Source organism: Silurus meridionalis, chromosome 18, assembly GCF_014805685.1.
Source record: "Silurus meridionalis isolate SWU-2019-XX chromosome 18, ASM1480568v1, whole genome shotgun sequence".
In the NCBI taxonomy this organism is placed as follows: Eukaryota; Metazoa; Chordata; class Actinopteri; order Siluriformes; family Siluridae; genus Silurus; species Silurus meridionalis.
Window position 1 is genome coordinate 9016956 of NC_060901.1, and position 212602 is coordinate 9229557.

Below are 212602 nucleotides of genomic sequence, written 5' to 3' on the forward strand. Positions count from 1 at the left end.
GCCAGCGATTTTTTTGCTTCTTTTTCTGCATGGTGTATTTTCCGGCATTGTGGCTGCCAATGAAACTCATGCGTGTAATGAGGGAACCTCTCTGTCACCTCAACTCCCATGACGCTGAATACGGACTACGCAGAAACTTAAAGTAGCTCCATGCACAAATTGGAGTTTTTTAGTCATGGGTTTTAAGAAATCAGGAGTCTGCTAATTGAATGATGTTATATAAATCAGATCAATTAGTCACTATTGTAAATTTTGTTACATATTATAACCAATGTGTCTGTTTTGATATGACAGATAATAAATTGATTGCCTATTTCCCACTATGTCAAAAATATTTACAGAAATATGACATACATAAGGTGTGAATTGTGATCATGTTCATTGTGAAACCACTGACTCTGCTTACTACAAAAAACAAAACTCCACTTCTGTGATTATTTTCTGTAAAGTTGTGTTTCCACTAAATACTAAACAGCCTAATTATATTCTTTATCCCTGTTAAACATCTATAATTTTCCCAAATTATATGCCATGTAGTCATTTATGGCCGATGTTATTTACAGTAATATTTATTGACACCTAAAAAGCTATTACGCTTAAAAAAGCAACATTTCTGTTCTCTGTGCACTTCTTTTTAATAAAAGCAACGAATATGATTCTGCAGACTGATCTTTCAACCTACAATTAAATATTTCTATATTTATAGGAGTGGGAACATCCAGGACAACCTGTCCCCCCAGACACCAGACATTAGGGGTCACCAAAGGGGTTTATAAAGACAATAATAGTGTAAATAATTAGTTATGGCTTTTACACTGACCAGATCGCAACCCAGTTAAACACATATGGGAGATTTTGGATTGATGTATTACACAGGATATGTGTGGGGAAAAAAATGTAACCGCTGAAGTAATTTTTTTGGATAGATTGTGTTTAGTGTCTAGTACTGTTTCAGAGATTTTAAGCAATTCTGGTGCACTACTTTTCACTCATCTCCAATTTTTTCTAATAAGGATCACTGGTTTTAATGATGGATTCATCCACCAATGCAGTTATCATGATAACCATTAAAATATGCAAAAAATCTGTGGATGCAAATAAGAAAATTTGGATCTTGTGCATTTGTTTTTCTTTTCAGTAAGAACATAATAGATAGATAGATAAATAGATAGATAGATAGATAGATAGATAGATAGATAGATAGATAGATAGATAGATAGATAGATAGATAGATAGATAGATAGATAGATAGATAGATAGATAGATACAACTTTATTGTCATTGCATTGTACAGGTACACAGCAACGAAATGCAGTTTGGCATCTACCAGAAGTGCAGAATGTAGCAGTCGTGCAAAAGTGCAGATAAATATCTAGCATATTTACAGTGCAGATAACTATCTGGCATATTTACAGCAGTGGTATATATATGAAGTATATACAGTGAATAAATATAAAGGCTATTTCAGTGCAGAGATGTGTGGACATTCAGAAGTACAGTGAATAAATATAAAGGTGTACAGTAATTAAGAAAAATGTGCAGAAATGAAAGGTTACAGATCACAAGATTATGGCATTAAGGAGTAGCAAGCTGAATAAACAGTCTACTATATATAAAAAATATATATATAAATATATACACATACATTATATACACAGATGAATGTGAAATGTTGGGCAGAATGTACAGTGTGAAATGTGAAATGTGAAATGTTGGGCAGAATGTACAGTGATGATAAATATACATACAGATATAAAAAGTGCAGATGTAATGAGGAGTGAAAATATATAATATGAAGTATGTACATGTATTGTACAGAGGTTATATACAGTCTTTTGTTTATGTTTGTTTTGTAGTGATTTAGCGGTGTAGTGTTGAGTTCAGTAGTGTGATGGTGGATGGAAAAAAGCTGTCCCTGAACCTGCTGGTTCTGGTGCGCAGTTTCTGTATCTCCTTCGTGATGGAAGGAGGTTAAACAGTTTATGACTGGGATGTGAAGAGTCCTTGATGATGCTGTGAGCTCTGCGCAGACATCTGCTGTGGTGAAGGTGTTCAATGGCAGGTAGTTGGGTGCCAGTGATGCGTTGGGCGGTTTTGACCACCCTTTGCAGTGCTTTACGTTCACACACAGTGGAGCCTCCGTACCATACAGTGATGGAGTTGGTCAGGATGCTCTCAATGATGCAGCGGTAGAAGCTCGTTAAAATCCCGGGACAGATGAGATTTCTTGAGACTTCTCAAGAAGTACAGGCGTTGTTGTGCTTTTTTTACCAGAGCTGACGTGTTCTGCTGCCAGGACAGATCCTCAGAGATGTGAACTCCCAGGAACTTAAAGCTGGAGACTCGCTCTACCTCGGTTCCATTGATGTTGACTGGTAGATGTCTCCTGCTGTTGGATTTCGGAAGTCCACAATGAGCTCTTTGGTCTTTGTGGCGTTGAGAGTCAGGTTGTTGGTGGCACACCATGCTGCCAGATTACGGATCTCTTCCCTGTAGGCCGATTCGTTGTTGTTGTCGATCTGGCCGACCACGGTGGTGTCATCTGCATACTTGATGAAGATGTTGGAGTTATACAGAGGAGCACAATCGTGGGTGAACAGGGAGTAGAGCAGTGGGCTCAGAACACAGCCCTGCGGTATGCCAGTGTTCAGAATTAGGGTTGAGGATACCTGGTTTCCCAACCTGACAGATTGAGGTCTGTTGGTGAGAAAGTCCAGAATCCATCTGCAAGTGGAGGTGCAGATATCCAGTTCACTGAGCTTAGTGATCAGTACAGTGGGGAGGGCTGTATTGAATGCAGAGCTAAAGTCAATGAACAGCATTCTGATGTACATGTTGCTTTTATCCAGGTGGGTGAGAGCAGAATGAAGAGCTGTGGAAACTGCATCCTCTGTTGACCTGTTCGGGCGATAGGCAAACTGGTATGGGTCCAGTGTAGGTGGTAGGCCCGCAGTGAGGTGATTCAGGACCAGTTTCTCAAAGCACTTCATAGCAATGGGGGTGAGTGCAACCGGGCGAAAGTCATTCAGGCATTTAGCAGCTGAGTGCTTAGGCACTGGTATGATAGTAGTGGTCTTCAGGCATGTAGGTACCATGGCTTGGGCCAGTGACAGGTTGAAAATGTCAGTAAAAACCTGTGCCAGTTGTCCAGCGCATGCTCTGAGAACACGTCCCGGTATGCCGTCCGGGCCAGCTGCCTTTCGTGCATCCACTCTGCTGAACACTGAATAGACGTCCGTTGTTGAGATTGAAAGTGGGCTGTAAGCAGTAGCAGAGTCCGTGGTTGGTGTAAAAGTCCGTGGTTGGTGTAAAGTGTACAAATCTAATAGTGTACAAATCTATTCCGAATGCCATACAACAAGAGAAACAGAAAAGGACTGTGTGGCACAAGAACAGATTTTCTGTTGTGGTATTTCACTCTGCATGCATGCAACAATGAGAACAACTTTTCACTCATCCACTTTCACTGATGTCACTGGTCAGTTTGTAACCACAATCATGCGTTAAATTCCCCAAATACTGTCAACACTTTTTATAAACTGTGAATGTATATATTACTATCCATCCAAAATCTGTAAATTTTAGATACAATAAAAGGAACTGAAAGTATGTAAGATAAATATTTGAAATTAACACCTATTGCAACAATCAGCATCAGCTGCTGTATTAGAAACTTAGAGATGTCTATATACACAAAATAACATATAAGCATCTGTATTATTATTATTATTATTATTATTATTATTATTATTATTATCATAATATTAAAAGAAACATTAAGAAGCAAAAAAAAAAACCCATTATGGTTAACACAGATGCGAAAGTGCATCTTTTTATATTTCTGTATGCTGATTAAAGAAATTAGTTATATATTTTTTAAACAAGGAATCAAATAGCTGCTACATACAGTGCATACTGCGAACATGTGATAAACAACAGAGGTAGTAAGAATCGCTTTTTGCATGTGCACATGCATTGTGAAACTTACACAATAAATGCCATACAGCCATCTTTCTTTTTTAATGTTCATTGGGCCAGCACTGATTAAGAATGATAGTTAATCCTGATGCTTATATATATGTGGCTTGTAGAACAACATTTAAATACATAAAAATTACCTGGATAAATTCAGGACTAGTTGAAAAGGATCTTAGAGATTACTGCTACACTCATGCTCGTGGAAAGGCCTTGTTATTCTTGTGATAAGACATTGGTGGCTTAAATTTTGAGGCTCTGACTTATTTATTAAAGGTCAGGGGTTCAAAACTTAGCACTGCCACTTATTCTTCTTCTTTTGCCTGCTCCTATTAGAGGCCGCCACAGCTGATTATCCATTTCAATACTACTCTGTCCTCTGTATCTGCCTCTTTCAAACCATCTACCTGCATGTCTTCCCTCACCACATCCATAAACCTCCTCCTTGGTCTTCCTCTTTTCCTTCTTTCTGGTGGCTCAATCCCCAGCATTTTCCTTCCATTGTCCCTTCTCTGCACATATCCAAACATCTCAATCGCGCCTCCCTCACTTTGTCACTAAAACGTCCTACATGCGCTGTCCCTCTAACAAGCTTGTTTCTAATCTTGTCCATCCTCGTCACTCCCAACGAAAATCTCATCTTCAGCTCTGCTACCTCCAGCTCCACCTCCTGTCTTTTACTTAATGCCACTGTCTCAAAACATTGCAGGTCTCACCACAGTCCTATAAACTTTCCCTTTCACTCTTGCAGATACCCTTCTATCACAAATCACTCCTGCCACTCTTCTCCACCCACTCCACCCTGCCTGCACTCTTTTCTTCATTTCGGCTCAGAGCCGATCCTTGATGCAGTCCAACCTCCACCTTGAACCAGTCTGTTGTTCCTACTGCACACTTCACTGCCGTCACTCTGTCCTCATATATGTCCTGCACCACCCTCACATACTTCTCTGGCACCCCAGACTTCCTCATACAGTACCACAACTCCTCTCTCTCCTCTTGTGGATTTTCTCTAAATCCACAAACACACAATGCAACTCCTTCTCACCTTCTCTCTACTTCTTCATCAACATTCTCAAAGCAAATAATGCATCTGTGGTGCTCCTTCTCGCTTTGAAACCATACTGCTGCTCACAGATGGTCACCTCTTCTCTCAGCCTGGCTTCCACTACTCTTACTCCTACCTTCATGGTGTGACTAATCAACTTTATTCCCTTGCATATCTGCACATCTCCCTTATTCTTAAAGATCAATACCAGTACACTCCTTCTCCATTCCTCAAGCATCCTCTCACCTTCCAAAATATTGTTGATCAACCTGGCTTAAAACTCTACTGCCATTTCTCCTAAACATCTCCATGCTTCTACTGGTGTTTCATTTGGTCCAACTGACCTTCCACTCTTCATCCTCTTATTCACTGCTCTCACTTAGTCCTTACTAATCCTATCCACTTCCTGCTTCACCATCTTTACATCATCCACCCTTCTCATACTTTCATTTTACTCATTCATCAGCTTCTCAAAATACTCCCTCCATCTTCTCAACACACTCTCCTCACTAGTCAACACATTTCCATCTCCATCCTTTATTGCTCTAACTTTCAGCACATCCTTCCCAGCTCAGTCCCTCTGCCTGGCCAATTGATACAAATCCCTTTCTACTTCCTTAGTTTCCAACTTCTCATACAACTTCTCAAATAGCTTTTCCATGCTTTACCTGCTGCATCTCCTTGTACTTCTGCCTACTTTTTTATCACTCTGTCGATCCTAATTCTGTTTTGCCAACCTCTTTCTCCTTATGCTTTCCTGCACTTCCTCATTCCACCACCACGTGTCTTTGTCTTCCTTTCTATTTTTAGATGTCACACCAAGTACCCTACTGTCTCCCTTATTACTTCTGCAGTAGTTTCCCAATCATCCAGCACCTCTTCACCACCACGAGCCCCTGTCTGACCTCTTCCCTGAATCTCACCCTACAGTCTTCCTCCTTCAGTTTCAACCATTTTATTCTTTTTTTCAGTCCTCACTCTCCTCCTTTTCTTCTTCAACTCCAAAACCATCCTACAGACCACAATCCGATGCTGTCTAGCTACACTGTCCCCAGCCAACACCTTACAGTCTCCAATCTCCTTCAAGCTGCATCTCCTACATAGAACATAGTCCACCTGTGTGCACCTGCCTCCACTCTTATACGTCACCCTATGATCCTCCTTCTTCTTAAAATACGTATTCATCACTGCCATTTCTATCCTTTGAGCAAAATCTATCACCATCTGCCCTTCCACATTCCTCTCCTTAAAACCATACCTACCCATCACCTCCTCATCACCTCTGTTCCCTTTACCAACATGGCCATTGAAATCTGCCCCAATCACCATGTTCTTTCCTAGGTTCACTCTCCACCACTTCATCTGATTCACTCCAGAATTTTTCTTTCTTCTCCATCTCACAACCCAGTTGTGGAGCATAAGCACTGATGACATTTATCATCACCCCTTCAACTTTCAGGTTCACGTTCATTACCCTTTTAGAAACTCTCTTCACCTCCACTACACTCTTACTATACTCTTCCTTCACAATCACCCCTATGCCATTTCTCTTTCCATCCACACCATTATAGAACAGTTTAAACCCTCCAATATTTCTGGCCTTACTCTCTTGCCACTTGGTCTCCTGAACACACAACATATCTACCTTTCCTCCTCTCCATTATATCAGTAAACTCTCTCCCTTTACCACTCATAGTACCAACATTTAAAATGCCCACCCTAATCTCCACTCTTATCCACTTCTTTTTTCTCTGCTGTTTCTGTTGACGTCTTCCTACCTTCCTTCTCCTCCATCGGCCAACAGTAGCCCAATTTCCACCGGTACCTAATTGGCTAACAATACCTGTGATGGAAATTTAGCACTGCCACTGTGGGATCCTTATACAAGGCCCTTCTGCGTCTGATACAGGAAGACTTATTATGGCCGACCCTGCACTCTGACTATAACTTCCTAACAAGCTAATACATTCCAAGAAAATAACCTCTTAGATCATGTAAAATATGATTTCAGTACATTTTACACCATGGTGCTGATGTCGACCGAGTGGTCCAGTCCCTGTTCAGAAAAGGAAGTTCCTTGAGTCTAAGACAGTACAGCCAATGTTCTATCTGTTCAATTTAATTTAATTCAATTCAATTCAATTCAATTCAATTAATTTTTATTTTTATTATGCTTTTAATAATGGACATTGTTTCAAAGCAGTTTTTTTGCTTATAATTGTAAGTTTTTGCCTAATGATGGAGCCAGTAGTATTGGTGGCAAAGAAAACCTTTCTAAGATGGCACAAGGAAGAAACCATGAAAGAATCCAGACTCAGAAGTGAACCAATCCTTATCAGTATAGCACTGAATGTCCATTCTTTACAGTTCCATCTTTAAGTTTTGCAGTGATAAGTACACGCAAACTGTGGTCCTAAATCATTATATTAGACTGTTGAGACATTTCAAATCCATCGTCAGCATTCTTGAGTTGCTCAGTAGTTGCTTTGTGCCACCTTAATGCTGGACGTACCTGACTTACTGCACATAGCAATCTTAAAACTGACAAGTATTTAGGGCCAGATGGACCATTCTCAATTCTAGCTGTTTTACTTATTATGATATAAACCAAACCAAACTGGCAGCTGTATCACAACTATGCAGTACATAATTCTGTGTTGCTTTATATGTGATTTTTGTGGTTTTGTATAGTTTAAAGAAATGCAGTGAATATTTCAATGTCTTTATGGGTTAGTCATAACGATGTTTAAAATTGCCATCTCATCTACCCCCTTTTGTTTATACCTATGAACAAACCTTTAATGTAGAATGAAAGTTTGAACTTGTGGGTGTATTTGTGATGTCAGATATTTTATACGCCGGCATCTTTTGATGCTTCTGGTTATCTATTAAATGATGAAAGTAATTCTTAAACAAAGCATATTTAGATTAACATAAAACTTAGTGGTTTATTGTACTGATGCATGAGTTGTACATTTGGTTAACCAAACATGCAAAACTGTAAATCGACTTGCACGGTAAAATAAGTTACATTTTACAGGTACATTAAGGTTTGTGGTGAAAATAAATATGTTAAATTAAAAAGTTGCAATAAATGGTTAAATTAACTTTGATAAATAACACAAAAAAAACTAGAGTAAATTACAAAGGTAATGCAGGCTTTACTCATAGGTCTCCTAATGTTGCAAAAACCGCTTAAGTAGTGAGTGGGTCTTCTTGGAATGCTGTCCAGCTTCTAAGGCTTTATCATACACATAGATAAAGTCATTCACCGCTCCACCCTGGATTGTGCTGTCGTCTTTCTATATGTAAAGAAAAATAAAATCATGATGAACATACAATAGATGATTGTTGTCTTCAATACTAAAGAAGTTCTGTAAAATAATGATCATGAAAGGAAGCCATGTTGTATCTTTGCTCACTCTTGTAAAAACATGTACTATACGTAAAATGTACTTATTAAATAATGAATCGGAGTTTATGTTATTTAAGATGCAGCTAGGTGTCGTACAAAGTGGAAGGAAGGGAGTTGCTATTTAAGTGAAAAGCAAAAAAATCACACAAAATCATGTTTAAAATGTTTTACCTTTATGGAATTAATGGCGTGAAGCTGTTCCCACACTGCTTGTTCTTTTTTGTATTTTTTCTTCAGTTCTTCTACACCTTCCAGGAGTTCGTTCAGACTACTCTCAGTCTCACTGGTCTTGGCCTTGGCCAGCATGTCCGAAAAGATTTTCTCGTAGCCATACATCATGCGCAGAAGCATCAACTTCTCACAAGTGCAAGTGTCCTAATGAGACAGTACTGGTTTGTGAAAAGTCAGGTATAATTTCTGTAGAGGGTATTAAGTGTAATGATGTAAATGGAGCTTACCTCTACTTTGCCCAAGTATTTAGTGAAAACAGCTTCTCCAACCCATTTTGTGTCTGTTAAACCCTGCAGAATGAAGAAAGCAAATTATAATAGTTGTGCAGGCAATTTTTAACCTTCTATAGTTGCCTGCAGCAGCTTCACTTATGCAAACTGCAAAGTTGGGTTGACCTAAAATGTAAATCTTTTTTGATCTGGTTCGTAGATTAGATGCACTAGATAAAAAAGTTAGGAAGCAAGATAAGATGTACTTTCTTAATGCATAGAACTGAAAACACTTACATGATGCTGTTGTAAAGTGTGTACAGCTTTGGTCAGGTTGTGATTTCCATGTCCAGTAGTTCTATTCAGCAGTGTCACCATGACAAGTCCACACATTAGCATCAGGTGTGACCAAAAATCCATTCTCATAATTATTTTTTTTGACACTGTGCTCTAAACACAAATCAGAATAAAGAGGCTGAGAGCAAGTGACTGATGTTTACTAGAATGGGTCAGGGGTTTTATATAGAAAAGCCTGAGAGGGCGTGAAGGATGGGGTTTTGGGGTTTTGTGGCTCCTCATCTATCTGCAATTTTCTTTTAAATAAGAAACATGCTGCTCCTAAATGTTTCAGTAACCGCTCCCCCAAACGCAGGGAATTTCCTTAATTAAATGTATAGATAGAGCTCAGAATGCTCAAAAGACACAAATCTATGTGAAACACCGTTAGACTTCCACTACAGTATATGGCTGTAAAATTGGACTTGCCAAGAAAGCATGTCTGCAAAAGTTACTATGCAACCAATACATTTGTTTATTGTTTATTTATTAAAACCAAAAAAGATGTACATATTAGAAACTTTTGCATGCATGCTATATGTAAACCTATTGTAAAGTTGGAAACAAAAAAATGTATTCAAACAATAATAACATAAATGAAATAAAATAATGAATCATGTGACATTTAACAAGAGTTTATTTATGTCTGCAAAGTATTAGCAAAGTATTAGCAAGTCCTGCATGTTTTCAAAGCAGTGCATGTATATAGCGAATCATAAATGCTTGTGTAAATGTATATTATATGTTAATGGATTGGGATATTTTGCATCTAATATGGCTGACATGCACTTGTTCATTTGCAATGCATTACAGTTAATTTACTCGAACTGTTCATTGGTCTTTGATTGGTTTAATCAGCAGTTTATTTTCACTGAAACAGTAACATCTTTGTTGAGGTGTGCAGATATTGTGATTTTTTTTTTTGTGGGGTTCATCTGAATTTTGCTTATACAACATTTCTGTTGCATTTCAACATTCAGAATTCCCCTGCAGTGTTTTGTGGTAAAAAATAAACAGCAGTTCCTTGAATCTTTTTACATCTGAAGTCTGCATGGACTTGGCTTTGGCTTTGGCTTTGTAAGTTCTCACTAACTTATGTTTGGTGCCATCACTCATGTTGCTTTTGTGTGCACACAGTATGACTGAGTGCAAAGCACCTAAGGCCAAGGGTTGTGAATCACAATCTAACAAAATATTTCAGTGAACCGAACCAAAAACATTTTCTTTTTAACATGACATTAAATTTTGTATCCAGTTATTTAGAGATTGGGTATAGGGTATTCTTAAACAGCAGTAGCATGTAGGTTTGGTCTTGGCAGACTAGATATGCTGCTGCTACTTCTGAACAAATCTACAGACTGCTCTGTGAAACATGTTCGAACATGAAGAGGTTAAAAACCATGTTGTTATTGCTGCAAAATGAGTAAGAGTGACCCCCTTATAGCAGACACATACAGGTAGTGCTGGGTAGGTGAAAGGTTAGATAGAAAAATGAATAACACATGCACAGATGGTGCCCAGCAGGTTTAATCAGAATATGAAGAGTTACATCGATGGAGCCAATCAACACAAGGGTTCGGTTTCTTTACTGCACTATGCAGCATATAAAATGTATAGTGCAGTAAAGAAACTGAACCCTTGTGTTGATTGGCTGTAGAAATTATTAGTTCTTCTCCAGTACAATACATAAATAAAATGCTTGCCATCTTCTCATCATATTAGACATTTTAATTTTAATTTTTAAATGGAAATTAAAATGTCTAATATGATGAGAAGATGGCAAGCATTTTATTTATGTATTGTACTGGAGAAGAACTAATAATTTCTTGTCCAGTCCATACTATGCTCTAAGGCTTATACTAATATTGGCCTAGATATGCAAATATGCATTCAAAACAACAGCCAGCAATAGTTTAATTGCTGCCTGTCTTCAAACAGCAGGTGAATGCAGGTTAAATAATAATGTGTTCTATAATTCCTCTCAACAGAGTTTTAGGCCGATGGTATCCCAAGTTTGCAACCTAATAAACCAGTGTTGATTTATTTATTGATAAAGACTTCAAAACTGTTTTGTATGTGGCTCTAGTTAAGAGCGTCTGCTGAATGCTGTACATGTAAATGTTTATTTTTATCTCTAATTCCAAAATCCAAGCCAGTGTCCTTCGAGCTTTGATCTTTTTCACAGCACAATTTCACTTTGACTCACAATCTGATTATTGTTGGCTTCCATTGATTGGTTTCCTTTTTTTATCATTGTGGCAAAACAAACTAGTTTTTTATTATAATTATTCAATTGAACACCCTTTTTTTAAGTTACTGAAGAGTTTTGTTGGGAGTTGATGAGTGGTATCTGTGGTTTGTATTCTCTCATGTCAGTTAGTCTGTCATGCCTCTTTCTGTCAAAGAAAGACGGATCCTGGAAATGAAAAAAAAAATTCCTTTGAGAAAGTGGTGAGTACTACTCATTTAAGAAACATGCACAACTGCATCCAATAGTGCACCTAACAGTGAGAATCCTGTAAAAAATAATCATAATATTTGGTGCACTGACATACTGTTTATGAAGTAAAGTGTGTGATTGGGATTCAGCCTACTGTAAGCCTATAAGCAAGAGGATGTAATTATCTGCTGCTGAAATATTTGTTGCTTACATATAACAGAATCAATGCAGAAATAAAATCACTTAATTGCATGCTTTTTTGTTATTTTCACAGTTACTGAATATAAAATGAAAGAGAAATTGTTTTACTTTTTGCAAGTGCTTTTTGGTGTGCAGTAGTAAACTGTCAATTTCTGCAGCAGTTTGTCTGTGCAGTGTTGAGTCAGCAGCCGTTGCCACGGCTCTGATAAGACAGAGATTTTTGCTTATCTGTCCAAAAACCAGTACACAGAAGCACCAGCATTTCAACCTGCTTTTAGAAGGATGTACTGTAACTACTACTTCAACAGTAAAAGACCTGGGAGTTATTTTAGACAGAAACTTGTCTTTTGAAAATCATATCAACCATAATACAAAAACAGCCTTCTTCCACCTTAGAAATATTGCTAAGAAACATGTTGTCTATATCTGATGCAGAGAAGCTCGTCTATGCGTTCATGACCTCCAGACTGGACTATTGTAATGCTACTAGGTAGATTACTAGGTGGTTGTCCTGCATCATTAATAAACAAGCTACATTTAGTCCAGAATGCAGCAGCCAGAGTTCTCACAAGGTCAAGAAAATATGACCATAACACCTTAATCTTATCATCCCTACACTGGCTACCTGTTAAGTTTCGAATCTAAACTATTGTTACTTACTTACAAAGCCTTAAATGGTTTGTCTCCCATGTATTTATTCGGTCTTCTAACACTCTACAATCCGTCACGCTCCTTGAGATCTCAAAACTCAGGACTTCTAGTCGTTCCTAGAATAACAAAGTTCCTAAACTTTGGAATAGTCTTCCTGACATAGTTCGGGACTCAGACACAGTCTCACAGTTTAAGCCCAGATTAAAAACGTTTTAACATAACACACATCACATTTCATAACCTTGTGCACCAGTACATCTGATCACATGCACATTATCAACTTGTGCTTGTTAATATTATATACAGCAGCTACACTATTTCCTCTCCACTGCTTCTCTCTGTTTACCTATCCCGAGGCATCCTGAGGTTGCGCCAGCTCCAGTAGTGTCCCACCTCATGAAGATTATGGACCTTTAAAGAAGTAGATGCCGACCCCGCAAACATCCCGAACCATCTAGAGACGTACCAGCGCCATTTGGATTCCACTTCATGTAGAGTTTGGACATTGGGCCTCTGTGAATGTTTAAAGGCTCTGGCATGAAGTAGTTGGTGTTGGATCTGTGATGATCTCAAATGTTGAGCTATTTTATGAGTTGCTTAGTAGCCCCTGGTTCCATAATCTCAAATGACTGTATAAGACTGTAGAAAGGACATTATTTATAATCTCTCACTCCAGTGCTCATTGTGGTTTTCACTCTTCAGTGTTCTGTATTGTTTTAAAGACTATTGGTGATTGGGTGCGATCACACTCTTGATATCACCCACTGTGCTGAAAGCTGCTCTAAAGGTGACGGTAGCTACATAACATTATCTAGCTAGCAAAAAGACAGAACAGAGAGCAACATTCTCATGTGCAATAGATCGAGTATGGATATATTTTTTTATTTAATCTGTGTAAATCATGTCTTTTGTTATTCTGCGATTTTAGACACCTTTCAGACTTTAGTGTGTTACAACGTATCTGTATGTATGTACCGCTTGGAAAATTCTCCCAAATTAAACCTGAACAGCTCTGACTGTAAATTACCATTGCAGGATTTCTAGAGCAACTCTTAGCATCCAGGAATCATAATGTTGAACAGCCAATTCCTGCTAAATACAAAATAGTGGTTTTATTCATAAAAAAAAAAACTAGTTACCATTTTAATGATTCGAGGTTTCGAATTAAATCTGTTTGCTTTCTGTTTCCCGAAACCAAAAGATTCATTAGGAAAATAACGGAGAACCAGGCAGTACAATATTTTCTTAGATATTGAAGATCATACTTTTATTAAAATAATAAAAATGTTCTTCTTGACATAGTATTGCTTAGACATTTGCATTGTATTGTATTGCATTGTATTATCGTATTTTTGATCCATCTAGATAAGAAGTGTGGGACTGGTAAAGTTCCAGATCTCAGTTAAAATTCCTACTATAGCTTTATGAAGATAAATAGTGTCACTGTCAAGGTCAGAGAAAGTCAATACAATCGTTCTCTGTCAGAGGTAAAGTGTTGGTTTTCTGTGTTCCTCGAGGCACATTCACTTTCCGACCTCAGAAGGATGTTTGAATGCAAGATTGCAACACTTTTTTTTTTGCCATCTCTGGATGTGAATAAATGAGCTATTAATCCCATATAGATATGTTATACACTAATATCAATCCTGTTAAATCTTTCTGTTTCTGGGTTTGGTACTTTGTGGCAGCTAGCCAGTCTTTAACTGATTTCGCTCTCTTCACTCATCTCACCGCTGTAGTGGAAAAGCAAGATTCAACTGAGGTGCACTACGTTGACTCACTTCTGAGTGACATAAGTGCTTCCTGTTAAGATGCGTTGTGTGCGTAGAAACACAACTGAGAGTTTCCAGCAAATTTCTACTGTGGTTGGGTCTCTCAAGCTTCTTGAGAGCATTGGATACTGACTCATTCATGAGCTGGAGAGGGGGTTCATTTGGGACCTGGGTAATATGAATCACAGGGACCAGGCTTGTACCAGATCATAGTTTCATCTTTTATTGAACGTAATAATGAATAGTATATTGACAGATAATTTTTGATTGGAAACATATTCTTATCTTTTATCTTGTCATTTTAATCCATTTATATTTAAATGAAGTATACTATGCAGGGAATATAATATTCAACAGACACTTTCATAGAAACGCCTGAAGCCACTTTCTTCCTGCAATTATCCAAACATTTATCATGTGGCAGCAGTGCATTACATACAGTCTCACAGACACAGGTCTAAACACAGGTATTGTTGTGGGTGCCAATATGTATTGGTTTGATTTTGCTGATCTGCTGGGACACATGATAAATAACATCTTTACAAGCAGAAAACAGAAAAGCATATCAGGAAGAACAATATGTTGAATATATATATATATATATATTTTTTTTTATTATTTTTTATTTTATATATATATATATATATATATATATATATATATATATATATATATATATATTAAATTTTATATATATATATATATATATATATATATATATATATATATATATATATATATATATATATATATATGATTTAATGTAGCAAAATATTTTCTATAATTTTGAGCAACTGTGGTTTGTTGGTTCAGTTGTTTTGCTAGTTACAGGATGGTAGAGATTACAGGGTTTGTACTCAGAATCAGAAACCGGTATGTGGCATATGACAAAATAGCTAATGAATCATAAAATTTCAGTGCAATGTTGCAATCAGATTTTTAAGTTGTAAAGCAATTTCCCTAAATAATAATAGTTTTCAAAAAAGTGAATACAATGTGATGTGCCTAAAAATATATATAAATTAATGTAAACAAACAAACAAACAAAAAAAACCTTGTGAAAATACTGGCCCACAGACCAACTTTCATATCTTGCCTTGCAGAAGGTTGTGTGTGTGTGTGTGTGTGTGTGTGTGTGTGTGTGTGTGTGTGTGTGTGTTTCGATGCTAGTGTCCATGTCTGGGTATGCATGTGTTTGCATGTGCATATGCATATGCATTTGCTTGCGCTCTTTAATTGCACCAGAATTGACTCTCATACACTTTGTGGTTGCTGTATAGAGACGTTTGTGGTTGAGCTTCTGAGTTCAGTGACTTTCAGGAACTTCTGCTGTACAAACCCAACTTATGAAGAATCTGCTGGAATTCTAAAAAGCAAGGGAAATGTATTTATATTTTATAATTCAGGCCTCCTCCCTGTTTTCAAAAGAATCAGCTTGTGCAAGTTTCTTTTTCTTTTTTTCAGTGTGATTCGGGTTTACATAAGGATGACCTCTTATGGGTGCGTTTTTATCTTGTATGATGTCAATGTGTGTATTTTTAGAGAAAGCGCATTAAACAATTCGAGAGCAATATATATTATTTCCACTAGAGGGAGACAATTCAAACAAATAATACTTGCGAACTCCTTGTGTAAAAATGAAAGGCTTCTTAAATGTTGACCTTTTTGACCTTTGTCAGCAGTTCTTTTAGACTAAAGAACATCTAGAAAAAAAACTCATTAATGCCAATCCTGAAAAACTGCAGTCAGCACAGATCATTTCCCTGCTTTAAAATAATTATTAGACCTACGATTGATGGTCTAAAGTTGAATAAGAAGTCTATAAGAAGGTCATGTATTAAACTATTTTGATGACCCTATTCATTTTATCTTATTTTCTGCTTAGAGTCAGTTTGGCACTTAAATTGCTGACATTTTTTTAAACTATTTGAGTTCTGCTCTGCTAAAACCTTATATTAACCCACGCATGCAACCTGATTGGTCGGTATATTATGGCTTATGAAAGATTTTACTGATGTACTGCTAATTAGACAATATATTATTTTATGTCTAAAATTATATGTATGTTTTGAAGATTTAAACATATGTTAAATATAATATATACAGTATCTTATATTGGACATATGTAATGTGCTTTTATTGACATTTAACAGGCATTTCTTCAGAGTTTACTTAAATTAAATTATGACTTTACATTCGAAAAACATTTAAGGTTTGCGAAAACTTGCACAAGTACATTTATAATAAAAAAGAAAATGTACATTTATTGCCACATAAGCAGTAGACTTAAATATGTTTATATAAAATATGTTTCTTCTACATGTCCTAACTGGTACAGAAGCTGTGATAAGACTGGACATGGAACAGCAACAAAATGAGTTCATTTTTTCCAGACTTCTGTGTGTTTCTTGCAGTTTGAATATGCCTGCCTGTGTTGCTCAACAGTTTGTCACCAGTTTGCTGTTACTCATTTTATTTTTTTTATGAGACAACTGTATTCTTGAATCATAGCACCATCACGATCAGCATGATTGTTCACCTCGTTAAAAGTCAACTAATGGCCTGTACTTGGATTATCTTTTTGTTTTAATCTATGTCTCAGACTTGAGTGTGAAAAAATCTTCAAGGTTCTAAAATGATTCATTTTTTTTTAATTCTGTGTCATTCTCATTTTTATTTCACTTATCATCACCCTCTTTGTTTTACTGGTTCTTAACTGGCTGACAAATAGGGCCAGACCAACTTGTTCTGGTAAAAGAAATATAACTGTGATCTAGCCTTGATACTTCAGCATTGCTAGCTAAGTAGTTTATAACATAAGACATTTGCTGTATGAATGTCTATTCGTGTTAAAAGGAGCTGTTGATCTCAAAGAGATAATCGAGCCTAAAGGCAAAGATCTCTAGCTTGCTCTGTTACAGACTGCCACACTTAATTTTTCTTTTGCAGGTGCAATTCTTTCAGTTGCAAGCAGTCAGGGCCAGAAAAGCCTTCTCTGCTGGCCTAAACACTATCAGAAGCACTGACTTACATTTACAACCTAAATTCAAATATTTGTTCCATGAAATTGTATTAATTTATTCCCAAAGTTTATTCTCTTCATTTCGTAGAGTTTCTCTTGGCTGCACTGCTTCCAGTATGTGGATGTTAGATTTTTTGTCCAATCAGATTTCAGCTTCTATGTGCTGCCATGTCAATCTAATCTGCCCAGGGCCTTTAAAGTCTGTACTGCTGGCTCTTTGACCATAGAGAATATTATGAATGGGTCTGTTTCTTTAACCAGTCAGATTTCATATTCTCCTCACAGCGTCAGCATTTTTCCGTCCTCTGATTGGTTGGTCAGAGGGAAACTGTTACAACCAAGTTCGACTGACAAAACACTCTGTAGCAATCGGCAAACATACTTAAAAATCCATTTTCAAGAAAAGCTTGAGATCATGAGGAGAGATCGGCCTACCCAGAAGCTAGCTAGCGTGTCTTAGCCCAGGAAAGGGTTTGTTCCAGTGATTAAGAGCGGTACCACTGGATTACAGCCTTTGAGGAGCGGTGCAAATTATTTGCAGAGTCTGCATCTCTGGTGAGTAGGCTGTATTTTATTTAATTTTTATGTTTTTGTCATGTTATTAGACAAATATTGATTCTGAACTGCTTCAGATGATGTAGGTGGCACAGTTGCGGTGGTAAAGTAGAGGTTTGGAGTCTTAACTGGGTTTCTTTCTTTAGTAAAATGGTATTTAACCTCCATATGTGATTTTGTTATACTGTGTTTTGTATAGTGTTGTTGGTTTCTATAATTGCGACGTGATGGTGGTATTAAGAGGTGGATTAAGTCAAATAAGTCCCTACTGAAGGCCCAGGTAACAAATGTACACCTGCATTCTTTCAATGCTCATTTTGTTTAATGGCAATTTTGAGAATCTTGCTTCTAAACAAAACTGTGTGATCTTCGCTTATATATAGACTGATGACATTTGGATGAAATTTTTCACATTTTCGTTTTAGTCAGAAACAAGTAGAACAAAATAATTAGTTGGGCTTTAATTAAATACTGTCTAATTCACCATTACAAGATTATCATTAGTTAAAGAAAAAGAAGAAAAGGGAGAGGAGGAAAAAGAAGAACATGAACAAAAACAAAAACAAGAAGAATTTTATTGTTTCATTTTTATAATGTTTAACTTTTCGTAAAAAAAAGTGTTAAAAGGGCTTTATACAGTACATTTATATAAAACAACAAAAACAGATGTCAGTAAAAGAATAAATGAAAAGGAAAGGATTCAGCACTAAATAAAAGAAACATGAAAAATGTTTATTGAATCAAAAGCTATTAAAAACTATGAAAAAAGATTAATAATAAATAAAAATAAGGAACAGGAGACAGGATGTACTATGAGATATTTGCACAAAGCACTTGCTTTCTTAAATGGGATGTGTCCTTCAATGTGCATCAGATTCACAAGGTAGTCACCTGGATTGGTTTTCAAATCACAGGAATGGTTTGTCAGGACATTTCTTGCCATTGTAATGTAGTTTAGACCATCAGTTCTCTTTTGCAGAGGAAAGGTGAGTACATAGTCAATAGCTCTATTTGTACAAATACTGTAGTACAAAGCCATATTTTGGCACAAAACACTCACTTAATTAAAGAGAAAAGACATCATTACTTTAAGAAATGAAGGTCAGCTATTTCAAAGCCTGTAAATAATTATAACTATATATTTATTATAAATAAAACAGGTTCTCACCGTCCCAGAAAAAAGACGAAGCGCCTCCTTTGTTGCAGAGGAACAGTTTATTAGAATTACCAGCCTCAGAAACTGCCGATGTACAGCACCTCAAATTAAAGCCCACACAAATGAGTTCTCAGAGTTCAACAGCCAGATATATTTTGAAATCAACTGTTCAGATAAGACTGCATGAGTCAATCTTTGTGATGATTGAATTGCGAAAATTAACGATTAGTTTGGTAGGACAACAAACAGAGGAAAATTGTTTGGGCCAAGAAACACAAGGAATAAACTTTAGATCAGTGGTAAACTGACCTTGGGTTTGATGTGTCCAAATTTGAGATTTTCTGTTTTAATCATTGTGTCATTGTTAGACTAGATGGTGAATGGACGGTTCCTGAATGTGTGGTTTCCACTGTGAAGCATGGACCAAAAGGGAAGGAGAGGGATGGACTAATACATCAGATTACCTGAAACCTAATCTTAACTTAATTTATTATTTTTAATGATTGGTGCGAATTCAATATTGCCACTGTTGGGCGCTAAATCCTCACTGTGCCATCATGTCGAACCTTTTTCTTTGGCTAGGATTAACAAAGAGAGGCATTTCACTGTGCAACAATGTATATGTAATAAAGGCTTTCATGACATAAAAGGCATTTGCTCTGTTTCCCAATTAAAAAGTTTCCAATCTATCTGAACTTTGAACTGTTTACGTAGATGCTTTTTTGTGGTTGTTTTTTTAGTGAAGGCAGTCATGCCCATTGCCCGTTCAAATCAGTATGTTAATTTTGTTTGTTTAAGTTGTAATTATGGCTTTTAATCAGCTTAAAGGACAAGTGTGCTTCAAAGCTCTGACATGATAGTCCTTGTAAATGTTAACTGCTTTTGCTTTGTGTGCTTCTGTAATACATGTAGCAGATATTGCATCCCTGCGTCTTACTTTGAATAAATTCAACAAATTAATAAATAAATGAAACCAAAATGAGATCTTTTTTTTTTTTAACTGCTGTAAATTTAAGGGTCACAGTTCAAAGGAATGATGGGATTGTATTTAATATTACAGATGGTGAAATACATAAACCTTTAGTGAACTTTAATATTATGAAGGATGTAGCTACGATCCCGGCCATATTTCTTCAGCACTCTGTTGTCTATAAGATTCGGAAAATTATGCTTTCGTGCTTGATGCTCATTAAGTGGGTCATTTGGTATATTATATGTGAGGGTTCTCTCAGCAGAAAAACATAGACACCTGTGCTGTGTGGGTTGATTGCATGTCATAGCTGTTTGTTTTCTTCAGGGCAAACACCAGGATATGCAGAGGGGTTATTCCAATAAGCGGGTTTAAAAACCTCAAACTTTACACAAAATGAACCATGAACAGCTTTTAGTTTGTTTGATAAGTGGATTTATATAAATACATATATACACACACATATATATATATATATATATATATATATATATATATATATATATATATATATATATATATATATATATATTCTGTCTCTCACAGTTGAGGTGTACCTACGATGAATATTACAGATCTCTCCATTATTTGTAAGTGGGGCAAATAAGTATTTGATACACTGCCGATTTTTCAAGTTTTTTCACTTACAAATAATGGAGAGATCTGTAATATTCATCGTAGGTACACCTCAATTTGTGTCCTATTTGGAGCTAGCTGCTCAACAGTTCCTATTTGGATTCTAGCTGCTCAACAGTTCTGGGTGTCCTTTGTTGTATTTTTCATTTCATGATCTCATTGTGATGCTATTGTAATAGATGTACATATGCAGTTAGCATCGTCATGCTCAAGTATGCAAGGCCTTCCCTGAAAAAGATGATTTTGAGATAGAAGCATTTGTTGCTCTAAAACCTGTATTAACTAATCAGCGTTGATGGAGCCTTTCCAAATGTGCAAGCTGCCCATTCCACAGACACTATGCACTTCAAGATGTAGTCTAGAGGATGTGATGTCCATATTTTCAAAAAAGAAATACAATTTACGATTCATCTGACCACAGAACACATTTCCTCTTTGCCTCAATACATTTTAATGAGCTTTGGCCCAGAGAGGGTGACAGAGTTTCTGGATCATCACTCATGCCTTATTCTTTGCATAATAGAGATTTCACCTGCATTTGTAGATGACATAGCAAACTGTGTTCATACACAATGATTTCTAGAAGTGTTAATAATCCCATGCAGTTATTTCCATTACAAAATCATGACTGTTTTAAATGTAAGGGCCCAAAGATAATGAGTATCCGATATTAATTTTCACACTTGTGCACAGAGATTTCTCCAGATTCTTTTAAACTGTTGTTGATATTATGTACTGTAAATGATGAGATATCCAACTGTTTCAACATTATTCTGACCTTGTTTTACAATTTTTAGACAGTCTTCCACAGATTGGTGAAGTTCTGCTAATTTCTACTTCTGAGGAACTCTGCCTCTCCAAGATACACTATTTATACCCAATCATCTTACTGACCCACTGACCCATTGTCAATTAACCAAATTAGTTGGAAAACTTTTTAAATAGTGTTGCAGCTATCAAATTATAATTTTTGTTCCTTAAAATGCTACACTTCCTCGATTTTATGTTTTCTAAAATATGGGTTTTTTAGATTTGCAAATCATTACATCATTACAATCTGTTTTTATTTACGTTTTGCACCAAAGGTATATATATATATATATATATATATATATATATATATATATATATATATATATATATATATATATATATATATATATGGCACTATCTAATTAAATCAATTACAATTTTCAGTGGGAAAATGTTATTATCCCCTGAGGTAAGTCGTTGCATAACACAAGTCTAATTGTCTCTTCACTCCATTGATTTCTGTTCATTCTAACATCAGTAAGGAAATACTCATTGATCAATTCAGTCAGTTCTGTTTCCTGTCATTAATGTATTTATCTATAAGAATTGAAACATATGCCTGCTGCAATCGGTAAAGAGGGTTATATTCATTTTGCTGTTTCCAAAAATAATCAATAATCTAGATTTAATACAACACTCAGTGGATTTATGTCGGTTAAAAGTCCATATTTGGTCCATTATCTATCAGATTCCAAACAGGATCCGTCCTTAAGCCACTCCACAAATTTTTATTTGAAGCCATTTCTTTGTTGATTTGGATTATTGCTTTGTGTTGTTATTCGGCTGAAAGGTGAATATTTTCTTTGCCATCAGATGCCTAACAGAGATCTGCAGGTTTTGCATTGAAATAGGTGCTTAAAACTCTCCATGATACAGAAACAGTTGATTTTTTGTATATATATATATATATATATATATATATACAGTGGAACCCGGTTATGTCGATGTCCTAGAGGGTCGCCAAAAAGCATCGAGGTAACCGATGATCGAGATAAACGAAAATCAATATGGCGGCAATATATTAACGCGCTTGAAATTTCTTTATGTACATGATGTGCGTTAATAAATGAGAATGTGCATGAACGTGTTTTTGAAGGGTTTTTTTACACAACAGCGTTGCCGCGATTTGTTTGATGAAGGCATGCTATAAAAATACATACAGTACATGTTTATCTGTCAGGAATCCACCTGCCACGCCCCCTTCGGCCCCCTTCAGCGTGGCAGGTGCTTTCTCTGCCGCTTTCTCTGAAGCTCCGCTCCAATCGCGCACATATGGTGCTCGTTTAGCATCATCACCAGCTCCTATTTAAACTTCCACACTCTCACCGTCCGTTATTGTTGGTATATGTTGGTTCACGGCGGTTGTTGTTATCGCTCATGTGTATCCCGGTACGTGTCTTCCCACCGGCACTCTCTCAACGGCTGCGCTTTTCTTCCCAAAGCCGCGCCGCGCCCCTACTAACACTACGAACACTAGCACTAGCTAACTAACAGCAGAGATTCACCAGTATACAATACAACACCTGTAGCAGCTGTAAGGCTTGATTTTTCCGCCACTTTCGCGAGTTCTTCTGCGGCTGCACCGAGATAACCGACGTTAAATGGCAAATTTTTCCCCCCTTGTGCTCGAGATATTAGGGTTCGGCGACATAAAAAAGTCGACATAACCGATAAAAAATGCTTAGAAAAAGCGAGAATTTGGCGGTTCCACTTCAAAAACGTCGACTTAATAGGGTTGTCGAGATAACCGAGGGCGAGATAACCGGGTTCCACTGTATATATATATATATATATATATATATATATATATATATATATATATATATATATATATATATATATATATACACACACTTAGCAAAGTCATGCTTTATAAAAAGGGCTGTACATTGGAGTATGAGACTAGAATGTTTTTTAAGTTGTTTCTTTTTTTGCTTTCCTTAAAACATAAAAGTGTTTTATGTGTTTTATTTGCTAGCATATTAAAAGGTGGACAAAAAAAAAGATTTATTTTGGTATAATTTTTACATCACAGAAACTTACAGATAAGAAAGCAAAGATGAAGTAGCAAAAAATTTCGGTCAGAAAATCCTGTTTCCCTTAAATTTTGGGTAAATTTACTAAAATAAACTTTATTTCCCACTATTTTTGGCTGGTTTCCAATTCAGCCACAGTGACGGATTTTCCCAGATTACCAAATATATTTGGTTGCAGGTACATTTGCTAAAGGTGGCACCGGTCACTTATTATTACTTGTATTTACTCTGATTTCATTTGTGTTATATTTTGTGTTTAGAGATCCCCAGATTCACAACGAAAAAAGTGTAAATTATGTCAAATTTGTTAATTCCATTTATCGAAACTTACATTTACAAACAACTAAATCTGCTTCTTGGAATACACTTTATCCCATATAAGAATTATATTTTGCCAAAATTAATGTGGTTGGATTTATTTTTATGTATTTGTATTTTTTCTATTTGTAGATAGAGTCTGACGTATGTCTGCACTGTCTTTTAGATGTGTATGGAAAGTTTTTCAATTCTTTATTCCATTTATGCCCATTTCCACAATAATTGTCTGCACTTGGTTACAATATTTTCTGTGAAACTGTTTCTGTCAAAATGTGAATAAGTCTGTAATTTTAAACCGCTGTGACCCTGACTAGGATATAGCAGATACTGACGTTGTATGACTGAAAGCAGTAAATGCGTCATGAGCACCACATACCCTCTCATGTTAAAGAATATGGTCTTTAGTGCTTTGTCCCACAAGCTTTATTCAGAAAGTAAAAAAGCTCATGTAGCTTTTTTTTGTTGTCTTGTGGGTCTCGCAGGACCCCTGTCCTAATGCATACATCTGCGTTTGCTCTGTTGCTATGTCTTGGTTATAGCTGTTTAATTAGCACAAATGAATGAATGAATGAATGAATAAATGAATGAATGAATGAATGAATGAATGAATGAATGAATGAATGAATGAATGAATGAATGAAATCATGTTGAATCAATGTCTTGCATGTTCCTGGAATGTGTGCTGTTGCCACAACAATTTAATAAGCTCCTGCTGTCTATCAGTGCTACATGTGTAACACAAATATCCAACTCCAAGTTTCCCACATGACACTGAAGACTCTAAAATAATTCCATGATTCCATGATTATTTCAGATTATTTCCTTGATTCAGCTAATAGCTTAAGTATATAAAGACATTTACCAGTTCACTTTTACAAGAGACTGTACTGTTATCTTGGATCAAGAAATTCAATGTGTGCAAACAATCCAGTATAATGGTCATTTCAAATAAAGTGGTTGATTTTCTTAATACTCGAATGTTTACAGAAGAACCTACAGGTCTCTGATTAAGTAATCAATTAATGCAGGTAATTATATATCTTCACTTATTAAAAGATTTTACACAGAGCAGAAAGAAACAAAGAAAAGATCTAAAAGGATCTGAACTGCTCTTGTCATGACAGCATGTACAAACTTGAAAAAAAAAAAAAAAAACGTTGCCTTAAAGGTTCACACTCATTTTGTTGCGCTGTCTTGTCTTTGTGTTGTAGTTTTGATAAGTTTATACAATGCTTATTGTATTGAGGACAAAAGAGTCAAAACACTCTGCAATGTCTACTCCAGCACATTCTAACAACTTTTAAAGGGGGTGTAGTTCATGTGTAAATATTATTCTTACATTTTTCAGCATGATGTCAGAAAGAAAAAATTCAATAATTAAAAAATCTTGTCATTCAGTACACTTGGGTATTCAGATGACTTTTATTTATTTCTGCATAACATTGTTGAGCCAAGACCTAATCAAAAGGAGCAAAACAAAACCTCCAGAAGCTTCACTTCTGTGTCTCACTTTATGCTCATCCCTTACTTACCCTGATGCACCTTTTGCTTTGGAATAGAATAAATCTTATCAAACCACATGACTTTTCCCCTATTGTTCTACAGTCACACCTTTATGCTTCCTTGGAAATTGGAATGTTTTTCCCCTGATTATCTTCACTAACAAGGGGCTTTCTTGTAGCCACACAACTAATCAGTTACAAATTTTTCAAGTTCTTTACACATTTTTCTGTTGGAAATTCTTTAACTTTCACTATTAAACATAGTCATAATGATCCACTCACAAGCCCTTAAATATGTGCTTAATTAAATCTGAACAGTAAACTTTGTTGGGCCAGGCTCTGTATTTGTCAGGCTCTGACACATTACAGAGATACTATGTGTGTATCTGATATACTTTATCCTTCACTCTTTTACTCCCCCATTACATTTCTTGTCTAATTTTTTGCAATCTTCTAATTTATAAGATATTTTTTTAACATTTACATATTCTAGTATTTACATAATCTTTGAACTTTCACCCAACGAAAGCAAAATTCTAAAACAGAAGGTTTTACATGCATGTCTTCTTGCTGTGTAAAAGAAGCTCTCATGATATCTCATCTGGAACATTCTGATTCTTAATTGCTGACGTTTTACACTTTTATGCTGTGTTTGTCATAAAGAGTGAACTCAAATGCATTCTGTTTTACAGGAAGGAAAGAGGAACATCGTTGTTTTCAGTCTTTATTTTAAAATTTGCAAAACAGATTTACATTTTATGTATTTATGGTATCCAGAGGTATTTATTATTTCAGAGGTAAAAAATTCAAAATCCTATGTTACACATTACAATTTTCAATTTTCAAGCAATGTCTGTTCACATGCACGATATCAGTCAAAACCCAGAAATAATAAATATAAAATGCTAATGTAATAAATTATATAAGAAAATAATAAGTTATGTTAGAAAAGATAAATATTAACATCAAAGTAAAACATAATTAAGTGTAGGACAGACAGGTAAATAGCTGCATCCTGTCTGCCCCACACATACAGTCAACACCAAGACATTGGATTATATTACCAGTCCAAGTAAAAACTCCATAAGATCCTAAAGTCCTATCAGGTTCCCCTACAGGTTGACTCAACATTCGGTGGTAGGTGAAGTCATTCTTATGGTGCCATCTGACTGCCAGGTGTGCAAAGTGAACAGGATCCTATTGGTTTAATATTACCACCTGGCTGTATGAGGCATTTGTATGAACGCAAGCAAGGGTGATGTGATCGGACTAATTTTCCGTTTCAGACATAGTCTCAAGAAAAGGTATAAAAGTTTTCTATGTTTATATTACTAACATTAACTTTGTCCACTGAGTCATGCAAAATGTTACAAATGAGATCATATTATTACAGTATTCACAATAAAAACCTCTACTGATAGGACTTAACGATATGACATCATATCAATACTGGGATTGTTAAAGTAATTATTCTCTGAGATATTATGAATATCAGGATATCTTTTTAAAAATGTCTTTAAAATGTAAAGTGCAATCTGACTGGGTTATTACTTTATTTTATAATTAAAATGTTTAAAAAAAAAAAAAAAAAAAATATATATATATATATATATATATATATATATATATATATATATATATATATATATATATATATGTATGTATATATATATATATATATATATATATAATTTATAAAATAAAGTATATATATATATATATATATATATATATATATATATATATATATATATATATATATATATATACACACATTATTATTAAATTCTTTTTTAATAACTAAACATTTGTTTTGCACCAAGTCTCAAATCAAGCACCAAAATACAAAATGGTGCAAACATCCAGCAGTTAAAATCATGCTCTATGTTAATTATGTTTTTTTTTTGATATTTAAATCAATTGACAGCTATATATATATATATATATATATATATATATATATATATATATATATATATATATATATATATATATATAATATCTATAATATCTTTGTCATATCGCACAGCCCTACCTTAACATCTGTTTCTATGCTGACTCAGTCATAATTTATAGATAGTTACTGACTATTAGCACTTGCTGTGTGACAGCTTTTTGTCAGTATAAAGACTAATCCAACGGAGTATTGTCTCAAAGTCCCCAGCTGCTTTTGACAGCTCATCCGAATGCAGCTGTAAGGACAGAAGTATGATGTTGTTTAGGAACTGACAGATCTTTTAATGGTTGTAATGCAATTATCTATATGGCACAGTAGCATGTGGGTTAAAATAAGAAATGAGTAACCAAATAAATAATCAAATAAAACATCAACAGTTATTTAAGCAGGGGTACCAGTTACCAGTACTTAACCAGGCTTGATCACGAATAACCACAAATAAAAGCATGCCTTATAATATTAGCAGAACAGCATTATTCTTTCAAGAAACTAGATTTTTACAGTAGGGCATTACTACCTTTTTAAAAGCCTCTTCCATTCCTTTGATCTTCTTCCTTGCATATCGAGTGAATTCTGCTTGACTGTTGTGCTTCTAATGGAGAAACAAGAATTCCATTTTTAATATAGTAAGCCATGTGAACGAACTAGCATCCTTCAGTGGCACATAAACACATCATATTTAATGTCTGAGAATGGTCTGAAAACTAGACTAGAAATCTAGGAGGTTAAGGCTTGATGTTAGAAGGCTAGACTACATTTACTAATCAGTAAATGTGTGGCTTGTGGGGCTTGTGGAGTACAGGAGAGGGAGATTATTACTAAATGTACACAGATTTGGTGAGCAGGAGTTTTATATATTTTGATGGGTCTTTAGTTGTGCTCTACTTGATTCATATTACACAAAATGATGCAATTAATTAATTACACACGGAAAAAGTGGGTGTGTCAAAGTCTTATTCAGCTGTATTGTGTTACAGCGACATTTTGTACTCACACAATGCTCCACACTGACTCTTAGTCTGTAGAAGGAATGGATAAATCTCTCAGGATAATCAATGTCGTTGCTCCACAGCTTTTTGAATACATGATCTTCATAGATTCCAAGCATCTTGTTGATGTCTGCGATGTTCAGCTTCTGCTCAAATACAAAAAACATTCACATGATCTCAAGGTGTACTTTGCTTGCACAGGTGATGTCTGAAATGTCCAGTTTTTCTGGAAAATGTCTACACTATATGACATCGTTACAATTTACATCCACTGCACATGTTCAAAATGGTATAATACCATGTCAGTTAATGTTCTCTTTAAAAATCACTAAGCTGCAGAATGTTATTTACTACCTGAAGCTTTTTACACTGACAACTCTTCCAGCCAAACATCATCAACACTGTAAATTAAATTATAATATTAAATTATAAATGCAAATATAAATGCATTCCTTAACCAGGCTAAACATTTGTTTACATTGAAATATTTCCATTTAAAAAAAAAGAAATTTCTGTTGTATCCAATTGTGTGCTATTATATGATATCCAATATGTTTTCTTCCAAATCAGATTATTTTGCTGGTGCGTGTACTACCAGGTACAAGAGTTTAATAAAGAACAATAGCAGACAAATATTGGAAAATATAGGCTTATGTATAATTACATATTTTATGTCACATTTTGAGTTTACTTATTATTACTTCAATAAATTTTCAATTTCTATTAGCTTAAATGCCATGTAGGCCTATTCTGGAAAGCTTAATTTAGACATCAGCACACTTACCTTTATATAGAACTTTGGCAAATATCTCTTGTGACGTCTGCTGTCACTCTGGCAAACGAAAAGTACATGAATGAATGGATTAATAAATCTATTAAATAATTAAGTTTAATGAGCACTAATTAATAACTTTAATTAACTACTCACAGGCCAAGGCTTGCTGATGCTCTTCAGGGTTTTGATCATATCCTTCAGCATGGGCAGAGGCAGACTGCTCGCCAGGCAGTTCACCTGGGCACACCTTGCACTCTGCTCACCTGGGCAAAGGCGCACGAGCACGGCTAGGGCGATCACGGTAAGGACGCTCACACGCATTTTGCTTTACGAGGCACTAAACGCCAGCTTGCTTTTTTCAGAAGCCGGCCAGCGACATTTATACTCTTTAGACGTCCCGGCATTGTTGCTGCCTTGAAAATTCCCACACGTGTGACGCGGAAAATCGACACCGCCCCGTTCGAAGAGGCGCGCGAGCCACCGACGCCCTTTGAAGAAAGCGCTCGCGGTCAGATTCCGATTCTGAGTGTCGCGCACTCTGATTAGTGGTCGCTGCAGATTTGGGTTCGAGTAGCGCGCGCGGATTTTCACGCATTCTAACCCACATAATTATGAGATGGAGAAAAAAAACTGTGCGATCACTGGAAAATGCACAAGATAGTAATTAAACAACAACCTTGGCCCTAGTTAACCCTGAGTGAAATCGGGGTTACTGGGATATCAGGTCAACTGGGAGCATTTATTATCAAAAGCTTTAAGTGGAACTGCTCAATATGATGCATATATTTACTGTAACAAAAGGATCACGTAGAGTATACCTGTTTACATTTTCGTCATATTCTAGATGCCCCAAATTCATGTTGAAACAGATTTTTGATAGTTTGGACAAAAAGGACAAGCAGAAATTGACATTTTCCTGCACAACTAAACAGACAACGACTTGAAGATTTGAAATGCATATTCATGTGATGATTTTTTTGTTTGATTAATGCAAAAAAAGTTTAGGCCAAATAATATGTCTGCACTGCACCCCACAACAAGCAATAACTAGGTCTCTGTTTCCCAAACCCAAAAACTGATAAATTGTGATTTACTTAAAAGAGAGTTAAGTGTAATGCTCATCATGTTTATCACTTTAACACAATATTTTGGGAGAAGCTAGCCCTTAAATAACTCTGGTGATGTAAATTAACATGTAATAAAAACATGTATTAGTGTGAGAAAAACATTACTGAGTTGATGACTTTTAGATCCTAAAAGTGGAATTGTTTTGCAATACGTTTATGAAATGACTATTAAACAACTCCTAAGATGCCTATGAGGTAAAAAAAAATTGTGTAAAAACAAGAACCAAATGAAATGACTCACTATAATTATTGTGATTTTACATTGGAGGTGTAATAGTATGAAATGAGAATAAAACCAGTTTTACAGTTAATGTACTTATTGTCAATCACTGAATAGAGGTCAGAAATAGTTTCGAAAATTGATGCGGTTTGCACTGTTTGAACATTTAGCATATTTTGTAAATCTGTGTCATGCACTGAATCCTCATCAAATGCTTACAATGTTCCAAAATTTGTCACACGCACTTAGTGCTGATTTGCCACATTTATTTACTGATACTCCTCTGATCAGCCCAATGAGCGTGTAAATCTGTCACCTCCAGCTCCCACCATGACTTTAAACCAGGTCATCAACCCCTTGATTCAGCAAGAATTTCTCTTGACCCAGATAGACGACTTACCACTTTCTGCCACAGTCAGGGTTCCTAACAGAACCTCCTTCATGAGTTTTGGCTTGAGTCAGTTGCATGAAAGATTTTTATTCTTTGTTTATTATCTTTTTAATTGTTTATTTTGTGATGGATCTGTAGGGAGAAATTATTACTGGTTTCCTGTCAAGAATCCAAGAAAAGGAACTATTATAATTCCAAGTCTATTGTACTAACATAATGTGCATCTCCTCTGTATAACACTGGGTATTCCAAAACCTTTTTTTAAACACAGACACCAGGAAGTTCACCTAACTCAGGTGTCATGAGACAGGTCATCTTTCAATAGCTACTGTTGTGGAATTCACACTGTCTACTCTGTTGTCACTCTCTGCTTAAATAAGGAATTATGTAACTTCCACAACGTGACACCCGGCGGCATTGTGGGCTACACATTAACAACTGCTATGCAGGTCTTAGATTGATTACATTCCAAAACAGTTGTGCTCTTTGCACTAGAATAAGAAAGTTACACACTGAATAACAATTGCTATGATCAATGAAAATCATTGTGTTTTGTTGTAGGATTTTAGCACTAAACCAGACTCTTCCTATATAAATAGTCAATAGTAAAATTAACCATTTATATATAATGGTATAATTCTGTTTTATATGAGTTTTTGCACTCTGTTTTCATGAAGCACTTCCCAGCAGGAAATTCCTCTTATTGCTTCCTGGTTACATGCTGTGGTTATCAAAAATAAGAGTCAGATTTGCTTCCGTGTGGTTTAATTTTTTTAAGACTTTTTGTGAGGATGTATTTAGGATAGGATATTGACTGAGCCAGTGGTTCTTGGCTAACATTTAAGGAAGTCTCTTTGAATTTGACAATAGTAATCCCATAGAAACTGGAGCTTTTTATGGTAAGATCTCTTATCATAATTGTCATGGTATAAAAAAAAATTACAAGGCAATGCATAAATGGCAGCTATGCTGCAAATGCATTCAGAGATGTTATACCTACACTATATAAATTACCTACTATACCTACACTATGCATTACTGTATAATGTATAATTTCTTTTCAGTGATTTTTTTTCAGTAGTGTTGAATAGGTTTCTCTATATTTTTCCCCATTAAATGATGTTTATGTGTCACAGTAGAGCAGTGGGGAACGATGCCACATCATGGCTTCAGGATGTCTGGGTCAATCATGACCTTGGTTTACTGTTAGAATGGAGTTTCAGATTCATATTTTCTCTGTGTGGTTTTCCTCCAGGTTCTCTGGTTTCCTCTTACTTTCTAAAAACATGCAAGTAGGATTGCCTGTGCAAAATTACACCGAGGGGTGAATGCATGTGTAAACAGTGATGGGCATAGGCTGGTGTCCTGTCTGGTTCCTGCCCAGTATAATTACAAAGTGCTTAATGAAAATAAATGAATTTGATATTTAATGTTGTTGCCCAATTTCTTTTCTTTTTTTCAAACACAAAAATGCTAAAACAAACACAAAATAAACAAATCAGTTTTAATAGTTTTAATTTGGTGTATTTGGTCCAGGCTAATAAGTTAAGGAGAATCTGTATGTAATTTAATAAGTTTTTACTAATGTATGGTTAAATAACACACGTTTGCTACCTGATAACCGCTTAAAGTCATATTTTTTTATTTTGTAATTTATCTTAAAGCGTAATATTAAGTAACCGCACTGAAGATAGCAGAGAAGTGAAGGCAGAGGAGTGTTAGGTATTAAATATAGGCATAGTCCAAATGTACTCAAAATAACTGTTCAGTCTCTTTATACAGCAGAGCATGTTTATCAAGATTGTCATTCATCACATGCAACAAGCAAGATATTTTTAGTTTTTAAAGATTTTATTGTGAATATGAAAATAAAATGTACAAAACAGATATGCCAAACATTTATAACTCTGTTTTACAGAAGTTTTAAATAATTTCTTTTTTTTTAATAATTGCAAAAAGTAAAAAAGTTAATAATATGAATGCTTTTACAATGCATTTACATTTTCTTCTCTGACATTAGACATACATTCAGTTTACAAGTCAGTTTTGTTGCTGTCCACTTGTGTGGCTTAAAGTCATAAAAACAACTAATTCACACATCATGTGAAGCCCATATTGTCAATACAAAGTTCAATAATTTAGTCAATTCATATTGATGAATAAATAAAGCAAATAAATAAAACATTACAATAAATAATATTCGTAAGAAATATTTTCAAAACACTTTTCATTATAAAAAAAAGCAACAATATACGTATTGTCGTCAGTCAATTGCACACTCAGGAAAAAAAAATACTATACTGTAGCTTTTCTTGTTGATGAGGTGGAATGCTTAAGGATAAGTCTTTCCTACCTTTACATTTTGCACCTTTCACCTGTTGATATAGTGCATTTTTAAAAAATCGTTTTAAGGCAAAAACTGGATGATAGTTCAGTCCAAATGCACCAGTCTATGTGTAAAATACACTTAAGTGCACTACTTCAGCAACAAGAAACCGTACAGTCTAGTACACTTTTTTTCTGAGAACATATTGCAGAAGTTCTTGCATAGGTCTAGGCTGTGCTGGTGGCACTGCAGGACTCATACAGGTAATGGAACAGAATATCAGTTTCCCCAATTGCCTTGTTCTGTGCTTTGCTTTTATTCTGAAACAGAAATGATAATAATATTAATTGGTCTGTTCACAAATTGTGCTACTTACAATTCTGTGCAAATTTACTGTTCTATACAGCCTACCTTGTACATCTCTCCGGCTCTTTTCAGGTTCTGCGTGAAAGTTCGCAAGTGCTCCACATCAGCCTGCTTGGAGTTCTAGAGCAAAATAGACAATAATCATAAAGTATAAATATAAGCACTTTTTTTTAAAAATCTTGTTCATTATTGATGCATGAACAGTATAGTATGTTCTACTTACACAGTGTGGTTCGAGGTCTCTAGCCACTCTGTTTAAATCAGGCTTGACCAGATGAAGGCGTGGATAGTGGTGCTCCACACCTTCATGCACCTGCGCATCCAGAATGTGCCTGAGGTAGTAATCAAGGATCTTGATAGTGGCACAGCAAACATCCCCTTCCTAGAGCAGTAAGAATAAAGTTAGAAAGGTATTTATCCATTGTATCCGTGGCACTAAACCTGCTGCAGTATTTCATGCACTCACTTTTAATTTGTCGCTTGGAATCACTGGAATCAGGCGAGTTTCATGGTCTCGGTCTTGCGCTTGTGCCTGCATAAGCATGCAACAGGAGAAGTGTGTTAATGCATGCAAAGTGCAAATCATTAAAGGATTCAATGTTATTCTTTGAAAAGTTTTGCATCATGCAGACAATATCATATTAACCTATATAATATTTTGTAATATTCTAGTATATTATGGCTGAAAATGTGTAAGTTTTACAGCAGTAGCAATCTCTAACAACACGCATTAACAGTGCGCGACAACGGTCCTTAAACTCACGTGCTTGGCCATGACCATGATGTTGTTCCAGGTCTCCGAGTTGTCCAAAGGGCGCGAGCGGAACCGCGCAGGTCGCGCATCCAGAGCGCAGCAGCAGCACAGCACGAGCAACGCAGCAAGCACAAAGTAATTCATCTCAATTCGTTTACACGTGTGAGCACTCGAACTCAGATCAAGATCCACCGTCCTTTTTTAGTGACACACTGCTTGTGGTAACCTGCATAAGCTAGTGGTTTATATAGTCCCTCCGCCGCTGGCCTAGATTTGATCCCAACGTCACTGCTGTGTGATATCACTTCTTTGATTTGGGCGATTCCGCACACAAGTGCTCACTTTGTGCACTTATCAGCACCTCGGCTTAGGTTGATTGGAAATTTGTACACTCTGATGGTCCGAGTTCCTGAAACGTGCAATCCCGGTAGAAGTTGCCAAACCTGCTATTATTGCGGCTTTTTTTAACGGCCTGGAATATACTTCCGGTGAAATCCCCACGATGACGTTAAAAAAAAAACAACGGAAACGTCTGCTTTCATTCTAATTATTGTGTGTTTATTGTATGGGCTCTTTATTATGTTGACAGTTGAGCAGCTTGAGCAATCTTACAATGAACAGTTGCCAAGTGCATTTTGAGACGCGTTGGACGGGTGCAAAGAGAGCCATACAGACTGTTTAAAAAGTCAGGTAGATAAATCAGATATGCAATTAAAGATATCAATTGTGTCCATGTTTAGACGCTGCCATGACGTAGTTGCGACGTTGCAGGTCCCACTAATAACCCATAAATTGTCCTGGGTATGGCTGAAACCCAAACAACTCAACAGTCCCTATAAAACTGTGCTATTTATGGCTTCCTTTTGGACACTATGTCCATTTTTTTTCATAAAAATCCAATTAAAAAAATGAAAAACTATTAATATTCTAAATAATGAACTATTATAGAATATTAATATTCTGAGACTCGCTTTGGTAACACGGTTTCACGGTATTCAGAAGACTGCACTATCAAATCTACAAGCTAAAATGTGTGCGAACAGGTTTTTTCCAAACAGGTGTGTGTGTGTGTGTGTGTGTGTGTGTGTGTGTGTGTGCGCGCGCGCGCACGCGTTAGAGATAGTCAGAAAAATGTCATCTTGTCACCTCAAACTTGAATTTGAACGTGTACAATGTGTATATCTTGACTTTTAAATTCATGGTCTTTATAATAGTAGAGCTCATACTGTTTTGTCAAAAGACAGTAAATACAAAATACAATACAAAATGTACCAACTAATAAACAAATCTTTTTTTTTTTTGCATTACATTTTTTTAGACAATTTCATTGAAATTTAATTTCAAGTGCATTCATTAAAACCTTTGTCCATGACCAGTCTATATCATTAGTATCAAAATATATTTTATAACTACAAAAAATGACAATTCTAACGCTTAGATCCCTGAATTTTATATTATACATTAGCGTACTGGTCTGTGAGTAGCAAGAGGTGATTTCTGCACCAAATTGGCATTAACTCTTTCCCCAGAAGTCTTCTTTCCTCTTCTGAGCACGGTCCAAAACCTGGGATGCCAAAGAGCAGGAAGCTGCTGACTGGAATGAGATCTGGGACATCCTGTCATCCAAATCTACAGAGAAAGTGAATACAATTAGACTTAGAGATCAGTAGTGATTGCTTAGAACATATAAAGCCAGAATTAGGCAAAAGTTGAGGCAAAATTAACGTGGCCAGATATACAACAATGAAAAAGTGTGCAAAGAAATCACCAAGTATTAGTGAATGAATATAATACATATTAATTACTGCATCATATTTTATAAGAATAATAACCAAATACCAGGCTTGGCGAACTAGGGGTTAAACCATGTTCAATGCTTCCAGTATGTGTACCACATCAAAAGGTAAAGAATCACAGAACTAGGTTGCTATGAACTCTGACAGACAAATAAAATGTTGCCTCAAGTTTACCTTTGGTTGTAAAATGCTGAGTCTATTTTAAATAAACTGGAAATGTCGTGTATACGCCGCAACATTTTTACGTGATCACATATTAATTAGATCATTTTACCATTGTCAGATAGACAGTCATTGGAAGGGGACACAGCTCTTTCTGGCCAATGGACTCCTAGGTTACCTATAAAGTAAAAAAAAACAGGCAAGAGAAGTCTTTCGTCATTTTATTGTGGTGGCGTTATAATGTACCCAGTCATATTGTATATCTAATGACAGCATTTTTATAGAGTGCATTTTGACCATTGCATTCCTAACATCAATGCTGTCTGAAAATGCAGCTTCATCAGAATAGGTCGGAACGGAGGCGTTAAGGCGTGAAATCACAGTATTGATGGAGTAGAGAATAGATTGTACCACACTGCATCACAATGGGGACAGTGTTGAGTAAAGATTTAGCTTGGTCAGGTAGCGCAAGGGGATTAATTCTCATCAGTTGACCCTCAGTGGAAGAAAAAACAAGACAAGGTAATGGAAAAAAAAAACACAGAAAAAGAGAGTGGGGATAAGAGACTGACCTAAATTACTCTCCTGGTGCTGTTTGGCGGTAACTTAACCTCACTCTTTTCCCTGACAGTAAATGACTCATTGTATAGTTTATATGGCTATTATGTCTGGCTTTTGTGGCTTTAAAGGAGAAAAGTTAGTGATGACGATTACACCCCTATTAGACTACGAAAACATAAAATATACCGTTATGCTGAAACTCCGGGTTCCTCAGTGTGCCTTGAATTCTGTTAGCATGTGAAGGGGTACAGTCTATGATCCAGGCAGTGCTTGCTTTTTTATGAGGTGTTTTTCTAGTTAGTTTTGGATCAGGTGAAGGTTTAGGAGGGTCTTCAGTCCATGTGTCTTCTCTTAGGGGAAGCGGGTCTACTGTTGCCATCCCTGCAGCTGGAGGAGAACGAGATGAGCTCACACCCTCGGTCTGTGAAATGGAGCAGAATGTTACTCTTGATCTCTGTTACAAGTGATCTCGCAAGCACATAATCCCTTGCTGAATTCAAGCTTCATTTCAAGCTTCACTTAATAGCTTACTCTTTATATATTATAGTCACATGACTAGGTTGCTGAAAACCACTTCTTATTTTTCAGATAATAGCAATTCTTTTTTAGCTTTTGTTTGTTTATTCATTTAGGACATTAATCTCAATGAATATCTAGTTGACCAAAAGAAAATTATATTTTTTCCATTCAGTGACATTTTTTAAAAAGCCTAGGTACCTTGATGTTTCTTTCAGGATTTGATGCACAACTGAGTAGTCTGTAAGGTGAGTGAGCTTTTCCAAGTGGCGCTTCAGTCCTCCTGCAGGTCTTGGTATGCTTACTCTTCTGAGGGGAGACTAGTATAGCGCCACCTAATAAGTGGAAGAGAAACGTAATTCCACTTTGTTATGCCATTTATTATAGTCAGGAAAATCAGCACATTGTTGACACCTTTTATAAATATATAATTTGTGGGTAATCTATACATTGAACATGTAAACAAGTTATGGCATACTTCTAGATACGTTATATTGATGAGCTAAGAGCAGAAAGGGAGCAAGTGATTTCTTTACCACATTCAACAATGCATTCACATGCAGGCTTCCACTACATTTAAACATTTTCATTTAGAAGACACTGTTATCCAGTGTGCTTTACAATAGTAAAAAGAAAAATGAAAGATGACTCATCACTACCATTCTTCCATTGCACTCATTACACAAGGTCATGGCATTTTCAGCCCTCGTTAAAGACAGTTTCCAAAAAAAGCTTCTACGTACTTTCACCAAGCATTATGAAGCCTGTGGTCATTTTAACTTTACGTTTCCTTATGCAAATTATACTGTTTGGTCTTTTCCCTGTTTAAATTATGCAGTGATCTGTTTGGACATTTTCTCTGTTCACATATTTAATCTGTCTGTTTGCTGTCAAGTGAATTAGTCAATTGAAAAACGTTCATCTGGTGTTTCCATTTGTTCACCCAACCGCTGACGCAAAAACCCATGAGAAGCAAGTTCTTACTTAAATCCGAACATATGAAAATGAAGGAAGTTTTCATTTGTTCCGTTTTTAAATGCAACAATGTAAAGAGAGTGGAACAATTAGAAAAAAAGGACGCTGTTACAATTTTCTCTATGGTACAGATGATTGATGGCTCAGTGAGAAACTTTCCAGGCCGCACTGGTTTGCTTAGTAAATTCTTTGAGTAGTAAATTTTCAGTGTCATTCAAGTTTGTGTTTGGATTATACGGCTTCAATCACTAGATCATAAACATTCTTTAACAATAAGCGTGCATATTATATGTCAATCTACACTTAACTGTTGAAGACTGTCTTTATAAGTTTCTGCCTACAATATCAGACTGTTTCAAATTTTATGTAAAAGTAAACAAATAAGAGAACTACGATCTGTTTTACAAATATCTAAAATCTAAGAAAATGTAGACGTGAATAAAAATTATGAAATTTGAAATGATAAATAAAAAAAGAAATGATAAAAACGTGTATATATATATATATATATATATATATATATATATATATATATATATATATATACACACACACACACACACACACTATATACAATATATATTGTTATAATGTCGCTGCAGTAGAGTCATTTATTTATGTATTTTGTGGGTGTTCAGCACTACTTCATACACACACGTTGTTAGTGGCACAGGACTGTGTAGGTTCTCAGTTCGCCAATAAAGCACTCAATAGCTACTCAATAGCACCCCCTTGTGGAAAGTGGTTTTAAAGCAGAATTTCTCAGCTGCTTTTTACTGTACCTAAGAAAGCTGAGGTCCATTTAGGAAAACAAAAACTAATGTGTTTAAATATTGTAAAAATCTGTTGACATATATACCACTAAAACACTGCAAGGCTTGAGGAAACACTAGTGGAAACACTAACAATATTATCTAAGGTTAGGTTAACAATTCTGGATTGTAATATATAAATAATTTGCTTTAAATGAGCTGTTTGTACACCAAAAATGGTAAATATTTTAAATCACCTTGTATATTAAGAGTGGCACATGTTCATGGTAAAAACATAATTAGAATGTATTTGTCATTAGGAATAATACAATATATTTAAATTTTCAGACATGTCAATGAACTGACAAAGAAGTGAAACATTTTGGTTTCTGGCAAAATCACGCAGAAGGCACGCAGGTGTTCAGATGTCAGATATTCTGACAGCCTTTTTGTATTCATAGTGAAACTTCTTTCAGCATGAAAAAAACAGGTCTACTGTACATCTAAAACCTTTAATGACAGTCTAGTAACTTGTCTATCTACAGTCACGTGTGTCCTGACTTTGAGCTCAGTTCACTTCTGCCAATTGTCTGCCAAATGTCATGTGCTGTTAATTTTATGTTAGGTAACATCACTTCCTACTTCCTACTTCCTAACTTTCTGCTTTTGTAATGTAAAGCACTGTATATTCCAACCTGTTTTTTTTTCCTTTTCTCACACCCAGTCTCACTCTCAGCCAATGACCATGCCCACACACTTTTGCAGACACTGCTGATTACACCATCCTCCCCTTGCACTTATTTTGTCCCATTGGTAATATTTTGTTAGGAACTAATTTGTCATATACATACAAACAAATAAGTGAGTCTTTGCTCTTAGATATTTGCATCCTTGTAAGTGTGAGTGAACAGAAAACAATTTAAAATACTGTGTTTTGCCTTTATAATAAAGCTATGTAAGTAGCCACAAAATAGTTTAATTTCGTTTTAGTTTTTAAAACCACATTCTCGCCACATTGGTAAAAATCCCTCACATCTGCGAGATCCCAGTCCTAACGCATACCTCGCTCTACTATATGTCGGCCTTGTAGGACAACTATTTGCTATTTTGCATACTAAGGGCCTTTGGTATTGAGCCACTACTTATCCTGAGTGCACCACTGGCTACTGTAGGAAGTTGACTTGAGAATTTAAAAATACAGTATAAGATTTTCAGTTGAGATACTCTGAGAAGATGAATGAGGTTTTTTAGTTAGTTACCAGTTGCAGGAGTAGTGAGGTCATGATGAGTCCTCTGTAAAGCCCGCATTGTTTTTAGTTTGGGAGTAGGTAATCTGCCCTCGTCACTGGAGCTTCCAGATTCCTCTGCATGTGATAGTTTACGCTCTGCCAAATTGTCCCTAAACAAACGCAATTCCACAATCAGGATATAATACAAAACTCTAAACAACTTGTAATATTTGAATGTACCTTACAACATTTTCGGGTATTCATTTCAGTGACACACCATAGCAGTTAAGCAACAGATAATTATGAAATTATGGAAGAATGAAATGTAACTGATGCAGAGCTTACTCTTCCTTGTTGTTCTCTGAATGCCTACTTATATTTCCTTCCTCAGTCTGCTCGGGCTGTTGCTTCCTCTGCTGTGTTATATCAGCCACACCCCTTTCACAAGGATTTACTTCCTCATCCCATGCCTTTCTCCTGTGTCCAAGAAAGGTGGGGCTGCAAGGAAGCTCTGTCTCATTACAAGAGTTTCTCCTACTTGCAGTCAAGGACATGGATCCAGTTGGGCTACAGCTCTCCTTGACACTAGCAGCACATAAAGGACACAGACAGAAAAGAGTTAATGATAGATGAGCTTATAAATGATACAGAGGTGAAAGGCACACTTTTTAGGGTTTTAGGTATATAAAGCCTAATCTAACTGAAGACTTTCTTAGAGTACCTGGCCAGATCCAGGGCCTCGATAATGGGACTGTTATTGGAATGAGTGTCCTCATCAGTGAGACTGGATGGAGAAGAACCACTAGATACTTCCCACAGGCAGTTCTGCTCTGACAGGATTTGGCTCAGGTGCTGCCGGGAAAAGTGAGTTCCCCAGGCCCTCTTTCTATACGCTTCTGCTTTCTGACGTAGCTCCTGCACCTAAGAGAATAAAGCCACGGATATTTCAAATTCAGGGCAAAACAATCTGCACTGGCTGAATAATTTACTCTTAGTCATGCATTATCTTGTATGCAAATTTTTGTTTGAAAAACAAAAACCAGACTGGTAGAAAAAAGCTAAAAGTTATTTGCTTTGGTTTGAATGAAAATCCTGTCATACACAAATGTGAGACCAGTACAGGTATATCAACATGTCCTCAAAGAATAGGAATTACAATCATTATAAAAAAAATGTACATGAATAATGCAATGTTTTAATTACTGCACATAAAAACCCAGTAAAACCACATACAACCTGAAAGTTCTGTGGAAAGAAAGCTGCTTACTTGCTAACATGCTGACTCATTACACTGAAAGTCTCATTTGCACACACACACACACACACACACACACACACACACACACACACACACATTACAACACTCTGTTGTAAACTAGACATGTATTAACATGACCTCATAAGAGCTTGTCATACAAACATGATTCCGAAAAACTGGGACACTGTACAAATTGTGAATTAAAAAGGAATGCAATGATTTACAAATCTCATAAACATATTTTATTCACAATAGAATATAGATAAAATATCAAATGTTGAAAGTGAGACATTTTGAAATGTCATGCCAAATATTGGCTCATTTTGGATTTGATGAGAGCTACACATTCCAAAAAAGTTGGGACAGGCAGCAATAAGAGGCCGGAAAAGTCAGAAGTCAAGATGGGCAGAGGATCATCAATTCCCCTAATGCTGCGGCAAAAAATAATGGAGCAATATCAGAAAGGAGTTTCTTAGAGAAAAATTGCAAAGAGATTGAAGTTATCATCATCTACAGTGCATAATATCGTCCAAAGATTCAGAGAATCTGAAATTCGGGCCCTTAGACGGCACTGCATCACATACAGGAATGCTACTGTAATAAAAATCACAACATGGGCTCAGGAATACTTCCAGAAAACATTGTCGGTGAACACAATCCACCGTGCCATTTGCCGTTGCTGGCTAAAACTCAATTGGTCAAAAAAGAAGCCATATCTAAACATAATCCAGAAGCACAGCCGTTTTCTCTGGGCCGAGGCTCATTTAAAATGGACTGTGGCAAAGTGGAAAACTGTTCTGTGGTCAGACAAATCAAAATTTGAATTTCTTTTTGGAAAACTGGGACGCCATGTTATCCGGACTAAAGAGGATAAGGACAACCCAAGTTGTTATCAGCGCTCAGTTCAGAAGCCTGCATCTCTGATGGTATGGGGTTGCATGAGTACGTGTGCCATAGGCAGCTTACACATCTGGAAAGGCACCATCAATGCTAAAAGGTATATCTAAGTTCTAGAACAACATGTGCTCCCATCCAGACGTCATCTTTTTCAGGGAAGACCTTGCATTTACCAACATGACAATGCCAGAACACATACTGCATCAATTACAACATCATGGCTGCATAGAAAAAGGATCTGGGTCCTGAAATGGCCATCCTGCAGTCCAGATCTTTCACCCAAAGAAAAGACTGCAGACTGTTATAAAAAGAAAAGGGGATGCCACACAGTGGTAAACATGGCCTTGTCCCAACTTTGTTAAGATGTGTTGATGCCATAAAATTTAAAATCATAATAAAATATTATAAAATATTGAATAAAATATTGAAATTTGAAACTTCCAGATCATTGCATTCTGTTTTTATTCACAATTTGTACAGTGTCCCAACTTTTTGGAAATCGGGTTTGTAGATGAGATCAAATATCTAATGAGATGGTCTGCAGCAGACACACAACATACTGAGGACTGAAAATGACCTCAAATAAACTTTTATTAACTCACCTCAAATTAAAAGATATATAATTACATTGTTGAGAATTACATGTTGTGACTTGTTAAGGCTTTTTTATTTACACAAATAATGTCATGTGACAGTCTGGGAAAACAGTTGATTGCTAAATAATATATTACAATAATTAATAATATTTATAAAATGTATAATAATTTAATAATAATGCTAGAACCAGAGAGGCCAAGATCTCTTGTTTAACTACAGCACAGGATATGAGCAATGCGCAATTGCTTCTAGTAACATTTAATGAAACGAAACTACTTGTTTTATCACTGAACTTTGGACTTGTGTATTCATAAACCTTGAGTTTGTGCTCCAGCAGAAAGAAATTGTAGGGGTCAGTGACTTATAAATAAATGAGGAGAGTCTTATTATTTAGCAGCGGTCACATTTTTTGCCTAATTGTATTCTTAATGTTGCTTGGCACACATCTGGGGAGAAAATCAGTTGTCTGTTTCACTAACATTAACCCTTATTGCTTTCTACCTGGTAGGGATTTAAAGTAATGTTCACTCCAAAGAGTTCTTTAGCTCTTTAGCCTTAAGTGGTCTATGAAGAACCCCACAACAGAGGTAATCCTTATCACAAAGGAATCCAAGAACAATCCTATAAACCCTTATGAATTCACAGAACATCTGTTTGTTGTAGTGAAATCTGCCTGCTGTATGTCCTATTGTTTATCACCATTTGCCATAAGCCTTTGGATTATCAAGATACAAGAAGCTTATGATAATAAAAGACCAAGAAAACATTTATATATTTTAGACATATAAGAATGTATGCATGTTTTGAAGTAAAATATTTTCCTAGGCTGTCACACAAATTAATTAAAGTAATTATATATGAGAGAAAAAATTCAATTGTTAATGAAATTTGCATTTGCAGAAGGGTAAAGCAAGAAATGGTGACATTGTGGTTAATGCTCTGTTCATGGAGTGAGGAGACAGGTAAGAGTTTTGGGATTGAGCTACAAGTAATTCACATGAACCCTGTATTTTCCTGCGAATTAATAAGATGTTTCTATCTTTCTCAATACACATGAACCCTGTGTTTTCCTGTGTATTAATACGATTTTTCTATCTTTCTCTCTCTCCTTGAACGTGTTTGTATGTGGCCAGGAGAAAGTCTACCAAGGTGGCACAGGGTGGCAACTGCTACCCTAAGAATAAGCATCGCCCCCCCATCACTGGTATCCCAATGTATCAGTTTCCTCGACCGATTTACAGCAGCAGAAATTCAATGTGATGACATAAAAAAAAAAAAAACATTTACTCGTAAATAATGTCAAGAAATCTCATCTTTCTATTAGTCTGTAGTCAAAAGCGTAGTCCAAACAAATGATTCAGAGGATTTGTAATAAACATGTAAGTTTTTATATATTATTATAGTTCATTTTAATTATTCTTTGCGTGTTTCTACTGACTAACATCTTAACTCTAAACTATTTTCAAAAGTATGTTGTTCGGTAGCTTGCATCTTCAGGATTATCCGAAACTTTTGACAAACGACATCACGTGAAAACAGGTTTAGTAAATGAAACTTGGCATAGACTTAAAGTTGCTAAAGGTTTGCATAGAAATTAAAAAACATCTAATTAAATTTATGTTTTCCTAATCCAGATGTCAGGTTTAGGTATAGTCAATCATATATCAGTCTTTATTTCATTTTTATACACCACTATAAAAATGTGTGCCAGAGTGTATAAACTGAATATGTATATCATTCCTTGAATCCACAAGGACCATGTAAGGATGATTGCCACCCCTCATAATTCTCATGCCACCCCATAAATAACTCTCTAGATCCAACCCTGTATGTGGGCAAAGGCTGAGCAAAGCCGAAAGTGACATGTAAGCTGGAAAGCTGTGAATGTATTTTTTCAAAAAGTGCTTCAGGCTTATGTGTGATCTTACTTGGTGTCTGCTTGCACACTGTTACAAATTCCTTTGGTTTTGTTTTCATAAAAAGTTTGTGGTGACTGTATATACCTAACAAAGCTGTATTTTGTAAAAACTCGTATGAGTGGCATTAAAATGGTGGTAAACAGTTGACATAAAAAGATGACTCCTGTATATAAATTCATAATTAAGACTACAAGACATGATCCTATGCAGTAAAAAGTGATGGCACCTGCAAATCACACAGCCTTCAGCACATATTTACAGGAAATGTCAGGGCACCTGAAACCACAGCAACAACAGAAAGAGTAAAATAAAAGGCAGGTAATTTACCTCGTGATACCACTTGTGATCCTGTAAGATTGATGACACACATCAGTGATTAGAAACACCCTTGTGCCAAATTGCAAGCATCTGCATAAATACTCTTGTTTTCCAAAAGCCTACACAGGATGCTTTCTTTTTTAGTTTTCTTTAAATCTTTGATGAGAAGTAGTATACACAATTTGCTGTTGCCACAGTTACAACTCATCATAAAATAAAACAACCCACAGCAGACTGCAAAATGTCTGAGTTTACCAAAACACGTTCATGTATATGGTTTAATCAGCAGTTCTCTAGAAGTTAGATCGGTAGTTCGAAGTGTTATTTAAAATTAATAGATATTTAATGATTTTAACTGAATTTAAAATGGGGATGTCAAAGATCTTCATCCTGCAGCATTTAACACTTCTTAATCATGTTAGTTTTCTGAGGACCTGAATAGTACAACTGCAGGAACATGCTGCTGCTGCTGTGTTGAATGTAAACTGAAAAATAGTAGAACCAGACTTGGCCACACCAATCTTAACAGTCTTGAGACTGCACAGAAGATATTATATAATCAATATAATAGGGCACTATGAATATCACACCCTGCGTTCAGTACTTGTGTTACAAATTGTCCTGTAGTGTATGGGTGAGAAATGTGAGGTTAGTCAGCTTACCTCTTCTCCTACAGTCTTGGACTTGACCCAGGCACCATCCCTGTAGCAGTATTGAAAAGGAGAGCGGAAGTTTGAGCTGTATTCAGTCTTTGCCTTCCTGCGATATGCAAAAAGATCACAAAGATCTGTGTAATACATTGTGCGCTTTGCCATTCAGTAGTGAGGTATTCATTATATCAATTGACATTTAATTTGTTTTATTTAACAACATGTGAAAGCAGACACACACCTAACCACTTTGGGTGAAACAGATTTTTGGGCTTGTGGTGTCTCCGGTTCCTGCTCTAAGGGCTGTGGCTCTGTATGAGGAGTTCTCTCTTTTGGGCTTGACTTCCTGCTGAGTCGCTGATGCCTTTGTTTTTTCTTCTTACTCTGTCATTAGCGTGATGTGAAAGAAGAAAACAAATGGGAAAAAAAGAGGGAAATCTGTATTACATATGTTGTTTATTGTGTACAAAATCAACCGCTATCTCACTACAATAAATACACCTGTACCTTTTCTGGGGTGATATCCATTTTTAAAGGTGAAATCTCATTTAGTTCAATGTCTCTTCGTAAGCGTGGGCCTCTGGGTGGAGGTGATCCTTTAAAACACCTCTTGTATTCACTCTCCATTACTACTGGATTAGACTTAAAAGGTGGGATAGACCTGTTGCTGGAGTACACCATCTAGAAATGAGAGCAGAAATAAACAATATCACTGAAATAAATATAAATGCATTTTCTTGCAACTAGGAGTGTGTGTATGTAGTCATTATTAGAACCATTTAAAACCATTCCCAGGAGATTCGACAGGTCCATTAGTTTTTTTTGTAATTATCTTATGTGGTGTGCCTCTACTGCCATCTAGTGGTGGTATTTTATTTTCTTTCTTTTACAATCTATTTTTAAAAAAGTCAAATTTCACAGTAATATGGAAATCAAGAACTGAATTGCAACTGAAGATCACCTCTTATGTGCTACTTAAGGTCTGATACCTCTTGGGCAGTAAGAAGTGGTGAATCAGCTGCAGGAGTTCTCCACTGATACTGCCTCTGATACTCGGAGCTCTGGCGCACGTTCCTCTGGCGCTCTGACTTCAAGCCTGCCTTCTTCTTTAGTACATGGTTAACCTGTGGAACAGCATAATGAACATTGGTACACCATGTAGTATTTCCACTTCACTGCTCCAAAGTGCAGTGGCTCCACCATAACCCTGATCAAGATACTAAAGGATGAATTTACAGTGAATTTACAGAATGAATTTACTATAGTTACTAGTGCACTTAAACTGATGTAATGACATGATATGTAATGTAGGAACAGTCTGATAAATATAACAAGAGCACTCCAGAATGAGTACTTGTGCATATTAATGGTCAACAATGAACAATGTAACTATTTACACAATCTCAGTTTGCACATATATTGTAGAAAAAGCATGCAAGTAACTAATACAAATTATTTCCCCCTTTCCTGCTAAACTGCAGGTGTGATTAGTGCTTACCCCATCTGCTGGCTGTTTTTGTGTCTGCTGGTCAGCAGAGGCCCTGGAAATGTGATCAGATGAACAGTTTTTCTGAACCGGAGTCAATGTCAAGGCTCTTGTTGGTTTGGATTCTCTTGGGGCTAGAGGGGTTTCTACATTCTCTGCATTGCCGGTTTGTGCTGCAGAGACCACAGCCGGAGGGGAAGCCGAACGGGGTGTAATCTGCCTTCTGGTTAAAACACCTGGATCTCCCCACTGGAAAGATGTAGCTCCTTGAGGTGGCTTTAAATGGGCTCTCTTCTTGGATTGAAACTGGGGTTCTCTGCTAATTCCTTTAGGCAAATAGAAGAAAACAGAAGAATGACCATATATCCCAAAAGCATTAGTGCTTACATAATGTTTGGAATAATCATAAATATATAAACAACAATACTAATTTTATAATGATAATTTTCAGTGTGCAATAAATTTGTTTGTGAAGACCTCTCCAATTCATAAAACATTTGTATCTTGTTAGTTTTTTTGCCAGTTATCAGAGTTGCCAGAGTCCGGCAGAGTTGCCAGAGTTTTAAAAAAAACACTTCATTTTCCTGAAATACATGCATCTCAAATACATGTTGTTAACATGTCCAGCATAACCAATGAACCATTTTATATACTCAAAAGCACACCTATGCTTTATTGAAAAGGGCTTTATACATAATCACCGGCTTATGCCTTGGGTGTCCTTTCTGAATATAATCCTTAATCCTTCCTATTAGATCAGATAGCTGCTGATATAAATTCTGATTGGTCGAGACCTTTTCAAAGCCATTGCAAAATTGTGTCACAAATGTTTATGTTACGATAATTGTCTATTAAAACCAATAAAACCACTATGCCTAAGTCATTGCTCTATCCGTAATGTAGAATTGTTGGTATAATTTTTATAGCAAATATTTATTAATAATAGCTTCATTCTTTATTAAACAGTTCTCACTTTTATTATTTATAATGTTTTCTGTTTGTTTGTGTAGAAGCCTACCTTTAAATAACCTACGAATACCAACGAATACCTTCGAATAAATCAGAACGGTGTAAATAGAGTCAAATATTAAGTATGCACATTTGCACAATGATTTTTGAAAATTGCACATTTTTTACCAACTCTCACTGTGTATTGAATATTATGTGCAGTTTTATATGGCCTAAAATGTGAGCACGCAGCTTTTATAAAGCATGCTTTTAATTTCTTTCGTTGCATTTTCTCATTTTCTTTCTTCACATCTTTGCTCCGACATCTGAAGATGCTATAAAAGGCTATAAAAGGATTTAGTCCCTTTCAGAGGGATCAAAGATATCTATCTGCACTTGATTACAGATGTGTCTGTTTAAATGGTCATGACTTCTTGATGGTTTGTTGCACAGCTGTGTTACCTGAGTAGAACATCAGCATAATGTGTGATTACATGTTGAATTAACATTAATAATGACATTACACATTCAGACACATTCTAAATCACCTTTTATCTAAGTATCTAAGTTTAATTTAATTCAATTGTTATATATTTAATGAATATTTAAATTTGTGTTTTTATTACCATATAATTAGCTTGTAAATTGAAGTGGTGGAGTTTATTTTTGAACAAAGCAGTATTGGTTCAGTTACACACACACACACACACACACACACACACACACACACACTCACACATATATTTATATATTTATATATATGCGTAAAGAACGGATATCGTTAATGTGTGTTGCATTGAATGTTTTATTTTCACCTCTTTTATATTTAGTTATTAGTATTTTTAATAAAAATGGTCAAACCAAAATGTGCACGTTAAAATTTATTTGCATTAACATGTTTTTTGCTTTTTTTGTTTGTTTAAGTCATAAAATCATCCTCCCACACACTTTAAACACACACAGAAAACATTTGCAAGAATATTGAATATTGAATATTGAAGTGAATTTTGTGTAAATTTGTAGAAATACAGTATACTGTATCACATTTATAGTAAATACATGTACTGTACAGTATTAACATTTTACTTAATTTTTTAATGAATAATTTTTATTTTTATGAATAAATTTCATTATTTCTACATAAAACCCCATAAAAACAATTCCCTATAAGTTTTTTGGTCTATCGTGCTATCGGCGAGAGACAGACAGACAGACAGACAGACAGACAGACAGACAGACAGAGTGTGAGCCCACATTTATCCTGTTCTCTTTCTTGAGTGTAAGTTTTGCTTTTCTTTGTTGTACCTTTACACAAATAATTTATATCTCTCGCTAGTAATTTATATATCTTCTAGCTAATTTTTCTCAAGGAGATCATATTCCTTTTGATTGTCCTCACTTTCATTTCCCTAAATTCTTGAGATTTTGACCTCTGTTTTAATGTCTCTTTTTTTTGCCCCTTTTTGGACTTTTTGAAAAAAAAAAAGTACAAACTCTAGATCTCAGGTCTGTCTCTGCAGCTGGGTTCCCCTACTCTCCAGTGGCACATTGCTTGGGTTCACATATCCTAAGCAGTCAACCCTGGTTCAAGCCCCTGTCATGAACGACAGGTAGATAAATGATTGTTGTATAAACTATTAGATAAGCTTAGCAGTATTCAACATGTGCGAGGACTAGGAAGTTCATGATCATCAGGAGAGGAGGGACAGGAAGTGTGCTGTGTCTCACCCAACTGGTCAGAGCGCAGTCCAGCCAATCGCATTGCTTGCTTCTGTGACTCCTTGTGTTTACTCTGATGCCTTTTTATGCCCTGTTTGGTTTCGGAAGCACAAAAGTAATGTTTTAGTGGTGAACATCTCAAGATGACTAGACTGCTTATTGCTTCAACAGTGCAGCATTTTTGCTAAACAATGTTTAATCTAATAACTGCACACCTGGAGCAGTACAGGTGTCAAACTTTAATCTGGGCACAGTGGTGGTTTAGTGGTTAAGCCTCAGGGCTACTGTTTAGAAGGGAAAGGGTTTAAGCCCCAGCACTGCCAAGATGCATCAGTGGGGTCCTTGAGCAAGGCATGTAGCCTTGTTAGACCCCATCTGAATGACAAGATGGTGTATATGTGAAAATCACAATTTCCTTTTGGGGATTAATAAAAGTACTTTAATACGTGGTTAGTAAAACTGGCTAACACACTACAGATGTTTTCTGGACGCATTAGTGAAACCTCTGGAAGCTTGGGTGTTGCTATTAGAGTTTATTGTGTTATTACAGTGTAATGTGTCGCATGAATACACAACAGCCTGGAGTACTTACTGTACGATAGGTGTGTTGGTGAGTGCAGGAAATTACTGTGTTTACTACCGAAAACATGCGAATTATAAAATCAGTCGGAAATATCTTTAGAGAGGATATACTAAAAGAAAAGTGCAGTAGATTTTACTTTACCCCTCACGGATTCTCTCTGTCAATTTCTGGCTTATTTGTTTTCATTCAAAACCGAAAGCATCAGCAGCCTCGGCTCTAAGAGCTTTAGTTTAAACCCAGTGACGTAAATCGGAGCAACTTCCGCTTTCAGCTCTTCCCCTGCACGGGGCTGTGAATTCGCGCTCGCTGTGTTTATTATAAAGTGAATGAATCGCATACCTTGAAACGGACCGTCATTTTGTGGACACTTTCTCGAGCTAAATGAGAACAGACGCGCTGGGGTTGTGTACACGCTGTGTATCCGTCTGGGACGCAACTAAAGGATTTAGTTGCAAGTTAAAGACGCTAATCGCCATGGTGACGCGCCCTGGTTCGAGCGTCCCTTGATACGCGCATGGGCACTAGAGCACCTTTAGAAATGTACAGTGCGGTCTCCTGGCAGCTTAAAATCCATGTTGCTTGAAGTTGTCGCTTCAACCAAACTGTTTTTTGAGTTGGTAATTATGAGGCCCTCTAGATGGCATCAAATCATATAGGCATTATTACGTCTTTTGATTGGATGCTCAGAGAGCGCACAAGTGAGATCTCGCAAACCGCATCTGTAGCAAACTGCACAAGCTGAAATCAAATTTTTTTTCATTCTACAATGTCTGAATACATTTATTTGGTTGCAGATACAGTAAAACCCAGATGGATGAGCATAATTCGTTCGTGAAAATTGCTCGTAGGTCCATTTGCTCGTATTTTCCCCATAAGAATGAATGTAAAAGTGATTTAAACCGTTCCGAAACCTCATTCGATTGTTTATTTATGCACTTAAAAAGTATTTGTAGCCTATTTTAACAAACAAATACACCGCAAATTACTGTACGGTAAACATAATTTAACACTTACCCATGTGGTAGTGGTTGATTGCGAGTGTGAGACACACACCACGCTCGTACTTTTTGACTATTTCCTTCTTGGTTCCAATGGTAATTCTATTTTCCCAGCACCATTACTGATTTTCTTGGGAGACATTTTTCAAGATTTCTAGTGAAATAAAAATATAACATATATAAGTTTTTGCTGCACTGAATATAGGTTTATCCACAATAAATTAGCCAGTGGTGACAGTGGCAAGGAAAACTTTTTATAAGGAAAAAACCTTGAGAGTAACCAGAATCTAACCATCCTAATCTGGGTAACACCAAATGTTCATACATTAAAGTTCCAAAACTGAGGCATGCATTCAGTGATGAACACCTAAATGCAGAACTGTTCATGCAAATTGTAGTCCTAAGCCATTATAGTAGGAATGTAATGGGATAGGAATGTACGTTATTTTTTCAACCAAGTAGGGAACATTACTATGTAAATGTTATTGTATGAGTTCTTAAATTCACCACAGGTCTGCTGGTGTATAAGCATTGTTTGTACTGTTTACACAAAACACTACACTTCAATACCACATCATATCCTCACACTGTACTTGGTTCTTCTTTTTATACAGAATACTTATATTAATTGTATTTTATCTTTTGTCTATTTCATATATGTAAATTGCTTTTAGTATACTTTTTACTCCCTGCACTGCTGCAATAACTGAATTTCACTATGGGATAAATCAAGCCTGAATCTATCTTTATAAAGGGAAGCTATGTTAATGTGAGCAAGAAAGTGGGTCAGGTTTGCTTTTAGATTTGCTTTTATTATGACAGACTAAGTTCAAGTAACACACTGTAACACAATGTGTGTGTACTGTGGGGTGTTCACCAATATTTGTGCAGTAGGTAATTAAACAACAGGGCTGTGACACCTGGTACATATACCATAAACTGACTATAGTGTACTACATGACAAATGGGCATTTCTAGTGCAATTACAGTGGTGTATAATTTAAGAAAAAAATCCAATTTTACATCCATTAAAAAAAAAAAGTAAATATATGTTAATGATCAGATGCTGCTTCTTCTTCTTCTTTCGGCTGCTCCCATTAGGGGTCGCCACAGCGGATCATCCGTCTCCAAACCACCCTGTCCTCTACATCTGCCTTTTTTCACACCAACTACCTGCATGTCTTCCTTCACCACATCCATGAACCTCCTCCTTGGCCTTCCTCTTTTCCTCCTACCTGGTGGCTCCATCCTCAGCATTCTTCTACCAATATAATTCATGTCCCTCCTCTGCATGTGTCCAAACCATCTCAATCTCGCCTTCCTAACCTTGTCACCAAAACATCCTACATGCGCTGTCCCTCTAATAAACTCATTTCTAATCTTGTCCATCCTTGTCACTCCCAACGAAAACCTTAACATCTTCAGCTCTGCTACCTCCAGCTCCGCCTCCTGTCTTCTACTCAATGCCACTGTCTCTAATCCATACAACATAGCAGGTCTCACCACAGTCCTTTAAACTTTCCCTTTCATTCTTGCAGATACCCTACTATCACAAATCACTCCTGTCACTCTTCTCCACTGTAGTTCAACCCTCACCCTGAACCAGTCTGTCGTTCCTACTGCACACTCTCACACTGTTTTCATACATGTCCTGCACCACCCTCACATACTTCTCTGACACACCTGACTTCCTCATACAATACCACAACTTCTCTCTCAGCACCCTGTCGTACGCTTTCTCTAAATCCACAAATACACAATGCAATTCCTTCTATCCTTCTCTATACTTCTCCATTAACATCCTCAAAGCTAATAAGGCATCTGTGGTGCTCTTCCTCGGCATGAAACCATACTGTTGCTCACAGATGTTCACCTCTTCTCTCAGCCTGGCTTCCACTACTCTTTCCCATAACTTCATGGTGTGACTGATCAACTTAATTCCCCTGTAGTTACTGCAGGTCTGCACATCTCCCTTATGCTTAAAGATCGGTACCAGCACACTCCTTCTCCATTCCTCAGGCATCCTTCCACCTTCCAGAATCTTGTTAAACAATCTGGTTAAAAACTCCACTGCTATCTCCCCTAAACATCTCCATGCTTCTACAGGTATGTCATCTGGTCCAACCGACTTTCCACTCTTCATACTCATAATCGCTGCTTTCACTTCCTCCTTACTAATCCTATCTACATCCTGCTTTACCAACTCCACATCATCCAACCTTCTCTCTCTCTGATTTTCCTCATTCATCAGCTGCTCAAAATACTCCCTCCACTTTCTCAACACACTCTCCTCACTAGTTAACACATTTCCATCTCCATCCTTTATTGCTCTAACTTGCAGCACATCCTTCCCAGCTCGGTCCCTCTGCCTGGCCAATCGGTATAAATCCTTTTCTCCTTCCTTAGTGTCCATCCTCTCATACAGCTCCTCATATGCCTTTTCCTTGGCTTTCGCCACATCCCTCTTTACCTGCTGCCGCATCTCCTTGTAGTCCTGCCTACTTTTCTCATCACTCTGTCTATCCCACTTCTGTTTTGCCAACCTCTTTCTCCTTATGCTCTCCTGCACTTCCTTATTCCACCAACATCTCCTTTTCTTGCTTTCTATTTCCAGATGTCATGCCATGTACTTTTCTAGCTGCCTCCCTCATCACTCCTGCAGTAGTTGCCCAATCATCCAGCACCTCTTCACCACCACCAAGCACCTGTCTGATCTCTTCCCTGAACCTCACACTACACTCTTCCTCCTTCAGTTTCCACTATCTTATTCTTCTTTCAGTCCTCACTCTCCTCCTTTTCTTCTTCGCCTCCAAAACCATCCTACAGACCACCATCCGATGCTGTCTAGCTACACTGTCCCCTGCCAACACCTTACTGTCTCCAATCTCCTTCAGGTTGCATCTCCTGCATAGCACATAGTCAACCTGTGTGCACCTTCCCCCACTCTTATACGTCACCCTATGATCCTCCTTCTTCTTAAAATAAGTGTTCACCACTGCCATTTCCATCCTTTAAGCAAAATCTACCACCATCTGCCCTTCCACATTCCTCTTCTTAAAACCATACCTACCCATCACCTCCTCATCACCTCTGTTCCCTTCACCTACATGCCCATTAAAGTCTGCCCCAATCACCAATCGTTCTTCCCTAGGTACACCCTCTACCACTTCATCTAATTCTTTCCTTCTCCTCCATCTCACAGCCAACTTGTGGAGCATAGGCACTGATGACATTTATCATCATCCCTTCAACTTCCACCTTCACGATCATCACCCTATCAGAAACTCTTACTGTACTCTTCCTTCAGAATCACCCCTACACCATTTCTCTTTCCATCCACACCATGATAAAACAGTTTAAACCCACCGCCAATGTTCCTGGCCTTACTCCCTTTCCACTTGGTCTCCTGAACACACAACATATCTACCTTTCTCCTCTCCATCATATCAGCTACCTCTCTCCCTTTACCAGTCATAGTACCAACATTTAAAGTACCAACCCGAACCTCCACTCTCCTACACTGCTCCTTTTCCTGCCATCTCTGTAGACGTCTTCCTCCTCTCCTTCTCCTACTTCGGCCAACAGTAGCCCAATTTCCACCGGTACCCTGTCGGTTAACGATACCTGTGGCGGTCGTTGTTAACCCGGCCTCGACCGATCCGGTATGAAATTCTCATTTGTGATCCGCATATTTGATTTGGCACATGTTTTACGCTGGATGCCCTTCCTAACGCAACCCTCCCCATTTACCCAGGCTTGGGACCGGCACTAAGAGTGCACTGGCTTGTGCCTCCCTAATGGCTGGGTTGATCAGATGCTGCTTATAGATCCTAAAACAAAAACACAATAGCTTTTTTCTTATTTGCCATAATCATTATGGAAAAATTAATTCTGGCTAGTCAGCATGGCAGGAAATGACAAATATGATGCAGTTGATGGTGGCTTGGTCTGTTGGAGATGATGTGGTGCTGATGGGAAGGTGAGAGAGAGGGAAAGCCTAAAGGATTAACACTTTGTTGCATTACTCTCTTTCAGGTAAAGATGAATTGAGAGCTGATTTCCTCTGGCATCTTTATCAGCAGGTAGGGTTAGTGAAGGAGACTGTAAAAAAGACTGAAAACAGACTAGCATATAAATAAAAATTAAGAATTTAAATACAAAATACATTATTATATATTTCTTAAGCAATATTGCATGAGCAAGACTAAGATTTTACTGAATATGTGATAGGGCTGTAGTTTGCTACAGCCTGATATTGCTTTTCTACTGCAGCTCTAGAAACAAGCAATTAATATTGAGTAAAACTGACATTTTAGACCTTATACAGTATGACAAAAGTTTTTGGGCATATAAATCAAAAGAAACTATTGTATAAATGATATATTCTTCCTTTAACACTAATATTATGGCAATGGAATGAACAAGTGTCTGTCCTCAACTTACTCCAATGATTTGTCTGTGCCTTTTTTTTAGTACTACTCGTTTGTCAGGTTGGGCATATAAATATTATTTTAATTTACTCTTCTTATATTTTTCACTTATAAACCCACTATTATGTTTCTATTAATGTTATGTGACAAATTTGAATTGTTGATGCCGTCAATTGAATAAGGCAGTCAATTCAACTCCAGTACCATTAGCAACTTTCAAAGAAATGGCAAAATGGAAATATATAAGAAACATTATTATAATTTTTGTTTTTCACAGATTATTGAAATAAAAATAAAGGTTTTATTTCTTTACTGATAACTTTATTTATTTACTGGCATTTTCTTATAAAATTGCAAAGAGTTAAAAATTATTGAAAATTTTATAATGAATGCAAATTCATTCCACTGAGGTACATACAACAAAAAGCTCCAACACCCTCTGAAAAATAGGGGGGAGGATCACTAATGACCCGAATTTCATGACTTTCGCTTATGCATTTTCTCAATCAAAAATGTTATAACATTATATAAAGAGACCTTTAGAAATACCTGACCCCTGAAGCCTAATCAATGACTTTCAGGTCATTTTAAAGGTCACATGCTGTTTTTAAAACCTTTAATATTGGTCTCTTGGTGAAGATGTATTTAACTTATTCAAAGGGCATTGTTTACCCTGATTATTAGGAGCAGGTAATTAAAGTGAAAATGCTTTTGGCGTGCATTGGTTATCTCCAGGCAACAAAAGCTTTGATATATTGGTGATGACCTCACTCAGAGACCTTGTTTTTTAACCCCTGCATAACTATGCTTTGGTAGGTATCCTACTCTGCTACATACATCTCTGAAAATATCTGTAGATGATAAACTGTTTGGAATAATACCAGATAATTTTAAGGGTTTTATTTATTATCTATTATCGTTGAGAAATATATATATTTTATATAAAACTATTAAGCAACCTTATATGAATATAGTGAAAGTAGTAAGAGAGAATTGAAGTTCAGGTTGATGTCTATCTATGCTGATCATTTTCAAGAACAAGGCTGGAAACATGGAAATCTGTCATATGAATGTATAAAGTCTATTTAATGAATGAGTGTATACTTGTGTGTGATTAGCAGTGCAATGTGTAGATGATGTGTGTTTCAGTGAAGGAAAGAAGACCCAAATGACTGAAAGAGAGTCGTGTGTGTCAGAAGTCATCAATAGCATAAGAGCATTTTGTAGTTCTGAATTATTTGGTTTAATAAAACTGTGTTGAAAAGGCGCAGAAAAAAAGATATAATGACTTCCCCTCCCACTCTCTCACTCTGCCTTTTTCTCTCTCTCTTTGCTCTTCAGGATCCTCTTTTTTTTTAACTGGGGTGTCACATTTATGTGCTTAATTATGATTATATTAATTTCTATAAATGCTCCAGTGCCAAAGAATGCATTAAACTGGAACCAGTACATCAGAAAATTTAATTATGCAGCAACAGCAATACAATATAGATACATATTCATGCAGGCTGGTTATAGTCTGGTTTTATTACTTTATTCCACAATACTATTGAATTTTTAATTCTGATTGGTCAAAAGGTGTGCATTCATTTTTTATTGCAGCAGCTGTGACAATTATTTAACATTAATGGAAGGAGTCTCCAGTACGGAAAGAGGCACTAGCTGTTTTTCTCACAAAATAAAATGTTAATTAATACATTTTTTAATGATTTAGGAGGAATAAAACACTCTTGGGCCTACAGTTATATGAAAATAATTAAGCTTGTGGCAGTGAACTGTAATGTAGAGGTATATCACAGCACTCCATTGAGAATTCTCTTCTAATATCTGCACGACTTGTCATGGCTTATTCCTTTCATATTGCAGATAAAAAAAAAAAAAGTTTTACTGAGTGACAAAACTGGTGGCGTAAAACTATATTTATTGTAAACATTTCTAATTGTCTTAAACTGTAATGCATTGCACTGTAGATACTAAAAACCATTGTTTATAAAATATATTTTTATACTGAGTTTTCCAATGTGATTGATATTCCCTTTAATAATTTGATGTATGATGCCACGTCTTTACTTTGTGTGCTGGATTTATCAACATATGGAATGGAAGATAATGTTCTATCATGCTCAACACTGACATGATCTGTAACCTTTCATTAGCTAAACAATACCTTACCCATCATTTCCACTCCCTTCATCTATACCACAGCTCTCTCTTTCACATGGTTTTTGATATGGTAATTTAGCAGGAAATGGTAATGTGGGCAGGACAATAGATCAGCTTTGCATTTATAATCACAGAATAAGTAAGAGCAGCATTGAGTAATTAGAAGACACACTGCTGTGTGTGTACTGGGGGTGATGTTTGTGCAGTAGGGGATTTACAGCAGGACTGGGTTAACATAGCCTAAAGGCATCTGTAAAGCATACTGTTCAATATTCTTAAAAACTGGATTTTGGAATGCTTGTTAATGTACTTAGTAATTCTTAAGATGATTTTTTGGTTAATGCTGCATTTTGTTATTTCTGTAAGAACGTGTAAGCAGCTGTTGTTGTGCTGATGTAACAAGTGGACATTGTTAGCACAGTTACGTCATCTCAATATTTGTGTGGTTCCGGGCAGGTTTCACTGATGGTTTGTACAAACTAAAGAGTAGGACTTCTTTTCTCACTCATCATTTTCTAACTACAATCTTTATATTTACAACTAACTGGATTAGATTTATTACTAATATAACGTTATATTAGTAATAAATGCAACATAGAAGTTGCAAAAAGGCCCAAACATTGGACTTAAAGATCCAAAAGACAATGCAGTTGTAAAACAAACTTCGGACAAAGACATGGCTTGGAGTGTTATAGACTATTATTGACTATTTGAGATTTTGAGTATGTTGTGGAAAATAATGTGGGGAAAGTGTTATTAGACCAGCTTGTCAATTAAACATATTTTAAACTAAGACAGTCAACTTTCATTACAAAAACATTACATTTCATTACATAAATATTCAAATGAATGTGATTTTGGGTGGATCTCTTCTTTAACTCTCCATATAGGTAGATAAATACAACTTTATTGTTATTGCATAGTACAGGTACACAGCAACGAAATGCAGTTTAACATCTACCAGAAGTGCAAATATAGCTGTAATAGTGAAATAGTGAAAAATAGTGTATTTTCTCTTTACAGACTGAAGTATTTACAGTCATTGCTTTTGTCACCTTTGCCAGACCTGTTGTGCTGCTTGAGGACAGTGTTTCTATCAACTCATATAATGCTGGCTCAGGATTGAGACTCAAGAAATGGAGAGACACCTTTGCTGTTGGTAGTGGTGCTGAAAGCATATGGATTTGCCCTTTGGCTTTCAAAGTCTTTCAATGAAAAATTTACCCTCTGGTGCATTATTCCATTGCTGTGGCCCGCTAGCAGATATAAGACAAGTCAGTAGAGATTTTAGCATGACCTTTGTTTTTATATGAGTTGTCCCTTTTTCAAACAGCTCTTTTGTGCACTCTTTAATGTGTTATTTATTCATATTCAGACCTGGATTTCATTTTTAAATGAAAGAAAGTAAGAAATGGAAGCGTGCTCAGAGCGTGTTTTTGCTGGTGATTGTGTGTAGAAAATGTTTAGATACTGTATCTGTCTCTGTGTACATTCACTTTTAGTTGTAGACTTAAAATATGACACTATATATGTTCAACTAAATTATACTTTTTATACTAATTCACTTTTGTAAAATTAGCGATGGAATCGTTGTGATCCTGTCACACATGATCCTGTCTTACTCATGCTCATGGCTCTAATAAAATCATTCTGTTCTCATCTGTGTTGCTTTGTCTTTCAAATACAAACGAACATTAACTCATTTCTTTTACTTCAGTAAATGATCTGGATATAGATTCAGAGTAAATTGAATTGGTAAATACATATCTTCCTTGAATGGTCTCTCTAATCTTGGTAACACTGAGGACATACGTCTTCAAAGGTGCTAGTACAGGGCACCATGCATACACATTCACGTGCCCATTCATACACTCATTCACACCTAGTGATATCAAGTATGTTTTTATGTGGTGTTAAGATTACAAAAAGTGAACCAGAAGGAAACCCACATACATATAGTTAAAACATACAAAACTCCATACATACGAATCACAGTGCTTTGTTATTCCTGCTTGTGTGAGTGTGTGTGTTGGGGTACTTTGGCAATGTGGTAAGAAGAGCACTGACTCCCTGGGATTACTCCACACACTGTGCTCTGGAAGACAGAAACAACAATTGCAACTCCTGGTAGGAGTGTAATTACTATATGCTTTTGTCTGCCTATTAAAAGAACAACAATAATAGCCTTGTTCTTTCAGGTGTCTTCCTTTTTACTTCTGTCTTTACTTCTGTTTTAACAATTTTTTGAAAAGCGTTTTCCGATCTACAGGTAAGTGTACATTTATTGTTACTAGGCCGCCCTGTCATGTATGAACATGTTGAAATGTGTGTAGAAATGTGTGTGTAGAAACCATGAATACACCTCCTAGACAAACAGCTTATGTGTCATCTTGTGTTTTTGCTGTTGCTTGGCAAAGTGGGCCCTGTGCTATGTCTTCATAAAAAAAAAAAATAAATAAATAAATAAAAATTAAACAATCTAAGACCCTGAATACTCGAGCTTGCTGTTTACTGAATTATCGGTGTTAAAAATAGTTTTTATTATATATATAATAGTTTGTTAAATATAATTTTTTTGCTTTGTTCTATTTTTACAGGGGGAAACTCAAAGTGTCTTGAGGATTGTGCACAAGCAAAACAAAAAACATGACAACCTCTAACATGTTTTTTTATGAAATACTGCACAGTCATAATCATACCCTATGAAATGATATAATCTTTGTTTATTTAGTTGCAGATACTCGACTCCAGACGCATGTGGAAGATGATTTTACAATGAGCGCTTGTCATCACAACTGCGCATTTAGGTCACTAGGAGTAGCTAATTAACCCAAGTGGTCATTGCAAGGTAGATATATATATATATATATATATATATATATATATATATATGTATATGTATATATATATATATATATATATATATATATATATATATATATATATATATATATATATATATACATATATATATACATACATACATACATACACACATACATACAAACAAACATACATACATACATACATACACACTGTGTGCACAATTATTAGTTGTATTTTTGAGGATTCATTTTGTTATTGTACAAATACACTGCTCTTGGTCAATCCGAAATATTAACAAACCCTCAAACCCGAACATTTAAGTAGTAAAAGTGAGGTTTTGGCTTTCTTAAGAGAATATCTACATGTACACCATTATTAGACAACTTTTAGTGTGCAGAATTATTATGCAACTAAATGAAAAACAAAGATTTTCCCATCTCACTTGTTTATTTTCACCTGTTAAAGTGAGAATAATAAACAAACTCAAAATTTAACAAATGTAACAAATTTGAACATTTCTGAAATTTTAAAAAGAAAACCTCAGTGACCAATATAGCCACCCTTCTTTTCGATAACAGATAACACAAGTCATCCATTCACGGAGTCAGTCAGTTTCTTGATCTGGTCAGAATCAACTTTTTGTACAGCCGCACAGTTCAGAGAGGTGTACTGTTTACCTTCACTGTACATTTCCTGCTTAAGAAGGGCCCAAAAGTTCTCAATAGGGTTTAAGTCAGGTGAAGAAGGGGGCCATGTCATTAGTTTTTCATCGTTAAGGCCTTTACTGGCCAGCCACACAATGGAGTACTTTGATGCATGTGATGGAGCGTTGTCTTGCATAAAAATCAGTCTTCTTGAAAGATGCAGACTTTTTCCTGTACCACTGCTTGAAGAAAGTGTCTTCTAATAATTGGCGGTAGGTCTGAGAGTTGATTTTGAGTCCATTTTCAATTCTCAAATTAATTTGCATCATTTCTTCTCGTCTTTCTTGCAACCCTGTTGAATATTTGCTACAAAACGTTTGATGGTTTTGTGATCACGCCCTAATATCTTAGATATTTCAAGAGTGCTGCATCCCTGTTAAAAAGACTTTAAAATTTTTTTTACTTTTCAGATATATATAAATATATAAAAAAAAATATATATATATATATATATATATATATATATATATATATATATATATATATATATATATTTGTGGAGGGAATATACAATAAAGTAGTATAGTAGTATAGTATAGTACTTAGTATAGTATATATTTATATATACTGTGTGTGTGTGTGTGTGTGTGTGTGTGTGTGTGTGTGTGTGTGTGTGCTTGCATGTGTAAAAGTGAGAACACTTCCAGAGCAGACTCAGATCCTCCCATTAACCCAAATTATTTCTTGACTCATATAAAAAATGCTTCATTCTATTTCTGTTGTGCAATGGTTAAAGACATTGAACAAACAAAAGAAAATTCTCAAGTTACAACACACTTACTGTACCTGACACACATTTGTTGGGGTATTTCTATATTCTGCCTAATAATGAGTTGGATCTCTTAATAAGTCATTCTCACGTTTCACTGGCTCCTCAGATCAGCAGTAAGTCTCATTTCTTTTTTTTGCTTTTTTTGTTGACCCTGTCTAATCGTATGTGGGGAAACAATTGCTGGTGCGCAATCGTCATGAAGAAACTGTGAAACCACACCCAGGCAGGAAAGCACAGCTAAGAATAGCCAGTGACTTTCCAACTGTCCTCACACTCATAAGTTCCTGTAGGTTTTTTCTGACCAGAAGACATATTGTAGCTTTCCTGGATTGGGGCAAAGAATATGTCACAGGCCTCAGGCAGCATGACAGTGATCACTACAGTGCAGTTTCTGATGAAGGTCTATAGATAAATGATAATAGACTTTACGTGTATATGCAATGCTGTATCTATGATATATATATATATATATATATATATATATATATATATATATATATATATATATATATATATGCAGAGTTAAAAAAAAAAATTAAAAAAGATTTTTTTTGATCAACAAAATGTATCCAATACACACATTTCTTTTCACAGTTCTATTCTGCATGTCAGTGGAGTATTAAACCTTTTAAGTCCCCTCACCCCTCCTGAGCCTGGGGCAGCTTTCCTGGTTGTAAGTGGGGCTGGCTGTACCTAGCGTTTCTATGTGGAAAACTCTTGTCAATATAACTTGTCAATACACTCTGTTAACTTTGCTGTCATGGATAAGCGATAATATGGCAATGAACAGAGCTGCCTTTGTGCAAAGTAATATATACAAATTCCAGAAGGTCTAAAATTAGTTAAAACAGCATTTTAAATTTTTCATCATTTTGTGATTGTGTGATAGAGATTCACACGTTTTTTGAGTTTCATAATAAACTTCAGCTGGCAATTAAATAGCACCATGCCACGGTCTGTAACCCAGCAACTTAATCTTTTACTGGTGCAGCAGCAGAAAAACGCATTGGTGTAACTTACACCAATACTCCCATACATCAGTGTGTGTGTGTGTGTGTGTGTGTGTGTGTGTGTGTGTGTGTGTGTGTGTGTGTGTGTGCACAGCTGAGAGCCACATGATCGCTGAGAGCTGTGAGTGATGGTGGCCTACAGTAGGGAGCAGATTCACATTCCTGATGCTAGAGAGCATATTTGCAATTCCAAGGACAGCTCTAACCCTGTGAAAGTAATTATTAATCAGATGATCATTCAAACAGTACAGCACAGCAAACGCACAGCAAAACAAATGGCCTTCTAGAGATTGTTTTGTATGTTTGTTTTTTTAGTTGCTGTAAGTTATATTCACATGTATAACCCAGATAATGAAGATTTTAGTAATTAGATTAGACTAACAGCTGGATTAAGTATGTTTGGACTTATTGAGGCATTGAAATGGTGCAGTGCCCTAGATGGGGTTGATAAAAAGGTTGTATAGTATTGCATGCACTGTTTCCTAAACATGATCTCATTATCCACTGTTTCTGTAGAATTCTGGCACAATGAGTCTCGCATATAAAATATTACAAATCCTGTCGATTAAAATGTAACAGAAGGCTAGTTGCACCCGTTAAAATCATTTAACATTATGAATTATGTTTATTTTTGGATTAACATTTACTGATATCTCTAACAACTGCACTCATTTTCATTAGTTTACATAAATGGGATTTCCTTCTTCCTTTTTTTGTTTAGGGACATGTTAATTTTTCTGTAACACTGAACATGTGGTAGATTGACAGGTGGTTAAAAGAAACCCGAAAGTATTTGTTTAAACCTTATATAGGCTACTTTAAAATTGTTACATGTACAATCAGACTTAATAAATAAGACAACATATATGAAATAACCGTGTTACATGGTGGTTTTAAAGTTTAATATTTTTAATTCCAGTAATGTGGAATGTGTGCTGAATGTGTATGTTTAATACTTTATTACTATTAATCATTGAAATGTGATCAGATGTGATCAGAATTCTTTGTTTTGTGTTTTCAGCATCTAAGTGACATTTGTGTAGCATAAATCCATGAAATAAATAAAGCTGGTACGCTATGTACACTGCAGTTATTATAGCAATGTTTTATTAAATATATTTTTCAATTTTGTCATTAAAGATAAAAAATATTATTCTTTCATAATATTATTACTGTTATTATGAGTCTGAGATCCTTGTGAGTGAAGTTGTGCATATTCTCCTCATGTCCTTGTCTTGTTTCCTCTGGGTTCTCTGGTTTCCTCTTATCTCCTCTCACTCCCATTTTCACACCCAGTGACACAGTAATAGGTTGTTACTGAAAACAAAAATGAATTAAATAATAAAGAAAAAGGGGAAGGAGAGGAAAAAGAAGAAGAATAATGTGCTAATTCTCTTTTTTTTGCTCAAGCAAACTGAATGTAATTAATTTAAACACTACTTACGTGAATAGTTGGCTTTTTATAACGTGAAGTTAAGGTTTTGACAGTGTTTAGTACAACAGAAGCCCAACCACCAGGAGCATTTGGTGCCGGGCCACACAGAAAACTTTTTAACATTTATTTTATTTCTATTTTATTGACTTTCATGGTCTGCAGGGCGTTCTCTTTTTCAAAATGACCACTTCCGCCTAGGCCAAATTTCCCTACTTGTTTCAGTTGCATTTTATTTTTTTTCTCTTATGCATCGATAAAATAATCTGGCACCTGAGTTACAATTTTCTTGTTATATGTAATAATTAAATTCATTAATAAATAATATACTAGTCATATGATATGCACGTTACTGTGTTTTGTTATGAGCGTAACCCCTCACCCCCTCAACCCTATGGAAAAATCAGTGATGGGTGGTCAGGGCAGGCAAAGCCTTCTCTGCTGGCCTAAACACTATCAGAAGCACAGACCTACATTTACAACCTAAATTCTAATATATGTTTCATGAAATTTTATTAATTTATTCCCAAAAGTTTATTCTCTCTATTTCGTAGCGTTTCTCTTGGCTGCACTGCTTCCAGTACGTGTATGTGGATGTTCCAATCAGATTTCAGCTTCTATGTGCTGCTATGTCAATCTAATCTGCCCAGGGCCTTCAAAGTCAGTACTGCTGGCTCTTTTATCATAGAGAATATTATCAATAGGACTGTTTTTTTAACCAATCAGATTTGAAATTGCCTCAAAAGATGAGGCGTCAGAATAGCGTCAGCATTTTTCCGTCCTCTGATTGGTTGGTCAGAGGGAAATTTGTACAGCCAAGTTCGACTGGCGAAACATGTCTGTAGCACTCTGCACACATTAATACATCTGAGAAAGACTTGTTTATGCTTACAGGGAAGAGAAATTGATTTGGTTTCGGACATTCTTAAAAATAAGAAAAGCTAGACATCGTGAGAAGGTCGGCCAACCCCGAAACTAGCTAGCTTGTCTCAGCCCCGGAAAAAGTTTGTTCCCCACTTCCAGACCAGTGAATACGAGCGGTACCACTGGATTACAGCCTCTGAGGAGCGGTGCAAATTATGAGTCTGTATCTCTGTTGAGTAGATTGTATTTTATTACAATTTTTATATTTTTGTCATGTTATTACACAAATATTGATTCTGAACTGCTCCAGATGATGTAGGTGGCACAGTTGTGGTGGTAGTGTAGAGGTTTGGAGTCTTAACTGGGTTTCTTGCTTTAGTAAAATGGTTTCATCCTCCATATGTGAAATGCCTCTCTCTCTGTAATGCCACTCGTTGCTATATTGCGTTTTTGTATAGTATTTATGGATTCTATAATTGTGTCATAATAGTGGTGGTATTAAGAGGTGGCCCGCCACTGGGAAAAATGGCCTTGGTTGAAACTGGTCCGTGTGGCAAAAAAAGGTCGGCAGTCAAATTGTTTTTTTATATCATAATAATATAAAATATGCTTAACTAATATATAATGTAATATAGAATTATTATAATAGTACACAGTGTAGTTAAACCGTTTAGTGGGCTTTTGTATCGAGGTACAATTTCCCGCCACGCATCCAATGGCGTACCCGGGTGGGGGAAGGGGCGGGGCTTAGAGATGGTGCGTGACGTCACGTCAGACTCCAACCCGTCAGACGCGAGAGAGAGACTGGCCGACCGACTGACTGAGAGAGAGAGAGAGGGAGAACGGATTGGAGCTGATCTGTGAGTACGGGATTCTTCGGTTTTTCTTTAATGTGTCACGTTGTATTTTGTCGAGCGGCTTTGTTGTGTAACGGACAGAGACGCGGATATGAACCGAGCGGACCTGGGGGTGTTTTTATTTTATTAATTAATTGATTTAATCGCGAGCGTTCGTGCGAGGCGCGCGTGCTTGCGAGCTTTTTTTTTTTCCCTTCCTCACAGCGCGAGACCGGCTCGCGAACGCGCGGTTTGCGGAAGAGCAGGTCAAACGGCGAGAACATGGCGGAGCTCGAGTGAAACAATTCCACTCGTTAGACGCCGCTGTGTGTGTGTGTGTGTGTGTGTGTGTGTGTGTGTGTGTGTGTCACAGTGTGTAGCGCTCCGCGGCTCCCGGCCCGGCGTTTTATTTAATATTTTGATATATTCGTGTCGGAGCGGTCGGGATATTTTTTTAACCCACCCAGCCGTACAGAGAACCGGGGCTTTTACATTTGTTCTCGCGTTGCCTTTGTGGAAGTTCCAGCGGAAATGGAAAAGTTGTACGAATGAGGTGCTGTTGAGGGAAAATTGGGCGTGTGACGGCTCGCAACGTTTAAATGTGAGCAAGCGAAATAATAATAATAATAATAATAATAATAAATGACCCCGGGATAAACGACTTGTAGATTCACCGTGTAAACCGTTTCACCACCGTGTTGGCGTAGAAAGCAGTTGGTTTTCACGCTTTTCTCTAACGCAGCGTCCTGCCCTGAGTGTGTCTGATTAGCGGCCCCACCTAGTTCAGCTCTCAGCCCAAGTCCGGCTTATTACACAGAGAAAAGAGAAACGGCACTACTGTATTTTTGCTCGTCTGAACGGTGATGCCGTTAAATATAATATAAAACAATGCGTTTTTGTTGTTGTTTTGGTTCAGTGCTTTCTAAGAAGTCTTCAGATAAACCCTGGTGTAGTGAATCTGATGTTGCAGTCTTTCTTAGGACTGTTGAAAGACAGCTCAGTTCCTCTACATGGCTACTTGACACATTAGAAATAAAAGGTTCTTCAACTGCTCGGCTCTCCTTATCATGTGGACCTTTCAATATGTATGGTTTAGGCTTCACACGTGAATCATTATCTTCTCAAGCTTTAAACGTACACAGTATAACACCTTTCTGGTTGAAGGTGCACACAAGGAACAGCACAGTGCAGTTTATCTTCTGAAAGTATTAGAAGTAATAAGTGTTGAAGGTGGTCAGCAGGATACCCTTGCTTTTGATTTATTTTTAATGCCATCCTGCTTTATGGTGGCATGCTGTGAGTCTGGCAGGGTTTAACTGCATGCTTTAGATGCTTCAAGTCTCCTTTATTTGAGCGCTTAGCTTAAAGCATGCGAATACAGACAGATAATCAACAATACAATGCCCATTACTTCCTTTGGTCGTTGTGGAGCACGGTTTTCTATTTCAAACTCAGCAAGTGTGTAATATTATGCCATATTCAGTGTTCAAGGCAGCTGGTTTCACCCCAAACCCTTCCATTTCCTGAACGTCGCTTGTAGCTGACGCAGACTCGCCCTTTTTGCGCCGTCACTTTTGATACTGTGATGTGTGTCTGCACCGTAGCATCCTGTTCAATACGTTCAATTCATTTGCACACACGTCTCAGTGGCATCCTGATAACTGATCGTTTAGTCTTGGGGTCGGTGGGATGGCCTCGCCCTACCGTAGTTCAACCACAGTACTGTCCCGCTTGGAGCGAGAGGAAGGAAATCCCTGTGATAGTAGGCCCTCTTGGGCACAGAGGAATGCCGCTTTAGAGGCTCCTTTGGAAAAACAAACTGAAGAGCCGCTGACTTTCTTTTGGACAGGGACGCTTGAATTATTTTATTTTCTCAAAAGTGGGATCCTGTGTCAGAGTTCAAAAGCTATTTTCTTTAGTTACGCTTGTCGATTTTGTCATTGGTTTAGGAACAAGGTATGTGGAATGAAGTGAATATTCTGTAGTTTTTAGCAATGAGGAAAATGTCTTGTTTTCTATACCCAGTGTATGCGTGTGGTATTTTTTCAAAATCTAGACTGTTACTAGACGGTGATACTGGGGGAAGAAACTTAAGGATTGAATGAACATTCTATCTGTGGATTTTACAAATAGGATACTGAACATTTTTAGATATTTCGTTACATTCACAACATTCACTCTGAGATGCTTGAGTTCTTTTTTTTTTTTTTTTTTAAGGAAAACCCAAGGAGTAAAAAGAAAAAAACAAAGACGACACTCTTGGGAGGAAAAGTGGGAAAGAGGTGATGGTGGTGGTGGTGGGGGTTTGCTCACTTCCTCTTCAGGCCAAAGGGCCTTTTGAAACCTGGTTGCCTTGTCATTCTTTCCTTCCTTTATTTGGTCACATTGGTTCACTAAAGGGAACCAAGCATGGTTGAAGGCACCAAGGGATGGCTGATCTGTGATCCACAGTTAGGCATTCATTCAGTAGCTTACATGTTGGCTTGTCTGTCAACTCAGCAGCACCATGTCTGTAGTTTGTATCTTTTATACGCAAAAACACAAACGACGCCAAATAACTCGACAGTTCACTTCCATCATTGATTTCACTAAGGCGTGGACGAGTGTCTATGCAGCGTTTCTTTTCCCCCCAGAGTTACAGACTGCAGACTTTCCAGTGCAATGGTTAAATGACTCTTACATTTCTAAGCCATAAGACTTATTCTGTAAATACAAAGACCACAGCACATGATCGTAATGAGGAGTGTGTTTGAGCATTTTATTTTTTCAAATTTGTGGCGTCAGAAGTTTAATCTTCTGAATTAGTCAATTACCAATTTAGATTTCAAAATGATAGTTTGTTTTGTGGCTTAGTCTTTAGAAAGAGGCATAAACGTATAAATACGTGTTTTTTTTCCTTGTAGGAAGTGGATTTGTGTTAACGTTGGCCATCCAGAAGCCAATTCAGTTTATAAATTCTGGCTCATTCTTATAACAAAATCTCTCTAACTCATTGTTGAGTTTGTTTGTGAGAGATCTTGCTAAATGTCACTTATTTGTGGAAGTTGGAGACATGACATGGGTTTAGAAGTACTGGTGCGTGACACCAGGTAACTATAACTCTTAAAGTATGGCTTTAATTCTTGTTTCGATTACTAATAAAGCAAGCTGTTTTGCCCAATAGATAGAGATGAATCATGGATTATATGCCTTCTCCATGGAGGTTATGCAAGTTGAAACTAATTTCTGTGATCCATCTATAGCACGAGCTCCAATGCCCTGCCATTTGACACGGAGCGTAATCACTTTGTATTGATCCAATTTCCTGCCGCCTATTTTCCTGCCTATTTTTGTACTCTGAATCCCAGCCAGCGGGTTTGTCACCAGGCTTTTCACAGCCCCCAGAGCTGGACACCACGCCATTGTCTCAGCCTAATAGAGACGCTTCTTTTACCTGGGAAATGTTGTGTAGCTGTGCGCCGATTGTGTTAGGGTTTGGTCACTTTAAACAAGTTATGTAATAGTTTTGGACTTCACCAACCTGTAGGCGAGCAGAATCAGGTCTGCTGTGGGTGGTGAGTGGGCGAAGTTCTGTCACCATTACCGTGCCCTCATTATATATCTGTTATGTCCTTTATTTTTACTTCAGATTGTACCTGTTATCGGAAACAAAAACATGCAGAAGGGAATTGGTTTCTGTTTACAGCACACTAATTAGTTGCACTTACAGTAGGATTAATGCTGTTTAGTAATGTAAAAAAAAAAGACCAAGCACTCTCTGTTCATTGATTCTGCCAGATGATGTCTGTGGGAATTCTAAACGATTTGCACGTGTGCTCCATACCTCCTTTTAATACAAACCAATTGTTTTGATCTTTATTATAAGTCTTTATGTGGGGCTCGTGGTCTTACAATGTTCCTTTGCTCGTCTAAGCGACGTGACACGTACAGCCACAGTGCTAGGATCTCAATAATTTGCCTAAAGTGTTCCTTTACTGACGTCGTCTGTTTTGTTCTGCTTTCTAAACTGTTTTGGTTTCGGTGTGAGACGCTAGAAACGAACAAACACTTCCTGGAGTGTCCTTCTACTGAAGAAAAAGCTGAAAACTCTTTTTAACAGTATATATTGTGTTCTATACTTATCGTTTCAGATACGTTATTACGCAAGGTATTTTCAATGGGTTATTCCACTGAATTTTTTAAATATGCATTTTTTTTATGTCTTTTTTCATTTAGCACATGCCCTGTATGTTGCTGTGTTCTCTAAAAGATGTACATCAGTGATTATCATGATGAGGATAATGTTAAAATGACTCCAAATAAATGAATGATTCACTTGTTGCTTCCTTGAATTGTGTATTAGATTTTCCGTAATGGGATCATGATACATTTAACACAAAAATCTTTTGACAATTACCATCCTAAAAAAATATTTAAAAAATTGCGCCTGGTATAAAAATATCTCCCCTCATACACACATACACTTTAGGTAGAAATGGTTGGCTCTGTTGTAATTTACATTACAGTGCAGGTGGAATAGCAGCTGGATGCAGTTCATTGTGTGCTGGAGTGTAAGGAATAAATAAATAGATATTATAGTTATTAAATATTTCTGTTTAGTAATTATAATAATGTAAATATCTTGTATGGGAAGCATAAATTCTCAGAGCTACATGAGCATGTTTCTCTTCCCCTTTTTTTTGGTGAGGTTCATGCACAGATTGTCACTCATTTTGGCGTTACAGTCCTGTTACAGAAGCTAAATTGAACTACTTTTGTTTATTTGCATTGTTTAGAGCCACAACAGTTTGAGGTGAAATGTGAAACGCTAATTTGTGTTTTACTCCAAGCATCGCTTCATACGTGTTTATGCCTTTCCCCTGATAGCCTGTAACCTAGGTGAGATGATTGACTTGCAAATGACATGCCGAGTTTGTGTGATTTCGAACACTTGAGAAAGTTTAAGACCATATCACTGCAAAACAAAAGTTGGCTTTTTGTTCAACTTGAACACTTTTTTCTTCTTCATTAATACCAACACTAAGTTTACCGAACATTACAACAGCCCACAATTCAGCTTCAGTAATACTGCAATACACAAACTATATATAACTTACAAAAGAGACAAACTTGTGTTTCATGGTCTATATATGTGATACAGTTCATTTTCCTCCACATTAGTGCTGAGGGTATTTAAAATGGATCCTGTGTGTGTTTTAAAGATGATATCTTATGAGTGGTTTGACACAGCTGGAGTGGTCAGGGTGTGGCTGATTAGACTTGTGTATCTGCCAGTTGGTCTCTTTGGAGGCAATACACAAGACACAGCTACATTAAAACCATTATCGTAATAGAAAGCTAATTATTTTTGTATAGACTAAGCTGCTTTTGGGAAACTAGAAGTGTTGATATCTAAATATTTTATTTGTAATACTATTGAGATGTGGTGTTGACGGTAAGGAAGTCAGCTGGTTCCTCTTACGTTTTTCTGTACGGTTATACCAGTAATAGCTACACATCTGGGCTTTTTCACATTTTCAACCTAATCATGACCAGCTGACATTTTGGGAGTTGACCTCCAGATAAAAACATCTTTATGAGGACTTTCTGTTGTTCCTTCACTGACTGGTTGTTTCATGATATGATGTTTGTTCTTCATGACCCATGAAGCTCAAGCTGTCAAGTTGTTATTGACTTTCGAAATGTGTGTAAATGACATTTTGCTTCTGCTTAAGACAAATAAGTGTCACTTGGACATACAAACTGTCACAAGGCAGAAGGACCGGATGTGTGCAATAAGGCTTGTAATGTGAACACAGCCTCAGTTTTCACCTGGAGTCAAAAGAACTTCCAAGCATACAAATGTTTTGTGACATCCACAGAATATAACCACTCGGAGATCGCATGAAGAGTGAAAAACACGTTCTGATAGGTGATAGACATGTCATTGTGACTCTTACCTTTGATGTAATGGCCTTGGCACGTGTTATCTTGGCATGATTACATGCGTTCATCTACACCTGAGTGTAAAAAAACCGCCATAAATCCTGCTTTGGCTGTATTTGATTTTTGAATTTGACATTCACCACTTATTTGTTGTTTACCTAAAAAATTGGTAAAATGGCCACAATCATTATGATGAGTTGCCTTGCTATTCACCACTTCTTTTTTTTTTCTTCTTCTTTTGTTCATATGGTGAGTAGTTCCTCTTATTTATTATTCAGTGCAGTCCTTCCACAAACACAGTTGCCATTCAATGAGTTTGTTTCATGTAGGAGATTTTAATCAAACAGCCTCAGGATATAGAGAGCAGAATTTCCTAATTTGGTAGCTATCGCTTGTTTCAGGTTCATACTGACTTTCCAGTGAAAATGTAATGATTTAGGCCAGTCATCACCTTAACCCAGGAAGCATGTGTTCAACCCTCAACCTCCCCAGTTGGTAGCTGTAGTATGATCAACAGAATTCGCTGCTCGGTGAATGCAAAAACAATATGCAACACTACATTGTAAGAAAAGTTTGGCTCTTCTAAGGCCTTTTTTTGGTCATAATTTGCTTAATGAAAAGTGTTGACTGTCAGTAAGAGGTTTCGATTGCCTGTGGTATTGGTTATGTTGGAAACTTACCTAGGGAAAATGTAGGTGTGTCGAATTCATAGTGATCATTTCCCACCAGCACGTCAAACTTCTGCTGACCAGTGAACTCTCCTGTTGTGCTCACGACGTCTTGCAGTCTGGTCTTCGTGCTTAAGCCAGCATGCTTAGCTGAACCATGTGGTTATTGATGGCTATCTATGAAACTGGTTGAGAGATTGTGGTCACAGTGTCTGTAGAAAAAAATATTTGCTGACAAACTTTTTGTTAATTGCTTGTTAAATTTTTTTTCATATCTCTAGACACTTGGAGGAATTTGAATGACTCCTTCTTACTCACTGCACTGTTGTATGGAAATGGGAAGGTCTTACAAAACCAGTCACCAGCTCTACAATGGTTTCTTGTGATTGTCTAGCCAAGTCGTGCACTTTTAATGTAGATTTTTCTGCTAGAATGTTTTTCTGACAGATTAACCAAAGCCTGTGGTATTTATGGTTCTGTGGCAAGACCTCTACCATCCAGCGAAAAATAAACACACTGTAATACTTGGTTCATGCTTTATATCTGGCCAGACTTCAACATGTTTAACTGTCTATAGGAACCCACAGTTAAAACCTTTTACATGAAACTTGGGTAGATTCTCTGCTAAAGGTATAAATGTTTAGAGTAAGTGTGTGTGGAATGAGGGGCTATGCTGGGGTCAGAGAGCAGATGGTGGGGGTGATTGAAGACCCTCGGGACTTGCATACTGTGCAGTGGAAGTGTAGTAAATTATATTGTGGAAAATCCAGAGACTGTCATAGTATTTAGTTTATGAAAATATGTTGCCTTTTCATGCCATTTGAGACAATTGTGCCATTTGAACAAGAGTTCTAAAAATATCCCTCCAAGCTTCAAATCCTTTTTACTGAGCCATACCATTGTGGCACAGAGTGTGTGCTTTGGCTGGTTGGCTTTATTGTGGCCTTTGTGTAATTGCTGTTGCTGTGTTTCCATTCTGCTAGAGTGGTATTCAGTGTGACCTCAGGGATATGTAAGCTAGAATATGAATGCTTTCGATTCCACAGGATTACAGCTTCTCTTAAGTCGCTTTCCAATGGGCCTGTTGCTCAGTTGCTGTCTAATACATAAACTTAGGAAGATGCTCCATATGGGTGTTAAACAGGATTGCAATATAAGAGCCTGGGAAACAGAATATTCTTGTGCCCTCAGAGGCGCTTGGAAAGTTCATAGATTTTATGTTGCCTTGTGGTTGCATGTTTTCTCTGTATCATCTTCTTCCCACTCTGAGAACAGGGCCAATTTTGCTCTCTTGGACACTCTCACAGATGGCTGTGGCATTGTCTGGATCTGAACTCATAATCCCTGGATGACAGGGTGAAATCTTTCCTTTTAAGATGCTCTCTAGGCCTTTTCATCCAGCAACTTGCATAACACTTTTATAATCAGTGGTACAGAATGATATTGTTTGGATTCTGTTTGGACTTTTTCGGTTTTAACGTTATTTCATGAGCATGTTGGTCAGTTTTAATTTCCTACAATTCCCACAATGCTGTTCAGCTGATTGCTTGTTGTGCTGGCAGTGGAAATACACATTATTTTTTTCCCTAATGAGCGCAATGCTTTTTGCCAATCTGCTCAGTCAACTTTGAGTCCTGCTGTATTTTCACAGCACCAATTAGCCTATTAGCAAATTATTTATTTGATGGGTTTCAGGATGTTTTCCTTTCACTTCAGGCTTGTGGGAGTTGGACCAGCGTTACTGGCACACAATCCATTGCAGGGATTAGCATGTCTACTTACATTACACTATGCACTTATGGTTTAACTCAAACGTCACCTGGCCTGTCGAAATACCCCGCTTAGTCTTTCTCATAGTGACGTGTAGAGACTCCCACAGCTACATCACTTGGGAGAGATCAGAGCTTTACGAGAAGCTCGTCCAAGCAATGAGCTAATCATTCCAGTGGTCTTCAGGGAGATAAAACCTGCTCTTGAATCAGACACATTCTATTTCTATATCTGCTTTCATATATCTGCTGACATTTATCAGGTTTATGTTCTATATCCATTGTTTGTTGTTGCTGATTTATTCGAATGCAAACCGATGTATTCTGTTCAATTACAAATGCAACACACTTTCGTCGTCCCTGTAAAGTGCAAACATTTGCCTTTTTAAGTTTAACCTAAGTTAAACTTTCCCTTGTTATGGCTTTACCAGGCTACTGCCGATGAAGCTTCCTGAGCGTACTGTGTTGGTGTGTTTTCGTCTATTTCTTGGTACTTCACTGAACCTTTTTCTTTGTACTCCAACCTTTAAATGTTGGCATTGTTCAGTCTTGAGTCAAGTCTGACTTTCGAAGTATTCCAGATGCTGAGTGTGCTGTTTTAATGGTTGTGCCGTTTCCAAAGTAAATAACCACATATGCTTTGCATTGGAACCATTAGCTTCAACATTGCTATTTATTCGTGTTTTAAATCTTTTGGCTTCTCAAAAGCACATCCCAGATAATTAGATTCAGCAAAATTCGCCAAACATCAGTGCATTGTTGTAGTTCTAATAGTTGTATCAGGGCCATACCCCTGCCCAGGCTTTTAGTTTTAGTGTATAAAGCAGTATGAAGTCATACACCTGTCTTTAGTTAACTCTCAACATCCAAATTGGGCCATTAGGGAGTCCTGATAGTGTTTGCCTTATGCTCACCATGTCTGACTTTATTTTATATACATTTTCTGCTTCCTGAGTATTTATAAGGGCCATGGAGGAAAGTATGGAATTTTATATTTTCCCCTCTTTTATATAAAAACAAAACTAAATAATAGGTGTTAAACTTGAAGTATGCCAAGAGTAAGGAATATAGCTTGGGAGTTAAGATGGATGTTTTTTCCCCACCCTCTTAATTTATTTATTTGCCAGTTGTCCCACCTTTTATCTAGGTTCTTCCTGTTTGCACAGCAGATACCAAATTGTGTAAGAGAGTTAGTGATTTGTGTGCATCCTCTTAGACCCAAGATGCCACACACACATCCTTTTCAATCTAATCCTGTGTCACTGTTCAGATGGACAGTCAGGGAAGAGCTGACTGCTTTCTTCCACATTCCTGAACTCACTTTGCCACAATTGGCTAGTTTCCCCTGTTATTGGCGGCAGCAATATTCATCCATCCATCACTAATCCATCTTATCTCGGGGGTAATTTTTCTTCAATAAGTCCAAGTTATAGATATGTCCATCATTATCTGAAATCAGAATGCAGGATTTTTGTTTTGTGCCACTCAGTGAGATTTCAGCAATGCTCTCACACATGTACATTACTCCTTAATTATTTCAGAAGGGTCAATGTGTGACCATGCACCGGAAGATCCATCATGACCACTCTTTTAAAGTTTCAATTTGGCCACCCATTAAGCAGAGTTTTAATCCTCAGTCTTCTCTAATAGCTTTAAACAGAATCTTTTCATTATCTTTCTCTGCAGAAGGCTAACGCAATCAGGGTGTGTGTGTGTGTGTGTGTGTGTGTGTGTGTGTGTGTGTGTGTGTGTGTGTGTGTGTGTGTGTAAATGCCAATTTAGAATGTCACTGCCAAGATGAGGTCCTCAAATCCCCCATTTAATCAGACCAGATCACTGCAGGCTTCCCTCCCAAGATATACAATGTGCTTTGAGTGTTATATCACTATTCTCAGAAGTATACACTTTGAATTTAGCTTGACCCTGTGTGTGTGTGTGTGTGTGTGTGTGTGTGTGTGTGTGTGTGTGTGTGATCTGAGAGAGTTCAGCATGAACTGCTTATTAAGGCCTTTAGCTTGAGGATCTATTTCTGCGCAAACTTATGTTTCTCATCTGAGTAATTGGGGGAATAATGCAATGTTTAATCAATATACATTTAATAAATATATATAATAAATACTTTTTTAAAAGACAAATGAAATGCTAGGAAAATAAAACTCTTCTAATCGTGTGTTTTGATGTAAAAAACTAGTCTATGTAACACACTGCATAATGAGTCTGATACCCTTTCATTACTTTTGGCGTCTAATAAAGAAACTAATTCTCATTCTCACTCACTTACTCACTCACTCACTCACTCACTCACGAGTCTTGGCTCTTTCACCTCTTCGAAACATTTGTACTCCACTGTCCTTATCGTGGTGTCTTGCTTTTCACAGAGCTGCAGTGTACTGTATGGCTATCGATTACGGATCTCTTGTCTGGGTGGATTTGAGTTTCCGAGGTGTGTGTGTGTGTGTGTGTGTGTGTGTGTGTGTGCGCGCGCGCTTTGACTCGGATCTGAAGCAGGATTATCTTTTGAGAGAGAGAGGCACCCTGTCTGACTCGTGTGTTGTCACGCTCCCTCTGATGACGTCATCTTGGAGATTTGTGTGTACATGCTCTGCTATGTTTGGCATGCTGTCACAAAAAGCACGCACGCGCATACACACACACACACACACACACACACACACACACACACACACACACACACAGACAGGTGTCAGCAGGATACAACAAGACAGAACAAAGTACACCGACACACTGCTGGCTTCTTTAATTCTCCATCTTTTTTCTCTCTTTGTTTAATTCATCCATGCATCCCTCTCTTTTTTTCCCTTCTCTCCTGCTATCTGCCTGCCTCCACCTTCAGTTCACACTCTTCAGGTCAGTCTGTTATTTGGCCTGGCTGAGAGCCAGAGGCTTCTCGTAAGTAAGGTAAGGCCGGAGAGATTTCCCCTGCATACTCGATTGAAAAATAAACTGGGATGCTCGGCTCTCCTGCTTTTACCATACAACAGAGGAAGGAGACAGCTTTGTCATCTCAGGGTGTTTTCATGCTTTCATTTGTAAACAAGTTTCACTTGCACTTGCACTGTGATATATTTGGCTGAACATGCTATTTGTTCCCAGGAACATTTACAAGAGAAATGTTCTACTTGTGAAAATCTAGTTCAGAAACAAATCTAACAAGAGCTTCTGATGGTAAATTTACACAGTAGATTTGTTGATATGAACATTGATTTATCGTATAATTGGCCTGACATTGTGCAATGTTTTATATATAGAGATAACAATATGAAGACTAGCTGTTTAAAAGAAATGGCACCCTATAAAAGGAGGAAGAGTTAGTGTGAGACCAGAATGACTGGGCTGGTGAATTACTAGTTGAATTGGCACAAACCACACCTAGAAATTGCTCTTTCTCCATTTTGGTGGCCATTGTGACATTTTCAACTGAATATTGGCTTTTATTGTGGACTCGGATACTTACACAGGCTAATTGTATGTAGTCTGGATTAAAGCAATTAAATTTATGCTCTCACATCATTATTTCCTATTGGCAATTAGGTCTTAAGTACTTCCTGAGTCAAACAAATGGAAGAAAAGTATAGAACTGTGGTTTTGTCTTCTTTCTTATATATGATTGCTTAATAAATGAGTTGAGAGACATTATAAAGAAATCTAACCAGCTTGAAAGGAAGTAGCAGAGTTGGTTGGAGAGCATTTGTGGCTAGTACAGTTAGCTGCACAGTTAGTGAAGCCCTACATGTAAACCAAGTCATTTGTACGTAGCACAATACAGAAGAAAATTTTGAGCGCCGTTCGCAAAATTGTGATGATTACGCCCTTCACTAAATTGAGTATTTAAACCACATGTGAAAACACCCATTTTTGTTTTGTTTCAGCACGCTGCTAGCGCACAGCAAGATAAGCCACACAAACACACTGTGCCGTTCAGAGTCCATTCTGTGTTTTCTGTACAGTTTTGATATAGCTAATCTTTTTACATTTTTCCTCCCATCAGCATAGTTTTGAGACCAGGGAGCTGCCTGTTGATAGATGAGTTGTGTTTGTGGTTTCCTATGGGCCTATAGAGTGTAAAGGCGCATACGCAAACTCATCATCAGCTCCCAGCTGTGTTACAGAGATGTCAACTGCTCGCATGGTACTGACATCTCAGAGAAGGTGCTAGCTGATGATTATTAGCTAAGGCTGTGTGGTTTCCGTTTCTGCAGGGTGGCCCGAGTTAGAGGGAGTGCCTCAAGCCTTAATCTTGACTAGAACAAGCTTCCTGTGTCCATGTAAGAGGAACACACTGCTGCTTCTTGTGTCAGAAGGACATGCAGTTTGTTGACTTTCATGTAAAAAAACAAATATATATATCTTTTTTTTTTTTGTAACATTGAAGGAGGAAAAACATTGGCTTTTTTAGTTTACAATTAAATGGAAAAAGTACATCAAAGTGAACCTAAACGTGAGTAACGACTTTTCAAACTCAAAATGATATTTTGAATATTATTTAAATTATCTTGAGTGCAAATTTATTTCAAAATGTTTATTCTCTTACATTATTGATAATGAACAAGTATCTTTACTAATCTTGTTAGTTTTAAATATGTTTTATAAAAATACAGCATTTTATTTGAGTTTGTAGATTTAGCATCGCTCAAAGTCCTGATCCTGTGGTGGAGAAACAGGTTTCCTGTGTGGTGTATTAGACTTTCTTTTAAATCCTAGTTGCCCTGAGGATAGGCAGATTCAACAGCCAAGGGAAAATACATCCTAATCCTTATTGTGTTTGAATATAATTTGTTATGCACCTTACTGTGTGGAAACCTGCTGCGCTACACGCACGGGGATGACAATTTTTATTATCCTTTTTTTTTTTTATTAGGTGGCTCAATTAGCTTGCATCCGTTGTAAGTGGAAACACTGATGATCCTGAGCAGAACAATTTCAGTGCAAACCTGCTACACACTATCGCTATAACCTGCTATAAATAGATGAAGAGAAAATAAAGATGCTAGCTAAACTCAAAATACCTTTTACATGTGGACAGAATGTGTAAACTTTTTGGTATGATGCGTGATCTTACTTTTGTTTCTCTTTCATCCGTCTCAATGCATGTAACTAGCATAAGTTTTACTCTGCTGTTTTTTTGTTTTCAGGCAACCTGTATTATTCAGCACTCTGGAGGGTGGAGTTTTATCTCTACATCCTTTTTCTAAACTTGTACTCATTAATATTTCATTTTGGTCCAAAATGTCGATTTGATTTACACAGTTGTTCCTGGATTTACCACTTCCTCTCGTCATTATTCTACTGCATTTTCCTCACCTGTGGAATATAGAAATACACAGCCGAAAGACATTCAACAATAGATTATTGAAAATAAGCTTTGCAGCCCAGCCCCACCGTTCTCTCTACTGTTCATGCTTCTGTGAACACACACGGTTTGTTGTGCGCATTATCTTGTCCCTGACCGCAACCTTCTATTGTCTTCCTGCACCTGGTTGTTAGAAGACTGAGGTGACGTATTCTGTTAAAGAGACGTGTGTGTGTGTGTGTGTGTGTGTGTGTGTTGGCTAGTTTTTACATCTGGTCACCCCGCCTTTTTTTGAGGGCTTGAAGTTTTGAAGTTGGAGCTGGGAGTTTGATTGCGCAAGTTCCTGTTGAGGGAAATCTGTGCTTTGTCAAGCCTGTAGGTGAATTCAAACACAACCCCCCATTGCAAAAAACCGCACGCCTCATGTTTGAAACCCAGTGTGGGTTGATGTGATCATTTCACTGTCCTTTTCTATTAATCCTACACAGCTGATTTCTGGAGGCTACAAAGGCACGGACGCAAAACTGTTTTGTCACCAAAATTAAAAACCGAGTTCAGAGGGTTTTTTTTTTCTTTTCCTCTCTGTCTGCCCTGCGCTCCTCTATTGCCCAAACAAGTCCGTAGGTATCTGTTTTAACGCGTCTCAAATCGGGCGCGGCGAGAGATCCTAAACCTTTTTCTGCAGGCTGTGATTTGCGCAGGAGGATGTTTCTCCATCTGCATGTCGGGACACGCGTGTGGCCCCAAGCCGCCACTGAAATATGAGCCATCAGCAATCTTTCTTGTTTATTTTCTACCCTATTACGCGCACACACGCATATTCCTCACGTCACACTAAATCAAGCGTGTCACTGTGAAAACGAAGGCAACATTTCAGGATGTCATTGAAACATGATGAAATATAAGTAACATTTAAGCTTTTTTTGTGGCGCTTAATGTAAGTTCTAAGGCGTTAAAATGAATGTGATATTCATCATTTCAGTCTTTTAACAACAACGAAAGCCAGAAACCCAGGATTGAAAAAAAAAAAGACATAAGACTGTAATAAATAAATAATGAATGTGGGATACGCCTCTTAATAAACCTCAGTGTTACACCACTTGAGGGTCAACTCATTCAGTTCTTTATTTAAAAGGAGCTCGTATCTATTGCTTGTATACTTACTAGAACTACATTACTAGTCAGGTTTTTGCTCAGAGTGGATTGATTTTTTTTTTTTGCTGGAGTTTTTGGCATTCAGGAGGCCATCACAAATTGAAAGGCAAAAGACCTTAAATGAACTCTGACCCCTGTATCCCCTGTCACTGCTTTGGTATGCCTCCATTAGCAAACCGCCATCATTTGACTTTGAATTTCTTTTCCATCTCTTTTTTTTTTTTTGCCATTATGGTATTTCCATAAGTTTTTCCGTAAGTTATTATAATGTAAAAGTATGGTAATTGTGCAATTGTTCTCCGTATGGAATTAAGTGGACTATCTCTCTGAAGTAAGTTAAATATTTTATTTGTATTTATTTATTTTTGACAAGAAGAAGAAGGAGAGAAGGATGAGAGGCATTTCCCCACTCAGTGGTTTAAAACATTTGAATGTAATCATCTAGCAGATTTTTAAGCGATAAATAAAGTTAATTCAACTGTTTAATGTTGCCAGCATTACAGCTTGGCATTGTGAACGCTCTTTCAGCCTCAGGCTGTTTATAACTAAGCGGCGCCTGAACATTTAGCGAGGTGCAGCTCGTCTTTATCAAACATTAGACTGATAAATCCGCAGTTTTGTTTCATCAGCAATTTTCACTCTTGCATTAAAACGTGTGCTTTTGTTTCCTCTTTGCATTCTACTTATATTTAGTGTTTCATCAAAGCTACATAATTAAGTATTAAGCACATCGAAACGTCTTTTAGCATATTTTCTACCATGGTGTTTAGTAGACAGCCTTCTGAAAGTAAAATTTCTTGCATGCATATTCAAGACCATTCGAGCGAGCCACCTGTGCTGTGTACAGCACGGGAATATGTAAATGTAAGTGTATAGCGGCCACCTAGAGGACCATGCTGCCTGTTTTACATGTCGAGCCAGCTAAACTTCATTATAACAGTCTAGCTGAGTACTAATCATTTCTCGAGTCTCTGGTTAATAAATGAAGAGTTTGTGTAGTGTTTCTGAGACTGTTATGCAGATGAGCAGAATCCTCTCAACCAGAAGTAGAACATATCTTGGAATTGATTACTTTCTTAGTCTCTTCTCTTTTGCCTTGTTCTTTTCTCTGTCTTGTTCTTTTTTGTCAAAAGGTACTCTAAGGCCAGATCATTTCAGCGCTAATACTGTGTGTCCCCCACAATGTTAAACGCTCGGAAAAAATGTTTTGCGCATGCCGTCATTCAGACTTCCTCTCCCCATAGTGTGGCCAACGCCCATGTTCTCATTCATGGAAGACCCTCAAGACCGTCCCATAGTATTCATCTTTGTGCTGTTCTTGGATTAATTACTGGGGGAAAAAAATGGAAATATAAAGGAAAACTAAATTCCACCAGCAAGTTATCCAGTCTGACACAAGAGCTAGCGGATTTAAGAAAAACAAAACGGTTGCTGTTCACTTCAGTGAATGTATATTTTGGTACATAGGAGGATATTTATCACGCTACACTCGAGTAAGGCGGAGAAGCAGAACTGGGATTTAAATCTCTATTGTACAAAAGTTTCTCAGCTCAGTCTGAACAACGATCGGCGAGAAAGTGCTTAGGTTTTGAGTCGAATATTGGACTTGTGCTACTTGTCTCATGGGTTTCTTTATTTGCAGTTTTAAAACTGTGTGGGAGAACTGCTGAGCTTGAGCTATTACATTCACACTATTGTGGGTAAGTGTAGGCTTTGTACAAGCGAGATGTCACCTTTTAAAATGAAGCTGAAATAATCCAAATGAAGTGATTAAAATGAAAGGTTTTTATGCTTTAGCTGTTCACTGATGTAAAAGTATATGCATTAATTTGGGGATATAAACGAGTTGAAATAACTTTTAATAGTTGAAAGTGAACTGAAACTCTTTTTGTTTAGATGTTTGGCATATTGTTTTGAGGCCCCAAATGTTTTTGGTGTGGGTGATGAATTCAGGCTCCAGAGTATCTGCGTAAAGGAACATTTTCCTGCCTACTGTCTGGGGAATTCATAGGTTTGCTGTGACAAGGGCTGGGCACACGCACTCCCAACTCATGGCCATTTGTCATTACCATTGTCTCAATCGCAGCACAGTGAATCATTCAAAATCTGACCCATTGTTTCACAGTGGCATGTTGCTAGTTATATTGCATGCACTACAAATAAGCATTCTGATATTTGTCTGTGTGAGAGAACAGGAAAATCATGCGTATTTGTACTTCAGTTGCATTTATGCGTCAGTTATTGTTTTTTTTTTTTTTTGGCTTTAAACTAGTTCATTCATCTATGACGGCTATAATTTGTCTGTATAATTATAGGCAATTAGAATAACAGGATGACAGACTGAGATGTGGTGAACTGTGACCCCAGGCGGGCATGCATCAAGATTCTAGCCTCTATTGGTTATCCACTCATCGTCTAAGATTATGACCTTTTTGTAAATTGACAAATGTTTTGGCTATAATACAGCAAAAGAATCATTAGAGACTAAAACATAAATAAAAGCAGGACCTTTTAGATTGCCTGGTATACATTTGCACACATGGTGCAAATATGCAAATGTTCTCATGGCCTGACATCGAAACTGCCTTGCCATGTGTTGGTAGTAATATGAATAATACTGTGTTATTGTCGCATCATAATAATAAGTGTGATCGTGTCATTTGTGAGCTGTCTAAGTGTTGGGCTGTGCATCCAGTAATTATTGTCTGAAAAGTCATCTTATTTAGGAGAAATATAAAGGAACCCTTTTTTAAACCAGATTTGATTTTGTACTAATAAGTGGCAGACTTGTCATTATCTGATCTTTCTGTCTGCCAGTTGTGTTTCCTGATCCAGTGTTTGTTAGCTTTGTCACGCTTGGCCTACCATGTATTACTTAATATGGTATGCCTGTGCATTTATCTTTATTTACTTGGAGCTGGACAAGTCCTGTCTTTATGGACATGACTAATGGCTATGGGGTTAGGGAGCATCATATGTCATTTTTGGCATGAGCTGACTGAGCCACTGGGTAGTGTGACTCCTATAAGTGTCTTTATTGCAATACCTCATTTTACATATTTTGGTTACTGGACAAATCGTAATAGAGAAAAAGCCGTTCATGCTGATGATAATGGTGATCGTGAAAGTGTAATCCTGGTTGGGACATCCAGCGAGTTTGTCCAACTCAAGGTGCACCGCATTAAACACACTTTAATAGGCGGAGCATAAAGAGCTAAGACAGAGGCTAGCTGCCTGGAGAGCACTTGATTCTTAGTCAGTGAATAAGGCATAACTTCAAACTCTACTTCTGCTGTGAGGTCACTTCCTTTACTTTCCAGCCTCTTCTGTTTTAAAACAGCTTACCGATAAGCTTTCTGCAATCCTGTTGCGCTTCCTGTTGCCTAGTGACCGTGATCGTCTTGCATATTCATTACCACCCCACCTGACCTGAGGCAGAGTTGGTTTAACAGCTGGCCCTCCCCATTCCTCATTAAAGAGGCGTTCAGCGACTCTGGCACCGCAAGTGAGAGGGTCAATAGCGCCAGAAAACACCAAGGGGGGTCTTTAAGTCCATGTGGGACTTGGCCTCTGTTGACTTCCTAGCAGCAGGGTCCGCTCTCATCTCCCTGTGCCTAAAGATTCCATCCTGGTGAGCATCCGCTTGTCTAATTGCTGCCTGGGATCCAGCAAGGACTGCACGAATAGTGGCTGCTGGATAGAAATGGAGGGGATGATAAAACTGTAATGGGCTCAGCTGTTGATCTCAGGCCAGTTTGAAAGTGGCAGGCCATTAACGATTGGGAATCAAGGCCACCAGTGGCATGTCTCAGATTTGTCAGTTGGCTAGAGTGCATATATAGATCCCTCTATATTTTAGTCAGACATGCACCAATATATCTCAACTTTGCAATATTTCTATAGTAATGTCTATTGGCCAGTTTTCGCTGCAGTTTATTGATACTACGTACTGTTGTGGGTGTGTGAGAGCACCATGTAGTTGAAGAATTACCTTGTCAGACGAGTCGACATCCATATCTGCCACTTGAAGGTCTGAAATGTGAGAATGGACCCCACCCTCTGTTCTTCCACACCAGCTTAATTTCCCATCCTTTCGCTAAAACCCAATCCATCAATGACCGCTCCTATCAGCTTAACAGCTGCCATATAACATGGTCGAATGAGGACTCTGACATTTGACTTCCTGTGTCAATACTTGAGTGAGTTGAATTTCTAGCCAACTTATTTAAAACACGGAGGTTTGGGACTTTTCTGTGTCTCAGTCCACACAATTTGCTTTTTGTCTGGTGTGTTCTTGTGGTTTTACAGCTGAGCTGCAGTCTGCTTTTAACTCTGTCTCGCTCTCTTGCTGATGCCAGTTTTATCTCATGCAAGTTCTTTTAACATGCCCAGGCTGCTTCAGCACCGATGCTTGCCTCTTCCCTTGAGCTCAGCTGACTACTGACACGGTCAGATGAGCAGCTTGTTCAGGGTTTGCACTGTGATCACTTTATCTGAGGCTGCTGATCTGTTTTTCTGTCAGATTTCCGGTTGGAATTATTTAGCTGTCAGTTAGGTTGCCTGAGCTCTGCTTTTTCTAGCTGTTTGGTCTTATCAAAGTGGGTGAAATTACGGTCACACTGTGTCCTTCAGCCTTTAAGATTAGTTTCTGTTCCTGATAGGGTGTTTCTTACACCTTTATTAGTGAGAGTGTAAAGCAAATGCAGTTTTCATTTACACCAGCTACAGAAGTGTGTTTCTATACATTAAGTAGCTCATAAACATGAATGTAGCAAAGCTGTTTCACAGTTTCTGGTAACTTGAAGCCTGATCACAGTCAGGAAGTGTTTGCAAAAGATTGAGTCTGTTTCTCAGTGATCTAACCTGATAATTTGTGTCAGCAGAACAATCGTTGAAATGTTTCATGGGGATGGAAAGACCACCCTAACATCTAATACAAACTACCAGTAGTGTCATGTGTTTGAGCTTTAGAGTGCTTACAGATACTGAAAACACATTACATCACTGCGCCAATTGTCATTCCCACGTAAGCTGCCACATGTCCAAATGCAAATGTTTCGGTCACGATTTGCACAAAGGTGCCAAAGTCCAGAGTTTTTAACTCCTTGCGATCGCTGTATAGATGATGTTTGGAAAAGTGTGTTTTTCTACTTTCCTATCTAAAGCAGTGTTCAGACTAAACGCGAATGGATATCATTTGGCAGTAAATTCAGTGTACTGAAGGTATAAGAATGTAGGAAGTATAAAATTATTGATGGCTTCTGGTTGAGGTCACTTTCACATCATGAGTATTTATATCTAGGTAAACATTGATCTATGTATTCACTAGAATAGAATTTTTGGTCAGGTAAATTAGAAGACCTTGGTGTTCTGAGGTAAAAATTGTGTCCGACTTTGCCTCACTGTTTTCTTAATGTGGCTTGATGAGGGAAAAATAAGAAACTGGCCATTTGATCCATTGCTGTACACTAAGTTTGGTGTTTTTCTCCTGCTGCTTGGAATTTCGTATCAGGAAGGGTATCAACAGTTTTGACAGTTTTGATTTCATTATCAGAGCTAATGTTGTTCAACATGGGAGGTACAGTGAAATCATGGGTAGAGTAAGTGCCACCCTGTTCCAGCACCATGGGTTCATATACCAAAGTTTTTTGTATGTCATGCTTTTGTCAGTAGGATCTGGTTACTTCCACCTACCAAACACGAGCCTGCTTGTCTGCTCTGACTTGCACCTCGATGTGAGTAAGGGTGTGAGGATGTCCCATTCTGGAGTCCCATTAAGGATGTATGTGTGCCACACAATTATATTGGATGTCTTTGGATGAAGTAGCATTACATTGTGCCTTCATTTGAGCTAGGAGAACCCAAACCTGTTCCAGCATGACAATACCCTTGTGCACAAAGTGAGATCTTTGATATATTTTTCATGAGTTAAAGTGGAAGATCTATAGCAGGCCACTCAAGAGTTCTGATGTCAACTCTATTGAACACCTTTGAGATGATGCTGGCTGCACCCCAGGCTTCCTCATTCTACCTTAGTACCTGACTTTACTAATACCCATGTGGCTGAATGAATGCAGATCGGAAAAATCTTCCCTGAAGAGTGGCAGTTACTATAACAGCAAATGGGGACTAAATATGGAATAGGATGTTCAGAAAGCACACACTAATCTTCTTTTCATGTGAACATTTGTTTATATAGTGTGATTAATACAAATTTTTTTTATAAACCTGCTCAGTGTTTAGCATGAGTCAGTGTATGACATGACTCATAAGTGCACCTACTTGTGCAGACTGTAATGATAGCTGATCTAACGGATGCTCCTGCATTCCAGATAACTCACCTGAGACACTGGGGTCACTTATGTCTATTGACTTATATCCTCTTTACTGGAAAAACACAGCCATATAAATCTAAAAGTATTGAAGCCGTGTGACCTTTCGTCTCCCTTGTGAGAAAGCGAGTGCACATGTAGAGAGGAAAAAAAAAGGAGGTTGGTGCTCAGTACATTTCTATGGCACAAGGCTTAAATCATCTCAAGGTTTCCAGCATTATCCTGCATGCCCTTGTCGCCCTCTCAGGAATATGATGGAAGGATAAAGATGAGGGATCATTGCCAGAAGTCTAGTCATAAAATCAGTGTCAGGAGAGAAACATGTTCTTCAGTTCAAATATGAAGGGGTGCAGTGTGTAACTCTCAAAATGACATTTGTACTGCGGGAAGTCCTCCAGCGCATTCAGCAAAAGCTAATATAGTAAGCATGGGAGCTAATGCGTAATCTAGTAAATGTGTTTATAAATAAAGAGCCAGAATAGCTTAGATAGCAAACCTTAACTTATTGGCCATATGGTGCACTACATAGTGTGTAGAATACATGATGTTCTCTATGCAGTGCACATATGTAGTTTGGAAGCCATGTTGCCACCCTCTATACTGTGGATGTTACCATAGAAACAGCCAGAAGGTTGATGACCTCAACCTCTTGTCATACTTGTGTAAGGATGACATGGTTCCCAAATCACACATGTGACTGCATAGAAAACCTTGTGTATCTTACATACTTCTGTACTGTGCTAGGACCGGGGTCAATATCTGAAAAGATGTAAAAAAATAAAAATAAAAAAAATAAAGTGTATTCCATATTAACATTGATGTCACCATAAACAAGAGTAACAATCAAGATACAGGTGGTGGTCACAGGGAAAAGACAATCTCCTGTGATTATTCATGAGAGTTCATAAGGAATTCATTAGAAAAACAGTTCTTGGTGTATAGCTTCTAAAAGTAATTTTAACTTGTTTTTGCTATCAGTTTCACATTTCCTGGGATTTCCCCTTTACTGTGCCATCAGCCTGGTGCTGTATGACTGGTAATAACACACTTGTGTCTAAGGACTTCATATCGATTCCCTTGTTGGATGCCTTTTAATTTGACATGTACAAAGAAAGCACTATGAACAATTCTAAACAGGTCCTTGTGCCCCTTACATGAGTGAAAAACTGAATTTTACATGAAAATCCTTTCAAACGTTTACACAGAAATGGTTTGATTCTTTTAAATAGAGTGTATCCTCTTCCTGACTCAACACTCAGGCTGCCTTTGAATCTTGAGGTCACACAGTTCCCTTTTCAGTACCAGGCTCTTGTAAAAATGCTGAGAGCAAAACAAACTGCAAAGAGAAATCAAGAAGTGACTAATTGCTATCAGAAATCTTCAACAAACATTTGTTTTATAATCTCTGAAGAAGTGACGTCAAAGTTTTGCGTCTTAGACCTTCCTCTGACTCAAAACGTGAAAGCCTAACAAACTTTCACAGTATTGACAGTGGAGACTCTTTACAGTTAAGAGAGGTTTTCCAATAATATAAAGCATAAACCATATGAGGTCTTTTTGTGTAAGATCTGTTCGTTTATTAATATAAACACTGTGTCGAATTGCAATCAATTGCCACCGGAGCTTCTGTTTTGGACAGTTATCCAACACCACCTTATAGAAGAACTCGGCAGCACTGTAGTATTACAGCGATAGTCTGCACTTGGAAGTGGGTTTGAACAGGAGATCGCAAAGAGAAACAAACTCTTCCTTACTACTCTAGCATGCATTTGTGCATGAACCCAGCCCCACCCCCTACAATCTGTTTGTATCCGCGTAAACACACTTCTTTTCAAGCACAAAACCACATGACTCACTGTGTGTAGTTTAGATCCAGTTCCCATAACCGAGGGCTGACCTATATGCATGTATATACGCTCTGGTGAGCAGGGTTGTTAAAGCGATCCTGAAATTCCCACATCGTCTGCTCTCAAGTAAAATTGTTAAACTTTGGGTAATTACTTAACAAACAGTATTTCAAGTAACATCTTGCTACTTGGCCTGTAAACAGTCTAAAATGTGCTCATGCATTTTTCAGTGAAAACGGAGCAGTTGAAAAGTGTTGATTGTTCACATGGACTAAGGCATCAGAGTTGTCTGTTGCAGTTCGGATTCCATGGTCATGAGTGGTGTGAAAAGTCTTAATCAAAGGACAGCCAACATCCCAGTACCTCAGTTCTGAAGAAAGATTAAGGCTGTTTTAAAGGGTGTTTCATGTGCTGACAGGCTCAAACTTCAGAACTGGTCTCATCAGTATGCTGCATCTTTGCTCGGGCTAATATTAACATTTATGTGTGTTATAAACTGCCCTCTCTTGTTACTTGCTCAGTCGACTCTATGCAGTGTAAAAGTTCCTAGGTGTGTTTCTGACTGATATTTTGATGATGGCAGGTTCTTTGCAGAGTCTGCTACCTCTCACTTTTAGACGCCACAAGAAATGTGGCGGTTTTGTACCACTTCCTGTTATAATCCAACCAATCACCATAAGGCAAAGAAGGCACAAGTACTCATCGTGAGAATACTCCAAAAAATTCTCATCAGGGTTCTCATTACATCGGCAAAATTATTTGCAAGCAATTATGCAGCAAAAATATACTTGAGCGAGCCTGGTTGCTGATTATAATAGAGGTTCTTCCCTCTCAGTGAAACGCACAAACTCTCAAGGCAGTTGATACTTACAGTAAAATTTCTATAAGCTGATTTCATGATCTGCCTTAATTTCATAGTTGCAATAGAAAAAAATTCCCCTGCAGGTGAAGCGTTGGAAATGTGTACACACTTTCATAAAGGTGTTAATTTTTAATGTTGGCCAGGGCCAAAAGATGTTCCACTAGATGTTGGAAAATGTATTTTGAGATTCTGCTCAGTGTTGGTTTAAATGCGTCACATAATTCCTGGGGATTTTTTCGGTGCCCTGAAAGCCCACTGAACTCGTTTACATGTCCACGGAACCAGATGACTTGCTTTGTGGCATGGTGCATTATCAAGTGGTCATGAAGAGATGCAGATGATCAGCAAAAATCTCAAATAGGCTGTTGCATTTGAGAAATGTTTAATTGGTATTAATGTAAACAAGCAATTAATTGTGTCAAACTTAGAGCATATCTATACATATCTATAGTATATTGCTCTGTAAATTTGCCTTCTCTAAGCAAAAAATAAGCATGGTTATTTTTGAAGGCACTAGGTTAGTTGAAGAGTGCTATTACTGTATTAGCATAGCTGAAGCGAGTGCTGATATAAAATAAAGGACAAAAACTGCTAAACACACGACCTCAAAAGTAACTGATTAATTAGCACTGACTCTTAAGGTAGCTATATTTGATTTGAGAGACGAGCAACATTTGTTGTCATTGCTGTAAATTTAGACACTGTCCAAGAAGTGGAAACATGTCTGTCTTATTTACTGAGCGGAAGTTTAATGTCACAAAAATAGATTTCCCTGGCTCATTCTGTGTTTGTTTATTTTTATATATATATATATATATATATATATATATATATATATATATATATATATATATATATATATATATATATATATATATATAATATATTATTTTTTTTATTTTTTTTTTTAAGTTGCATTGCATACTGGTGATTAACCTATATAGAGGTTAATCGGGCCGATTTTTGGCTTTTTATTTTATTTTATTAATCGGCATCTCCGAAAAAAACTAAAGCCGACTGGAGCTCAAATGCATTGTGGTGTTCTATAAATGTCTAATTTAATCAATTTTCTGCATCACATCATATTAATTACCTGTTAGATTTTATGAGAAAAATAGAAAATCGGCCAACATCTTTATTTTTTCGGTTGCCCTGCTTTCTAAATATCAGCATTGGCGAGAGAAAAACCCACATCGGTCGACTGCTAATGTACTTACTGATTATTATTTTATCTTTATATGAATTTGTTTCTTAAATTTACTGTCTAGCAGGACAGATTGCATTGACAGACACCATGACAGCACTGTATTTTGTATTTTTGCAATTCCCCCAATTATCATTTGATTGTTCAGGAGAAAAACATTTGTCAACCTGCTATGTATTTATTTTTATCCATTTTTATTTTTTTTAAGATTTGTTTGAATTGTTGGGGTACGACCTGAAAACACCGATGGCAGCATGTCTGCTTTTTATAGGATTACATGCATATGGAAATATTTTTCCTAGTGGAAAAATGATAATAGAGCTGATAGTACAGGTGTCAAGTCAACATTAAACTCTTAATTTAAACACCTAGCTTGATTTATTATTTAAACTAGTGGTCTATTTGTATATATGCAATATTTATATAAACCATATAAAGTATTTCTGTTACACTTGTAGCGTCTGTCTTTTTTACAGGAATGTTTTGTTTCCCAACATTTTTATGTAGCATGTCAAAAAAAATAGGTTTCATTTTCCCTCCCGTTCTCTTTTAACCCATTTCCCGGGAGTAAACCCATTTTTCTCCCACTCCCATTTCTCACTCGCCGCCTTCCTCATGCCAGTGTAAATGGAAAGCAGATCATCAGATGACAGCAGAAGATTTGTTCTTTGGTCGGGAGCTATTTAAGTTCAGCGTAAAGGCACTGGAATCAGATGGAGGGGGATTTGCTTGACTTGAACGCAATAGTAACGAGGCCATCTGAGTGCTGTGTGCGTCCTGTTAATCACCCCTCTCTGAGCATCCTGTGTTGGGCAGTCTGGCACCAGACACCACAATGATGCCCACTAAAGGCCACTCATATCTGATGCAAGCTTCTTCTCATTTGATTCTCTCCTTAACCATATGCACAATCAGCTCTGGAGTGGATCAGACGAGCGACGGCGAATGATCGCGTTTGATTCATTTGTTCGTGATGTATCCATGATTCGTGCGTTATCAGTAGACCCACAGTTGGTGCGAACTAAAAAATTACAAAGGAAATAAGAAATAAAAACACAACTGAGCACCAGAGTCTGCATTTGATGGTGTGTGTGTGTGTGTGTGTGTGTGTGTGTGTGAGAGCTATTTTGCGCTCTACCACAGTGTTAACAGAGGTGTTTGTGTTCTTCACGTGTAGTGTTGAAGATTGGTTTGTTAAGCCCCTATTCCTACTCTGAGCAGTAACCTTCAAAACCCCCACTTGACTTTCTGTAAGATCTGTGACCTGTTGAGCAAGTGCAGAGGAGTGGCATGTTATTGCTTTTGTTCTCGAATCTGCATGCTTGTAGTGAAATACAGGCCCTCGCCCTCTGTTAGCGGAAACTTCACACATCAACTCTAGTAGCGAGCAGATAGATTAACACTTCAGCAAAAATAAAAAGAAGCGGATCTCGCCTCTATCTGATAGTTGAAAGATAACTCTTTCACATTTCAAACCCACTTTATGTCATCAATATTACAGATGTTTCAGGGCAGAAACGGGAACAGGCTTATATTGTATGAAGATTTTAACGCATTGATTATCTTCCTTTATTTATTTATTTATTTTTTTATGCAGTCAGTTTACACTTATTATAATGCAGACCGAAATCTGCTTGCCGTACTTTAATATTCAAATCCGCACATGATACCTGATCAGACATTTCCAGGTTCATGCACTGTGCACAAAGCTGTTAGGGGCCCAGTAGTTATGCAGTTTTAAAGAACTCAACAACTGACTGAAAAATGTTTCACGTTTTGTACGTTATTAAAAAAAAAGACAGCTTTTTTTTTTTTTTGTATGATTTGTAACAGCCATTTAAATTTATTAACCACATTTAAGCTGATTAAGCAGTTCACAGATATAATGTAGCAATTTAATTATTAATTTAAATACCGTATTTTCCGGACTATAAGCCCACGCTTTGAACCCCGCATCTTAAACAATGAAGCGGCTAATTCATGGATTTTTCCGGGGTTTTTCCCAGTTTTACAAGCTTCAAGCCAAAAAACCTGAGACCCATAACGTTAGACCAATGAAATTGCCGAACGGGTTCAGATGACGAATGAAATTCTTTATATAAAATCAGATGCGCTCCCACTGAATCGGGCCGCAACACATAAATATGGATGAGATTCCTCTGATGTTTGACCTGCCGCTCATTCGGACCGTCAACAGGAACTGTGAATCATTCATCACGCTAAAAACAACCGGGCATGAAAAAAACGCACTTCACCTGTCGGGAAAAGCTTCACCGATGGTTATTTTTAAACGCACGATGATGCCAAAAGATAAACTCTCGAGAGAAATAGTTGTAAGGAAGGAGGAAGACAGTGAACAATGACTTTCTTGGTAGGCTACTGTTTAGATACAAGCCGTGTAACAGACCCTGTCTTTCCTTAAAGCCTGTGTAAAGTTCATTAGTTTCAGTGTAGACACCTGTGGCTTATCGACAGGTGCGGCGTATTTATGTTCAAAATAAAAATCTGTCAAATTCAGTGGGTGCGGCTTATATTTGGGTGCGCTTAAAAGTCCGGAAATTACTGTATCTATCCCCAGTTGTGGCATAATATATCTGTAGGGGGTTTATTTGCCTTTTTATTTAGAAAGACGTCATTGTTTTACGTAGAATGCGTCTCTGACCCTGTTTGAACCTGGTTGCTTCATGCGTTTCTTGAGAATCGGAATTATATTGGGATTGTGTCCGAGTTCTTAAAAGCATATTTCATCCCGTACGTCTCAAGTCTAGTGAGTCTCTCCAAGAGACATTAGACTTTCAGAATCTATATATTACAACACACACAGCCCGTGGCTGCTGACATTGGCGCTTTTTTTTTTTTTTTTTGCTACAAAATTAAAAATGGCATGCAAAATCGCTCACATTTTTGCATGTAAGACCTGGAAATGAAAAGGGGATCTAGCATGTTCAAGTCTTTTTTGCATAGTGTGTGTATGCTACAGCGGTCAGATTTTTGGGATTCAGCACTTTAGTTACAAATGTAAATGTGTGGTATTAAATTGATTAAAATGCAAAAGTCTGATAAAATGCTAATACAAATGTTTTGTTTTTTTTGTTGTTTTTTAGGTGATTGACAGACACACACTGCATGATGCGTGAATACAAGTTAGTAGTCCTCGGCTCAGGAGGTGTCGGCAAGTCTGCACTGGTAAGTAGTTCTTTTATATTTTTATATATATATATAAAGGTAAATAAAGGACCATGTCTAATGCGTAAGCACTGAGGTTTACCGTTTCTATATCTAATAAGTCAGATCCGCTGTTGTATTTGGCTAGCGAATATATTTTCCAATTTGACTGTTAATTGCTATGAATCATCTCTCACCAAACAGGCTGATGCTTTTAATGGGACTGCATTCAGCTGCTCACTTACTGCTCGATAAGTGCACATTAAATCAAAGCCATAGTGCAGTTGTGTCTTTCTTTAACAAGAACCTGACAAAGAAGTGTGTTCAGCACGGCGCGTCGAGGAATCCTGACTGTCATGCGAGAATCGGCGTTGCCATGTAGGACTCGGACACTCATCCGGGTCACCAGTAGGCTCTGAGAAAACATAGCCGGGTGCTATCTAGACTCGGCATGCTGAGTCAAAGATGCAGCAGAATGACTCTGCAAATGCCTTACTGGAGACTTCTTCATGAGTTATAGTAACAGCACAGCAGGCACTCTGTTTCACTAAAATACCAAAGACTGTGTTTCCTCTGAGTCATTTTTTAAAGAGGCACAAACAAAAAGGGGGATTTTGAACTGGAGAAACATGCAGTATCAATGAACGTCTTCATCAGAAATGCCCAAATCAAAAAGTATGGTTCCTTTTAAAGAAAAGAGTAGTTTTGCATCTGTTAAATGTAGTTAAAGCTAAACAAAAAAATCACCGGGGTCCTGATGAGCAGTGTTCTTTAGGAGTCCAATTTGCTTTGAAACTGTCTTTCTCTCTGAAATCAAAATTGGTGTTTTAGAGACTTGCGTACATTTTTACTTCGATACTGACTATTTATTTATATAGACGATGTATTTTCATTTTAAAGTTCTTTACTTCCAGAAAAACTCATTTCCAATAAATTGGAATCAGCACAAGTTGCTTGTCCTGGAAAAATGTTGGCATGCTGGATTGTTTTCATCACTTAACTACATGATTCCCTCATTATACCCAATCTAGTCTTTTTTTTTTATATAGATTTATCTCATGTCTCTAAACCTTTAGCATTAAAGGTTGTGTTAATGTTAAGCACTACACACAGTGGCTGTGACTTCCTGTTTCAAAAGGAAATGCCAAAATGGAGAATAAAACTGATTCTCAAGGACTTTATCCTCACTTAACACTTTACTCAATTTATTTCTGATTTTAAATAGAAATTCCTGGAAAGCCGCCACAATGGCTCTATCCAGTCACATCCACTGACAAGTGTGCACGTGTCTGTCTGTGCAGGGCGTGTTAATGACAGACCCTCTCTTCAGCGATGACCGAGCGCTCTCTGTGCACAGCACACAGACTTTTATTGTCCATTAGCTCTATTTGGAGCTCTGTGCAGCTCCGCGTGAAAGGCCTTCCGCGAGTAAATGCACTCGCATTAATCCCTTTTCCGCTTCATGCTCATTGGCTGTAGGCCGTCTGTAAAATTGGATCATTACACCGTCAGGTTAACCTTCTGTCCTGTAACAGTGTAATAGTGCTCTGTGTATGTAAGGCATAGAACACTTCATGTTAGCTGTGGGTCTCAGTTTGTCAGGTGGTATACAGTATGGACGTCTAGGATACATCTTACATAGCTTTATTTGTGTGTAATTGTTTACACAGCGTGTATGTGCAAAAGTTTGTGGAAACCTGACCACTTCCACTCTTTTGGAAGATGTTCCACTAGATTTTGGAGTGCAGTTGTGGTGATTTGTGCTCATTCAGCTACAAGGGTGTTAGTAAAGTCAGGTAATGAGGGTGCAGTCAGAATTCCAATTCATCCCAAACGTGGGCTCTGGCCACTCAAAATTTTCCACTCCAACCCATGTAAAGTATATCTTCAAGTAGCTCGATCCGTGCATCGTCATGTAACAGGTTTGGGTCTTCTTTTATAGGGAAGATGTAATGCTAGCGCATACAAAGGCATCCTATACAATTGTGTGCCTGCATCTTTATGGTAACAGTTTGGGGAAGAACCACATACGGCTGAATATAGTTTTTGTGGTGCAGTTTTGTGTGTGTGTGTGTGTGTGTGTGTGTGTGTGTGAGAGAGAATTCTGTAATTAGTTGCTGTGAATGAAGTGTTAACTGAAGTATTTCCTATAGACGTCTGTGTAACATTGAGAATGATTTCAATGTCATGTCAAAGTCTCTCTCTTCAGTGCACGCACACACACACACACACACACACACACACACACACACACACAGGCAATCAAAGAAAAGTGGCACAGGAAAGAATGTGGAGAATTTTAGGGGGATGGTCTGCAATTATCCATTTCAATGAAATCTTTTTCCCCCCACTTCATGTTAGACATTTGTGGACATTTGCCTTTGCAGCTTTAAATGGCTTTGTGTCTGTGACTCAGTTTCAGTGGCTACAGCTGTAAATGAGATCTAACACTGAGTGTAAGGGCTCTAAACTGCAGAAGATTAAATTGATTTGTGATAATTGCCACATAGACATTTGTAGATTAAAATGCTGCTTTCCTGTGATTCTGGTGTGTAGCGTGTGTGTGCGAGATTGATTGTAGCGGTTGGACTGCTATGTTTACTCTGTGTAGGTGATTTGTGGAGAAGAAACAGTGGGATGTTTTAACATTTACATGTTCTTTTATGTAGTACAGTGTTTTTCATTTTATCTCAAATCCAAATATCATGAATTATTTTGCTCTTTAGAATATTGTGCCATTTGAACCATAAGGTTTACAAGAGAAGTGTGACAGTTTTAATCTCTTTAAATGTGTTTCTAATTCATTGAGCTGTAAGAACATGTACAGTGTTTTTTAATTGTGCTACCAGATTTCAATCCCAAAATCAGTCTGTTACACACTGTGTGGACAGAGAGAGACAAAGGATTCCGGCTTCAGCGCGGATTCGATCTGATCTCCGACACACAAAGCTTTCCTACCCAATCTTAGACTGCTGGTGTACCTTGCATTTAAATGCCACACTCTCACTATCTTTCTCTCTCTGGCCATATATGGCACACTTTGACAGCTTGTCAGTGTATGTTTACTTAATAACTGTTGACCTTGGCTAAGTAGGTGGTGAGAGACGCGTGTGTGAGATAGTGAGTGTGTGGCAGGTTGTGCAGTACAATGAGGATACTTAACAGCACAAGTCATACACATGCACAAAGCATGGTCTTTCTCTGTTGACCCTCTTTCATGCATCCATCAGCCAGATCCGGCTGTTTTAGCACATATCACCCACTATAGTCGACTTGCGACAGACACACACACAGTGGGCTGTATTTCAGGCTCTTGTCCAGCGTTTAGTAGATTTTATATTTAGACAGGTCATAATTTGACACCTTTTAAGAGCATATATACATGACATTAGCTTATAGGCACTGCTAGTTCATGCTTAGACGCTGATTGTGCTGGCAGATGCGATTGGTTAATTAGTATTTTATTAGGGCATTGCGTGTCGGTCTCTCATAAGGCACATTTCTACTGGTAATGTACAGCACAGGAGCAAACCATTGTTCTCATGTTTTCACAATACATATTTAATCAAGACATTTTATATTCATATTAGTTATTTAGATTTTCATTATCCAGCCTGTTATTTCACCCTAAAAGGTATTAAAAAGTTGAAAAATTGAGAAGCAATGGTATTTCACTACCACTTTTTCTGCAATAATAATAATAATAATAATAATTATAAAAATAAATAAATAAAAATATATACAACATCAGTATAATTTTTTATGAAAATAGTCCACTTGGAATTCCATTACTAAATAAATCTTGGATGCCACTGAGAAGAAACATGTTTATTTTAAAGGTTATTATGCAAGTCCTCAAAGGGGGTTTTCTTTAAAATTTTCTTACACTAGAGATTGCATATTTTACTCATCTCTCTCTCTCTCTCTCTCTCTCTCCGTCTGTGTCTGTCTAGTCTGTTTTGGCCTCCCACTAATAATCAGCATCTTAATTACTTTTGCATTGTGTAGAGCTCTAAATATGTGAGAGAGGTGGAAGCTACTTATCAACGCACTGCAGTCATTATTAAGTCACTGCCGTCTTTTGGGGTTATTACTTTTTTAAAGGAATGATCAAAGGTCCCCCACATCATCTCTCCCCTCCTCAGCCTGGAGGTTTCTATGGAAACATTGAAGTGCTCAAGCGTGTAGGGGTCTCATGTCAGCGTCTGTCAATTATCAACAAGTACATTTATGTGCAGCAGGTTTTTTTTTTTTATCCACCTACATTCTTAATTTAAAAGTATTTTTTTTTACTATGCAACTAATGTAGGTGACACAAATTACAATACACACCTGTTTTTTTTCTCCTTCTTGCTTTAACTGTCCTCGCCCTCGATATACTAGCAGCATCCACTTAAAATCAGCATTAATATCCTCGCTGATTCGTAACAGTGGCTTGTTGCCTGCTCCCCTCCAGCTGTATTTTCTCAGTCTATCGCACCAGTTATGAAACAATTACAAGTTGTTTGCTTTTATTCTTTAATATTTAGATTGGACCAAATGTCACATTAATACGCACAGGTCTAAGTATAGAATTTACAAAAGCGTTCAGTGAAAAATGTTAACAATGTATAAAAAGTAAACTTTAATAATTGTACCTTCTAAGAAAAAGCTGCACCGGGTGAATTTTTCCACCACATTCCATACTGATACACACGGACATCGCTACTGTTGATTAAATCAGGGTTTTTTTTCGTTCCTCCAAATACCAATTAGAAATGAATGTTTAATAAATGAGACAGCTCTAATCATATTTTCAAACAAAGGATTTAAAATGTGAATAGCTTCAAGGAACATGAAGTCTTTTTTGATTGCCAGAGGAACGATTACAGTTCACTCAGACTTGTATAGATTTTGCTGTGTGATGAGTTATTAGATGTTTGTCTGGAGCATCCCAGTCATTGATTGAGGAAAATAAATGAAGATGTACCCATGCACACACTTTCCCTAATTTTATAGGACATTTGAAGAGCTTATTCTTGCTAGTTGGAGTGACAAATTCAACTTTTAGGTCTATGTAATGTTTAACATTAAGTTCCCAGTGGTACCAGTGGAAAATATGTCATAATAATCTTTTTTTTTCCCCTCTTGCTCTTTTTTCTGACTTTTCAGACTGTTCAGTTTGTTCAGGGGATCTTTGTGGAGAAGTATGACCCCACAATAGAAGATTCATATAGAAAGGTGAGTAAATGTTCTGTGAGGTTCTTGATGTAATGCTGATTTAGTTTATAATGTAATAATGTCCCCCACTTCTGAAACAGGACATTCCATTTACACTCTAGGTGGACATTTCTTCTTGAGAAACAATTGGCTGGATGTATTCCTGGTTCTGCTTTTTGATATTTACCTCCAGGGCAACTATTGTATCACTAAACTATCAGACTACAGCTACCCAGACGTCCCTTTGTCCCTTTAGACTGAGTGCAGGCACGTGAATTTGTCACCATGCATTGTGCCAGCAATGTGACCGAAAGTGAGAGTGTGTGTGTGTGTGTGTTAGATACACACATACCTGTGCTTGCATTGTGGATCACACTCAATGGACTGCACTCGCTTTTCCTGTGCAGTGATTTAGTCGAGCTGCGTGGGTAACGAGATGGATCAGAAAGGAAGGAAAGACTGTGGCCATGCATAAATCTGCTGCCTGTCAGGTTCACTGCCATTTGTGTTTATTAATGGTCATACCACAAGGTCCTGAGATGACAGCTGTGACTAAAAATGCAGTTTCTCTTAAATGCTAACAGGAAGTCCCATGTGGGTCACCACCCTTCTTCCTAGCTGTGCTGCACGCTGGTGCCCCAGGGGCACTTCCTGTGGGTGAGGTTTACCGGTGCTGACAGAATGGTGTTCAACACTGGATCTGAGCCAGCGTTGAACTGTCATCCGTCCAAGCAAAGAGGACGTGGAAACCCCCAAACCAGAGCCAGGAATTTTGCTTATATAATGATTTTCGCTGTAGTATAAGGTTTATTTCGGTCTCATGCATGTGGAGTGGTGAAATTTCAGAAGCCAAATTACCCATCGGAGAGAATTAGTGGCCCCTGTGGGCTTTCTTTAAATTAGCAGTTAGCACAGCCAGTTTGTTTCTCTGTGCATCAGTTGTGTGCCAGCAGGATGTTAGATAACAATGTTGCAGCGTTTTATTGCCAGCATCATTATATAGGCTGAACATGGTGAAGAGAAAGTAATTCTATCTATTTTGCATAACTTGATTCATTAAACAAAAATTCTTTTTTTTTTTTTTTGCAGCAAGTGGAGGTGGATGGCCAGCAGTGTATGTTGGAAATCCTGGACACTGCAGGGACGGTAAAGAAAATAATACTAAGATTCTAGTTATACACTCTAAATGCTCAATGTGACTTTATTATAGATAGATTCTTGTCTGCCATGTTAGTAACACACATTATTCCTACTGAAATGAATTTATAATAACACATTTTAGCATTTCTGTGCTCATATTAATGCCATGAGAAGTCAATTTCATATTTTCAACTGTAAACCTCCTTCTGCTTTAGGTGTTTGTAGTTTGTTTTTGCACTTTGCACCTATAGGCCACCTTAAGAAACATCGGATTCCCCCTTTGCTCGCTCAGTCGCAGAAGTGTTGATAGAATATAAAGGGCCTCTACCTCTGAGGAAAGCAAGGCATGCCTGCTGTTTACCACTCCTCTGTTTTATGGCCCTAGAGCCCTGCTAACAGATGGCCTACACTGTCCTTGGTCTTTCTGCTCCAGAGTTGCTTCACAGTCAAACAGGGAAGAGCCAGAATGACTCAAAAGGCACCTGATGGAAGATCCGCCCAGAGAGTCTCTGTCATGCGAATGTCTTTTAAGAACACTGCAGCTCTTAGCTTTAGTCCTGTTTGAATAATTTTACTTGTATAGCACTTTTAACAAAAGCCATTCTCACAGAGCAGCTTTTAGAAATCCTCAAGTAGATTTACATGTGAAAGTGAGAGGCAACAGTTGCAAAGAAAAACTGCCTACGGTGACATGAAGAAATTTTAAGAGGACTCATAAGAACTCATTTTCTGAGGGAATTATAAATCCTTAGATTATACAGCTGCAGAACTAAACCGATAGTACTAAGTGTGCCAAAATGAATACGACTCCTGGGATGGGCTAGTTGATAATTACTCAGCAATGTGACACTCAGGTGATCACCTAGACTCACAGACAGGTTTCATCTATCATCCTTGTAAGAATAAATGATGGCTATGAAAGAAAGTAAAGCTTTTTTCTGCAAGCTCTAATACTCTTTAGAATGTGCATAACAGAGCCAGTAAAACCTCGGATGACTGTCACATTTGCCCTGCAATATTTCAGGCTGAAAAGCTGCTCATGATCCAGCCTCACTGTTGTTTGTGATTCAGGGCACATGTACATATTTTTGCCAAGTAAATCACAAGGCCCATACAAATACAATCTTTCAGGCAAACAAGTCATTATATATACTATGTGGCCTTCTCATAGTTCATATATTGTGTCCTTAGCAACCATCCAATGAGCATACAAGGTGAAGGACAGTAGCTCAGTATGCAGGCAGAAACTAAACTTCAAAGTAAATGAGGATTAAGCGAGATTTAGGCTTTCTACTTGTTAGGACATTAATAAATAGTGTCTACTCACCCTTTTGAATAATGATTCAGTTGAAGCCCACTAGCCTAAATAATTAATATTAATTCTTGAAATACAACCAAGATTTGAGTTAATGCCCGGGTCTTGAACATTAAGCTCATGAACATATCGGCGTTCGAATCTTTTGTGATCATAGAAATAGTTAGAAAATTCACATTTGTTGTTTATTCTACTTTGACCACAATCTCAATAAGTACCTGTCTTTTCATGTTGCAATATTTTCCCCTTTTTTTAACAGGAACAATTCACAGCCATGAGGGACCTATACATGAAGAATGGCCAGGGCTTCGCACTAGTATACTCCATAACTGCACAGTCCACATTTAATGACCTGCAGGATTTGAGAGAACAGATTCTCCGAGTTAAAGACACTGATGATGTGAGTTTGTCGGTCTGGCCACATTCATCCAGCCATTCATTCATCATTTATCAAATCTTGCTTTCTATTAGCAGCCTGTCGTGTTCTTTTTGCCAGAATGTGTTCCATTCTAGATAGCTTTAATCTTACAAGATTTTTTGATGGATTCAATACATTTACTAGGCCTGAGATACAACAATTTAAAATCCACAATTTTTTTTTCATTCTTGTTCTGATTTATTGTTCATTTCAATTCAGTTTTTTTCTGTTTAATGCATTTTTAACAATACAGACATCCACAATTATTGTCTATTTCACTTTTGATTGTACATAATCATTGTAGGCGGTGCTACAGTTATAGCATTGCTAAAAGCTCCAGTTTTGTGGCGCATATATGAAGATGTGTGCAAATTCAGGAAATGAATCCCCGTTTAAAAGAGGCATGTGCGCATGTGTGAATGTGCATATCAGGCAGGCTCAGAGTGTTTCCGAGAAGGAAGACTGTCACGGCCCCCTCTGGCATGTGCTATTTCAGTCCTCTTCCTGCTTGAAGATGTATTAGAAAAGGTCTTTGTACAGCCAGGTCTAAGTTCGCTGTGTAGTTTCACTTCTCCACAGAGCTGAACCAAAAAATGAATTGGGACGTCAGAGTTTTAGTCAAGGCGAAGTTTCAGCTGAGGTTTTCATCTCAATTTTTAAGCTTCCTCTTCCATTTTGGTACAGTCTGGCTCAGCAGGGGGTTTTTAATTACTTTTCATTTTAATATCTCAGTCTTCCGAGTAGCTGTTTTGACTAAAAGAAATGAGACAGGAACTCGAACCATCTTGTTAATTTGACCAAGAAGATGGTACCATACAAATTAGTTTATTTTTGAAAAGGTTATACCAATCATATGAGTCTCAACCATAGATTTTATCTGTTCTCTTCAGTTCGACACTTTCCACCCCGGCATTGTCTAATTTAAATCAAAGTTTTTGTAACACTGTTCCCAGTATTGACGCCTGTCAGTCAGGGTGACCTTTAAGGTGGTGTCAGTATTTCAGTATTTATAAATTCTGTCTTCATAATAGTAGCAGTGCATACAGTGCTGGTTTTCAGAATAGGGGAAGCACAGCTGTCTTGTCAGCAGATTAGAACACCACTGAATAAGCTTTGTCATTGCACTTAGTAGTCAAGTTTTTAGCTTTACGGTATTAAATGAGTTGTAAGAGAAAACTTTTGCTTCATAACTTCAATAAATCAGTCTATGGTGTTGCCTCCCTGTTTAATTTTCCTCTTAAGTAAGAGTGATATTACTTTTTTAATTCAGGTGGACAAAGTCAGTGTCTGCCACATCACTCCAAAAAGAAGATAAGCTAGGTAAATTTTACTGAAAAGCTTAGTAAGAGCCAGATAGCTATCTAAAAATGTCCAAAATAAGCATAAATAAATAAATAAATAAATAAATAAATAAATAAATAAATAAATATAATTAATTTACAATAATTACAAAATGTGAAAATTGTCAGTGGTTGACTGACTGGCACTGGCATGTCTAATCTGAAATGCTTTCATGTTCCCCACCCTAAGTGCAATCTGTGCACTTTAGGCGGGGCAAAAACAAAAAAAGCACTTGCAATAAACGTACTGTCCAGCAGGCTTTGCGATATATTACCTAAAATATAAAGACCCAAAATTACCTATTTAAACACTGTTCTTTGTACATAATCTTTGGTTTATTACTGTCTGTCGAAAACAGTTCAGTGGCAGCACAATATCTTAATAAGATATATAATAAATTCACTTAATATATTGACTTATATCAAGATTAATGTACAATATTAACAAATATTTCATTGCAGCATTTAAATGACAATGTCGTCTCATTTGTCGAAGCAAATGTGTGGCGCATGTATACAGCACACATTGAGTTTGGTTTCATGAGTAAGAGAAGTGAAAGGCTTGGACATTTTCATCAATCAACCACCACCTTTATGCAGGTGCCGATGATCCTGGTGGGGAACAAGTGTGATCTGGAGGATGAGAGAGTGGTGGGTAAGGAACAGGGACAGAACCTGGCCCGCCAGTGGAACTGCTGTGCCTTCCTTGAGTCCTCCGCAAAGTCCAAGATTAACGTCAATGAGGTGAGCCTTATTCATTTTTCCATTCTTGGCGCATTTAAATCTGCCTCTGTTCACTGTTTTGTTTGTGTTCTGCATGTCGAAGATTTTGGTTTTTTTTCACAGCTACTGAATATACAAAAATATATCTGTAAGTGTTGCTAGTATTCATTCGAACAATGCCGGCCCCCTACTATTGTGTTCTGCCATTGTCAACAATTACTGTTTCACTTTTGATTTATTCTCACGGTAGAAGATAAAATCTTTGTTGGTGTGTGCTGCTGATCAACTGATGTTGTGGGTCAACCTGTGCCATCACTTGATATAACCATAGTCACCCGGCCACCATGTCAGGCAGTCAGCTGCAGCATGCAAACACAGAGGAAGCTCTGTGCACTATGGTCTTGGCGTCACTGCTGCTGACTCGACAGCATAGTGCTGTTTTGTGTTCTGTCAGCATGAAGCCTTAGTTTTGTCTGATCAGACACACAATGCTGGTAGGCCTTTATTTCCATCGCTAGATGAGATGAAAAATCGTAACACTGGTGGAAAACCTGAAGTAGGTTTCACGCTTCATGGTATAAACTGCAAGAAATGATCTAATATCATTCATTTATTTCTGTCAAAGCACAGGCATAAAAAAAAACCCTACAATGTTTACCTGTTGTTTTTTCTCTTCAAAACCCAGGCATCACTTCAGTAAAGCTACATCTCAATCAGGACTGTAGTGAGATCTTCTTGTGAGACACTTGCTGTCTTAGGAATGCAGGGCCATCAATCACAGTCTGTAAGCCTTTCAGCCAGGCTGCTTTTAATTATGAGTGGAAAAAGTGATGTTTATCTTTTCCCAGCCTGAGAATTTGTACCAAACTGCCAAAGTATGTCTGTGTCCACGATCAACTGAAAACACCACTTCCCTGGCATTGTGTTATCATCATGTAGACTCTTAAACCAGACGGGAGCAAAAAATGGCCAGGATGGCAGATGTTCAACATGGCTTAGTCACTATGTTCCATTTACACAGACTTCCTAAAACTGGTCATTAGCTGGAGAGTTGCATCAGGTGTGTTTGGGCAGGACATGGTGAAGCCACTTAACTCTGGGTGTTGTGGATCTTATTCAGTCTCCCGCTCTGATGAGGCTTTCAGGAAAATCTATATGCAGAGTAAATTAAAGAGCTGCTGGGAAGTCAATCTTTCTTGGCATTATACTGAACCACCACTTGTCCATATGAAGAGATTTTCCTAGCAATTGGATGTAGTATATGTAATGACAGAAAAAGCATCATATAACAGGTTATTAAAGATTTCACAATACGTAGCAGGTGCACATAATTTGGTTCTTATTACTAGCAAAAACTTTTTTAATTATTAAAGAAACAAGGCAAGTGGTGATTAAACAAACAGGTGTAGTAAATAATGAAAGTTTATAATGATTAGAAAGACTGTTATATCGTCACATTACTTGCCCCCATCGAGAAGCACTCAATTAAATTGTTCCATGTAAAATAAAACCTAAGGAATTGTACACAATGTCAAAGTAAAGAGGTTTCTTAATTCTTTTGGTAATTTTTCTGAATTTAGAGCGCAACATCTATACATACGGCAACTTGTTTAAATGCTGTGTGATGCAGCAATCGCATCAACGTATGTGTATCAAAATTCTGCTATATTTGATTTCTTGTGCTGATGCTGCAGGTTCAGTGATATCTGGTCATGGTGTTATCTAATCTTTGGCCAATTTATAATCACATTTATAACTGAACCAATACATAATATAGACATTCTTTGTTTTTATGAAATGGTCAACAAACCAGTGAGATCCACATGGACTGGAACAGATGCGATTAAAGGCAGATTTCTCTTTGCTGCAAGCGGATGCGTTTTTGGGAAACCTCGCTTTCATCTGGTCGTGCCAGTCATGCTGTCTGAGATAATTCCCTCACTACTGTGGCAGACTTCTGACGCTGCATGTTCACTTGCACCGCAAGGCTGGAGGGATAGCGTTACAAGCCATGTCTTTGTAATCGTGAACTAAAAGACAATTCAAACCTGTTTGTTCATTTTGCATTCTGTGACTTTTGAACTGATCAGAGTTTAGTGTTTAGGGCCATCAATAAATGTTTGGTGGCTTCAGATTAGTGGTCCAGAGCTCAAACTGCTAAACCAGTACAGCACCTTATCGTTTGTGGTGATAATCTGAAATTGTGTTTAAAAAAAAAAAAAAAAAGGTTGCCCTTGTATAAATACCCTCCTACTTGGAATTGGAATTTCTTAGATTAGTGCAAACATTTACAATCAGAATTAGTGGAATGAAGGTCAGCAGTGTGCATTCTCACAATCTGGAAGAGCCCAGAGCTTGTTAAAGCACATGCCTTTAAAAAAAAAAAACAAGTGGCATAAAGATGAAGGAGGTACCAAAACCAAGACTGTTTAAAAATAATAATAATAAGAAAATAAGAAAAAAAAAAGAGAAGAAAACCTTTAACTGTGCCCCACACTATTAAATCTATCAAGTTAAGAATAATGAAAAGAATATGAAACACCCACAACTCAGACCGTTTAGAGAATGCTGTCCATCAAAAGGCAATTACTGGGCAGAGAGGGGATTAGTCAGGGAAGCAACCAAGACACCAAGGGCAATTCTGAAAGTGCTCAAGGATTCACATCTCAAATGGGAGAAGCTGTTCACAGCACAACCATATCCTGGTCTTCATCCAGTCTTTAACTGTCCAGTTTTAGTGAGCTGAAATTAAAGACTCAAATACTGTTCTTGATTTATAGAAACAGAACACAGTGTGATCTGCTGCTTTTGTAGCCCATTCGCTTTTACATGTTGTATGTTCTGGGTTGCCTTTTTCTGTTTACCAGGATTGCAACAAGCGGTTATTTTAGTTACCTGTAAGCTTAAACCAGCCTGGCCATTCTCCTCTGTTCTCTTTTATCAAGGAGACATTTCATGCAAGGAATTATTGCTTATGCAATGGACTGTTACCTTCTTCATAGTTTATGGTGTAATGGCCTGTGCTCTCTTCTTTCACAGATCTTCTATGACCTGGTCCGGCAAATCAACAGGAAAACCCCAGTACCCGGGAAGGCGCGCAAAAAGTCTAACTGTCAGCTGCTCTAATACACAGCTGTTCTGTTGCTCTGAGCCAGGTGAGAACAAGAGAACAGATTGTACTGAGTGGGTGTGTGAATTAATGGCTGATTGAGGATCAGTTTTGCTTGTTTATGTGAATCATTAGACTAAACCTATTCAAAAGAAATTACAAGATGAAGATATGGAGAGACGTGCATTTCTCATGTGTTTTTCTCTGTGCTGTCTGTTCTTGCTTTCTCTCTATCGGTCTCTAGGTCTGATTTGCTGCTGTGTCTGTCAGCAGTGCCAGCATTCCGACGTTACTAAAACCTAACATCGAATGGACTTTCCTGTGTGGTGATGCCCCTTTAAAGAAACCAACCGACAGATTCAAGGCTACAGTATCATATTTTTTTGCACATAGATAACCATCAACACTTTCCAGAGTTGCAAGAATGATTTTTACTTATAAATATATAAATATATATTCTAACTGTATGCAACTAAAATAGACCAATAATTATGTGGATAAAACAAATAGTCCTAAAAGAATTTTAAAAAAACGCAGCGCCCACACACAGTGTTATTGCTAACGGAGTCAGCCACCGTTGGAAAAGTAAGGAGCGTGTGTTAAACCTGACTGTGCACGTTGCCATGGCAATTACAATGATGCGATATTTATAAGCACCACTATTTTAGCCAGAGATGAGAGGAAGTCCAAAGACACCTATATAGTCCATTTCGTACAGCTAACTTTGCTCCTTGGTTTCTGTGCATTTCTTTCTGTAGATTTTGTCTTATTTTTTTTTTTTCCAACATTTTTTTTTTGTGGAATATTTTATTTTCATCCTAATTTTCTTCCTCCTTTCTGCATTTTCTCTTTTTAAAAGTTACTAGTTTTTGCTCTGCCAAGATGGTATATCACATGAACTATTGATATGAGTTTTATCTTTAGGAAAACCTGTGGATACATGTATGTGTAAAAAATTAAAAAAAAAAAATATAATGATTTCTGTCACTATTATGTTGTTCTTAGCCTCAAATGCCTTCAAATATGTATTTAGATCTTTTTTTCCCCTTAGCAGGCGAATTCAACAAAAAAAAAAAAAAAACTTATTCCATTTCTCATTCCAGTTTTTTTTTTTTTTTACATTTTTATCTTGTTTACAGACATTTGTACAGTTTGGGGTGCTCACAAAGTGGCACTGTTGAAAGGGACAGTTAAGCTTCACATTGAAAGAGTAAAATACAATAAATCAGCTTTGCATCACATGATTTCTCAATGATTAAATATAAACTGTCCAATCCCTTTTAATGGAATTCCTTTTAACTACTACAGGAGGTATTCTTAAAGAATAACACACTATGGAAAGCCCATATTTATAAATTACTATAACTGTGCTTGGAAGTTGGTAATGATCTCTTGTAAGCCTTTACTATAAACCTTATTATAATGCCTCATAAAGCCCAAATCATGTGCAGTGAATTATTCATTATGGTAATTATTCATTATACTACCATGTGGTGTACTACACAACCTTTATCTGTGAACAAGAACTAATGATTATCTGTGAATATTTAAAGCAGCTGTAACATTATTTATTAAAAGTAAACCTAGGATAAATAACATATAGTTTGACACACTGTGTCTAATCATTATTAATAAAATAAGTTATTTGCAGGACATAACTAGTTAAAAAGCTTGTGCTGTACACCACATGACATAACCATGCATTACAAAGTGATTATAAATTCTTAAGTACTTACCTGTAAAACATTGACAGTTATGTGGCATTATTAGATTTATGCTTAATCTTAATGCTTACAGGGAATAATGACCAACTACAAAGAATTATGAGCACTATTGTAATTTATACAAAAAAAATACAAAAAAATAAAAGGCTTTTATGATTTCTAAATTGAACTTTTAATACAAAAATAAACCATCCACTAATATCAGTGTCTGCACTGTGTTTACTAATTATCTTTAAACATAATTCAACCCTGACTTTCCTCTTGCCTGCGAATGCAACAGATCATTTTGGACCCTGTCAGTAAAGATAAAAAAAATAATAATAATTATTTGCCTGTAGTGACTTTTCACTTTTGTAAAACTTGGTTTGAACTGTTTTCTGTATGCGTTCCTGTGGGAATTACTGTAGTGAATGTTGGGGTGGGGATGGCGTGTTTCTGAGCAGGGACAAAAGGGAAGAAGAGTGTAATAGAAAATAAGACCTACTGTAACAGTGCAATCATAAAGCATCCATAAAGCATTCATGAAATTTGGAACTGCAGAACATCTTTTAGCCTCTGTGTCGTTCCCAGCATTAAAACGCATATGTTATATAATATACAGTGTGTGTGTGTGTGTGTGTGTGTGTATATATATATATATATATATATATATATATATATATATATATATATATATATATATATATATATATATATATATATATATATATATATATATATATATATTAATTAGTATAACATTAGCACCATGGATGCTTTATGCATGCATTATGGAGGTTCACTTAGAAAAAATTCATTAAAAAAGAAATCTATTAATCAGTGCTGAACTGGTGATGGAGGTTAACACTGAGGTTATTTTCTGCTGATTCTGTAAACAAATGCTTTGTTGGAATTTTGTTAAAAAAAAAAAAAAATAACAGCTTGGTGAGGGTGAACCTGTGAGACAGTTGCAGTATTTGAAATGAAACATTTGAAGAACAATAGAGTTGGGGAAGCGGGTGGGAGGGTGAATGGGTGGCCAAATGTAAACTTAAAAGCCTTAATTGAAGTGGTGCAATTTTGTATAATCGAGCATCTGTAGTTCAATAAATTGGATTGCCATGCAAGGGCTTGCAAGAAGCCAGTTCTGCCACTTGATTGTGTATTGTTTCACAGTTCTTCTGTCAATAAAAATGTAACAGTTTAACATTTGCTCGATACTTGTTTGGAGATTGTTTCTAGTTGAACATGTGAACATAATGACATGAGATGATTAAAAAAACAAACGTAGACACTGAAATGTGTTTTAATGAAAACTAATGTAGTGGGCCTGTCACAGTGACTGCTTTGTCATTCTAATGTGCCTGTTTGAGTGCATGTTCACAATATTTGTCTATTAAACCCACTTAAGCATGAAGTTAGCTCAACTCACATCATTGTTAATGTTACTTCATGCATGAACAATAATTTGTACCTTAGACTCCTTGAACAGAAATGTGTGATTTGGCTCCATCATATTTTGAGAAAAAAAATAATGCAATATTACATCCATCACAAAACATGAATAATGTTTTTTTCACTATTCTAAATTATTATTGCTGCATTAATAATTTCATCCTGTTTTCCAATGCTTAGCTAAATATTTTATGACTCCTGGCAGTCCCATAATTCTGTTCACTGATTACATTTTTGTTTGTCACTTTGACTAAAAGTGATTTAACAGCTAAATAATTTGAGTGAAACAGGAACAGTTAGATCAGATTAAAATGATATTATTGAGTGAGTAATAGGAATGACTTAAGTGCTACAGGTTAACAAGTAAGGAAGTTTCGCTGCCTGGATACCCTGGAGTATTAATGTACACGCAACCTCATGCCTACGGTTGAATCATTTACATAATACATTGTTTTTATCGTGTGTTTATATACACTGCCGTTCAAAAAAAAATAAAAGTCTCTCACTAATATTCCGTTGAACTGCCTTTAGCTTTGATTACGGCACGCATTTACTGTGTCATTGTTTCGATAAGCTTCCATAGCTGCAGTAATTCTTTATCAAGATCTTGTATTATGATGGGAGAGTCGGACTGCTGCGCAAAGTCTTCAATGTGGTTAAGGTCTGCACTCTGTTGTGACCAATCCATGTGTGAAAATGATGTCTCATGGTCCCTGAACCACTCTTTCACAATTTGAGCCCAATAAATCCTGGCATTGTCATCTTCGAATATACCTGTGACATCAGGGAAGAAAAAATCCATTGATTGAATAACCTGGTCATTCAGTATATTTAGATAGTCTGCTGACCTCATTCTTTAGGCACATAACCTTGCTGAACCAAGACCTGACCAACTGCAGCAACCCCAGATCATAGCACTGCCCCCACAGGCTTGTAGACACTGGAACAGGGTAAATCTGGACTCATCAGACCACATGACCACCTTCCATTGCTCCAGAGATCAATATTTATGCTCCCTAGCAAAGTAAAGCCTTTTTTTCCTGATTATCTTCGTTGAGAAGTGGTTTTCTTAAGGCTACACAGCTGTTTAGTCCCAATCCCTTGAGGTTCCTTCGCTTTTTTGTGTGAAAATGCTCTTACTTTCACTATTAAACATAGGCGTGAGTTTTACTGTTGTTATTTTACAATCTGATTTCATCAAACTTTTAAGGCGATCACGATCATTCAAGATTTATTTTTTCTGACCACATTTCTTCCTCGAAGATGATGGTTCCCCTCTATACATCCAGTTGTTAATAATGCATTGGACAGTTAACCCAATTTTAGTAGTTTCAGTAAACTCCTTAGATGTTTTCTTTGCTTGATGCATGCCAATAATTTGACCCTTCTGAAACAGATTAACATTTATTCCATGACCACAGAATGTGTTTTCCGACATAGTTGTTTATGGAATGAGAAGCTACTCCCTGCATCAGTTAGGGTTAAATAACTTGTTGCCAGCTGAAACATTATCATCCATTCAGTAATTATTCAATGTGAGGCTCTTACCTATTTGCTTAGTTAAATCCAGGTGATGACCTTTTTTTTTTGGATGGGCAGTGTATATTCTGGCTTCAGTGGTACCTGTGAAGTGTGAGGCTGCCGAGTACAGCAATTTGACCTTGTCCTGCTGCTCCTCTCTTCTATGTGCTGGAGTTACAGCTGATGGTGGGGTTCTGAGCCTGTAACACGCAGTCATTAACACAATTTCATCTTCTGTCTCCTAGATCAGAAGCACAAATACCACTTTGCTAAACGATCAAGCTTTTGGGAAGAAATGTAACATTTAAGTGTAATTTCGGTGTGTACATAAGGCATAGCATGCGTGACAAAGCTGGAAAGTGGTGTAGGTTGGGTACAGTTCTGCATGCTCGGCATCCTCTGAGGCTGCTCTTTGCACTAAGTCAGACCTACATAGAGTTATCATCCTTCAGTTTACTTGTCTTTTAGCTTCTCCTTTTCAGCTTCATCTCCTGTAAAAGGCAGCAAGGATACACTGGGATAAACATGCTAGCAGGGTTTTATCATTTGGGAAAAGAATCGCACTGGGTGTACAGTGTGATTATTGTGTGGTTTTATGGCAGTGACAACCTAACAAACATTTTAGTTGAAAAATAATTTTGAGCTTGTATTAAGATGTACATTATATAGACTTCATGTTGACTGTAACAAACCGAAAATTCTGCCCTAACCAGGCAGGAAAATTGTAGTTATTTACACTTGATTTACACTTTTTGCCCTGCAATTCAGCTTCCTGGTGGCGTTCTCTGAAGTCTCAGTGGTTTGAAAGTACACTGTTCTTTGTATACATTTTCATCAGACTTTGTCAAAAAGGTTGAATCTAAGACATACTACATATATGCTTCTAAGATTCAGGTAGATCGGTATACAAATCCTGCATGATGGGATCGTTCCAAAGATGAGGAAGGTGTTATAAATGACCACATGGTCCAAGTTCCTCATGAAGTAGTTACTCTGCTATTGTTGACCACATGATGAGCATGGGCCATACCATTATGATGTCAAAGGTAAGCATTATTAAAACTTGCTCAACAAATGAAACCATGTTAAGTAACTTGTAATGTAAGTAATATATACTTAAGTCTTACGGAAGTTAAAAGCCATGTGTAAAATATAAACAAGAATTCCAGCTGTTGAGACCATGTGAGAGCATTTGAGTCTCCTGACCCTGTGAGAAACAGGTCAAATATAAAACTGAATGATTTAGTTTCTAAATGCAAAAAAATACAATAAAATGCTGAATTATAAAGTTCATAAATATCAAAATCTAAACAATGGAGTCACAAACACTTAAATATTAAGCAAGTGAGTACCTAAATCCTTATTACAGTCAGTGGTGGTGATCAGGGCCAGCAAGGCCTTCTCTGCTGGCCTAAACACTATCAGAAGCACTGACCTACATTTACAACCTAAATTCTAATATTTGTTCCATGAAATTGTATTACTTTATTTCCAACAGTTTATTCTTGATTTCGTAGAGTTTCTCTTGGCTGCACTGCTTCCAGTACGTGTATGCGGATGTTAGATTTTTTGTCCAATCAGATTTCCGCCTCTATGTGCTGCCATGTCAATCTAATCTCCCCAGGACCTTCACAATCTGTACTGCTGGCCTTTTTACCTTAGTCTTCTTAATAAATAGCTCTGTTTCTTAAACCAATCAGATTTTATATTCTCCTCACAGGGCAGCTAGCTGACCCAGAATAGCGTCAGCATTTTTCTGTCCTCTGATTGGTTGGTCAGAGGGAAACTGTTACAGCCAAGTTCGACTGGCAAAACACGTGTGTAGCTCTGCACACATTAATACATTTATGCCTACGGAGGATTAGAAATTGATTGTCTCGGACATTTTTAAAAATAAATTTTCAAGAAAAGCTAGACATTGTGAGGAGGTTAGCCAAACCCGAAGATAACTAGCTTGTCTCAGCCAGGGAAATGGTTTGTTCACCACTTCCAGACCAGTGTATAAGAGCGGTACCACTGGATTACAGCCTCTGAGGAGCGGTGCAAATTATGAGTCTGTATCTCTGGTGAGTAGGTTGTATTTTATTACAATTTTTAAGTTTTTGTCATGTTATTAGACAAATATTGATTCTGAACTGCTCCAGATGCTGTAGTTAACGCAGTTGTTAATGTGCGGTGTTAATGTAGAGGTTTTGGAGTCTTAACTGGGTTTCTTGCTTTAGTAAAATGGTTTTCACCCTCCATATGTGAAATGCCTCTCTCTCTTTAATGCCACACACTGTTATATCGCGTTTTTGTATAGTGTTGATGGTTTCTATAATTGCGACGTGATAGTGGTGGTATTAAGAGGTGGATTAAGTCGGGTAAGTCTCCACTGAAGGCCCAGGTAACAAATACACGGTATAAATCTGAATTACAAAGAAATCAAGTCTGAATCTAAATCGTAGAGGAAGTGAGCTTGAAAATGTATTTTGGGACTTATTTTTATCCTTTCATCAGCAAACAATGTTGCATGTTTAGGTTCTTAAACTGTACGGATGAAATTGTTTTTAATATGCTCTAAATAATAGCATTTGACCCATAGGGGGCGACAGTACGCTGTACATCATCCATAGAAATGTCGTTTCTTTTTCTATTTTAGGTGCAAACTGGGTTTTTTGTTGTTTGTTTAAAACAACATTCAGATGTAATGACAGTATTATATTATTAGCAATAAATATAAAATGTCGAACAAGCACGTTTAAGCAAAAAAAAAAAAAAAAGCCGACACCGGCCTGTAGATGGTGCTGTGTGCTGCATCGTGCGCGAGGTTTTGCTATAGAAGAAGAGAAAGCAGACACATGGAATAGTCCAAAATGATAGTGACGCGTACAAGAAGTTATTAACATAATGCATTAGAAAGTACATGATTTATTTCTCTTTTTATTACGAAATTGGGACGTCTGGGTTTGTTGTAAGAGATTATTCGTAGACATGAAATATTTAACATGGGTTCAAAGAAAGTAGGGGTGTACGGTTTTCAGCGTTAATTTGGACTAAGCACGTGTGTGGACATGAGCGTGATCGTTCGGGTTCAGTGCAGGAGTGCAGCAGTGCGGCGTTTCAGCAGCAACACCGGTGTATTTCATTGCAGAAAACTCAGTGATCATGTTGAGAATCTGGAGAAAACCCAGCCGTCACCAGGGGCGACACAAGAGACGCCTTTAGAGGAGAGACAGAGGGTGAGGAAAACCCCGGGGGAAGTGTCTGTGCTGCTGTTCCCCGGGCAGGGCAGTCAGTTTGTGGGCATGGGCAGAGGACTGCTCAAGTACGGCACCGTGAAGGACATGTTCACTGTGGCTGAGAAAGTGCTAGGATATGACCTTCTGTCCTTGTGTTTAAACGGACCCGAGGAGGATCTGATGAAGACTGTGCACTGCCAGCCCGCGGTGTTTGTCAGCTCTTTAGCCGCCGTGGAAAGACTGAATCACGAAAACCCCGCTGTAAGTGTTCAAACACACCGGTACTGTCAAAATATTTGCTCCACTGAGATCCTGGGCTCGAGATGAGAATACACTACCCATTTTTGTTTTTTTTGCTTAGAGTAACCCATACGCGGGCTGTAATAATCACGTGATTTTAGTCACAGCCCCTTGTCCTCTAACCTAAATAAACCCCGCCCCCTGGAGTAGGTAGGAGGACATCCGGGTATTTTATATGTACAACACACGTTCCAGACGCTCGTGCTGGAGTAGACCCTGTCCTGCACTGATTATTGTTTCACCCATTGGTTCCCTCATTGAGTTGAAGCAGTTTGATGAATGCCTTGTGTCTGAAAGGATGTGCATGTTTATATAACAAGTCAAGTCGCGTTTATTTCTATTGCGCTTTTCACAACAGACATTGTCTCAAAACAGCGTTACAGATATTTAAGCGTTAAGGTGAATGGTGTGTATTTATCCCTGATAAGCAGCGACGGTGGCAAGGAAAAACTCCCTTAGATGTTATGAGGAAGAAACCTTGAGAGGAACCAGACTCAAAAGTGAACCCATCCTCATTTGGGTGACATCAAGAGTGTGATTATAGTCTTTAAAACAATACAGAACACTGGAGAGTGAGAACTAACATGAGCACTGGAATGTAAGATTATAAGTAATGTCCTTTTTACAGTCATTTGTGGTTATAAAACTAGGAGCTACTGAGCAACTCATAAAATAGCTCAACATTTGTGATTATCACAGATCCAACACCATCTTCTCTATGCCAGGACCTTTAAACACTCAAGGAGGTCCAGTGTCCAAACTCCACATGAAGTGGGATCCAATTGGCACTAGTATGTCTCTAGATGGTTCTAAGGATGGTTCACTACGCCACTAGACGGTATACTTACATATCTTGGGTTCATTTGTCTACATTGTGGTGGCATTTTTAACAATCTCCTGTTAATTTCTGACCTGGCAATGAAAACCAAATAAATCAATTAAGAAAAAAGTTGCTGATATCATCTGAAGAATGAAGTTTTGCATCAAATCACAGCAATGCTGTTAACAAATCAGACAGTCCATTGGCAATTTTGCGATATACCCCAAAGTCGTGTTTTTTTTAAGGGTTTTAAATTAAATAAATCCCAATCAATTAAATGAAGACTAAGTTCTCTTAGTCTGAGATAGAGACAAGACCGAGACCTTCAAAAATGGTATTGAGAGCAGTGTCGAGTACTATAACACTAATCTGAATACAGATGGAGAAAATGGCAGTCAGGTTATAACTACGTCTGTCCTTCGTCAGGCGATAGAGAACTGTGTTGCTGCTGCTGGTTTCAGTGTTGGAGAGTTTGCTGCTTTAGTCTTCTCTGGTGCGATGGACTTCGCTGAAGGTAAGAGTGATATTGTTTATTTTCTAGGTCTAGGAGCATAAGTATTGAAATGTTTGCAAATCTAGACTAATGGATGGATTTTGTGTAGCTCTTTTTGCAGTAAAAGTTAGAGCAGAAGCTATGCAGCAAGCTTCTGATGCAACACCAAGTGGAATGCTATCTGTAATCGGTAGACCTCAAGCCAATTACAAACACGCCTGCCTTCAAGCTAGAGAGCACTGTCTGTCTCTGGGTATACAGAATCCTGTTTGCTCCATTGCAAACTACCTGTTTCCAGATGGAAGGGTCATCGCTGGACACCTTACTGTAAGAACTAGTCTTTTATGAGCTGGAACAACTTTAAGTGAAGCATTACAACACAATGGGATTTATAGTGTCTACCCCACACCTGACTGTTTCTACTTTCCACAGGCACTGGACTTCCTCCAGAAAAAATCAAAGCAGCTGCACTTTGCTCGGACAAAGCTGCTCCCAGTAAGCGGGGCTTTCCACACAGAGCTAATGGAGTCGGCCGTGCAGCCTCTGAGCGACGTGCTAAATCAGGTAGATGTGCGCAGACCTGAGGTTGCTGTCCACTCCAACGTTGATGGAAAGCGTTACATGCAAGAGAAACACGTGAAACGGCAGCTGGCCAAGCAACTCGTGTCACCTGTAAAGTGGGAGCAGACGCTGCATGAGATATATGAGCGGACTCAGGGTCGGGACTTTCCTAACACATATGAGGTGGGACCTGGGAGACAACTGGGGGCTACACTGCAGAAGTGCAACATGAAGGCATTTAAGAACTACACACACATTGACGTGGCACTGCCACAGGATGATTAAGAGATGTTCTGAAAATGCAGCACAGTGAGATTTTCCATATAAACACACTCACTTATTAGTTATGATATTCATAATTATTCTGCTGGGATTGTATGTTACCTTGATACACTTGATTTGTTACCTTATTACACTGTGATATTAAATATAGTTGTTCTGCATTTGTGGCAAAAAGGTGTAAAATGATTCACTTGGAGAAATAAATAGCAAGGCATTTGTTCACATCAAGAAAAACAACAACAACAACATAGCATCCAAAAATTTTTATTATTGCTTTGAGATGAAATCATCAATTTGAAAGTCCAGCTTCCTATAATCGTGTGGCATAGTTATTTTAGAGGAAGAGGTAAGAGAATATGGCCCAATTAACCAGCAACAGACCCTACTGTAAACCAACATCAAACAACTTACAAAAATCATGTGAACCAGCACTCAATTTGCAATCAAGTAGAAAACAATCATATAAAATTGTATAAAAATGAACACAGATCCTTCTTGACCCATTCAAAGACCCACCAAAGACCCGCTCTTGACCCCCATCTGGGTGCTGGTTTAAAACTTGCTTGCAGTAAAGACAGTTGCAGCTACCAGCAGTGCAGCAGAAGCTAGAAAACATTTTGTCTTGCAGGACCAATCAGGAAAGTGTGGCTTTACCTTTGTGTGAAGAGAAAATAAATTTGTTAGCAATTCCAGAAGCAGCATAAAGTTTTGGCAGTCTGTACTCATGTGCAGTGCTTTTATACTATACATTCTGCCTTATGCTGGCGTTACACAAGAATTCTCTCTTACCCAGTCAATCCAATTTATAGCTGCTTGGCAAGCTTGTGTGGGCAGCTCTGGAACCAGCCGGGGCAGGATCTTAGACCACTGAAGGCTGCCAATGATCCTCCTGTATTACATATTGAACATTTTGTTTCTGGAGTCTAGGTGAAACACTCATAGATTGCTTTGTGTTTCTCTTTTGTTTGATATTGACCACTTACCTATTGATAGCTCTCCAGATCAGCATGTTTGGAGAAAGCTGCCAGTCTAGGTGTAGTTGCTGGGGGAGTTTCTCCCTCCATCTGCTGTTCAGTTCATCTCCTATCTGAGCCAGCTGACGGCCAATTAGTTGAGTAGCTCTCCTAAAACAAACATTTTTATCATCAAGGTGTAATTTAAATCTACGTAATATTCTGCAATCTCATTAAGATCATGCATTTGATACAATAAAGAAAGCACAATATTAGCATAAAAGCTTAGACATGGATTTGGAAAGGTTTCTTTTCCCTTCTACCTCATGTTGATATCAGAGAGAGCATGGTTTTCCACCTCGCCAGGTCCAGCCTGAGGGGAAATGACACTGCTTGCTTCTAGTGCTTGTTCCATCATTTTGAAACCTGAACACAGAATATTTTATTTTTTATTTAAACATTGTCCATGTATCCTACACGCGTGAATCCATTTCTTAACGTTTTGTTTGTTTGCTTAGTTTGTTTTTTGTTTGTTAACCTGCTATAAGTGGTTATTTGATTAAGAGCCTTGTTAGGCTTTACTGTGCCCTTTTGTGGTTGCCATTTTATGGCTTTCAACGAACTCCTACTGCCATGTAAACACAGAGTCACATGACTCGTCAGCATATTGGGTGTGTTCCATTGTGTTGCAAGTGGAGAGTGAAAAGATGAGCTCATCCGCTGAAGGCTCCAGTTCCACACCTTACTAGGTGTTATAACCTTTTTCTGATAACGTTTATTGGACAAATCAGTACATACAAAAATACATTTAAAAAATGTATTAAAATTATATGAATTATTTAAATGTACACTCACTGACCACTTTATTGAGAAACACTTATACAACTACTTTTAAATGATCCAATCAGAATCTAATAATTTCTCATCAGTGCAATGCATATAATCATGTAAAAAAAAACTGGTCACGTAATTGCTGATACTTTGGGATTCATGCACAACAGTGCATCTTAGTGAGCAGCAGTTCTGTGTATTATAATAATCTATATTCATTGCCACAATTAACCCAACTTCTAATGGCCAGCTTTATTGAGATAATGCAGCATGTCACAAAGCAAGCTTTGCTTTGCTTTCTCAAAAGAGCTTCAATTTGAGTTCAATGTTCTTAACTGGCTTTCTCAGTCACGACATTTGTTTCCATAAGCATGCAATCGGAATGTTGTTGAACAGGGTATTTTCAGATGGAAAGTTTGGAAAAATCTGCAGGAATTGCATGATGCAATCCTGTCAACATGCTCAACATACTCAAAGCAATCTATCAACATCCCATTGGATCCATGGAATGAAGAGTTTGTGCTATTTAAATAGAAAAAGTAGACCCGATCCCAATATAGTATAATGTTACTAATGAAGTGTTTAATAAGTATAAATGCTTGATTAAAGGATCCTGTGTATGCAATCCCCTTTGTTCGTGTGTGTTCCTAGACAGAAGGTTAATGCAAATATCCATTCAAATCAGCCAAACTGTTCAGAGCCGAACAAATGAAATAAACACATTTGTTGGCTGGCTTTTTTGCTGATGATGTAAAAAAATCTATATATTTTCCTCCTATGTCATTTACATCTGGAATTGTTTTTGCAATTGTTTTGTTTACCTACACACACAACCTGCTATAAACACTAAACAAAACTAATTTTCAAAATGATCATAAACAGTATTCAAGACTATATTGGTATTCCAACTTCATATTTAGACCAAAATTTGTGTTTGTCTCAAGTTAAACATGCTCGTACGTACTAGTGTGTTTCAAACAGATCAACAGCATACAGTGACAGCCATATTTGACTTGTCTGACAAAGGGCAGGTTACAAAAACAGACAACATAAACACATACCTTGAATGTAGATTGAGATGGACGCCGCCCTGTAACACAAATGTACATTATAATATGTGTAAAGTCAAACTGTTATATTAATTTTAACATTTTCTCACTAAAAAAATGATAATATTTTTAGAGTCACTTACAGCAGCGTCCTTTAATGGATTTCGGTTACAGGTGTGTGCCTCAATGTCCTAAAGCTATGATAAAGCCACGCCTTTAGGTGTTTTTCTTCCTGGATAGGTAATCATAGTCATATGAACTGCATCCACTAGAGGACTCTCCATGTCCTCACTGTGAACTCTTCTCCTAACATAAACAAATAGTGTTTGTCTGACTCATGCTTATCTGTCCTTTCGATGAAACCAAAGTTCTGATGTTTGAGCAGTTGTCATCTAACACCATAAAAAGGACATCAGGTTTTATCTTTGCAATTTCACATAGAAAGCTTTTTTTAAAAAAAAGCTAGAATCATAACCTATCCACAGAATTGCTGAGGCTATCAAGTGCTTTATATGTAACTTTTAAAGTTTGTTATATTCTTATATTACGTTATATTGTGAACTTCTGCCATCATAACCATCAGGTTTAAAAAATGACATCTATGATTTTTGAGCTTCTAGCCATTGTACAACTGGCAGCCTATATTTCCTGAATTATTCAGCTGCAGGAAACTTCTGCATGCTGAAAACACCACATGACACTTTGTTATGTTTATGTTATGCTGATAATAATAGGCCACCTGTCCTCAGTCTTCTCATCAGAGATGTTACCTGCCCTGCTGCAGTCAATCAGCAAGCCAAAAAGGTTTTGTTAATCAGTGAGCATGCCAATACTTATTTTCCAATGAATCCGATACTACACCAGCTTTGCTCAATCTCTGTATTAGATCATTGATAAGCACTGACAGCACTTCAAATCACAGGCTTATTTTAATGCATTTATTCTAACGTTAACATTTCCGTATTAACACACAATACACAGGGAAGTGTATAGCAGATGCTTCACATAATCTAAGATTAATAATAGATGCAATACATTGACATGATGAAACTTTCTATAAGGAGTTATTTTTTTTAAACATCTACAGTGTCAGTGCTTTTGTAAGAGTACATATAATAGCAATGTCTGATTTCTAGGTTTATTTTTTATTAACAATAAAAAATAAGAGTCTGCTGAGGGAAAGTTTGCAGCAACTAAAAATGATAGTAGGAACTAACATTAATTAAGATAGTTCCATAGCATTAAAAGTAAACTATGCTGTTTAATCTGGGGTGGTATCAGTAACTCATATTCATGCTATTTATGAATTATATATTTGATTATATATGTATATATTAATCATTATTTGGGGTTGTTTTGGAGCAGGGAATGTTTGGAACCTATCACAGTAAAGTGAAAGAAATACACAAATAACATGGCTTCCATTCCATACTTCAAAGCCATGCAATTTCAGCTGGACTGTGGCTAATTGAAATCAACTTTACCATACAACAAGACAACGATCCAAAGTCTGTAAGCATTATTTTTTTTAGCGCAAACAGTCTTCAGGTGTGTTGTCTATAGTGAAATGGCCTGCCCAGTTAACAGACCAAAATCCGATCGAACTGTTCTGGAATGAACTTGTTCAAAAAGGATATGCAACTATACATAGTTGCAACTATACTTCACATGAATGTTTGGAGAAACTAAGTGTCTGGATGAAAAGAGTGTGTAGAGTTCCCATTCATGCTAAGGAAGAATTTTTTATAAAAAAAAATAAAAATTATGTTTTTCTACCAAAATCTGTACATTTATATATCTGTTTGGTCAAAGTACATCCTCATACCATTACATTAACTTGTTTGTTGCATATAAATAAATGGAATCAAAATGAGAAAAGACGAGTTGTTTTTAAACTTCTGATAGGCACTGTACACATGCTGATCATAAAGAGCAATATTAAAAGTATGCTTGTAGCAAGGTAACCCAAAGGCATTATATTAAAACCAATAATATCTATAGAGTAGGTTGAATCTTTAATGTTTAAGATTGAATCTAGATTAAATGATCGTTTAATCTAATAATTTAGTTGCACCAAACATTAACATTGTTTTTATATAATCAGGGTTACATTGAATTATCATTTTGATCCTGGCTTTAATTTTACAGTAAACTTAGCTTGACTATAGTCTTGTTAAAATTCAGTTTAGGATTAACATTAAACCTGTTTTTGGTGAGGTTTAAATGGTCAAAATGGCAGCACGTTTTCGGTTGATTAGAGAAAGTAAACATGTTGTTTGTATAAAAATAAGGGATCATCTAAACCATGTTGAGTTTTATGATTGTGCTGGATATTCAAAGATGTACAGATTCAGTAAGAAAACTGTGATAAGGTCAAGTCAAAAAAACAAACTTGCTTCAGCTCTTAATATCCTTAAGCTTTTATCATACTGTTTGAATGGAGGATAGGGGCCTTTTTGGAGTACATAAATCAACAGTGGACATAATTAATTGAAACATATCAGAAACAGTTGCAGTTTAGTCAGTTTATAAGATAAACATCTGCTGGATTTGACAGAAGAGCTGGTTTTCCAGTAGTGCTACATTTAAACCAAGGTGAGCTATGGTGAGCCATTGTAAAGAAATTATAAACTGGAGAGGTTTACATTCAGATACTCAGCAGATATACACCTGCTAAAGAAGGTTAAACCCGTGAAAACAATGTGGTTTAGTGTTTTTAGATGTAGCTGTTAGCTATCACTTCCACACTTCCACCTCCAACATGGCGGCGCGTCTGACGTAGCTGTCCCGAGCCCGCGCATCGTTTGCAGCGCGCATGCGCGTCTCCTTAGCAACACCCTATACATTTGCTCCCTGGGCTAGGTCCGATAGTGATTCGAAAATAAAATGCAGCCTTTACCAGCTTCATATTATGGCTCTTTAGATAAATCTAACCCGGTCATTTTGGCTTTTGAGAAGGATTTAAAAGAGTTTAGATCGTATGTGAAAAGAATTCGGGATTCGCTCAGCTTCGACCACTGCTCTTATTTAAAAGGGTAATGCATGGTGTCTGTGCTAATGTCATGTCTGTTTAAATCAATTCATGTTCACGTCCTCCTGATTTATTTTTGTTTTGAATCTCATGCATCTCATGCATTTTGTTTCAACGCAATGTATTGATATGAAGTTTGTTTTTGACAGGTCTTTAAAACTGTTTGACATCTGGAAGAAATATGAACCTCGTCTTCCGAGCCTTTATTATGAAGAGACTTTGCTGGACATCTCAGATTTTCTTTTCGAGAATAACGTAGGATCGTTTATTTGCTCTTCTTCTATTTATTGCTTTTTATAATTGTATAGACCACACCAGACTATCAGGATAATGCTTTATTGCAAACTTTTTACTGTATCTGATTTACATTATACATCACTGGAAAGTCCTGTGTATTTATTTTGTCCTGTACTGATCTCACACTGTTGTGTTTTGCACTTCACAATACTGTTACTGTTCATACTGTTCTGTGTTGCACCATGGTCCAGACCATAGCAGAATGACAATAAAAGCCGCCTTGATTTGTCCTGACTTCAAGTGAACACTAAAGGACCATCACTGATCAGATATTATTAGGTGGTGGACTATTCTCATTCTTACCAAAGCAATTGTACGCGTGTGCAGTAATGATATGAGATCAAGCGTAGCGACGGTAATTTTTAACTGAATGGTCACTGGTCATGACAATGGAATGTACATTCTAGATGGGATACCAGTCCGTCACCATGCACACACATTTGCACAATAATTTAAAGTCAGAATCACTGTTATTGGCAAGAATTTTGGGTTGCATTCACACATTGGTGCAATTTCGAGTCAAAGGTCCATTTCCTGGCATGTTTTGGGAAGTGGTACATGCATAGTGCAAGCACAGGAACTCCATAAAGAGAGTTTGATGAAGTTTAAGAGCACAAGCTATGCATGGTGTTTAAAAATCCTAGTAAAGCTACTTTTTTAATGTAGTGCACTCTATCATGTCTGTACCGTCAGTGTGCTGTTCAAAGTGATCCATCAGGAAAACAATATCTAGTTAAAGATGCTACCATGGTGCATTTTTATTTTGAAACAAAGTTGTTCTGATGCACAGAACAGATGGGCAATAACTATATCTAATTAACTTCAAACCAGTTTTATTCATATAAATACTGTTTACATAGCTAATGCTCCTGTATTGTTGATCCATTTAATAAAGTGACCCCTGTGTGTAGTTTTATAGATTGGCACTGTGGCAGGGATACAAACTCTATTTACAACGGATCTCCACTGCTAGCTTGGAGAGCATCAGAGATGTGAAGCAATTCGAGCAGGTCTTCTTCCCTCAAGGCTTTCACACTGCAGGAGCAAAACTTACGGTTTGGCATATTAGAACTATCTGTGTGCTTGGAAATGCTAGCCAGTAGACAGAAATGACCTGGTAAGTCTATTAACTGGTTGCCTGTATGTTTATTAGCTCCGTGCTTTGTATGGGGAATGCATGTGTGTTTTTCACTTGGAACGTGAGAGATGCAAGCAGCCGGATTGCATCGGGATGCAGAAACTGCTCAGCATTCTAGGGTTTTTGCGCATCATTATGCAGGCCATCCTGCCTCATGAAAGCCTGTGCTGGTTGTTGTACAATGGTACGTGATGCAGCAGCTCATCTAATTAAAGCAAAAAGATGTAAAATATTCCATTATGTGATTGTACGTTTTTTTTATTATATCCCCAGGTTCTTTGTACATCTACAATATATGTCGGTTCTTAATGTCAGTGAGTCACTCTGCTCAGGTAATCGACCATGCATGCTTTCACTTATAGCACATGTACTGCAGACTGTCGATGCTAAAATGTTTCCATTGTGTTTCTTTTTTTCAGGCTATTGAATATTTACTGTGGGGATGTGTGTGTCTGGAAACATCCATCCCATTGCTAACTCCTAGGTTTCTGCCCTGGAGAGCCACTCTGTACTGTAGTGTTTGTGAATGTTACTATAGTGGCGAGGCTGCTGTACAAGCAGAGGTCAGTTTCCCACTTTAGTGATAAAAAAAATATATATATATATATCTCTGTAAGTATAAAATAGTGCAGATCCTGCTGTGGTTCTATTAGAAAGCAGAAGGAAAGACATGATTATTTATCATTCAGTTCTCAAAGTTTTTACTCTCTTACATTTATTTATCTCAATTTTATCCATACATGAAATTATGTTGAAACATGATTTATAATATACGTTATGAAAAACTGCAATTGTGTTCTACGATGCTTATTCATCTCTATTAACTAAACATATTTACTCCTATGAAAAACTGAAATAGTTAAATGTATAATTCTGTGCTAGAAAAAATTAAAGTAGCCACAACAAAAATGCAGTAATATTCAGCAAAGAAAAGTATAAACAGAAAATGTTGACATGAGAGGGATTTTAATATTTTGTTTAACCTAATAGTTAAACATCTAAGTACAATTTAGAAGAAATAACTAAAATAACTTAAACTTACTAAAATAACTAAACAATACTAAACATCGATTTACCCAAATGACTGTATAAATTGGTTAAAAAGAGATTTTGGGCAGTTACTATCATAATCTGACACAAGATTGTGTCTTTTCTTGGCCAGGTGTTTGCTAGACAAGCTCTTGCTAAAATAGATGAACTAGGAAAGCTGCAGAAGATGACTGGATTACCATCTACACCAGAGACAAACCAAGCCTTTAAAGATGCTACAATCAAAGTACGTATGAAAAAAATCTCATCTATGAAAAGTATTTGTTTTAAAAACAGGATCATCCATTTCAAAAACTTTACACAAAAATTACTTCATATGTTTTAAGAAACACTGATAAATGATTATTAATGCTGATTATGCATTAAAATAAAAATTGGATACTTTATAGTAGCTCTATGTTATAATGAGTGTGTGTTTGTCCATGCTTTTGAATGCTGCTGTGTTGGTGTGCAGGTTGCGGCCATGGTGTTTAAACGCTTAGTGTATGAATCTCAAAGGAAACCTAAAGGATTTTTCCGGTTGAAACAGAAGGGCAATCTTAAGGATGTTCAGAATGTGAGTACTTTATACTTATTGAAATTATAACTGGTACTAAAAACTGCCGATAGATGTGTTTTTACCTACTTTCTGTTCCTTTCTCTCTATTATTCTTGTTTAGACCCAGAGTCCATGGCCACGTACAACAACTGAACGCATCCTGATGGAGCTGTTTGAAGGAAATGCTGCTCAGTTCCTGGCAGTGTTGGAGGCTCTGTGGGACAGTTCTCGCAGACCTTTGCAGACTGGTACATTGGATGACCCTGATTATCAGGAGGTGGCAATCGAGCTCATGTCAGCTGGCATCAGCATACTATCTGGTATTCTTCCTGTTTAAGCCACTTTGTATATAAATGTTTTGTTGTTTGTTTTAGACTGCGCTTTTAACTTTTGTTTGTGGTTTAGGAATTGGTGGCTCACCTGATCGAGTCCGGAATGACAGCCTGCCCTTGTCTTTGAATGCCCTTGCTCCTACTTGCACCCTCTTAGAGATGGCTATAGCTGGTGAATCTTCAACATTCTATTTTTACATTTTTAAAATTGTCCAACTGGTTCTAATGTTTAGCTCATGGTTGATGTGATGTTTACCACAGGTGAGAATCAGATTTCAGTGGATGCTGCAGTGAAGTTTGTGAAGCTGCTGTTTAGATATGAACAGTGGGACGTGTTTTGCAGCCTATCAGACAACCTTGTGACAGTGCTTTCTGTAAGTCAGCTGGTGAAATGTTAATTGAATGTTTACATTTCTTTGCATTTATCAATGTGTTAAGATTCACGGTGTATTTTCTGGTAGGGTTTGGAGGGTCGTCTTTTCCGGAAGGCTGAGTTAGAACTCACCCTGCTGGAGGCCATGGAGCGTGTCTTGTCCACTCAAAGGGTCCGTCAGGGGACCAAAGAGCTCACGACTGACATTCAATCTGGTATCAAGAAATTTTTAAGTTTCGATAAGAAACAATTACTAATCATTGATGACCATTGGATGTTGTCTACATTCTGCTGCAAAACTATCTTCTCAACCCAAACCACTCTGTATTTTTCACCCACAGATAAAGAGCAACCTTCAGGGCTAATTAGCATGACAGATGAGCTTTTAAATCTGGTCCAGACTCTGCATGTTTGTGTGTGTGAGGCAGCTCAGGTCAGCCCTCTGATACCTAAATCTCTGCTATTTTGTATAACTTGTAATTCCAGTGGTGAAAGACTGCTGACTGTGCTTGTGTTAAATATGTGAACCAGGACATCAGACCTGATGAGGACCTGGTCTTGGATATTGTACTGTTCCTCTGGGCAAAATATAAGCTTGTGTTTCAGAGGGTTCAGGCCAGACCAGACCCAGCATGCTACATAGGCAAAATGGCTTTTCCAGACAAGGTAGTTGACTCTGCCTTTACCTAAACTCAAATATATATTTTTTTTTGCAAGTGCACCATCACAATTGTTATTAATGAATATTATTTGTGGCTTTATCACGCAGTGGCTCCAGACTCTGTTCCTTTTGTGTGAGGTGGCCTATATGTGTCAATTAGCTGAGATAGATCCAGTGGCAGTGGCTGAGATGACTCTCAGATTGACCTCAGTACTGGAGATCAGTGCAGACTCACTTCTATTGACCATCCCAGCAAAAGGCATGCAATTACACACTATTTCATTGGAACTTATTAATATTGATATGAGACTAACAAATTCAAATTTGAGTTGCATTCAATTTTAATTTACTATGTGCAATTACAACATGTTTCTTTTGTTTGTGAAGACTCAAATAAAGACATCAATCTGCAAACTCCCTCTTTTGAAAAACCTACAGCCACATCTAGTTTGGTAAGCTCATGTAAGATACATTTCCATCTTAATTAAAGTGCATGTAAAAATTAAAAGGTTTCATATTTTGTGTAATTTAAGTGTAATACAGTCTAGCTTGACTTATTAACCCTTTATATCTGAACATGGTTGCAGAACTCACATGCAGAGCATCTTGAGATGGCATGGACTGTGCTGGAGAAAGGTCTAGAGTGTGTATCAAGAAGCAGGACTGTATCTCTCTCTCACGATGCCTCTGCAATCTCTGACACTGTGTTCTTACAGGTAGTGCTATACTACAAGCTAGAAACTCCAATTAGTCAAATTAATAGCCATGGCAGGTCTATCTTAAAACAAACAAACAAACAAATAAAAATATTAATAGTCAAAGATAACCAGACAGAAGTGCCTTTGCTCATCAATATGAGATACAGATTGTGATGCAATAACTTGTCTGTAACCTGTTCATCTCAGATTTTATAATACCGGTAGCAATGGACACAAATAAGTAATTTGTGTGCTTAAATCTGTACAAATTGCTCATTAATATATAATTAACTGTGGCATATTTCAGAAGAAAAGATCTGTTGTCATTTCTTTTTTCAGAAATTTAGTGGAGAAGGTTTGAGATCTTCAGAGCATGAACAGATTAAGAACGGTTCAAGCATGAGATCTCTCCTAATAGATATGCATATGGAACTACTGGCTTTCCAGCACAGAATATTCTTCAAACTCTTGGATATTTACCCAAGTTTGTGACACTCCCTTCCCCACTCACCCACATGACCTTTGGAAAAAAAAGAAAGAATAATGATGTTTGTGCATTGGATATAATTTAACAGCTGTGTTTCTCCAACTTAGATGATGAGAATCCTGAAGGGAAAAAGAAGCCACTCGTGCAAAATGCACAAAGACAGTTTACTACTGAATATTCTGAGAGAGCCAGAGCAGGTAAAATCAACTACCTTTAACTTACTGATATTTTACATCTTTGTGAATCTCTCATTAAAGAAATAGTTCTAGGAAACATGTCTACAACAAAAAACAGTCTGAGTAGTGCTGAAATGTCCTTGCTTATTTCCAACAGAAGGTGCCCTGCAAGAGAAGATTAAGAAGAACAAAATTTCCAAAGTTTTGTTTCTGGCACAGAAGGCCTTATTTCTCTATAAGAAAGATGCTACTAACAAATGCACCAAAAAGCTGCTTGAGGTCAGCATGTCAAATCACTATTTAAAACCTTTACAGGAAAAAAAAAACAATCCGGTAACAACTATATTGTGCTGTATTGGTTCAGGAGGCTTTGACATTACTGGAGAAAGCAGGTCTGGAAGAGAAGCGGATGACCATTTCTGCTACTTCTGCAGAGATGGGATCAGGAGTGGAAGAAGGGTGTAGACCCCCACCTGTGCTGCTGTCCCGTAGCAATCGATCTTTAACTTTTACACCAGCACCATACATGCTGGAGGAGCAGGTAATCTCACCACACAATTACTTTTTCCTTTTGTTTTACATAATATGTATAAAAGAATTTTGGCAAAATTGCTCAAGCTCTCTCAGATTGGATGGAGACCATTTTTCAATAGTATTTTTCAAATATTTTCTCTGTTTTTTGGTTGGATTGTGACCTGGGCTCTGTTTAGCTATTCTAACACATTTAGGTAGACCAGATGTTCTCTTCTAGGATTGCCCTGCATTTGGTTTTAATTATAAAGTAATTTATAGCATGCATTTTCGTGTTATGCAGAACATGACTATTATTGTACAAGAAATTGTATAATTTCATGTTTGTAGTACTATAAATGTACAGAACTTTGTGACAGTGTTTGCTGAATTATGTTGGTAGTAGAGTCAAAGAAGTCAAATACATTTTTAACATCTATTTTGGTATGGTGCAGGTTTGCTGGTATGGTATTTATGGTAAAGAAGTTGAACGTGTCAACCTGAAAGTACGGACCAGAGACTGCCACCTGGTTGGCACTGGTGAAATGGTAGATATACACCATCTGAACAAATAATTTAATATAAAAATGTAAAACTAAATGTTGATACTATGTACATGAAACTATAAATTTCCAGTGAGTTCAGTAGTTGTATTATGCTGGTCTGATTACACTGCTCCACTACATTCTCTTGAGTCAAATATGGACATTCTAGGATGTACAAAATATTACTAAGTAATATTTTGTAATAATATAAATCTGTTTTTTCAATTAGATTTCATCTAGAAGTGAACGCTTGTTTCATGTAAGTGGCCTGGAACCCAACCAGAAATATGTCTTTGCTGTGGCAGCCTACGACGCTCAGGGCAACTTAATTGGAAGCCGTATTGGAGACACCACCAGGCCAGTGCTAGCCTCTCTTCCACTGCCTCTGTTGACAACCTGGGGACATTTAGCTCAGGTACGTGCATTTAGACCTGTGTTTTATGGCATAATGCTTACACAAATAATATTTCAAATATATATCTTTTTGCTTCAGGTGGCCTACCAAACAGGCCAGTATACACTAGCCAAGAAAACCTGCAGTGAGATATGGAGCCACTTTACTCTTTCAGCAGTTACTGATTCTGGAGTCTGTGAGGAACCAGTGGATAAAAAAGCTACTGAGAGGCTTGCCCAGACAAAGTTAGACATCCAAATGTTGTACCGTATGTTGTTCTAATTGCATCCATTAATGGCCTTAAATGTTTTAATTTTTTTATATTCATTTCTGAAGATTGTGCCCAGAGATATTGCAGCTTTCCTCTCCTGTACTGCAGCAGCTTTTCTCACCTCAATCTTTATACAGACCAACATTCACATCCAGGAGGGAGCACTATACTGTGACTCCCTCAGTGATGGAAGCCCTCTGATCTGGGGACAGGTTAGAGCAGTTTGTGTGTTAAATGTCTTCTCATGAGTGATTTTGAACAGTAGACCTGAGTCGAGCAGAATGCAAAAGTGAATATGTTTTTGGCCAATAAATCACAAATTCTCTTTAAAGCTGTTCTCATGACCTTTGATATAGGAGGCTAGACTTGCAGAGTGTGAGAAGATGCTTGTGGCCATAGATCTGTCACTACATCTCAATGACAGCAATGCTGCCCTGCAGGCTGTAGTGACCTGCTATGGCCTCCTGGCACCACTTGTCTTCTATCAGATCCCATCAGACCCTGCGATTCAGGTGGGTGGATCATGGTGTTTATGCCACAATGCTGATGAAAGCTTGAATCTGACTGGTCAGAAGGAATTGAACCACATTTTTTTTTATAACATTTCCATTTAAAATGTTAGTATTCATTTCTGAAAAAGGGATATTTATTAGCAATTTGGATTGAGCTTTAGTGTTACCACTTTGTTAAATTAATTGTAAAATATTTTAATAATTTTAAGCATTTAAGCATGAACTATCATTTGTGCTTGTTTCAGGTGCTGTTGAAGTGTCTGAAGGTGCTGCAGAAGATTTCTGCTGCACTCAAACAGAAAAGGCCTGTTGCTACTTCTGAATCACTATATCACATGGTGGCCTGTATCACACAGTATGTAGGCAAGGTAATAAGCCTCTGTTACATATATGGTATTACCAACATATCTGGTGAGATTTGCACACATGATTTTATTCAACTGACCAATTCTATCAAAAACATTGAATCAAATGAGTTCATTTTTAGCAAACTAATCTCAATGATACCAGCAAATTATTACATCAATTTAAATCAGTTCTATTATTTGCCAAATCCAGGAATATATTAACCTCAGACTGAATTATTAAGATCTATAAATTTTGCATATTATTATGTGTGTAGGGCTTGAAAGATGAATTTTTGGCTTCTTCAGTGATGGAACAAGGGAAGCAGCTCCTACTAGAGATGAATGAGAATCTCCAGCCACAAGATAGGGTAAATGCTCTTTTATAAAATAAATTATACTTTCCAGTCTTATGCCCAATTTTTCCAGGATGGTTTTTGGATCCATCCTGGCCAGTAAAAAGCTATTATTGGAGTAAATAAATTAATCAATTGATTAATTAATTAATCAATGAAAGACTTTTAATTAATAGGTAATTTTAATTAATTACAATAATAAAAAACAGACAAATGTTATTGTTTTTGTGATTTTGTGTGACTTTCTTTAATATAGTTAAAAAGATATTATATAATTAAAAGTGCATTTACATTTTTTTATTTACATATCAACCAACTTCTTGTGATGCTAGGGTCAGAGCAGAGTCACAGCATCCTGGAGCTTTGCTTTTAGAACCTAATTGTGTTACTGTGGTTGGCTGGTATTCAAACTAACAAACCCACTTATTAGTAACCTAGAGCCTAAATCACTGATTTGCTGCCAGCCACTGCACTCATGTGTATCATTAGTTCATGTTGCTGCTAGTTTTAAATAAGCACAATACAATAATGCAGTCCTAATGAAGGTGATAAATGCTAGATTGTTTGACTATTAGTTATTAGCATTGTTAGCACAGGAAACATGGTTTATGACTTTCATAGTAAATTTTAAGGCATGTGTTTTGTTTATCAGGTAAAGAAACCCCAAAAGAAGGCAGAGGTTTGCATCCAGGAAGCTGAACCAAGTGAGGAATTGAAGGCTTTGACATGTATTGCTTTAAAGCAGCATGAAAAACTGCAGACATTTAAAAACAGGGATGATCCAGCTTGGAACAGAGAAGGTAAAAAGCTAAGTTAGAAGGGATATTTTGTTCCAAATTGGTAACACAGAGTTTTCAACTCTGTAGGATTACAAAGATTATTAACACTGCTTTGCACTTGGCCTCCTAACACCACCCCATCATTGATTTTTTTCCTTTATAGCAGCATGCCTTGATGTTATTTATTTGCAATGCTCAGTATTATTTGGAAAAATCTTTTGTGTTTGAACGTTTACCCTTCTTTTTAAAAATAATGACCATGATGCTTTGTACAATCTGTGATCCCCATTTTGAAAAGGTTTAAATATTTTATACTGTCAATGTATTTTTTTTAAGCAGTGGATTATTTTGACTGTGAACTGAGTGGAGAAGAAAATCCCAATATTCTGTACAAGATCATTGGTTCCAGCTCGCTCAGGAATGATTTTCAAAATGGTGAGCTGGACATTTTAATAAAGCAGTGAACACTGTTTTGTCACAGATGCAGCTTTTGTGATGTATATATTTATTTTCCCAACAGTGATGAAGTTTAAAGAAATGTCTTGCTTTATGGAGTTTGCTGCACTCCTGCTACAGAAAGCGCTGCAAAAAGATGAGTTAGAACTGCTAATACAATACGGACAAGAAATCTTCAACTGGCTTAAGAGGTCGGTATGTGTGTCTGTATGTGTTTGTGTGTGATTGAATGGTCACATGGCTAACATATGCACTTTATTAACAGTCGAGATGAAAATTTGACATTGCCGAAGAAGCCTAACAGGAATTTAAGAAATGATCAGAAGAAGTTTACATCATCTATCATACAGTACTGCATTAAAGTAAATGAAAAGCACAAACACACTTACACCTACACATCTTCAATGATATCACTTGCACTTCAAGAACCCTTCACATTCATGCTATTTGTGTCTGTTACCAGATAAACAGAGCTCATAAAAAGAAGAATGTGTTGAAGAAATCAGTTTCCAACTCAAAAGGCTCTGAGAAGTAAGTTTCCATAAGGTCTGGTTAATTGTTGTCATGTCAACTGTATTGTAATACATTGTATTACGTGACAGAGAGTTCAAAGCAGTAGAAACATTGATGAAACAGCTGGGATTGCTGAGAAGGCACCAGCAGCAGAGGATGATGAGGCAGGTCCTCTCAGACGAGTTACCATGGCGATGCCTCGCCAATCTGACCCTGGCTCAAGCACACCTGGGTCTCCTGAGAAGGAACTTTCAACTTCACCCTGTAGCACCTGCCCAACAATGGTATGCCCATTTTCACTTTTACATGTGTACCCTACAAGAGCTCCAAAATGTAAGAAATTTATATATATTTAAGAAGACTTACTAAAGTGAGCCTGGGTTGATACACATCTATTTATTTCAGTTGCATACATGAACATAATGAGTATATTTAACAATTTAATATCAATGACATTAATGAAGAAAGCAGAAAATACAAATTCATAACTTAAGATTGCTAGATAAATGTTAAATGTTAAAAAGATGCAACTATCTTTGACGTCTTTCTTTTTTTTTTCTTAAAACCTATAGTTACAGCAAGCTGTCTTTGCACTTCTTCTCCTTGGCACACACTGGAACACTGGTGAAATGGAGTAATATTTCCCAACACATCAAACCCCCTGAGTTGAGCCCTTTATTCCTTAAACCCACCATTCACAAAGCCAAGGGTATCAGTCAAGGTGGGTATCTGTGATGAGGAATAGTATTGGATTTATGTACATTGTGTATAACAACATTTTTGACTAATCACACTCCTTGAAAATTTGCGTGCCAGTGTCACATGATAACTGGGTTAGATTGCAGTATTTTCTTTTCTACATTTCTAATAACAGGCTTGGACCTGGTTTTATTAAGAGCATACTTGACCAGTTCATGTACTGTCATCAGTCTGTTAAACTTCACTCATAATTAAGAGTATGTATTAATATGCCAAGTATTTTGTTAGGAGCGGCAAACATTAATGGAGAGACGTCTGGAGAAAGTGAAGTGGAAACTGATCAGGAGATTCTGACCAGTGACTCAGATTGCAGTGAAACAACATCCCGTAACCGTTTTAAACCCCTGGACACCATTTACAAGGCCTCAATATACCTCAGGAGAGCCATGGTGCATACAAGCCCATATTTTCTCCAAAAGCATTTTTTTATTTTTTTATTTTGCCATTAATAATATCGTTATGCTTTAAAAATATTTGTAGGTTCTGGCCTATCGTGGAAGTCTTTGGACATCCCTGCAGTGGGTCTGTGAGAATCTTTGGGACCAGTTCAACTCCATTGCATTTATAATTGAGTGTAACCAGAGCTCTGAGACTTACAGGACACTGACACTTGACCAGTTCTACACAGTGTTCACACCCTTGCTGGCTCTGGCTTCAGATCTGCTCATGGACATGATTGAGAAACTACAGGTCATTTCTCACAGTATACACTAATCCACTATAAGCTTAATGTGGACTGCAAGGCAATAATTTATAACATAATCTTTTTGTATAGCTTTGGAAGGTGTATGATGAGGAAGGTGAAGAGTTAGAAGCCAGGCCTCTGAATGCTGGTATGCTGGTAGATCTAAAGTGGATGAAGAATTTGGTGTTACACACACTGGAGCTCCTATTCTATCAGGCTAAATGGGAAACACTTGTCCATCTTGCCTTGATATACAACTTTTATACACGGTGAGTCCTCTCAATGGGAAACATAGAGAAAAGCATGTCATTCTGCATAAAAGGACAATAAAAGGACATTTTTGGCCAGTTATTAAACTGGTAATAAATGCATTGACATCTACCTGTTATATGGAATATATAAGTCCAAAGTTAAATATTGGTATCAGTGCAAATTTTGGCCTGAAGTTCAAAATTTCTCTTTTCGTTTAGCTTCTCCAATTATGCACATATTTTATGCTGTAAATACTTTGGGGGCTTGTTTAAAGTAATCAACTTGAAACTTGTGGAAAGTAATGTCTTGTGCATTGTATTCCAGGGAACGCTACACTCATATAATAACCCCAGTGTTGGTATATGCTCAGAGAAGGCTACTGGAAAGAATAAGCAGCTTTGGAGGCCCTTCAGTCCCTCAGCCACATTTCACTTACACAGAGTCGGTCACTGGAGAAAAGGTGAACCAAATGCTGCAGGCAATTTAAATTGTGAAAGATAAACATTTATACACTAAGGAACTCATATAATAGTGTGTAATTGACATTCACCCACAGGTGACCTGTAGAAACTATGCAGAGAAACAGCTGCTTTTACATTCCAGTGTGAAGAGTTGGCTTGACAATTCTGCTACCAAAGTTTCCTCAGAACCTCTGGAGCTGGAAGGTAAAGACTAAACAGTGATGTTTTAATTTGTATATACTTGTTTTACTGTAAGGGCCACACTACATATGTGACCAGTTTTTTGTTAGTATTATGAGATAATTATATTTACTTTGGTCCATAGTGAATTGTGAAATCTACACCAATGTACACTATTTTAAAATATGGCTCTGTGTGTATCTTGCATGTACTATGCTGTTAATCACTTGTGATGATCAAGATGGTATGTAACATTTGTTTTCTTTTCCACAGAGAGGAAAAGAGCCATGTGTGTGGTCTCTGTGCCACTGGACATTGATGACACGCTGCACTGCTTCAGAGAGTCCCTGTCCAAGAGATGCCACACAGTTTGTTCCTTCCAGCACAGCCACACACTTCTCATGCTTTTGCTAGCTGAGGCACAGCACTGTAAGTCTCTCACATTGTCATTGAAATTTTATTTGTATCGCACTTTTAACATTTGGCATGGTCACAAAGCAAGTTGAGAGAAATCCGGATGTAGGTTTAGATCCCTGCAAAGCAAAGCGCAACAGACAGTGACAAAGAACAACTCCCTGGGATGACATGACTTTAACAGAAGCTAGACCTATAAGGGGATTATAAATCATTACAGTTTATTGGTGTAGAGCAGTATAATAAACAGTATTATGTGTGTTGAAAGGATATTCAGTATGAGCACAAGCATTGTGAATATTTGTTTGAAACTGATACAGTTGAGATTGTCCACTGAATCAAGAGAAACTGAACATGAACTGTCCCTGTACCTTTTTTAAAACCCTTTATTGCTGATGATGCACAAATGACAATAAACACACTGACCTGACTTCCTCTTTAATCCATATGACCCGACCATTATGTTGAAACTATGTTTGCCTCATTTGTATCGTGGGTCTTAATGTTTCATATTTATGGTATAATTAATGTGCTCTCTTTTATGTATTAACTCTCTAGCGATAGAGGCGCCATTCTGTGAGGAGTCCTTTCATGGCTCACAGGCCAGTGTAGAGTTGAAATCAGCAGCCAGCATGGCACCATCCATCAGTCCTCCAGACCTGTCCAATGAAGACTACAACTCCATGGGCTCTGTTTATAGCTCTCCTCTGTCTCCATCGCACATCCAGACTGTCCTGTCTTCCTATAACAGCTCTATCAGTGAGAATTTCTATCTGAAAATTGCATAAATATTAACAGATGTTGATCATGAAACTAAACACTTCTTGTCCACTAATATAGAATACCTTCAGGAAAATAATTATAACTCACTGCAAGTTCAAGCTCTGCATGACCTTGGGAATCTGCATTTCTACAACGGAAATCTGAAGTATGTGTGTGAAATCATTGAAATCATTTATAATAATATATAGCTAGCTGTATGTTTAATTAGTAGACATAATAAGAATATTGTTGATGCTATTGGTAGATATTTGTATAATCTGTGTGCAGGGCTGCTCATTCAAATTGGAGTAAGGCTTTGGATCATGCCTTGCAGACAACAAATGTGCTTGAATCCTGGGATGGTGATTCATCTTCACAGCCCCTGAGACATGCTGGGATATGGGGTTGTCTCCAGGGTGCATTGTTGTCTGCCAAGATTGCTCAGTATGTAAAATGAAAAGTGACAGTTTTTGTTTTTGCTATTTTGCTCATGCAAGATTGTTAATGCAATTGTTACTTTTGTCCATAGGTACATCTTAACATCTAACATTAGCCAACGAACAAATTGCTGCTTTCTTTCTGCTAAGCTCTTTAAGGTAAAACAAAACAAAAAACAGAATAAAAGTTTTTTTATTTCTCTTATATACAATTGTTTACATTAATCTTTTTTTTTTGCTTATTACTAATATAATATAAGCCTGTAGTTGTTATTATAGAAACAAATGTTAGAATGAATGAATTTAAATAAGAGCTGCTTTTCAGAGCTGCTGTAATGATTATAGCAAATAATTTAATCTAAGTAATATAAAATGCATACATATAAAAAATTATTGTTATATGACAAGTTATGTGGTATAAGGAGCAACAATGTTCACCTTGAATTTGTTGTATTTTAGAGGGTAATTTTGCATCTGAAGAAGAAGGCATATAAGACTATAATGCATGTAAAACAGTAATCCTTGGTGTGATTAGTTCATTTGTATTTTGCTCAGTGTCTGTTAAAGGCGTCCATGCCTCATCCTGACAATGATTTGGAGTACTCTTCTTATACGCTAAATACGGAGCTCATCCCTGGGATGAATGTCTTCTCAGAGGTGGACCAGACATTCGCCGGCAGCACTGTGGCCAGCCTGGACTTTTTGTGCCACTGGCTGTACACTTCAGGACATCACCTTACAGTACTGAAGCAACACAACCACATACTAACATATAAAGTCACTCTATACCTTATCAAATATGCTTTTTTTCAATGATTAAATCTTTTTGGGCTGATTATTGTACAGACAAGTTAGAATGTTCTGATTATTTGCATAATTTTCCCTGCTTTCTTTATTTTCTAATATTCAAATGCCAGTTTACCAAGGAAAAGGAACTGAACATCCACATTTGCCTACATTGGCTTTTTGTGCTGTCTTATAACATTTTATAGAACTTTTGCATGGGACTGGTTATTGTTCAATTATCACTGTAAATCTAAATTCTTTAGTAAAATTAGTTATATATATAATTAGTTACTGTAGGATCTGCAATGTTACTGTAATTACTTACTTAACTAATTGGTAGACCAATAACTATTTTTTGACATTATCATGAGAATGAATTATTTTATTTTACTGTCTGCTTTCAGGCACTTCCTCTCGTGGTTCTCTACCAATACATAGCCAGTAAAGTATGTCGGCATCCCCAACTCACCGCAGCATCCAGAATACTGAAGGTTTGTACGAGTAAATAAATATAATATAACTAAAATATAAATAAATACTGATGTAGGACCATGGTAGGCAGGAAAGTGAATGAGGACACTACAGTTAGATGTTGGATAATTGTGATTCTTTCTTTTTGATGCCCTTTTGCATGTTTTATTCTTCTAATTGATCGATGTACTGCAGTCAATGATACTGGTAATTTTTTTTTAATGGGCCTCTGTGTATCTTCTATACCTTGCTTGATCTTTAGCTTTGGTTACTCTCTGTGAAGTGTTGTGAATGTTGTTGGTATGTGTGTAGCATCGTTCCTTACAGCATTCCATCTAAAGTGTATTCCCATCACACATATGACCAAGTTGAAGCAGTTACAGATGAAAGTATGAGTAAAGGGAAAATATATGGTGTTTCCAGTAAGTGATTACAGGTCATGCCTTCTGTTTCGTTGTATACAGGTAAAGATGTTGACTGAGTTGCACCTATTTGCTGAGGCGGTAAAAGAGATACACAATCTCTGTGATGGAGAGGAAGTTCCCTTGCCTTACATCAGCTACGTTAAAGCAGAGAAAGTTTCGGTATTATATCTTTAATTAAACAATGCCTATTTGTTTAATTTGTTTAATAGTGCATATTTACAGGCTAAATTACATAGCTTGAGAGCAAAGTAAATTCAATGGTAGAATACTTATAGCTGTATGATATCTTAACAATGTCATCTTCTCTTTGTGTTTGTACACAGAAATGGAAGACGTTCAGTAATTATAAACCTCTCACGGATCCTTGCAATCTTGAGGTGACAAGCTTTTGTTACACTTTTAATTATTGAGAGAAGATACAGGGCCTTTCTGTATAGAAACAACATGCTATTTATTTTTCTGCAGGTTTTAGAGGAGCTAGTGAACAAGAAAATCACTGAAGAAATCATGGCTTTTTACAGTACCAAACTGACCTGTCGACTCCACATAGCCAGACTTCAGCTCATCTTGGCCATGTGCAGAACAATGCATGACCTTCCTGAGCCATTTACAGGTATTTAATCCTGTAACAATGCTAAATAGACATGTTGCTTGAGTACGTTAGTGGTTTTCCAGTTTATTCTAATATACAGCTGACAGGTACATTTAAACATATGTGTACCCATGCATGATAACACACAGAAGATCTGGAGGCACTGATGAGGTCCACTTCTCCCTGCTGGCGCAACTCCAGCACTGACGAGTTTTCAAGCAGTACGTCACTGATTAATGTGGAGCCCAAAGGCCTGCAGCTCCAGTCCCAAAAGGATGCCCTTACACCAGGACAAATCAAGGTCAACACATTATTATTTTCTCAAAATTATATATTTATTCGTAAATAAGCGACCAATCACATTTGGGTTTATGACTATGACTCAACCAACAAACAGTAGCATTTGGCTAAACAACTGGCTGATATTAGGCTTTAACAAACGTATTTGTGTAATTTTAAGTCATACTACATAATAGATAAACCATAGATAATAACCATGTAATATCTATGTAAATGTTTAGTTGAATGGTGACAATATTATGAAAACAATATATCACACTATATGTAAGTGTTTATTGGTAGATTTCTTTCCCCCATGCTTCAATGTTTATTTATGTTAATGTCATATTTATGACATTAAAGTATGATTTCTTTTTTAATTAAGTTAAATTTCAGCCATTTTGCTGGCAATTTGGTAGCAAACCTGTAAATCATGAAACATATAAGTATTGTAGGCATGTCTTCAAGTATATATTCTTTTATATCAATCAGTTATTTTTTGTCACTGAGGCTTTCTGCATGTATATTTTTGCGATATTTGAACTTAAATGGTCATGAATTGTGTAAATATTGGAACCTATTTTACTGTTGAATATGTTTAATAAGATTTATTTTATGTGTCATTTTGCAGGCTCTGCTACTAAAAGAGATCTTCGAGCAGCTCAGCTCTGAGTTGTTTGCCTTTCAGCACACCCATACAGATCCTGAGGAGCTGGAGCTGGCTGTGGAGATCAAACTGCTACTGTCCAGTCTCACCCTGCAGCAGGGCAAAGCTGCCTCAAGGTAAAACATAAGGTTCATGGTATAAATGTGCCTGCATATGAGTGTTTGTATATAACCATCATGTGGTTTTCCTGCTGCAGTGCAGATCAGGCAGCATCTGCTCTCAGGTTACTGCAGGACTCTCCTTTGCTCCAGAATGACAGTATAAAACAGCCGCTCCTCAAACACCCATCTTCTGTGCTTAAGCAGTCAAAAATCAAAACTGAGCAGGTACTCTAACATAAATACAGTATTAGATATAAATGTTCCATTGCTGTACCCTCATAATCGTGGTCTGGTCCCAGTTTCCCAATGCTATTTGACTGTTTGTGAGCCATATACTTACTATTTTCTTTTCTTTTCTTTATTTTTTAACAGTTTTTCTCACAACCTAAATCTAGCATAAAGAAGTGTTTATATTTAATTAATTTTTATTTATTACTTCCTGCATAGCTGGGCGAAGCAGAGCTAGATGCTGGGCCTCAGCTAGGGGACGTGCCTGCTGCAGTGGAAGCTTTAGAGCGCATGGGCCGGTCACTGTGGCTCCGCTGCACACTGGCTCTGGTCCAGAGCCTCACTGCTCACATTCCTGGCACTGTCATCTACCCAGGTCAACAGGAAATCCCAAAACATATTCTTGCAGATTTAAAGCCTTAACAGATTTTACAATCTGTAAAATCTGTACAATTTGTTTTCATCAGCATTTCTGGGTTACATTTGAATAGACTAATACATATTTTCAGTGTTTAGCTATAAGGCATTATCAAACACAGTTGTGTAAAGGTGAATGTTTCAAGCAGGTGTTTAAATGTTGTTTTGTAATTTAAATGGAATTTTGTTTCCAATTCTGAACAGTGTGATTTCTGAAATATAGTTACTCGTGTATGTTAAAGATACTTCAGAGTAGTTTGAAAGTCTTGCTACAACTTTTATTACTGACTACACCCCTAACGAGCTAATTATCAACTGGAAACGAGACTACTAAATTGGGAGTAAATTAGGTTTTGAACTTTTTTTTTTTTACTTCTTACTGCAGTAATAAAATCATATTGTTATTGTTTGTAGATCAGTGTTTAGTATGTGATACCCACATTTTCTATTCTTACCCATAACAATAAAATTCCTGGATATCATCTGACAAACAAGGTTATTATTTAGTCCCAAAACAGTAGTGCAATGAGTGCAAACACAACAGAGTCACTTTACCACATACTGCAGAATTTCTAATTTTTTTAAGAACTGTAGGGAGTATACAGACTTTGTGTGTATGTGTGTAGGTGTGGACAGCAGTGTGGAGGCGGATGGGTTGATAAGACAAGGCCTAGCAGATGCTGAGGCCTGGGGAGACCCGGACACTCAGACCATGCTGCTCCTGCAGAGGGTCACATTAAATACACACTGTGGTAGAGCACTGGAGGAGAGCACCTCCATGCTGCAGGCATGTCACTCATCCACAAGATTAATAAAGCCCCTGTAAATAATTATTAAACATTGTTTGACTAGCAGTTAAACTAAATATTGTGTGTTTGTTTGTGTTTAGGAGGTGGTAAGTCTACTGTCTGGTTGTAGTGCTCTATCTCTGCATTCTGGTCTTTTACTTGCCAAGGCCACTCTTTTGCTGGGTGAACTGAGGGGCTCAGATGGCCAGTCACTTTACATACTCGCTCAAAAACTACTGCAGCAGCAGGTCAGTCTTCACTTTCTGATCCTTACATAAAGTTCAACACCAGCAACCTCTGGAGTAATCTCTTTTCTCTTTTTAAAGTTAAAAACATTGGGGGAGGGTACTGTGCAAAAGGCAGGAGGAGAATCCATTCCAGCTTGGAGAAACATTTACCATCCACAGCTTCCTCTACTATCCAGGACAACCATGCACCTGGGTAGGCTTGCATTCTATTCTCCTGAGATCTAAACAGTAGCATTTTTCCTTTTAGATTGTAAATAATTGAAAATACTCTGTATGCAGAGCATTAAATATTTTAATAGACTGACATCCCTAAAAAAAAAAACACAAAAAAAGTGTACCCAGTATACAGCATACAGTATTTTGTATTGCCTTTATTTAAGTACAATTTACATCAACTATTTGTGGGTTTTTTATGTTTTTCTGGATTGCCTTGTATTCCAGGTCAGTGTTTGGCCCTGCAGGCTGTGCTGAGCTCAAAAAAAGATGATGAACAACACTCAAATCTTTGGTTATTGGCTCAGGAGGAGCTTCATACTGCACTCATCATCTCCAGAGCCTCTGCAACCAGGGACCCCCAGCTGGAAGCTAATATCCTGTACCTTAAAGGTAAGCACAGCCAGAGCAGAGTTTGTAAGCTAGGCTATAGACTGTGTATTTATAACAGGAGTAAAACAGCTGGATACATCCATGTGCAGTTATAGGAAAAAAGAGAGGTTTAAAGAAAGGTGATGGGATACAGCTCAAAACAAAAGCATGCCCTTTTTTTCTATAGCAATTGTAATTAAGAGCGACTCATTACATTATTTAGTTACTATGCACATTATCTATGACAAAAAGCACTAGTACTATTTAAAAACCACCAAAAACATCATCATATCAACAATTCCACATTTTTTTTAACATGGAGCGCCAACCATACAAGTCACTGTTTTAGGTGATGTAAGTGTTGTGGTATAAGTCTTTTAATAATTGTATCTGTGTTCCTGTAGGATCTGTGGAGAGGGTCCTGATGTCACTAGGCACACTCAGCCACCAGACAGTGGTAAAAACCTTCTTAGAGAGCATCACACGGGCTCATTCTCACAGCCACAGTCTGCAGTAAGTAACGAGTGTGTGTAACTTCAGTAAAATTCTGAATTTCTGATATTCAGAATTTAATCCCGTATTACTCAGGATAAATAGCTGCTATTCTTTTACATGAATAACACAAGCTGCATTATATTGTATGTGTTTTCTTTTAGGTTGATTCACGCATGCTATATGGAGTTATCTTTAATATACCTGCAGAATATGGAAAATTCCAACAATGACCTTGCAGAACCTCCACGGCGTCTTAAACCTAACAAGGTGATGAAGATGATAATTCAGGAGCACTGACATGCCTGTTTTTCTTCTTTAAATTACAAACCGAAATAATGTAAGAAAGGCACTATATTATTATAAGTATAGCAAACTCTTTATGTGCATTGTTCCTAGTGCTCAAATTCAACTCCTGTGGCAGAGAGTAACTTGCTTCTTCTCTGGGTTTGTCTGAGAGCTGCTGGAAGGGTGAGGCACATATAAATATGTATGTAACTAACTTTATTGTAATGGCACACTTCATTTTATACTTAGATCTCTGATTATTTTGGGTGTTTATAGACAATGGAAGTGTTTACAAATCATGCCCAGTTGTGTGGAATCACTGCAGAAGCAGAAGGCCCGATTTCTCTTTTATCTCTCCAAGCTCTTGCTGATTTTGCTTCCAATGATCTACTCATTCCTTGCGGTAAGAATTTATGTTCAATCAGCCATTAGCAAATTAATTTATGTGACATTTCACTTAAGCTGATGCACTATAGTGTAGCTGAAGCATCTGCATAATTAGAGTTTTCTGTTATAGAAACACTGTATACACAAAATACACATATCTAACAAATTGTTTAATTCTCTTGTATATTTTAACATCTGTATATGGGTCACTGGAATGTGTGCTTGTGTGGTTTTGCTGAATGTCAGGTGGACTGGAGGAACCCATGTTAGATCAGCTCAGTTCTGCTCCAGATACAGAGAGTAGCCCTAAAGTTAAGAGAAGCTCTGAGATCACCTGGGTGCACCTCTCTCGCTACTATACACACCTCCTCAATCTGAGGCACATCTCCACACAGCCAAGTACAGTACAAAAATCCCAACCTTGTCTTCTGGTTTCTGACTGTCTACTCTAACATCATATCTAACTGTGCTATTCACATTAAAATGAACCAAGGAATCTAATAATCATGATGATCAAGAATTTGTAACCAAATTATGTTTTATCCTCACATACACAGATTTCAGTGTAATTAATAATTTACTTGCATTTAAGTGTTTTTTTTCCCTCAACATTGTCTCATAGTAATTCCAGTGCAAGTGTTACAGCACTGTTCTATAGTATGTGTTTGTGTTTTGTCTAGTGGCAGGTCAGTCAATGGATGAGGTTATATCTTTGGCCGGTGATTCAAATTTAACACTCAGACTTAATCAGTTACACACATTCTTCAGTGATCACCTAACAATTTACAAAAAGATGTGTGTTATACCTGATCCTCCATCTGCCCTCATTTTGGAGCCTCAGACTATACAGGTATACACACACACACACACACACACACACACACACACACACACACACACACACACACACACACACTATAGAGAGGTGTTTGTTGTTGGTTTCTTGTTCATGTTGGCTTGGCTTGAGCAGAGTTACGTCGATATAACAGACAACATCATCGTAGAGGCCTGCAGCCACCAAGGGGCGCCCTAACAAAAGTTATTATCTTGTGTTGTCAGTAAAAATTAGAACCTAGGGCTAGAGAAATGGTTGGATGTTTAATTCATACTACAATAAAATGCTATTTTACAGTTTATCTACAAAAATACCAGAAACACTGTACACAATGCAGGAACACGACCAAATAATGGCAGAGAGCACATTATTTCCCGTAGTTAATGAAATGAGCTTAATCATAAATTGACAGTCTAACACTGACCAACAAAATCCAAACTTTTATTACCCATGTTTGTCATTTACAGCAGACAGTGTCTCGTCTTTATCCATGGGCTGCACTGAACAAACACCAGCTCTGCATTCAGTGGCATCGACACATGCTGGCAAGCAGTGGACTATCAGACAAAATGGTACAATTCCTTAATCCCTCTCTAAAGAAGTATAGTAACTGCCTAACCCACACATAGTAAAACACAAATACCACTTTAAATAAATGTATACGACAAACACGGAGGTTATGAAAGAAGTTACTAAAAAGAATCTGATTAATGCTTTTTGTCTGTAGATAACACTGGTCTTTGCATTGAATAAAGACCAGATGTCAAACTCTAAGACCAACATACAGGCTGCTGCTGACATAAAGGCTGGACACAGACTCATCTCTTTAGACAGGTTTGTTTACAGTCCCTTCCAAAACTATTGGAATAGCAAAGTCAATTCTTTTGTCTGTGCTATACCCTGAAGACAAGGGTTTGAGATCAAAAGATGAATGTCAGTCCTTATTTATTTATTTATTTATTTATTTTTTATATATATACTATAAACCGTAATTTGACATACCATATATATGTAAAAATACAAATAAATTGCATAATAGTTGAGGACATTTTGGCCAGGGCAGACTCGCCAACGATATATTTTATTTAAGAGATGTCTGGGTTAAATAAAGCAAGGATGTTTCTGCTGAAAGCACAGTAAAGCACTCTGGAGGGCATCTGCTGTAAATGTAAATTACACACCATTTCCCATTTTCCATTCACCAGTTTAAGGAAGTTACTAAATAATATGCCTTAAAACTTTGTGGGATTAAAAACAACCTAAATTGAGACTTTCTGAATACTTTGTAATATTATGTATCATTCATCAGTAACAGTCAATTGAACGTAAAATTTCAAAAAACTCCCTGTATTCCTATATTGAATATTGTCTACTTTTTTTACTCTCTCGTTCTCCCATTTGAAGTTTGAAAGCTCTCCATGTCCAGCTGATCTCAGTCTGTGTAGAGGCCGAAGTGGATTTGAGAGTTCCTGCCTTTTCTTCATCCAGCAAGAACACCTCTGTCAGATGTTTACAGAAGAGTGAACCTGATAGCAGGACCCCTGTTAAAGTCAGCAATAGCACACTGCAACAGGTGAGTAACATAATTCCAGCCACGCACTACATTTTTACTGAGCACATTCAAATACAAGCCATAACTAATTGTATGCGATTTTCAATCATCCTAGATTTCTCTCAGTTGGCTCATCTGTATTTTTTTATTTTATGCTACATTTCCAGTAATAACTTATACCAGATTTCTTTAAGGTTAAAATAAAGCCATTTCTTATAGGAAAATGCCTCAGTAAAATGTAGCTAAAAACTGTATGTGAAAATACATCAGACACGAGTGACAGTACCTTTTGTTTGCAGTCAGTAACATGTTTTTTTTGTTATCAGATTCTGCTGGAGAAAACCAGTCATATCTGTACCGAGATAAGAAATCTGCTGAAGCCTGATTTAAAAGAAATTCCTATCACAAAGGTAGGCGGCATCAGGATCTTTAATCTCATATATTGCTGCCCTCAGTAAAGTTTGACTCTGTTCTGATGAGTGCATTTGTTTGTTTGGCAGGTACCTTTTAAGCCAAGTGTTCAGATCTTGTGTGACCTGGAACGCTGCTTTAACCCAGCCTCAGGGGCCACTTTGGAGGACAAAGCTCTAAGTGACTGGCTCTTCTCGCTTCTCACCTGAGACTACAACAGCTCAAAGACAACAAATAGACAGCTATCATGAAGTAATCCAGTGCTTTTCAAACTGATGTCTATCTACTGGGTCAGGAGTATGTGTGTGATTATAATCTAAAATAATACAACTCAAATGTTGTTTTTGTTTACTTCTTTTTTCAATATGGGGAAGCATGAATATTTTTGCATGAGGTAGTCACCCAGTGGGAGTATTCCTTTAAGTACATTTTACATAATGTACGTAGACATTTTATGTAATGTCTTAAATGACAAATAAATAGGAAATTATTCACAACCACTGTGAATTTATTAGTTTTAAATGACACACTCATCACATAGTTATACTGATAACATTATTTGGATCGCTTAAAACAGCAATCTCAACATTTCCAGACTTTCAATGATTAGACTGGGTGGAAAGATTAATTTAGGTGGAGAATTGGTCAAACACCGCCAACCCATTAATATCAGAACTGTTTCATTTCTTACTGTAGTTTTTGTAAACTTTGAATCATCAGAAGGCTTGTAAGAACGTTTGCCCAGCTGTGTGTCTTTGTGATGAGTCAATGATGCTGTCAGGCTTCATTCCTCAGTGGTTAAGCCAGGCAGAGCGCAGATTCAGAAGGATCTGTGCATCACTTGGTGCCAGCTTATACACCCCTAGCTCATTCAGAGCTGACTCAGGTGTGGGCTGCTGGGGTCTCAGAGAGACCTCTCCTTCTTCTGATTGCTCGTTTTGCTTCAGAACATCACACAGCAACAGAGCCGGTCCGACCTTCAGATTCAAGATGATGCAGGCCTCCTTCACACTGGCAAAGAGACAGAGAGCAAGATATTTGCTAATTGCCTTCAGTGAAACCACTGGCTTTGTGTACTTTAAAATAAAATAGATTAAATAAAATTTGCTTCTTAGCTTTAATAAAAAAAACATTATAAAGATACAGAGATCATGAGAATATGAGTCTGTATTTTTCCCTGTATATGTTCTATCACACTTACTGTTTGAAAAAGTTCTCTGGTCTCTTGCAGTAGTGTCCAAACAATGGAAACAAGTTTCTGGTCATGTCAAACTGGAGCTGTGTAGCACCACCTTCATTGAAGTGGTTGTACAGGATAACCTGTGAACACGGAGAGACAAGAAGTACTTCAACAAAAGGCAATGACAGTTACTGCACTATATTGCTACATAATGGCATCCAGGGTTCAACAAATAGTTCTGTAAGTATATTTTATATAAATGCTGAGATCCTGCAGAGTAAAACTGACATCCTGATAGAGGAAGAGATCAAGCCGCTCAGCCAGGCCCTGCCAAAACATCTGGAATAGAGGCAGGCACAGCAGTTGCTGCAGCTGGAGCAGGTGATCCCTCAGGCACAGCAGCATAGCACATGCAGAACTAGACAGGGACATGGTAGCCTGGTCACACTGTGATGGCAAAGAGATCCACCTGCAACACACACATCAAATTTTCAGACATCTGCTAGACATTTATATATAGACTGTGTGAAACAATTACAATAAGAAATTATTGAATCATTAACACTTTACACTCAAATGTGATAACATACATGTGATATATATATAACATAACTGTTGATATTCAGCCAAAGCCCTCATGCTCTAGCAATATGTGGAACAGTACCTGTCCCTGCAATAAGGCTGGGATTTCTCCTTCACGTCTCTCATAACTGCATCCAGCAGGCGGCCCAACATATCTCCCTTCAGTCTTTCAAGTAATGCAAGCAGTTCTTCAAAAAGGGAGCCCTCCAGAGAGGCCAGGCGCCCACTCTCTGTGGCCCCAAAAGGCCCTAACACCTCATCTCCCTCTGACACGGCTACCTGCTGAAGTTGCAGAAAGAACTGGGAAAACAAGAGAAACAGACAATTTACTTTCCTATTTAATATTCCCATACATATATTTATTCCCCTTTTTTTTTTTTTTTTTTTTTAAAATGGGTATGAGGAACACTAACCACATTGTCACCCCAGTCAGTCAGAACTGTAGACATGTAGTTGGCAGCATTTAAGATGGCACAATAGCGGGCACCCAGTGGCTGTCTGGACTCTTCCTTCATCACTTGCGTGAGACGGATACGGAAATCGTCCAGCAGCTCTCTTTGTAGAGCCAGGAAGCTCAGTTGAGCTCGAGAGCATGGCAGGGAACGATATCGATCTGAAAAGGACATAATATAAAAATCATGGGAAAATGGGGTCATTAAAGCTTAATTATAAGAGGACTGATCCTGAGACAGAGACACGTGCTATTTGGAATTAGCATTTTCTATTTACATTTAATAGCCTTAACGCATTTTTGGGTTTTACATTTTTTGGGAATAATTTTTTTTGCCATGTTTCAATGTGTGACGGTGGTACAGCTCCAGGATCCCTGGGTTATGCACTAAGGTGGAATTAAGGGGAAAACAAGAAATAATTCATAAAAAGAAATGCAAGACTGAATAAGAGGCAATAAAGTAAAAACGTGATTTTAGGATAAATGTTTGGGTGCTTTTATTTTGATGTTCATAATTAAAGGTTATTTTGAGCAGTGTGATTTCCTGCATCACCAAAGTATTTTGTGTTTTGTCATAATCTGAAGCTCCCACATTTTGACCCCTCACCACATCACATATACCCCACTCTCAAGTGCACTTTAGAAAGGGGTATTCTTTTCTGCATGGTGGCATCAAACTGTTATTACACTAACTAAATTATACCTCAATGCTAATAAATCATAAAATCATAATAAATTATTTGATGTTTAACAACAAAAAAGTAAAAAAAAAAATGGCTTGTACCTGTGATGACAAGCAGTAATGTCATAAAGGTCTCTGCACAGTCTGGTGCTTTCAGCTCATCCATATCAGTGATGTCTTTGTATTGAGAGCTCCAGGCCCCCTCAGCAGAAAGCATGGCATCCACCTTCTCTAGTGCCACTAAATATCAACCACATACACAGGGTTACTTTATTTTAACTACAATTACTTCTGTACACTTCTTCAATTAAGCTTGGCTTTTAGAAGGACTCACTCTTTCTCTCTACACTGAGCCACTTCTGAAAGATGTTTTCCTCCAGAAGTATGTGCAGGGCTCCAGGGTAGTTACTAGGGAAGGCGTGTGTCAAACGCAGCTCCTTCTCAAACTGCAGCACCTCATCCACCAGGTGGCAGAAGAGAGCATCATCATAGAGCAGCCGCGGGGCATCGTGGGCCAGTTTCTCATGTGCCAGAGAAAGAAGCCCTCTGCACAGCTCCACCTAATAAATACAGGTGTAATAAATACACATATAATACATAAATACACCCTCGAAGAGTACCAAGGCATTTGGTCTTTTTTACCTTTGCATTGACTTTTGCACCAGCACGATCAAAAATGGGCTGAATCTTTTCCTCCATGAAGTTGGAATTGTGGCCCATCCACATGAGGACTTGAGTCAGATACCATTCTGGCTGTAAGAGGATAGAAGACTACAGTTAGTAATTTCTCACATTATTTCCATTTCTTTGTTCAATTTACAACCATCCTCTGTGCTAATAAAGAGAGGGATCATCCAGCTTATCAATAGCAATCAGTTAAAAAGCTTGCCTGTCCTAAACATGGCCCCATCAAATTCAAAATCATCTTATATAATTACCAAACCAATATTTGATTGATGTTTTCTGATTGATGCTTTCTATTCTCTTCTGTGAATAAAAAAATAGGTATATTAGATTTGAAAATATTATATTATATATATAGTTTTTATATATTTAGCTTTTTTGGATATTGGGTTTGCAAATCAAAATACACAGTTTAATAATAGATTGGATTATTGTATTAGGCCTTCATATTTAACTCTGATGAAAGCCATGATATAGAACTTTGTTCCTTTCCTGACTAATCCTCTCTTTACCTGGTCACTGATTTTCATCATCTGCCTTCACTAGAAAGAGCTTGTGTTTGTGCCATATTCTTTCACGGTATTTTTATATATTTAAGGCATCACTATTAAATGTTCAAAATTCCGTTTTTTTTTTTTAAATAAGCAAATCTTGATGGATACTTTTTCAAAACATTATCTCAGACTAACTCATTGAACTTCAATGCCCTGAAACTTTTTTTTTTTTATAATACTGCAAATACATTCAAGATAATAACACATGTTCAGTCATTCTATTTATTCATATCAGAGACTCAAAAGGAATATGTTTTCTGACCTTGTTAAGTGAGTTGGTCTGCCTGTTCCCAGTAAAGTGATATCTGAACCTCTTACTGAGAGGCTGCAGCATGATCTGAACAGGAAGTGAGAGTGGAAGTGTCTGAGAAAGGCTGGGGAGGATGGGCACCTCCTTCTTCTCTGATATAAGATCATCACTGTGATGGGTTAAAGACAATAAGGGTGACACCACTTTCTAAATATCTGTAACATTTCAATTCTGGTCCTACATTAATGTCACATTTTGTATTTCTTTAGATTTTCATAAAAATTTACATTTGACATATTTCACATTTTTCTACAATAATATCTACATTTAGAGTGTTACATCATCTATAGATGTTTGGCACACTTTAATGTGTTTAATCCAAACATTAATTCATTATTCAGGAACAGCAAGCCTATGAATAATGTCAACTTGAATTCAATGTGTTCTGTCAGTAAAATAAGATGCTGCCCCCAATAAACTGCCAAAATATTATTATACAAAATCAAATAATTAGACAAATATTTCTCAATACATTTTATAAGTGGATTTGAGCTAATAACTGAAAAAGCCTTGAAATGCTGGCTACAGACTAACGGCGTATGTGCACACATGTGCGTGTGTAGCAAAAAGGATACGATGTCTGTAGGGAGATAAGCTGAGAAACAAGAAGATCCAATTGGCTGTTGAGCTCCTGTGCATTGGCCAGTGGAGAGAGAGACTGCGTCGGGGGAGACACAATTGGCCAGTGAAGCTGCGTCAGCACCTCCTCAAAATCACTGAAATTAGGGATACAAATAATAGTTAGGACAGTGATCACAAAATTAAAAAAACAAGAACTGGCCCACCAACAAATCTTAGCATTGCAGTTAACAGGTCTACTAAAGAGTCACAGTGACTCATGTACTGACTGCACCCTCATGGAACATCTAAGCCCTTTGTCTGACCAGTTCATGTTGTCTACAACACAAAAAAAGCTTACATTTATACAAGCAATAGAAACAGACAAAATCCAAAAGGAGGCTTGTGTTCATACCATAAAGATTATTGTATGGTCTTGTACATTTTTATATAATCAAGTAAATCTCAACACTTTTGAAGGCACAAACGTTGATTAGAGGTGTGCACAGATGAAATATTTATTAGCCAGCCCAACAGGCTAGTGAATAAACTGCCAACAACTAAAACAAGCAGTTAAAATAATTACACATGACAAAGTGCATGAATCAAATTTACTGTATGTGCATATCAAGTCAAGTCAAAAAGCATTTATTGTCATTTCAACCATATATAGCAGCTGATGCAATACACAGTGAAATGAAACAACGTTCCCCCAAAACCCTGGTTCTACACAGACAACCTACATAACAGAAAACACAGGGCTAAGGACTAGTAAGTGTCCTCGCCACATAAAGTGCAAACGTGCAAACAGTGCAAGACAGACAGTGTCAGACAACACAAGACACTGTAGGACAAGTACACAAAACATAAAATAGCGCCGGCAGTAAACCTGCTGTATATCACACAGTGCGGTGGGTCAAAGAGTACTGAGTACAGGAGTGAACATTGTAAGTAAACAAAATGGTTTGTGCAAAAAAGCAATAGCAGCAGTCATATAATGCTAGCAGCAATACCACAGCTCAACTCAAACTTTTGGTCAAAGTTTTCAGTGATAAAAGTTCCAATATTGTTAAAAAAAAACCCAAGCAGAAAGATACCTCTGAAAATAATTATGCTTTAAAAACAAACTTGAGGTTTTAAATAATATTTTTTAAAAACGTATTAATACCTTGAGAGTTTGCCTTTCAGGATCTTGTGCCAGAAGTTCAATGTTTCTCTGAGGAATGCTTGGAGGTGGGTGCAGCCTGACTCTTTAAGACCCATGTCCAGAGTGGCCATGTGGCCAACTGCATTGATTGCGTCCCAGACACTGTTCGTCATTAGGAACTGCTGAATGCTGTCACTGTTTAAAACATAAATAAAGATAACAAAAGATCACATAACTGTACAATTCTGACCTGCTGAAATGATGATACAGAGGAAAAGTATTTATGCATACATGGAATTTAAAAAACTTAGCATGTGTGAACCAATTTTAAGAAACATACAAGCTTCTTACCTGAGCTCTTCAATCCGAGACAACCACTGGAGGTACTTCATGTGTCTCTCCAATATGTCTAGCTCTCCAAGAGTTTGTCCAAGACTGTCAGCCCAGCTCTGAGCTCCCTGGAGATGCTGCTGGAGCATGTTGGACAAGATTCTCTCTCTCTGAAGTAACGTCTCCAGTTTGGACCGAGACTCCTCTGCAGCAGCGAGTGCAGCTGATACGCGCAAAGGCACTGAACTCGACACAGTCACCACCTACATGTACAAACGAATTACCAGCAATATTAAATATGCATCGTTTCTATTTTAGATTATTCTGATATCAGAGATTTTAGGGTCAATCAATAAGAGATGCTAACCAAGTGCCCTTACTAGTTTAATGACCTAAAAAACAGTTATAACATTCATGCCATATCTCACATCTGATCTGAAACTGATTTAGCATTTTAGACCACTATCCTAATACCTTTTTATCAGTACAAAAAGTTGCATCAAGTAGTCAGTGTTCACCAGACACAGTGTCTGGGTACACGTGTGAATGTGAGTGTGTGTGTGTGTGTGTGTGTGTGTGTGTGTGTGTGTGTGTGTGTGTGTGTGTGCATCCCAGCCATGGCTAAATCTCTTTTTCCTCCCAGTGTTCCCAGAATGTACAGTTACCCAAACCAGGATAAAGCCAGTTACTGCAAATGAATAAATCAATGACTCAATGTGTACATACTATGATTGTAATATGACCTACAGTTAAATCACAGTGATGAATAAAAAAAATAGTAAAATAATAAATGGACCTGCGGTTCATCTACCCAGTCTCAGCACTGCCAATATACAAGTTAGGGCAATATGTCACAGTTGACAAACAATAGTACAATAATGTCAAATACTGCTGCCACATTCTACTTAATGCACTGCATATTCCTATGGGGCAGTGTTTGAGAGATGACTTGAATAACTGCAAAGATTTCCTGTCTAGTTTTTAAATGAAAATGAATATTCTAAAACACATGTATAACTGTGTTACAGAAGGAGTGTGTCCAGCTGTCTTACCTGCTCCTCTAACACTTTATTCTCTGCTGTTAGTTTCTCCAGAAGCCCCTTAACGTTCTTCAGTGATTTCAGATCTCCACCAATTTCTCTCTCCACCACTTCACCCACATGGTCCATGCAGTTCCCGTGCTCCGATGCATGCTTGGTTCTAGAATTATTATCATTTATTAAGGAGGGCTTACAAACATCAACGTTGTTACTGTTACTGTGCTGGTTTGCGGGCGCCGCCATGTTTTCCGTCCTTAATGTTCCACGTCATCAACTGACAGTGAGTCCATGTGCGCCCTCTGCTGGTCACTAGTGCATTACCGCGCCCAATAAAACGCCATTTTCTCTCGTTTCTACAGCAAAAGCACACTTTGTAAATGTTTAAGGTCTTTTATGTAAAATGTATTATATTTAAGCTGGATGTCACACTGGCAGTAGTTAGTAACAATTAATATTCCTGCTAGAGAAATTAGCTACGAGCTGCTCAGTCTGGTGGATTTTACAGCTTGTAATATAGTTACTTAATCCTTAATCAATAAATGTTTGAGGTGACCTCACCCTTGTATTTTTAGAATACAGCTTTTATACAGCTTACTATCTATGTGAATGTATGTGCTAGAGCTTTGTTATTTATTTATTTGTGTGTTTGTCTGTTTGTTTGTTGCTAACTCACGGTTTGGGTTTCCTCTGTGTTCTCATCCCCAAAATCATACAAATAGACAGAGACCTAATAAACATGGCTCCTAAGTATGAATGTAAATGATGCCCTGAGATTGACTGGTGTTTTATTCATGGTGTATTTGCAACTCAGACCTGTTTTTTTTTGTTCCAGATTCATTGCAAAGCAGGTGCTGGAGATGAATGAATAAATTAATTTAGAAACCATTAACATTTACCAAAACTTACCAGCTGCCAAAGATGTTCCACCAGCTTGACCAGTTGGGTTTCTGTAGTGACAGCTGGACAAACTGCTCTGAATTGTCCATCAGGTATATTGTAAAAAAAAAAAAAAAAAAATCAAAACAGTGTGTTCAGGAATATCATACTATTAAAGATGAAGTACAGTACACACACACACACACACACACACACACACACACACACACACACACACACACACACATATATTGAATATATAGTATACACTATTCTGTACAATCAAGATGCCTTTCAAACAAAACCTTTATTAATAACTGCTTTCACTACAAAGCAAGAATAATTAAATTTTGGTTATAGACCTAAACTTGTAAATAATTTGTGTGATTTATTATTTCATTATTTAATTTATGTCCATTGCTCAGCTTTTTAATAAATTGTTTACTGGGATATGACACCTTAAGGATGCATTTAAATGGTTTAATTTGTACTAATTTATTTTGGTACAGTGAAGCAGATTGTATTAGGCAGATAAATCACTAACCTTTGCTGAACTGTGGCTTTGGTAAACTGAAGCTGATGATGCAGTAGATAATTTAAAACTACACATAATGGATGGGTAAAAAAAAATTCAATTTTAGATGTTAAACTTCACTGTGATCATACAGGGGCAGAGGTAGAATAGCATATGCATTGTGCAGTGTAGAAAGTACAATGATAAAACATCTAATAGTGCAGAACAGTGGCAGGGCTCATAATGATTTTACAGCACATCATTGCTTGAGGGTACAAACGTGAGGCTAAAAACTGCCGATAGTTTTGTACCGACTTCATTATGTAAAATGGAAGAACAGTAGATGTGCAAGGCACAAATATATGTTCATCTCTCTGATCCTTATTAATCTATTTTTTTTTCTTAAATTTCATTACAAACTGTGTTTTCTTCATTCTCCACATACCTGCTTTGTAGACTTCCTAACAGGTTTCAGGTTAGTTGATGTGTGTATTACAGGGCTCTGCTTGCTTTGGATGGCATGCAGAAGAACGTAAGTCTTGGAGGATGTTTGGCTTACAGTGTCCTTGCCAAAGTAAACCTAGCCTGCAGCAACAGCTGTAGAGACATCCATAAGCTGTCACACCATGATTCTCCCACCCTTTGGGTCCACATTACAGGCTCTTTCGTCTTGTGCAGAAATTCAGGGTGGGTTTTATCACTTTTGCTTTAGCAGTACCTACCAACTGATGGTTGGATTTTAATGGGCTGCATAATATATCATCAGCTTCCCTGCCTCTCTCACCTGTCTGATACATAAAACTGTCAGAAGAATAAATAATGAATCTCTTATACATGAACCACTTAATAACGCTGGCCTTGATTTCACATCATATTCCTCTACCAATGTGAGTTTTTGGGCAATGATTAAGATTAGTTTAGAGGACAAGTGACACTACTATGCTGAGTAATCGGAGCAAAAGCAGGACGGCATGTGCAGGGCCGTAGAGTAGGTCCATCAGATGAGTGGCTGTAAAAAACATTAGCACAAAATTCCACATCAACAGATAAATATCCTGCTGTGAACTGTCACACGAAATGTGCACAAGACCTTGCAGCGATGCTACTTTATATCTGTCAACATTGCGCCAAAGACACTCAAAATAAATACCTGCTTCTCAAAAGATCGTTCCATTTGATAAAACCTTAAAAAACTGTCTGTAACATCTGTCAGGCTGTAAAACCACAAGTGTTTTTTTCTTGCAGGCTCTCTGTATCTAGCAGTGTTTTGATATATATCCATGTTCCTGCTTTTCTATTTCCAGAAATTCATTTAAATTCTAATCTTCTGTTACTTGTTCAGCCAGCAGGTAAAAAAAAACACACAACAGTATATTGTTATCTAATAATTAATTAGATACACCAACAGATAATCATGTAATGACTACATAAACATAGAAGATGTGTAAACATGTGTAAGCAAGTGTGTAAACATGGTAAGTGTTTACTAGTTAATTTCAAATTTAGTTAAATGTAATTAAGAGCATTTAACTGGGTCCTAAAGTTCACACTTTAAAGGCACAATATGAACATATCTCTCCTACATAAGAGAAAGCAGTCTTTCTATTCCCCCCGATGTGGTATGTTACAGTCAAGCCACAGTGTGAGGAAAGTAGCTCTTAATGCTGTGGCGTGCTTGGCAGCACTGTTCCAAACACTGGGAATTTATTTCCCCCACATTCTTTGCCCAGCTGTTTGCATTTGATTGATAATAAGCATTAATTTGTGTGTGTGTGTGTGTGTGTGTGTGTGTGTGTGTGTGTGTGTGTGTGTGTGTGTTTTCCTAATGGCAGCTACGGCCATCTCACTGGTTGTTCACTTAGCATGCAGAAATATAGCCCTATTAATAAGGTATGTTTTTTATTTTGTTATGTATAGACATGGTGAGTATTGCATCATGGAAGGTAACAGTTTGTAAGGGCTTTAGTGTCTGGAGTGTCTCTAAATGCCAGTGAAAGCATTAAAGCCTGTGATCAAATGCCAGTGCTTAGGCACACAGTACAGACCTCTTGTAGTGTGGCCTTTTGATCCAGTGCTGTTTTGAGTTTCCAGTTCAGTTAATTAAACAGCCTAGTCCAACAAGCCTTCTCATAATGAAAAACAGACACGTTCACCCACAGCCACCGTCAATAAAACCAACAATAAACCCTACTCCCTCTGATCTTTAGCAGAAAGGTGCTTGCCGGACCTTTCTGCAGTAAAGTGTCAATTTAATTAAAGCTTTTAGCAGCTGGATGACAACATTTTTATTGTGCTGGGTCATGAAGGTTGAGGAGGCTCTGATGCCTATACCAGCATGACCCTTAGCTGTTCCAGCTAATATAAAACAAGTGAGGGTCCTTGTCCTGTTAGCCGTCTTTGTTCCTTCTTTGTAGAATTTCTAAACCTGAGACTTGTAAAGCAAAGAAAGTTTGAGCTACTCTTGTGTTTACAGAACTCAGTTGAGCCTGTAATGGTGGGTGGGGAAGTGCGTGTGTGCGTGTGAGCAAAAGAGAGAGAGAGAGAGAGAGAGAGAGAGAGAGAGAGAGAGAGAGAGAAAGGGTGGGTCTGTTTGCCCTTGCATGTGCCTGGCAGCTTGTTTTTCCCACTCTGCTTGTGCTGCAGGTGCAGCCTGCAGCTGCAGCTCTGCTACAACAGCAGTATGAATCATTTTCCCCCCTTTCATAGCAGCATTATAAAAGCATATGGATGACTTGAAAGTGAAGGGTGGAGGCAATGTTTTATCTGGGTCCTTACCATGGCCCACATAAACTGGGTCCTTAGAAAAAAAAATAACAGTATGTGATGTGCTGTAAAGGAGAAGAAGGCAGCTAAAATCATACTCTTATAATGACCTCTTAAGTTCACAACACTATTTTTCTAGTCCTGACTCATCTTCTGCTGTCATTGCTGTCATACTGTGTGTGCGTACCGAGGCACATGCAAGGCCCACACAGAACCAAAGTGATAAAAGGAAATATAGAGCGGAAGTAAAAAATAGACAACTAGACTTGGGCCACACAAGGAGAGCAAAAGAATGAGTAAGCGCTGCTTTTTTGTCAAAAGCTTCAAAGAACAGTGGGGTTTTTCTCTTCCAAAGCAATTTTGACTGGAGCTGCGAAACATAATTCAAATGTGAGACCAGTTTCAAATGAAGATTTTAATTTAGACATAACACGTGTGTCTGCCTGTGTGTACATGCAAGTTGTTATTTCTAATTACACACACACACACACACACACACACACACACACACACACACACATCACAAACATGCTGAACCTTACAGAACTGACTATTTATGTATACAAGGATTATGTATGTATGTATGTATGTATGTATGTATGTATGTATGTATACAAGGTCAATTATATTTTAACACCATATCCTCTATGTCTATTTGTATTATTACACATAAAGAGTAATAATTACTCCTTCTCCAGGACTACAAATTTAAGATCTGTCTTAGGTAACCTTTACCAGGAGTATAATACCACAGGACTGATGGTCTGTTTAAGACACAATGCGGCCACTTTAGGATGAAGAGTAAATACACAACTACAGAAAGATTGTACATGAACATATATGTTCCATAGAAAAATAAAAGTGACCAAGGACCAAGAAATACTGCAGAAGCTAGGAAATTCAATAAACATTTACACAGACAAGGATTAATGCTGCATTTGACTAAAGTATGCAAGTCTTAATTTCTGATGACTAACTAGGAAAAAAAGTTCAGCAAGTGATGTCAAGTGTACACAGTAACACCGTTAACTGTCTGGGTAGTTGCATACAAAAGACAAGAAGGTGTTCATGATTTTTTATCACTTTGTAGCTTGAAAAAATATAGAGGTTATAAATTGATGAGCTTTGTCTTCCCACTACTGCATATATTTTAATGCAGTATAAATGTATAAATCTGAGTATAAGACACAAAATAGAGGGGCATAGAAGTGGTGATGTGAGCAGAATATGAAGTGTTCTTTCATTAAATGTGTTCATTAGTTTAGAAATATTCATTTGAAAAATGTGTGCCAATAGATCTAGAACTGACAGTAGAGCTATGTCTTGAATCACAATATCTGAAAATACTCCATTTAACTTATTTAAGCCTGGAATTATAATACGATGCAATGCTAAGCCATTGCCTGACTATAAAGCATTTTCAATTGTGTAATCTTTGTGTACTGTGTGAGGTATAAGCTAGCTAACTGAAATCAGACACTTGAGTCTTTGCAGGCACTATGCTTAAGAAAACAGTGGGTTTTATCAGGGATATCAGTCACTCATTACTCCTATTTCTCTGTCAGGGCGCAGGCCATATCCCTTAGCGGCCATGTTTGCTTTCCTTTGTTACAAGTTCCACATGTGCTTCATCCATCTGTGTTACTATAGAAGTGAGGAAAGATTGGTTTTCCACAGTGTCTAAAGTCTTCTGTGACTGCTAGCACTGATGTTAACCTCATTTTAGTTTTAGCACCAGACATTAGTACCAGCAAAATAAAGTTATACACTTACATCTGGTGAACATGTGAATTGAATATATTTGTGTATAATTGATTAGTGTTTAATCACCAGAATTTCCTGACACAGCCAGCCTGAAAAATCCATACATCAAACAAAATAAACTATTTACCACATGACTACCAGCACTTTTCTAATATGTTTTAAGCTAATGTGTTTCAGTAAAAAAAGTTGGGGATGCTCCAATACTGATTCTGATATCACACGAAATAAGCATAGTGTAGGATGACGAATATGTTTTCACAATTAACGATGACAGTGCAAGCAAACTGTGGTCAGAGAAAATATCGGGACGTTGTACTACATCTTCCTTCAACACAAGTAAAACATCTTATGACATTGACACTGGATAATGGGGAAGATGAAGAAGGGGTGCAAGGTGCCAAGAATTGTGTGCACAAACATAGTGCAGTGAAGTGAGTGTGCAAAGAAAGTGTCATGTGTGACAGAGAGAAGAAGCAATTCCTTTTTAAACAAATATTTTCTGTAGCTTACTCTGATTTACACTTTGTCCAAGGTGCAATTCTTGGTACTTTGTTTAAAATGTTAATAACCACACTCACTAATTCTACTCTCCACATTCTCTATACAATATACTGCTTTTTTGTTTACAAAATCGGTATTGGGAAAAATATTGGTAAACATCAAAAAAGCTGTTCTTAGTCTAAGAAAAGGTATCTATGCAGTCATTTAAATTTAACATTGTAAATAATGGTTAATTTCACTGTTGGTGATTTATATCTCTAGGCATAATTGTTTTGCTGGGAGTAGGAAGTTAGCTTCAGCTCTCAGTGCAGTATTAAACCTGCTGCTAATAGCCAGAAGCACATACCAAAGTCGTCCTGTTTATTTTGAGTGATCTGTTGTGTCTGCTGTTCAACCATTCATAGTTTAGTGTGTGATAACAGTGCAATTACTCAAATTCATGTGTTTATTGAGACGGCTGTAGCTCTGGTAACACTGGTAGCAAGACCTCATACCTATCATTCCTCTAAATATTGTTCACCTCCTCCAAAGTTAAACACAGCACACCTGCTGGGTGAATGTTGTTTGAGCCTAATGTAATTTCTGGTAAGTCCATAAAAAAAATGGCATGATGCTCATTTCTTGTAATGTTGTCCAGGCAAATAATAAATTGGCCAGTTATGGAAGAAGTTTGGATGAGCCAAAAGGAAAAGTTGCAGAGATCCCACTGCAAACAGTTGTTATCAGTCATCCCCCCCCCCCCTTTTTTTTACAGCAAAATGTCCTCCAATCGCATTAATGCCTTGAAGCGAATTTTGCAAGTGATAGCTTAATAAAACATTTCTTCCTATTGCCATTCAAGGCACCACTGTGACTGTCACAGAGGTTGTTATTGTAACTTAAGCTGCTTTTGCTGTGGAAAAAGCAAGTTACTAATGAAGAGTTCAGTGAAAACATCTGTTTACCATATACTGAACGATACCTGGAAATAATTTGCTGATAATTTGCAGAGTTAAAAACAAACAACAATGCAAGATCTCTGTCAAGTTCTTTATTTGTTCACTCTAATAACTATACACATGATTGATTTCCTTGGCTGAAAACAACCTTTCTTAATTTGTGTAAAATCCCTTGCTTTGCCAGTAAAATCATCTGGCAAGGTCAGTAGGTTGCACACTATTTCCTCCTATGACGAATCCATCAGTACTTCGAAAAAAGCAACAACAACAACAACAACAAAAAAAGCATGATCATCTTTGCCAGAAAAAAAGACAAGGTCACACCCTTGTAGTTTTAACCTGCTACATTCTGTAGAGAAGGGACTATTGTAAAGCATGAATTACGATGTTAATAAAACAATGATTCTTTACAGAGCTGCATCTTGTGAAATGTTATGTTTAAAGTACGTTTGGTGATGTCATGCACCAAAGTCTCTGTAGGTTAAAAATCCATCAACCCCTATATAAAAAAGATGAGGTGAAAGAAAATATCACATATTCAATATGTTTTACCTTATGAGCACTAACAGGTTTGAGGAACGGAGAGGAGGAATGGGATAAAGTGTGGGCAGATCAAACCACAGGCACGTGGCAAAAACATTGAAGTGCAGGTGGGGAAAGGCTTAAACCCAAGACACTGAACCCCTTCTGATACGAGGAAATTATAACTTTTAATCTATAAGTATTTATTCCAGAAGCCTGGAAACATGTCTAAATACATATTAATTAATTTATTTATTAATAATTAAAATTTGTATTAATCATTATTGATCATGATGGCAATAACTGGTTCCTCTACCTACAGATTAAAGACAATGATATTATTCTTAGACCTTTGAGTATACTGTGCATATTTCTAATATATGGTAGTAGGAAGGGTGAAACTATTGTTTGTTGGGCTTTATTATATAAAGGAATGAAATCATAGTCATTAAGCATAACAGGGGTCAAGGTACATGCAGACAGGTTTATCATGTGCATATTTTAATATGTAGGTTACATAAACAGTCATAACTATTGAAATGTAAACTTTAACACAAGACACTATAGCTTGGTATGATATGAAGCATTCAACAAGGCTTCAGTGAGACCAAGTACCTGCAGAGAAAACAATTAAGCACTAAACACAGAACATGTGATCACAATAAAGCAACAGTCCACAAGGAAGGGGTTTGAGCCAGGGCCAAAATAGAAACCAACACTCCGGGAAATGTAAATAAAATCACGTGACATGAGAGCAGTATCTGTCATGCTGGAAACCACACTGAACTGTAAGAGGGGATTTTGTGACTTTTTTTGGCATTTTATTTATTTTAGACTGCCTGGCTGTGTTATTTGACAGAATAATTTCAGTGTTGCTTTACTGTGTGTTGGATTGTGGGATCTATTATAACAAAATAATATATCTCTGGCACATACTCTGAAATGTTAGCTGCAAACTGTATAAAAATTGTTGTATTTGTCTGGTATAAGCCTTGCTTCATAGACCATAATGGTTAATTATCACTTTCTGTTTTTTTGCAGATTCTTCAAAGAACCAAGACATTATTAATAGCCAAAGTGTTTGCAAATCTAATTTTGTTGCTTATATTGTGACATTTCAAGTATTATACACCACTGCCATATTTCATTCAAAATGTAATATGTCTGTATCATTATAAAAGAGTTCTGTTCTATTTTGTGTCAGACTTTGTGTCAGATTGTTCTCTCAAGTGTATTTTTGTACAGTCTGTGCTTGCAGCTTTTGTATTTTGAGATGCTGCAGTGTGATATTTCTTAGTTTGAGTCACTACTGAAAAGTCTAATGATCTTGGATTTGTCAGTATTTGTAAGCCATTGTCTCCTAGCAATGTCTGGATGAATATATTTTTCTAAACTAAGGGCATTTCTGATTTAATCTTTTGCTTTAGGCACTGTATAATATACAGTGGGCACAATTATATGACCTGATAATCAACACTGTATTTTTAAATGAAGCCACAAATTCTTATATTACCCTGAAATTATAAACTTCATTTTACAGTTATTTATTTGAGTATAAAAAAAAATCCTATATAGTCAGTTTTAATTGCTACAGTCATCTCATGTGTATTATGCAGTAGAGATCTTGGTTCACCTGATGAACTCTAACACTAAAGCTACATAATTTGAAAGAGCTGTTGAATAATTTATGACTCCAGTTGTTTAAGTGCATGTAGAGGACACGGCAAGCTTTTTCAGAGCAACAATAGACATATTCTGTTGGGAAAGTACATAGTTAAATTAATTATTATCATGAGGAAGATTATAATGATAATGATTATTATTGTTGTTGCTGCATGTGAATGTACTTTTCTATGGTCTTGCATATACATGTATATGCTCTTGTAATGTACAATTGAAAAAGTCCACTGGACAGAAATTTGTCCTTTCTAATTTCCACCAATGCATATATTTATGACCCCTCACACAAGTGTCTTGGGGAAAAAAAACATACAAATTATAAAGATGCATGTGTTTAGTTTTGGAAAATTATTTTGAAAATGTCAGTAATGTGTTGTTCATTAAAGAAATAAAAAAACACTAGACAAAACAGTGCAGTTGTAAACCAAAATGGCCTATGAGAGACAATTCTGTGCCAGGGCTTGAACCGGACAAACTTACACTTTTTACACATTTCATATTTTCCACTATTCGCCATAGATGTGTTATTTTGTTATATTAGATCCAACACTAATTCTGTAAAAGAAAAAAAGGTGCATATGTATAAAACATATGTGAGATTTGTTTTTGTTCAGGGGCCTTATATTATGGGGTGTTCATCTGAAGGCAAAGTGCAGACATGTATTATTGGTCCAAAAAAACCATGATCTATGCAACTAATTCAAAAAGAGCCACAGGGCTCAAAACATCTCACTGAACACGCACAACAGTAAGTAAAACCTAATCATTTCTCCGAAGCCCGGTTGCCTGAGTCTGATTTAGTTGTGGAAGAGCTGGCAGACAGTTTAGGTTCCTCAGCTGAACCCAGGCTTTTCAGCACGCGAGCTCGTGGGGGAGCGGCTGCCAGTGTCCTCGGCTGAACCTCATCGGCTGACTGATTTGCGCCAAGACTGAGGCAGACCCACTCTCCAGCTCCAGCAGGTGCGGAGTGTTTCTGACATTAGCCAGAGCATCAGGTTCCCTTCACTATTCTAAAGAGTTGCTAAATAGTGACTAACGACTAACTAGATTGGATTGGTTTGCAAAATCTCTGGTTGTGTTTAGTGTTTTGCAGTCATCAATACTCATGGTAAAGAAAGAAAGGAAATAATTTGTGCCATAACATTAACTCTATTTTCCTTTACTGGAAAATTTCCACAGAGCAAAACTTCCATGAGTTTGACAGTTCCACAATAAAAATTGGTTATTGGAAACTTGAAATATAATATACTGAAAATAGATGGAGGTATAGTTTTACTGCAAATGGCTGGTTTACAAATCATGAAAATCTTTTCATTGGTGAACGTACACAGGTCATAATGTACAGTGTTTATTTTACATGCAGCTATAAGAAGATAATACATTTCCATGATAATAAAGTACATTTAATTTGTCAGGAATGTCTAGAGCACAAAATGATTAAATGTAGTTATCCACAGTGGCGAGAGCAGATGCACCTGTGGCATGTTTTTTTAAAGAAGCATTCCTGCCGGATGAGGCAGTGAACTATTGAAACATTTTGTGGTTCTGGGAAGTTGGGTGGGAGTCAGAGAACAGAGAGGCGGGCCATACAATTTATAAAGTCCCTGCTTTCATTGAGAAAAATGTCCAGCTCAAGCCACTTGTACAAACACACCCACCCAGTCAGAGCTTTCAGGCATCTGTACTGGGTGCAGGTTCTTTTCAGGAGCTGCATTCCCATTGAGTGCTTTTTTGTCATCATTATTTATCTGTATGGAATGCCTTTTTGTTTAGTCTACAGTCTGAAGAAACTGTTTTAAACAGAGTGGTATGATCACCTATTTACAGCAACTGTGTTTATGATGTAACTAGGAAAAGAAATAGGAGGTATGTGTTTGTGAATTTTAGCATGATCTACAGACAACTGTGTTTATGAGAGAGTAAAAGACAAGTGGAAGGGTGTGTGGGGGTAAACACATGCCTCAGCAGGTTTTATTACCATTAGATCCAGCTGTGAATTCAGTGTCTAATTAGGACTAACAGGTCCTATTTATAAGCCTCCACACTAAACCTCAATACAGCATTACAGCACCCTGAAGCAGGCCTATAATACCAGTTTTCTATTTGTCAATATTTACATACAATTCTTAAAAGATAAGTTAACAAAAGAAAAGATATGTCCATCCAGACAGCTTTTAATGCATGCTTTGCAAACATTATTGCATGTCTTGAGACAAAGACCCAACAAAATTTCCTTTCTCTATTAGGTGCCACAAGGGTGCGCTTTTGTTGCATGCACATTGGCATTTTGAATATTATTCCTTATACTTCATGGTTTGTCCTAATAAAAAAACTCGTTATTACATTTTCTTATTACCTTTCCATGATTAGCAAAAACCTTTGCCTGTCTGTCACTATATTATAGGTGTTTTTGCAATGTAAAATACATGATATATTGTAAAATATTTACGGAAATATGCATTTGTTTGTAAATGATTGTATTGGAGGTTTAGTTTACAATAGGTAAATATAGAGAAGACCAGAAAATATTAAGTATTTTTTTTTTTTTAAGGATTAAAAAAAGAAAAGTATTTCATATTGTGTTAAGCCTAATCACCTAAAATTCTTAACATTTTAACTAAAATATAAAATGTATTTATATTTAAATGTAGTTGTCATTACATTTATAAATATAAAATAATTTACTATGTAATCTTAATACTTAATACTTAATATATAGTCAATATATTGCTTTTTATTTATAAACATTTGTTCTTATACAACTTATGGTTTCTAATTTAATATTATTCATTTAAATGTATTTTTGCTTATCGATAGTTTCTTAAGTTTCTTATTTGTATTTAACACACGCTACAAACTGTTGGGACTCCAATTAAGACATATAATATGTATTGAAATTGTGATGTAAAAATTTTAAATATATAATAGAATGTATTACTTTAAGCATTCTAATGCAGATGGAAATATTTATAAGGGGAATAATTGTACTTTAGTGTGTGTGTGTGTGTGTGTGTGTGTGTGTGTGTGTGTGTGTGTGTGTGTGTGTGTGTTGTTGTTATAAGATTTTCTGCTGCTTACAGTTTTTTTTCTGACAGCTCAAGGTCATCTAGGCTTAGGCTTCAACAATCCTGCCTATCTGTAGAATTGGGTCACTCTGAACACTATAACTATCAGCAGGGTGAAGAGACAATATCTGAATCTTTCCACCTTCTTGCAGGCATCCTGCCAAATCTTAACTGCATGCTGCTGTCTTGCTACAGATTTGGCAGAATTCAGCTTTGAGCATCTTTTGCTTTAGGCTTATGTCATGTTTTTTGTCATGTGTCAGTTTAAAAAATATTTTAGCAAAATTTTTTAACTTATGAATCCATTGGACATTGCTTTTGAACCCAATGAAAATCAAGCTGGTTTTATTGCAAACTATTGTTTTTTTTTTAAAGTAATCAGTGGATCAAGAATTTTTTTATTTATAGGCTCTTTATTTTAATCAGTCTAATTGTGTGTATGTCTCTTGAAAACCTCCAGGAGTCGTTTCACTGCTGGTTTTATCCATCCTTAGATAGCAGCTGATCTTTTCAGCAGAGAACATTAGTCAGCTCTCGTTAAAATGACCTAATAAACATAGGCCTTTAGCACACAGGTGTAAAACAGTAGGAATTTACTCCTTCCTAACTCTCATAGCACTGTAAATTAAACAGACATATTTGCATATATATATATATATATATATATATATATATATATATATATATATATATATATATGTATATATATATATATATATATATATATATATATATATATATATATATATATATATATATATATATATATATATACAGACCAAAAGTTTGGACACACCTTCTCATTCAAAGAGTTTTCTTTATTTTTATGACTATGAAAATTGTAGATTCACACTGAAGGCATCAAAACTATGAATTTACTCATGTGGAATTATATATGGAATTATATACATAACAAAAAAATGTGAAACAACTGAAAATGTCATATTCTAGGTTCTTCAAAGTAGCCACCTTTGCTTTGATTACTGCTTTGCACACTCTTGGCATTCTCTTGATGAGCTTCAAGAGGTAGTCACCTGAAATGGTCTTGAAGGAGTTCCCCGAGAGATGCTTGGCACTTGTTGGCCCTTTTGCCTTCACTCTGCGGTCCAGCTCACCCCTAAACCATCTCGATTGGGTTCAGGTCCGGTGACTGTGGAGGCCAGGTCATCTGGCGCAGCACCCCATCACTCTCCTTCTTGGTCAAATAACCCTTGATGCCTTCAGTGTGACTACAATTTTCATAGTCATGAAAATAAAGAAAACTCTTTGAATGAGAAGGTGTGTCAAACTTTTGGTCTGTACTGTATATATATATATATATATATATATATATATATATATATATATATATATATATATATATATACAGTACAGACCAAAAGTTTGGACCAAAAGTGTTTTTGAGAAATGTTGCTCTGTGAATTTACACAAATTCTAAGCGTAAATTCACAGAGCCACATTTAAGTCATATAAAAAAAAGGTGTACATCAACTCTGGGCTTTATTCAAAAAAGTTCTATTACGATAGGGCCTAGATCTGGTATTAAGCTGGTTTTGGAACTAAATACCTGTAAACAAATGGAAGACCCCGACACAATATATCTTTTTTAGCTGTCCATGACTATAGCCAGTGGAGACATTATGTCATGAGACAACCACACAGTGAATAAACATGGCTAAACCTCGTGTTCCTGGTAAAGACATTGCTACTGTGGTCTATTAATACACTTACCAACATATCTGCTCTTGCAGAAGAAAATAAGTCCAGGCCTAATAATTGCCCAGGGAAGGATCTCAGGTCTTATGTAGATACACACATATGTAAAGCAGAGACATGGAGTTCACCAATTACCTTTGCCAGATTCTACATATTAAATGATTTTCATATTTATTAAGGAGCGCTTTCTACACAAGTTAGAGTGATTTTCATTCTAAATATGGTTTGACCTTAGCACTGTTTTTGGATGCTATCTGTAATTGTCTAACAATGTGTGCTATCAGGTCATGTTACAAATCCTTATAATGACTTTGATATGCACCGTCACCACTAATTCTGATGGAAACTGCCTTTAATCTAAAATAAAGGAACGTGGCATGAAAGGTTACATATATAACCATGGCTTTATGCCTGCAGCTAGGTCTACAAAGCTAGAGGCCAGAAGATGAGAGTAAACATAGTGGGAGCCTTTTATAGGTTACCCATGTGAAGTCACAGTCATAGTTACTAGGTGGCAAATTTTCTTTTCATGCTCAGAAAAGAAACTAGCCAAGCTATATACTCTGCTACTTTAAAAATAAATCACCCTGAGATTTATAATCTTCTCAGGTGAGATGGCCCAAGAGCCATGGTTCCAGCATCTTTTCTATACTTTAACTTATTAACAAATTAAATGTAAGAATAAAATCCAAGACAAGTAATAGACAATATAAGCAAAGCTTTCTTTGAGTGTGTTTGATATATACACAAAAATGAGTACACCCCTGACATTTCAGCAAACATTTTAGTATATCCACTCAAGGGACAATACTATAGAAAAAACATTTGGATATATTTAAGAGTAGTCAATGTGCAACTTGTATAGCAGTACAGATTTACTGTCCTCTGAAAATAACTCAACATACCACAAATAATTTCAAAATAGCTGTCATCAAAAGTTAGTACACCCTAAGTGATAACAGCAGTATGTTGTGTAACCATGCAAAGCCACATGTCCTATTCATCATATTCATGTTTTTGTCTGCTTGACAGGATCATGAATTTCTGTTTATCTTTAATTAGAGCAGTTAAAATTTGGTGCTTTGAATACAATTCTCTCATCCTGACCACTGGATGTTCAACACCTCATGGGAAAGAACTCATGGATCAATGGATTTGCTCGAATGCAAAGGATTTGTGAATTAGAATTGTTGCTATCCACAAAGATTCGGTAAAACCCTGAAACTGAGTTACATTTACAGTGGCCAGGGTCAGACAAAAGTTTTCCAAGACAGGTTTGGAACAGGCCTGGCAAGGGTCAATTAAAGAAGTTGAGTCCTAGTGCTGTGCAGGTGCAGAAGCTGGCTTTAAAAACAGACGCATAAGTGCTGCCAGCGTTGCTTTAGAAGTTGCAGAAGTGGAGGGTCCGCTTGTCAGTGCTCAGACCATATGCCGCACACTGCAACAAGTTGGTGTGTATGGCTGTCGTCCCAGAAGGAACCTCTTCTGAAGCTGCCTCACAAGAAAACCGTAAACAGTAAACCTGTCCAAAAACATGAATTACTGGAACCATGTCCTGAGTCTGATGAGACTAAGAGAAACTTGTTTGGCTCAGTTGGTCTCCAGCATGTGTGGCGACGTCCTGGTGAGGAGTACCAAGAAAATTGTGTCTTGTTTACAGTTTACAGCATAGTGGTGGTAGCATGAACTGGGGAGCTGCAGTTCATTGAGGGAAACGTATTCCAACATGTACTGTGACGTTCTGAAGCAGAACATGATGCCCTCCCTTCAGAAACTGGGCCAAACAGTAGTTTTCCAACATGAAAACAACCACAAACACACTGCCAAGATGACAACTGCTGAAGGTGTAGGTGATTTTTATTATAGACTTTTATTAACAGGTTTTTATTATACTGTTTACATGCTGTTTTTGCAGTACATTGTGTTTATGTTTACAAATACACTCTTGTTTATAGTCTTCTTTGCACATTACTGTATAATCATAGTATACAATAGGTTTACTGGTCGGCGCTTTTTTGTATTCTGCGTTTTGTGTATCTGTCCCACACTGTCTTGTGTTGTCTTTCTGCACTGTTTTTGTCTGCACTGTTTGCACTAGGTTGCGCACGATGCACTTTATGTGGCAAGGACACACTTTAGTTCTTTGCTCTGTGTTCTTTGTAAGGTAACTTTATGTCATGTAATGTAGCTCTATGTTGTTTAATGTAGCACCAGGGTTCTGGAGGAACATTGTCTCATTTTACTGTGTACTGCGTTAGCTATATATGGTAGAAATAACAAAAAAAGCTTCCTGACTTGACTTGACTTGACTTGACTTGACTTGACATGATTGAGTGGCCAGGTATGTCTTCAGATCTGAAACCTTTTGAGCACCTGTGGGGCATCCTCAGGTGCAAGGTGGAGAAGTGCTATTTGTCTAACATACAGCAGCTCTGTGATGTAATTACGGAGGAGTGAAAGAGGCAACAACTCAACTTTTAAATTTGTTTACCATGGGGCATTTTCAGGGTGTCTTTTTGTACAACCCCAATTCCAAAAAAGTTGGGTTGCTGTGTAAAATGTAAATAATTACAGAATGCAATGATTTGCATTTCATAAATCCATATTTTAGTCACAATATAACACGGAAAACACATCAAAAGTTTACACGAAGGAAAAGTACTACTTAAAAAAAAAAGGTAATTTTGTTTTTAATGGCTACAACAAACCTAAAAAATGTTGGTTTAAAATATAAGGAATTAAAATATTCCCAAATGTTTAAAATTGTTTCTCTAAGAAGATAAATGAACTGTCCATGAGCGTGAAATAAGTTTCTATGAGTCTCTTAAACAACCTAGCTTTAAAACCACCAGTCTTCTTTGGACTAATTGTGTCTGGGCTTTTAAGTTAATTGCCCATTGGGTAAGAGGAGTACAGATACAAAGGGCCTGTGCTCCACTTACTGTATTCCTCTCACACTGAGCCATCTCAAAGTCCTCTCTAAAACATCCCCTGACATTTATAACATTTACATTAATGAGAAGGTATCATGCTGGGACACTGTTATTCCCAGCCCTCTTGTAGTCTTTTAAACAAGACAAGAAATGGAGACAGATGTGCTAAAGTAAGCATGAAATGAATTAAACATTGTTACTGTGTTAACAAACATTGCAGCTGAGTTGTTTTAATAGACCTTTCAATAACCAAAAACTAAAACTGGACTAATAAGACAGTTTTGTGCAAAAAAAATCTTGCCCTACTACAAAAATATGTTTTTTATACATTATGGGATAATTACTTTGCTATGCGTCAATGCAACGTGAGTTTATATTTGAAATGGCAAAGGAGTTCTAGTATGAGTCGAATTATATACGGCTGACTTTAAAATGAGCTGCTTCCTGAAAGCTAATGTGCTGGAAAGAAACCCAGAGAGCTCTCCATTCATTTTCTATTAACATTACACACAACATTTACTTCACTAATGCAGACACTAGAATGAATGTTTTTTAAATAATGCCTGAATTCTGTTTCCTCACCAGTGGAGCCCCTGAGGTCATTTCGTGTGTGTGTGTGTGTGTGTGTGTGTGTGTGTGTGTGTGTGTGTGTAACATTGGCTGACTTTAAACAGGAAAACATGACGGCCACAATTCACACCACTTTGGTTTTCAAAAGCATCAAACTGAGTTGCAGTCAAAATAACATCACGTCTGACTCTCTGCATGTACAAATCCCTGGGACAAAAGAGATACTTGGATGAGGTCTTATTATTGATATTAATTACATTACATTACATTGCCATTGTGACTGTCATTTTCTAGCGCCAAAGTCATTAGCAAAGTTTTGGTGTCTCGTTTCACATGCATCTCTCACTGTGATTAGGCATAACAGGAAGTGAACTCTCAAATCTGGGTCAAATTGTAGTTCCTGTTTCGCCTCCTTCAGCCATGTGACACGTGTTGGACTGTTTACTACACAGGGACCCAATGAATACTCAGGTTTAAGTCAAATGTGGATTACACACAATGGGTCTTAAAGAAACACACCAGCTTTTTTTTATTCCTGCAAACACATATGCTTTATTTGTTACATATTATATGAAAGATTGTTTAAATCTGGTGGTGATTTAATGGTTAAATGGTTTAAATGTTTTTTCTTGTGATCTAAGGAAATTATTTTTATTCATATTTCAGTTATAGTTTATAGTGTATATATAGTGTATAGTGTATATGGTCTATATATAGTGTGCAAATGTTTTTATCCCCTTGGTGTCTGAGTGAAAAAAAAAGGAAAAAGTCCTTTATGTTTACATATTTGTCTATGCAAAAAGATTACAAAAAGCCAAACATAGTTGTTTCTGCCAACCATACAGTAATTTAAATGTGGATTAAACTGATAACCTATCTACACGGATGTGGTTAAACTATATACACCACCCCATAAACATTTTACCTAACATTTCACAAAGAGGTGCAAGTGTATATATCTGTCAGTGCGCTCATCAGAATAACATATGAGAATGAGACGGAAAAGTAGCATATGCACCTCAATAAGCACAAAACCTGCCTGCAGCATACACTGCTGACTTGTTGCAGATAGTGTACATGCACAGAACATTGAACTACTTGTCTTCTGAAAGAGGAGGGGTGTTTCCTGACTTATTGTGCATGCTTGGGGAAGTGGGTTGGTGCAGTACGGTGACCTAGATGTAGTTTAAAGCGTAAAGCTTTATCTCTGCCTTTCTGCAGCTGAACTGTGCAGGTGTTGGAAATCAGAGGGGCTTAGCTTGGCCAAGTTCCAAACTATATACTCTTTTAAGTATAGACTGTAGGTAGAGCAGCACTGCTTAAAAAAATATTATTATTACTATTATTATTATTATTATTATTATTATTATTATTATCAATTCTCCATCTGTCATAAAACCTGGCAGCATTTTGTTAAGAATAATGTTGTGGGAGGGAAGAGTAAAATGTAGTTTTTGGTACAGTGAGTTTTCAAACTTTTGTTTAACAAAGTTATTTTAACTTATATGACTTTAGGTAAGTAAATCTGTAGTCCAGAGTAGTTCAATAAGTGAATTTTGTTTACAACACTATTTATTTTAAAATCAGCTTCATCAAAGGAGAACTGATAATACAATACCCATATAGGTCTGAATTGAAGCCTCTCTAATGAACATTGTCTTTGGAAAAGGTCCATTTTTTTTTTCTTTCTTTGTCTCCATACTTTTCCCTCCTGATGAATCTGTGCCAAGCAAAAAATAAAACTCTTCCAGGCCTTTAGCATTCTCAAGTGGTCTGAGTTATGGAAAGTAGCACAGAAAAAAAAAACGCCCTCTTGATGCTATGCCAAGATGGATACTATAATTAATTTTCTGCAAAACCAGCATTAAATTTTTTTTTAATGCTTTGCTCTTTGTTTGACAAAGATTTAAATGATCAGATCTGGCTTATAACCAGAAACAGAGACCACTACTTGTATTTTGGTGTCATGGAAAGTTAGCAAACTTGTCAACATTGTGATTAAACACTATTGTTCTGGAGATGTGCTTGTTAGTTGCAATAAATGGGTTAGAAAGTATTTGCTTGTTTTCACTGGTTGTTTGCTGTTAGTGCTTTTTTTTCCTCAAATAAGCCAGACGTTGAGGAATACCTTGTCTGATTGTGGCTTTGTTCAGCCTTGTGATTATTGAATATGAGCTAAATTTGAAGTATGCAGGTATTTGTTGAAAAGGGTGGGGTCCATGTGCAGGGATTTTCAGCAGCAGACCTGGAGATCAAGTTCACTAAGGACTTTATAATTACAGCTCAATAAGGAATGTTGGAACTGGGAAGAAGCAAAGCAGTGTTTGCCCAGAAACATGACAGCTTCACTATCCTCTCTTAGCAACAGCAGTGACTTGATGTCAAGTGGGGCACTGTAATTATTGTAATGGCTTTTCTTTATGTGTATGTATGTGTTACTGTGTGTGTGTGTGTGTGTGTGTGTGTGTGTGTGTGTGTGTGTGTGTGTGTGTGTGTGTGTGTGTGTGTCTCAGGGAAAGCTGCCTGTAATATGTGCAAGTTTGAAGAGTTTGTGTTTGTGTCTGTGAAAGGCGCATGACCTCTCAGTGGGACCACAGAGCCTCATGGTGTCACCATCTTTCCCATGGCCTTTAATCGCGTGTCATTAGCAAAATATGCAGCACTTTTCTATTACAGTTATCCATATTGTCATAAGTGTTGCTTATTGATACATTTTTTTTCGTCCCTTCTTAGACCTTATCCAGGGTGACTTGCATAGCTCACATTTTTGTATATTTCTTGTTTGCACAGCTGCCGTTGGGGCTGGAGGCAGGCTGCTTTCTGTGCGTCAGTGCCGATGTGGCTGCTCATGCCATCTGGTAGCTGTGGAGAGGTTCAGCTTGAACTGAAGCCTCAAACACCAGATGGGTCTACTGAGTGGCATCCTATCGCAGAGTGTGGCCACTGGTTGTTTTCTTTTGCTTTCTATCCCCAGATGATTTCTCTGCATTCAACAAAGATGCAGCTTCTCACCTTGTGTCATCTTGTTCTTTGTGGGAGTCTCAGCTCAGTAATTGATATTGTGTTCACTGAAATATTTAGAGCAGAAAACGTCTTCCAATGCATATTTTCAGTAAAAATTATTCTGATTTTTTTTTGTGCTAAGAATTTATATTTTTTAATCATTGTAACCTTTATATATTCTCAATATACTGTTTAATGTTAATATGAAATAATAATAATAATAATAATTATAATAATAATAATAATTATTATTATTATTATAGGCATTGCTTTAAACTGGAGATATTCTAGGTTGCATAATTGATATCACATTGTAAAATTATGCACATGCAGGTCAAGAATTTTAGTTAAAGTTAAAAAATGTTTAGTAATTTCAGTGATCATGAAATATTTATTTTTTTATTATATCATTTGTATAATTTCTATACTATGAAAGAATAACAGCTGGCATTTAAATAAATATAATTCAAATAAAATAAGCAGCAGAAGTCCTTTTGATAATTTTTGGTACCATGGGATTGTAGTTGTTCAAGTTTAGCTGAGAAAGAGAGAGAGAGAGAGAGAGAGAGAGAGAGAGAGAGAGAGAGAGAGAGAGTAGTAGTAGTAGTAGTAGTAGTAGTATTGAAGGAAGATGAGCACAGACACATGTGGCCTTGGGCTCTGTGGTAACACATTGTTCACTGGACACTAGGCAGCACTTGTAGGCTTGCCCTGAACAATAGGGAGTCATGTTACAAGCTTTGCATGACGCTCATGAAAACTTTAGAGACTAATGAAAGTCTTGCATACTAACTTGGATTCTAACCTTTTAACAAGCAAAGGGGTAAACTTTTAACCTTTATTTTTATTTGTTTTTAAGAAACTAAAAATCCAGTATATGCAATTTAATTCAATTAAATGTTATTATTAATTTTCTTTCTTTTTATTTTTATTATGCATCATTTTTATTGTTGTTTCTTTTAGTTAAGTTTTATTAATAATACTTACTTAATATCTGCACATTTGGTATTAATGGCCCAATTTTATTTAATTTTACTCCAGAAAGAAAATTATCCAATCAGAATTTTTGGTGTCTGGGTAGACAGAGGCAAGTGAGCTATGAAGTCAGCACTTCCTCATCAAACTCTAAACAGCAAATAACATACACTTATCACATCATGTTATTATAGCAACACTTACACACCTGCAAATTTATGCAGTTATCCAGTCAGGCATCATGTGCAGCAGCACAATGCATAAATTATGGAGACACAGATCAAGAGCTTCAGTTATTATTTACATCAATCGATACATTATCACTCATCAGAAAGGAAAAATTTAATTTTAGCTAGGAAGTGTTTGTGTTTCATAACTTGCTGATCTCATGGGATTTGCACAAAGAACAGTCTCAAATCATTGGATTGTGCATCAAGGGGGGCTGTTTATTTTTGTGATGTAAGACAAATTTTTGTAATCACATTCAATATGCTTGAAATAAATAATTAATAAAAAAGTGGACAAAGAAGAATAGAAAATCGAAGAAATAAAAAAGATAAAAGAAAATCATCCATTTGAAAAAATGAAAATGGTAAAAATGTTGGTAAAGTTTTAGTAAAAAGTGCACTTTTCTTTGAGTGATATCAGTATACTGTCAACTGAAATAATGGCTTTATTCATCCATTCATATTTCCAGATTTCACTTTCATATGTTAAATCTCAGTGTGCTGCTATTTAGGTGCCACATAACTGTTAAGTAGTGAAATTGCTTGCCAAGATTGCTGTGAAAACTAGCAACTGGCAATGCTATGGTATTGTAATCTAAACAGTTTTTTTCACTTTTTAAAACTAGAACTAGAATCTAGTTCTAATATTTGTCATGCATACATAATATATGACTGTTGATGAATACTGCAGTTTATGTAGATTTGTATTGTCAGGAAGAGCTTATGTATGTTACATGTAATCTTATTGACACTGACTAAAATAATAAAATAACTATTTTGTCCTATGTTGTTCGCTATTTAACAATAGCATTGTGTGTGTGCATGTGTGTGTGAGTGTGTTCACAGATAGCTTCATTGTGATTCTCAAAATAGGACATCACAACCATGTAAATAAAAAACTTATATACTAGCCATAATGAAAGCCAAAGAAATGTGGTTTTGCATTGCTCTTGGGTGCTTTTTGCATTCTGACCCGGTAGCATTGACTTCATCATGATGATGGAGATGTAAGAGGTGAATAACTACAGCAATTGCTGACCCAAGGCTGCTGCCCTGCCCTGCCCAGTTTTTCCAACTGCCTGAGAAGCATTTCTGTACAGCTAGGATATTAAGCCAGTGTGTGGCATGGCTGTGCTAGGTGGAGGATAGGGAGGGCTGCAGCACGCTGACCTGCTGAAACCAGTACGATAAGGGAGGGTCCTTCTTTTCCTCCACAGACGGGTGGAGCGTTTCATTGTTCCAAGCAGAGAAAGTACAGGCCCGGTCTCTATCCTTCATCAGCAGAGCAGTTTTCTCCAAAATAGTCTGTCATTTAAAGTGATTGTGAGGAGCTACTTAAATTAAACCAGACTTGGAAACAATCCATTAAGAAACTCCAGAATCTCTGATTCATTTCAGCTTGGTCAAAATTTGCTGACATTCAACTCTGTGGTGGACTTATTTATTCAGACATGCTTAAGTCTAGAGAGGAAAGGGTTAAGGAATCTGAATCGGAAAAACACACATGGCTTCCATCAAGACATTAAAGAAAGGTTGTGAGATTAAATCTAGTACTTGTGATATTCCTCACAGACTAAATGCATTGCCTTCTCTTTGTCTTTGCATAGATGTAATTTTTCTGGGATGACAGTCACTTCTTTGCCTGCTAATACGTGCTCAACTGCACTGCCCTTTAACATCGAAACATTTCTGTCACAAAAGAAAACAAACAGACGAAGGAACAACAACCAGTCTGGGTGCACATTTTGTCCGGAGCTATTTTAATCTTTTTAAACATTCAAAGAAGAACATTCCTATACAGCACAATGAAGGAACGTTCCGAGTTAGGAACAGTCAACTTGCATTTTCGCTATTCTACACTTCACCCACTTGGCATCTTGTCACTGACTTCTTGTCTGTGTTCTCCAACTTCAGCCAGGGATCCTTTCCAGCATTTTAAAATCCAAAGAGAGTATTACTTATATTAGACACACTGGGCAAATATGCACCAGCATGTTCATTCATTTCAAGATTTTGATTTCTCACCTGTCTCACTCACAAAACCCAAACCAAAGGTAATATAACACTGTATTAATATGTATCTTAAAAATGTTTTTATTAGATTAACAGCACTTTTTCAATTCATTAAAATAGACTCAAGTTGACATTATAATTCTATAGGCTTAATATTTAGTTACAATCACATGGCCAGTCAATTAGCATTATACTAGTAATATCTAAATAATAATTATAACAACAATAATTACTTTGTTATTTATATCCATGTAAAAGGTACCCCTAAGGTACTATAAAATAGTTCCCTGGACATAAATCTATTACATATATTGAGAAGTGTATCAGAAGCACTCCTTTTCCACACAAGAAAATTTGCTCATTAATTAAAAATAGCAATGGCTGACTAAAGTGGGAAACATTAAAGGGCTTTAGAGGAACAGCAACTTTCTGCATTTTCTTTTTATTGCGCACAAGCACTAAACGTCACATAAATCACACACCACACATCATGTGTGTACAAATGCGCTACTTAGGGCTTGTCTGGGCTTGTTTGCTGGTGGGGCAGAGGTGCTTGTGCTTGTGTGGCCATAGGACAATAGGGGGCAGTGTAGGCAGTGGATTGTACACTGTGGTTTAGCTGAGGATGGAGGGTGGAGCTGCGGGAATTGGCGGGAGAAACTGCTTCAGCGTGTCACTACCTCCCTGCCCTGTTTACTCCTCTTTACAACACTCGGAAAAACACCTTCAGACAGTGAGAGTAAGACTTAGAATTTCAGAAAAACATGCTTGAGCACAAGAAAAGATCAAATGTGTTAAATATGCTTGTGTGCATGTGGGATGGGTGGAAAGCTTGTTATTTTTTATTTTTTGGAGCAGACTAAGTGTTCCTACAAAGATGGGAATATCTGAAAGATTTGACCTCTAACAAAACTACAATATTTATTGTTAAGGGTTAGATGTAAGTTTAGGTGGAGTTAATTGGATACATTAATAATTATGGCAGTTGAGGATCCTCATTAGAACTGTAAGACAAACAAACATATATATATATATATATATATATATATATATATATATATATATATATATATATATATATATATATGTGTGTGTGTGTGTGTGTGTGTGTGTGTGTGTGTGTGTGTGTATATGTATGTGTGTGCGCACATACTCATGCAAAGAGATAAGGTGATGTGTTTTGTCAGGCTCTGGTAGAAGTGAATAATGGAACTCAATCTCTTGTATCTCAGTTTGGGACTGCACTCACTGGCTCAATCATTTTAGCAGATTCTTGTTCTCTCTTTTCTGTTCCAATCACTGCAGGACACACCCACATAGCAAATGAGTGATGGCCCAGTGCCAACCCACATTCACCACTTTTACCTTTTACCGCTGTGGAATGTGAATTACAACTTAACATTGGGAAGACCGCATCTCAGGCATGATATGGACCAGAACGTAAAGCTGGGTCAGTCAGACTCAGCCTAAAATTAAAATGCCACACAAACTTTACATATGGTTAGGTTTGGGCACTCTCGTCCCACAAGTACCTTTGCCATTGCCATAGTTAAGTCTGTTGTGTATAAACTTAACCATATTTGGCTCAAAGTTGAGCCCAACTGTAAGTTGTCTGTTGAAGCTTACAGTATTTTTTAGTTGCCTTCTATTACTTTTAATGTGATAATGTATGAAGTAGCTTCTCTCCACTGTATGCTGTATATCAAATTTAAAGGTCATAGTCATTGAGTCATTGATATAGGCATGCCAGGCATTATTTACATCCCAGTTAGCATATGTGAAAAAATAAAACTATCATCTCCTTGGGATACTGGTAAAGAGTAAGGAATGTGACAATCAACAATGAGGTGAACATCCAACATTCAAGTGAAAAACAATCAACAATTGGATGGTGTTTATTATTTTGAAATAATGGCAGCATCTTAATTTTTTTATTTGTTTTGCTCTTAGACCACTGCCATTGTATTTTTTATTATAAAGGAAATGTATGTCTTACATATGTCTAGTATGTCTGACAGCATACAAACATATACTGTATATATATATATATATATATATATATATATATATATATATATATATATATATGCTGTCAGAGCTGCAGTTTTAAAAAAAAAAGAAACATCCAAACAATCATAATAAAGCATTCAACAATGATGTAGTATAAAATGTGTATACATTTGAATCCATCAGTAGATTTACAAATTATACTTATGTGACTACACTTTTATGTAAACAGAATACAATTCAAATAAAAATGTAATAAATACTACTACTACTACTACTACTACTACTACTACTACTACTACTACCACCACCACCACCACCACCACCACCAACAACAACAACAATAATAATAATAATAATAATAATAATATTAATAATATTAACAATAATTATAATAAAATACTTTACCCACTGATGACCACATACAGTACAGAACTGAGGATCTGTTCTGAATCAGTATTCAGCTGCTTTGGATAAGTGAACAAATAAAGCTCTGTCTTTTCTAAATACAGTGAAAAAAACAGTTCACCTGTAAAGAGGATGAGAGTATTGCCTGTCTTCTGTGAAAAAACAAACTGCAGAGTGGAGGAGAGAACAATGTGAGCTGGGCAGGCAGACAATAACCATGTGTCGAGCTGCATGAAGAACAGTGTGTTCTCCCAATAACCTCCTGGCTCACACACAGAGCTGAGGAAATTAATGGACAATGTTTACAGGCATGTAGGTGGGTCTGAAAAGAAAAAGATACTGTTCACAGATGCTTTATTTCAATGATCCCTGTTACTGTTAGTACCCCAAAGTGAATTTTTTTTTGTTTAAGGTTAAAGGTTCGTGCTCCTTTTTATTCTTATTCCTCTTTTACAACCTAAATACATTTTTGCCAACAAATAAATTATTTATTAATTAAAAAATACCATGCTTTTTGTTCCTATATAGGTACATTCGATTCTTTCTATAAATGCTAAATACTTTTTTTCATCACTGATTTTTTTTTTTGTGTGTAAAAGCCACCATAAAAGTTCCTGCAAGTATTTACTATAATAAAAAATAGTATAATAGAATGCCTACATGAATATAAATTAATGTTATTTTCTTTAATAATGTGATTGAAATAACTTTAAAGCTGCTATAATAGAAAACCATTATTATATCATTATAATCAAACCATTTAGAGTCAAGAATTTGACAGCACTGCAGTATATAGAATTGTTCCCCAAATAAATGTCCTCCATTTCTGAATCACTGTAATTTCTAGACAGTCTCCAGTTTTTCTGTATTGATCTAAAGCTTTTCTTCTTGTCCTTCATAGTGTAAATATGTAGGAATATAAATACAATTTGGCTTCTGTGTTTGTGTCCTATGTTTAGGCATGATGTGACCTTGTGTCCTTTCTCAGGTGTGATGCGATTACATTTTTCTACATTCCAGCAGGATGATTGATTTGAAATCACCTGTAGGTTGTAGAAAATTGTGCAATATCACAGAACTGTGCTGGTTTCATCTTCTAATATGAAGAAGTATATGTGGGTTAGATGTAGAAAACACATAATGATCTTTAAGGAGTCTGTGTGAAAGAATGTAGAGGTAGTGGAGATTTTTCAGTAGGTTTTCAAAGAGACAAAGAGTGAGAGAGTGAGAGAGTGAAATAGAGAGAAAGCGAGAGGGAGAGGGAGAGAGAGAGAATTGGGCACACTCTGCTGCTGCTTGGCCTCGTTTGTGTTATTGTAGAGAAAGCAGTCCAAGAGGTCTCAGTGCATGCAGAAGGAGGTGGAAGAGATTTAACTTACCATGTAAACTAAAGAAAGGGAATCGAGAGTCTGTGTGTTCTACTGCCGATTTCTCTGTTTGTTTAACTGAGAGGAAACCAACAGCTTAACTCTAATTGTGTGGTTAGTTTATTTGTGTTACTGTGCTGCTCTTTTATGTTTTCCATGAAATCCTCTCCCTCTCACTAGACCACTTTGCTCAATGTTTGCCCATTTTGGTGCAAAAGGAAGCACATACTGGTATTTTGGATTTTAAAAGATGTATGAAGCCACATCAGGCAGGCTCCTCTATCTAAAAGCTGCAGCATGAGATAAATATGCTACGTCACTGTCAGGGATTTATATCTCTACTTTGAGATTTGCACAACCGTGTATTGGGTTTGGACAGACTCCAGAGTTCCAGGCTTTACAGCACTTGAGGCTGCACCAGTGCTCGTGGTGGAGGAGGGGCAAAAATGAACATGTGATAACTTGTTAAGTTGACCTGCTCTGACTCCTGAACTCAACTTTGAGGACTCAGCAGACAGCGTTTAGTGACAGGCACAGTTTTGGTTAAAATATGCTCACTTAAAGAGCAGGTGTGGTGTTCTTAACTATTAACTGACTAGAATAGAGTAATGTGTTGGCTTGTTGAGCCAAATGAAACTTGCTTGTGCATGTAAGAGAGACGATAAAATCTTGAGGAAGGAGGAAAAAGTTGAGGCAAAATGGAGAAAAAGGCTGAAATTTCTAAAAAGATGAAGAAGAAAGTTGCACCACACCGCACACACACACACACACACACACTCACACTCACCCTCATAAGCACACACACTCCAGCTCCTGCCTCTGACACCATAATAACACCTGCACTCGATCCTCATCCAGTGCCTTCAGTGGGAGAAGGGTTGCCAAGACATGCTGAGCTGATACAATCAGCTCTTTCTGTTTCCTTCTCTTGCTCCCACTTCTTGCTTTCTCTCTTTCTCTCTCTCTCTCTCTCTCTCTCTCTCTACTGCTCTTTTCCTCCCTCCCAGTTCAGTGTGCATGCACACAAGCACCTTTCTCTCTATAGAGTTCTAATCATATTTAGTTTTCTTGTACACAGGCAAAAGGGAAGGACTGGGAGGGAGAAAAAGAACAGGAGAGAGAGAGAGAGAGAGAGAGAGAGAGAGAGAGAGAGAGAGAGAGAGAGAATGAGAATGAGAAAGGTGCTTGTGTGCATGCACGGAACTGTGTGTGTCTGTGTGTGTGCATGCACGCAACTGCCTGGATACTAAAAAACTGTAGAAAATGCTAGGGCAAATTCTCTGCTTGTCTGTTCCATAATTTTGTGTGATTTAGCTCTTGGTTTTAGTGGTTTCATGGTGCAGTGTTGTAGTTGCACATAGTAGTTAAACCTTCTTTCCTCAGCATGTGTGTGTGTGTGCACGTCTGTGTCTATGTCTTTAGCTGCAGGCTACAAAGAGACTGTAATATGTGCTCCTGCACACTTTTCTGCCAAACGAAAGTGTGTTTCTTAACACAGTGTTCTTACTCTGCAGGGCCCTTAGTTCCTGACTGAACTGTTGTTGTTGCAGACTAAGATAAATCTGCTGTGCTCAGACCACAGGCTCACATTTTACTGACTGACCTAAATGGTATGTTCTTAGATTTCTGTAACAGACCTCAAGAGCTTTAGATTATTAATGCCAGGAGTTCATATATTGCTCACATTAACACAAGTTAAATTTTAGACTTTATTAATTAATCATGCAACAAAAACAGCTTTTCTTTAATTTGTTTATTCCTTAAGACCTAAACGTGACTGTGTTATGGACCAAAGGGGTGACCATAACTGATAAATAATGTTATTTGTGTCCTTTAGATCAGCATATACTCAGCTTTTCACTTTTGCCAATAACTGGCCACAAATGTTCAAAAAACAAGAAGGAAATAGTGTGCAATGAAAAAGATATACAAGAAATGGAAATGATTTTGCTCACATTTGTATTGCATCAATAAAAACCACACAGAATGAAACAATTTGAAAAAATAACAGGAACAACAGGAACAATAAAACATTTTATGACCTAATAAAGAAGTGTCTTCCATATATTTATGACTCATACAACACTTGTCAGTGAAATTCCACATTTGGCACACTTGTAATATTGCATATAGAAATCTTGAACACATTCAAGGCCAGTTACTGAAATGGTATATGTACTTACATGCTTGTTTAAATAATACACAAAGTAGTAGCAGCTAATGCATACAAAATGATCATTAAATAAATAAAAAAAAAAGGAAAAAGGCAGTAGGAAACAAGGACCAGTAAAAACTTCCTCAAGAGTCTTGCCTGCAGACTGCTAATTGAATAGCCGTGGAATAAACAAATGTCAAATCATATGATAAAATAATGTATATCTGATTTATCTATAACTAACTATAACTAACTATAACTAGAATAACTAATTCTACTCGATTCTTCTGTAACAACTTAACTCTTTATAATACCGTGAAACAATACCCTGGAAAAAATTGCTGCTGCAGTGATTAATCACTTTTTCCAGGTTTTAATATTTCAGGTATTAGACTTCATCCTCTTTGTGTACAGCATTTTTCTTCAAATTGAAAAGCATTTTATACATTTATCGTTAAATTCATTTTTTAAGAAAAAGTAAAAAGATTGACCACTGCAACAAATAGATGCGAACTGCTTTATGTAAGTCTTTGCCTCCATCTGGGGTTGAGCTACGTTCTGGGCTGGAAACATTTAAGGAAGTCTAAAATAAGGAATCTAGCCACATTTATTGCAGTATGATAACATGATGACAGTTTTTATATGAACATTTCAACCTGTACCTTTAATATATTTTTCTAACTGAATTTGCACCCTTGCAAGTTTGTTAAGGAGTGGTGTGCTTCTTCAGCTGGTTGTTTTGTGAGCAGGACCTTAATCAGCTGTGGTGTGTGTGCATATCTAGCTCTTGTGCTCTGCAGCCATGCAGAGCAGTGCAGATTCCCAGTGGAGCGTGAATCACTAGTGCTGAATCAGCAACTGGCCTGCTTGCCGAGGAAACTCAACAGCTCGCATTTCTAACCACTTTGCTCGCTCTGTCACGTTTTTTCCCTTGCTTGCAGTCCTCTTCACTCACAAAGTTGCCCCAACATGTATGACTTTGGAAAGTTGTGTGTACTTCTCTGATGAGTATAAGTTGATGGATTAGAATTTCTAATTTCTAATTTTTATATTTTTGTGTTGACTTAAAAAATGGAAACTTTCATCTGATTCTATTTTTCAAGTGATCATCTGATTTCCATTTTTCAAACTAGAAAGAAGACCACAGAGCTGCCCATAAAAGAAAAACAAGCTATTCTGAAACTGAGAAAAAAGGGGAAAATTGATCAGAGACATTACACAAGCATTGTGCATAGATAATATAACATTTGGTTACTGGTGTATTAACAATGAGATGACAAGACAACAAACAGGTCAGTCATGGAAAACAACAGCAGTTTATTTATATATATATATATATATATATATATATATATATATATATATATATATATATATATATGTGTGTGTTTGTAAATAATCGAGTTTGGCTACACCTTTGTGTTTGCTAGTGAGTTTGACAGCATGCGTGGGAGAGCCAAATGTGCTGCAGATGTGCCTTCTTTTTTATTTATTTCTTTCCCCCTCGCTCACTACTGTTAGCCATTTCTCAACACAAAGATCACAATATATGGAAACAGGACATGCTTCCCTTCACTGTTAGTCATTAATGGCTCTCTTTGAAGTGTTCCTTGGACTGGTTAGAAAGAGCCCAGCACTGTCTCTAGCATCTGAGGATCAAGACACTCTGATCAGCTCGGCCTTTGACTGTGTCCCTGCGCATCAAAAACAAATGTAACGCAGAGTGAAAAACGGCATGTGTCCAGACACTGTAATTGCAAGCACACACACACACACACACACACACACACACACACACACGCGCGCGCACACACACGCACACACACACATTCTCTAGGGAATATGTGGTATGGTCTCTTCCACAACCCCCTCTCCATTGTCATGTCCCAGAAGTGTTTACTGCACCAAGCTTATCTCAATTACTACCGCAGACACAGCATGGTTACTGTAGTTCATCTGAGTAGAGTAAGACATAAAAGCTCACTGGTATCATAAAAAGTTATCATCCTGATCTCATCAGTCTCTGGTTAAATATTGATGTTTGATGCTTGTCCCTTAGCATCACCTACTACATTCTTAAAACCAAAGAGTTAAGGCCAAAGAAATACTCTTAATATTTGCTCTTCAGATGACACTTTAGGGGTTTAATCAGTGGTAGGAATGTTCACCACTCCATGAAGACCATGCACAATACACATGGCCTCTGCTGGGAGTCACAGAAATTAATTATTGATTTTTATTTAAAATAGTGACATAATGTTTATTCCACAATGATACAGATATCACTCTCTCTGCATACTTTGTATATAAATTTTAAAATTTTCGTTGTCAAAGTAAAAATTTGAATTTGAAATTTAATCTGTTAGGTGGATTCACTTCGCTGATTTGACCCTATTTGTGTGTGTGTGTGTGTGTGTGTGTGTGTGTGTGTGTGTGTGTGTGTGTGTGTGTGTGTGTGCTCTACAATTGCTATCCCAACCAAAGCATAATCTAGCCTCAAAACCAGTGTTTCTACAGTAGGATCTGAATTCACTGTGACCATGACAGTTTACTGCTAATTGCTGAAGGCAGAAATATAGCTCCTGGGTGTTCATGTTTTTACATATAAACTAAAATACTTATCATTATTAGTTATGGGGGAAAACATTTTATTTATTAAGTACATTTGACAAAGGTTTAGGGGTTGACTTGATCTTTGCCTAGAAATTTTGAAGTTGGTATTTCTTTTTTTGGGGGCACTGCTGTGATTTGTTCCATTCGGCACATGCTCCCAATCTAAGACTCTTATCTTGTGCGCACAATGTCTCACCCTTATCCAGCTTTGCCTGCACGTGTGAGCTTTCACTCACCTGCCCTCCACTAATGCCACATGATCCTCTCAGCCTCTTTGATCACGTCATGGTAGATTTAGTTAGATTAATGCATTTTACTTCAAGGCCTTTGACAGGGTTAGTCAGTCTGGATAGGCTTCTTAAGCCCTTGGGCCAGTTTGCTTGCCCTCTTGACCTTGCTGTTTTTATGCATAGTCTGCTGTCTCATCAGCTTTAATGCTTTAAATGTTTTTTTTTTACCCAATTTCAATTTTTTTTACTTGTTTTCCTTAAGTATTTTTGCATGTAGGGGTTTAAAGGATGTGTGACGGAAGTTTATGACATGTTTTGGAACCCACTGACGTCATAATTATCTACCAGCCTTGAGAGAACCCTCTTAGTTTAAGACCAGAAAACTTTTTGAAGTCCAGATTGAGCATATAGGTCATAATTCTTAACATACCCAATGAGAACCAGACATTTGTGTTACTTTTGAGGAACCAAATGGGCCATCAATAAGCAGTCTTTCTGTAAAAAAAAAAAAAAAAAAAAACAGGGGCCAGGAAGCCACCAAAAGCTAAAAGGCCTGTTTGAGATGACATACTTTACACATACTTAGACACTTATTTATACAATTAAATTTAAATACTGTATACATACTTTCTGGATGTCTTTAATAATTACTGTGAAGGCCTGGCATTCATGGACCTGGTATCATTTGAGCCAAATGTTAGTTGTGTTTGTTAATTGATGTGATACTAGGAAGATCTAGCAATGCCTGATTCAGATGTGAAATGAACTCCAGATTATTAATTTCTAGCATGTTTTGCAATGTGAGTAGTATTATAATCTTGTTTTTCAAGGATCTGGTTACATTTCCTTGTTACTGTCTGCATGTGACTAGAATAATAGCAGTGTCAAAAAGAATCGACATCAAGTTGTGGTAGCAAAATATTTTTCTGAGAAGAAAGAAGACTTTGTGAACTTTATATTAGTAGGGATTTCTAGTTGACAGAACTGTCCACAGGTCACATGTTTCACATACACAACCAGTCAAATATCTGCTCATAGAAATAGCGTCTTTATTCTTGTTATAACTTATAATAAACAAACGAACAAAAAAAACTATTTATATTTTTAATTATTAGCACTTCTCAAATAGCCCAGGCACTTTATTCCTTCTAAATGGGCACCTCCAGTATATATACTGTGAAGAATCTATCAAAACTACTAATTTTGCCCAGTGTAGAATTGTAGAATTTAGTCATACTCACTGGGACATTCAAATATGTGAATTGTTACCAAAAATATCAGGCAGTATATGTGTATGCTTAACCAATTTGATAAAGTAATTTATCATGTTTATGCTGTTCTGACAGCAGGTTTGGTGCATATGCATAGGTCATTCATGGTATATTACCATTCCTGCCATGTGTTGGAAAACAACATAAACAAATTTTTTTATCTTAAACACAGATGTCGGAAAATTAGCAGGTGTAAAGCAGAGAGAAACTTGTTTAACAATGCCTATTCATAAAGCTGTAGATGTTAAATGAAATTTGGCCCTATAGAGCATGCAGGCCTGCTTAATATGTCTTTATGACAGGAGCAAGGTTAATTACATGCTTCCTGCCCCAGGCACATGAATGGCATCTAGTTGACATCTCACTATGACCCACTGACCCAATCTGGACTGAACAAAGAAGATTTGAAGATAACATACATTGGAGAAAAACAGAAAAATGTGTATACATGTACAGTAAAGCCCCGTGCTTGTCTCTATCCTGTTCTTTTTCTCATACAATTTGTTTGTAAATTTCATTCTTCTTTTAAAACATCTGAAGATGAATAGTCTAGCACTGAGCCAAGGCTCAAGGTAAATGTGTGATTTAATAGTGCTCTCACATGAAATTAACATCTGCAAGCCTGCCTTGTCTTGTCTCTTCCACCGAAATTAAATTTTCTGCTGCCTGCCTGTGTACCCGTAGCAAATCAAGGTTCCATCTCTAGTATGTGCCATGAAGTATATCTGAGCCAAAACAGCACTAAACCAGGGAATAAAGGAATTTTACCAAGCCCATGAGCTTAAATAAGGATTATTTCTGGGCTCAAACCCTGAGCAGTTTATAATACGTGTATTCCAATTCTGTGAATAAGTGAATACAATTCTTCATTTAATCATTCATTATAGGTTTTCAATAACATATTTTACTGCTATACTATAAGCTCCACTGTGTCAGTGTAGTGATGGTATGTGAATCACAATAGATTTGTCAAAATAATCATTTTACATTAAAATCCGTTTGCTCATTTGTCTGACACTTACTCAAAGCAAATTACATCTGAGCGGTTAAGAGGATAAGGATCTTGTTCAGTACATCCACGTGGTGCTGGGATTTCACCTACAAATGTTGTATTTCAAATTGAACTATTTATAAAGTACAAACAGTACTGATGAATGGAAACAATGATACAGAAAGTGCACAATTTTAAAATGGAAATTACCCTGAGTGCTGAAAATCAGTGACACTTGCACAGGTGTTCTGAATTGTACAGAATTAAGTGAATCCCTGAAAGCCTGACTTATATTACATTAGCAATCTCTCCTTTAGCGTTTCTCATTAGAAAAAAGCTGTCTCTATTTTGTCAGGGTAAATAAAGTTCATGTATCTGTAAAGAGATTTTGACCTAGCTAACATTAAACAAGTATATAGCCAACATCAGTGGCGGGCCGTGCATTTGGTACCTGGGCCTTCAGTGGGGACTTACCCGACTTAATCTACCTCTTAATACCCCCACTAACAAGTCGCAATTATAGAAACTTCAATACTATACTAAAACGCAATATAACAACGCATGGCATTACAGAGAGAGAGGAATTTTGCATATGGAGGGTGAAACCATTTGATTGAAGCAAGCTCCAATCCTCTGCACTACCACCGCAACTGTGCCACCTACATCAGCAGTTCAGAATCAATATTTGTCTAATAACATTACAAAAACCTTAAACAATTAAATAAAATACAACTTACTCACCAGAGATACAGACTCATAATTTGCACTGCTCCTCAGAGGCTGTAAGTCAGTGGTACCGCTTGTATTCACTGGTCTGAAAGGGGCGAACAAACCCTTTCCCGGGCTGAGACGAGCTAGCTAGCTTCGGGGTTGGCTGACCTCCTCACAATGTCTAACTTTTCTTGAAAATGAATTTTTAAGTATGTCCGAGACCAAATAATTTCTCTTCCTTTGTAGGCATACAAAAGTCTAACTCAGATGTATTAATATGTGCAGATTGCTGCAGACATATTTTGCCAGTTGAACTTGGCGGTAACAGTGTCGCTCTGACCAACCAATCAGAGGACGGAAAAATGCTGACTCTATCCATGTGAGGCAAATTTGAAATATGATTGATTAAAGAAACAGACCCATTGCTCAAATTCTCTAAGGTAAAAATGCCAGAAGTACTGACTTTAAAGGCCCTGGGCAGATTAGATTGACATGGCAGCACATAGTGGCTGAAATCTGATTGGACAAAAAATCTAACATCCACATATACGTACTGGAAGCAGTGCAGCCAAGAGAAACGCTACGAAATTAAGAAAATAAACTGTTGGGAACAAATTTATAAAATTTCATAGAAAGAATATTAGAATTTAGGTTGTAAATGTAGGTCAGTGCTTCTGATAGTGTTTAGGCCAGCAGAGAAGGCTTTGCTGGCCCTGACCGCCCACCACTAGCCAAAATAAATTTACATTATATTTGTAATTAATCCTGCAATGTTACTGAGGTATTTTATTTGTAGAACATTACCTTAGAGTTCCATGGTTTTAGTGTTTTATAATGCGAACTAAAACGATTATTGCAGCATATGCTTTTAGAAAGTTCTCGAAACGTTATTTTTGTTATCGATTAACTTTCTTAGTGCCAGCCAAACTCTTTACTGTATGTTTTAAAAATCTCTATTAGGCAATACTTACAGTAAGCCATATCTTTTGTACAATAAGCCATATCTTTTGTAAATTATTCAGATTTTGCTGGATATACATGATTGTCCCAAACAGACCGATGAAGTGAGTGTCCATCTCACAAGAGGCTACTTTGTTTGGGTAGTGCACATGCCAGTTAAGTAAAGTCAGGTGAAACCCTGTGGGGGAAGGGACTTGGCCTGGCTCACAGGATATGAGTGTACATATTCCTTGCCAAGTCTGTTTTCACCCTTCAGCAGTTACTCACTGTGTGTGTGTGTGTGTGTGTGTGTGTGTGTGTGTGTGTGTGTGTTTGTACACATGTGCAAGCATGGGTATTTTATTTTCTACAACCGCACTACCATTCCCCCACTGTGGCTATAAAAGTCTTTTTTGGCTGAGTGTACAAATTTAACAAGGTCAAGAAACGCATGATTCAACAATGTATTTGATAGAGAGCCCATTCCTCTGTCTGTCCGCCCCCATCCCAGACACACTCCAAGCAGGCAGGGGTTGGTTTGCACAGCCAGCCGTGAGCGTTACACATTAACCTTGGAGAGATATGTGACCTAACCAAGGACGAGTGTAGCTTTCAGCCAAGTCCTCAGCAGGCTCTTTCTCTCTCTTTCAGCCCACGCAGTGCCACCACTCCAGCCATGCATCTCCAACATGCCACTTTATGACCTGGCATAATTTAGCCTTGTGTATTTCTTTACTCCAAATTCTTCATGCCAAATGCACCCAGGGATTTTTGGCAGAAGGAAGGCTTTGCACTTTGGTGGACTTGTACTAGTTCAAACCTGAATGTAAAAGGGTATGATAGGAAAACAATGCAGCATTATTGTCATTTTTAAGTTTTGTATCATTTTGTGACAGAGGCTCTTGTTATTTGGGAAGGGTAATGTTAAAATTGGAAAGTTAGCAGTGGAGCTAATATAAATTGTTCTTTTAGATAGATAAATGCCAAGTCCATTAATTTGGCTGCAGTCTGTTAAGATATGAACAATGAAAACTTTCAAACCCTAAAAGTAATATTTTTAATTAATACAAAAATCAGCAGACCAGAAATAATTGTACATTCCATTATTTAATGTATATCACAATGTATGAATATATGATTAAATATGTGTTGCATTGTCATCTAGAATCCCATGCTGTCTCTCAACAGGATGTGTCATAATCAACTGTTTAAAAGTGTCTGAAAAACAAGAATGCATTGGTAAATTTAGCAACTTGGTAGTATGTCAACAGTAATAGATGGCCAAAAGAAAGTCTTAATTACTAAGAAATACTGCTAAAAGACTATAGAACACGATATGGGCATTCACAGGAACTGTAAAGGAATGAGCATGAGATTTTTATCACTTAAAAGATTTGTACCACTGGAAACCATCAATGTTACAGTTTTCTAAAAAGTAAAATAAACACTGGTAGAGGGACAGATAAGATTAAAATGAATCTCTAGAGATAAAAAGAAGTATGGAGATAAAAAGGGAAATGCTTATCCAAAACATACTGTATCATCTACAAAACATCAAGATATCAAGTTTACAGAATGTATAACAGTTAGTTGAACTAACAAACACAACTTTATTGTTCATGTGCTGTACCAATACCAGCATTTTATTTGTAATGGATAAAAGCACCTTTGTAAATGTATTATTTAAAATTAAACCAAATATAAAATAACGAAACCAATTAAACCATTAAATATTTGCAATTGAACTTAGAACTTGCCAGAACTCTTCCAAACTTACAGTTTTTCCAAGCTGCTTTTCATTTTTCGAATCATCCTTAATATTTACAAACTGGTAAGTGCATTCTCAAAACGATTTGTACAAAACAGCACAGAACATTGGATTTCTTGCAAAAGCCTACATTCTTTTCTCAAAATCCTTAGTTCATCTCTCAAAAGTAATATTTGTGTCAATGAACATGTCTTTCCCATCAGAATGAAAAGTCCCTTTGTCATTGTTCGCAAACAAAATCATCAAAATGTTTAGTCATGTTGTCAGTATGACGCTGCACAGTTTCAGTATTTCTTGAGATAATCTATGGTTTGGATTACAGTGACGGAAAATGCACAAAATTTGAATTCTTTCTGTTTGGCATCTATGGATTTCTGCAGCACAAATTCATTTTTTGAATTGCATTTTTGACTTATATTGATTGCAAGAGACCAGACAGGGTTCACACTTTTACAAGTGTTTGTTTCTTAGATGTTCATCCATTTTCAGAATGTATAATTCTTTTTAATTTTTTTATTTTTGCTCTGTCTGTACACACTCTCCAAATGAAGGTACACAAGATTCACCTTTGACCTGTTTTAGAGAACTAGTTGATTATTGGTTGATCTGATGCTGTACACTCTTCTGCATTGGTGACATTCAGGATTAATCTGCACAATTCATCAATTTAAGTCACATTTTCAAAAAAAAAGTTTTGTAGAAATTTTAGATGACAGATTCTGACAATTGGTTTAACCATTTTGCATTTAATGACTTATGCAATTAACTGATGCCAAGATGTTTCGAATAAATGAATGTACAAAAGCATTCGCAATTTGATCAAAGTAACAAGAAATGTTATTATAATGAGCACAAATGACTAAATGATGTGAAGTTTGAACAAGTAGTTTTGAGAATTTCATTTTTGTTCTGACATATGCTTCAAAGCAACTGAGAAAAACTGTAATATGCAAATAAAAATGGCATAATATGCATAATTGTCATACTTTTCTTCAATTGGTGATGTGGTCTGTTTAAGAATGAACCAGTCACATTTAATAATTTCATGTTCAAACATAATTATAATGCAGCTGTCATCATTAAATCATCATTAACTCATCATCAGCAGATTCTGTAGGATTTTCTTTACATTGTGATTTTACCCACCTGTTAAAGCCATGGTCTTACATGCATAGCTTACAAGCATGCATGGAATCTCACTTGCTAAAAGGTTTTGATCAAAAATTTCCAAAACATTGGATGCACTTTTGAACAACATACAGGCCATTATCAGCAAACAGAGAAAATGTAGCAACACAGTGACATTACCAAGAACAGGACGTCTCTCCAAATTGCATTAAAGGACAAGACAGTATCTAACCAGTGAAGCTGCCAAGAGACCAACAACAACATTGAAGGAGCTGACAAGCTCTGATTACTCCCTGCATGCGACAGCAATTATTTATATGCTTCAAATAGCTGAGTTGTGGTGTACAATGGCAGGATGAAAGACTTTCTCACAAAAAAACTAAAAAAAAACAAAAAAAACCCCAAACCATTAGGAAAAATATATTATGGTCTGATGATCATAAATAGCTACAAATAGAAGTTGATTTTAATGAAGACCTTCAGGTAATTAGCCAGATTAAATGGTAAATGGTAAACAAAAAAATAGAATTTCACCTTTCAATATGTCAATGACCCAAAGCATGCATCCAAATCAGCAAAGAAAATTGCTTAAATGAAATAAGATCAGTGTTTTTGAAAGACCTAGCTAACAATATAGCCAGAACTTGAGAAAGATGTAATGTGTGTCAGTGATAGGCAAGACACAGTTGTGTAAACTCATCGTGTGTTTGCAATTTTTGGCCACTTAAAGGTTATACTCACATCAATGTCAGAAATCGCATTGTTACAGGTATATTATATATATATATATTGTTACAGCGTATATTTTTAAGACAAGTCAGATAAAAACTACAACACCAAGCCATCAAGAACTCTCTAATATTCACTTTCATTCTGATTGCACATCTATTGCGCAATCACAAGCATAGTATAAATAAACTTATTCCACTAGTTTATTCTGAATTATATGCTCAGTGTCACGTACCTGCCCAGACCAGATATGTGCTATTGCTATTGTGTTTATGATTACAACTACATTACTGATTCCTGGTTTATGTCCTTCACTCTTGCCCAAGTAAAAAAATTTGCATATCACCTGACTCCTGTCTGTTTCTGGACTTTGATTCTACTCCATGTTCTTCATATTTCCTTGCTGCCTGACAGTTACTACGAGACAGAAATGTGTGTAGCATGCAGCCCTCGGGTATTTGTCAGCATTTGTCACATTTCACAATATACAGCAAATTATAGCATTGGTGATGCTCACTTTTATTGACCCAGCCTGGTTAAATATTTTGATCCAATACACAAAGATTTGATAGGATTAAAGATGCTTCAAATGGATGGTTTCTTACTTTACAAAAGACAATAAAACTAAACATATTGTTGAATCCATCTGGGAGTTTTTCATTACCAAATAGTGGAATTGTATGATTCACCAAATCATAAAATGACTCAGTGACCAGATGTAATCCTCAGTGAGCATGCATAGTGCAAAGTTCTCATTAATTATACAAAAGCAAGTACCAAACAAGTATCAACAATTGAAAACAAGTATCAAACACAATAGTTTTATTAATTTTCTTTTGGGCAAATTAGTTAAACGAAGCTTGGAATGGGTTTCTGATCATTATGGATAAAATAATGCTACAGTATCTTTACCATCTTACGCATACATTTTAATGTATGTTACATTATTTACAGGCTGATCAACAGAAGTCACACTTAGTCTGCATTAAATGGTTAATAACTTTCAAATAACAGTCCTGTTGAGCAAGCAAATTATGCAAACCTTTTGTAAGGGGGAACCTGGTGCTTAGAATGTGGATTTATAGGCTTGAAATCACCAATTGTGATCATAACATTTAGGGGTGACAGACTGTCCTGCATGAGTCATGAGCATTGAGAGACTGACACATTACAAGTATTCTGATGTTTATTTACTGTTTTACAATCCTTGGTCCACTCCTTGACATAGTCCATTGTAATGGTATCACTTTCATTCCTATCACCTGTCAGCTGATGTTAATGTCATGTCTAATCAGTTCATAGAGGCCAAACTTCTAAGTGCAATAGCAGTAAGAATCAGCAGTAAGAAGAATTGGAATTTGCAATTAAATAAAGAGATGAGCTACAAAATATCTGGAATGAAGATTAGCCACCACTGAAGTGATGCAAAGGCCAAAAAAAGAAAGAATCTGCTTATGATCCAAAACAAGTTCATAGGATAAGCAAGATGGAGGTGGAGTCATGGTTTGGGTTTCACTAATCTTTATTGTTGTTGTAACTCATAATGGTGGCAGCAGAATGAATTTAGAAGTCGAAAGAATTGTTCTGTCTGCCAATTAACAAGATCCACCCTACATGGGAGGAACTTCAGTAAGCAGCAAAGCAATGACCCAAAACACAATGTCAACATAACAAAAGACTTCATCAAAAAAGTGGAAGGTTTTATACTGAATGGCTCAACTGAGCATGCTTTTCACCCCCTAAAGTAGAGTACAAAGTAGAATGAAAGCAGAACCCAGCAAAACAAAAAATGAAAATAAATGAATGAATCCTAAATGATTGAATCCTAAAATTAATAGATAAAACATCTAAAAAAAAGAATGAGATTTGGTGATATCAGTAGGCCACTGGCTTGATGTAGTTCAAGAATGGCCTATGCTACCAAGTATTGTCATTTACTTTAATTGACTTCAAATCTATCTTTTTCAGTGCTGTGATCACATCCAAGATGTACCACCTTCTTTGTTGTTTAACATATCTAGATATATCAGTATCAAACACATCTAGTAATATCAAGAATATATCAGTATCAAACACATATAGTAATATCAGGAAATCAAATGAATTGAATATGATATTCAAATGAAAATCTGATATATCATCTCATAGTTATAGTAAACGTAAACATCTTCAATTTACAGCAAAAAATCTTTAAATACTTTCTAAAACTATATATTTATTGCATACATGGACATGCAAGTTATTCGGTGTGGATTTGCCCTTTAATCCTTTAATGCTATTTTTTATTAACTAACTACACATTAGATTTAGATTCTATATTAGACTCTAGATTCTAAAAATAGAAAAAAAATATGATGGTGAATGAATTAGAAAGAATGTTTCTTGGCTCAAACAGAAGTAATGTATAATTTAATCACTAAACCTTTTAAATGGAAGTCAATAAAAAATTCCGTCAATCTCTATTTGTCTGTTATTGCACACAAATGAGCATCTCTCACTTCACACTCCTTCGCTCTTTATTTCTTGTCATGTCTCCATTCTGTCTCTCTTCTCTTGCATTTCTATCTTTTTTATGGTCTTTAGTAAAACATATTGCAGCATTCATAGCTGCTGCAGTGTGTGGCCTTTTCAGGAAAAGGCCTTTGCACTGGAATCATGTTAACCACCTGTTCCTAATCCAGGGGCATTAATCGATGAGTGGAAGTCGCGTGTGCCGCCTGTGGTTCAGACATTCCCCAGATACGTGTGGACACCCTCTCTCCAGGCAGTAAAACTAAGACAGCCGCCAGCCACAGAGGCATGCCTAGGCCTGTCCTGCTGGAGAAATTAAAATGTCAGGATTAAACACACACACGTACACGCACACACTTTCCTTATACACCTCCACACCATGGCACGCCATGATTGCATGGGCAGAGTTGCTAAATCTTGTGGCTTTATTTACAGAGCTAATTTTATATATGGGTATATGCTTCTGGGATTTTGAAGTTCCTTAAAGACTCATATGATCGAGAGGTCCTGCAGTTATGTATTGTCAGCTATTAGTTTGTGCACTACTGCTAACCCATTTCCTGGATTATTTTTTCAGTGTGATGTAGATTTGGATGCCTACATCAGTATTTTACCTTTTATCTGAAGGTTGGCTTATATATTTTCAGAAAGATAAGTGGGAACATGATGTGATCTTAAATTCAACAACTCCTTCAATATCACTATAAAAAAATAAGAAAGAAAATACATAATGAAAAAAATGTCCTCTCTGAGACAAAATCAAGATTAAAGGCTATTGTTCAAACATCTTGTTGCTGAGTCTTGAGTTGCCAGGTGACTGGAGCGAGGCCTTCCAGAGGGCTGCCCATCCCTAAATAAACGAGGATGGTATGAAATCAGTAGCTGTGTGTCTGTGTAGTGCTGTAAACTGGAGCCTGCTGTCTTTGCCCTAACCACAGGTTCTTACCACAGCTCATACAGCAGGCGATTAAGGCTGAGGCTCCAGCAGGCAGTTCCTCCAAGAAACCTGGAAAGGTTAAATGAAAAGCAAGACATCTAGAAAATTATGAGGAGTGGCTTGTGAAGAGTTAAGGGCATAAATGGGGTTATTGAGTGCATTTAAACAGTTTACAATTATTTTTTATTTTAGATAACATTTAATTAATTTACTCATATCTCAGGAATTTTTAAAGAAGAAAATCAAATAACATCTACCAACAATTGTTCGACTTTTTCCACAGTTTTGGAGATTTTCTAAAAATAAGACAAATTTATTAACTGTAGAAGGAGTTCAAAACTTAACTCAGCTTTTGGTGGCGCAACAATTTTAATAAAAAGTCTTTAGTTTTTTTTATTAGCTTATACTGTCTAAAAAGTAAGAAAGCTACACTATATTTGTTTAAAAGTATGTGGGCACCTGACCATAGAACCATATTAAGAGCTTCCACAAACTTTTGCCTTTAAAACAAAGACTTGCCTAGAATTACTTTGTGTGCCTTTTGTAGCATTAAGATTTCCCTCTACTGGATCTAAAGGGCTAATCTTCTGTCCCAAAGCAGCTCTACATAAATCTCAATATAAAATGTACATTTAAAATTAATTGTATATCTAACTCATTGTGTACTGGGTGGCACTGGATAGTGCCATTATAAACCATTTCTCTTCAATAACTGTGTACTATAGAATGGTTTAAATGGAAGAACTTGAGTATGGGCATTGATAGAATTTTAAGGCTATCGTATCAACCTGAAGACATAAACTGTTCAATGGCTAAGACTTAAATGTTAAGTGTTGTCCACATACATTTGGCCATATAGTGTATCTACCAGTGTAATAAGACATACGTTAAGAAAAAATTCATAGAAACATTAGAAATAATGTATAACATATAGTATGGTCCAAAGGTTTGAGACCACTTCTGAAAAATAACTGTTTTTTGCATTCTTTTCAAATTAAAACAACAATTTTTATTATCCAATTTTTTTTATTACTGACAAGTAAACATAAGTTGAACTCTTGAAATGTGTACATGAATTTGTAATAATAATTCGTATGTACTCTTTTTTCTTTAATGACAGCAAGTACATGAGCTTCTACAGACTCAAATTCATGCAAACCCGTTCTATCCATTATAAATTAGATCCAAGACAGAATCTGAACACGTGCATCAATAGAATTATTAGACATGAGTAAAATCTGACTGTGTACAATGCAGTTAACATGAACAGTATCAAAAATTAGCTTACTGTAGATTTGAATAGGGGCTCTAAGTGAATATAGAAGATATTGAACATTTAGGTTCTTTGTTTAATATTTCAAATATATATATATATATATATATATATATATATATATATATATATATATATATATATATATATATATATATATGTATGTATGTGACAAATAAAAAACCTGACCTGTATTTGTTTTGTAATTTTCTTATAGTGAAAAATACAATATAAATTCAGCTATTCACCAACAATATTTAAAGATTTTATACAATAAGTTTATTTTCAAAAATCCACTTTTTCCTTTAATAATTTAATTTTATTGTTATTGCCTCAAGGCAGTACAAATGCAAGTAAATCATTTCCAGAACATTAAAGGCCTAATGTCTTTATAAAATTATGACTTTTTTTTTTATTCATTGAAGTGATGTAATGTTTAACATGAGGTCAACAAAGCCAGATAAATAGCATAGAGGTTTTAGGAAAAATGGAAAGCATCTTAAGGATTCTTCACTGTTGCCCTGTAAGGTCATGGCAGGGTGTGGGAGGAGGATCTTCCTGGTATGATGTGGAAGTTGTTAGTCATGGATTGTTGTCTATTACTTCGCACGACATTGCTGTTTGTAATGGTTGTTATGGTTAGGGCAGAGTGCAGAGATGACATCACTTGCCAAATACAGATCCTTACATCACAGATCCAACACCCAGTCACATGTAGGCTCTGGGTGTTTGCATTACAGCTCTATGTTTGCAGGTCAATGAGTTTAGTGTATCTGTATGGCTTATTTTATTTGTGAATGTCTCTTTTGGTGTTAACATTATTAAGTGTTTAAGCAGTGGTACACATATGGATGTGTTTGCGTGTTTGGGTGTGGGTGGGGATGTGTGTGTGTGTGTGTGTGTGTGTGTGTGTGTGTGTGTGTGTGTGTGTGTGTGTGTGTATTTGGGTCACCAAGGCTAGGGAAGGACTAGGCTTACCTGTTGGTTTGCACGTCATTAACAACTTTTACAGTAACCTGGCTAAACCCTTCTTTCAAAACCAACATGTCACACCCTACACACAGTGACACAAACACTCAACCCACAATTAACATTAAAGGTCAGGTTCTTTTTATAAACGCTCATATTGATTGTGCTGTTTTTTTCTTGAATTTCCGACACAACTCTTTGTACACTCCGTACCCCTGCAGAGCAAATTTAGACTTAATTAATGCCATAATAAAACTCAAGGAAATTGTGCTTGAATGAACAGCTGACCGGGAGCACATTGCATCTGACACAGCCTTGCCTTATTGTATAATCATTAACAATGTTAGGCTGACCTGCAATTTTAATGACATAAGCCTTAATTTTAAGATAACAGCTTATCAGTTTAATGCTTTAATGAGCAGGATGTGACCGTGCTTCTGCTGAAAAGAGACTTATCATGATGGACATATATTCTAGAAGAGCAAGAGATTGCTGTTACAATAATGTTATTATTATTCAACAGAGAATAGCAAAGTAAGTATTTGACTGTCACAATAAAAGTTGTATGTAATGCTGTTCAGAATTTCAAACTCTTCATGTCCAGATGCCAATTCTATTATATATAATTTTTGAAACAGCCTATCCTAGGAAAAATATCAAATACATTTCACACATAATTATATGTTTTTAACATTTAATTATATGAGTAATATGTGATTACTTGTACATTTCAGCGTGTCCAGAAAGTGATATCATGTGAATAATGCGACAAATAAAACCGTTATAGTGAATTTTAAATCTGTAAGGGTATTTTTTATTAATGGCTTATTTGCAGAAACAGCTGCTTTTGGCTCTATTTTTTTGAGTTGAACTTTCCCATAGGTTGCAAAACAAAAATGCCAACCCCATGAATCATAGTGTAACAGTGAACACGAATAAGACATTTCCTTTACTTAGTTTCAGTCAATATGGTCTTTTTCACTATTGATATGCTTGACTTGTATAGTGCTAACTGCTACCTTCTCATAGCTAAGGAAGAGGCTCTATTTATGAGACTTTGTGTCACATAAATAAAGCTTCGTTCTTAGCCATGAAAACAGATTGCTGAAACTTCTATAAACACCATTCTGTGGCAATAAATCTGCCATCACAAAGGGGTTGATTAATAGCTCTCATAAAAAGCTGATGTTTTAGAGCAAAATTGAGTGAGCAGCAAGTCTGAAAAGTCAGGTAGAACATATGATTTAGTTAGGTGGAATAAAACAACAGACATAATGGCTGGTGGAGCGTTTAGCAGGGCTAACCCAGGCCACTGCAATGTCCCCACCCATGTCAAAATTTAACACACTCAGACACAAGTCTGAAGGAAACCTTAGTAATGTTTGCTTCTGTTTCATTTCTGTTGGCAGTGTGCTTAATTGCTGCTGACTGGAGACTCCCTTTCTGATAATGAGATACTGAAATGGCAGCAGATATATAAATAGTTCTGTTATCTGAAAATGCCTTTACAACGCAACAGTTCTAAACTGCAAACAGCATTGTGCACGCAAAGCCTGAGATCATGAACTTTGATTATATAGTGGAGCGTTTCCCACAAATGCCCTGCATCAGCTGTATAATCAAAGTGTTTATGCATTTGTAGCATGTAACAGACTGTCTGAGAAATCCTCATTTAAATTTTCTGTCAGAATAGCCTTCATACATCATTTACTTCAAGTGTTTAGATGTCTTTTTTCTTTTAGCAACTAAGAACCTGAGTGGCATTCAGCAAATGGTCTATATTTGGAAATATAATTTGAAAATTTTATTATTCTAAAAAATAATGCCTGACTATGAAATTTTAGACAACAAAATTTTAGAAATTTTACAACAACAGGGAGGAAAAAAGACAGCACTATTAATCAAGCCTCATTAGAATATAATGTCAGTGTTTCAGTTTGAGGACAGTACTATCTTTAGCATACTGGCAGGAGAGTAGCTTGAACACCTGTTAAATATGCGGGAATTTGTGACTTTATCATAGTTCTTTTGTATCACTTATAGCAAACATTGAGTGCATATATCCACTTTAAATTGGAGCACATAATGTGTTTTGTCATTGTATTTAGAAATATGTACACATAAGGACATATTCATGTTTTAAAAATGAAGCCAATAGAAAATGGTATATATTATTAAACATGAACAACCTAGACAAAAAATACTGAAAAAGAAATTCTCATGCAAATTGCACATGGTGTCTGGAAAGACATTAACACTTTATGGAAAGCTTGGTGAATGTAAAAGACCTTCCTAAACTCAGTTCCTAGCATTCAAGAGTCATTAGTAAAGATCATAAGCTTACAACTGATTTATTACAGTTTTTCTCAATGGCTTTGCAGCGTTTCTCAGATCAAAAACGAAATTCTTAAAACTTCTTGTTCAACCGCCACATTATTTGGTCATTTGTGCTCATCATAAAAACATTTCTTGTTGCTTGGATCAAATTGCTAATGCTTTTGTATATTAATTTAATCGATAGTTTACAAATGTCTGCTGTTTCCAACATTATCAGTTGTTAATGTCATGTTGTTGAAAGTATATTACACTAGTTTCACCTAAATAGTCTAACCCCAAAACATCTCAGCATTAGTTCGTTACTTTGAATGCAAAATGGTTAAACCAGTGGAATCTGTCATTTAAAATTTATATTTAACTTTTTTTTTTTTGTAAATGGGACTTGAATTGATAAATTGTGCAGATGAATCTTGAATGTCAAGTGTATGGCATCAGATCAACCAATAATCAACTAGTTCTTTAAAACAGGCCAAAGGTGAATCTTGTGTACCTTCGATTGGAGAGTGTATACAGACAGAGCAAAACACAGAATGATAATTTCTGAAAATCGATGAACAACTAAGAAGCAAATGAATACTTGTATAGTACAGTAAAAGTGTGAATCCTGTCCAGTCTCTTGCAATTTAATAAATAAAATATGCAACTAAACAAATTATTTTGTGCTGCTGAAATTCATAGATGCCACACAGAAAAAAATCAAATTTTGTGCATTTTCAGTCACTGTGATCCAAACCATAGTTTATATAAAGAAGTCCTGTAGCTGTGCACCGTCATACTGACTAACATGACTATGATTAACATTTTGATGATTTTGTTTGTAAAAAATGACAAATTTGATTTGATTTGATTTTGACTTTTCATTCTGATGGGAATGACATGTTCATTGACACAAATACTTATCTTTGAGAGATGAAGTAAGGATTTTGAGAAAAATACAGGCTTTTGTAAGAAATTCAATGTATTGTGCTCTTTGTACAAATTGTTTTGAGAATGCAAATATTAAGGATGATTCGAGAAATGCTCCAAAGCAACTGAGAAAAACTGTAATATGCAGGTAGAAGAGTTATAGAACCATATCCAATCCTCCTAAGACAGATTCACTATTCAAGATTTTACAATGCATTCTAAGACAAATAGTCAATAAATTTTGTTAAAGAAGATGAGTTCGAACAGTTGCAGGATGACCTGAACGTTGAGAAAAAAAACAAAAAACAAAAACACTTATGTTAAAAAAGTTGATATGTAAGTGTGAAGTGTTAGCAATATATTAAAAATCCAAAAACCACAGTATGATTCCTCCCCTCACTGCTTATGCTATGTAAAGAGAACAGGCAATTTAGCTCTTCCATAGCCTTTTTTGAATGGAGGATTGCCTGCTGTTCACTAAGCTTGCACTAAGAATTTTTAACAAGCATTACGTAGTGCCAAAGTGTGGTCTGTGGCTTCAGCTCCAGGTTTCAGCCTCAGAGCCCTGATGTGGAAATAAAACAGGAGCATTTGCCAGTGCTAAATATGTCTAGTAATAACCAAGACAGACTGAAAATAGAAAGGGTAGGCTATCATTAACATTAACGATGTATAAATTTGTCATGTGCTTCATGTCAGAATAGAGGTGTTTTAGGTACATTGATCCAGTGTTCCAGTGACTTACAGAGGGCAATTTCAAAATGGACTCACAATGCTTTTTAAAAGATTAAATTTTGTTTTTTAGTTTAATTTTCTTTAATAAATCACCTACTTATTTAATGCTATAATTACCACTTAGCACAATCAATGCTTAGTTAATCCCTGCTTTTTATGTCTGTTGCTCTACTATCCTTCAGGACCAAAGTTGTTACCATGACTGCTTGATGACCAGTCAACAAACATGAACTAGTCCGTGGAAGCATTCTCTGTCATTTTGTCTTTTTCGTGGAAGTTTCCAACCACCCCACCCTTCTTCAATGCCACCCTGATGTGGAGGAACCGAAGTAAGATTCAGATGAATGCAAATGTGACAGCAATTATTCTCAGAATACAGCTGTTGTAAACCATAATGACCTCTGAAATTGTAAATGGACTCCCCCATAAGATTTTAAAGTCATTCTCAAAGAATCATGGTTAATTCTATGTGGCATGTTTCAGTAAGCAGGTTTGTGAACCTGTTTGTGAAGTTTTTAGTCATGGGATTTTCACTTTTCATTTTTGTACCCTAACCCAAGTCACAATAAACTATTTAATAATAGTAGTTATTTGATTTTTCAATGCAGTAGATTCTTGTGAGTTGATGGTACAAAATTCAGTGTTGAGTTAAAATTGTAACTGCATGCAATTCTATTTTACTTACAGATTTCACAACAATATTTTCAGTGGTAGGCCATGCAGTTTAGTGCACCTCTAAACAAGTTGGATTGTTTTTTATTTAAAGTGGTTACAGTATGCCCGTATATGGCCCTCCACACTTTTCATAACAGTTCTTGTTTGTTGACTTCCTGAATATTTCAGGAAATGAAGTGTATACAATTTCAGTTACTATACATTTGTTAATGCATTTGTCCTTGGTAGGGGGAAGTTAATAAAAACAATACTATAAGGCTATAACTGTGTACTTATTCTGTCTGTAACTCAGAAATTACTCTGTCCTTGTTCTGTATAAATTGAATAAATAACAATAGATTTAAGTAGGCTTAAAAACACAGATAATGTTCATTTCAAGTTTTGAATGAAAATAAAATAAGAATAAGAAAGTAAAACCAAAAAAAATAGATTGTCAACATGTTCCAGGAAGCTATAATGTATTGTTTCATGTAATAAAATACTTGCTTATCCTAATCATGTTTATTGAGTATTATATTTTATACTGTACAATAAACTTATCTGTCTCAAGTTTTTATATAGGTTACCTGTTGCCCAGTGCCTTGTTATAAAGTTGTAAAAACATAAAACAATTTCTTACCTGCTTTAGACCTTGGTCCAGCACAAACATCATTACACTGGCGACCAGCAAATGTTATAAATCAGCTATAAACCTGAATCATGATGTTGAAAAGTTTTCCTCAGTTTCAATTGACTTTACTTAACCATTCATTAGAAACACATTTTAATGTGTGTGTGTGTGTGTGTGTGTGTGTGTGTGTGTGTGTGTGTGTGTGTGTGTGTGTGTGTGTTTGTGCACATGTGTGTTTGTGTTATGGCTGGGGCTTGGTGTGAAGGAAGTGTTCAGAGTGTTCACTTGGTGAAATAATGTGTATGATGCACGCAATGCTGATATCCTATCTCCATAAAAACTGCCTATCTGGGAATACACAGGATAAAGTAAATGTGGCTATCATTTAGATGTAATTACCAGTAAATTAGTGGCTTTATTGCTACTCTCATTACACAAAACCTTGTTCTGCATTGTACCATTTAACTGAACATCTACACATAAAGCCAAAATTGTGAAAAGATACAAAAGTACTGTTTTGCTATATGTATATTAATATGATCTCTCAAATTGTGTTTTTAGTTCTCTATCTATGCAATGTTTCAGAAATTAAATGGTTTACTTTAATTTGCTTTTCTTTTGCTTTTTGCTGTTGTATACTATGCCAAAGAGCACCAGCAGTTGTACTAGATAAGCATATTTCATCACACCACACTGATGCTGGCTTAATAAAGCCAGTCTGAAAGTTTTTTGTTTCATAAGCTTGAAGATAGTTTGAAGTTGAAAGAAAGAGTGATAGACAAACAGAAAGACAGTTACTGGAAGAAAGATAAATGACAAATAGAGCAGGACAACTAGATGGAGTGAGAGAGTGACACAAGTAAATCAATGGAGAGAGGCTGTTATTATAAGAAAAATGTAATGAGTGAGAGAGCGATAGATTTATACCGATAGAAGAGAATGTTTGTGCGCTGCTGGTAGATTGATTGAGAGATAGATAGGGGAGTCTTTGGCATTGATAAAGTAAAAGTTTCTGTACAGGTACAATGACAGAGTGAGACAGAGAAAAGAGAGGCTTTAGGCTATGTGTACGCTGGTGCGTGTGAGTTTTGACAGTTGGGGGTTGAATCATGAACATTCCATGCAAAGCTCTGAACATTCCCTCAATGTATGTCTATTGGAGTTTGGAGTATATTTGATCATCCACTAACTGTGTCTGATCAGTTAAAATATACAAAAATACAGCATGAAATTAGAAATTAATTAAAAGAGGCTTTTACTTGTCACAGTGAAATTATTTCTTCTCATAACCCAGTGGGAAGTCATGACACAGAAGGTTAAGGCCCTAAAAAGTGGTAACCTGGTAATAATGGGGCTTGAACAGGACATCATCCTCACCTTGTGTCTTGCAAAAAAACTGAGTGGCCCTTCTTCATTCAGGTTCTTTTCACTGTAAAGAACCAGCTGGTATATTATGGGCTATACCTTAATGAATGACAGCCAGAAGATGGATTATAAAACATTTTAAAGAGCCATGTCCAATTCACTTAAATTAAATGTTATTTTATTTGTATAACACCTTTGTGGTTTACAAAACTCAAAAAGGTCAGTGTGTGCCAAATGATGGAACTAGTTCAAGGGGACTACAATTCATCTACATTTGAAATCACTAGTTCTGGCTCTACCCAGTGGAGCCAGAAAAGACTATAGAATGGGTGGCACTGGAGCAATTCATCACTTACAATCCAAATAACTAAGAACCTCATATTATTCTCCAGCTCTAGTTTAAAATGATTAGGTCCTGCTTAAAGGCCCCTTTGAGGTTACATAGCAGGTTGGTGAAGTTGATTATCAGGAATTGCAAATTGACTGGAGAAACACATGGGACATTTCACAAGTTAATATCAAGTGAAAGAGGTGATCCCTGTTGCCTTGGTGAAGGCAGTAGCAGAGCAATATGAATTGGACCTATTTAGAAAAATCCAATCCCAACTTCTCTTCCACTTGAAGACCACCTCTCACCACCCAGAGAGCAGTGATTGCCAAGTTGTATCCACTTGTTGTCTTTCCTGCCTGGGAGACTGACCCAATAGAGCACCACATGAAGACTTCTGCAGCGGGGTTGTGTAAAGCCAGCCACATCACTTTCCTGAACACAAAGGAAATGTTTGAGAACAAATTTGGAAAATTGCTAGAGATGACAGTAACACAGGAACCCCACAATGACTGTAACAGCCGTATTAGACTGTTATTAGGTTAATATCTGGATTTATGCAAGCTAAATTAATTAGCAGGATTCTAATTTGGCTGACTTATTTTTATTCTACCCTGAATTTAACAACTGTTTTCTTCAGCTTCATTATTTTAGATGAACTTGTAATGGTTCTAATTGATTTGGGCACCTGGTACCATTCCAATTACTATTCTCCTGCCCAATTATGCATAATCTAGTATATATTTTTCCAGCCTGACACGGTAGTAACCCATAGTACACACAATGTATACCACCTCAGGCCTGTTTCAACACACAGGCTGCCTCCATTACTACATGCTTCCATCAGGTTTAATAAAAAGGTAAGTCTTACAGGGACAACATGACTGATTGCTTTTCTTGCTGACATGGAAGATACAAGAAGCTTGAAAAGTGACTCATATTTTTGCACTGAATAACCTATGGAAGCTAGTAGGCCTCAAGGCACTGCAGGTTTTTTTTTCCTGCAGTAAAATACAGAAATCTGATCTCCTTCTAACATCAACCTATTACTGGCATGTGAAAGGTAAATGCTGTGAAGTCATTGGTGGTCTAGCAAAGCATACTCATAAGACTTGCCCAGTCATGTTTACTCATAATTACAAAAATGTTATTTCATATGTCTTTACACTATTTTAAAATGTCTACAAAAAAAAGAAACACCAAAAAGAAATAAACTTAATTCATGTGTTAGAATCATTAATACAACATTATCAAACATTTTTATGTAAAGTAACAAAAATGCAAGCACTCATTATTTGCATTGTAGTATGACCGAAAGGTTGGTTAAGAAAAAGGAAGACAGACCAGAAAGGAAAATATGTTGAGCATAAATGAAAGAAGACCCCCTGACCCTAAACACACACACACACACACACACACACACACACACACACACACACACACAGGCACAGGCACAGGCACATGCATACACACAATTCTCCATGTGGCTCCAGTCAGACTGCTGTAACTGCCTTAATTAAATTACTGAGGGTTTATGAGCTGCCCTCAAACCCACTGAAAAAGGCCCTCAATAAACACTGATGCCATCCCTTTCATCTAACTGCTCTCTGGAATATTTTTGCCCTGGGCATTAGCATGACTCCCATGCTTAGGGACTTATGTCTGTCTTTCATTTAGGCCTTAGACCCAAGGTTAAAATCAAAAGCTGGTTGACGACCAAATGGCACTAAAAGCACTGCACATCTTCTTTTTTCTGATTGTTTGAAAGGTGTATTTTAAATGGATAAATATGTTTTGTATGGTTAAATGTCAATCCCACAGAATAAGAACTATGGACAACTTCCTGTTGTTGTTGTTGCCGGCAAGCAGCATCCCTGCGGACATGGGAAATGACAGTTTTATGACCTGTTTTTGTCTAGTTTGATCTGTGTTTTTTGAAAAAGCAATGGTTTTCTTCTCTTCTCTCTTTGTCTTCATCTTCCTCCTTTGGTTATTTGTTTTAATGCCAACCCCATGATGTCGCTTCAGTTGACAAATTTATATTTCTGATGTTATTTTCAAAGGCTGGATGTGGCATTTTTAGTTACTTCTGGTTGTGGTATGTTATTTCCCCCATATCTGTATTTCAGATATAAAGTCAGTCATCCTGTCTTAACCATTATTGTTAATGTGTTAAAGGTAAATACCAATAATACATGTTTGCATTGAACTTTGAAGGCTATTCACAAAAACATCACACTCAGCAGGTAGACAACATTTAATGATTTTTATAAGCCTATTACTGCTATATGACTATGTCGTTAATCCAGTACATTCATCAGAACAGGGAAATTCACTGTGCCATAAAAGTGTTAGGTAAGAGAATAGATCTGTGATGAGCAAAAACAAAACTGTACTGTGTGTCAAGCCAGTTGATCAGTTGAGAGTTGGTCATGCAGTGAAAGCAGAGTGTAATTAAAAATAACATTTCTCTGAGATGATCTAGCACTTCTCCTTGTAGCAGGAAGCCTGATCTGAGGTTAAATGCTTTCCAAGTTGTGCATGGCCAGTTTAAATTTGATAAAAGAGAATTGAACCTGGCCATCCTTTAACACTGTTATTCTTCTGTCTTTCGAAACAAAATAAATATCTGTAAATGAGCAAAACAATGTGAACCCATCTCATTGTGTTGACCAACATCCTGTTGTATAACAGATACCACAGAGCTATTGATGGTGCTCTGACTGCTATTTGTGTAGAACTGAAAGCTTATCTTCCCTGTCCTTTTGTTTTTACTATTATTTCAGTACCAGTTTTATATGAATGCATAGTAATAATCTTGAATTCACACTTTTGTATTGACTAAGAAGAGATTTGAAACAGTTTTTGAGTGATGTCCTCCTTGTGTTACAGGATGCTCCAGTCTTGAATGAATAATGGTTCAGAACCAGCAGAATAGTGTGAGTAAAGAGAAAGTAATTAAAGGGAAGAGTGTTGATTTAGTAGGCAAGTAGCTAGGTGAAATTCAAATTCATGCTTCCACAAGATGAGCTCAAGGTTTCTCTTTTGTGTTGGAGGCAATTGGCAATATGCCTCGTCCTCCCTCCATCTCTCTCATAATAAGTACACTTTACTATTTGCCATTGCCAAGACATTCCTTTAGTTGGTAGTATTTTTTGCTCCTCTGGCAGCAAGCTCCATGTTCTTCTACAGTATGAAAAGAAAGACTGTGGTTTCATATATCTGCTCTCTATTCAGAGACATTCATCTTTTTCTCTGGCTGGGCAGCGATGAAAACCCACCTCTCCCTTTTGCACTGTGAATCCTATGCAAAGAACATGAATGAGATTAAGTGCACCACCCTGGGCTGAACCATAATTACAGTTGTTATTAATCCAGCCCACAGATAAGACAGATTTTATATAGGAATGCCTTTGTCATTTTTGCAGACACACTGGGTTTTTACAAAAATGCTGCATAATAAATGATTCTTTATGCGGTTTGACTCCTCTCTTCTCTCTTCCAAAAGAGGGCAGCACTTTGGTGTCTCATGTTTTGATTTTGGTTTATATTCTTTATATTTTATTCCTTTGCTCTTTTGATTATTTTCTTAAATATAATTATATAAATATGAAATTTTACAGAAAATCAAGTTTATATTCTCTTGCTTCTAATACAGGGCTCTCATGAATCAGATGAAAAATGTGGGTTAGATGTTTGGCAACTTTGTTACCTGTTGTAGATACCTAATCTACAACCAGAGAGAGAGAGAGAGAGAGAGAGAGAATTAAAGATGAAATGGCTGCACCAAAAGGGAGAGTCTTGGTTTTAAATGGGTGTATCTATTTATTTATAA

The 212602-nt window shown here is 36.9% G+C and overlaps 9 protein-coding genes and 1 long non-coding RNA gene across 15 annotated transcripts; 4 read left to right on the forward strand and 6 right to left on the reverse strand.

Moving 5' to 3' along the window:
- Nucleotides 1–7998: 7998 nt before the first annotated feature.
- On the reverse strand, nt 7999–9344 carry ifng1r (interferon gamma related). Its single transcript, XM_046874045.1, has 4 exons — nt 9176–9344; nt 8897–8959; nt 8610–8813; nt 7999–8325 (listed from the first exon to the last, which is right to left on the reverse strand). Exons 1-4 carry the CDS (start codon nt 9302–9304, stop codon nt 8200–8202), a joined length of 522 nt encoding a protein of 173 aa, XP_046730001.1. The 5' UTR covers nt 9305–9344; the 3' UTR covers nt 7999–8199.
- Nucleotides 9345–27247: 17903 nt separating this feature from the next.
- il26 (interleukin 26) lies at nt 27248–31052 on the reverse strand. The gene is made up of 5 exons (XM_046873946.1): nt 29161–31052; nt 29017–29064; nt 28238–28378; nt 27761–27835; nt 27248–27478 (listed from the first exon to the last, which is right to left on the reverse strand). Exons 1-5 carry the CDS (start codon nt 29326–29328, stop codon nt 27377–27379), a joined length of 534 nt encoding a protein of 177 aa, XP_046729902.1. The 5' UTR covers nt 29329–31052; the 3' UTR covers nt 27248–27376.
- Nucleotides 31053–32577: 1525 nt separating this feature from the next.
- il22 (interleukin 22) lies at nt 32578–34645 on the reverse strand. Its single transcript, XM_046873947.1, has 5 exons — nt 34201–34645; nt 33904–33969; nt 33661–33819; nt 33483–33557; nt 32578–33391 (listed from the first exon to the last, which is right to left on the reverse strand). The coding sequence occupies exons 1-5, from the start codon at nt 34333–34335 to the stop codon at nt 33299–33301; spliced, it is 528 nt and encodes a 175-aa protein (XP_046729903.1). The 5' UTR covers nt 34336–34645; the 3' UTR covers nt 32578–33298.
- LOC124401554 lies at nt 34215–44331 on the forward strand. Its single transcript, XR_006928585.1, has 3 exons — nt 34215–34326; nt 43835–43896; nt 44068–44331. It is a non-coding gene; the product is annotated as an uncharacterized LOC124401554 (long non-coding RNA).
- Nucleotides 35461–51147, reverse strand: mdm1 (Mdm1 nuclear protein). Of its 4 annotated transcripts, none has more exons than XM_046873944.1 (15): nt 50897–51147; nt 49984–50065; nt 47320–47633; nt 46811–46945; nt 46329–46502; nt 46063–46205; nt 45834–45930; nt 45181–45201; nt 40904–41103; nt 40528–40767; nt 40213–40352; nt 37428–37561; nt 36897–37131; nt 36262–36327; nt 35461–35820 (listed from the first exon to the last, which is right to left on the reverse strand). In XM_046873944.1, the coding sequence occupies exons 1-15, from the start codon at nt 50912–50914 to the stop codon at nt 35705–35707; spliced, it is 2115 nt and encodes a 704-aa protein (XP_046729900.1). In that variant the 5' UTR covers nt 50915–51147; the 3' UTR covers nt 35461–35704. The 4 variants fall into 4 exon arrangements, with proteins under 4 accessions (XP_046729900.1, XP_046729901.1, XP_046729898.1 ...); XM_046873945.1 differs by lacking the exon at nt 50897–51147 and adding an exon at nt 50699–50789; XM_046873942.1 differs by lacking the exon at nt 50897–51147 and adding an exon at nt 50567–50638.
- A 15349-nt stretch (nt 51148–66496) lies between these two features.
- Nucleotides 66497–109315, forward strand: rap1b (RAP1B, member of RAS oncogene family). 3 transcript variants are annotated; one of them, XM_046872579.1, is made up of 8 exons: nt 66497–66616; nt 94770–94851; nt 99982–100050; nt 101119–101175; nt 102744–102884; nt 104843–104986; nt 108005–108120; nt 108319–109315. In XM_046872579.1, exons 2-7 carry the CDS (start codon nt 94792–94794, stop codon nt 108089–108091), a joined length of 558 nt encoding a protein of 185 aa, XP_046728535.1. In that variant the 5' UTR covers nt 66497–66616; nt 94770–94791; the 3' UTR covers nt 108092–108120; nt 108319–109315. The 3 variants fall into 3 exon arrangements, with proteins under 3 accessions (XP_046728535.1, XP_046728537.1, XP_046728536.1); XM_046872581.1 differs by having other exon boundaries at nt 66602–66620; XM_046872580.1 differs by lacking the exon at nt 66497–66616 and adding an exon at nt 79272–79413.
- Nucleotides 109316–115527: 6212 nt separating this feature from the next.
- mcat (malonyl CoA:ACP acyltransferase (mitochondrial)) lies at nt 115528–118591 on the forward strand. The gene is made up of 4 exons (XM_046874244.1): nt 115528–116235; nt 117521–117608; nt 117697–117914; nt 118020–118591. The coding sequence occupies exons 1-4, from the start codon at nt 115807–115809 to the stop codon at nt 118431–118433; spliced, it is 1149 nt and encodes a 382-aa protein (XP_046730200.1). The 5' UTR covers nt 115528–115806; the 3' UTR covers nt 118434–118591.
- An 87-nt stretch (nt 118592–118678) lies between these two features.
- On the reverse strand, nt 118679–121493 carry bik (BCL2 interacting killer). Its single transcript, XM_046874245.1, has 6 exons — nt 121407–121493; nt 121276–121304; nt 119707–119809; nt 119414–119554; nt 119220–119319; nt 118679–119084 (listed from the first exon to the last, which is right to left on the reverse strand). Exons 3-6 carry the CDS (start codon nt 119799–119801, stop codon nt 118983–118985), a joined length of 438 nt encoding a protein of 145 aa, XP_046730201.1. The 5' UTR covers nt 119802–119809; nt 121276–121304; nt 121407–121493; the 3' UTR covers nt 118679–118982.
- Nucleotides 121494–124131: 2638 nt separating this feature from the next.
- On the forward strand, nt 124132–148566 carry cfap54 (cilia and flagella associated protein 54). Its single transcript, XM_046873099.1, has 69 exons — nt 124132–124298; nt 124444–124549; nt 125503–125646; nt 125745–125913; nt 126003–126061; nt 126149–126292; nt 126892–127005; nt 127234–127335; nt 127439–127637; nt 127723–127821; nt 127911–128023; nt 128111–128237; nt 128364–128455; nt 128554–128688; nt 128792–128942; nt 129071–129135; nt 129271–129399; nt 129721–129865; nt 129976–130065; nt 130202–130323; nt 130409–130585; nt 131010–131102; nt 131329–131514; nt 131593–131736; nt 131830–131976; nt 132121–132276; nt 132522–132644; nt 132899–132991; nt 133629–133776; nt 134092–134190; nt 134276–134402; nt 134477–134573; nt 134675–134742; nt 134814–135008; nt 135297–135445; nt 135712–135872; nt 135964–136173; nt 136259–136437; nt 136745–136880; nt 136977–137085; nt 137335–137490; nt 138034–138234; nt 138316–138403; nt 138526–138681; nt 138767–138833; nt 139230–139415; nt 139865–139951; nt 140396–140515; nt 140680–140733; nt 140822–140969; nt 141098–141249; nt 141859–142010; nt 142091–142220; nt 142443–142599; nt 143267–143427; nt 143530–143676; nt 143755–143869; nt 144118–144282; nt 144666–144774; nt 144918–145023; nt 145153–145224; nt 145318–145444; nt 145675–145827; nt 146109–146278; nt 146731–146835; nt 146991–147097; nt 147668–147836; nt 148142–148225; nt 148316–148566. Exons 1-69 carry the CDS (start codon nt 124150–124152, stop codon nt 148433–148435), a joined length of 9015 nt encoding a protein of 3004 aa, XP_046729055.1. The 5' UTR covers nt 124132–124149; the 3' UTR covers nt 148436–148566.
- Nucleotides 148567–148713: 147 nt separating this feature from the next.
- Nucleotides 148714–156032, reverse strand: rint1 (RAD50 interactor 1). The gene is made up of 13 exons (XM_046873395.1): nt 155757–156032; nt 154726–154967; nt 154396–154569; nt 153245–153385; nt 152622–152778; nt 151764–151874; nt 151456–151681; nt 151224–151361; nt 150402–150601; nt 150071–150288; nt 149695–149875; nt 149428–149546; nt 148714–149237 (listed from the first exon to the last, which is right to left on the reverse strand). Exons 1-13 carry the CDS (start codon nt 155985–155987, stop codon nt 149018–149020), a joined length of 2358 nt encoding a protein of 785 aa, XP_046729351.1. The 5' UTR covers nt 155988–156032; the 3' UTR covers nt 148714–149017.
- Nucleotides 156033–212602: the final 56570 nt, after the last annotated feature.

Coding starts and splice junctions, on each gene's coding strand:
- mdm1 (XM_046873942.1), bottom strand. CDS start 50,623: ATGTTTTCGGTAGTAAACACAGTAATTTCCTGCACTCACCAACACACC. Junction 47,634..49,983: donor ACTGCGCTCTGACCAGTTGG/GTGAGACACAGC, acceptor ATTTGCCTAAAG/GAATTAGCAGAGAACCCCAG. Junction 36,328..36,896: donor CCCGGAGTTTCAGCATAACG/GTATATTTTATG, acceptor TTTACTTTATAG/GTAACCTAGGAGTCCATTGG.
- bik (XM_046874245.1), bottom strand. CDS start 119,801: ATGATGGAACAAGCACTAGAAGCAAGCAGTGTCATTTCCCCTCAGGCT. Junction 119,555..119,706: donor CTCTCTGATATCAACATGAG/GTAGAAGGGAAA, acceptor TGTTTGTTTTAG/GAGAGCTACTCAACTAATTG. Junction 119,320..119,413: donor ATCTGGAGAGCTATCAATAG/GTAAGTGGTCAA, acceptor TATGTAATACAG/GAGGATCATTGGCAGCCTTC.
- ifng1r (XM_046874045.1), bottom strand. CDS start 9,304: ATGAGAATGGATTTTTGGTCACACCTGATGCTAATGTGTGGACTTGTC. Junction 8,814..8,896: donor AATACTTGGGCAAAGTAGAG/GTAAGCTCCATT, acceptor CTGTCTCATTAG/GACACTTGCACTTGTGAGAA. Junction 8,326..8,609: donor ACGCCATTAATTCCATAAAG/GTAAAACATTTT, acceptor CTTTACATATAG/AAAGACGACAGCACAATCCA.
- rap1b (XM_046872579.1), top strand. CDS start 94,792: ATGATGCGTGAATACAAGTTAGTAGTCCTCGGCTCAGGAGGTGTCGGC. Junction 94,852..99,981: donor GTGTCGGCAAGTCTGCACTG/GTAAGTAGTTCT, acceptor CTGACTTTTCAG/ACTGTTCAGTTTGTTCAGGG. Junction 102,885..104,842: donor GAGTTAAAGACACTGATGAT/GTGAGTTTGTCG, acceptor ACCTTTATGCAG/GTGCCGATGATCCTGGTGGG.
- il26 (XM_046873946.1), bottom strand. CDS start 29,328: ATGCGTGTGAGCGTCCTTACCGTGATCGCCCTAGCCGTGCTCGTGCGC. Junction 29,065..29,160: donor GCATCAGCAAGCCTTGGCCT/GTGAGTAGTTAA, acceptor TTCGTTTGCCAG/AGTGACAGCAGACGTCACAA. Junction 27,479..27,760: donor TGGAAGAGGCTTTTAAAAAG/GTAGTAATGCCC, acceptor CTGTCCTTACAG/CTGCATTCGGATGAGCTGTC.
- rint1 (XM_046873395.1), bottom strand. CDS start 155,987: ATGGCGGCGCCCGCAAACCAGCACAGTAACAGTAACAACGTTGATGTT. Junction 154,570..154,725: donor TCTCGGATTGAAGAGCTCAG/GTAAGAAGCTTG, acceptor TGTTTTAAACAG/TGACAGCATTCAGCAGTTCC. Junction 151,682..151,763: donor GTGCAAAAGTCAATGCAAAG/GTAAAAAAGACC, acceptor TGTATTTATTAG/GTGGAGCTGTGCAGAGGGCT.
- cfap54 (XM_046873099.1), top strand. CDS start 124,150: ATGCAGCCTTTACCAGCTTCATATTATGGCTCTTTAGATAAATCTAAC. Junction 134,403..134,476: donor ATCTTCAACTGGCTTAAGAG/GTCGGTATGTGT, acceptor CTTTATTAACAG/TCGAGATGAAAATTTGACAT. Junction 145,225..145,317: donor GTCTGAGAGCTGCTGGAAGG/GTGAGGCACATA, acceptor GGGTGTTTATAG/ACAATGGAAGTGTTTACAAA.
- mcat (XM_046874244.1), top strand. CDS start 115,807: ATGAGCGTGATCGTTCGGGTTCAGTGCAGGAGTGCAGCAGTGCGGCGT. Junction 116,236..117,520: donor TGAATCACGAAAACCCCGCT/GTAAGTGTTCAA, acceptor GTCCTTCGTCAG/GCGATAGAGAACTGTGTTGC. Junction 117,915..118,019: donor TCATCGCTGGACACCTTACT/GTAAGAACTAGT, acceptor TACTTTCCACAG/GCACTGGACTTCCTCCAGAA.
- il22 (XM_046873947.1), bottom strand. CDS start 34,335: ATGAATTACTTTGTGCTTGCTGCGTTGCTCGTGCTGTGCTGCTGCTGC. Junction 33,558..33,660: donor GAGACCTCGAACCACACTGT/GTAAGTAGAACA, acceptor ATTTTGCTCTAG/AACTCCAAGCAGGCTGATGT. Junction 33,392..33,482: donor GAGCCGGAGAGATGTACAAG/GTAGGCTGTATA, acceptor TTTCTGTTTCAG/AATAAAAGCAAAGCACAGAA.